Source organism: Patiria miniata, unplaced genomic scaffold, assembly GCF_015706575.1.
Source record: "Patiria miniata isolate m_02_andy unplaced genomic scaffold, ASM1570657v1 HiC_scaffold_2, whole genome shotgun sequence".
NCBI lineage: Eukaryota > Metazoa > Echinodermata > Asteroidea > Valvatida > Asterinidae > Patiria > Patiria miniata.
This window is the reverse complement of record NW_024037058.1, coordinates 17,920,460-18,208,817: the sequence shown is the minus strand read 5'-3', so window position 1 is coordinate 18,208,817 and position 288,358 is coordinate 17,920,460. Positions and strand designations below refer to the sequence as shown.

General features: G+C 41.0%; 18 protein-coding genes and 1 long non-coding RNA gene across 32 annotated transcripts in view; 6 read left to right on the top strand and 13 right to left on the bottom strand.

Annotated features, from left to right (window-relative positions):
- LOC119726750 (putative helicase mov-10-B.1) overlaps positions 1 to 14,836 on the bottom strand; it is a 33,271-nt gene extending 18,435 nt beyond the window's left edge. Inside the window, exons 1-6 of one of the 5 annotated variants that reach the window (XM_038198590.1) lie at positions 14,684 to 14,826; positions 6,024 to 6,216; positions 5,196 to 5,414; positions 3,662 to 3,932; positions 1,769 to 1,897; positions 399 to 490 (exon numbers count right to left, since the gene is read on the bottom strand). In XM_038198590.1, coding sequence (XP_038054518.1) covers positions 399 to 490; positions 1,769 to 1,897; positions 3,662 to 3,932; positions 5,196 to 5,349 — 646 coding nt within the window. In that variant the 5' untranslated portion in view covers positions 5,350 to 5,414; positions 6,024 to 6,216; positions 14,684 to 14,826. Of the gene's footprint in view, positions 1 to 398; positions 491 to 1,768; positions 1,898 to 3,661; positions 3,933 to 5,195; positions 5,415 to 6,023; positions 6,217 to 6,465; positions 6,708 to 14,683 lie in introns of those variants that run through there. The other 4 variants (XM_038198591.1, XM_038198592.1, XM_038198589.1 and 1 more) reach the window with 4 other exon arrangements.
- Positions 12,630 to 14,689, top strand: LOC119726752. The gene is made up of 4 exons (XM_038198594.1): positions 12,630 to 12,832; positions 13,381 to 13,519; positions 13,925 to 14,044; positions 14,367 to 14,689. The coding sequence occupies exons 1-4, from the start codon at positions 12,744 to 12,746 to the stop codon at positions 14,514 to 14,516; spliced, it is 498 nt and encodes a 165-aa protein (XP_038054522.1). The 5' UTR covers positions 12,630 to 12,743; the 3' UTR covers positions 14,517 to 14,689.
- Positions 14,837 to 19,533: 4,697 nt separating the features above from the next.
- Positions 19,534 to 45,022, bottom strand: LOC119726749 (histone lysine demethylase PHF8-like). 4 transcript variants are annotated; one of them, XM_038198585.1, is made up of 21 exons: positions 44,896 to 45,022; positions 43,409 to 43,494; positions 43,026 to 43,084; positions 41,481 to 41,700; positions 40,636 to 40,777; positions 38,861 to 39,059; positions 37,649 to 37,811; positions 36,792 to 36,879; positions 36,145 to 36,251; positions 35,274 to 35,368; positions 34,491 to 34,517; positions 33,250 to 33,339; positions 31,979 to 32,329; positions 30,435 to 30,595; positions 29,651 to 29,895; positions 28,601 to 28,761; positions 27,543 to 27,649; positions 26,451 to 26,677; positions 23,980 to 24,188; positions 22,265 to 22,496; positions 19,534 to 21,115 (listed from the first exon to the last, which is right to left on the bottom strand). In XM_038198585.1, exons 1-21 carry the CDS (start codon positions 45,000 to 45,002, stop codon positions 21,027 to 21,029), a joined length of 3,165 nt encoding a protein of 1,054 aa, XP_038054513.1. In that variant the 5' UTR covers positions 45,003 to 45,022; the 3' UTR covers positions 19,534 to 21,026. The 4 variants fall into 4 exon arrangements, with proteins under 4 accessions (XP_038054513.1, XP_038054514.1, XP_038054515.1 ...); XM_038198586.1 differs by having other exon boundaries at positions 29,651 to 29,892; XM_038198587.1 differs by having other exon boundaries at positions 30,435 to 30,592.
- Positions 45,023 to 47,692: 2,670 nt separating this feature from the next.
- LOC119726748 lies at positions 47,693 to 58,620 on the bottom strand. Of its 4 annotated transcripts, none has more exons than XM_038198581.1 (8): positions 58,494 to 58,620; positions 56,778 to 57,010; positions 54,625 to 54,836; positions 52,998 to 53,120; positions 52,042 to 52,604; positions 51,117 to 51,346; positions 49,767 to 49,966; positions 47,695 to 48,361 (listed from the first exon to the last, which is right to left on the bottom strand). In XM_038198581.1, exons 2-8 carry the CDS (start codon positions 56,975 to 56,977, stop codon positions 48,276 to 48,278), a joined length of 1,614 nt encoding a protein of 537 aa, XP_038054509.1. In that variant the 5' UTR covers positions 56,978 to 57,010; positions 58,494 to 58,620; the 3' UTR covers positions 47,695 to 48,275. The 4 variants fall into 4 exon arrangements, with proteins under 4 accessions (XP_038054511.1, XP_038054509.1, XP_038054508.1 ...); XM_038198580.1 differs by having other exon boundaries at positions 58,429 to 58,540; XM_038198582.1 differs by lacking the exon at positions 58,494 to 58,620 and adding an exon at positions 58,396 to 58,414.
- Positions 58,621 to 58,679: 59 nt separating this feature from the next.
- Positions 58,680 to 86,281, top strand: LOC119726746 (serine/arginine repetitive matrix protein 2-like). Of its 2 annotated transcripts, none has more exons than XM_038198579.1 (10): positions 58,680 to 58,836; positions 62,511 to 62,667; positions 65,120 to 65,245; positions 73,829 to 73,917; positions 74,298 to 74,371; positions 76,556 to 76,681; positions 77,557 to 77,601; positions 82,470 to 83,498; positions 83,906 to 83,958; positions 84,966 to 86,281. In XM_038198579.1, exons 2-10 carry the CDS (start codon positions 62,573 to 62,575, stop codon positions 85,078 to 85,080), a joined length of 1,752 nt encoding a protein of 583 aa, XP_038054507.1. In that variant the 5' UTR covers positions 58,680 to 58,836; positions 62,511 to 62,572; the 3' UTR covers positions 85,081 to 86,281. The 2 variants fall into 2 exon arrangements, with proteins under 2 accessions (XP_038054507.1, XP_038054506.1); XM_038198578.1 differs by having other exon boundaries at positions 58,779 to 58,836; positions 77,557 to 77,631.
- A 3,478-nt stretch (positions 86,282 to 89,759) lies between these two features.
- Positions 89,760 to 93,075, bottom strand: LOC119726424 (cylicin-1-like). The gene is made up of 3 exons (XM_038198078.1): positions 93,072 to 93,075; positions 91,953 to 92,221; positions 89,760 to 91,175 (listed from the first exon to the last, which is right to left on the bottom strand). Exons 1-3 carry the CDS (start codon positions 93,073 to 93,075, stop codon positions 91,095 to 91,097), a joined length of 354 nt encoding a protein of 117 aa, XP_038054006.1. The 3' UTR covers positions 89,760 to 91,094.
- A 2,888-nt stretch (positions 93,076 to 95,963) lies between these two features.
- On the bottom strand, positions 95,964 to 97,538 carry LOC119726925 (kappa-type opioid receptor-like). Its single transcript, XM_038198774.1, has one exon. The coding sequence runs from the start codon at positions 97,489 to 97,491 to the stop codon at positions 96,142 to 96,144; it is 1,350 nt and encodes a 449-aa protein (XP_038054702.1). The 5' UTR covers positions 97,492 to 97,538; the 3' UTR covers positions 95,964 to 96,141.
- A 9,602-nt stretch (positions 97,539 to 107,140) lies between these two features.
- On the bottom strand, positions 107,141 to 112,702 carry LOC119726423. Its single transcript, XM_038198077.1, has 3 exons — positions 112,519 to 112,702; positions 109,861 to 110,129; positions 107,141 to 108,816 (listed from the first exon to the last, which is right to left on the bottom strand). The coding sequence occupies exons 1-3, from the start codon at positions 112,700 to 112,702 to the stop codon at positions 108,736 to 108,738; spliced, it is 534 nt and encodes a 177-aa protein (XP_038054005.1). The 3' UTR covers positions 107,141 to 108,735.
- Positions 112,703 to 113,367: 665 nt separating this feature from the next.
- On the bottom strand, positions 113,368 to 114,711 carry LOC119726422 (somatostatin receptor type 2-like). The gene has a single exon (XM_038198076.1). The coding sequence runs from the start codon at positions 114,709 to 114,711 to the stop codon at positions 113,368 to 113,370; it is 1,344 nt and encodes a 447-aa protein (XP_038054004.1).
- Positions 114,712 to 127,603: 12,892 nt separating this feature from the next.
- On the bottom strand, positions 127,604 to 129,770 carry LOC119726745 (kappa-type opioid receptor-like). The gene has a single exon (XM_038198577.1). The coding sequence runs from the start codon at positions 128,984 to 128,986 to the stop codon at positions 127,640 to 127,642; it is 1,347 nt and encodes a 448-aa protein (XP_038054505.1). The 5' UTR covers positions 128,987 to 129,770; the 3' UTR covers positions 127,604 to 127,639.
- Positions 129,771 to 137,261: 7,491 nt separating this feature from the next.
- Positions 137,262 to 139,433, bottom strand: LOC119726744 (nociceptin receptor-like). Its single transcript, XM_038198576.1, has one exon. The coding sequence runs from the start codon at positions 138,853 to 138,855 to the stop codon at positions 137,512 to 137,514; it is 1,344 nt and encodes a 447-aa protein (XP_038054504.1). The 5' UTR covers positions 138,856 to 139,433; the 3' UTR covers positions 137,262 to 137,511.
- Positions 139,434 to 142,220: 2,787 nt separating this feature from the next.
- Positions 142,221 to 143,599, top strand: LOC119726421 (lysophosphatidic acid receptor 6-like). The gene has a single exon (XM_038198075.1). It carries the CDS (start codon positions 142,253 to 142,255, stop codon positions 143,597 to 143,599), a length of 1,347 nt encoding a protein of 448 aa, XP_038054003.1. The 5' UTR covers positions 142,221 to 142,252.
- Positions 143,600 to 146,175: 2,576 nt separating this feature from the next.
- On the bottom strand, positions 146,176 to 152,667 carry LOC119726743 (DNA-directed RNA polymerase I subunit RPA34-like). The gene is made up of 6 exons (XM_038198575.1): positions 152,567 to 152,667; positions 151,337 to 151,427; positions 150,105 to 150,219; positions 148,330 to 148,452; positions 146,975 to 147,029; positions 146,176 to 146,422 (listed from the first exon to the last, which is right to left on the bottom strand). The coding sequence occupies exons 2-6, from the start codon at positions 151,420 to 151,422 to the stop codon at positions 146,253 to 146,255; spliced, it is 549 nt and encodes a 182-aa protein (XP_038054503.1). The 5' UTR covers positions 151,423 to 151,427; positions 152,567 to 152,667; the 3' UTR covers positions 146,176 to 146,252.
- A 31,780-nt stretch (positions 152,668 to 184,447) lies between these two features.
- LOC119726741 (ADP-ribosylation factor 4-like) lies at positions 184,448 to 193,753 on the top strand. The gene is made up of 6 exons (XM_038198574.1): positions 184,448 to 184,728; positions 187,280 to 187,360; positions 189,117 to 189,226; positions 190,505 to 190,576; positions 191,592 to 191,717; positions 192,779 to 193,753. Exons 1-6 carry the CDS (start codon positions 184,662 to 184,664, stop codon positions 192,869 to 192,871), a joined length of 549 nt encoding a protein of 182 aa, XP_038054502.1. The 5' UTR covers positions 184,448 to 184,661; the 3' UTR covers positions 192,872 to 193,753.
- A 131-nt stretch (positions 193,754 to 193,884) lies between these two features.
- LOC119726742 lies at positions 193,885 to 195,749 on the bottom strand. Its single transcript, XR_005270855.1, has 2 exons — positions 194,567 to 195,749; positions 193,885 to 194,458 (listed from the first exon to the last, which is right to left on the bottom strand). It is a non-coding gene; the product is annotated as an uncharacterized LOC119726742 (long non-coding RNA).
- Positions 195,750 to 197,659: 1,910 nt separating this feature from the next.
- LOC119726740 (protein FAM50A-like) lies at positions 197,660 to 210,201 on the bottom strand. The gene is made up of 13 exons (XM_038198573.1): positions 209,974 to 210,201; positions 208,811 to 208,898; positions 207,896 to 207,992; positions 206,947 to 207,044; positions 206,384 to 206,466; positions 206,167 to 206,233; positions 205,274 to 205,335; positions 203,826 to 203,902; positions 203,231 to 203,285; positions 202,406 to 202,454; positions 202,074 to 202,144; positions 199,949 to 200,059; positions 197,660 to 198,919 (listed from the first exon to the last, which is right to left on the bottom strand). Exons 1-13 carry the CDS (start codon positions 210,082 to 210,084, stop codon positions 198,911 to 198,913), a joined length of 978 nt encoding a protein of 325 aa, XP_038054501.1. The 5' UTR covers positions 210,085 to 210,201; the 3' UTR covers positions 197,660 to 198,910.
- A 63-nt stretch (positions 210,202 to 210,264) lies between these two features.
- On the top strand, positions 210,265 to 220,751 carry LOC119726739 (ribitol-5-phosphate xylosyltransferase 1-like). 2 transcript variants are annotated; one of them, XM_038198571.1, is made up of 6 exons: positions 210,265 to 210,438; positions 211,960 to 212,142; positions 213,537 to 213,636; positions 214,319 to 214,624; positions 216,090 to 216,260; positions 219,001 to 220,751. In XM_038198571.1, exons 1-6 carry the CDS (start codon positions 210,300 to 210,302, stop codon positions 219,389 to 219,391), a joined length of 1,290 nt encoding a protein of 429 aa, XP_038054499.1. In that variant the 5' UTR covers positions 210,265 to 210,299; the 3' UTR covers positions 219,392 to 220,751. The 2 variants fall into 2 exon arrangements, with proteins under 2 accessions (XP_038054499.1, XP_038054498.1); XM_038198570.1 differs by having other exon boundaries at positions 211,954 to 212,142.
- Positions 220,752 to 221,241: 490 nt separating this feature from the next.
- On the bottom strand, positions 221,242 to 224,954 carry LOC119726738 (protein FAM72A-like). The gene is made up of 4 exons (XM_038198569.1): positions 224,670 to 224,954; positions 223,445 to 223,522; positions 222,672 to 222,796; positions 221,242 to 222,453 (listed from the first exon to the last, which is right to left on the bottom strand). Exons 1-4 carry the CDS (start codon positions 224,810 to 224,812, stop codon positions 222,347 to 222,349), a joined length of 453 nt encoding a protein of 150 aa, XP_038054497.1. The 5' UTR covers positions 224,813 to 224,954; the 3' UTR covers positions 221,242 to 222,346.
- Positions 224,955 to 225,058: 104 nt separating this feature from the next.
- Positions 225,059 to 283,662, top strand: LOC119726737 (SLIT-ROBO Rho GTPase-activating protein 1-like). 2 transcript variants are annotated; one of them, XM_038198567.1, is made up of 20 exons: positions 225,059 to 225,301; positions 247,759 to 247,936; positions 249,736 to 249,904; positions 258,748 to 258,810; positions 259,614 to 259,754; positions 264,963 to 265,091; positions 265,596 to 265,817; positions 266,055 to 266,156; positions 266,638 to 266,832; positions 267,455 to 267,539; positions 268,803 to 268,827; positions 269,697 to 269,796; positions 270,844 to 270,904; positions 272,335 to 272,412; positions 272,743 to 272,877; positions 274,121 to 274,226; positions 275,706 to 275,921; positions 276,746 to 276,810; positions 277,494 to 277,665; positions 282,851 to 283,662. In XM_038198567.1, the coding sequence occupies exons 1-20, from the start codon at positions 225,238 to 225,240 to the stop codon at positions 283,179 to 283,181; spliced, it is 2,637 nt and encodes an 878-aa protein (XP_038054495.1). In that variant the 5' UTR covers positions 225,059 to 225,237; the 3' UTR covers positions 283,182 to 283,662. The 2 variants fall into 2 exon arrangements, with proteins under 2 accessions (XP_038054495.1, XP_038054496.1); XM_038198568.1 differs by lacking the exon at positions 225,059 to 225,301 and adding an exon at positions 243,681 to 243,738 and having other exon boundaries at positions 282,851 to 283,181.
- Positions 283,663 to 288,358: the final 4,696 nt, after the last annotated feature.

Sequence of the window (288,358 nt, the reverse complement as noted above, 5' to 3'; positions counted from 1 at the left end):
GATTCAGCAACTTTTGATTTGCAATCAAGATCCTAGAATGCTGTTTTTCTCGGAATATACAGCTGAAGCTGGTTAGTTATTCAGCACCCTTCTTTAGATTTTGAGCACTTTTGTTGCTTCAAATGAACAAAGTGCACAAATTACCAATGATGGACTATACCTTTAAAGCCAGTCATTCATTCAGATTGGTAAAAAAAGAGGACACACTAGGCTTGTCCCTTATTGAAACCAGTAAAAACAGCACAGTTCATTTGGATAGTTTTAGTAAACATGAGACTGTAGCATGACTAATCCATGTCGAAAACAGTGACAAACACATATCAACAACTCACTCTGTGATGGTTTGTCCTTTAAATTCATGCTGTTCAAAGAAGAATTAAAGGAAATACTTAAATTACCTGGCTCAATGGCATCATAGTCTGTATTGGACATACAGAAAGCAGGCTGCGCTTTAAGCATCTCACACGCTAGGAACATGATTTGTGTTGCACTGTTGAAAAAAACAAAAAACAAACACAGGTATAAAACAAAACTTATACATTTAATAATTGCGTTTGGAGGATTTGGTTTTTGGATTTTTTTTACTGCTGAAAGCTGAACATAATTCAGAGAGTGATCAGTAATCAGTGGCGTTTCAAGGGGGCGCAGAGGGGCGCCTGCTTCCACCCCAGCAGTGAACAAATTTTTCTCAAATGAGGCCATTTCTCTCTTGAGGGAACCCTTTCCCCCCTCCTCCCTCCTCCCGCACACTCCTCCCCCACTCCCTCCTCCTCCCCCCCCCCCCCCCCAGCAGTAGCCTCTCTAGATCTGCCCTTGGTGATGACAAAAACATCCATGATGATATCTAACATCTGATAGCTGTCTCAATTCATCATTATACGAAGATATTTACATTTCAAATCGATTCAAACTACAAAGTGTTTGGCATAATACTAACAAAAAGAAATCAAAGTTTATAGACTAATTCAGCAAAATCAATAATCAGAAGCCATTTTTGAAGCGGAGCAAGTTTGTGCCCATGCCCCACACTTTCTTAAAGACAACGAATGTGTGCATTTTAGTAACCCTATATATTGGTTGTTCGTGCGTTCTACCTGATTGCGAGCCTGGTTCCACCTCAACAATCGCTTCTAGGATAGGTCGTTGAATTACTCTATTTGAATACAGTCTCAAAAATTCGTTGAATGTAGTTTAGGGTGGGACCGGATGTTGGTATCTCGAAATCTCATTCTTAATTTTGAAAAAGAAAGCACAGTCATATGTCAGACATTCGATACAGGGGATCAGCTTCGGTCCAAAAATTGGGACACGGGTATCAAATGTTCGAAAGGAGCAAAGCTCATAGCGATTTTTGGCAAGGTATGCACATTTTAAGTTGAAAAATATGTGATAGCTTTGCAGTGTGAACAGTGGCAATTTTTGGGGGTCTTATCACTTTTTATTTTTTTTGGTTCAAAATGGCCGACAATATGCTTGCAACTGGATTAATTATATGTGGTAACAAGCATGTTTTTGCCGCCATTTAAAAAAAAAACGCGATAACACCCAAGAGGTTGCCACAGCTGCAATGCTATCCCATATTTTCCAACTAGAGGGGTGCATGCCTTGCCAAAGATCACAATGAGCATTATCCCCCTCATTTGATACCGACCAAACCCCCAGGCTGATGGCCTAATACTGTTTTCCGTACACTGAAGAGATACTAACTTGATCCCAAATTCAATCTTTGTCACTCAAGCCGTCAGCTACAATAGAAAGTTATGCCTACCTTGTATTTTTGATGGTAATTGTAATCTCTTTGGAGCAGTTTTTGTCCAACACCAATGCAATGACGCCATCTTTCTTTTCAAAGTCACTGTGCACGTTTATCCCTCGCTGGCTTGCTACCAACTCTTTGCTAAATATGCCAAAATAAATTCAATAATTATTAGGTTGAACAAACTGAATATATGCTTGTCGGGAAAGAATTGACAATTTTTATTTCAGCTGTACTGAATTCCTGACAGCATCATCACAACACACCTCTTAAGATCACGAGAAAAGTGCACATTATTTCATTTGCTTTTGACTTTACTGTTTTGGTCTGTACCATATTCGAAACCATCCTGCCTATGACTCACTGTACTACCCCAAACTGCCAAGCACTCTATGGGCTCCGTGCACACACAAGAGAGGGTGCTTTTTGACCGCTTTTGAGAGCCCAGTGGATAGGAAACATCGCGTGTGCTTACTGGTTCGTGTGCGTATAGCGTGAAGTATGCAAAACTAATCTTATTCTGAACTTGTGCTCAAAGTCATGGGGCGTTTTCGAATCCCTGTTCTTGACAACTCTCAGGTTAACCCGACACGAGAACAGCGGTCTCGAACGTGACGAACAGACCCGAAAGGGCGTTCGTGGATCGATTTTTTCACTCCCCGGTTGATGGAGGGTTCGGCGAGGTGCAGCTTGAACAAAATGGCGGACTGTGCAGATTCGTAAGTTGTTATGTGTTTGTTTGTTTTTTGCTAATACCCTAATGATTGGAATAAGAATACCATATATAGTGCAGGTCTGCAATTTCATCCCCGCATGTCCGGTTTTGAACAGTCGTCCTCGTTCATTTGGAACAGGCTTAAGTACAAATTCAGACGATTGTCGGCCATTTTGCATTGCTTTATATCAATGCGACACGCACCCGCGCGTTCGTAACAACCAGCTCGAGAACACGTTCTCGTTTTACACGCGTGTTGTCAAGAACAGGGATTCGAAAACGCCCATAGCGTCCTGTGTGAGCGTCAGGCGTCACTGAAAATACATTTGAATGTCTCTCCCAGTGGTCTCCCCCAACCTTTATTGTCGAGGGGGTACTTGTGCACATAGGCCTGTGCATCGGAACCGGGCACCCGACTACCCGACTGCTGATGTCAGGAATCATGGGATCGGGTACCCCAAACCAACTTTACAAACTACTTTAGTTACTTCTCTGACACAGTCACAGAAGCAGGGTTTGAATGTCATTGGTAGGGAATTTTCAAAATGAAAACCAGACTACATGGAAAACCAAAACAGATTTCACATTTTGTGCATTTTTACTCACAACACATGCCTGACGCTAACGAAAGTTGCAGTTTACACCACACATGGCCCTTATTCACGAGGAAGCCACTTTCGTCGTGTTCCCTGAATGTATCTTATAAATGTGAACTGTTGAATGGGATGGTGCCAGACTATTTTAATTCATTCTAGCCTCATTTTCAATTTTTTTTTTAAACATTTAAACATCAGGGTATGTTTAATCACAAATTTTAAATTATTCATCAGAGCAGGCTGGTATTAATTTGTAATGAACTTTTAAGTCATTGCTTTCATTTCTACTCGCAAATTCCAAAAATGAAGAGTTAATTTACCTCACTTTTAATTTAATATGGCCGACTCATGAATAAAGCCCATAGCCCTTCAGACAACTTCCGGGATTTGAATTTTGGGGTTGGGTTTCTATTACGGATACCTGGGTATGTGTTTTACTTTTTATAAAAGGGTGCCCGGTTCCAGTATTACCTGTAAATGCACACCACTAACAGAGCCCAGGGGTTTAATCATTGATTCTTTAGGGAATAAATACAATTGCTATACAAAGTACCAGGTGCTTGTAGGTTTAAACTTCACATTATAGACAATCACCTTTTATCTTTCAAATACTTCAGTCTGATCTGTTTGAGGTGCTTTTTCCCTCTAACATGATCTTGAATTGTCGATGTCGAAGTGCCCCTCACGTCGCAGTCGGGACAGTAGTAAAGGAACCCCGATGATGCATTTGTATCCTCCTTGCTTTCGTGGAGAGTCGTATACTGGTCCTTAGCATGGAAGCCCCTCTGAATGTGAACCTTACCGCCTTTTAATTCCACTTGAGAAGCAGTTCCCAGGGCATAGAGGACTGAGGAAAGGTTAAAGCCTGAAAAAAAACAGGGAATAAGCCTGTTTGTCACTTGGAAATAGTGGCTGGAAAAAAAGAAAAACATTATGAATACCATGATCCTATGCAAGTGGATGTGTTTCTTTTTCACGGAAGACCACATAGATGTACGTGGACTATGACATTTTTGCCTGACATTTTAGAAATAAAGAAAAATTGTACACACAATTACCTGAAATCAGGCAATTGCAGGAGAACTTACATCCCTGAGACCATCATGGGAGGGTAAAAAAAAATGAATTCACAAGGCCCTACGCATAAAAAACACAAACAAGTGAATTGGGATCAGCTAATAAATCCTCCAAAAAACACCAAACAACCTACCTGCTTCCCAACTGACTATGACCTGAGGCCCGGAGTATCTAGGGCCTACGAAAAATTTGGGGGCCTACGAAAAATTCGAGTCTCTACGAAAAATACCACAGTTTGGCCTGGTTTGCTTTGTACAGCTTAGCATCAACATGAAATTGGTGCTGGGGCCTAGGGCGGGAGTAGGCTGGGGCCTAGGGAACATGGTGCCTATAGAGCCTTCGGAACACTTTATCTGACTATGACCAACTGACCAACTGACCAAAAGAACAATAACCAAACAATAAACAAACAACACAGTGGTGCACCCAGGATTTGGCTTCGGAGGGGGGTAAGACTTGCACATTTTTGGCCCAATTTTTTTTAGAAGTTTTAATTTGTTCAAAAAATGTTGCCCAAAATGTTTGGCTGCAGAAAATAATTTTAAAAAAATTTGGGGGGGGGGAAACTATTCTGACGTTGGTGGTGCCATTTACACCCCTATTATATGTCTCGATAATAGGCCACATACATATCACCATGGTCAAATCGTGGGACTAAAAAAACATTAACCCCCCCCCCCCCAATTTTTTTTTTACCTCTTTGGGGGGGGGGGGGAAGGGGGGGGGGAACTCAAGCCCACCGAGGCCCCCCCCCCTCCTGGGTGCGCCACTGAAACAACAAACTAGACAAAACAAAAGAAACAGAAAGGGGTGTAAATTTAGAAAGCACTGGGAGGGAATATTCTTTGATCTTCACTTTTTGACCAAGTGGATGGCTGATGGGCCACATGATGATTTTTTTTTTGGGGGGGGGGAGAGCGGGTCAAAAATGGTGTCCCCTCCCCCTTTTCCAATTTCTAACATCAACAAAGTTTTAAACAACATGTTTTCCTCCCTAGTTGTCTACACAAATCTACATCCTTGCTAATTACAAGAGTTGCAGACTTCTTACCGCTACCACCAGTACCAAGGCTTGGCTTGAAGACATCCCTGAAGATGTCACCCATCTCCTTCCTGCCAACGATGTTGCCATAACCGTAGACGTCTTGGAGATACTGCAAGAAAGATTTCCCAATCCTCAGGTTTTCACCCTTTGTTCTCTTCATAGTGGTGGCTGTTCTTATCTGGAAACTGATGCAAACTTGCTAAAGCTTGAGTTTATAAAAATGTTCTGATAAAGAAGAAGAAAGAAAGTCCATTTATACAAATGAAAAACTAAATGCAACAATGAACGTTTCTGTTTCCAAAGACCCTTTAAAGTTTGTTTGTTTGTTTGTTCGAGGGGTGTTGTTTGTTTGTTTGGGGCGTTGGGGTGTTTGGTTTTATTTTTGTTGTTTTTTGGATATGTCTTTTTATGTATTATATTTCCGACAACTGTATTAATTTAGTAATATTTTATTTTTGGATGACTTTTATGTCACAAACCCGGGTCCCCCCTACCCTCTCACACGCAATGTGTCCCCGGTCTCATCATTTAGTACGCTCAGACACAATAATAGTTGAAAGCAAAATGTACACTAGCCAATTATTTATTTTACACTATCTACAAAAATACACAAAAATCAATAAAGGGGAAATATTGCATAGCCAATCCAATTTCTAGGCTCTAATTATTGGCCACTCCAATTCAACAATTGCAATATTTTGATCAGACAAGAAAAACCTTATTCCAATATTTAACAATCCCTTTTCAATATGAGACTGCAACCCAAAGGCTACCGGAGGTTGAATTCTAGAACAGTTCACTTGTGTAGGAGCCTCAGTCCAGCGGTCCACGAACCTGTCCTTGAACTGACGATTCGGTGGTGGATGACACAACTTTATCGGCAACTAGAAGGGCCAAATGTCCACGTCCTCCGTCTACGGCCGGCGGGATAGGCCTCACGGTTAGATGTGAATCAAAGTGGTCCCCAGCCAACGGGCGGATCCGGGTATAATTGCTGGGCGTGGATTTAACTCCACAATAAGGAGCCCTGGAAATATTAAATACAGTAATACACACCTATCCTAGCATTTTCAGGCTAAACTTTAAGTAAATCAACTGGACCATATAAATGACGTCTATCCGCCCAAATGGGGCGTGTCCCAAAAAGTAGATTTGCCATGCTAACACATTCAAATATGCAAGAGCTGTACAATACAACAAACTTGATACACTCACTGGTGTTAGAAATGAAATAATTACATTAAATTTATGAAACAAATATTTAAACAAAACTTACAGTATATACTGGCTCCTAAGGCCTAGAACACCGTCAAGGGGTGTAAATAATTCGCTGGCACTAACGCAGCTCTTGGAAGCAGGCGAAAATCGGGCTAAAATGCAAGACTACTCTGTCAGCAACTATATTGCTGAAATTTAGGCTATCGCCAGAAACAGGATTCTCGAAATCCAAAATAAGATTTAGCACTATGTCGCTATATCTATGGAGCTATCGCTCTGTACATGCTACCGCACCTCCAGCCTGTAACCCTATATGCTTCTCTCGAAAACACCGCCCCTAAAAAATCCACAGCATCAAAGTATGTGAATACTCCAGTGAACCAGTATTGAAATGGAAATTACCACCTTAGAAATTCCCTTGCCCATACTACACACAGGCGTTAAAGAAGACCACACCTCGATTTGCATAAAATGTACATATAAGGTAATTGGGGCAAAGTCATCAACATGCAGTTGGAAATACCAAATGAACGCGCACTCGGCGTAAAATATCAGTCTGACTTGTGACATTTTAAGAATTGTAAGGATAGTAGAATGTTAAAACATTTTATAAATTTACTATATTTAACGTTAATATGATACCTGTAAGTGGCGGTTAACCGCTGTTTGTCTCATTAAATACATAAATAAAAATACAGTCAAGCTTTGCTTTTGCTAATAAAAGTAACAACTCAATTTGAAACAAAATACCTTGATATTATAAATAAATGGAAAATATCCTCAAAACAAAAGAAGAAAAGTGAAAGAAATTGTACTCTACAGGTTGTATGGCAAATCTACAGGTTGTACGGCAAAACTGTTGATGAATAAAAGTGTTATTAAAAAAAAAAAAAAATTGGCAAGGAAAGAATTTGACAAAAGCTATTGCAATAATTACAGGCTGGAACATACCATGCCTCCTGCATTTTGCTAACAAGAGATTAAATTCTAAATACCTTCTGTGATGAATGAAGCACAAAACACACAGGTAAAACCAATTTTGTAAAATTATTTACTGTAATTAAACAACAGCAATGTCCATGGCTGCAGCCAACCACAGATTAACACAAAATGTCACAATGATGACACACCAATAGTTGAATATTAACAGGGTTTTTTATGTGACAAAAGCTGATTAGCCATCCATCTGTACACAATATTCTCTTGATAAGACTGACATTTGATGCAGTAACACTGCATTAAATTATCATACATAATTACAGGCCTATGATAAGAGACCAGTGTTAATGTTGTTCAGCCTGGCATGGTTGTTGCGTGGCCTTGAATTAAGATATGGTTTCTACTGAGATAAAATGTCGCCTTTAAATAGCGGTAAGCTGAGTCTCTTTACCATGGATACTGTCAGTATCCTCCTAGTTTCATTATTTATTGAAACAAACTGCTCAATAGGGAAACACAAACTCTTTGGAAATTCGATGTAGAATGATTGCATTTTATTTTATTGCATCTGGGTCGGGATAATATAGGGAAAATGGACCGTTTTTGTAATGCACTGGGGATACACAATCCGGGATTTCAGGATTCTTATGACCCGGTTCTTGTAATGTAGTTGTGCCTCCAGCTCTAATGCCATACGAAGTGGCTATCGTTACGGCAGCCGTTGTTTAGCGCCCTCTGCGATACGTTTTTGATACGCACGGCCGCACGCACGCAGGTATGTAATTATTTGTTTCCCCACGTTTTGGCGAGCAGTGCGACAGCTCAGTCGGTAGTGGGTAGGATTTTGCACCGCGAGGTGCGGGTTCACATCTCAGTTTTGCACTCGAATTTTTTTCCTTTTCTAACTTGAGGCTTTGGAGGATTTTTTTTAAAAGGGAAATAAAGTCCGAATTTCATAACGTTCAAATTCACTTTTTTCCTTCTAATTTTATATTTTCTTCTCATGTTTTTATAAAAGTTGCAGTCTACCGTAACGATAGAAAATGGGAAATGCTTTATGGCTGCCGTAACAATAGCCACTGCGAATGCCATAAGCATAGAACTGGAGTTACTCAAGCTAACCTCAGCGCAGCAATACAATACAATACATTAGCATAAAAACCAAAAACTGAAAAATGCACCAAAATACCCTTGAAAATGGCAAAACGAAAATTGTAAATATAGGCCTAGATAAGATTAAAATGGGACATATATTACGACACGAAGGTGCATTTCAAGGATAACATTACGATAAATTATATTGCATGAGCCCTTTTAAAAGCCGGTGCACACTTCAACTTCAAGACAATTAATTTATTCAGTGTGAATAGCTGGAGTTACCCAGCCCTGAGTTTTATCATATGGGTTGTCGTCTAGGGCTGGAGCGTATTTTTCTCATAAGTAGTAGTATATTCAAAAAATTTTTGGAAAATGTTCAATTTTGTCCCCGTTACACACTAATTGCAACTGCAACTCACCCCAAACTTGCCGGGAATAACCATTACACAGGTCCTTGAAGTAAAAAACGATCCACGATGAAGATTCAGCCTACAATTGCAGTGAAAACAGGAGGAATAACCGCTAACTTGACAACCTTGCTGTATTGGCCAGGGCTGCTATTGGTTTGTGCACACAAAAAAATTGTGTACAATGAATGGCGGCGGTCGATTACCACCACGTACAGCTCGCTGGTACTACGCGTTTTTGCGGTCGGTGCATGACGTGACGCGGAAGCGTAATACCCGATGACTGTTTCATGCATTAAGAAGAGGTTCACTCGCATCACAGTGCGGTACTGGAACGGCAACCGTCGAGTTGGCGGCTATCGTGCATTCATAGTGCAGTGATATTTACGTTCATTGAAAGACAGGGACAATAACTAGTTAGTTCCATAAAAAGGGAAGGGGGGGGGAGGGAGACAGAGGAGTGATAAATGATACATGAGATTCCAGAATACATGTACGCGTCCAACAGGGCATACAGGCCAGCCCCCTCCCCTCCACACAAAAAAACAATAATAAATAAATAAATAAACAAATACCCCAACAAACCAACAGTAATTGAACAATCCTCACTGTTCTCTCAGAAAATGAAAGATGGGGAAGGGCTCTCACAATCAAAAATTATCCATCATTCTCTCCCCCCCCCCCCCCCTCCGCAAAAAAAAAATCAATTAGAAACATTTCAAGATGGACAATCTACAATCAAAGTTTCCAAGCAGAGGTAACTGTGGTTGTTCACCGTGCACCGCATGTATTGGGTAGAGTACACTCACCGTAGTACCTAGTCTTTACTGACACCACCAACATAAGACGCAGTGTGTTCTTATTTGCAAAATAAAAACAACCGCGCGCTGTCAAAATGGCCGAATGCTCGGTTTGCAGGACGACAGCCCTTGCTACCGGGAAAGCGAAAGTGACGCTGTTGAGGAGACTGCCAGGACACGGCACATTAGGCGACTTTTTTAGCACTTTTTTTGGAATTCAGGTTGAAACGAGTTCTTCGGATGCGCTGTGTAATGATTGCCACAAGAAAGTTCTGAAGGTGAACAGGTGTCGAGAAGCAGTGCAACAAGCAGAGAGAGAACTATACTACAAAGCACCTTGAACAACTCAAGTAATCAATGTTTCCAACTTTTATAGACATAGGGCCCTATCAAAAGTAAGACTGAAGAGCTGCTTCAAGTTTGCATTTACCAATTTAGTTGAAACCTGGAGGAGTAAGAATTAAGGGTTGAAAATAACTGTTTATACAACAACTACCTGTCAAAGAAACATTTTTCAGTGGCATTAACGTGCCAGGGGCTGATACATAAAGGTTTGGATGGTGGGGGTTTTCCATCTTTAAATCATTAATGAAGTGTCGATATGTTTTTCTCCGTACACTTGGCCTCCTTCAAATCAATACGTGGGCGGGTGGGGGTCGAATTTGGTTCATTTTAGTGGGGTGTCACAGCGGAAGGGGGGGGGGGGGCTGTTGACATTATTTGTACTAAAGTACAGGGGCTGATACATAAAGGTTTGGATGGTGGGGTTTTCCATCTTTAAATCATTAATGAAGTGTCAATATTTTTTCTCCGTTCACTTGTCCTCCGTCAAATCTATACGTGGGCGGGTGGGGGTCAAATTTGGTTCGTTTCAGTGGGGTGTCACAGCGGAAGGGGGGGGGGCTGTTGACATTATTTGTACTAAAGTTCAATGGAAATATTGGGACAGAGCTAGGTTGTTTTACCCCCCCCCCCACCTCCTCCGGATCCGCGCCTGCCTTGTTTAACATATACCCCCAAACCGTTCTTCTTTCTTACAAAGGTTCTTTGGCACAATTGAGAAGAAAAAGAAGTCTGTCTCCTACAACTGCAGGCCCTTCGCATATCACTCCAGCGAAGCAACCATGCCGGCCTACGAGTACTCCTTTAGAGCCTGGTGTACAGTTAGCGGCAGCGAGTCCCGCAATGTCACCAATATCTGCCTCCAGGGATGTCAAGAAAAGATTGCCCTTTTCTCCCCGACGTCGACCAAAGAGGGTATTTAATACACAGTTCCCCCCCCCCCCAAATAAAACCACAAAGTTCCCCCCCCCCTTCCAATACTTTTTGGTGTGACTCAACAAATAATGAGCACGACTAATAAGAACATGAATTCTTCTAATAAGAACGGGAATTCTTTTTCTTAGTAAAAAAAAAAACAAATCCTATAGCAATCACGTTTGTACAATTACAAATTCACCGAATTTGCCCGCATACCGTTGACTGTTCTTGTCATGAACCCCTCCCCCATTCGTGCCTTGTGATAGATCACCCCCTTGTTTAATATTTCTATGAGTCACTAATAAATGATAATTTCTTTCATGTATTCAGGGGTTTATGAGAGCAATGGTCAAGTCTATCAATGCTTCTCACTACGGCGCTGCAGTTCGTACAGCGTTAAAGAACAGTGAAAGGGCTAAATCAGAGATCATGACAGTCATGGCGAATCTACGGAAGCTTGAATTGCCTTCCGAGATACCGCGTTACCGCGATAATTTATCGCAGAAATCAGGAAATCAGAGATAATTCCTTCCGCGATACTGCGTTACTGCGATAATTTATCACAGAAATCGTGAAATCAAAGATAAATCATTCAACGATACCGCGTTACTGTGATAATTTATCACAGAAATCCAGAAATCAGAGATACCTTTTCCTCGATACCGCGTTACTGCGATAATTTATCACAGAAATCCAGAAATCAGAAATAATTCCTTCCGCGATACCGCGTTACTGTGATAATTTATCACAGAAATCCAGAAATCAAAGATACCTATTCCGCGATACCGCGTTACCATGATAATTTATCACAGAAATCCTGAATTCAGAGATAATTCCTTCCGCGATACCGCGTTACTGCGATAATTTATCACAGAAATCCAGAAATCAGAGATAATTCCGTCCGCGATACCGCGTTACTGCGATAATTTATCACAGAAATCCAGAAATCAGAGATAATTCCTTCCGCGATACCGCGTTACTGCGATAATTTAGCACAGAAATCCGGAATTCAAAGATAATTCCTTCCTCGTTACCGATTTGTCTTTGAATTCCGGATTTCTGTGATGATTATCGCGGTAACGCGGTATCAAGGAAGGAATTATCTTTGTATTCCGGATTTCTGTGATAAATTATCACAGTAACGCGGTATCGCGGAAGGAATTATCTCTGAATTCTGGATTTCTGTGATAAATTATCGCAGTAACGCGGTATCGCGGAAGGAATTATCTCTGAATTCAGGATTTCTGTGATAAATTATCGCGGTAACGCGGTATCGCGGAATAGGTATCTTTGATTTCTGGATTTCTGTGATAAATTATCACGGTAACGCGGTATCGAGGAATACGTATCTCTGATTTCTGGATTTCTGTGATAAATTATCGCAGTAACGCGGTATCGTTGAATGATTTATCTTTGATTTCTGGATTTCTGTGATAAATTATCACGGTAACGCGGTATCGAGGAATACGTATCTCTGATTTCTGGATTTCTGTGATAAATTATCACAGTAACGCGGTATCGAGGAAAAGGTATCTCTGATTTCTGTGATAAATTATCACAGTAACGCGGTATCGCGGAAGGAATTATCTCTGATTTCTGGATTTCTGTGATAAATTATCGCGGTAACGCGGTATCGCGGAAGGAATTATCTTTGATTTCCGGATTTCTGCGATAAATTATCGCGGTAACGCGGTATCTCGGAAGGCAATTCAAGCTTCCGTACGAATCACACCAGTTTGGAGATGTCAAAATTTGTGAAGAGCAGAAAGGTAATGTTAGTGTCCTCCGGAGTAAATTGAGAAAGTGCAGAGTCCTTCAGCTGGATCAAGGCCATGGAAGAATTCAAGTCCAACCTTCCATTTCTGCACCTCATTCTTTCACGGAGTTTGACAACGAAAAATGGGAGACACAAAACACAGATGTGAGTATCTTAGCATTTCTTCTCCAGGCCTGCTCAATACTAAGCAGACCACAATAATTGAAATATTGGAAGTCATTTATAACAAAGTAATTGGTGACCTCTCCCAGTGTGTATTCTTTATTTGAAGTTGCGTCTTTAAATCTGTAATTTGGCGAGTTATAACCACGCAGACTTTTTGTTTAAAATTGTTCATTGTTTTTTCTTCACAAGATTACCGAATTTTGGGCTAAGTGTGTTCTATCGTTCGAGGGTGAGGTGGTAAAATAACTTTTGAAGGGATGACACTGAAAAAAAAGCATTCACTGAAAACCAATTGCAAATGTCTGCCGCCGATAACTTGACAGCCTATAAGCCCGCACCTCCGCTTCAAGTTCTGACGTGAAGGCACACTTAGTAAGGGAAATATGTTCAAAGTTAAAATATTCAACCCACCTTCAGGGGTTCTTTTGCCATGAATTGACAAACGCTTCCGCCTGACAAAGACTTTATTGTTATTTTTGCCTTGCATAATAATTGCCAAACTTGCTTTTTCAATTATGCTAATGCAGACAGGACGGACAGATTGGCCACCTCGTTCCCGGCCTTGGTATAATTATTGCCATGGTAGCTAAGATGAGGACAGGAAGGTTCAAGCTGATCCCAGCGTTACTTGGCATGTCCATGTACAAGAATGGATGTAGTGCAATGGTACGGCGTGTAATACTTGTTAATTTAGAACTGGATAATATTTGGTGAATTTTAATTGAAGAAGTCGCCCAATTTTCAATGCAACACGTAAAGAATGAATTTTTGATGTAATGACTGCTTATTACAAATGTGCAATTATTTGTACATCCAAAAATTCGTTTTCTAAGAGGAGCAACATGAACCTGTTATGACAATCATCTCTTGAGATGCACCTAGAGTAAATCAAGAAAGGCGCCTTCTCCTTCACTCCAAGCATAGTTTAAAATTCGTTAATATACCTCACTTAGAATATATTTAATTTCACCTAAATTTACTTCCAAATGGTATGTATCCTGCTTAGGCACTTTCAACCTCATCGAGAGCGTAAATAAGTTAGATCCCAAGCTCCAAATTGTCTCATTGCAGCTACTCAATGCTCTGAGTAAGACGGGACTATGCCACACCTCGGGGACTGTTAGGAACATAATAGATCGATATGGCGTCCGGTATGATCAAGACATTCAGGCAGCGAAAACAGAGATGGAGGTATGTTTAACCTATCATATTATACAAAAAAAGGGGAACGCCTGGTGTACGCAAAATGATATCGTTTCATATCATTTTCTCATCGTTTAACCATTAATGGTATTTGAATAATGTTATTTCCCCAAAACCAAGATTATATTTTAACTGTTCTGAGAACCATATTTTTTCGACACTGATTTTTGGAACGGATATTAAAAGTCAAGCTTGATTCAAATGCATTTCAAGGAATACGGTGTCTCCCTCAAACAAAGTATTGGGAAAATGATAAAAGGAATTGGAAAAGAAATGTACATTGTATTTTGCTTTGTGTTTACAACGACAGGCGAAAATTCTACACGATACGACTAAAGTCATCCAACTTCCTCCGGAGGAGACGCTGGACCACTCCGTAGGTCTTCCTGAATGGTCTTTTCTAACAGAGGACAACCCATATGATAAAACTCAGGGCTGGGTAACTCCAGCTACAGTGTGAAGCAAATTTATAAAATGGCAATTCTTGGTAGGGCCTTCACGACGAACGCCGTGAATGAAACTTCAGAACTCTGAGGTTTTGTTGACTTAGTGTTCGCTTTCGTGTGAAGTATGAACCGGTCGTGTACGTGAGTTTACTGAGTTACTCTTTAGTGATATTTTACTTACCTCAATAGTCTGATAACCCGGACACAACCACCGCCTTCTTCATTCAGTTCGCACGGTCTGACAAAATCTACACTCAGTTATATGCTTTTGGCATGGGATGTGTCATATGTTTCGCTTCGCCCACGCGCGCGCCACGTTGTATACAACGCGCGCGCCACGTACGTTCACGGGTCTAAACCGCATCCTACGATTTCTCATTCGGGGAAACCCCTATATGAGCAAGCACTTTTTACATAGGGAATTAATTGTACAACATTTGCTATTGCTGCAATTTTCAGAAATAAATGGATTTGGAGGATTTAGTATGTTATAGAAAATATTGTTTCTTGTTTCACGTTTTGGGTTCGTAAATGCTGGAGAAACCAAGAAAACCAATCATATTCTTGTAGTCTTGTTCCGTGACCCCACTTAAGATGAAACGGCCGGAGCAATTTATAGACTTTGGGGAGTTGTAAGATCAGAGAATCAGTCTAGCAGGTTTTAATGGTGGTTTTCACATGTGTGTAAATCAGTTGCAAAGAAAATGCAGATGAAATATTAGGAACACTTTTTGAAGGGAAAAAAACCCAGTTTTCTCCAACGCTGGTCGGCCGAAAAATACACTTTTTCTTGAAAATGTCAGCACACTAGGAGCAGCAACTTTAAAGGATGCTTTAGAAGTAGAAGTGTCATTCCCTAACAATCCAGTAAGATATTTCTAGATAATTTGATCATTTCGTTTTTTTAATGTTTGCAAAATGTTGTATCTTCCCTTTCAGTCTCAATGTTTCATAAATTTACTTATCATAGTTTAGTAATATATAATCGTGTACTTTAGAACACCACCAAATTTATTTGTACAAGTACCGTTCCTTAACAACTTGCGCAGCATCAAGCAGTCTCTTTTCTTCAGATCGAGTCGTGTTTTGGGGGGTTATTTTAGCAAGTACCTTTGAAGGTAACGCGAATTTCTTAATCTTTTGTGCACTCGGAGACGTGCGTGTTGGAGAAGTTCTCACTTTGTGAGACCAGTACGGCTAGCGGGGCTGTTGTTCCATGTTTTACCCCAATAATTTCCCTCATAAATCAAAACCCTGCCCTCTTTCCACAAAATTAAGCTTGGTGGTATTCAACATGGTATCTTGGCGAACTATTAAGATGATTCCAAACATATAAAGTGACGTTTCTTGCAGGTATAAAGTCCCAAAACATAAAAGTGTCGTTTCGTTCTCTTATTATCGGGGTCCTAAACTTCACGACAACCATTTTTTTTTAAAACAGATAACCATGGGCGTCGCCAGGATTTTTTCTAGAGGGGGGCAAAAAAAATTTTTGCCAAAAACTGCTTGTATTTCTCAACACATTCTCGATTTATCAGTTTTAGAGGGGGGCAGGGACATTTGGCCCCCCCCCCCAACTCATTAAATTTACACCACTTTGTCTTCGCGCCTCTTTTTCTTTTTTTTTTTTTCCTTTTTTTTCCTTTTTTTTTTTTTTTTTTTTTTTTTTTTTTTCCAGGGGGGGGGGGGGGGGGGGGGGTGCCCCCCCTTGCCCCCCCCCCCCCCCCTCGCGACGCCCATGCAGATAACCGAAAGCAACGAGTTCATTTCGAATTGAACCTTCAAGCCATTAGGCTTTATAATAACTTCTTCATATTAATCAATGTAAAAGTTTGGATAAACGGTTCGACATTTTCCCAATTGAAAAAAAACCTACCGTGACAAGCACTATAAGAGATTATAAAACTTCTCGCCTCATGATGAGTCATGATACATTGTTTTACTTTGCGGATGTGATTGATTTGGCTTGCAGATATTTTACATCAAGCTTTCACAACATTTTCCTGAGTAGTTTCCCGGGTACACAGTGTTCGCTCTGGAATAATACAAAACAGGAAAGCAACTATCGCCCACAGCCGGCCTAGCCTCAAACATTCATGTTTGATGTAAAATACACGTTTTGGCCGGATGTGTTCCTTCCATGACAAAGCAATAGTCGTCAGGCCGGTGACAAAATGCGGTCAGAGAAAGAATGGCTGATATCACAAATTTGACATAAGTATTACCCTCGGCCCATTCACCTTCACAAAATAGTCCAATTCCAAGAGCGAGGCTGTGAGGTAGTGTATCAAATCATAATTAAATATATCCCCCGCCATACGCAAAAACAATTATATCAAGGGCTACAACAATTTCCCCCCGTGTTTCCATCAGATCTTGTTTCTAATTCAATCGTTATTTTACAGAATTTGCCCAAATAATGATGGGCCCAACTCAACTCACTTTGACTCTTTAGCTGACAGAAATCTCTAAAATGTTCATGATCGAGGCAAAGACAAGGTACTCAGGTTTTTTGACCAGCCAAGTTTTTCAAGGACACATTTCACGTCAATATTTGGCACTTGGGATCAAAACAGTGCCCTGGCGCATGTATGTGCACTCGCATACAGAAATACCAATACCAGGCTGGTGTGACTGTTCTTGTGCAGATTGTTCTTGAAATGACAATCCCGACTTTTTGTCTCTTGGTTTATTTTACCATTACCCTCAATTTAAAACGTTATACCAAATTAAAACATAATGAGTTGGAGGGGAAAAAGTGGATGCACATTGTAACTAACACCAATCAAGGGGGAGGTGGGGGGGGGGGGGGGTGTGACTGTTCTTGTGCAGAATGTTCTTCACGGTGACATTGACAATCCAGATTATTTGGCTTTTGATTTACCCTTACTCTCAATTTAAAAAGTCATACCAAATTAAACCACATAGGGGTTGTAGGGGGAAAAGTGGATACACATTTTAAAACTTGGCGTGTAACTCAACTGACTACACGTTCGAAATGAAAACATCAACTACACGTTCGAAAGGAAAAAATCAACTACACGTTCTAAATAAAAACATCAACTACACGTTCGAAATAAAAACATGAACTACACGTTTCAAAAGTACATGTTTTTATTTCGAACGTGTAGTTTCATGTACAACGTGTAGTTGATGTTTTAATGATGGGTGATGATATAATTGTTGGGGGGAAAAGAAAATTTGGAAATCTTTGATGCTTTTTCCTGCATTCTAAGGCCAGTTGAGAATACATGGAACTTCAGCATTCCATATATTTTTTTGGCCCAATTAATTTTCAAATAATCATCACATTAGTCAGAGGGTGAAGGGGGGGGGGGGGTAGTAATATCCAACAAGCCTTTATATTTTACAATGCTTTAAAATTGAAGATCAATTCCAGGTTTTTTGAGAAATTTTGTGTTTTTACCATGTAGAATGTTTATTTGAAAACTGTACTTGATAGACTCACTTCAAATCAGAATGCATGCTGATCGAGGGTCTCAATGCTGGCCTTAATAGGATACTCAGAGGAGGTTTTTGTCTTTGAAAATCCTTTTGCAATTTATTTTCAAACGCGTACAGTGACCCTCCTCTTGTCCAATGTCCATTTTACTGTCTGTCCCAACTTTCCTTTCAATATACACAATTTTACAAAGCAGTGTTTCCAGTGTATAAAAAAATGGAAACATATAAATATCAAAGTTTTTGATATGGGCAAATAACCAATTGTTCCGTTGGAAATAATTTAATGTGACACAGAGGCCTGTCTATTTACAAAGTATTTTTGACTGATATGAACATTGACATGCTACACTATGCAATGCCTGAATAATCCCCGTCATCTGATTGGTGGGTCATTGATAACGTGTCATTGAATTATTCATCCCAACCCAAGGCCCGGCCATGCTGCAAGTTCCATTCCACAGTAAATGGAACTTCCATTGCACGGTCACAATGTTGGCGGCTCCGACCAATCAGATGATAAGGTTTTTATTCAGGTGTTAAAACAAATAAAGAATGATTCACTTTCAAGCAATGGTAAGAATAATTTCATTCAACAACACATGGAACGTTCCATTCCACTTGGCTTCGCCTCGTGGAATGGAACATTCCATCTGTCACCCCATGAAATTATTCTAACCATTGCGTCCACAAACATTTATTATTTGTATGCTAAACACGTACATGTAATTCTTCCCATAAAATCTGTCACAGAAAATTCAACCAAATAAGGGGGGGGGGGGGGGAGAATAAAGAGAGTGGAAAAACAGTCCATGTGGCAAACACTGAGGAGTTGTGGGCGTCAACTTAATAACCCTTTTGAACCTGCTATACATTGTATTACATTGTACTTATTCCCTGCAGATTCCATAAAACTATACAATGCTGGGGCAGTTTGGGCGGTACAGGGAGTAGCAGGCAGGGCGGTGTGGGACGGTACACGGACTAACAGATAGCTAGAAATAAAACGACTGGACTGGACTTTAACAATTTCAGAAATGAATTTTGTTGCGTCACATACTGACTAGCCTCTACAAAGAAGCCTCGACGACATTAAGTTATTCTAAAGCACACAAACACACACACAAAAATGCTGTACATTTTCTCTACCAAGTGATGCAGTCCTCGGCTTAATACTGGGATCAGTCTCAAAGAATCAGTAAGCAGATTTAGAAGCTAAGGGTCCGAATCAATTCACATCCGGAACAAGTTCTGGATCCGAGTTGAATTTCGGAGAAGTTGTGGACATTGGATCGGGTATAAGTTGCAGGATTCTGAACAACTTCCCTGCAATCTTCCCGCAATGAAGTTATCAGTATTGACGAGTCAAGCAGTTGCTAATGAAAATCTTCCTGGAACATGTTCGGGACAAATGCAGAGCTTCTTCTGGACAAAGTGTATGTTTCTATTTGCAACTTGTCTGGAACTCATCCCAGATATGAATTGAGACGCACCCTAAGCAGTTACAAGTTACAGAACCAGTTACAAGTGCAATATGCAAATGAATGACATTTTGGCTGGTATTAAAGCTGTCTTGCTAAGCAAAGTTTATTTGTCTGTTCTTTTCAAACTTCTGTACTTAGCAGCTCCGTAATATTGCCCCAAAATCACTGATTCATTGTCATTTGTTCAAAATTTCTGCTTAATGCCACTCAGATTAAAGGTATAGATTGGACCATTTGTCAGCTGTGCATTTTTGTTTTCATTTGAAGCACCAAAGTGCTCAAAATCTAAAGACGAGTGCTTTCACAACTAACCTGATGAACTTTTAGCTGTACGAATGCTGTATATTTGAGAAAACACAATATTCTAGAACTTGATTTCTGATTCAAAAGTTGCCGAGTCATATTTTGAATTGCGCCCTCTTGTGATACAATCCAGAAATCCGTATTCGGGACATGATTCTCATCAGCCGATTGTCGTTCCGTGGTGTCAAACACTGAACCCACGAATAAGTAGCAACCGCGCATGTCATGTGTGTGTGTGTGGGGGGGGGAGGGGTTGCTCAAGCCCCCCCCCCCCCGCCCCCCTTGAGTGCACCACTGTCCGGGTACCTGTTGTTTACTGCATAAATGTTATCAATTATCTCATAATGGCAGTGTTGATATGCAAGAAGATTCAAGTAAACTTACTTATGGGCTCGTTCCACAAATGTAACGTGATATGTCAAAACCAGGCAGAATTGGGCAGAGCAATACGAATGGAGAAGCAGCTATAAAATGCCAGCGGGGTGATTTTCAGCGATTTTGAGATTTCTTGAAATTTGTGATGCTAATAATGTTTAAAAATGTCCCGTAGAAGTTTCAAACTGAAATTACATCGATAAAGTATTTTATAAAACACTTATAGAGAGGCATGATGTATCACAAAAGGACACTCTGTTCAAGGTTTCGTTCTGAAATGATGCAAAAGTAGAGGCACATTTCAAACTTTAGCAACTTTGCTTTGGCATATCCAATTTCAAAAAAACAAAGCGGCGTTTGGAAGAAGCAAGGTCCATATTTTACTAATATTGCAATAACTCAAATTTGACTTCTTGCCCAAAAGTGCCTCACCATGACATACCACGTCACAAATGTCCCCTCCGTGGTACAAACATTACCATTTCGATAAAAACATTTCTTTTTTTTCTGTTTTAAAGTTTGAACCTGTTAAGTTTTTTTTCCTTAAAGCTTGATATGTAACAGATTTAAGAATCTTTGGATTGCATTAAAAAAATATGCCAGGAAGAATTTTTGAGAGAATAAGATGAAAAATAAAATAAATAAATACGTTCGGATTGTCGAGATTTTTCCAAAACAAGATTAGGAAGAAATGAAAATAATCACATAATTTTACTTTAAAAAAATTGTTTTCCTTTTTTTCTTCTTCTTTTTAACAGGCTGATATGAACATTTTTTTTTACACAAGAATAAAAAGACCTCCGCATGAGATACAAATTCTTTTTATGTATACAAATTTACAGTAAGACCCCAAAAAGGGATGATGGCTCAGGTCAAGGGTCATATGGATGATGTCAGACGTCACATGATCAGTCGGCCGCCTTTCTTCAGTTTCAGGATTTTGCTGAGCCGTTGTTTGGCTGTGGCCATGCCTTTCTTGGGTCTTTTTACTGTTGAGAGAGAATGAAGAAAGAACCTTAAAACTACATCTTTAGCTAAACCACAAAGGGTAACTGACTGGGTTCTTTATTATCATTTTTAAAGTTGAACAAAGAAATTGACCGGAGTGGGGCTTGAACCTGCGACCTCTGGATTGCCGTTCCGGTGCTCTACCAACTGAGCTATCCAGCCCTATATTGGCAGTTCCCCAATTTGTCAATGTCTTTGTTCAAGGGGTGCTAAGTCAGAACCCATAAACCCGTTTATGTCATGTGGCCAGGGAACACGTCCAAACTCACAATACTAGCAACATTAACATACTGGCAACATAGGTGGAGATCCCTACACCCATGTAGTTAATGTTGCCGGTATCGTTAATTCTGCTAGTTTGGTGAATTCATAACCTAAATGCACTTAGCCAAGTCAAACTTGAAAACTGTTCACTTTGTGGAAGTTTGTAGGCGTTTGCAATGAATCCCTTGCTGACTTAAATTTGTTGCAGAGGAAAACCGATGTAAAGTAAACCCTTGTAGTGTTTAACACTGACTTTACAAAAGGTATATCTGTGCATGTATATGTAAGTTTTATCATGGACAGCGCCCTCTACTGTCAAATTATATCCAGTGATATCAAGTCATGGATTTTGAAATGATTCAATCACAATTCCTGACAGCTGAGCCTTGGCAACCTCGTCGCTCACATTGCTGGTTCCCATCATGCCTTGCGCAATCGTAACCCCTAGAATTGTGTAATTTAAATCTGCCACTATTTGGCACATTTAAATTAGGACTGCAGTCAATGTGTTCAACACAGTGCGTTAAATTTTAGTGTTTTTTTTTTAGAATTAATCCTTTCAAACGTGAGAGATTTCGGCGTCGCATTATAGAGCAAGGATGTGTATTAAATGTCGTCCCTTTCCAACACAAGATACATTTTGGGGGGTGAAAAACAAGGCTCAGACTCCACATCATACAGGCATAACGCAGTTTTGAAAAAAATGTTCTTCGTTTCGTGACGTGCAGGAGATAACTCGCGAGTGCATACAGGGCGCGCAGCCTTTGAAATACGCGCGCAGTATGCTCTGAATAGTCAAGCAGTGTCGTTTACGTATTCTACACGGCTGATGGTTAGAAAAGGAACGCTGGAGCCTTGGTACTTACATCCTTTTCCCGCATCCAGTGTCTTGGCAGTATTGCTTAAGACTGAGCTGGGAGCACTCTGGGTCAGATCCAGTATGTCGTTGGGAGGGGCGCTGAGGTGCAGTGGCCCCAGGGACTGGGAGAGAATGGACCCGCTGGTGGAGGGCTCGTCGTCGTCAAAGTCGTACGGGTCCGGTGCCTTGGGCGGGGGAGCCGGAGGCTTCCGTCGGATGTATTGCCTCTTGGGCCGGGGCTGTTACACAAAGATGAGAAAGTAACACGGTATGAGGTAGTTTGACCGAATTCATTTTAACCCTCCTATCTCAACATACACACTGTGCAAAGTTGTCCATTCAGTCAAAATCAGTTAAGTGACTGTTTTTAACAGTTCAGAGCTCCCAGCCTACAAAAAGCAGGATTGACTGGTTTTGACTGTTTATGTAATGGACATAGCTATGCTTGATTGATAAGCTAGCTGTGCCAACCACTTGCCTGCTTTTGTTGGTTGACTGAATTTGACTAGTCACAGTGCTTGCTTGAAATATGATCTGACTGTTGGCAACTAGCCTGTGTAAAAGGCATAGCAGGGGAGAGCATTTTTTTTTTTGACTGTCTGTGACTGTTCAGACAGCAGGAGGGTTAAACCAGGAAATGGGCCTGCAGGCCAATTATGGACTCAAAAGCTTCACTGTGGCCATAAGCATTTGTAAAAATGTCAATTGTACAATGCTATACATTGTATAGATAAATTTCAAAACAAACAATTTTCAGTGTTGCACTGCGCCTGTTTATACAAAATCAAGACAGCATATCAAAAGATCAGTCTTTAAAAAAGTCATTGTTGTTAACAATGAGGAATCCTGTAATGTCATTCAATCTCAATGATAAGCTCTCTTTGGATTGTTGTCTAAAGTCCCTCTATCCACAAAAAAACACCTATTGCTGGCTATTATGTCATCAGCAGAACAACACATAGTTTGCCCATACAGTCTGTTTTACTATACTCTCGAGGACAATGTTTTGTATTTCCCTTTGTCCCTGTAATATAACACTCTCCCATAGACTAAGCTCACAAAATTACTACAGAGGACGGTTTCAACAAAAGACCCAACACCCGAGGACTGAAAGGATCTGTTGTTCTCCCTTTGTGTGTCCTCGGGGGTTATGTGGAACCACACATCCCCGCAGACACAAACACATACAGTTTTGTACACAGTTCTGGATATCAAACCCACAGCTAGAAAAGGGGTGTTTAAGAGGAAAGATTTTTGAAAGACAAAAATACTCAAAACTCTCGCTGAATGTAAAAAAAAATTGACGGTTCATTTGTAAGATGCATTGTGTCGAGTTCGCAGGCTGTACCCTGCATTGTTTATGTTATGCCATGCATAATGGAGCCCTGCATTATGCTCGACATCATCCACAATGCTACTGAATGTCATTGGCGCTACCTCAACCCATTACAGTGGTTGTTGGATGATTTTGAAGGATGGAGAAAACGGTCAACCCTCCACTAAACGAATTAAAGAAATAACAGATGATTTTGAAGGATTGAGGCTGAATCCAATATTACATGGTGGCAATTGGAGGATTTTGCAGGATTGAGGGTGGTTCCCAGCCAAAAGGGCCTAGGGGATTAGGGTTACGCTAATTCAAAGAGAAGCATATACAAAGACGAATGCACCAGTAGCCAAAGTTACTCTATTCTGGGTGAGAGCACAACTACGTGTCCTTACCTTTGTCGCGAGTCTCGCTGCAGCCTCGGCAAGCCCCGTCTCAATGTTGGGTCTCTTGGCGTTGTCCCTGGATGGCACCCTGGCCCGGGGCGTCAGACTGCACACCTTAGCCTTGGGGTTCCACGGGGCGTCCTTGGGGGTCTTCTTTGGGTTCTTGCTGCGGGGTTTGAAGAGGGGTCCGTCTCCATCGTCATCCAGGGAGGGGTAAACTATAAAGGATTTATGAATAACAAGGTACATCAAAGGAATAAACACACTCTGGAATTTGTCAAATTTTATACGCAAACTAACCAAAAATTAGAGTGATACAGGAAATCATTTGAAGTAGTTTGTTCATGACTCAACCGTTCTAAGGCCAAGTTTGGACAAGGACCATTAGTTGACTAGTGGTTGATTTGTGACGTAACACCCCTGCGCACCCATGTTTACGTTACATACCAAGTGTGGACATTCCATTGGTTTCGTGTAGTTAAGAAAAACCTCAGAAAAACATCATTTTACTCTCATTGTGAAAACATGTTCAGTCCAATTTTTTTCCTATGATTCCCTTTAGTGTTTCTTTTCATTTTGCCACAGATAATCTAACCCAAAAATGCCTCTAAACCAGTTTTCCAGAAATGGGGAAACACTGTGTGGACTTGCCCAAGTCCACATAACGTCGCCTCTACCTGGTTTATGTGGACCTCTTTTCTTCGGATGTCCACACAGTGAATGTAATGCCTGCGCACTGGTAGCAACGTGTGAACGCCTCTAGTCAATCAGACGTTGCTTTTCACAAAACTTCTTGATCACTGGCTCCCTGTTGTGCTTTATGATGCGCGTGGCTATTGGTAACCAGCGATGGTTCCAAATATTCAACTAGAAAAGTCCAACCATCCTGTGTTCCAGTGAAGTCAGACGAACTATCCTTAACCATAGTCCTCGCCCGAACTTGCTTTAAGTTATATCGGAAGATGGTCGTTCGTAGGCCATTGCAAATTTACAAACAAAAGTTAAAATGAGTTGCCTCAACAGCCCATTGCAGAATGATTCCTTGAAGGGGCACAGCTAAATCTTATACTTCAGGAGTAGTATGCAGAAACAAAGTTCCTCTGCACCATTTCTCGCACAAATCATTTAAATATTTATCTCTTATGTAAAGCATTGAATTTAGACATTGGTAGCCATTTCGAGCAGGGATGTTGGGACAAGTCCAGTCACAAGTCCAGTCACAAGTCCAGCCACAAGTCCAGTCACAAGTCCAGTCACAAGTCCAGTCACAAGTCCAGTCACGAGTCCAGTCACGAGTCCAGTCACAAGTCCAGTCACAAGTCCAGTCACAAGTCCAGTCACGAGTCCAGTCACGAGTCCAGTCACGAGTCCAGTCACGAGTCCAGTCACAAGTCCAGTCACAAGTCCAGTCACAAGTCCAGTCACAAGTCCAGTCACAAGTCCAGTCACATGTCCAGTCACATGTCCAGTCACAAGTCCAGTCACAAGTCAGTCACAAGTCCAGTCACAAGTCCAGTCACAAGTCCAGTCACAAGTCTAGTCACAAAATAAATCACATGTCCAGTCACAAGTCCAGTCACAAGTCCAGTCACAAGTCCAGTCACAAGTCCAGTCAAAAGTCACAGTCACAAGTCCATCACAAGTCCAGTCACAAGTCCAGTCACAAGTCAGTCACAAGTCCAGTCACAAGTCCGATTACAAGTAACAGTGGATGAACAGTAACAAAGGAATGCCTTTGTCAAAGCTCTTGGACTTGTGATGGACTTGCAGGGACTTGTGCAAGACTTGACTACATTCTTGATTTTAAAAGACTGGTTCATACTTAGTGCAAATGTGTATGCAAATGTGAGTTTGTGATGTCTAGGTTAGTCTAGCAATGGTTAAAGGGAAAATACAACATTTGCAAACATCAAAAAATAAAACTACCAAATCATTTTGAAATACCTTGCTGGACTGTTAGTGAATGAAAAGCATCCTGTAAAATCATGGCACCTGGTATACTGTCATTTTTAAGAAAAGTGGTATTTTTGTATCCATTTCCAACGCTGGTCGGCCGACCAGCGTTGGAAAACACTGGCTTTTTTTCAAATACTGGCCCCAATTGACCATCGCACTTGTTTGCAATCGATTACACACCTATGAACGGGTACAAGCCAGCTAGACTGGTTCCCTGACCTTACAATTCCCCATTGTATGTAAACTGCTTTGTTTCTTCTTATATGGAGTCAGGGAACCAGACTACAGGAAAATGATTGTTTTTCTTGGTTTTTATAGCATTTTCGAACCCAAAACCTCAAAAAAGTCAGTGTAACTATATTTGCTATATATTTCCAACCCCCCAATTACATCCATTTCTGAAAATCACAGCAAAAGCAAATGATGTATATTCCCTTTAAGTACAGAGCATGCTCAGAGTTTTTTTTCAGAATCAGTATGGCGCAAGCAGTTTGGAAAACTTTTGATGATTCATTTCAGCGTACCATATTTGGAATCCTGGAAGCAGTTGGGCAGGTCTTCCTCCGTGTCCGCCGTGGACGAGCTCTCTCGTTTCCTCTTCTGTCCCGGCAGGAGGAAGGGGCTGGAGTGAGTCGACGAGGAGGAGGAGGCCAGAGACGATTGGCGGTTCAGGGCAAGATTGGGGGTTGGCATGGCGATAGACAGCATCCCTTGAATGGCGTCCTGGGTACCGGGAGATGCTGGCTGGTGTCTGAGGGAGAAAAAAAAGGAGATGAAAACAAGGATGTATTAATTATGGTAGTATTAGAGCTGTAAAGATTCATTAACCCTCCTGCTATCTGAACAGTCACAGACAGTCAAAAAAATCAATCCTCTTCCCTGCCATGACTTTTACACAGGCTAGTCACCAACAGTCAGATCATATTTCAAGCAAGCACTCTGACTAGTCAAATTCAGTCAACAGACAAAAGCAGGCAAGTGGTAGTCACAGCTGGCTTATAATCACCTACAACCAAAGCATAGCTGCAGAAAGTTACATAAACAGTCACAGCCAGTCAATCCTGCTTCCTGTAGGATAGGAGCTCTTAACAGTTAGAAAACAGTCACTTGATTGATTTTGACTGCAATGACAACTTGGCACAGAATGCATGTTTGCATAGGAGGGTTAATTTTTTTTTAAATCAATGCAGTAGCATAACTTCAACATATTGAGTTCCAAATACATTAATCACAAGGCATATCACATCATTACCTCAATATTGTTATAACAGGATAGTATTACACCTATTACACACAAAATGTAAGGATTAACCCTAACTCCCCAGCCTAATTTACTAGGAACCATACCCATTCTGGCAAATTCCAACACCCACATGGGAAATTTTACACACACACTGTTGGGCTTAGTTTCTGGAGGTATGCCTACCCCAGTGTAAAGACCATCAGTTTAGGGGTACTGTACCTATCCCAACAGATTTAAACAAAACCTGCTGTTGAACTTTGATGGGATGAGTTCGGTTAGGGTTAATATGTCCAGGCAATTAAACCAGTCAACAATGGTCATTTGTGATCAGGATCTATTTATTTGGTAGTTTTCTTTGTTTATTGTTTCTCACTTGAGTTCTGCTTCTATGTCCGCCAGACTGATGGTGGGCAATGGTCTGGATTGGTCCCACTGACTGGCCTGCAACAAGGCATCCACGTTGTTGTATGGCGATGATTGCTGAGGGAATGAACACAAAAAAAACGGAGATCTTTATAAAAGAATCTGTCAAATCTGAAAGAGTTCAAAGACAGAATGTGATATAGGGATGAACACAGGGTTCAGAATATGGAGCATGCACCTGTCTATCTAAAATTAATTGATTTGGGCTTATGGATGTTACAGTTCACCGAGTAAGCCTTGTTGCGATTTGGGGGAAGGGTACAGTTTGAGGGATACTGGTAGATTAACAGATTGGGGAGGGTTCGGAGTCAGTGTGGGCTTGGGACCAGTGGTGTTTCCAGGTTTTGGGTTGGGGGGGGGGGGTTGACGAAATGGATAATTTTCCTATAAAAAAACCCGACTCCAATAGTTTTTGTTTCGTAAAAATGATTAAAGGGGGGGGGGGGAGGGAGGTATTTGAGGGGGTGGCAGTTTCATCTCTAAATAAAAAAGAAATTGGCAAAATTTCGCTAGGAGGTGGAAGTTCTCTCTCCCCCCCCCCCCCCCCCCCCCCCCCCCGAAACAGGTGGCAACTGAGGAATGCATATGTGGTGATGATGCTTCAAGACATATGCAAGCATTGTAAAGTTGGTGCCAGTGTACGTCACAATAGGGGCCTCGCTCAATGGCGGCCATCTCTGTAGGAGAACTGCAACTGCGTATTTAACGCAATCAAGCACGCATTGCGCAGTGTTGAAAATGTTCCAAACACGCGTGATTGTTGCTCAAAATGTGTTCGAAATACAGCGCAGCCGATGAGCGATATGCAAGTTGACGCTCAAAATGCCAATGCACGTGGTTGGTCTGTAGGAAATGACGTCATTTGAACGAGACCAATTGACACTAAGTCAGTGTGAAACCTAACCAGTCCAATTCACAATTGACAGTCAGTCTGTGAGTCAGTCAGGGAGTCAATCAGTCAGTCAGTCAGTGAGGTACAAACAAGGATCCAAATGCACTGATAGTTACCCTGGGGCTTCTGTCAGACGGCAGGACATCGCCGTCCTCTGAGTCCGAGTCTGAGTCCGATCCAGTCCCTCGGTCACTCTGTGTTGTGGTCAACCTGCTGGAGTCTTGGGAGCTATCTTGAGACGACGACGTACCGATGGGCAAGACCGGCTTGCCGTTGACTGCAATGTAAACACAAGGAATGTTCAGTATCAAATAAGTCTTTATTGATCATCACATAGTCTTATAAAAGATCAAACATTTTTTTAAGTGTTCTTTAACAGGTAGCCCAAATGCTTTAGAAATTAATAAATGTCAAACAGTGGAATATTTAGCTGGATTTTGTTAACATGAGTTCTGAGAGAGAGAAAAAAACACGCATAAAAACCCTTTGTAGTTGTTTGAATTTGTTAGATTCATGCTTTCAACGGTAACCTGTCTTTTTGCTAAGCAAAAGTGACACTGGCTCTGGGAAAGTTATACCCATCAGTTATACCCATGGAGGAAAATGTAGCAAATGCACTTGTATAATACCTCGAGAACAGCCTGTTTCAATATCGTTTCGGTTTGCGGTAACACCATGTGGTAATAACTACTTTCGCTCAGTAGAAAGTTCCGATAAGAACAGTCCTGCTTAGTTCTAAAAGAATTGTCTTTGGTTTCAATGTTTCGACTAGCCTGCTCTAGTCATCGTCACCCCTACACACAATGTGTCCTTCCTAAGAAGCTCACACAAGTTGTTACAAATGCATATAGTCCATGTAGCAAGCATACGTTTCAAGCATTCATTCTTCATCTGGGCCCAATTTTATGGCTCTGCTTACCATTAGAGAAAACATCCCCCTTCCTATATACATGTAGCAGAAAGTTATGTATTTGCAGTAGGCATATTTCAAGGGTTAGCGAGGAATTGTGGGCTTGTGCGCATGCGTACATCCAATAACTAAGGATTCTGTGCTTACAGGCTTAGCACAGAATTGTTCTGCCAGCGCTGTTAGCACGGAATGGTGATCGTAAGCACAGCATTCTGTAGTTAGCACAGCTAATGGAATTTGGCTATGAGAATCTTACAGGATAGTCTGAGTTTCAGCGGAGCCTTGGACGCCAGCATCTCCCGACTCCTCATCAGGCTCTGGGACGACCTCCTCTGGTTGTCTCTCGTCGTCAAGGCATCCTCATCGTCGTCGTCGACGATAACATCCTCGCTCTCGCTGGTCGTGTCTTGGCTGGAGGCTCGCCTCCGCCGGCTGTCTTTGCTCCCAAAGAGAGACTGGAAACCCTCCGACGAGTTGCCATGGACTGGTGACCCTCCTCTACTGTCGGAGGGCATTGGGAAGAAGTCAGGGTACAAATCCAATTCAAAATCTGAAGACTTATATCTCAAAATGTTTCGACTAAATACTGTTTAAAAAATTCAGGTTTCCTACAAATGCTATTTTGGCTATTTACGATATTACTCAATAAATGAAATGAAATTTAAAAATATTTTTTGCTACGTAATTTCCGTGAGCACCAAATCTCACTTTAGTTTTTTTTTTGGTTTTAAGGAAATAAATTATCATTATTACTTGGCAATAATTTCATATTGCTGCCGGTTTATACTCAGTGCAGAAGTGAACACAACTTGACTTTGTGTTGTAATGGCAAGTATAGGCCCTTCAAATGTGCAGATTGGAAGTTTCAACTCTGGTGAAGTTTGCTGCAAATGTTTCAAGATGCAAAACTCATTTTCAAATAAACAATCGCGTGAGGCAACACACTTAAAAACAAAGTAACAAATCAATATTGGCAAAACAAAGCCATCATGACAGGTTTTCTTTTTTTTTGCGTTTTTATTTCTTTTTTTCTTACTCACCTGATTATCTTGCCATTTGACAGGACAAGTTTCAAACTCTTGGAGACCCCTTTGTTTTTCTCATCTTCGCTCTCTGTTCCGGAGGTGTCACCGCGACTCCTTTTTGGAAACACCATCTTGAGGTTTGGCTTGTGATTGCTTGCTTCAGCATTGTAGGGCTGCTACAAAAGGGGAAATGTCACGGAATGTTAGTTGTAAAATCTGAAAAAATTCTTCCAGAATTCAACAAGATTCGCCACTGATTATTTTGTTAGTCCCAGAGGGCCAGCCTAGCATCCTCATTGTACCTATCTCACTAACTGACTGGTGGGGGAGTGTGGCATAGTGGTTGGGGTTTGTAACTCATGATCAGAGGGTCAGGGGTCCCAATCCAACTGGTGGCCATATGTGATGCAACAAAGCTACATGAGTTGTTTGTCGGGAATTTTCATTTGGAGATACAGGCCAAAATAGGGCTACTTCATCACATCACTTCATCACATCTCTTGGTGTTCCGACTTCCATTCCTGAACTATAGATGGTATCAGCATGCAGTTTTCACAGCAGTAATGCTGAGATTGTGCTCTTTTCAAATCTGTAATAAAAAATGTGTTTGACTAGGCTCGACAAACGACTCATTTAGCTTAATCGCATCACATATGTTGAATTCTTGGGCAAGCCACTTCATCTCCACTTGCCTCTTTCCACCCAGGAGTACAAATGGGTACTGGCATTAGCTGGGGAGTAGCCTGCGATGGACTAGCACCTCATCCAGGGGGAGTAGAAATACTCTCAGTTTCATGTTACTGAAACTGGAAAAAAAACCCGGCCTGATGGGCCACATTGGCTCGCGACAGACTTTACTTACACTATCTGACTGACTGAGTGTTACTTGTAACTTAGACTGGTTGTGGACTAGTGAAGAGAGTCGGGCAGTGCTATTGTACAGGATTACCCTGTAATGCAAATGAATGGGCTATGTTAGGCCCATAGGCCCATTGTGTAGACCAGAAGCATGAAGAGACTGCCAGTGAATAACCATTCTGAATCAATTGAATAGAATTGTGTGAACTCTGCACAACCTGTGTGTCCTCTTTCACTGACCTATCCCACTTTAACCTAACCCTGCCAGACGCAGCACAGTGCATCAGGTTGAAAAGTCTGGTGCATTTTGATGCATTCATCTACCAACACCAGTGCATAAACAGCCAGTTCTGAAACAATGAGAGCTAATTCCATTGAACAATGCCACAGTTGTATCCTGCTGCATTCGGTGACCACAGCCTCTGAGTAGTTTGGCCTTTGACTTTTGACCTGATGGATCTTGCTATGCTCGGTAGGCTTGTCATTTTAGACAAGTTCTGCATGTTGCTGCGTTTGGCAGAGTTTCTAGCCAAGATACCCCAGAGGGTTAGGGTTAATACTGACTGGTATGGGGGCAGCTTTACTACACTTGCCTAGTCTTTTTTTTCCCATTTCCAAAAAAAAAAATGAAAAACCTAATACTTGATTATTATTTCCTCAATTGCAAAACTTCCATCCTATGAAACAGTAAAAGTTCTAACCTTTTTCAGTAGTGGATGGCTGATCAGGTCCGGCAGTCGGTGCCCTGCTTTGCCCGAACTTCTATTTTCCAGAAGCCCTCTCGCTGATCCTGGCTTCCCCTCCTCCTCCTCCTCCACAGAGCCTTTCTTCTTCTTCTTCTTGGCCTTCTTGGCTTTCCCGTTGGTCTCCTTCTTGACCTTGGCGGGGCCCGCGTTGCTTTTCCTCTTCTTGTCCTTGTCCTTGGTGGCTCTCTGGACGTCCGATTTCTTCCCCGCGTTGCTCTTCTTGGTCTTGGCGTCTTTGCCCTTCTTGTCCTTCTTGTTCTTCTTGTGCTTGTTGCCTTTGTTTTTCAGTTTATTCATCGAGGGCTTCTGTTGGTGTTAAGAGGCAGGGTTAGATTGGGGATGAGAAATCCATGAAATAATTGACAGAGGGTTAGACAGCCACTGATGAGCCCAGAGCAACACAAGGTCTACAACATATATTTTTTAGTTGCCTACTAAGGCAGCTCTTTTTCGTTTGTTCTTTTGTCATTTAAAGCCAACAAGGCTTCTCCTAGCCCGGCCTCACGGCCTTCTGCCCGCCACCTGTTGCCCTCCTCCTGAGCCCCCGCTTTGCAGGGTAATCACAAGCGAGTCGCCCGCTTTGCACACAATTTATACAGGAATATAAATTCAGCTGCTTCCACGAGCACAAGTGTTGGCTATAGACAGGTCACTGGGACGCAATCTTACTGAAACAGTCAAGGGGGTGGGTTAAAGGGAATATACATCATTTGCTTTTGCTGTAATTTTCAGAAATGGATGGAATTGGGGGGTTGGAAATATATAGCAAATATAGTTACACTGACTTTTTTGAGGTTTTGGGTTCGAAAATGCTATAAAAACCAAGAAAAACAATCATTTTCCTGTAGTCTGGTTCCCTGACTCCATATAAGAAGAAACAGAGCAGTTTACATACATTGGGGAATTGTAAGGTCAGGGAACCAGTCTAGCTGGCTTGTACCCGTTCATAGGTGCGTAATCGATTGCAAACAAGTGCGATGGTCAATTGGGGCCAGTATTTGAAAAAAAAACAGTTTTTTCCAACGCTGGTCGGCCGACCAGCGTTGGAAATTGATACAAAAATACCACTTTTCTTGAAAATGACAGTATACCAGGTGCCATGATTTTACAGGATGCTTTACACTGCCATTCACTAACAGTCCAGCAAGGTATTTCAAAATGATTTGGTAGTTTTATTTTGTGATGTTTGCAAATGTTGTAATTTCCCTTTAAATGTAACAGCTCACCTCAAACAGTTTGATTTCTCTGTTCAGATCCTTGAGCAGCTGTGAGTGTTGTATACTCTCTGGGATCTCCAGCTGATGTTGCTTCAGATTCTGTAACGAGGCCAGTGGAACACTTTACTTCCTACTCCAAACGTTTAGCTCTATTTTAAAACTAAAAAATACAACAGTGGTATTCTGTGGACAGTTCGATTTAAGGAACTTTGCTGATAAAAGACAGACATAAACATAATACAGACAGATTTTATCTTCTGCTAACAAACAGAATCCACTATGTGTCTTGACTGAACCACCACTTGAACCAACATGAGAAACTCAGGACACTGAATGTGCAAAGTGCGTGGTATATGACACATGCAGTACAGCATTTTTGTGTAAAATACAAAACACCAAACAAATTAGAAATTTAACAATAAGCCACTTTAAACACCAACTTTGTTCAGAAGCTAGGACAACTTTTGGAATCCATTTTATTTTACATAGATCTATCTAGTCGGACTTCAGTGATTTAGGCCATGTTCTAAATCAGAGATGCCACCAATATATCAATAAAAAGCCTGAAACACTACTAAAAATCCTGAAACTATCCTTACCCCCTTTCAAAAATGTGTCTTCTGGATGTTTCAGACCAAATTCAGCACTTTTAATTTGTCACATTTTTTGAGAAAAAAAACCCCTGAATTCAGGTTACAACCTGAAAAGTGGCATCTCTGCTAAATGGGCTTCTAGAGCTATGGCTATGTCTATTGTCAGCTTGTTTTCACTAATTTGTAATTGTCTGGCACCTAGACAGTAGCTCTTTACAAGAGAATTTGAGGCGGCCCTATTCTATAAACCATACAACAGTTTAAACCTCAACTACTCCGATCCCTACTTTGTATTAAAAAGACTGTGATTTCAATATTTTATATTTCACCATTAAACTATTACAAAAATAGATAAATAAACTTGTGCTTCATGCATCTGGGAACATAGAATGCATCCAACACTGGGCATTTCACGTGAGAGTACTACACATCAAAATGAATAGGCTGGAGTTTATATAATAGGTCCCTCGGTAAACCATAAAAAACAAAAAGATTTTGCAACAAAAACAAATTGCAAATAATCAGCCCAACAAAATATGATTTCCTGTGAAAATAACAAAAAAGTGAACCAAAAAATCCCATGCATTGATACAAAACAATTTAATGTCACCACAGGAGCAGTAACTCATTGAAGATTATAAACACTGACACACTTACAGGTGTTTCAAGCTTAATTTTCCTTTGCTTTGAATTCAAAAATGGAGGAGAGAAGTGTTAGAAATTAGTAAATGGAAAAAAGTCCAAGGAAGGAAATCCTGAGGGGCTAATGCACATTATTACGCTTCTGGATATTTTTGCCTGAGAAAAGCGAAGTATTTTCCGACAATTCAAACAGCATTATTCTCCGAAACATATCTAAAATAAATGAAAGTCATTTTCCCTTTGTGGTTCATTTGACGATTTGTAAACAAAGAAAACCAAAACCAAGACAACTGTTTTGTGCCATACTCGAACATGCGCATGGGCCATGCACGCCACATTTCGATTTTACGATTCGCTTGTAAAGGAAAACAATTTTGGCCTACTGTCTGACGGCGCATCTCGTTTTGAAGATTTAACAAAGGAGGAGAGAGGCACAATTTTTTTAAAAAGATCTTTTCCCCGGCAGAATTATTAAAATGTTGGTAAACTTGAGAATTCAACGACAAAAAAGGCATCCCCCCACAGTGTATTTTTAGTGCTGTGGAAACGGGTTAAATAATAAGGTAAAGTGCTTGAGCTGTAAAAATAATTTATTCCCTAAACAAATAATTTTGGAGAATGGATTTTTTTCCCCGGCATTCAAAGCAGAATAGTGTTGATCTAATAAAAAGACTCGGTGTTCAAATTTCTCCTGAACAATTCACAAAAGAAGCATAAAAGTATTTTGAATAGTTGCATTGTTTTCTCAGAACTCTACCCCCCCCCCAAAAAAAACCAACAACTTGGGTGCGTACATACCTCTCTCTTGCGTGTCCAATTCTTGAGGGCTTCACTGAGTGCTTTAGCACCAAGTATGAGGTAGGGAGGAGGCTTCTTAGAATCCTCATTGTAATCTGAAAATGGGTGGCACAAGAAGGGAGAACATTATTTGTATTTATTTATTTCTTATTTTAACTGGGTAGCCCATTCAGTGGAATCCACTGATCTCCCATGGGTCCCAGTAAAGAGAAGACAATATGAAGAAATTGCAGTTTTAGAGGTGGGAGGAAAAGCCCAGAAGAGTATTCTGAGGAAAACCCACGGAATCAGGCAGGGACTGAAAACCCAATCCACATATTGTCCCAGGCGGGATTCGAACTCGGGTCACAGCGGTGGAAGGCGAGGAAAGTACCGCTACGCCAACCTGACTCCCCTTGATTATTCCTTTTAGTCTTTTTGTATAAAGCTTAGTATTGATGCAGTCGAACAAAGACAGCCCTAGTGATTTAGGGCTCTCTAACTGACCCACGTGACCTGGCCTACATCTGGGTACGGGAAAGTCAGCGTCGCCGTTGTAGTAGGCAAAGACTGTATAGCGCACTGTGCAGTAGGTAGTAGGCAAGCCTTTAAAGCTGTGATGGAAGGCAAACACTTTGGGAAAAGCACGGAGCAAACACCCAGTGCTGTGTCAGCACAATCAGGACAAATGGACATGACACAGGTAGTGACCATTGTGAAATTTGATAAAGAATTTGCGGCTGTTTTACCTGAATTTAACCCCTATTGTCTACTTGACATTGCACGGCGTATACGCGATTTTGTTGCGCAGCAATGTCGCAGACGTGCATGTGTCCAGAAATAATCAGACGGACAGATTTTTGGGACATAATGAGGAGGGATCTATTCTTACCTTTGAAGACTTCAAAGAGATGCTTTGCAGCAAACCACATCGTCGTCTCAAACCAGGGAAACTGAAACCGCGGCGGCGTTTTTAACCTTCTTTCGAGATTATAGATCCTGTATAAAAGAGAAGTGTAGCCAAGTGGTTAGGGTTTGTGACTCATGATCGGAGGGTCAGGGGTTCGAATCCAGCTGCTGGCCATATCCAGCTGCTAGCCACGTTGGGGTAGTGTGGCCTTTAGTTTTTAGGGTTTATGACTCACGATCAGAGGGTCAGGGCTGCTGGCCATATGTTGTGTCCTTGGGCAAGCCATTTCACCCCCACTTGCCTCTCTCCACCCAGGAGTATAAATGGGTACCTGAATTTGGTGTGGAGTAACCTGCGATGAACTGGTATCCCATCCAGGGGGAAGAGAATTGTTCTCAGCCATTTTATGCCAAGGAAACCGGTGATAAATGCCGACCTGATAAGCCATTTTGGCTTTTGACAGAATTTACTTTTTTACTTTTATAAAAGACGAATTCAAAAACTTGTTCACATCGCAAATCAGTGAACTGCGTTTCCAAAGTCAGAGTCAACCTGTTGATAATCACTTTCCTGCAATGTTCTATTCCAGTTTTCTAAACTAAAGTTTGAAAAAAGAAATGAGCACTTACTGAATTTGTACAGGAATATTGAAACTGTGAAGGAAATTGCCACCAAATACCAGCGAGTCGACTGGCGTTAATACTGCATGAATCCAACCTACGGAATGCACGGGAAAAGATAGGTCAAAGAATGAATACAAAATCAGCAGAATGAGCAATACACCAGGAAATAAACTCAACGGCAACACCCCGAGGTTTGCCTGGTGAGACTGCTTCTTATTTCTTGGGATGTGGTAGGGTTAAGGTTAAAGGTACATAAGATATTTGCATTTGTCGTAATTTTATAAAATGGACGGACTGACAAGTATGGCAGACATTTTGGTGTTAAATACAACCATTTTATACCAGGGAACGCCCCGAAAACCCAAGCTATCACAATTTGGTGCCAACTAGACCTAAAATTTGCCAGAATAGTCAGGACAAGATTAGTATACATTGATGATTTTGAGCTTTAGCAGTATCAGTAAAATAAACCCTTGTTCTTTCAAACGCCGCTTTGCTTTTTAAAATTGGATATTCCAAAGTGAAGTTATACAATTTTGAAACCTGACTGTTTGAAATATCACGCTAATTCTACATCATTTCAGAACAAATCTTGCACAATGTGTCTGTTTTTTAAAATGGCACGTCTCTCTGAAACTGTTTTAATCTTTTAAACGTTAGTTACCATCACAAATTTCAAAAAATTTCAAAATCACTATCTCTATCTCAATTTGTAGCTCTGCCCAATTCTGCCTAGTTTTAACATACCACGTCACAAATTGTCACGTCTCATTAAATGCATTTTCTGTAATAGCACATGTGAGACTGGACTCGTTTTTTTTTGCTGGGCAATTTGTGGATTCAAATCCCGGATATGCCTTTACCTGTGGGTATGAACAGCGTCTGCCCTTGCTTGATCACACACTTGTAGCAGCAGTCGACTCTATCACCAAGGAAGATCTCGCTCTGATGTGGTGAGGAGTTCCAGTCCTCATACTTCTGGAGGTTCTCTATCGTCGGTCTGATCATGAAGAAGACTTTCTCTCCCTGCATTATAAAATTGAAAACCAAAACCATGGTCACTATTTTGAAAGATGGATGGGGACATGTAAATTCAAAATCAGGTGTTGCCCTTCACCTTTGGGTAAAAAAAATGTGTTTGGGTGAAGAATCCAACACTGCGTCTACACGGGTCCCGTGCTCTACATGGTTACAATCCACTGATCTTTATATAAAGATGAGACAGCGTTCAGAAAGCTGCAGAAGAATACCATTTAAAGCCATATTGGAGAGACCAGCTGGTGGTATTTAAAGGATAAGTTGCCATCTTTGTAACATCGTGGTTCACCTGGTTTACGTTTTGCCCACCGCTGGCCTCTGACCAAGGTTCACAATTTGCCAAACGTCGTGGTTCACTTTTGAATGCCACAGTTCACTTTTTGCGACGTTTGGAAGTATAATCACGACAGAAATTTGTCCTTGTTTAGATCATCACAATACGTGTTCGTGACCAAGATGCGCGTCAACTCCTGATACAGCACGCACTGTATGCACGCGCAGAACACTTGTATATACGCGGTCATTTTTGAAAGACCGAGGGCAAACTGGTCAAAATGTTAATTCAAACATGTGAATCGTGCTATCGTATATCCGCTACACAGTCTTTATATAGAGATCAGTGGTACAATCCAACGCTGGTCTGCATCAGGGTTGAGAGACTCTACCTTGGTAGAAAATCCAAACTCTACAGCTGATCCGTGTACAGTGTACACGCTAGTGTAATTGTGAATGGTATGGCTTGCCCGTGTTCACTGGGAGCTGGTTCTACTTTAACCCTAACCATCCAGGCCTAACCCTCCAGGGTATTTTTGGCTTGAAACCCTGCCAAACGCAGTAACATGCAACACTTGTCTAAAAGGTCAAGCCTGCCAAGTGCAGCAGGATCCATCAGGTAAAAAGTCTCAAGGCCAAACTGCCTCAGAGGCTGAAAGTTGCTTTATGAGGCTTTGCATATGCGTGTAGGCCTGGTCACATGTACACAACATGTGCACTAGTCAGGCCCACTTTTGTTCCTTTGTTTTGTGTGGTCTACTTACCCGTAATACATGATACCAGACCGACGTTCCCCCAAAGTCCACATGGAAGTCTGTGTAGCTATCTTTGACACCCATCAGGCAGTATTTGGAGACCTCTGGCTTGCCGTAGTGGCAGTCCTCAGGTAGCTGGTCAGGCCAGATGTTATCCACCCAACTGATCTCGCGGACTACTGTTGGGGCGTGGACGAGATTGGATAGTCTGGAAAGAGATACAGGTGGATCAATTGCTGAAGGTGTTGCTTTACTTAAGGAATGGGGTACCAAGTTTTATTTTCAGTTTTACAATTATAAAATTGAAAAAAAAAATGAAAACAAAAATTAAAACAAAAACAAGTCAGGTGTGTTTACAAACACAAATGCCCCGCAACCATGACTGTTCCCATGACATAACACCACTCTTTTAACATCAACTTACATATGTACATGTACCTTGGTCACATGGAACATTCATTGACAGCATTAGTGTCTTCTGTAGGTTTTATATGAATTAATCCCTAATCCCTATAATCTCAGAATAAATACAAGATTTCTATTGTTTTAGCCACTGTGAACTTGACCCTTGACCTTTTGGCCCCAAATTCAATAGGCTTCTTAGGATTACCAAGAACAATCCACAAACCAAATTTGAAGTTCATATGTTAAGTATTTCTCACGTTATTGCGCTGACAAGATTTCTATTGTTTTAGCCACTGTGAACTTGACCCTTGACCTATTGGCCCCAAATGCAATAGGCTTCTTTGGATTGCCAAGAACAATCCACGAACCAAATTTGAAGTTCACATGTAAAGTATTTCTCAAGTTATCGCGCTGACAAGGTTTCTATTGTTTTAGCCACTGTGAACTTGACCTTTGGCTTTTTGGCCCCAAATGCAAAAGGCTTCTTAGGATTGCCAAAAACAATCCACAAACCAAATTTGAAGTTCACATGTAAAGTATTTCTAAAGTTATCGCGCTGACAAGATTTCTATTGTTTTAGCCACTGTGAACTTGACCTTTGGCCTTTTGGCCCCAAATGCAAAAGGGTTCTTAGGATTACCAAGAACAATACACAAACCAAATTTGAAGTTCATATGTTAAGTATTTCTCAAGTTATCGCGCTGACAAGATTTGTCCGGACACACACACACACCCACCCACGGAAGGACAAGGCGGAAACAGTATGCCCCTTCGGCTTCGCCGCGGGGCATAAAAATTCACTGGAGTGGGTTTGGAACTGCAACCTCTGGAATACCGTGAACTTTCAAGTAAGGTATCCACCCCGCAATTTTTTTTGTCCAAAACAGTTCAGGTTTTCCGTCCCCTAATTGGTTCATTATGTGCATATCGAATTCCTTGTTCTAGACATCACAAACCCACTGACATAGGACTTACATCTTGTTAGAAATGTTTTTTCCTCAATATGTTATTCAAAAAAAATAATTGGAAGAAGCAAAAAAACCTTTCAAATTTTGACCGCCTGCTTAAAGTCAGGACTACTTCCAACCAGTTCATGAATCCGTTGCCGAATGTCTGATATCCCACCTTAATTTATCCTCTGCCACTGTAAAATTGCGTGTCGGCCTCAATAAATCAAGGCCCAATTTAATGGCACCTGTTCAGCAGACAATATTGCTTTAGGAACCTTACACACTTAACAAAAAATCTGCTGGGAACCAGTCACAGATAACAGATATCGCATGGAATTTTGGCCGGTGACCTGTTTTTTTGCTAAGCCAATATTTTTCGTGCTTAATAGCTAATTGATTTCTGTGCTCAGCAGGCTCCCTGGTTCTTACTTGGTGCCTGAGAACTCCAGACTGATGACATTGAGCACTTTGTCCCTGTTGGGGCTGTTGTAGTACTCCACCCACTGCCTCATTGGCATCTTGCATTCGTTCTGACGAGGGACGTCGATGGCGTCTATGTCTCTCATTGAACCTTAGCCAGAATAAAAAACATAGCAACTAATTGAGAAGGGAAACATTGAGTTTGATTATGGAAAAAACAGTGGCAGCGCCGGCATCAAAAATGGGGGGGGGGGGGGCAATTGGGGGGAACATTTTATGAATCTTAGCAGCAAAGAAAATAAACATATTTAATATATTTATATAGATAAAGTGTTCGGGGGAAACTGGGGGGCGGGGGGGGGGCAAGGACAAAACTTGGGGGGAAAATTCCCCCCCCCCCAACGCCCCCCGTAGTACCGCCACTGGGTAAAAAAGAATAAAAAGTGAGAAAAGTTTTTGATGTAATAGAGAAGGAATATGCTTATGCTAATATAATGCACGTGCTATAACAATATTGTATAGCTCGTGGAATACATTCTTGTATCCCCCTCAAAGCCATCCAATATTATATAATTACTGCACCCAAGCGTACACATATAGTCAACAGCTGGCTCGCCTCTGTTGAGTGGATGAAGTATTTGCAAAAATTGTTTGTTCTCAGCGATGATAAGATCGAAATTAGCGTTGCAATACAAAATTCTTCTCTTGAGAATGACAGCATACTAGGCTAAATTATTTCACAGGATGTTTCATATTATTATTTCACATCAAGTGGGCTATTTCATAATATTTTAGCAGTTTAGCTTTGCAAAATGTTTGCAAATGATTCTATACGCCTTGAATACAGCACTTACCGACGTATCTTTCCACATCGCCCACTGTGAAGGTTTGCGGGGGGACCTGTAGGCCCAATCCCTCCTTGCTCTCGACCAGGATGGGTTGGGTGAAGCCGTGCCTCTCCAGGTAAGGCACGTTGAGCTCTGAGCCGTGCAGTCTGAGCAGGACGTCGTCTCCCTCGCTGAATGTCCTATTCCGGAGACTCTTGATGAAGACCAGGGTGCCAGACTGTACGGCCTGGGGGACATAAAAAAGGAGGTATGGATAATAATTGGGTTTTTGGACCACTCACAAAAGCTAAGTAGGGAATATGTCATCTTAGTAGAAATTTTATAAGTGTTTATACCATACTTTCCACTCACACACCAAAAAAACAGAAGCGTTCAGTCAATTCCCAGTGAAAAGAGTTGAAAAGTGAATGTGACAGCTCAAAATTACCTACACTTTAATTTTTTTTTTTCATTTTGTTGAGCATTTTTTTGTCTTTTCGCCTGAATAAATCCTCGACATCTGATTGGTGGGTTGTTGATCACGTGTCATTGAATTATTCGTCCCAACCCACGGCCTGGCTGCACGGTAAAAATACAAGTTCCATTCCACAGAGTTGTAATGACTCGAATCACAATTTCTGGTGACTCGACTCAAGTCCCTAAGGGTGAATGACTCGACTTGACTTGAGTCACTGGGAGCAAGTGACATCACTTGACTCAAGTCGCCCAATAGAAGACTCGACTCGACTCAACTCGACTCGAGCGAAGGATAATAAGACTTGAGTCCCCAAAAAACACACCAAACAAACAAACTTTGTGAATGTTCACGTCACTTTGCGAATACAGTACAGCAGGCAATTGTGATGTGCAAATATACAATGTGTCACAGACATCCAGGTCATGGTTCTGGAACGCACAAAATGCTATTCAGGAACCGCATTTAAAACACATTGGTCACTTCGTTGTTTCATCATTGACTTTGGGCAATTTCTTATAAAGCTCTTAGATTCGAACACTGGCTAAGTTTATGCCCTCCTTTTAAAACATAAATAGATACATAGAAGTTTCGCTTTTTGTTAAAGTTCTGTTAATGATGCAAATGACTTTCTCTCTTGTTTTTGTAACATAAAAAGTGTTCAAATATTCACGACTCAAATTGACTCGAGTTAAATATTTGACTAGAATCGACTCAACTTGACCTTCTTGACTAATGACTCAACTCGACTTGAGTCACTTCTTTAAAATGACTCAACTTGACTTGAGTCACACAAATCAGTGACTCGTTAGAACTCTGCCATTCCAAGGTGAATGGAAGTTCCATTGCACGGTCACACTATTGGTGGCTCTGACCAATCAGATGACGAGGATTTATTCAGGTGTTGTATAAAACAAATAATGAATGTTTCACATTCGTGCAACGGAAAGAATAATTTCATTCGGTGACAGATGGAATGTTCTCTTGTGAAATTACTCTTACCATTGCACTCATAAACATCTGTTAGTTGGATAATATCACCCTCTGTGTTTCTGTGCGTTTCATTGCTCCCCAGATCACCACCATGTTGTCCTTACCTTACTAAAATTGCTTTCTTCTGTGTAGTCATGCCTGTGCCAATTTCTCCTCTTCTTCACTGAAAGCAAACAGTATTAAAATTTGATGACAATACCAATGTGCAAAATATTTGTAACAACAAACTTGTTGGGAAAAAAACAAGTATTCAGGCAAGCACAGAAAAATGTGTTAAAAAATTAGTCATCCTATAGACTTTTTGCATTGCTGGTGCCTCCGAGGGTATTCTGTGACATATTAATTTATTAATGTCTTACATGCTACACTGCTGGAACATGCAGTATGTCAGTAGAGAGGTGCACGTGTTATTACCAACATGGACGGGTCTTACTGTATCCGTCAATTGAAAAGGATTGAATATTACAATGGTAGAACAACTGCTTACATATGAGTGGTCCTGTCTTGAGTTCACAGTTGGGGCAGTGGTACTCCTCTATATCTGCTGACTGGTCTTCACGTACGCCTACGCAGCTATTCAATGGAAATAATTTGAACAAAGTTGGAGCATTTATCTTGGATCTCCAGTTTGGAAAACAGAAAAAGAACTTGCCGAAATTTCTAACAATTAAAATAAGACAGTCGAACGCTGGCTACAATGTACATTGACCTCCAGCTCTAAATGTCTCATTTCTGATGAACATTGCAGCTGGAGTTTCTTAAGTAATGTGGAATATCACTAAATATCAGGCCGAATGACTCCGATGAAATTAACATGCAAAACTTTTTCAAACTTTTTTATAATACACACACGTGTGTATTGGCACGGGTTTAGTCCCGTGACTGGCCATGTTGTGCGCTTTCTTGTGATTTGCGCAATCATAAGAATGCGCATATACATTCTTATGATTGCGCAACTGGATCCTTGCACAACTTTCGCAAAAAAAACTCTTCCAGATTGAGCGCACATTCTTAAGAATGCGCGACAAGATAACGGTCTTGTCGCTGCCAAGCACCGGCTGCGCTTGGCAAGTCTAGCTGCATCCTTGTTCACTGATTCTTAACAATTATACTGTTGCAACGCAAGGTCACTTACCTAAAAGATTTAACGATGAAAAGTAGAGTGGATATAAAAGTATACACGTATTTGGGGAACCGGGAAAAAATAAGAGACATAATAATAGTTTAGTGGAAAGAATTCTGATTTTTGGGAAACAATTAAAAAGGGGGGGAACGTCAGAATGAAGAATGTGAAGAATGAGAATGAATACTGTGACATCCCATAGCCCATCCCTTGTAACTTATCTAGCCTAAACAAAGCAATGCCCTAATCCCAGACTAGTTCCCAGTCCTCCGTTATTACAAAACTTCCCATAGTGGGCAGAAAAAGCAATAATAACAGGTTTACTTTGATTCAAATTATCGTAGTTATACGAGTACATAAGCAAATCATTTTCTTTCCTCGTTATATGAATTATTTCCCCTTTAACCGCTATACATTTCATTTAACATAATTATGCCGTGCAATGTTTGTTAAGATTGCGCAAAATTCATAAATTGCGCACGTGATATTCCCACGCAATCTTAAGAATGAGCACTCATTCTTCAGATTGTGTGCTCATTCTTAAGAATGCGCACTCGTTCTTAAGAATGCGCGCTCATTCTTAAGATTGCGTGATTTGCAAGAAAACGCACAACAGCCATAGACTGGGGCAACACTAATACCACAACTTCACACTTGCACTTTACACAGCAATCGCCAATCGCCACAAATACCTTGTGTCGGAAATACCACACATTTACTACGGAGGTGTACGTAATAATATTCGTTCGTTACGACTGACGTACGTACGGTAAACTATAATGTCAAATATCTCAAAAACAAAGGGTTTTAGACAAGAAAAACTACCAGTAACGAAATGTCATATTTCTCACCTTCCATGGAACCAATCTTGGCAACTGTCACATTCTATCATAAACCGTGAAGCGTCGTAAGGTTGTCGACAAATGCAGTACACTGGCGCTTTGATCGTCGACGCCATTTTGTTAAATGAAAACTTTCGCTCAGCATGCTGGGAAGGCATGGAAGGAGTTTCTGCTGATGTACGGTGGCCTCTACTGAATCACACGTATTTTTTTTTAAACAAGACTTTTAATTTCATTGTCCATACGGAAATCGACTTTTTGTGATTAGCTTTGAACTGCAGCAGCGTTTTGAAACCATCCCCTTTTTTCGAATTTTTTTTTTTAAAGTACTCGTCCGTTTCCAAGTAACGTCCGTTTCCCAGTAAAAAAAAAATGCGGTAGTATTCGAGAGATTAAAATTTTTGATTTGAAAGTTTGCCATGCCTCTTCTGGATCTAAATGGATCCTTCCCATCTGTCAATCAAACTTTCGCATTGACCAATTAGATTGTGACTTTTTGTCAGTCACTGTCGGAGGGGGGGGGGGGGGGGGGGGGCTTATACCCAACACAAAATGCGACAGGGTTCCACCCCCCCCCCCATGTCCCTATGCCCAAAACATGCACCCTAGACAAATGTTAGTACCCCCCCCCCCAAGATATCTCAAAATAATTCCTGAGATTCTGGTAACACATTGACCAGCACAAAACTTAGGGGGGGGGGGGCGGGTTCTCTGTCACATATATCTTAATTGCTACATATATGGCGGGATTATGAACACCGGGTCTGCATGCCCTCCCACTACAGATAAATTCAGAGATAACATGCTTTGGTTCAATCATCATAAATTTGATTGCTCTGAAGTCAAGCACAAAATTGACTCCTGATTGAAATGCGACCAAGGATCCAATTACTGCAGACTTCCAGAATACTAGTGTGTAATTTTATTTGAAATGTCACAGGCAGCAGTATTTTTGTGAGGGCCCAGAGGGCAAGCTGAGTGTGCTCTTTATTAAATGACTGACTGACTGATGGTCACTTAATTGTGACTTGTAAAGAGTGCTGGGCAGTGCTTTCCTATAGGAGTACACCAATGAATGGACTAAATCTTGCCCATTGTGACTAGACCAGCTGCATGAAAAGACCTCCAGTGGATTGCCATTTTGAATCAATTTAATATAATTTTGTTTTCAGAAATAGTGAAATCTCACAAATGGAAAAGGCGCCGACAATATGTACGTGTTCTACATAACCCCTGAGGACAGACACACAAAGGGAGAACAACAGATCCTTTCAGTCCTCGGGCGTTGGGTCTTTTGTTCAAAACGGTCCTCTGTAGTAGGTTTGTGTGCTGAGTCTATGGGAGAGTGATATATTATAGGGACAAAGGGAAACACAAAGCATTGACCTCAGGAGTACAGTAAAACAAGAGTGTATGTGGATGATGCAACTTGTCTGTGTTTGTACTGTACACAGCTGTGCATGATGGATAATACCATGTTTTGAACACTTCCTGACAGGCATCCAAAAAAATTATTATTGTAAGAAAACTATCATACTTCAATTTATGAAACCAAGAATATAATCACTGTTACGCTGTTATTTATTTCTCTATACTGCTGTACTTTTTTGAACTTGAATACTGTACCGAGTATTAATCTTGTGGATATTAATCATACAGTATGAAAGTACCATGATCAAATGGGTTTTTTTAACCTTATAGTCTCAGGAAGAATAAAATCAGAAGAAAATAAAATCAGAAAATTCACCTTCAATGATTTACTCCTATAAAAATAGCTGAAAATATTGTCAAATTTAAAATTATTCAGGGGCGGATCCGGGAGTTTTTGCAGGAGGGGTCAGGCCAGTCAGATTTGTTTAAATATCCGATTGTTGCGGACAGACGCACCTTATTATTACTATAATTGTTATTAAAAAAAAACAATTTTGGTGTCAGAGTGGGGGGGGGGTGTGTGTTAGGGGTTCGGCCCTGTTATACCAACACATATTTGACTTCAATAGTTTGTTCACTACTTTTGACAGACAAGACTCTTTTTTATAATTAAATGATAAAAATAATATAAATTTTCTATGACAGAAACATTGCGTTAATTCTCTTAGAACCAACAGTATAGACAAAAATTCCCTCAAAAAATGAGTTTGTTTACAACTTCCATAGAATTTATGCACTTCTTTTGATCAAGTACTAAAGAAAAAACAAAATAAATGTGGTTCTAACTTTTCAACGGGATTAAGCCACAAGAGTTATTGCCCAAAATTCAAAGCAATGAAATAATCCGAAATTCATCTCTCAGAGGCAAGAAATCAGGCAAAATGCTTTACTTAACCTCTCGACGCTGGTATTATTTGGCCACGCACAGCTTCACTTTGCATGGAATGTGTACGTGCTGGCATGCAGTTTATCGCCTTTCATTGAGCTGTGGTTACTGCCGTCAGCCGGCGTTAATTACTCCCCATTTGAATATTGGTACCAATTAATTTATATTTATATTTTGGAGTAATTGTTGAATGCCCTGCCACTCGAAAATCAACTCCTAAAAATCAATGGCTACGCAGTCGAAGAAGCTACGAAAAAGTCTAAGTCCAATGAAGGTCCCCCGGAGTGGCTCCGCGGTTACGGGATACAGAGAGGGACAAAAGAGGGCGCTTTTTCCCTTTTAAAAGTAATGTTCCAAGGCGAATAAAGTAGTACTAACTACACAAATTGAATGGGGAGGATCAAAAAAAGTCTTTAAGTCCAGTGTAGGTCCCCCGAGTGGCTACGCGGGTACGGAGTGGGAGTGACGTTTATTGAGGGCAATCAACCCTGACTTCGCAGCCAGCTACGTTGTAGATAGATGAGTGGCAGGGTATTCAATTCAATTCAATTCATTAATTGTCCATTTAAAAGATAAAAATGGAAAATTTACATGTCTAAACATTGATGAAAGCTCCAAAACAGAACACTAAATAATACAGTTATAATGATTAAACTAGATTTACACATACAATTTTACAGCGAAAAAAATGTATTAAATATTTTAAGATAAACTGTCAAAAATAAAGAAAAAGCCTTAAAACCTTAAAACCATTCAAGTGTAACCAAACCAACAAAGGAATTAAAACCGAGTAACCAACAGATCACCCCCGCCCCTATCGCTGCATTGACCCCCTTTCCATTGATTAGAACACAATTCTGCAATTGTGCCTACTATTTGGTATAATTAAGTGGGGCAAGTAAACTCAAAGGCACATCACATGGGCCAACAGTTCGATTTCGTTTGACCCTCAAATCGCTGTGGCACACCATGTGTACTCAAGTGTGAGATCGGATCAATGTGTAAAGTAACATTACACTGAAGAAAAGCAACTTCCTTTTTATCAATGGACAGGAATACTGTAAATTATAGATCAGGATGCCGACTGAAACACAGACCAGATGGAATGATCGTTGCAGGTATATTTGCTGAGTTGGCTGTGCTTGTCCAAGGAAACACCTGCAAGAACAAAAGTGAAAATCGTCGTGTCCGTGCAACAAGGTCGTATCTCTGTACGTGAAATGAGAGTTTCAGAATGTAAAAAGGTCGTATCTCACTTAAAATAACCCGGATTTTAACACAAAGTCAATGGACGTCGAGATACGACCTTGTCGCACGGAGCGTATTCGCGCGAGATACAACTTTGTTGCAGAATGGAGTTACGACCTTGTTGAAATGTATATCTCTAGTTATTTGAAATGTACATTTCAGTGTTTAAGGCTTCAAGTCAATCATAATTCCTCACAAGTACACCTCATGTCAATTGCAAGTCATTTTTTTTGTTTAATGATAATCACCAATCACAAGCCCAAAGGGCCACTCAAGGTGCGGGCTACAAAGGAAAGTATACAGAAAAAAGTTACTGAGAGAGAAGATGTCTATTCACATGTCTTTTGAAAAGGGATAGATTATAAGTTGGTAGGAAAACAGGATTCAGGTAAGGAGGCCACAGGCTATTCCAATGGACTGTGAGCTGACAAAGGCCCTTCCTTCATTATCTTTCATCCCTTGTTATTGTGACAGGAATATGATACAACACTATGTATTTTTTTCCCCAATTTCAAAAGAGAATCAAATCTAATTAGGGGAGTCAGGTTAGCGTAGTGGCACTTTCTTTGCCTTCCAATGCTGTGACACGGGTTCGAGTCCAGCCTGGGCCGACACATGGATTGGGTTTTCAGTCCCTGCCTGATTCTGTGGGATTTTACTCAGAATATTCTTCTGGGGTTTTCCTCCCACCTCCAAAATTGTAAATTCATCTCATTGTCTTCTCTCTACAGGTTTCTTCAGGCTTGCGAGCTACAGTGCAAAGTGCGCTTTTGAGGAATCCTTGCTTTCATCGCCAGAAATAAATAAATAAATAAATATATAAATAATAATGAACTTAAATGATTCTGATCCGACCCTGGGGTGTCCGCCAGAAAACCTCGATTAAAACCTTGAATTAAAGGCATATGGGATCATTTGCTTTTCATGCATCTTGTTCGTTTCCAATAATATCTCCACTAAAAGTCCAAAGAAAATGTTCCGAACCTTACATGTTGAACTTTTAGCTCAGTGGATATTACACTTTTTGAGAAATCAGTGTAAAAAAACGTGCACAACCTTTTGATCACGAAACACGATTCTGTCAATTAGCACTCTTTACTCCAATAATCAGTCAACTGACAGATTCATGGAAATCACCAACAAATCTTCTAAACGGAAGAAAGCTAGACGGACTAACTTCACGGTGTGTTAAGTACATGTTCATTCCAAGTAAGCATTTGGATAACAATTTGGTAGGTTACGTTGAGGATGAATGCAAATGATCCTACCTGCCTTTAATAACTGAACCAATAAAGTATATGCAGTAAATACACACCTTGGGGGCCATCCAGCTTAAAGCACTGCACCAGCCTGTAGAATGACTCTGATAATGCTGGGATGGAGCACGGGTCACTCCCTACACCACTCCTCTGCAGACTTGGTACATGATGCTTTGGAATCCAGTACAGCTCATGAGAGGTATCCATACAGACGATCCTCGATGTGACCATTGCTCCAAGCCACTCTCTGACGTATCTGTCAATTAACGATTAGTAAGAATTTTATCTGCAGAAAGCTTTGGAGATTATAAAGTGGGGAGGGAGTATGTACCAGTGTTGCAGGACTCAAGTCCAGTAGGCCATCAGCCTGGGGGTTTAGCCAGTATCAAAGCAGGGCATAAATGTGATAGTGCGCATGCGCAAGGTATGCCGCCCCTAGATTGGTTAACAAGCATTTTGATGGACATTTTGGAAAAAAAGGATAACACCCAAAAAGCTGCCATTGCTGCAATGCTATCACATATTTTCCTACTCTGGAGGTGTATACCTCGCCAAAAATCGCTATGACAATTATTCCCCTCATTTGATACCGGTGACCAAAATTTTGGACCGAGGCTGATGGCCTACAGGGCTCGAACTCGAGTCTGTCTCGAGTGACTTGGACTCAAGTCCGTCTCGAGTGACTTAGACTCAACTTGAGTCTCATAATAATAATAATGTGGCGTTTTCTCCCACTAATTTTGTTTATAGAGTTGCGCGGGGAATATGCGCTACAATAATAATGTGGTGCTTATATAATGCTTTATGCAAAAGGTCTCAAAGCGCTTCACGATTATTACCCATGTTCCTCAGGTAATGAGACAATTTTTTTGCAGCAGCAGCTCGAGATCAGCGTATTCTGGTCTCTACCTTCGCAGGTACCCATTTATACTCCTTGGTGGAGAGAGGCAATTGTAGCAAAGTGTCTTTCCTAAGAACACAAGCACCACGTTTCCCATCAGGGTTTGAACCCGCGTACCACAGCATGCGAGTTGAACACCGTAACCATTGGACCACAGTGCTACACATCTGCCAAAGACTCGGACTCGACCATCACGACGCGGACTTGATGCTGATGACTCATGACTCACATAATTCTGATGGTTATTTTCAAAAATGTAACGCCGCTAAAGAATTTGAAGCACACAAACCGTGCTGCACCACTCTCCAGGTGGTGTTTCAAATAATGTTTGTTTTTAAACGTTTTTTTTTTTTAAATACTTTTATAATAATATTACTTGTACGCACTTCAAGCTTTACACCCACAACCAGACTAGGCACCCTCTCCTGTCCATGCACACAGTCCATTAACTTGTGATCAACTCACGACTCTGCCATTTGACCATCCTCAACTTCATCAACTCTACCTTTCTTTAAATTTGCCAGCCTCTGCTATTTCTTGGCAAGACATTGGTTGGCCACGAGCGATCATGACGTCTAACAGTCCAACGTCCCTCCCAACTGCGAGGGCCAGGGAGGGCAGGCCACCTCCACCTTTGTCCGCAATAACCGAAGCAAAGGCCTCAGCCTTTGTTGGACCGGCATCTTCGCTTGGGTCTGAAGAGTCGGATGAGGCTTCAAATAATACGAGTTTAGCCTGTGAATCATGGAGATGAGATAAAGCACAGTTAAAATTACTACAGGAGCTGCAAATTGTGCGGTGTGTACTTCTCATGAGAACTAATACATGCCTGGACTGGTTCTTGCACACGTATGGTACGTGCAGAACACGCATGACTGATCTTTTTTAAAACTGAATGTGCCCGAAACCTGTAGCACCTTTGTGTATTAAGGAGAACACACCTAAGTCTTTAATAGTTACGTTTCGTATAATTACTGCCGAGAGTGTAGTTACGCACAGTCAGGCCACTTGATATATAGACATAAGTCATTTAATTTAAATGAACTAAAAGATTTTAACAGTGACGAAATGCATCAGAGCTAACCAATGCCTTAGAGACCACAGAGTGTAATTTCAGTCCTCTTTTCAACGTTAAGACCAAAACAAAATCTACTCTTTACCTTTTCACAGGTGAGGTGCCCTAGGGGTATCATTTGGTCAATTTTTATGTGACATCTTTTTTACCTCCAGAGTAGTATAGGCTAGTGTTGTGGTCAAGTCCATCACAAGTCCATCAAAAGTAATCCAGTCTCAAGACGAAGTCAAAGCACAAGATATTTAAGTGAAATGTAATATTTAAAACATTCTACTGTTCACGCCCTGTCACTAAGTAGACTTGAGATTTACTTGACTACAACACTGCTATAGCCTTAGGAAAGGGGATCAAGTACCTCCTTTTTCTGGCAGTAAAAATGCATGGTGATATCTCCCAGGACATCGGACACTGATACAATCCTGAAGCCACATTCCTGCAGCATGGCTGTCGCTGCCTCACGGCCCCAAGCTGCTCCTAGACCCTCGCTCCCCTCGCAGCTGAGAGACACCGGTAAGCAGTTCATCAGGCTGAACGCATACAGCTTTCCCGCCCATGCCACGTCTAGGTTTGCCGCAAGACTCGAGTGACACTCAGGCTCCAGTATGGACGCGACACCGTCGTCTGACAAGACTCGGTGCAACTCGGCCAGGCCGGCTCGAGGGAAGGGAAGGTCGTGGATGCCAGACCGGCTGATGATGTACTGGAACTTTCCCGACCAATCAGAGGGCAGGCACGAAGCGTCCTGACAAACCATGTGAGCATTGGTCAGCCGCTCAGTTCTCACTTTTGCCTGCGCGGTGCGTACTGCCGATTCACAGATGTCAAAGGCGTAGAATTGGGACTTTGAAAACTGCTTGGCCATTGCGATGGTCGCTTCGCCTGCACCGCAGGCAACATCTAAGACGCATATGCCCTCCTCTGAAATAAAAGAACTTATAATTACTCCAGGTCTTGATTGTATTATGGTTTGTGAAGCTAGCACGCACTTTAATATGCCAAATATATTTTAGAATTCTCACTTGAAAATTGCCAAGTCATTTTGAAGTAACTGAAGTGGCTGCCCAGAATTAAAACCAAATCTGCATTTGAACAAATAACCAAATTAAATTGATGAGAAACTCCTTATTTTTAACACAATCAAATTTACTTGTTTTTTATTGACGTTTACAAAATAACAAGTTTCTCTTCAATTATTCAACATTCACAGTCAGATGAACCCCATCAAACAACAAAATAAAAAATTGTCGTTTAAATTAAAATTCAGCCATTGCTCCTGAGCCATATATCATCTTAAAGGTTCCCGTCATTTACCTAATTTGTGCACCAAACCAGGAATGCTTGGCATGAAGGACTGCAGCATATAATGGTTGAACCAAACTGAGTTTTTGTCAGACAGGTACCGGTCAAAATGGCTGTACTGCTCCGGCGGAACACCTACAAGAAAAGAGAAACAAACAAATCACAGCTTCCATCTTCTAAGACAGGTGTGAAGCAAGAGTGGATTCTTAGGCCGTGAGATGTTGGAGCAGAACTGAGACGGTTTCCAGACTTGAAATGAAGGGCATGACTGAGTTGAGTGGTCACGTGATAAAGACCTCTGAGCTAAGACTAGCGAGCAGGAGACTGTGGGTTCGAATCCCACATGATGACATAATTCTACCTTCTTACCCCTCCCTCTCTCTCAGTGACAATCTGGAGAGAGTTACCCAATATGCCAAAATCTATCAGGTGACAGGTTTAACAGGTCTGTGAACTGGCCTCATATTGGTGCAATTGACAGGCTGTGGTAGTTTTGTTAACTGAGGGTACCATGCCTTGACTGACATCAGCGCTGGTAAAGTGCCAGTCAATGATGGATTTAGCTCAGTAACAATGGAGGCACAAAAGGTTCACTCATGCATTCCATCCAAACAATGGCAAACAAAAGTGAACAAACAAAACTGGCCGTAGCTGGATTTTCGAAACTGCGACCTCCAGAATAGTGATGTTGGCTACAGTGTAGCCTAAAATTAAAATTTTGAATTTATCTAACACAGACTTTGAATTGGAAGTTCCTTACTGAAGAAAAACTACGATAGTGGTCATGCAGGTGCCAATGAGGAAAAGGAGCCTGATTTTCACATCGTGACCCGTCGCGTCTGGATAAAGGCCAAACTTGACTTCATTGGTTCCGATCGCCGCTGCTAATGGCTCTCGTATGGATTTTACCGTTACGTGCATGCAACAACCAGTGATGTAAAAAGGCTCCCAAATGACTGCCGCTCCTTGCACAGAGCATGCATTGCGTGCTACCATTGTTCTTTCCCCATGAGATCCATTTATGGGGTGGTGTGGTCCAATGGTTACGGTGTTTGACTTGTGTGCCGTGGTACATGGGTTCGAATCCTGACGGGGAAACATGGTGCTTGTGCTCTTGAGCAAGCCACTTTACCATTATTGCTTCGTCCTTCGGATGGGACGTAAAGCCGCAGGTCCCATGTGTTGTGTGAAGACCCCGGTATTTCTATTTGCACATTTATCAAACATTTCAAGGTAAACTTTTACGATTTTTCTACTTGGCAAAGGTTTATGAGACAAGTCAAATAAAATAGACGATTTTGTTAAAGACAATGGCCTATTTCGACCATCAGGACTATCGGGTTATTTAACACGGCTCTCACAATGCAGTGGTGACTTTGGTTGTGTTTTTTATTATTCCATTGTTCCATGAATGGGGAAATGACGTCATCGCAATAATATCGTGATATCTGATATTTTGTTCATGATATTGCGATTTAAAAATAGCTGGATATTGAACAGGCGTAGTTCTGGTAGTTGGTGACCAGCCTGAACAAAAGCTAATGGAGAGGAAGTGGATAGATTTTGTTCGTGGCAGTGATATCAGTAGGAGGATTAAACCATTTCAATGCATTATGTTACATGCAAACCATTTACACACCTGCAGGGCCACCCAGCTTAAAGCACTCTTTGACACTACAGAATGCCTCAGACAGCATTGGAATAGACAACGTGGAGAGGACAGCCTTGCTGAATTTATCACCCTTCTTCAAGGCCGGCCAATGGTCTTCCGGTATCCAGTAAGTCCCAGCAGATGCATCAAAGCTAACAATCTGAGCTGCCGCCATTTCATCCAGCCATGCCTTGACATATCTGAGAGAGTTACATGAGATCAAGAATCACATCAAAGGCATATTATAAGATCGTGGAGTGCCTTGGCCTAGTGGTCTGGAGCATTGAATTTGTGGTCTGCGGGTAATTCTGCAGGTTGTGGGTTCGAGTCCAGGCCCGGGGTTATGGTGCGTGTGCCCTTGAGCAAGGCACTTTGTCACTCATTGCTTCTCTCCACCCAGGAGTAGATGGTTACCTGTGTGGGCAAAATTGGTGACTGTGACAGGTTGATTACGGCAAAGAGTGCCGAAATGGCTGCCTACCAGCCGTGTATGCTCCCCAGGGAGTTGAGAAGGTTTCAGGAGTGTTTGTCTGTTGAACAGGCGTAATAATAATACCCCGTTTAAAAGTGCTATGTAAATGCCTGCTATTATTAAGATCATTTGCCTTTCATGTATTTTTGTTCGTTTCCAATAATAAAACCGCTCAAACTTCAAAGCAGAATGTTCAAAACCTATTAACCTGTTGAAGTTTCAGCTGAGTGGATATGTGACATTTAGCATGTTTAGAAAGAAAAAAAAAACCAATGAAAAACCATGTACAACATTTTGATTATGAAACATGATTTTGTCCCTAGTGCTCTTCCAAAAATCAGTCAACTGACTGATCATAGGGAATCACTTACATTTCTTAATTTCTTCTACATGACAGCAAGCCAGACGGAATAATTTCAAGGGGTGTTTAGTACCAGTACGATCTTCAATCCAAGCAAGCTTTTTGATGAAATGAATTTATAGGCCTATGCCTTTAGCCACAATTGGACTAACCATCATCGAATTGAGGCAGGTAGTCTTGAAGTCAAATCCATCGCAAGTCCAGTCAAAAGTAACAGCGGATGAACAATAACATGGGATGCAAGTTGTTACAGTTCATTTGAATGGCTTGGGACTGAAAGGCTTGTGAGGACTTGTGATGGACTTGCGATAAACTTGTGAGGAGTGGTGATGGACTTGCGATGGACCTGTGAGGATTTGCAATGGACGTGTGAGGACTTGCGATTGACCTGTGAGGACTTGCGATGGACCTGTGAGGACTTGCGATGGACCTGTGAGGACTTGCGATGGACCTGTGATGGACCTGTGATGGACTTGCGATGGACTTGCGATTGACCTGTGAGGACTTGCGATGGACCTGTGAGGACTTGCGATGGACCTGTGAGGACTTGCAATGGACTTGTGAGGACTTGCGATGGACCTGTGAGGATTTGCAATGGACTTGTGAGGACTTGCGATGGACCTGTGAGGACTTGGGAGGACTTGTGATGGACTTGTGATGGTCTTGTGAGGACTTGTGAGGACTTGTGATGGACTTGTCATGGTCTTACGAGTACTTGTGAGGACCTGTGATGGAGTTGTGGTAGACTTGTGAGGAGTTGTGATGAACTTGCGAGGACTTGAGATGGACTTGTGAGGACTTGTGATGGACTTGTCAGGACTTCTGAGAATTATGATCAATAGACTTGTGAGAAGTGGTGATGGACTTGCGATGGACCTGTGAGGACTTGGGAGGACTTGTGATGGTCTTGTGAGGACTTGTGAGGACTTGTGATGGACTTGTGATAGTCTTGCGAGTACTTGTGAGGACCTGTGATGGAGTTGTGGTAGACTTGTGAGGAGTTGTGATGGACTTGCCAGGACTTGTGAGGACTTGTGATGGACTTGTCAGGACTTCTGAGAATTATGATCAATAGACTTGTGAGAAGTGGTGATGGACTTGTGATGGACCTGTGAGGACTTGCGATGGACCTGTTAGGACTTGTGAGGACTTGTGATGGACTTGCGAGGACTTGTGATGGCTTTGTCAGGACTTCAGAACAAAGCTTATATTACTCAAAGGATCTTCCAAACTTTCAACTAAAATCAAAGCAAAACTGCTTTCTTGAAATTATAGTTTGAATCCAAGTCAATGATGTCATGTACTGACCTTTCTTTGTACTTCCCAGCCTCTGCAATCTCCTGGCATGTCTTGGGCTGACCAAGAGAAAACAAGACATCAAACAGTCCAGTTTCCACTCCAAGACCAATGGAAAGGCAGGTCAGGCCACCCGAAACAATGGCACCAATATGGGCCTGGAAATCCCCTGCTGCAGTTTCATGAAGCGTTTCATCACACTGATCTGACATGATGATTCATTCCGAGCTTGAAAAAAAAGCAGCCTGATGGGAAAACAAGAAACCAAATTTCTGTCAACATTATTGTCATTAAACTCTTTCTATAGGATTAGTGTGGACATCCAGCAACTTCTGAAATCTTCTTCATTAACCCTAACCCACCTCACTCCTCCAAAATCCTCCTGGCGGTTTTGGAGGATTCTAGAGGATTGAGGATGAATGGTGATTGAATCAAATGAGGATTCTGGAGGATTGAGGATGAATGGTGATTGAAGCACATGAGGATTTTGGAGGATTGAGCATGAATGGTGAATGAAGCACAAGAGGATTTTGGAGGATTGAGGATGAATGCATGTTGAGGCAGGACTGTCTGATGATTTTGAAGGATTTGGCGTTGGTTATCCTTCATTTAAACACGAGTGCAAAGTTTTGGGATGAGGAGGATTTTGGAGGATTGAGGATGAATGCATTTTGAGGCAGGACTGTCTGACAATTTTGAAAAATTTAGGCGGAGTTGAAAAATTTTGGAGGATTTTGGAGGATTGAGGATGGTTGTAAGCAACAAGGGCCTAGGGGGTTAGGGTTAAGATTCATATGAGTCTGGAGTGCTGAATGGTAACGCATACGTAGCAACAGGTGAAAAACGCATGCGCTAATGAAAAGATATTTTCATCGGCTGACATAATGCCACGCTGCCCTAGGCCAAAAAAAACCCCCAAAAACAGTTCTGCTTCCGATTACTTGGCATTTGAAAATAGGGAAGGTAGGTTGGGAAATTTTTTTTGGGGGGGGGGGAATTTTTTTGTTGTACGATCATATGGAGGTGCCTGCGTGTAGTCAAGGGTAAAAGGTAGTATTGATTACTTTTGGGGTATTTCCTCATAACCCCCCAAAAATGAGGAATAGTCTGGCGCCTGCATGTGCGTTACATTACCGTTTGTTTTTGTATGCAGTGTCTGGGGTAAAAACAGAGTCAATTCGTCGCAGCGCGAGCATGGCGTGAGTTACGAAAACACATTTTATTGAATTAAACTGTTACGATCTTATCAAGACAACATGCAGTATCACATTTCATATTAATATGATCAAATTGGAAAGGAAATGAGTATTTTCGAGCTTCCACGGCTCCACGCAGCCATATGGAGGCGCGGATATAGAGTGCAGTGGCCCTGTATTCCCTAGTTGTGCCCGTTGTTTTTGTCCACCACAGGAAAAAGTCATGTGACAAAAGAGTCTACAATAGAATTTTGTGAGAAAATTTATTTTGCAATTACTTTGCTAAATCAATTGTCCCTGCGGGGACACCATAGAAAACCCTACAAAAACTGTGTTTACAAAAGTTGAAGTAGGCAGGCCTAGGCTAACTTGTATGTAAAACTGTCTAAATGTGTCACTTTTTGGCAGTGCAATATCAAGCATTGTACGCCTACCTCATGTTTATTTTTCAAACCTCCCATGCTCACCTTAATTTTGGACTTTACACAATGCACAAACTGCTGCCATGCCTAAAAAAACCCAACAAACTTACGTCCACAAAGACTCCGTGTAGTTTTCATGAAGGTAGCGGCGTGCATTAAATAAAAACAGCGTACAGTTCAGTTATTAGAACTCTTTGGGGAAAAAAAGTGGCATTAACTACTCGTGCAATACACAATATTCGTGAAGGGACTTCAACCTTTGACCCAGATTACAATCTGGCTAAAAAAAGCATTTGGGGTTTTTTTTACGATGCAGTTAAGATGCGCTGATCTCTTTCGGAATTTTTAACAAACAACGTTAATCTCTGGAATTCTGATCTTGGTTGTTATTTTAGAGCGGATAATAGGCAGACGGATATCCACCAGTAGAAGTCTTCCTCCATGCCATACAAGGTAATAATAAGTGAATATCCGCGTGTGCAAACGGAAGCATTCAAGATGTTGAACAGCATGAACTAGATCCGGAAATTTGTATAATAAAGACCGAGGACTAAGCTAAAGTAAAGTCAGTGATTGAATCGCTGTGTTGATTCACCGCTGTGTTGTGGCATGGAGGAATAAGAACACATTTCCTCCATGGTTGTGGTTATATTGGCTTAGCACTTTGACTAATTGAGAGTATAGTATCGATCAATGATGTGCGCAAAGAATGAGAGCAAACATGCAATTGTTTAGCTGGATAAACAATGGTAAACATGTTCAATGTTTAATTATTCGAGTCTCCTGTCCTGACATCCTGACCCTGCAACAATAAACAAACAATTATAAACAATTAAATTATTAAAAATAGGTAGGGCCTACTGGATCTTTCAGTAAATGATATTAAGCTGGCTAGATTGTACAGTGCCCTCTTTGAAGCATATACGAGTATGCCTAACGTTACATTATAAAACATGAAATTACCACCATTGTTTGTGCAGCACCTGTGGCCAAGTGGATAGCACGTCTATCTCATGAGTGAGAGATCCCTGGTCCTGGACGATACTAAACCCAGCTTTTAACGTTTTCAATTTTTTTTTCAACTTTATTTTTCTTTTATTATTTTAAATTGACTCCAACATTTAATTGCAGAGTATTACATTTTCTTTTTCCGATTTGTGGCTCTGGGTGATTTTGTTTAATGGGAAATAAAGTCCGAAATTGTAAAATGGTCTGATTCCCATCTCATGAATATGAAGTCACAACGACAATGTTGGCGTGGAACCAGACTAAGATTTGTGAACGCTAACAATTTCCAAGACTCAAAATACAGTCACAGCTGCGCATGCTCAGTGCCTATCTGGCAAAATACCATTTACTAAGGCCATTCAACATTGAGTTTTAGGTTTCATCACCTCTGACCTTGATTTTCACTCCCGCTCCGATTTTTTAAATATTTCAATTTTTTTTCCTAAAAGTGTGTTTTTTTTCTCACAAACGGTTATTTTTCGGACAAGTTCTGGCATCATGGTTTTCGTAATCTCCAAGATTACATGTGGAGTGAAGGTTTTCAAGCCATGCATGGTTTGGGATTAATGTCCCAAGGACGCTTTCCGTAAAATGAATTGTACAACAGCTTTGCCGCAGGAATTTATAAAATATAAAATATAAATTCCCCTCCCGACCAATTTTTTCAATGTTGAGTGATGAAAACCTAAAAATCAATGTTGAATGGCCTAAAAGAAAGCCAGATCCCGCTAAATATTCACTGCCTTAAAAATACAGAAAGAATGTTGTATCCTGACGCCACTTTCATATTATCTCAATGCAGGTCGTCATTGCAGAAATGCTGAAAAGACATGAATCTGGGACTGAGAACCATTTCCTATTTTGTTGGAAAATACTTTGAAAATGCACTCGACTCTGCATAGACTCTGTTCAATACCAGAGAAGGGGCGTAGACCTGTGAATACTACATTCTTTCCAAAAATACTATCGTTATGGCCATTCATGGCAGCCGTGACGTGATTTACAACTGCTATCATTACGGCATTTGCAACAACACTATTGCGATATCACATTCATAAATACCTAAGATAGTTTACCATTCCTATTGGTCGAGAGCCCGTCACGTGGCCAATCTTAAACAGATGAGAAAGACATGGCTAGCTGGTCTTAAACACTTTTCCAGTGTCACATGAAATTTGGACTCCTTAAAATCCAGTGCATCTTACCGTTTTATTAGTTAAACGTTCACATTCCTCACATACACATGTAGGCATGCGTAATTGACTTATCGCCGTTTGCGAGTTAGCCACGCCCCTTAGATAACCATATGGAGTTTTAGTATACCAGGTTTCGTTTGTCCCAGATTTTGTGCGTTCTGCGTCAATTTGTCTATCATGTTATTGGACAATATTTCACAAGCTGCTTTGACACGGTTTTAATGCGATTCGACTGCGATAGGTCAATACTACCAGGGGGTAGGCCTATATACGTATTTTATAGTCCTAAATTCACAATGCAACGCCCCAAGTGCATTCTGCGCCACATCGCGCAGTATGCGTGATGCGCGCGCACTCGCGAGCTGGACACTCCATTATGCCTAGAGGGGTGTTTCCAAAAACATGAAGTGAACTTGTTGAACAAAATCGTTTTTTTTTACCAAACAGTTTTGCCTCGGGTAATTATCAGCACCCAGACTCTGAGCGGTCTTAAACAGAGTGATTAAAACCTCCGGAGCACACATTTATTCCCTTATTTACAACTGGCCATTTTGGCATCTTGTTTTCACATGCAGTATGCAAGTGTTAATTTTTGCGAGTACATTTAAGGCCAAAAAAAATAAGTCTCCGGTTTCTGGTATGGAGCTTGCCCAAAAAGTGGTGCGGCGACGCGGCTTTTGTTTTTTTTTTACCTGATTTTTTTGCTTCAAATGTCAGCTGATGACTGCAAATGGTGCCCGACTAAACTTAGTGCAAATATATGGGAGTCCGGAGAGGCCACATAAAGCTTATTCTCGACCATAACCCCCTCTAAAAACACGTTAAAATTGTGCAGCAGCAGGATTCCAGTCAAACCAGTGAGTTTGGCGGTTTTGAGACATCATCTTTCATTGAAAAAAAAACTTTTTCATTTTGCCGATGCGCATGGCTACGGCGACGCGCGCGCATACCAGAAACCGGAGACTTTTTTTTTTGGCCTAATGTACATTTCACAAAAGCTGTCATTTTGTATGCACTTGTATCCGTGGGTAAACCTTGGGTCATTCTGTTACCATCATTCCGTTACTGAATCAAGATTGCCTTAAAAGATTCACAGAGTTTTGGCAAAATGTACATTAATTTGTAAAAAAAAAGGTCAAGTCCATTTTAGAGTAATAGGCCCTATCGTCATTCCATTACCGACCTCATTATTATTCATAAAATTCGTAAATGAATAGAATTTTTCCAAATATGAAAGTGGAAATTAAAGGTAGTTGGTAAGAATAAAAGAATAGTGACATCATTTTGATCTCGTGAACAAATTTTGTAGAATATGTTTTGAATTTGAAAAAAAAATCTGAATGTCATTCCGTTTAGGCCAAATAAAAAAATAAAAAAATGTTAAGCGTCCCCGCCCGTCTGCTTTTTGGAGGTCGCCTCTTTTTTTCCCCTTTTTTTTTAAACCGAGAAAATGATAAATTTTAAACAGTGACATCATTTTGGCCTCTTTGTCTGTTGCATCTAGCCCATGTAAAGTTGGTATGTCATTTTCTGAGTCCAATGGCAGCCATATAAAAAACAAATGACGGCCATCTTGAAAAATAGCCGTGGTGGCCATTTTGGAGGGAAAAAAAGAGCCTTAACATGTGTTTTACTTTTGTTTTAGTTTTTGGAGGTGAAGTCCACTCAGTTTTCAAACCACTGTACAGGCCTCGGAAAAAAAAACCATACTGGGCCACCACTGAAAAGTACCAAAAGTTGTAAATCTGGTGGAGAAACACTGTTTAAGGAGTGCACAAATTCTTTGATAATACTTTAAAATGTTCTGTCATGGCCCATAGACTTTGTGCAGGAGCTCTGAGTGGTGGCCCAGAATGGATTTTTTTCCCAGTCCTACATCTCTGTGACCTATGACACTTTTTTTTCTCTGCTTGTCCCTCACAGGAGGATGGTCTAAGGATTAGTCTAACATGAGACAGTAAGCCACAAATTGAGCAACCCTCACCATGTCCGGCCTCCGATTTCAACCAGGGCCAGGGGAGGACCCCTTCTCCGTATTCTTCAAGGGTTTCTCAAATGCTGTCAAAGCAGCAGAAGTGAGGTATGTACATGTACAGAAGAAGTTTGGAAATTTAGGTACTGAATGTATATAGTTGAATCCAGTCCAAAAATATGGGACTCTCAATACTGTGTAAGAAAGTCCAAAAACTTAAGATAGTAAAAACATGCAAATACAAGAAAATAGACTGGCACATGAAACAACCAGTCCAACACTGGTACAGCATCAATCAACTGTGTCAAAAGAAACATCTGGTACCTAGTCTCTATTTTTGTTTATACATTCTCTGTTTCTACACACAGTCATGCCACCAGACTACCGAAGGGTCAATCTTTTTAAATAGTTGGACATGTACGAGTCTAGTCTTAGGCTTTAAATCGAAATCACTTGGCTTCACTCTCAGGTGCAAAATGTTGAAGAAAAGTTTCCTTCAAAAATAAAATTGAGACCTCAAACTTGGCTGGTGAAATACTGCGGACCTTGTCTTTGCCCTATGAACAGTTTGGAGAATATTGCCAGCAAAAGGATGAGTTAAGTTTTTCTGCACTCAAAGTCCCAGTCTGGTTGAGACCCAGACAGGGCTCTGGAGTGCTCTGAAACGTGCAAAACTAAATCAGGCCCACTTTACTCACAGTTTGGCCAGCAATTTTTTCCAAAAAATGCCACTGGGCAAAAGAAAAGGTCCTCAGTAATTCACCAACCAAGTTTGCAGACTCAATTCAATTTTTAAAGGAGACTTTTCTTCAATATTTTGCACATGAGAGGGAAGTCAAGTGATTTCAAAATGGGGCTAAAGACTAGACTGGTACATGTCCAACCATGGTCCAACCATTTGAAAAGACTGACCTCTTCATTCAGTGTCAATAGTCTGGTGGCTGGACTATGGAGAAATATGTAGTAAATTGAGACTAGTTCCCGGTTCGTGCCACATGTTTCTTCAATTCTTTTTGCATGGTTGATTGATGCAATACTGAAGAGGTGTTGGACTGGTTGTTTCTGGAGCCAGTCTATTTTCTTGTTTTGCATGTTTTCAATACCTGAAGGTTTGGGACTCTCATACACAGTATTGAGAGTCCCAAATTTTCGGACTAGTTGAGACCTTGTTTTTGGCCTCAAGTACAGGTACACTCGAATAAGGTTGTGCAATCGATGCTATGCACTAATGAAGCGGTGTACAAAAATGTACCAAGTATTTTGACTGGTTGGCGATCAGAGTGTGTTGACATTTCAACTGCATGTTCACACATCAAGATTGACAATTTTCCTTTCAGTGTAATTACTTTGTCATATGAGTGCAAATCCGATTTTGCTGTGATTTAATCACAGCAGATACAATGGACCAACCAAATATCAGAAAAGGTCTTGGTCTAAATTACGTACAGAAAATTTCAAAACTCTGACTATAGCACAATAAAAAAGAACAAAATTATGCTCGGACGTTTTTGTGCAAAAAGGAAAGTTTGCCTTAAATAGTTTTGTTTTACTGCATGAAAGATTGCAGAATGCAGTTTGGTTTACTACATCACCCGTAGACCAAGTGAACATCATCAAATCTTTTGTACTGGTACCGGTAGATGTTGGAATATTGAATCGGCGGATCTAAGAAATGGCTAATTAGTTCTAACTTTAGATGGATTTGAAGTAGGCCTACCAGTTCCATTACAACTGTGGGGTGTTTGGTTTTTTTTTGGGGGGGGGGGGGAGGGGTTGTTGTTACATGTGGATTTAGGAAAGATTCTTGAAAAAGCCATAGGGGTGGGAAAAGGGAAAAGAGGAGGAAAGATACTTGTTTTTTAAAGACCTACTAAACACATTTCAAGTTTGCAAAAAGTAGTTGATCAATACCAAAGTGATTATTCAGTCCTTCTGATCACATCCCCACACCACCGCACACCTAAAAGCTTCCTGAGAAGTGTGAATAATTGCACGCCTGAATAAGCCATTTGCGTGTTAAATTTGAATAAAATCTGGAACGCTGACTTAATACAATGCTTTGCACGTTTTAACCTAGCATTCTCCCGACCAAAGAGACTGTTACTATATCACGTGATTCGGGGCAAGCCTTATGCTAGCAACCCCCAGCTCCGGCATGGTCTGGTGTCTTTGTGCCATTCTCACCCATTGTGAACGATGTATTGGTGCTGAGCGTCTCTTACGTAACTATGCAAGAGCTTGCCCCGAATCATGTGATTAGCAACAGTGTCTTTGGTCTGGAGAATTCACAGTTAAAATGTGCCAAGCATTCTGAGCAAGTCATTGTACCAGACGTTTTTCAAATGTAAATCCCAAAGGGTATAGGTTACACGCAAATGGCTTATTTCCCTGGACTATAGATCACACACCTAGAAAACCACACACCTAGAAAAAAACACACACCTAGAAAAATCCAGGTGTGCCTTTTTAACACACCTGTGATTTTCAAATCAGAAGGACTGATTATTGATCTTGATAGGGATGTAATGTAAAATTGTTTGTTACTGTTTTGTTTCCCCAGTGATTACTTCTATGACAAGGGATATCACAACCGCATCGCCTACCAAAAAATCTACAATCAGCACTTCCGTCTATTCATGGCCTTACGGTTTGACAACATAGAAGTGGCCAAAGAAGTTGTTGAAAAGTAAGTGTAATTGTACGCATATTTGAACCAAACTATTTTCCAAATTCTAGTTTGAGAAAATATTTTCTTGATTTAAAAACAGTCATTTTTTAAAATTAAAAAACATCTGTTATTTGAGAAATATGAGAACTTAGGCTAAAAAACATTGTCGCCAAGTTTCTGTACTTTCTGAATGTTTTGCCAAAACACATTGTGAAAAGAGAAGAATGAATTGAATACACATGTATGAACAGAAGGAACAGTACTTATATACGCAAATGCGATCAACTCTGGTGAAACTCTGCATTTTACATCATAATCTCGCTGGCAAAAAGGTCAAAAACTGAACCCGGAGACCAGTTCTGTAGTTAAGCATCTGAAGCTTAATTGAATGAATGCATTGCCATGGTGTTTATGTTGAACTTTTTTCAACAAATGTATTTCTTTTTTTAACCGAGGAAAGGGTCATCTCTAAATCAATTATGTGGATATCCGATTACCTTCAAATATGCATCACATATTCTAACCTTGCCAAAATATCAATTTCAAACTTTTACACCTACATGTAATTCGACTGTTTTTGCAAGAGTTGATATAGTTTTTACCTGCATAAATTCGTTTTGTTGTTGTTGCTGCCTTCTCAAATGGTTTCTGAATGCATTTGTTGACATTTTTCTATTGCCAAAGATTATAACCATGCCCTCTGGACTATATTTTTTGTATTTAACAAAACATGTAACAGTCATGAACAGGTATATCCACCCACGGAAGAATAAAATTACCCCCTGGCTAGAGTCCAACATGTCAAATAATACTGGTGGACAATCGCTTCTACCCCCCAAAAAACGACAAACAAACAAAACAAGTAACTAAATAAACCAATTTCTTGTCCCTGCTCGTTTCCTTTCTTCCCGGCCATCTCTTTTTTTTTCCTTTTGTTTTAATAACATTTGCAATATTTGTATGCGTTTCCAGCAAAGTTCAAAATCTGATAGAAAGGGTGGTGGGTCTATTGGACACAAAAGTATCAACGCAAGAATATCTTGGAAAATCTGTCAGCTTGAAAAAAAAGGGGGGGGGGAGGGTTGCCTTCTCCTTTTTTTTAAAGGCCCAGAAGAGAAACTACTACTTTAGTTACCTAGCCTAAGATCTAGCACAAATGATTAAATGGACTTTAATAAAGCAAAACAGCCAAGAGCAAGACTTAACATTTTACACAAGAAGCCTTTTGTGGCCTAACAATGCAGTGAGCCGTTTCGGTCTCGAAACTTTTGGGCATACATGTACAATGTTCATGTCATTTACATTTGTCACTTAAAGGGAATGTACATCATTGCTTTTTGCTGTAAATTTCAGAATTGAAGTATTTGGTGAGTCAGTATAATAGATCAAATATTGTTACACTGACAAGTTTGAAGGTTTGTGTTCGAAAATGCTGGAAAAATCAAGAAAAACAAAAATGTTCAAGTAGTCTGGTTCCCTGACTCCATTAAAATTAAAAGAATTAATTTATAGATGCCGGAATATATTGTAAGGTAAGGAAACCAGTCAAGCTGGCCTGCACCCGTTCATGAACATGTAACCAATAGCAAACAACATTTGTATTGAAAAAATAGTAAATTTGGACCAGTAGTTGAAAAATAGTCAGGTTTTTCCAACGGGGGTTAGCCGACCACTGTTCGAAATTTATACAACATACCACTTTTCTTGAAAATGACTTCACACCAGGTGCCATAATTTTACAGGATGCTTTAGAATTTCAGTTACCAACATCATTGTAAGGTATTTCGCAAAAATTTGGTAGTTTTGTTTTCCGATGTTTGCAAATGTTGTATATTCCCTTTAAATGCTTGTTGGTATCAAATGGACCATTGTTGGTTTACTTACAGAGCAATCTATAATAATAAAGTTATATATAGCACATTTCATTATAAAAATCTCAATGCGCTTCACAGATTTAATCGTAACAAAAAGTTATTATCATACATAAGCTCAATACAAAATGGTACTACAGGGTAGAATACATTAAAATGTTTAGTTGAAATATTATTAGAATACATTTAAAGCTATAGTCCATCATTTGCAGCCATCCAAAAAGTAACTGGCGTAATTATTGTTGAAAAACAAACTTGGTTGAAAGATAGTAAGGGAACTAAACTCCCTGTGAAATTATTCCTTCTGGGAAGCTGTCATTTTGAAGTAATCAACGAAAGAAGGCATTTCCAACGGTGATTCTTAAGAAGCACCGTAGGAAAATTTAAATTAGTAGTTCGTTTTGTTATTCAGCGCAGCGCGCACAAGTATTGGAACGACGCACACGTGCGCGCGGTTGTTATAATTCATCGGATCAGTGCGCTACGTCGCGTATGGCTGCAATTCAAAACAATTCAAAACATGATTCAGTAACTTTTGATTTGAAATTGAGATCTTAGAATGCTGTTTTTCTCGATATGTACAGCTGAAGCTTAGCTGAAACTTCATCAGGTTAGTTGTTCATTATCCTTCATTAGATTTTGAACCCTTTTGTTGCTTCAAACGAACAAAATGCACAAATTACAAATGGTGGACTATAGCTTTAAGAAGCTCATAAAAATACCGGTTCATCAAAACGTCAATAAAAATATGTGGTAAGACTCAATAGAAATGCATTAAAAATCACCTGGAAAATGACTTACAATCTGACGAAAAAAATAATACGTTTAAGTCTTAATCTGTAAATCGTTTTATTTAATCTATAAATTGTGTACATGTATATTATAAAATTGTTAAAAGTTGCACAATTTGTTTTGTGAATGAGGTCTTGAATTTTATGGAGTTCACATTCACATTACGTTCATGTACCCTGTCTAACTAGAACAGTCGCATGTGATCTGGCAACTGTTTGTTTTTTGGTGTTGTTGTTTTGATATGTGGGTCATTCTATGAATGTCGAGTCCAAAGTGTACTTTGTAATTTGCCATTAAAGTATCATTAAGAACTACTTCAAACTAGATGTTGTTTGTTTGTTGGGAAGCTAGTTTGTAACAGGGACAGGGAAAAAAAGTGGACCCAAATTTATAGCATGACCCATGTTCAGTCACAAATGTCTCTAAAAGGTCAATCTGATGAGCATCGGTAGTTCTGTGAGATTCCTAAAATTAATACAAATGTTAAACTCCCCCCCCCCCCACCAAAAGAAAAAGTGACAAACTTTGACAATTCCCCTGACTTTTCTCATGGGCAATTCCATAAAATGTAATACTCTGCATACGTCCCACCACATGTTGTACAAGATCATTAATTAAAGGGAATATACAACATTTGCTGTAATTTTCAGAAATGGATGGATTTTTTTTTGGGGGGGGGGTGTTAGTATTTTATAGCAAATATAGTTATACACTGACTTGTTTGAAGTTTCATGTTCCTAGATGCAGTAAAAACCAATAAAAACATATTCTGGTCATGCTTGTAGTCTGGTTCCCCAACCCCACTTAAGATGAAACAGAGCAATTTATAGAAGGTCAGGGAATAAGTCTACCTGGCTTGTACCCGTTCATACATGTAGGTGTGTAATCGATGCAAACAAAATGCGGACCAGCTAAATTATGGTAAATTGGGAGCAGTAATTGGAAAAAAAGTCAGTTTTTTTCCAATGCTGGTCGGCTCACCAGCGTTGGAAATTGAGACAAAAATACCAGTCTTCTTGAAAATGTCAGCACACCAGGTGCCATGATTTTACAGGATGCTTTAGACTGTCGTTCACTAACAGTCCAGTAAGGTATTTCATAATAATTTGGGAGTTTTGTTTTTTGATGTTTGCAAATGTTGAACTGGTACATGTATATTCCCTTTAAGGTGGTGGTTCTTACATGTACGGGGGGGGGGGGGGGGTAGTTTGGTCTGTACTCATTAGATGTCGTATATAAGTGATGTATAGGGTGACCCCCAAAAAGTTGTGAATGCAAACATCTTTAAATATATCTCAAAAAGTATCCAACATCAGCATTTCATGTTGATGGAGTACATTGTTTGTACTCTTGTGTTATCACAGCGACAAAATTGATAAAAATCCATTCATGCAAAACTACACAACAGATTATAAATGGCAATGTGTTTTTCACCCGTTCCAATGTGTATTTATACACAGTTAATGAAAAGATTTTTTTTTTAATTGACACATTCTGATAAATCGTTACTGAATATTATCTCCACTTTCATACATGTACATGTAGTTCTACATTTTTGTCAGAAAATTATTATATTATTTTGGGGCGCATTTGAAAAGGTTTACGGTGCAGTTTAAAAAATTTTTTTTAAAAGTCACGCTGCAATAATTTAAATTTCTGTCTTGACTTTGTAACTTATAAAAACTCAAGGTTTGTGAACGAGAATAGTCAGAGCTTGATGACATTTTTCTCAATACACTGTGAAATTTGAGGTAAACATTTTGCCCTAGCAAGGCACTGGAGGCGAACAATCAAAGTGCACCACGTTAGTAGGGGCTGTGCCCCTTTAAGGGACGTAGTCTACCAGTGTGTACATGTAGTCTACAACATGTGTGCATACTGCATGTTATTGTTTAACAGTTTGTCGTATCATACACATAGGTGCATGATAAACATGCTTTTGCATTGTGGTGGATTTATTCCAGTCTTTATGTATTTTTATGGACAGTCATAAAATGTACATTTTGTGCATAATTGTACATAAACTGCATAAATATGTGTATTTTTGTACAGTGTGGTAACAGCAGTTAATGGTAGGTGGCATTTTTTTTAAAAGCTGAAACCACCCTAAGTCTGCTGAAATCAAATATCCTATTTCGACATATGAATGATTTGGATAAAGTTTAGTACTTGGGGATTTTAGGGACTGTATAAAGTGATCATGTTGGTTTTATTGCACGTTAAGACATGGTTATCTGGGTCACAAATTATGCATCATCAGTACAATGGATGCGCGCTCATTATATCTTCCTATTGTTGCTGCATGGAGCAGACACGTGCCGGTAATCAACAAATTGGCAGCTTTTTGTTGGACAGCCAAATGAAGTGATGTGCAGTCTGGCGTGAAGAGAAAAGGAGCCCAATTGTGATCACTAGTCAGGGGGACAACGTCGTTGCTGACTTGGTTGGTTGTCGTGGCGATGGAGGCAGGAATGAACGAGAGGGAGTCACGGGGGAAGCCAATGAGGAAGTGCAACGTGGCCCTGACTGCCACGACAGCAAAGCTTTGCAGACGAGACTGTAATTACCATCAGTGTGTCAGCCTCATCAGTGTGTCTAGAGTACCTCGCTCGAGCAAGGATGTGGGTTTCCTTAAGATGTGCCATCAGATGCCTTCATAATTTGCATTATCACTATCACCATGGTAGTCCTTCAGCGTACTCTTGGTAGTGACGGTGTTTTTGATCTCTCTGCCTTATTAGCTGTAGATCTCTAGCAGGTGAGATAAATCGTGGGAATTCTGACATATGGGACCTGATTTTGTTTAATGAATTGATTTTGTGAAGTTTGCTGGGCTGCTACATTGAGTAAATTGAGATGCACAGTCAGGATTCATCATGGGAATCTGTAGTTGGTTAATGCAGGCAGAAGTTCTCAGTATATTTTAATTGTCATTAAAAATATTTTCTGTAATAATTTCTGTAATAGTTTCAGTCCCTACCTGATTCCGTGGGTTTCCCCCAGAATATTCCTCTGGGTTTTTCCCTCCCAAACTGTCCTTTCTACTCATTGTCTTCTCTCTACAGGTTTCGTCAGGCTTTTGAGCTACATGTACAGTGCCTAGTAGAGGAATCCTTGGTTTCATAACCAGAAATAATGAATAATAATGAATTAATAATACGTAATTTGGTTAAGTACTATGTAGCCGACTCCTGTTCATTCAAACTCAGCCGAATCCAGCCAAAATGTTTGTTACATCTGATTTTCATTTTAAGATGAGCTTTGGTCTCATTCATTGTGCACATGAGTAGGCCTACAGTTTGGACCTAGAATTTATGTTCGCTCTACATGTATAACCCAAATTTGTATTAACAGATTTTGTATTAAGTAACTAGAGTTGGCTGTACATACCCGTACATACATGTATTTTATTTGTCATTTGAAATATTATCTGTAATAATTCTGTACAGTAGGATATGTAGGATCTATAGTTAAATCGATGTATACATATGTACATCAAGCGAGGTACAATGTACACTATATTGCCAATGCATATTTGTACAGTACATTTACAGTTGACTGTATGTAAAACAAAGTCAGCCTGGCTTAGCCAAAATGTTTTTTACATATCAGAATTTTGAGCGTCGGTCCCATTCGGTGTGCACAAAAATGCACGTTCAGGACCAAGGTTTTACACTGTGTACGGTGCACAATGTATTCACTGTTACCAGAATTTGTATTAAATTAATAGAGTTAATCAACTAGAGTGTTGGCCTATGCCTTGCTCTATGGCCTTTGGTACATGTACAATTAGTCAACTTTGTGTTTATGTTTGTATAAGTGTTTTCAAGTAAATGTAAAATCTTAACAATTCAGGATTTTACGCTTTTGTAGACATTGATTGTGGCGTAACAACACTGAAATTTGACCTCAATACCAAACAAAGAACACGTACATTGTACTGAATGCAGGGAAAAGCCATCCATGCACACTGATTTTGAAAAATTGAATTTCCTCTTTTTGTGGCCGGACAGAGAGGAAATCCATTTGGTTTTACATGTATTAATTGTTTTCATTTTCAGTGTAGAAGTACCGTATTGAAACCGCTTGTTCAATGATTCATTGTTTCTGTTCTGTATTTGATTTGTATCATGTTTTGCTGAGTTTATTTGTTATCTTGAGATCAGCCAATCTTATTGAGATCTTATGTGTGTTATTGAGATTTGAAGTGTATACATGTGGGTCATGCTATACATTAAGGGTCCAAAGTGTGACATTTTCCTGTTCCTGTTACCTCCGTACTTTGTAATTGGCCATTCAAGTATCATTAAGAATGACCCCAAAGCATTTTTATTTGTTGGGTAGTTAATTTGCTTTATGTTATCACTCTTGTAGGACGACTGCATTAAAGGGAATATATACAACATTTGCAAACATTGGAAAACAGAACTACCAAATTTTTATGAAATACCTTAATAGGATGTTGGTAAATGAAAGTCTAAAGCATCCTGTAAAATTATGGCACCTGGTGTGAAGTCATTTTCAAGAAAAGTGGTATTTTGTATAAATTTCCAACGGTGGTCGGCCAACCACCGTTGGAAAAACCTAACTATTTTTCAACTACTGCCCCAAATTTACCTCTTTTTTTTCAGTCCAAATTTTGTTTGCTATTGGTTACATGTTCATGAACGGGTGCAGGCCAGCTAGACTGGTTTCCTTACCTTACAATTTTCACGCATCAATAAATTGATTCATTTCATCTTTAGTGGAGTCAGGGAACCAGACTACTTGAACCTTTTTGTTTTTCTTGGTTTTTCCAGCATTTACGAACACAAAACTTAAAACTTGTCAGTGTAACAGTATTTGATCTATTATACTATCCCCTCAAATAGTTCATTTCCGAAAATTACAGCAAAAGCCAATGATGTACATTCCCTTTAAGGAGTGCATCCAGAATTATAGAATTATAGATGTCAGATGCAACAGGGACAGGAAAAAAAGTGGACCCCAAATTTACAGAATGATCCTTTGTATGTACCGGTAATGCACAAGTACATGTAGTACTGAAACACAAATAAATCATTTGAACGAAACATGTACAGTTGAAATTGAAAGGAAATAAATCAAAAGTCTCATAGTTATATATACGTGTACACGTATACATGTATACTGGTACATGTACATGTACCGGTATAGTTTTTAATAACAATATTTAACATCCTTGTTTTGAAGAATATGCATGTTCACATGTTTTTGTATGTGAGATATGAAAATAGAGATGGCAAAAGCCATGAATGTATTTTACAGACATATACATGTATTTGTAGCAATGCATCAAGTCTTTAAAGGCATATAGGATCATTTGCATTTATCCCAGAAAATAACCTCTACAGTAGAACACCCTTATAACGAACATGATGGGATTCATAAAAATGGTTCCTTATAGTGGTTGTTTGTTATAGTGATTTTGCATAATAGAATTTACTATTTCGGGAGCTGAAAGAGATGTTTGTTATAGCCGAGTGTTTGTTACAGAGGCATTTCACTGTATCCCAAAAGTAACCTCCAGCGAATTATTATCAAAAAGCTTACTTGGATTAGGTCGTACTGGTACTGAACACCCCGTCAAATTATCCGTCTGGCTTGCTGTCATTTTATTGAGAAATGTTGGGGATTCAGTCGATTGACTGATCTTTGGAAATAAAGGGTAATATTAATGAAATCTTGTTTCATGATCAAAAGGTTGTGCATGCTTTTTAACTGTTTTCTCTTAAAGTGTTATATCCACTAAGCTGAGAGTTTAACAGGTTAGGTTTTGAACATTCCTCTTTTGGATTTTGAGTGGTGTTATTATTGGAAACCAAAACAATGCATGAAAAGCAAATGATCGTACCTGTATGTCTTAAATCACCAACACATCTTTTTAAAATTTTTCCTTCGTTTATTTTCCATTGTAAAGGTACACCAACACCATACTGTTTGGTTACAAGATTCACTTGTCGTTCTTCAAGAAACAGTTAGCGGGGATATACACACCCAGGATCAACAGTAAGTGTCATGTGCAGTTTGTTTCAAGAGATTTTGTAGTGTTACTTCTTGTCCATAGTTACTATTAGTTATCCCTCGAGTGCGAGTGGCAATGGAGTAATGTTGTGTGTCTGTGTCCCACATGCCACAAGGCCGAAGACCAATTGGTATGGACTGTGCAGGACGCACTACATTGTCTGGATTCAGACGCACTACATTTTCCATGTTCCACGAGGGCGAGTGGGATAACAAACTTATCTTCAAGCAGACTTGAAGTACAGAATGGAAGAAAAACAAAAATTGAGTTTTAGATGATTTTGCAATCAATACAAGTAATTATACATAACTTGTGTTATTTACATGTAGATACATTTACAAAAAAAACTGGAATTCTGTTGCAGGTATCTTCATGCAAGATAAGCTTCGCAAGCTGCGTGCCCAGGCAACACATAGACCCTTCTTCTATAGGACTCGGGTGAGTCTGGATCAAGTCCTAATCTTGACTAATTCTTAATTCCAACCCGTCCAAATAACATACTTTTATTTCCAGAAATAATGTGTGTATATCAAAAATAAACAAGGAAATCTGAAGGTTGATATACTTGTCAGTGTGGTTGAACGTGACAAGCTGGGTAGGCAGTACATTCACTGTGTGGACTTCCGAACAAAAGAGGTCCACATAAACCAGGTAGAGGCGACGTTGTGTGGACTTGGGCAAGTCCTCACAGTGTTTCCCCATTTCTGGAAAACAGGTTTAGAGGCATTTTTGGGTTAGGTTTATCCGTGGCAGAATGAAGAGAAACGCTAAAGGGAATCATAGAAAAAAAATTGGGTTGAAAGAGTTTTCACAGTTTGAGAAAAATGAGTTTTTTCACTGTTTTTTCTGAACTACACAAAAGCAATGGAATGTCCACACTTGGTACATTGTATGTAACGTAAACATGCGTGAACTAGTGAGGGTTTGCGGTAACAACATGTGGAAGAATTTTTTTCCAGAAGATCTATGGTTCTAAAAAGAACCGAGTTGTTGTGAAACTCGATTGGTTGTGAGACTCGACGATCCATACTGTTTGCATTTATTTTTGTGGCGGTCAAATAAATCATAATAATAATAGTATGCTCTGATCGTCTTCAGGAGAAAAGATCAGAGCAAACTGATCTGAACGTTGAGTTTCACAACCAACTGGTGCTTTTCAGAACCATAGATCTTCTGAAATGAGGTTTTTCCCACATTGTGTTATTTATGAAAAGGTGGTTTATCAGCTTTCCCTTTGATACCTGATAGTCATGGATCACTGGGCACAATTGATTTTCAGGGGAATAAAACCCATCTTTTATCCAAGTTGGGTTGATTAAGAACTGTGGGATGAGCTGTCACTGTGGTCTGTCTGTTGAAATGGGAGGTCATCGCGATTCAAAGGGATGGGCATTGTTGGGCCACTGAATCAGATTGACTTGGAAAAAGAAAAAAACGAGCTTTTATTTTGAAATAAACTGATGTTCAGTCATCCATGACAGCTGGTCCACAATAAGCCATTTGCGAGTTAAATTTGAATAAAATCTGTAACGCCGACTTCATCCAATGCTTTGCAGGTTTTAACTTTGCATTCTCCCGACCAAAGAGACTGTTACTATAAACCTTATGCTAGCAACCCCCAGCTCTGGCATGGTCTGGTGTCTTTGTTCCATTCTCACCCATTGTGAACAATGTATTGATGCTGAGCGTCTCTTATGTAACTATGCAAGAGCTTGCCCCAAATCATGTGATTAGCAACCGTGTCTTTGGTCTGGAGAATTCAAAGTTAAAATGTGCCAAGCATTCTGAGCAAGTCAGTGTGCCAGATTTTTTTCAAATTAAAATTTCAAAGGGTTAAAAGTCACTCGCAAAAGGCTTAGTCAGGTACATGTAATGTACATGTAAATAGCAAGGGAAAGATCTCTCTTTTAGATGCAACTACACAAACAGTGTTCAAATTCACAATTTAAACATACCAATGTATACTTTATTGAGTATCTTTTGTATCCAGTCAAAAGAAGTATATATGGAAATGTCATCAAAAAAATTTGTCGGGCCAAAAAAACCCAACCAACCATCATTCCGTACTCAATTCCAACCCAATCCCTTTAGTTACAAAACTTGGTTCGTAACCAGAGCATTAAAGGTAATATACAATATTTGCAAACATCAAAAACCACAACTACCAAATAAATTTGAAATACCTTACTTGACTGTAAGTGGAAAATAATCGCAAGCATTCTGTGAAAACATGGCACCTGGTGTGCTGTCATTTTCAAGAAAAGTGGAATTTTTGTATCAATTTCCAACGCTGGTCAGCCAACCTTTGTTAGAAATTTGAAGCATTTTTACCAAATTTATATAGTGCATATTTTGTTTTCAATTGGTTACACATCTGTGAACGGCTGCAAGCCAGCTAGTCTGGTTCCCTGACCTGACAATTCCCCGACGTCTAGTAAAGTAGTAAAGTGTCTTGCCCAAGAACACAAGCACCATGTTCCCCGTTATGGTTCAAAACCATGTACATGTACTATCACACAAGTCAAACACCCTATTCATTGGATCATGCTGCTCCACTGTCCAGGTATCATAGTTAAACTGGTTGAATGTACAATTCAGTCTTCTTTTGTTAATTGTTCCCAGTTCCATGGCCACTACTCACCGGTTCGTTTCTTTCGGCCCAGACCACGGAGACGAAGTCGGAGTCGCAGTCGCGGTCGCAGTCGTTCATCGTCCTCTGATTCAGACAGCATCAGCCCAGATAGGAAGGTACCGATCACAAATCATCTGTAACCTTTGACACTCCTATGATGCAAACAGACATTCGGTGCAAAGTTGTTCTTTCAGTCAAAATCAGTCAAGTGACTGTTTTCAACAGTTGAGAGCTCCCACCTACATAAAGCAGGATGGACTGGCTGTGACTGTTTATGAAACTTGATACAGCTATGCTTTGACTGTAGGTGATTGATAAGCCAGCTGTGCCTACTTCTTGCCTACTTTTGTCCGTTGACTAAATTTGACTTGTCACAGTGCTTGCTTGGCATGTGATCTGACTATTTTTTGGTGACTAGCCTGCCTTAAAGGCATGGTTGGGAAAGAGGATTGATTTTTGACTATCTGTGACTGTTCACAGTCATCTGTGCAGTCATCGTTTGCTCCATAGGGAAACACATTTATGAGTAGACCTCTTTTTGCATTTATTGTCACAGAAGTAAAAATAACATTTTCTTTTTTTTTAATTCCTCAAACTGTTTCCGGACTGCAAGGGTCTGTTAACACAACAGCTTTTGAATATTCTTCTTCCTGATGTTTGATGTAATGCATTTCAACTTTTCAAGTTTTACGCAAATGTTGTGCGCTCTCAACTTCACTACGCATTCGCATTTTGTGCGAGATATGAATGAGCCTTGAAGTCATAAGCTTTTTTAAAGATATGATAGACACAATAGGAAGCTGGTGTTTTGTTTCTGACAAATTTGAGTTAATACAAAAGAGTTTGCCCAAACTAAATAGCGCCCTCGTCTTGTGTCCATATTATCTCTGAAAGACTTAGGGCCTATATAACACGGCAACATTATGATGCTGCTTTTATTGTATCAGTATTGTATTTTAGTTTCACTTGTTGTTCTTGTTTCTTTCTTTAGCGGCGAGACAGAAGTCGAGACAGCCCCACCCCCAAAAGGCGAAGAGTGAGTTTTGTCAACGGGCAGTTCTTTACGGTAGTTGTTTGAATTTTGATGTTTGTTTCTCCCATGGCTGGTGCACATTGTCACCTTCATCGGGGACCAGACATGAAAGAAGCTGGACGCCATTTCTCAGCAGAGGGAGCCATTTCAACACATCTCCACGGCTTACACCCATTTAAGACTGGCATTCCAGGGTTCCGCCACACCCAATTATCCCTGAGATTTGAAGCAGGGAATGCTTCGTAATGTAACACTTGCTTCACATTCGCATTCATGTGAAGTATAAACCAGCCTATACAGGGAAACGCCGCTATAAGGAACACCGAGGGATCCACACAAATTGTTTGTGATAACGATCGTTCGGTATGGCGATTTTAAGGTGGCGATGCTCCGGTGCTCACTTTTTAATAAATAGCGCACTTCAGAACTTCACCCTGCATGCCCTTGTACATGTACATGTAGTTACTCAAAGAGGGCTTTGAACTCATGCTGACAATTGAATTATGTAATAGCACAATTTTTGAGCTTTCTACCTACAATGATAGGTGGCTTTCCCCTTCTATTCCTTGGGGATATGATAGCCACTTGTCACTTTCTGTTTATATTCTTCAACAACAATGTTCAGTACGTTTTGCACACAAAAATTGGGAGCCAAAGACGATGTTCGGTATAGCGGTGTTCGGTATAGCAACGTTCCACTGTATACAGTGTGTATCAAAAAAAAATGCAAACAGAATATAACGGAATGCCAGACATAGAATGTGTAACCAATGTAGATAATATAGGTGTGGTTTGAAAGATACGCCTTTCCACTTACAAATGAGACATCAAACGTCCAAATCTGATAATTTTTGACAAAGTTATGAGTAATTTTCCAAGAGAGGTCAAATTGACCATGGGACCAAGTTTTCAATATTAGGCATTGGGACAAAGTTAGCCTTATTGCCTCTGTGTGGATATTTGCCTGGCCTACACAAAAAATGGGTTTAGCGAGTAAACACAATCCTAAAAACACTTTCTTGCTATCACCTCATGCTAAAAAGTTTAGCTTCTAAACATGTTTACAAACTGATAGCAAGAAAGTGTTAATGATTTGGACATTTTATGTCTCATTTTAAAGTGGAAAGGTAGATCCTTCAAACCATACCTATATTATCCGTGTTGGTTGCACATTCTACGGCTGGCATTCCGTTATATTTTGTTTGCATTTTTTTTGATACACACTGTACAAGCAACTACATAACAAGATTGTCTGTTGCAGTGATGTCGGCCGATCCGTGTTGAGTTGAGGTGCAACATTCCACTGAAAATCTGACACGCTGTACAAATTTCCCGCCACCATACCCATCATCGTCATCACAAACACCAGTCGATCATGAGACAATCGCTCCTCTTCCAAAAATGTCTCCCATTCAACAGTTAATAATTTATGAAAAAAAGAAGGGAACTCGACAAAAATAGTCAACTCGTGCATAAGGCCCATGCTTGGACTGTAGGCAATTGATAAGCCAGCTGTGCCTGCGTTTGAGCGAAGCTATTAGTCGAAATATGGTTAAATATAGTTCGCGCCTGAACTTGCTCTCTATTTCAGATATCACTCAAATTATAATAGAGAATTCATGCCAAAAATTCACCTGTCTGAAACCAAACTCTCAAACTGAGTCACTCTTAATACAATGTGGTTCGGCAAGACTGTGGAACGCCAGGCTGAAACAGGTGTAATTTTCTACCATTGTAATTATACATTATAGATGCATAAGTGTCTCTCAGAATGCACTCAAGACAGTAGCAACCATTAGCAACCATTCATTAGTCATGTTTCAGCCAGAAAGATGAACTTTAGTCTTGATCCAAGACTGTACTTGGATTTGTATTCCACCAATGCGGCCGGTCTCCAACAACAGTGGTCAAGCTGCCCCTGCGGTAGAGGGCGCTATCAACTAGAACGATCAAATCCAGTCTTGGGAAGTTCGGCAGCGCTATCCTAGAAATTCTTAGCAGCGTCACGGGCGTGCATTAGGTTGAATACAGTGCATGTGAGGTATGCTCAAAATTTCCTGGGTAGCGCTGCCGAAGTTGTCGAGGCTGGATTTGATTCATCTTGGTTTGATTGCGCCCTCTACCACAGGATCGTGCTTGTCAGGGAATGGCTGTATAGACCTTTATCATGCTGCCACCATTTCAGTCATGTTCCCTGTATCCAATAACAGTACTGAATGATTTTTTGTGTGTGCAAAAAGGAACCAGACTATTTTTCCTTCCAGCCTCGTTTTGGTTACGTTGATTTGATTGGGAAAAAATCAAGATTGCCACAACATGACAATGGTCTATTAGGGAAGCTCCAAATATCCAGTCTTGGACCTAGACTACACAGACTTTAGACCAGGGCATGATATCATGGAGCTCAAGAGCTGTCTAAAGGAAAATATTAACACGTTAGATTCCTAGTTTTGCAAAAATCAGCATTGAACTACAATCCTGGCCAAATCTCGCTGGGCCCCCAACCGCCCGTCCCCTGTTCAATGTTGTCTCTCATTGCGCGGTGTGTGCTCCATCAGCTGGAGAGAACAACATTGACCGTGGGAGCGGGGGGAGTGGGTGACCGTGGCAGGCTCAGGAAGTGTCCCAACCATTTTGGCCGGGATTGTAGTCACAAGCAGTTCACATCACATACATGTACAGAGGCTCCATAAGCCAGAAATGATTGTTTTGTATATCAACCCAAAAGAACACACTCATTGCACAACGTGTATTGCGTTCTAGATTGACCACAAATGCTTTTCAAGAGAGGCTATTTATCTAGTCTTGCTTAGACTAGCACGTTTAAACCAGTCTTCATTTTCACTTTCATAATGCCACTGAATGCAAATCCCACCACAACATAACTTGGCTCATATTGCAGTTCAAGCTAGTACCTTTCATCTTCAATTACCACTTCAAAGAAGAAATAGACAGAACGACAATTTTGAAGGTTATATGATGGCTGTAAAACAAAAATGAAAATGAAACTTGCAAAAATGTATTCATGTAAGCCCCTCTCAGGGTTAGGCCAAAAAAAAAATATTCGGTCTCTGATCAGACCAAAGTTCCGGAATTGTTGCGGCGACGCGGCTTTCTTTTTTTTTTTGCTTTTTTTTTTTTTCCTTCAAGCTTGGATTGTACAGACAAGGTGGGTTACTATTTTGCTTTTTTGGTGTCCATATGTACATTGGTGTCCTTCATAATTTGCCTTGGTGCTCTCGATCATTTGCCGTGTTGCAATTTCTCATTCCTTGGTGCTCTTTGGTAAAAAAAAAAATGAGGAGGTGCGGCAATAGAGGTCGCTGTCGGAGCTACTGCGGAACATTTTTGGAAAAAAAAAGATTGACGCGCATGATTAAAATCAACGCGCGCGCTGACCAGAGACCGACTAATTATTTTTTTTGGCCTTAGTAAGTAATATGGGCACAATTAATATCGCGTTAAACAAGATAAGGCAAGCCTTATAGTCTATCCAATCAATGGCTATTGACTTGAAGTCTTTTCATGCATGTGGTTTACACAGTTGCCCGGATTTAGCTCATTCGTTTGTGTTACGGGGTAATCCTATATGATAGCACTGCCCGGCTCTCTTCACCAGCCTATGACCAGTCTGAGTCACAAGTAACAGTCAGTCAGATAGATGCAAAGAGGACACTAGGTTGGCTGACTGGGACCAACAAAATTGAATTTTATAAACACACTTTTTGAAGTCTAAAAAAGATCCCTTGTAGTATTCAGTATACTCACAGATGTATCTAAACATAGCAAAGAAAGTCCACACTGATTTTAGGGGTCATAATTTTGAAACTGATCGTCTTATGATGACGTCATTTATATAGACCTTTGGGGAATTTTGTTAGCTAGATTTTGATACCCTGTTTGCTACCAAAGACTGTAAAAATCGTCCAAGATTGACAACGGTTTATGAAAAATGATGCAGTTTGAATAGTTGCAAATTTTAAGATTACGCGAGGAGAAATTGCTTAGTGTAACCGCACAGTGCCTGAACAAAGCGCGGGTCATTAAATTCGCATGCCCCCATGCTCCTATGCATGCAAGCACTGTGCGATCGGTATTCCCTGCGGTTTGTTTCAGGCAGTGTGACATTGTCACGCAGCAATTTCCACTCGCGTATTCTTTAAACTTGCAACTTTTCAAACTGCATCATTTTTCATAAACCATTGTCAATGTCGGACGATTTAGGCCAAAAAAAAAAAGTCTCCGGTTTCTGGTATGGAGCTTACCCAAAAAGTGGTGCGGCGACGCGGCTTTTTTTTTTTTTTACCTGATTTTTTTGCTTCAAATGAGTCCAGAGAGGCCACATAAAGCTTATTCTCAACCATAACCCAATCTAAAAACACGTTAAAATTGTGCAGCAGCAGGATTCCAGTCAAACCAGTGAGTTTGGCGGTTTTGAGACATCATCTTACATTGAAAAAAAAAACACTTTTTCATTTTGCCGACGCGCATGGCTACGGCGATGCGCGCGCATACCAGAAACCGGAGACTTTTTTTTTTTGGCCTTACAGTCTTTGGTAACAAACGGGGTATCAAAATGTAGCTACAACATTCCCCAAAGTTCTATGTAGGTGGCATTATCATAAGACCATCAGATTCAAATTTATGACCTCTCCAATGAGTGTGGACTTTTTTTTTTTTGTGGTGTTTATTTAATAGGCACAAGCCAAGGCATGATTGCAAAATAGCTACATTCTTGAAAATTGGAAGACCTCTCAATCTTTTGATGAAAGGAACACTTGATTCCCCTTGATTGAGATTCCTTCATTGTCTTGACTTTTGATGCTTGAATCCATTCATTAATACTGTGTATCTCTTGGTTTTCCTTCCAGCATCGTTCTCATTCCCCTTCTCGGTCTTCGAGGTCCACATCCCGCTCAGAAACACCGACCAGGTTTTCGCCCAGTTCCAGCCACTCAAAGAGGTCCTCCTCCAACGACAAGACAAGTACTTACCCAAATCACGTCCGGAAGGTCTGCTCCAAAGTAACCGTGGTGGAGAACCAACACAAGAAATTCAGCGACAGCTCGCGCTCATCCAAAGAACACTCGCAGGAGTGTGGCTCTCCGACGAAAGGAAAGCACAGGGCCCAGTCACCAAGCAAGGAGCGGTTTATGTCCAACTTCTCACCGGTGTCTTTCGGGAGCGATGACGATGCAATGTTGATGACTCCGACGCCTGAGCCTACGACTACTAGGGACCCTCAGAAAGGGGCTGCCCAGAATGACCAATCAGCGGCCTCGTATTTTACTCTCAACAAGAGCACGCCTCCCACCGAAGCCTGGATCCAGTCGGAGGGGGACACGACCCCCGATGGGGGAACTCCATCCCCCAGGGGGCCTGGGAACTTGTCCAGGGGGACCAAACATACCGACAAGCCATGCCACAGCGTATATGGCAAGGTGGGCCCCTTCACCGAGATCAGAGCAACGGACAGACCCTGGCAACTGAAACCACTCACAGTTCAGGACCAAGGCTCTCCATTAAGCAAACAGACTGAAGCCCAGTTTGTGATCAAGTCTCCCTCCAGCCGAAACGGCTCGGGAACCGCGCCCTTTGGTATAAACGAGAACAACTCAGTTGGAAATCGAATCGTCGTACAGACTAACAGACCGGAAGCTGGCTTCATCGGTTCCCCAAGCAGCACGTCATCAAGCAGGCATCCGAGTCTGTCCTCCCCGCCCAGACCTCACATACACCCGTCTCCCCATGAGGGGGCGTGGTCACCTGGTAGCAACCGCCTCCAGAGCCCCACGTCAAGCTTCGGAGCCTCCCCGCCCAAAGTCAACGGCGTCAGGAAGGTCGAGTTGAATCAGAGCAAGCTGGAGAAACTGCAAGCAAAAAAGGAGGAAATAATAAAGGTATGGTTTCCCCTTGTATGTACGTGTATGCTTTTGGTGAATATACTATTTCCAAACTGGATGCAGTTGTGTGGCACAGCCTGATTCTTACTTCACGCACATTTTTGAAGAAGAAAATAAGGGTAAAATCACGTGTGAAATTTAAAACACTACCAATTTTACTTTCGCATAAGGTATGAGCTTGTCCAAATACTTCCATCAAGAATCTTTTTGAGCATAAGAGGCGGCAAAACATATTGGCTTAATTCAATCTTTAAACGTAATTGTGGTAAAGTGCCTTACTCAAGAACACAGCACCATGATTACCTTATCAAAGTCTTTAGGCATCCCAGGGTCACACAATGACTGGTTTATTTTAGCTGTAAATTGTTCATCTGGCTTAATTTATGATTTGTTTTTGTATACAGGCATACAAGCAAGACTGCGATACCTTTGCAACTGTGGTTAGGATGCTGATCAGGTAAAAATGATCAAAATTAGGCTGAGAGAAAAAATTATTATCAGAGTTGAGACAAGATTTAAAGTGTTACGTAGACAATTGAACAAAGTAATGTTCGTGCTCTTCAACAAATTCAAGTGTTTTTTCTCCTAACAATTTTGAATTTTCTGTGTTTTATTGTAACAAAATTGCTAAAACCAATATTGGGTTTTGCCTTCACCAACCTATTTCTTAAACTACTCGGATGGGACTGGAACCCACCACCTGCAACCCTCTGATCCCTACTTGTTGATTCCAAGAGTGACAGGGGCCAGTCTGCACTGCGAGAACTGAATTTTTTGTCAGGCTACAAATAATTTTAAAATTGTTCGGTAATTTTTTCCATTATTTAAGATGAGTCAATTTTTCTGTTTGTGGTCGATGTTGCATTCGAAAGCGAGTAATTTTTGTAGAAAAAAATACCAATTTAATTTTTTTTTTTCAGTTTTCAGGGTGAAACTCAAAACTAGCACCAACATGAATATATTATGTGTATTATTGACAAATTAATGTTTTATTATTGGCTGTTTCGTTTTCGTTCAGATTATTTTTTTTTCAGTCATTTTTGCCCATAGCATTTGTACCAGTTTTTTTTCCCCAGGCACTTCAGGCACTATTGATACAGTAATCCAGGATCTTCATTTTATCTCATTTCATTTTATCTCATGTGTGCTAAATCACGTGACCCTTCCATCCGGTCCAAACCGGAAGTGCCTTATAATTTGAAAGTGAAAAAAGATGTGAACTTGCTTTCAACGATGTAAGTCTCTGGTTAAGTTGTACTTTACAAAAACAATTACCAGTGACGTCATAAAATGTTAGAGTGCCTTCTAGCGGCAGGTTGAGAAATGCTGCATGTCACGTGTCACGAAAAAGTTGCCAAAACAGCCCTGTGTTGGTCCACAAACATAAGTCTAGCTTGATTTTTAATTCTTGTCTGCTGTGAAAGTTGTCAATTTCAACTCTCTCACCTCTCCTTGTATTTGAAGGAAAGACCCGGAGCTGGAGCAACGTCTCCAGCACGCCCTGAGAGAGAACCTCACCGAGATAGGTCAGCGCTGTGTACAGGAACTACAAGACACGGTGGAACAGATCAAGGATTGACGGTACACTCCTCAAAAAGACCAAGACCAAAGTTTACTTTCGAGCAGTTTCTATATGCTGAGGCCTTCAATGGTCTCTCCCAGTGGTCTCCCAAAACTCTCCCTTTCTTGCCGTTGAGGGGGTAGTTGTGCAGGGAGCCCAATGTGGTTGGACTGTGCAGTCCTGAATTCATTGAAATCAAACTACGTCAATTTAAAAAAAAACCCAGGATTTAGCTGCACAAACGTAATCCAAAATAAGCAAATCAATTATTTATAAATACTCGTTAAAACTTGAAAAGTAAGACGTCATGATGACATGTACATATGTGTAAGCCTTGCCATATTTACATACTGTAATATCTACCAGAACTTTATGCATACTTTGCGTACTTCTGGAGATAACTTCAAATACAATTGCTATACCTCTGTCTTGAATACTGTATTTTCATTGGCCTAGAATGATCGCTTGTTAAGTTCATAAATAGTCATGGCACACTCCGTGTGGGATATCACATACTTGATATCCCGCAGGGAGTGTGCTATGACTTTGTAAGTACAAACACTTCAAGTAAGTAAGTGTGAAACGCTTGTAACATTGGTACCCACTCTATTTTCACCATGTTTTCACACACGAGTGGGAGCAGCGAACTAGCAGAAAATCAGCTGTTTCATGCGAGCGACATGCATGTGAGTTGGCGTTTGATTGTCATGATTGTTGTGTTCATTGCTGTTTGTTTTCATGATTTTTACATCAAAATCCAAAGAATCCAAGACAGAGGTTCGCCTCGGGGTGCTATGCGCCCCTTGGATGTTCAAAACGTCATGTCCCACATCACAGCGGACAACAATTGTTAAATCAAAACTACCACCACTTCTTGTGGGGAAGACCTCGTATCAATTGCTTAAATCCGGAGTGATTTTCAAACATGAAAACCACTTGCAACACACTCAAAATATAAATGCTAAAAAATAATCTGTGTATATATAAAAATCAGGTAGTAAGAGCATTTTATTGTATACCTTGCCAAAAAAAAAAACTCTCAAAAATTATGAATCATTCAAAGTATTTTGTTTGATAAAGGTTTGGTTGTACAGTAGACGACAGTAGTGGTTTATGTTAGTAGTGATGTAGAAAGGAAAGCTATGTGAACAGATGTAGTAGGCTTTGTGTAGTTGTACAAAGTGTGGAGAGTATTCAGAATTTTGGCACTGAAATATTTTTAAAATCTGGCTACTTTTTACGGGAGATGGTTTAATTTATGCTGCAAGCTAATGGTTACTAGAGCTGTCCTGAATGTACCGAATATTTGAACTGAATAATTATTCAAATAGTTTTTTGCCAGATCAAATTTTCGGAAGAAAAAAAAGCTATGCATTTAAACATGCGAATGTAATGTTATTTTTCTTGTGAGGTTATGACACTTTCTCTGATGCCACTTTCTTTGTCCACAGTACCTTTTATTTTTTGGTGTCGATAGCGGTTCATTGTTCCTATCCTTTTAGCAGGTTAAAACCCTCGACAGTAATACAACTACTTGCTGCTGAACACTTCAGCAACCCACAATATTGATTGCTGCATGCAAACTTTTCACCAGTTCGTGCCGGGACTATTTTTGCCGAAAATTGTGAATTTTGAAAAAGGCAAAATATAGCAGCCAACTTCACATATACAGCCAAATGCCACAGATACTGATTTGCAAAGAGTCATTTCAACAGTATTTGTACGACATTTGTTGTCAAAACCTCAGTACTTTTCAACACTACTGGGTATGCAACAGAACGCATATAGTAGAATAGGCTTTGTACAGCGGCCAATTCGGTGAATCGGCCAGCGGTGAATCGGGGCAGGCTTGACGTTTTACCCTGTCAGCCGTGCCTGTGTATAAAACCAGCCAGTGCTGACACGAACTGGTGAATTGGCACACTTTGCAACACACTTTGCAACACACTTTGCAACACACTTTGCAACACGCAGTTGCAGCCAGCACGTGTAAAACACGGTGAGCGAGCTTCAAATATTTCAATACTCAGTCAAGCGCAGTTTCCAGCCCTAATATGGTTGCATAAGAAAGCCATCCACTGTTTCCTGCAGAAGAGCATCAAGCAGCAAAAGTTTCGCGATAAGCTGTACAGTCGACTCTCGTTAGTACAAACTCTATTAGCCCTTACTCTCTGAGGGTAGTTTACTGCATGTCAGTTGGTTATGCCAATGCCCTCCAGCTGCAGTTTATTGGCAGATAGTTTTATTTAACAGTGAAGGCTCCAATTGGCAGGAGTTGGAGGCCCTGGAGGGTGCCTGATACTGACCAGCTGGGGGCACTCACTTTGTTATCAGAGGACTCTCATTGTTCTCTGTGGCATGTATTGGAGTGCCTGTCCAGTTACCCTTGAAATGACATGGCAGATATTGGAGGGCCATGCAAAAAACATAGGAGATTTTCTTGAGGCACATATTGGCATGCGTTGGAGGGTCAAGTAGGGTAAGGGTTAATACAAAATTCTGGTTATAACAAACAAAAAGCCTTGGCCCCGACTGTGCATTCATGTGCACAATGAATGGGACTGATGTTGCTCTTAATACAAAATTCTGATATAACAAACAATTTGGCTAGGTCCGAGCAAGTTTGTTATAGCGAGACTCGATTGTATTTGTATTTTATGAGGGATACAAACAGTAGGCCTGCTTTAATTGTTTATCACCTTTCTTAGTATGATATAGTTATTTGGTCAGTCACATTAAATCCCTCTTTTTTTTCATTTCCTCTGGGATTTTTCGGCAATACAGTCCTTGTGGACTCTAAATGTCTTTCCATATGAAAACAAAGAATGAAAAAATGATTTATTTTTGTACCTACCCTAACAGCACCTAATAATATTAATTCACAAAAAAGTGTCACCAAAAGAACAACATCATTGACAGGCACGTTTTTTGTGTGTTGTAGTCGAGTCCATTGCAAGTCAGGTCCAAAGTAAACCACAAGTTCAGTCATAAGTAAATTAGTAACAAGGGATGCCTTTTTTCACTGTTTATGTGAATAGCTACCCCCGATATTTTTGTGACTTAAAATGGACTGGACTACGACACCGGTGATTTTGTTATCTTATTTTTTAGGTAAATGAGGGAATTTTTTTTGGGGGGGGGGTTTGAGTTTTTTATGCAAATTATCCATCACAAGGTCAAAGGCCACTCGAGGTGTGGGCTACAGAGGAAAGTGTGGAAGAACCAGCCCCTCACACTGAAACAAGACAAGATAATCTTATGTCCTCACAATTGGGATGGGTTATTAGTCCAGTGCAATGCTTTTACCCATATTACGTGTAGAAGTGTCACAGCCCAAGCTGGGCTTGAACCCACAATCTGCAGAATTACCCGCAAATCACAAACTCAATTCCCCAGACCACAAATAATAAATAATATACCAAAATATAACAACAATCACGTGGATAACAGTCATATTTCATCCTTTTTCACTAGTGAGCAAACTTGTAAATTGACTTTTGGACTTTTGATGGAATCGGCAACAACACTGATTCTTAGCACTGCTAGGGTTACTTATTGTTTTTTTTTCCCATAGAATGTGTCAAACCTGGCTGCCTCACTAACAAAATGACAGAACTACTGTGTTCACCCCTTTTTTTAATATCACCCAAGCAACCCCTGTTCTGATGCAACCTTTTATTGTACAGGTCATATGGATCAAAGAATGTAAATTTGTGTAAATATGTTGTGATGTTAAATATGTGTATATATTTTGTCTTTTACATTGATGCAAATTGTTTAAAATCGCTAATAAGAGTTGCTAGTTAATTTTTTATAATACTGAAAAAAAAAGATCGTTTGTGTATTAGAGGCTCAAAACATCAGTACTAGAAGTAATAATTAATTTATCGGTTTTTTTTTATAAATTCAATAACAGCGAATGGACACAGCATTCATACACTATGTCAGTAGATTATGGTGCTTAATACGGGATGCTTTCTACTTACACAAATGTTGATAACTTTTACTAAGGGAATAAATGTGTGTTTGGGAAGTATTAAAAACTCTGTTTAATACCGTTCGCCTCGTGTAATTATCACCCATCCAGACTCCAACTGGTCTTAAACAGAGTGTTTAATACCAACCAAGCACGTATTTATTCCCATTCATAAATACCTTTTTCGGTGCAAAAAAAAAATCTTTTCAGTTCAAAAATCGAAACAAGTCAAAAACTTTACGTTGCCAACCATTTTGTTAAACAACTTTACTTCATGTTTTATGAAACTCCCCTCTGACTATAATATGGAATGTCCCTCTACGACTCCTTACCTTATAAGAAGATTGGCGTGCGCATCGGCTTACAGCGCAGTGTCGCGCAAAACGCAGCTGGGCTGGTGTAGTGTGAATTTCGGACAATGAAATACTGATTCACTGGTAGTGCACATGCCTACATGAGGACTGTGAACGTTCAACCAATGAAACGTTTAAAGGCACTGGATTTCATGGGAGTCTAAATTTCATGTGACACTGGAAAAGTGTTTAAGACCAGCCAGTCTTTTGTTTATCATCTGTTTCAGACCAGCCACGTGACGGGCTCTCAACCAATAGGAATTGGTAAACTGTATTAGGTTTTATGAATATCTTTTTGTGCATATCAAGTGGGAAATTATTCTCAAATGTTGGCGCCATTTAAATAAGTGGAAAGCATCAAAAAGTAAATAGATTCCGGTCACAAATAATACTACAGCTGCAGGCAAATATTTTGACTTGAGCTTTTGTCAAAGTTGCACCTTATAGTCCATCATACCGAATCTTAAAGTCTGCAATCATGTTGGATGATTTAATAAAATAAAGAAATGCAAAAAATACAAGTCTGTTTTTAAAGTGTTTTAATATGTTCTTTGAATATTTCCACACTCATCTTTCCCCAGACTTTTCTAGAAGTTTCCCCCCCCCCCCCAAAAGTCAAACAAGAACAAGATCAAACTTTATAATCCCCTTCCCTCATAATTTAGTCTGGAAACATGGACTAGACTTGGTCTCCTTCACTTGAGACCCAGCTAGCTACTACATCTTGCCTTCATTCACAATTTTCTTTTTAACGATTCAATTTCAAGTGGTGGGGTGTATGGCGGGGTGTGTAGTGGAGTGTGTGGTTGGGTGTGTGGCCTAGTGGTTACCACTTGTGACTCATGATCAGAGGGTCAGGGGTTTAAATCCATCTGTTGTGTCCTTGGGCAAGCCACTTTGCCCTAACTTGCCTCTCTCCACCCAGAAACACAAATGGATACCGACATTAGCTGGTCAGTAAGCTACGAGGGACCGGCATCCCATCCAGGGGGAATAGAAATATTCCCAGTTGTTTAATGCCAAGGAAACCGGGATAAACGCTGGCCTGATGGGCTATTATGGCTTAAAATTTACAGTTTCAAGAAAGTGAACACTGGGTTAGGACAACCAATTTTGTTTGTGCTTTTACAGATCTCGGGTGCCTACAATTATCCTATGCAGCATCATCCTTCTGTTTAGGAGAAATTATTCCATAGAAAGTTAATGGAAAAATAATTCTTCGTACTGACACACCTTTTGATCTTACATATTGCCAAGTCAAATACAAATTCCAAAAGTTAAAGGGCCCTACGCTCATGCCCCTTGCCCTGATTTGCACGCCTTTACTCTCTGGAGGAGACTTAACATATGTCTTGATGATATCTGTGACTTAAATGTAGATAGGATCATTTTCTTTCCGTGCATTATGTTTTCTTTTGAAGCCACAAAATTGCTTAAAATCTGAAGAAGGTGCATAACAACTAACTTGTTGAAGTTTCAGCTTGGTGAATGCTAAACATTTTGAGAAATTTTGAAATTTCATTTTAAACATATAAGCATGATTCCACAATCAGAGCTTTTGACCTCTTCGAAAACATGTACATGACAAAATGACACAACTTGATTTTCATTTAAAAAAAACAACTAAATTTGGATTGAATTATTCACTGAATAAAACAAATACACAGGCCCTCTATGTAGTTGATTGACAGCCGAGCAACCATTTATTTCTTGTGTTTCTTTTTCTTCTTGATTGGTTGAGTTTCCTCAGCATTGATGCGACTCTGGTGGACTGTGTCGTCATTCTGCATAAGAAAATGAGATGAATTAATATTTGCAACAATTATTGGTGGTGTATCAGGGAGGCCTCAGTAAATGGGTGCGGCGACTGATGTTTCACAAATAACGTATCATGCAGGATGAGTAAAAAAAAAGCGGAACCCTCATATTTAAAAAAATATGTAGCACCAAAAATAAATAATGACTGGAAAGCCAATTTCATAAGCTACTTTTAGATGAAAAAAATTACTGAAATTGCTCAATCCGTTCAAAGAATATCACCATTTAAACATAATGATCCTAAAACCTGTCTCGTCCTAAAATTGAATTTTCAACTTGGAATCGTCAGCGATAAAACTTCAGTTTAAAATTTTAAAATATTCAACAAAATCCTTTTGAAGGCCTGTCTTTTATTTTTAAAAAGGGGGATTTTATAAATCATATTGATTGCCTAACCAGGGTTGTTAAATATAGATATGGTGTACTACAGTTGGCAGTTGTTGAACAAGTATTCTGTGTCATTTTCTTTGTTGTTCCAAACAGTCAAAACGCACAATAATTTTTTTATTTTTGGACGAGACAGGTTTAGGGTCATTGCGTTTAAATGGTGATATCCTTCGAACAGATTGAGCAATTTCATTAATTTTTCATCTAAAAGTAGCTTAAAATTGGCTTTCAAGTCATTATTATATTTGGTGCTACATATTTTTTTAATTTGAAATACATTGTTTGGGGTTTGAGTTCCACTTTTTTGGACTCACCCTGTACACATGTATGAGGGTGGAAGGCAATGTACAATGTACCTGCACACGACGTTGCTGTTTCCGCTTCTTGCCCTTTCGATGTGCCTTTGTCATAACTCTGTCATCTTTAACCTCCCCTTCTCCTGCCAGTCTGTCATCCCCACCCTGTGTATCACCCTGTTTGGCCTGGGGCTTGCTCTCCTCGTTGCTCTGGGTAATGTCTGCTGTGGTGTTATGCTTCTTGTCCTTGTGCAACTTTTTCTTCTTCTTTGCCTCTGTCTCCACAGGTCCAGTGTCTGCTGTGTCGACTGATGGCCTTTTAGGCTGCTCTAAATATGCAAGAAAATGGAATTGTTCATACCACTGACAAATTGTCAGCAAGGGTGTGAACCCCACCCCCCCCCCCCCCCTTCTCTCTCTCTCTCTCTCTCTGGCCAAAAAAAGAAAAAAATACAACTCCCTCCTAATAAAAAATTAAACAAATGCATAATATTTTGTCTCACACAAGTTTCTGAACTGAGAAAAGAGGTGGAGCAGAAGAGGGGGGGGGGGGATGACTATAACAAATGCAAGACTGTGGTTTATTATACCAACATTGAGTGGCTCAGAGTGGAATGGGAGGAATATTATCACAAGGTGAAATCTGGCCTTTTAATGTTGAGTAAAATGGAAAAGTCCAGATTTTACCGAGCAATAATATTCCTCCCATTTTATAATTTAAAGCCACTCAATATTTGTTTTAAATATCTGACATATAGATCCTTGTCATTTAATTTACAGTTAAAATGAAACTTCTATTTCAATAAAAAAAATGGTGGGAAATGTATTTCTCTCTTCCAAACCACCCCTTCACAAAATGTTTGAACCCAACTCTGTAGCTACTGACTCTTGTAACTATACACGCTAGGCGCAAAGCATTTGCACACAAAATACCGCGCCATGGAACAAGGATAATCCTTACTGTTCAATAGTAAATCCCATTCACCATGGGCAAATGGGACTTCTTGAGCCCCGTCATGAATGGGAGCAATAATGAATGTCACGTGATGTGCGTTCCATCAATGAAATGACAAGGATCTGTATGTCAGTTATACAATCAACAATAATGAAGTTCATGGGGAAAGGGCAAACATCAGTACCCCCTCTTTGTTAAGTGAACGAACACTGGCTACATCTTACTCATATTCAACCCGTACCATACCCTCACTAATAGTGGCGTGTCCTACAGGGGGGGGGGACTATGCCTCCCCTGATGGATTTTTTCGACAATTTTATTTTGTCAGCAATGATTTAAATAATTTTTCAAGAGTTTTTCTGACATTAATCCCACCAAAGAAAACCCGCTCAACAACCATTACAATGAAAAGTATGCATAATAATGGTCAGTTTCGAAGAGCTCGCCCCCATTTGGAAGATGGGTACCAGACCCCCCCCCCCCCCCCCCCCCAGCTTTTGGATTTTACAGAGGCCAAGTGTCTGGAGAAAACATGTGTACATTTCGGCGCGGATGTACGGTTGCCCCCTGACAACAAAAGCTGTATACGCTGCTGCTCACTATACAAGATTTCTTCAATCAAAAACAACCCTGATAATTTGTTATCTTTCTGCACATCAATTAAAATTCATAGGCAAAATGATCCAGAGGGATCCAATGTCTCAAACTTTACATTGTCCAACATCGCATCAAAACTGATGAAGTCACTTTTACTTTGATGTATTGTTATGTACATCACAAGATAATGGGGGCGTCCCATTCAATTTCTAAACCAGAAACCAGTAGTTTCTTTGTTACATAAAAACTCAGTTATTTATAGTTTCATAAACAAGGGAAACTACTGGAAGTGGAGATGGGCCTGCCAAAAGAATGCTTCACTTTCGTATTGTGACAGTTTACTGACTTAAAGTTGGTTTATGTGTAAACATCTTGTCATCATTGATAGCTCTTTCAACTGCTTCCTTGTTTAGGAACTATTACGAAACTGCTACGTGGATGAACTAAAGAGGACGCTATTACTAGCGCCGAATGAATGAATACCAGGGAAGGCAGGGTTTGTGTAGAATAAAGAAAAGATGGCGCACGCGCACACTTGCTACATTTAGAAATCAATTCAAAAGTTGGACCATTGTTCCACCTGAAGTATGGCGGCTGCGCATCCATATTGGAGCGAGTGCAGCGGGTGACCCTAACAGACCTGAATCCTCCACTTTCAATATGATTTTGCACACCCCTAGGGAGAGGGGTTAAATATATAACCTTATAGCTACTCTATATAGTCATGTTCCCTAACGTGGCGCACTTCGGAGCTTACCCAAATTTCCTCGTGTAGTGTTGCCAATCCTCTTTGTTGACAAACCTCAAATTCATGCAATGAAATACTGGTGCTTTTATCTTATTAATGCTCGCCATTTAACCTCCGTGAACAATTTCAGTTTCATAAAATTTAAGCCGAAATTAAAAAACGGTGGTGTCCGGAAATTGGGCACAAATTGGCGGAGTGTTCCCTAACGTGGCGCACTTAAATAAATCTCGAAAAATTCCAAATTAACATTTCAGAATTTCTGTAAACTTGATCAATTCTGATAAAACATTATTATTTCTACTTACATACCCAGCCAGATGTTTGTCAGAAAATTATTTTCTTATTTTTTGGGGCATTTTCTAAGGTTTCACTTTGCACTTGAAAATAAAGTCGGAAAATCACGCCAAAATAAATTTTTCTTTAAACTTTGTAGCGGGTAAATAAACTCGCAATTTATGAACGGGAGTGTTTAGAACTTGATGAAATTACACTTTCTGTGAAATTTCAGTTAAAACTTTTGCTCTAGCTAGGCGCTACAGGCGAAAAATCAAAGTGCGCCACGTTAGGGGCCGCGCCACGTTAGGGTACATCAACAATATATATACTTACATAGCAGTTGTTTTAAGAATGACAATGCCAAAGAAAGGCTTTTTCTTAGAGACCTTCTTGTTATATTCTATTGCCAGCCTTACAATGAATCCAGAGAGAAGCAATAGAATGCCGAGATTATTGAGTACAAGTCCAAAGATATTTTTACAAACAAAACACACAAAATGACAACATGCAAGATGCAGTTTGCTTTTCTTAATACCATTAAAATCTTTGAACAGATGCAATAAGGCCAAAAAAAAAAAGTCTCCGGTTTCTGGTATGGAGCTTGCCCAAAAAGTGATGCGGCGACGCAGCTTTTTTTTTTTTTTACCTGATTTTTTTGCTCCAAATGTGTGCTGATGACTGCAAATGGTGCCCGACTAAACTTAGTGCAAATATATGGGAGTCCAGAGAGGCCACATAAAGCTTATTCTCGACCATAACCCAATCTAAAAACACGTTAAAATTGTGCAGCAGCAGGATTCCAGTCAAACCAATGAGTTTGGCGGTTTTGAGACATCATCTTTCATTGAAAAAAAAACTTTTTCATTTTGCCGACGCGCATGGCTACAACGACGCGCGCGCATACCAGAAACCGGAGACTTCTTTTTTTTGGCCTAAGTTTCCTTTTTTTCTTTATTTTTTGCACTGAAACAACTGTCAGTACTATGTACAGCATAGTTTACAGATAACACACACCAGAGTGATAACGCTTAATAAAAATTTACAGAACAAATTTGTTGAATTGTTGAAATCACAAATTTGGTGGTAGAATGAGCTGAACAATTTCTCTTAAACACTGCAAACCATGGCACCAGTGGCGTCGCCAAGGGGGGGCCAGGGGGGCACGTGCCCCCCCTGGAAAACCTAGTGCCCCCCCGAGTGCCCCCCCATCAAATGCTGGTGCCCCCCTATCCTCTGCAAAATTCTGCGCGTTGTTAAAATCATTACCTCAAAAATAGCAATTTCTGGAGATATCTTCAGATCGAATTTAGCATCAAATGTGGCACCATTTTGCATCTAGCCCATCCTCCGTATGCGAAAATTTTCCATTAGACCCCTCCCCCAGGACGGCGATCCGTATCCACCTAAGTGCCCCCCCCCCCCATCAAATGCTGGTGGCCCCCCCTGTGCCCCTCCCAAACTGAAAAGTCTGGTGACGCCACTGCATGGCACCCACAGCAAAACTGAAGTGCTACTTATACCAGTTTTAAATTTGTTGAAAAGCTTAACAATGACAGAATAATAAATGACTTTAGAACTGTTAAATGTTTATGGAAGTTATAGCAACTTTTTGAAAAAAAGGATTGCATTTTATCCCTTTTTTGTGGAGGAGTGCAGAATTTTGCCTGTGGATCCTATGATCTGATCCTATCTGCAGGACCTGCTCTTGGTAATGTCCGCAGAGGGATATTGATCGTTGATACTTGCTGCCTCTTTCTGCAGCAGAAGGCTTGCTTAAAGGCCTTCCTGTACCTTCCACTACCAGCATTGAATATGACTGAATTAATGGAAGAGTTGATGACTAAAAGGCAATCAGTCATCAGAACGAAGTTCATTTGAACTTCGATAGATATAGTTACTTCTCCCAAGCTTTGTGATAAAATTACAATTAAGACAGTCACAACTTGGACCAGAAAACAGAAAAATGCCACGGCTGTGTTGATGCCAAGTATCAGAGTCACTCTTCGTAGATGTTTTGACGGACCGTGGGTCTGATCACCAGTTGGATTTGGTGCATGCAGTCCCTTAATTAGGAGGATATTGAAAATGACTGTGAGGATCAAACTCAACATGAATACACAGAAAAATATGTAATTACCAACCTGCAACAAAATAAAATCACTATTTGCGTACATCTGCACATTACTCGATAGATGTTTATACTTTTCTTCATTTGGCCAAACAAGACATTTGATTGGTGGTACATTCATGGTCAGAAACTGATCAAACAAATTGATCAAATTTATGGACAACGAAACAAACCATATGCAAACTGCTGCTCGTATTGCCCGTCGTTTCAGGTTGAGATTACGGTGTTTGAAAGGGTAACAAATGGCAAAATATCTTTCGTAAGACAGCAGTGTTACAAAGGCTAAAGATGAAATAGCACCCACATTTATCATGTATACTATAAGAGTAACAACTGCTTGGGCTGAGTTTCCCCAATGTGATACATCATCCGATGCATTTTGCTTTGTCACAGCCACGCCTTGCTGAGTGCCAACTGAAAGCAAGACCATCAAATCTGCAATGCCCAAATTAGTCAGGTAGAAATTAGTGACATTACGCATGGAGGGAACTCTGCAAAGGGTAAAGAAATAAGACAGAATGGATAGGATCCCTAGCAGTTTGAGGACAGGCAGCACATAACCATACATTACAGTCTCTGCATTGGAATAAACATGATCGTCAGCCACTGCCGGATTTGGAAAGGCTGCGATGTTCAACGAGTGATTGAAAAACTTGTATGTCTCGTTGCTCTGTGCATTGTAGGACTCGTTCATCGGTGCCCCGGGGGCTGTCCCTGTGGCATCCCAGATCAGTAGATACCGGGAGTCCATCTGGTATGCAGAATAGGCCACAGAGTAGTTTTTGGTGTGGTTCTGGAAGACACAGGTGAAGAAGGTGCAGACCAGAATGTCCAGCTGAGCAAGGGACGTTGTAGCTTGGGCATAGACCATGAGATTTGCATCAAGTGACAACATGATGGACACAGAGTCTTGCTGCTACCCGTGTCTGTACAGAAGTGTTAAATGCTAGCAAACGCAACTGTTCAGTGTCTTTTGCAGGGGTGGAGAAACACAGCAGAAGTTTGCTCACTGAATGAAGAGCTGAACAAAAGAGTGGTTTGCAGATGACGACAGAATCAAGCAAGACAAGTTTGACTGGTGAGGATAACTGCAGGTTTGTTCAGCAGCAGCACAGTTGGGAATTGCAAGCTAAAATCTTGTCTCTCAAGCAGGATACAAGGCAAATTTTTTTTTTTTTCAAAAGGACATATGGCCATTTAGTTTGGCACAGTTTAAAGTAGGTTATGACCTCAGGGTAATGTAGCCAGGTCCTTCCAGATATTCTTCACTTCCTTTTTGGGTGGAAAGAAATTGGAAGCCGTGTTGATGTCCGTTACCAAAGACTTAGTTGTCAGATCTAGTGGCCCTCTCAAATCAAGGAATAGAAGATGCAACATAAAGTTGTCACCTGTTTATGTTTTTGGAGCTGGTATGTTTCACTGCACAGACAGGCCCGTCCAAAATGTGGGATGACAATTTTCAGAGAGGAGTGATGGCCCCGGTGAACTGGACAGTCTGGGATGAGAACCGATGTCAATTTGAATTGCTGGTTGACTAGAAATGGAGAGAGTGTGCATAAGTGCTACAGGCTCAAGGTGCAGTGAACACCATTCACTGTTAACTTTAGCAAGTTGGAACAGCGACACTCTGTGATGTGGCAGCTGAGCTAGGACATGCAGTCTGATCTTGCAGAGCAAGTGTTCTCCTTAAATACTGTCGCTGGTTTATCACATTGAAACTGACATGCATGTGGTCATTTTTCACTCTGCAAATTTAACTTGAAGTACAGTGTTTAACTTAAATATTTTAAATAACCAAATTCCACATTGAAACTCACAAGGTAATTTTCACGCAGATTATGTTGTATATAAACAAAAAAATAATCACATGATGATGGGTGGTATCCCTTTTGATTTTCAAGATTGCTGCTTTTATTTTCTTTCTTAGATTTGATTTTTTTTTTTCAAAAAAGTTACCTCAAAACTGATACCATATTATTTACATGTATAAATTCACATGTAAGCGTTGAGATAAATATTTAAAGTACAGCTAGGCCATTCAATTTGCGCTTTTGCATTGTGTAAGTTCTTAAAATAAATTGGTTGAAAGAAAGTGTAGCCATCCTGAAATCACTGATCAGTCAACTTTGTTCAGGGAATATTGTAGAACTACTCCGTACGTGGCTAAAGAGGGCACTGTTTACAATACATGTATGACGCGATGGCTCTCACATTTCCTTTATTTTTTCACTATTAGTTCTTTAACCGATGGCAATGTCAAAAGAAAGGCTTTCTTGGAGATCTTTCTTAAATTCTATTGCCAGCACTAAAAAGCAATAAATTCAGAGAGAACCTACACAAAACTAGAATTGTTGAAGATAGCAACAAGTCCCCCGGAGTACTGACAAAGCAAACACACAAAGACAGCATGGAAGATACAGGTCTTTAATACCACTACAATCGTAGAAAAAAAACCATACATGTAGTAATTTCTTTTTGTTTTTACATTAAACAACGATTAGTTGTCTAGTTCTATTTACAGTGCATTTACAGACAACAATCATCATAGTGTGGATGCTTACATTTTTTTCCCATCTGAAATCTGTTGAGATGTGGAAATCAAAAATGCAGTGGTCGATGGAGTTGAAACATTTTTTAAAACAAAGTACAATATGGCTCTCCCTATAAAACTAACGTTCTGTGAGTTCCAGTGTTTAATATTTGTTGAAAAGCTTTAATAGCAGCAAGACATCGATTAACGGAACTTTTTGAAGATACCATGGAGGTAACACAAAGTTTTAGAAGAAAGGATGGCACTTTTTTTTCTTCTTTTCTTTCTTAATTTTTTTTATGGGGGGGGGAGTCATTCCTTAAGACACTATGATCTGATCCTATCAGCAGGACCTGCTCTTGGTAATGTCTGCAGAGGGATATTGTTTGTTGGTACTTGCTGCCTCTTTCTGCAGCAGAAGGCTTGCTTGAAAGCCTTCCTGTACCTTCCACTACCAGCATTGAATATGACTGAATTAATGGAAGAGTTGATGACACTGATGCAATCAATCATCAGAATCAAGCTCAATTGAACATCAAAAGATATACATGTAGCCACTTCTTCCAAGTTTTGCGATAAAATTACAATTATGAGAGTTACAGCTTGGGCCAGAAAACAAACAAATACTACAGCTGTGTTAATGCCAAGTATCAATGTCACTCTTTTAAGATGTTTTGATGGACCTTGGATCTGATCACGAGTTGGATTTGGTGCATGCAGTCCCTTAATAAGCAGGATATTGAAAGTGACTGTGAGGATCAAACTCAACATGAATGCACACAAAGACATGTAATTACCAACCCGACTCAAAGTTACATCACCGTTCACGAACACTTGCACATTACTTGTTAGATGTTTATACTTTTCCTCATTTGGCCAAACAAGACATTTGATTGCTGGTCTGTTCAAGTACAGAAAATGTTCAAAGAAATAAATCAAATTTATGGACAATGACAGAAACCATATGCAAACTGCTGCTCGTATTGCCCTTCGTTTCAAATTGAATTCACGGTGTTGGAAAGGGTAACAAATGGCAAAATATCTTTCATAAGACAGCAGTGTTACAAAGGCTAAAGATGAAATAAAACCAAAATGGCTTATGTATGCTGAGAGACTACGAACTGCTTGGACTGAGTTCCCCAAATATGATGTATCCAATCCATTTTGTGTTGTCAAGGCCACAAATTGCTCATGAGGGCCAAATGAAATCAAGACTATCAAATCTGCAACTGCCAAATTAGTCAGGTAGAAATTAGTGACATTACGCATGGAGGGAACTCTGCAAAGGGTAAAGAAAAAACACAGAATGGATAGGATCCCTAACAGTTTGAGGACAGGCAGGACAAAACCATACATTACTGTCTGTGCATTGGAATACACATACTTATCAGCCTCTGCCGGATTCTCAAAGCCAAGGATTTCCAATGAGTGGTTAAACAGTTTGTACGTCTCGTTGCTCTGTGCGTTGTAGGACTGGTTCATCGGTGCCCTGGGGGATGGTGCCCTTGCATCCCATATGAGTGGATGGTCCATCTGGGTCAGGGAATAGGCATTGAAGCAGTCATCGCTGTGGTTCTGGAAGACACAGGTGAAGAAGGTACAGACCAGAATGTCCAGCTGAGCAAGGGACGTTGTAGCTTGGGCATAGACGGTGACATTTGCGTCGTACAACCACATGATGGACACAGAGTCTTGCAATTGTTCAGTGTCTTGTACAGATAACGTGGAGTGGAGAAACACAGCTGAAGTTTGCTTATTGAATGAAGAGCTGAACAACAGAGAGTTTTTGCAGATGACAACAAAATCAAACAAAACAAGTTTGACTGGTGAGGATTACTGCAGGTATTTGTTAAGCACAAACGCAGTTGCCAAATTAACAATCTAAAAGTTTGCCTTTCAAATAGTAACTTGGAACAAAGAGTTGAACAAGTACATGAAGGAAACTCTGAAATAGCAGTTGCTGTTCCACTTGGGTACAGTTTCAGGTAGTTTCCAATTTTGTTGCCAGTGTTCTATGTATTTCATCACCTCCAATTTAAAAGGAAATGAAGTTCTGAACAGTAGAAGAACTTATTCTGTCCTCTTACATGTAAGTCAAGTGTCAGCCAATGTGACACCAAGTTGTCATCCAGTCAGGTTTTTGAAGTAGGCAACAGCAAGGGCTGTCCATTATACATGCGGTCAGTTTTGCACTAAGAACTGATGGCCCCGGTAAACTGGATGGCTCGGGATGAGAACTGATGTCACGTTTGATTGCTGGTTTGGTTTAAATCGAGAGAGTCTATTAAGCACAACTGTTACAAGCTCAAGGCGCAGTGAACACCATGCATGGTTAACAGCGACGTACTGTGTTGTGGCTACTGACCAAATGCGAAATTTGTCAGCAAACTGTCGAAACTGACTGCTTGTGGACAGTTGTGGTCCCTCTCAGCAGGTAAAATGGCCTCGAAGATAAGAGTGTTCTATTCGAAAACTTCAAATTACCAAACAGCGCATCAAAACTGACAAAGTAATTATCTCTCTACATCACATGATGATGGGTGGTTATCTCTTTTGGTTTTCAAGCTCGAAGCTTCCTTGTTTTGTTCTCTTAGAGTTGATTTTCTTAATTTCTCTTCCCAAACAAATAGCACACGACACATTCACAAAGTAATAATATAACAGGCGCGGATCCAGAGGGGGGATTTTGGGGGTCAAACCCCCCCCCCCCCCCCACCCCAGCTCTGTAAAAAAAAAAAATTATCATACAAATTCTTTAAAAATAAGTCCAACCCCCCCCCCCCCAAAATTATACTGTTGTAATGTCTGCCTGTTCAAAATATGGCACACCATTCTGTAATCTAGTGTTAATAATCGTCGTATTTGAACAGCGCCCCCTATTGAAATATGGTACCAGGCTTGAAATTGCACACGAGTCTATGCAAAGTGGCTGCAGCCGCTACCATAGACATGTGTGTAATATCAAGCCATAGCCAAGTAATTCGGACACGGCCTCTTGTGGTAATAACACACATGTCAATGGGAAGTGGCTTCAGCTGCTTCTGTAGGCGCATGTGTAATTGCAAGCCGTAGTAATCAGCACCCTTTCTGGTCACAGTTTCATGATACAATGTACAAACAAGGAAACAGACGACCAGAAGTACGCAACTGGGACTGCCAAAAATGTAAATTGACACTTTCATATTGTGCAAGCTTATTAAACAGAAAAGCTAACTGCTACTTGAAAAAATTAACCAAACTGGGATAACTGATAGCTCATCAGTCAACGGCTTCCTTGTTTCGGAACTGAATACGAGACTGCCTACCGACCAATGTCTTCATGTAAATAAATCTGGAAAAATAATTAGCTCTTCAAAATGACGTCATCATCTGTCATACCACTCTCATAACAATGGTGTTGTACTAAATGTTGTCTTAAATACCTGAGACAGTTTTTTTTTTACCCATTCCTATCATAAACCGCCAGTAAAACACCGCTGCAGGCCGTGCCACATCCAGAGCTCCCAACATTCAGATTTCAGAAAAAGTACTTTTCATCGAGCCGGTATTTATTGTTCGGCGCGTCACCATTTAAACAAAAAGGTAGTCAAATCCTGTCACAACAGTACTATACTACTAAGTAATTCCCACAGAGTGTAACCCATTTCATTCTATTCTTGTTTAATGCTAACAGTGGATCTTGTTTTTGTTTGTCCACACTGATACTGTTTAGCAATTTTGCTATCGGGAAACATCTGGGAAAAAATGTTGCAACCTGATGCCACTTTTTTCTTCATAAGATCATCTCAATGAAGGTCATTCATTTACAAAGACATGAATCTGGGACTAAGACATGAATCTGGGACTGAGAAACATTTCGAATTTTGAAAATGTTCTTGACTCTCCATAGACTTTGTACACAATTGCGGAAGTGGCGTCAGGTTGCAATATTTTTTCCAATGTTACCTCGGCATTTATTATATCGATGTGTTCAAGCTGAAGCTGGTATGGTGATGTTGTGTGTTTAACATTTTCTGCTGCCCGAGCATGTTTGTCCGTTGTGATGTGCTTCTGGCAATCATTTCGGCCGGCATGACTCACACAAAAATCCACATTGCACAGTGTACAAGTACCGAAATAATCTGAACATTTGCTTCAAAAATCTCTGCCGTGGCTTCGGCTGTATTTTAGATTGTTTGGCGACATATTTCCATCATACACCACCACTGACTAACACAAGAAAACAACTCAATGAAACAAAGCATTCCACGGTACCGGTACGTAACGTTCAACCAAGATGGCCGCCGATACATCCCGACCCAGGGACAACTCGACAAGTGGGACAACTCGACCTGTGCCTCGCCACCGTACCCCTGCAAGCCAAGCCGCGATATGTATCTGCACGGCACCCATCGTGCATGCCGCACCGTCCGTGAAAGTCGAGTTATATATCTCACGAAAAGCATGCCTGCGCAGATTGTCACTGCGCACTTAGTTTCATAGACTGGCTACTCGTCCTTCGGACGTTATAAGCGAACTCCTTTGCAAATATAAGTGTTTTTTTTTCAATGAATATCAATTTGAAAACAGCATCGTAAAAAATCGTAAATTTGAAGAATGAAATCGTAAAAGCGTAAAATGGGTGGAAAATTGTAAAAAGTACGCCAAAATCGTACATGTTGGGAGCTCTGCACATCGCGCAGAACACACCGCTTTGCGCGCCCATCTCCATATAAGGAGGCACATACCCAAAGACATGGCCAGAGGGGTGTTTCACTAAACAAAATTGTCTGAATTGTTTTAATTGTTTAATTTTTGATCGAAATTCAGCTCCGGCCATTATCCTTGACCAGGCCCTTAGCCTCTTTCAAACATACTTACGGCCAAGCACATAGTTATTTGCAAGTTATTGTCATTCACTTAGTTAGAAAAAAAGAATATACTTACCCCACCCAAATGGCAGAAACCGTTGTTTCTGGCCTGGTGGTAACTCACTTGATCTTGGAGGTGGAGAGGGAGGAAGTAGAACTGGTGGAACAGCCACTGATTCCATAATGGCAAGTTGGCCACTGAAGGTAGGAGGTGTAAACAACAAAAATATATTAAGTTATGTTTATGTATATGTGATTTACCCGGTGTATTTCTTTTGAACTTTGAAGAAACTTGTACAGTCCACATGATCTGCGAGTAAAATGAAATATTTCAGAAATGGCAAAGCCTAATGTTCACAAAAGGGTGAAGTATGATCAAGGGGAATAGGCAAGAAAAGTACAGAAACATTAACGGAGACACATTCGCACCAATTGTGACTCAACACAACTGAACTTGAAATTCCTTTGTCTTACATACTTAACATTAATGTCGTGCATTACCCCCTCACATGAAGTGGTATAGCCAAGGGAGATTGGGGGAGGGGGGGGGGGGGGCACATGCTGGCCATGAACAAAATCCCCTCTCCCTCCTTCCCCCACTTGAAAAATTTCTATTCCTTTTTCACAAGTGGCCTTTTTTCACGAGTGAACCCTTTTAACGTCTGTGGACGTCTGTAATTGTGCCACCATTAAGAGCGCCACCTTCTGTCCAATAGTGTCCACTTTGAAGGCCCCCCCACATAGAAAGATGGTGTCCAGCCCCTCCCCCTTTCTCTCCACATTTTGACCAGTGAAAAAAAATCCTGTCCGTCTTTCAGCACGGATGCTACAGAAATTGATTGCCTGCCCCCCCCCCCCTCCCCAACTGTAATATCCAGCCCCCGACTTTCCCCCTCCCCATGTTGAGAAAGCTGGGTACGCCACTGCTCACACATTTACAAAGAGAGAGTTAATTGAAATTATTCATGGTACTCACCTGGCACAAGACCTGCACAATGTTTGGAAGGAACCAAAAGATTTTGTGTGGCTGCAAATGCGGCTCACCTTGTTGGATGATGCACTGTGGAAAGTCAGCACTTTATAAGATATGTCAGATTCCTCTGCCTCCTCCAAAAACTGCCGTCCACTCAACGACAGAGACTTGGAGTTTAATCTCTTCACATCAAACTGAGGAGAAAACAAAACAGTAGGAATACTGAAACAATGTCAACTAAAATATCCAATATGGAAAAGGAAAGAAAAGGAAAGAAATTGATTACAACATAGGAGAAACTGCTTTGAAGCTTTGAGCTTTGATCTGGGCAGATCTAGCTTTCAGAAAAGGTTTTTTGTTGTGTTTTGACATTTTGATATTCACCTCAGCAAATTTAATGATTAACTATATGAATGCATTACATACAAGCAATGAACTCCATACATGTAGTTTGGGATGGATCTCTTCGAGTACAGAATTAATTGTCTAATTTAAAACAAAGTACCATGACGCTGGAGCTGAAGCTGAAGAAAAAAGTACCAACAACAAACAAACAAACAAACAAACAGTTTCTCATATGCAAGTTCAAAATCTACTAGAAAGGGTGATTGCTCCTTAATTTGGAAACAAATGTATCAGAAAGAGTTGAGAAAATGGAAGAATCCATCCGCCATCTTGAAAAATCTGCCTTCTTACGAGAGAAAAAAAAAGAAATAAAGGGGCCGCCTCCTTTCTTGTTTTTAAAAAGCCCGGAAGAGATTTTTTTTTCTGGCCTTATCTACCAAAAATGATTTCAGTAATAATTTTTTTGCAGTATCATATTTTTTTTTAAGCAGTTGGCCAAACTTTCAGCCTCATATTTATTTGTGGTTGAAATGAAACTCTCAGTTGACACATTTTCTAGGAACGTTCAAGCGTGATGCAGCCAAGATTACCTAGATATTGCTGTCTCCTCCACTGATCTCACTCCCTCTGGGCTGGCAGGTGATTCCGGTGTGTTTATCCCTGGTGTGGTATCCATGGTTACTTAATCGATAACAAGAATAGGATAAATGTGTAAAAATGAAGTGCCAGTTTAACGATTGTTATTTCTTCCAAAGTGAAATTGCGCACAATGTTACATGGTTCACATCTGCGATTGACAAATCCCTAAAACCTGTTCCTGCAAGACCAACTAACAGAGCTGTTCATATATTCGAGTCCGCCACAAGTCGTCACAAGTCATCATAAGTCCGTCACAAGTCATCATAAGTCCAACACAAGTCCTCCAGTCTCAAGTGAAGTCACAAGCTATTCAACTCCTTTTACTTGTGACCGGAAAAGACTTGTGGTTTACTATTGACTGAAGTTGAGATGGACTTGTGAATTGTGATAGACTTGTGGTATGGACTCAACTTCAAGTACAACATTGTCAATCGATAGACCTAAGAAATAATGACGTCACGTTTTTAGATATATACGCTTTCCTGTGGGAGCCAGGTGAGGAAGCCCACCTGGCTCCCATAGGAAAGTGCACATGTAAACAAAGTGTGACGTCATTATGTCTAAGGTCTATTGTGCCCACCCTTTCCTGCATGATTGCGATCGGTTGATTGCGCAAACTGCTCCATGCGATCCAAAGATGCTTACTTGCTGCACAAGTAACATGTAGAACAACATGTAAAACAAGGAACATATAGAACAATGCGCGTGCCATGAATCCCCCGACAGCTGCAGGCGCGAAACATGAAATCTCGTTGAAACCTGTAAGAAATTGGACTGCAGTCGTGCGCCGAGTCTCGCATATCCATTGTTCAACCAGCAGTAGATAAGTTGCATATCACTCTTACCATTAAGATGAACTCGCATGGGAGAAAAATATGGAAATTCCCAATTCCACATTTAATTTCAATGCAATTTGACGGAGAAAGTTTTGAAACCAAAAGTCAAATGGAAACTAAACTGTCATGATCTAGGGATGCTCCGTTTCCTCCATGAAGGTTCATGTACATGAAATAAATGCATCTACACTAGACCCAGTAACTGGGGTGCTACAACTCCTTTTTTCCTTGAATGTTGACCTTGGTCAGTCCTACTAGCTAGTGTGACCGACCAAAGTCAAAATTCGAAGAAGTAAAAAAAAAAGAGTTCTAGCACCTGCAAGTTACCAGGTCTGCATCTAAACAAGAAATAAAGATACAAGACAAGTCTATATTTCACAAAGTCCAGTATTTGAGAAAATTATGGCTGTGTTTTTTTTTATTACTCCATGATTTCACAGTCAATAAAAGTTAACTTTTCAGTTCACACATTTTTCAACTGTGGGAGGAAGCCGGTCGGCCCAGGATTACAAGAAAGTCTAACTTTAGAAATATGGGTTTTCATTGTAGGCCTATTGTTTCAGTGCTACTAATTAGGTACAAAAATAAAGTAAAGCTGATGCTTACAAATTCTGACTTGAAAAGGAAGATGCACTTTTCAGGAAAAATTGTAAATATCAGGGAAAGTCACCGTAATGATTTGGTGCTGTGTTTACAGAGTATTTAGCTGTACATATGGAGTATCAATGTCGAACCTGTTTGATATGTGCACGTACAGCTAGCTAGCTGATTACGTGTGCGGTTCAAGTCAGATAGTGCCACTAGTTGTTTGCTTAGCTTCAAAATACCCTACGACTATTTAAGACTACCTCAATGATGCTGTAGCTAACGTAACTCGAGAATGAATACTCCCCCCCCCCCCATTTCTCTGGCAATAACACAACAGGAGTAAAATCGTGACGCTTAAATAAGATGAAAAATGTAAAACACCCATTTTTTTTTCTCAGAAATAGTCTACGAATAAATAGTACATGTACTTGTCAGTGGAGGAAAAACTCAGCAAGAGAAGAGGACATTATTATCCCCGTACCACCCCAGGTTACATCTGCTCCGGTGATTTGGCGCGTTTACAAAGAAGGAAATGGGAAGTTAAATGTAAACTTATGAAAGGAACTGTGACAAATGCATTCTTTGTCCTAGGTCATCCTTTATTATAATTATTATTATTTTTTTTTAAGTTGAACAAAGAAATTGACTGGAGTGGGGTTTGAACCTGCGACCTCCAGATTACCATTCCGGTGCTCTACCAACTGAGCTATCCATCCCTATGTTGGCAGTTCCACAAATGGTCCATATCTTTGTTCAATGGGCGCTAGTCAAAAGTCATAAGCCTGTGCCATGCAACCAGGGATCACGCCCAAATTGTGACTTGACTTGTAATTTATCTCTCGACTTATGACTCGACTTTTGATGGACTAGACTACAGCACTGGCACTGCTGGAATTGCATTGTATTTTTTTCTATCACAAAATCTGTAAGAAATTCTTTTCCAAAATCATGGTAATATTCATTTTGAACCAGGTATTCTAACTGTAAACAGAGTGTAAACTTTGGTTGAATATGTCAAAATTCCCTGCCTGACTGACAGAATGACAAAACTGCTGGATTTTTGAATATCGAAAAAGTTTTTTTTTGGTACTATGAGGCTCAGAACAAAAGGACTTGCTAGATGTAATTACTGCATTCACAACTTTATTCTTGATGTTTCAGCTAAGTGAAACTATACATTTGGAGAAAATTTGAAATTTTATTTCAAACATAATTATGAAGCACGATTCCACGATCAGAACTCTTCATTTAAAAAAAAAAATGACCAATTTGATTTTCATTTTAAAAATCAAAACACTCGGTTTGGTCAAATTGTTCACTAAAAAAAAAATAACATCCACAGGCCCTCTATGTAGTTGAATGACAGCCGAGCAACTGTTCATTTCTTGTGTTTCTTTTTCTTCTTGATTGGTTGGGTTTCCTCAGTGTTTATGGGACTCTGGTGGACTGTGTCGTCATTCTGCATACGAAAATAAGAGGAATTATATGCGAAAATCAGTGGTGGTGTTAACAGGGAGGCTTCGGTGAATGGGTGTTGCTAGGGGTGTATGTGAAGATTTGGTTTCCAAAATGCAATAATACACGCCATTTTGTTACCTTTTAGAATCCACCCTCTCCTGGCTGCCCAAACACAACTTATTTAATTACAAGGTGAGTCAAAAAAAGCCAAACCCAAACCCCAAAATTTATATTTCATATGTAAAAATATATGTAGCATCAAACATAATAATGACTGGCAAGCTAATTTCATAAGCTACTTTTAGATGAAAAAATTACTGAAATTGGTCAATCCGTTCAAATATCACCATTTAAACACAATATGAAATATATTTTTGGGGGGTTTTGGTTCCGCTTTTTATGACTCACCCTTAAGTACAGTAAAAAGTGAAGCTTCGAAATAGCTGTCATACTGTCTTTAAAGTTTCAGAATCATGGAAAAGTGTTCACTCCTTTCAAAAGGATATATGGCATTTTAGAAATAAACTCTTTATGTGAACTGTCATTGATGTCACCCAAATAAATGTTCACATTCATCTTGTTGTGAAGTTGAATGCTCAAAATGAAGTGCTGTGTAGGCTCTTCCTAATGCTGTGATTGGGATGAAAAACCATTCAGCAAAACAATTGTCCTGAAGACAATTCTGCTCTTGTCATACTTATTAGACTGAAACACAACATCTTGGCACCAGGAAAACCGTTGTGGTAGTGACGGACAACGGTGGATCTGGGGGGGGGGGGGGGGCAATACTTTTTTTTTTTTTTTTTAGTGACATTGCAAAACAGGCAACCACTGCGTACACCACGCACAAAACTCAACAAAAGCTATACATTTGGCCCCCTTGCTTTCTCATATTGAATTTGGGGTGGAAAACTTTTGGACCCACTTTTTCAGGGATCAAAAGAACATTTGGGCCCCCCTCCCCCCCCCCCCCCAAAAAAAAATTGCGTTCTGGCTAAAAATAAATTGCGTTCTGGCCGAGGGTGGAAAACAATGTACAATGTACCTGCACACGACGTTGCTGTTTCCGCTTCTTGCCCTTTCGATGTGCCTTTGTCGTAACTCTGTCATCTTCAACCTCCCCTTCTCCTGCCAGTCTGTCATCCCCACCCTGTGTATCACCCTGTTTGGCCAGGGGCCTGCTCTCCTCACTGTTCCGGGTAATGTCTGCCATTGTGTCATGCTTCTTGTCCTTTTGCGACTTTTTCTTCTTCTTCACTTCTGTCTCCACAGGTCCATTGTCTGCCGTGTCGACCGACGGCCTTTTAGGCTGCTCTAAATATGCAAAAAAATGGAATTGTTCATACTACTGACAAATTGTTGCCAAGGGTGTGAACCCCACCCCCCCCCCTTCTTTCTCTCTCTCTCTCTCTCTCTCAGGCCAAAAACAGAAAAAAATACAACTCCCTCCAGATAAAAACTTAAACAAATGCATAATATTTTGTCTCACACAAGTTTCTGAACTGAGAAAAGAGGTGGAGCAGAAGAGGGGGGGGGGGATGACTATAACAAATGCAAGACTGTGGTTTATTATACCAACATTGAGTGGCTCAGAGTGGAATGGAAGGAATATTATTGCAATTTGAAATCTGGACTTTTTTAGCTGAGTGAAATGGAAAAGTCCAGATTTTACCGAGCGATAATGTTCCTCCCATTTCATAATTTAAAGCCACTCAATATTTGTTTTAAATACCTGACATATAGATCCTTGTCATTTGATTTACAGTGAAGATGAAATTTCTTTTTCAATAAAAAAAATCGTGGGAAATGTATATATCTCTCTTCCAAACCACTCCTTCACGAAATGTTTGAACCCAACTCTGTAGCTACTGGCTCTTGCAACTATACGCGCTACGCGCAATGCTCAACCCGCACGCCAGCATGCATTTGCACACAAATATCGCGACATGGAAAAAGGATGATCCTAACTGTTGAACAGTAAATCCCATTCACCATGGGCGAATGGGACTTCTTGAGCCCCAGCGTGAATGGGAGCAATAATGAATGTCACGTGATATGCGTTCCACGTATCAAATGACAAGGATCTGCATGTATATGTCAGTTATGTAATCAACAATATGAAGTTCATGGGGAGGGGCATGCATCAGTACCCCCTCTTTGTTAAGTGAACGAACATTGGCTACATCTCACTCACATTTAACACATACCATACCCTCACTATGCAAGCATTCTTCAATTAAAAAGCCTGATAATTTGTTATCATTCTGCACATAAATCAAAATTCATAGGCAAAATTATCCGGAGGGATCCAATGTCTCAAACTTTACACTGCCCAACATCGCATCAAAACTGATGAAGTCACTTTTACTTTGATGTATTGTTATAAACATAACAAGATTATGGGGGCGTCCCGTTTGATTTCTAAACCAGAAACCAGTAGTTTCTTTGTTGAGGTCCATTGCATTTGATTTTCTATGTTAAAAAAAAAATTAGTTATTTATAGTTTCATAAACAAGGGAAACTACTGGAAGTGGAGATGGGCCTGCCAAAGGAATGCTTCACTTTTGTAATGTGAAAGTTTATTGACTTAAAGTTGGTTATTAAAGTGTAACCATCTCTTGTCATCATTGATAGCTCTGTCAACTGCTTCCTTGTTTAGCAACTATTATAAAACTGCTATGTGGATGAACTATAAAAGAGGGAGCCATTACTGAACGACCACCCCCCCCCCCCAAAAAAAAGGATGGTTCCTCTATTCCAATGGTTATCATTTCACGCTAGTCTTATAACATTTAAGAATGACTCAATGCCAGGAAAGGCAAGGTTTGTGCAGAATAAAGAAAATAAATGGCACTTATGTTCCCATGCAATACTAGAGGTGGTAGTTGTGCAAGCCCCTCCCCCATGACCCACCTTTTATCAAATACACAACATATTGTTTATTACCTATATCAGGCTTCCAGCGGTAAAAATAAATCAGCGTATTGCATGCTTTCATAAAAAGTTCCCGGATGACAACAATAATAAAGTACCCGGTTGACTGCAATAACATTATTATTGCAGTCATCCAGGCATTTTCGCTGGTTCCCACTTGATCAAGTGCAAAGAAAGTCACAGTTGTCAACCACTCAACAGAGCGTAGCGCGCGCGTACCGGAACAGGCCGCGCGCATGCAGTGCGCAGAAGGCCAGATATATGCACACTGTTGTCAACAATTGCAGTGGCAGCTTCAAAACGTTTGATGTAAACAAAAAAGATGTAATGAAGACAGTGTCTTGAATTATGTTTCTTGCGGATCAAGTCAGCCAGCCTGATATAAATAATAATAAAAATATTGGATGGCTTGTTTTTGGTGGATACAAGAATATATTGCACTCGCTATGACAATATTGCACGATTGCACTCGTCTTCGACTCGTGCAATATTGTCATAGCTCCTGCAATATATTCTTGTATCCACCTCAAAGCCATCCAATATTATATAATTATTCGAATGACATCAGCTCCGCCCCTCCCCTCCTGCCTCATTGGTCAGAAAATTGCATTGGGAAATGCTAAGGTGAGTTAACAATCAATGGTGGAATATTTCAGCTTTAAAGACTTTGGGGTAGCAGGGGCGTGCTAAGCCTTAACTGAAAACCCTTTGCTGTGCTACCATCTTAGAGTTATATAAAAAAAACTAGAGAGTACAATCCATATACTACGCACACATGCAAGCGTGCCGACGTGGACGCGCTGCCGCCATACTTTAGGTGGAACAATGGCCCGATCGGGATTGGTCATAAGCCCCGCCAACTTTAGCAACGGCTTGGAAACGTCATACACTCGGTCAAAGTAAACAAACTGTGCAAGTGCACTCAGTCTCCGCGTGTAAGGTGTAACGTACATCATAATACTAATTTACGAACCCATGCAGGCGCGCACTTTAAATCAATTCAAAAGTGGGTCCATTGTTCCACCTAAAGTATGGCGGCTGCACGTCCATGTCGGAACGAGAGCGTACAATGAGTGCACTCTCTAGTTTTTAAAATATAAGTCTATGCCTTAAACAGAAGGAGGACGGGGAAGGGGGAGGAGGGGTGTTGGGGAGTGGGCATCAGTTTGGTAAAAGTTTTTTTTTTTTTTTTTTTACAGCAGTTACTTAATGGAAGACAATGTCAAAGAAATGCTTTTTTAGAGATCTTTTTGTTATATTCTATTGCCAGCCTGACATTGAATCCAGGGAGAACCAATAGAATGCAAGGATTATTAAGTACAAGTCAAACATATTTTAACAAACAAAACACAGAATGAAAAGATGCAGTACACAATATTTGAACAAACCAAATTATTTTTTTTCTTTTCTTTGTTTGCACTGAAACAACTGTCAGAGCTATATCACACAACAGACTATAGTTGCATTAAATTTGTCGAAACACTTAACAATGACAGAACAATAAATGACTTTAGAACTTTTAGATGTGTATGGAAGTTATAGCAACTTTTTGAAAGAGAGGATTGCAATTAATCCCATTTTTGTGGGGGGCCGGAGTGCAGAATTTTGTCTGTGGATCCTATGATCTGATCCTATCTGCAGGACCTGCTCTTGGTAATGTCTGTAGAGGGATGTTGTTCGTTGTTACTTGCTGCCTCTTTCTGCAGCAGAAGGCTTGCTTAAAAGCCTTCCTGTACCTTCCACTACCAGCATTGAATATGACTGAATTAATGGAAGAGTTGATGACTAAGAGGCAACCAGTCGTCAGAACTAAGTTAATTTGAACTTCGAAAGATATAACTACTTCTCCCAAGCTTTGTGATACAATTACAATTACAACAGTCACAACTTGGACCAGAAAACAGAAAAATGCCACGGCTGTGTTGATGCCAAGTATCAGAGTCACTCTTCGTAGATGTTTTGATGGACCTTGGTTCTGATCACCAGTTGGATTTGGTGCATGCAGTCTCTTAATTAGGAGGATATTGAAAATGACTGTGAGGATCAAACTCAACATGAATACACAGAAAAATTTGTAATTACCAACCTGTATCCAAATACAATCACTCTTCGCGTACATCTGCACATTACTCGATAGACGTTTATACTTTTCTTCATTTGGCCAAACAAGACATTTGATTGGTGGTACATTCATGGTCAGAAACTCATCAAACAAATTGATCAAATTTATGGACAACGACACAAACCATATGCAAACTGCTGCTCGTATTGCCCGTCGTTTCAGGTTGAGATTACGGTGTTTGAAAGGGTAACAAATGGCAAAATATCTTTCGTAAGACAGCAGTGTTACAAAGGCTAAAGATGAAATACCACCCACATTTATCATGTATGCTAAAAGAGTAAAAACTGCTTGGGCTGAGTTTCCCCAATGTGATACATCATCTGATGCATTTTGCTTTGTCACAGCCACGCCTTGCTGAGTGCCAACTGAAAGCAAGACCATCAAATCTGCAACACCCAAATTAGTCAGGTAGAAATTAGTGACATTACGCATGGAGGGAACTCTGCAAAGGGTCAAGAAAAAAGACAGAATGGATAGGAGACCTAATAATTTGAGGACAGGCAGGACAAAACCATACAATACAGTCTCTGCATTGGAATACACATGATCGTCAGCCTCAGCCGGATTCTGAAAGGCTGCGATGTTCAGCGAGTGGTTGAAAAGTTTGTATGTCTCGTTGCTCTGTGCATTGTAGGACTCGTTCATCAGTGCCCGGGGGGCTGGCCCTCTGTCGTCCCAGATCAGTAGATAGTCCATCTGGTATGCGGAATAGGCCACAGAGCAGTTTTTGGTGTGGTTCTGGAAGGCACAGGTGAAGAAGGTACAGACCAGAATGTCCAGCTGAGCAAGGGACGTTGTAGCTTGGGCATAGACGGTGACATTTGAATTGTACGCAAACATGATGGACACAGAGTCTTGCTGCTACCCGTGTCTGTACAGAAGTGTTAAATGCTAGCAAACGCAACTGTTCAGTGTCTTTTGCAGATAAGATGGGGTGGAGAAACACAGCAGAAGTTTGCTCACTGAATGAAGAGCTGAACAAAAGAGTGGTTTGCAGATGACGACAGAATCAAGCAAGATAAGTTTGACTGGTGAGGATAACTGCAGGTTTGTTCAGCAGCAGCACAGTTGGGAATTGCAAGCTAAAATCTTGTCTCTCAAGCAGGATACAAGGCAATTTTTTTTTTTTTCAAAAGGACATATGGCCATTTAGTTTGGCACAGTTTAAGGTAGGTTATGACCTCAGGGTAATGTAGCCAGGTCCTTCCAGATATTCTTCACTTCCTTTTGGGGTGGAAAGAAATTGGAAGCCGTGTTGATGTCAGTTTCCAAAGACTTAGTTCTCAGATCTAGTGGCCCTCTCAAATCAAGGAAGAGAAGATGTAACAAACAGTTGTCACCTGTTTATGTTTTTGGAGCTGGTATGTTTCACTGCACAGACAGGCCCGTCCAAAACATGGGATGACAATTTTCAGAGAGGAGTGATGGCCCCAGTGAACTGGACAGTCTGGGATGAGAACCGATGTCAATTTGAATTGCTGGTTGACTAGAAATGGAGAGAGTGTGCATAAGTGCTACAGGCTCAAGGTGCAGTGAAAACCATTCACTGTTAACTTTAGCAAGTTGGAACAGCGACACACTGTGATGTGGCAGCTGAGCTAGGACATGCAGTCTGATCTTGCAAAGCAAGTGTTCTCCTTAAATACTATCGCTGGTTTATCACATCGAAACTGACGTGCATGTGGTCATTTTTCACTCTGCAAATTTAACTTGAAGTACAGCGTTTAACTTAAATATTTTAAATAACCAAATGCCGCATTGAAACTCACAAGGTAATTTTCAAGCAGATTATGTTGTATATAAACAAAAAATAATCACATGATGATGGGTGGTATCCCTTTTGATTTTCAAGATTGCTGCTTTTATTTTCTTTCTTAGATTTGATTTTTTTTTTTCAAAAAAGTTGCCTCAAAACTGATACCATATTATTTACATGTATAAATTCACTTGTAAGCATTGAGATAAATATTTAAAGTACAGCTAGGCCTTTCGATTTGCGCTTTTGCATTGTGTAGGTTCTTAAAATAAATTGGTTGAAAGAAAGTGTAGCCATCTTGAAATCACTGATCAGTCAACTTTGTTCAGGGAATATTGTAGAACTACTCCGTACGTGTCTTAAGAGGGCACTGTTTACAATACATGTATGACGCGATGGCTCTCACATTTCATTAATTTTTTTACTATAAGTTCTTTAACCGATGACAATGTCAAAAGAAAGGCTTTCTTGGAGACCTTTCTTAAATTCTATTGCCAGCGCTAAAAAGCAATAAATTCAGAGAGAACCTACACAAAACTAGAATTGTTGAAGATGAGAACAAGTCCCCCGGAGTACTGACAAAGTAAACACACAAAGACAGCATGGAAGATACAGGTCTTTAATACCACTACAATCGTAAAAAAAAATAACATAGTAACTTTCTTTTTGTGTTTACATTAAACAACTGTTAGTTGTATACCGGTAGTATGTACAGTGTATTTACAGACAGCAATCATCATAGTGTGGATGCTTACATTTTTTTCCATCTGAAATCTGTTGACTTGTGGACATCAAAAATGCGTTGGTCGATGGAGTTGAAACATTTTTTAAAACAAAGTATACTATGGCTCTCTCCATAAAACCGACGTGCTGTGAGTTCCAGTGTTTGAAATTTGTTGAAAAGCTTAGCAACAAGGCATCAATAAATTGAACTTTTGGAAGTTGCCATGGAGGTTACACAAAGTTTTCGAGGAGAGAATGGCATCTTCCTCTTTTCTTTTCTTTTTCACTTTTTTATGGAGGGGTCAGGCCTTAAGACCCTATTATCTGATCCTGTCTGCAGGATCAGCTCTTGGTAATGTCTGCAGAGGGATATTGTTTGTTGGTACTTGCTGCCTCTTTCTGCAGCAGAAGGCTTGCTTGAAGGCCTTCCTGTACCTTCCACTTCCAGCATTGAATATGACTGAATTAATGGAAGAGTTAAAGACTCCGAAGAAATTACTCATCAGACCTAAGTTCATTTGAACATCGTAAGATACAGTTACTTCTTCCAAGTTTGCCGATAAAATTACAATTAGGACACTTACAGCTTGGACCAGAAAACAGAAAATTACCACGGCTGTGTTGATGCAAAGTATCAGAGTCACTCTTTTAAGATGTTTTGATGGGCCTTGGATCTGATTACCAGTTGGATTTGGTGCATGCAGTCCCTTAATTAGGAGGATATTGAAAGCTACTGTGAGGATCAAACTCAACATAAATACACACAAAGATATGCCATTACTAACCCGACTCAAAGTTACATCACTACTCGCCATTATCTGCACATTACTTGATAGATGTTTATACTTTTCCTCATTTGGCCAAACAAGACATTTGATTGGTTGTAAATGCATGTTCAGAAACCGATGAAACAAATTGATCAAACTTATGGACAGTGACAGAAACCATATGCAAACTGCTGCTCGTATTGCCCGTCGTTTGAGATTGAGATTACGGTGTTGGAAAGGGCAACAAATGGCAAAATATCTTTCATAAGACAGCAGTGTTACAAAGGCTAAAGATGAAATAAAACCCACTTTGATTATGTACGCTAAGAGAGTGATAACTGCTTGGGCCGAGTTCCCCAAATATGATGTATCCATTGCATTCTGTGTTGTCAAGGCCACACATTGCTGTTGAGTGGCAACTGAAATCAAAACTATCAAATCTGCAACAGCCAAATTAGTCAAGTAGAAATTAGTGACATTACGCATGGAGGCAACTCTGCAAAGGGTAAAGAAAAAAGACAGAATGGATATGATCCCTAATAGTTTGAGGACAGGCAGGACAAAACCATACATTACAGTCTGTGCGTTGGAATAAACAAACTCATCAGACACTGTCAGATTCCCAAAGCCAATGATTTGCAAGGAGTGGTTGAAAAGTTTGTATTTCTCCTTGTCTTGTGCACTGTAGGACTCATTCATCCGTGCCCCAGGGAATGGTCCCTTGGCATCCCAGATCAGCAGCTGGTCCATGTGCGGTATGGAATAGGCCATGGTGCAGTCATCACTGTGGTTCTGGATGACACAGGTGAAGAAGGTACAGACCAGAATGTCTAGCTGAGTAAGGGACGTTGTAGGTTGGGCATAGACGGTGACATTTGCAGAGTAAAACTGCATGATGGAAACAGAGTCTTGCTGCTACCCGTGTCTGTACAGAAGTGTTAAATACTAGAAATTGCAACTGATTAGAGTCTTGTACAGATAACGTGGGGTGGAGAAACACAGCAGAAGTTTGCTCACTGAATGAAGAGCTGAACAAAAGAGTGGTTTGCAGATGACGACAGAATCAAGCAAGACAAGTTTGACTGGTGAGGATAACTGCAGGTTTGTTCAGCAGCAACACAGTTAGGAATTAAAAGCTAAAAGCTGCCTCTCAAAGTTCACAAAGTCTTGCTACCGGTGTGTTTCATGCAGTGTTTATAACAGTAAATGCAACTGTTCAGTGTTTTGTACAGATAACGTGGGGTGGAGAAACAGCAGAAATTTGCTCACTGAATGGAGAGCTGAACAAAGGAGTGAACCGCAGATGACGACAAAATCAAGCAAGACAAGTTTGACAGGGTTACTTTCTGGTTTACTATAAACCAAGAGAGTGCATAATGCAAAAGTGTGAGAGGTCCCAGGAACAGTCGACACTGTATGCAGTTATACCAATCTGTGCATCAGAAATTGCTTTGTAATTTCACTGCTGAGAATATGCGAAATGATCTTGGACATCAAGAATTCCACTTATATATGGCTATTCTTTGAAGGGCAACATAACATGGAAACTATGGTTGTTGTCACTTTCACTCATTATATTTTTTATTTAAAAAGAAAATATTACTTGATGGTGGCTCATGTCCTGTTTCATTACCAAACCAGTGACATCCTTGTATAAACTCTTGGAAGATGTTTTTGTCACAAAGTTCCCTTGAAAATTGATAGAAAGTAAAAAAAAAAAAATGAAAGTAAAAAAAATAATAAGAATAACATTCACATGTACCGGTATCTTGTTTAAAAGGAAAGCTACTGGAAGTACAGGTGGGCATGGCAAACTAAGGCTTCACTTTCGTATTGACCCAAGTTGGTTGTAAGTGTAACCAAATTGTCATGCCAACTGCTTCCTTGTTCAGGATCGATCGTTAAATTGCTCGGTGAATGAATTGAAGAGGGCGCTATTTACTAGAGGAAAAAGAAATTATAGTTCCTCCATTTGAATGGTTCTCATTTCCCACCAATCGTTTAACATTTAAGATTGACTGACATGGAAGGCGGTGTATGTGCAGCATGTTGGCAAGATCCAGCTCGTGTTCCCTCAGAGGAGGTATATAGTGAAGCAAGTCCCTCCCATGAGCCACCTTTTATTCAATACACCACATACTACTGTATATTTTATTGACATCAGCTCCTTTGAGGTCAGAAAATTGAGTGGAATAAATATTTGAAGTGATATTTGAGCTTTAAAGCCTTGGAGTAATAAGGGCGTGTTCATCCCCAACAGAAAATAATTTGATGTGCTACTCTGTCTTTATATATAAAACAAATTTCCCCCTTACAGGGCGGGGCAGAGGGAGGGGGCAGGAAGGGGGACATATCAGGTATTCATTGATGCCCAGAACAATCCCACTTTGGAACTCCATCCCAGCCACAGTACATGCTGCACCCAGTCTTGATGCATTTCGGACTGGATTGCTCACCGTGGCTTTCTAAAACAAAGTCCAGACTTCACTGTAAATATCTCACCGTAAATGTTTTTGTTTTTGTTCTGCACCTACACGTACACTTTGTAAATGTGTCTACACTGGTCCACACCTTGCACGCCAAGCAAATTGACGAGATATCCAATTGGACGCACTGTCATTTATCGACGTAGAAGTAGAAGTATTATTCACCACTGCATATTCAGTAAAGCGGTATTTTTTCAGTAAAGCGGTATCAACGACAATCAGCGGTATTAGCGACAATGTCATAGGAAGGTCATGGAGACCGTTCTTACATTCTGTTGCCACAAAATTCAGGGAGACCCTATAGAAAGCAAGGATTGTTGAAGAAAAGAACAAGTCCCGTGTACTGACTAACGAAACACACAAAATGACAGCATGGAAATACAGTATGTTTAATACCATTGCAATCTTTGTACAAATTCATTTCTTTCCTTTTTTACATGGAAACAACTGTCAGTTCTGTGGTTCTACATGTATGTACAGTGTTTTGATTATTCACAGAACAATCAAAAGAGTGTAGAGCTGACTTTTTTTACATTTGAAATCTGATGAATTGTAAAAATCAAAAATGCGGTGGTAGAAGAAATTGAATTATTTCTTTAAAACAAAGTAAGCCGTGCCTCCCACAAAGTAAACGGAAGGGCTAAAAATACCAGTTTTTGTCAAAAAACTTAACAATGACAGAACGATTAATTCGTCGTGTGCCCGGCAGAAGGGCATCTGTGCATATGCCCTTATGCAATACCGCATAATGACGAAAATGTTCCCAGCAAAAGGGCATATGCAGAAAACTGCATCAATTTTAATGAAATTTAAACATTTGATTCAAATGCGCGCAGGGGAACGATGGAACCTTTCAATGCAATTTTCTTAAAAATGATTTTTGCGTCGGAACGCTCATATGCCCTTCTGCCAGGCACCCGACGAATTACTATGCTGCTTTTGGAAGTTTTCTGTTCTTTTTTCCTTTTTTTTTTTGGGGGGGAAGGGTATTCAAGGAATATATTCCTGGGATTATATGATCTGATCCTACCGGCAGGGTCTGCTCTGGGTAATGTCTATAGAGGGATATTGATCGTTGGTACTTGCTGAAAAGAGGTGGGGGCGTAATGACTATAGAACATGCCAGAGTACATGTACTTGTGGTGTACTCATCAATAGGTACCTCATTGGGGAGGGGCTTGCCTAATTACCCCCTCTTACTAAGTGAAGGAACATTACCAACATCATACCAATATTCAGCACATACCCTGGCTTGGCTTTACAAGTTTTCATCAATGAAGAATGGATAATAATAATCATTCTGCATGTAAATGGAAATTCATACGCAAAATTATCTTGAGGGATCAAATGTCTTGCTTCAAAACATTACATTGTCTAACACTTTTACTTTTATGTATTGTATGAAAACTGGGGGAAAAAATCAAGAGAATGGGGGCATCCCGTTTGATTTCTAAACCAGAAACCAGAAGTTTCTGTGTTGGGAGCTAATCAAGTTGATTTTCTTTCAAAACTAACTGTGAAAACCGATAGCTTGTGTGCAAAAATAAATTCAGTTATAAGTCTCCTGAACAAGGGCAACTATTGGAAGTGCAGCTGGGCCTGCCAAAGGAACGCTTCACTTTGGTATAGTGAAAGTTTATTGACTTCAATTGGTTGTTCATGTAACCAGCTTGTCATAGCCGATAGCTCTGTCAATTCATTAACCTCCTCTGTGCATGAATAAAAAAGGGCAGTATTTACTTGAAGTACCCCCCCCCCCCCCCCAGCATACCACCACAGAATATGATAAAAGTTCCGGAATTGATGCGGCGACGCGGTTTTCTTTGTTTTTTGTTTTTTGGGGTGGTTTTTTTTTTTTTCCAAGCTTGAATTGTACAGATAAGGTGGGTACTATTTTGCTTTTTTGTGTCCTCATTATACATTGGTGTCTTCCATAATTTGCCTTGGTGCCCTTTATCATTTGCCTTGGTGCAATTTCCCCATTCCTTGGTGCTCCTTGGTACAAACATTTGAGGAGGTGCGGCAATAGAGGGTGCTATTGTAGCTTCCGTGTTAGTTTGAAGGGAAAAAAAGGTTGACGTGCATGATTAAAATCGACGCGCGCGCTGACCAAAGACCGAGTATATTTTTTTTCTGGCCTAATGCTTGAAGTGATTTATGTAAATGTTGGGATATTTCAGCTTAAACAATTTGGGATAGCAAGGGCGTTAACCTCCAACAGAAAACAGTTTGATGTGCTTCTGTCTGTTACTTCCCCCTACAGGGTGGGGCGGGGGGGGGGGGGGACGAAGAAGGACATAATATACACCATTGTATATTTAATATGGTAAGAGCATTATTGTTTTTAACAACAATTCTTCAGAAGAGCAAAAATGTCAAAGAAAGGCTTTCCAGGAGACCTTTCTTACATTCTATTGCCAGCATTAAAAAGCACTAATTAATTCAGAGAAAACATGTAGAAAGCAAGGATTGTTGAAGACAAGAAGAAGTCCACCTGTGTACTGACAAAGGAAACACACTAATGGAAACACACTAATGGACAGGATGGAAGATACAGTGTGTTTTCACTCTTTGTGCAAATGTATTAAGTATTATTTACTTTGAAATACATTGAAACAACTGCCAGTTCTTATGTTCAGTGTACTTTACAAATAACAACAACAAAAATTGTGTGGAGGCTCAATTTTTTTTAAGACTGTTCACCTGTGCAAATCAAAAGTGCAGTGGCAGATAGAGGTGATTTATTTTTTAAAACAAATTAAACCATTGCTCTCCCTTCAAAACTGATAAAGTACCGATGTTTCAAATATGCTGAAAAGCTGAACAACAATGGAACAATAAATTGCCATGGACGTTTTGGAAGTCACCCTATGCACATTTAAAAAGCAACTTTTGGAAGACAGGATTGCATTTTTTTTGGGGGGGGTGGGGAATTTTGCCTTTGGATCCTATGATCTGATCCTATCTGCAGGATCTGCTCTTGGTAATGTCTGCAGAGGGATATTGATCATTGGTACTTGCTGCCTCTTTCTGCAGCAGAAGGCTTGCTTAAAGGCCTTCCTGTACCTTCCACTACCAGCATTGAATATGACTGAATTAATGGAAGAGTTGATGACTCCGAGGCAAGCAATCATCAGAACCAAGTTCGTTTTAACATTGTAAGATATAGTTGCATCTTCCAAATTTTGCGATAAAATTACAACTAGGACAGTTATTACTTGGGCCATGGAGCAAACAAATACCACAGCTGTGTTGATGCCAAGTATCAGAGTCACTCTTTGTAGATGTTTTGATGGACCTTGGATCTGATCACCAGTTGGATTTGGTGCATGCAGTCCCTTAATTAGGAGGATATTGCAAGTGCAAGTGGGGATCAAACTCAACATGAATACACAAAGAAACATTCCATCAGAAACCTGATTCAAAGTTTCATCAACATTCACGAACATCTTCACATAACTCGTTAGATATTTATACTTTTCCTCATTTGGCCAAACAAGACATTTGATTGTTTGTACATTTGTGTTCAGAACCAGATCAAGGAACTTGACCAAATTTATGCACAATGACAGAAACCATACACAAACTGCTGCTCGTATTGCCCGTAGTTTCATATTGAGATTACGGTGTTGAAAAGGGCAACAAATGGCAAAGTATCTTTCATAAGATAGCAGTGTTACAAAGGCTAAAGATGAAATAATACCCACATTGCCTGTGTATAATAAGAGACTGACAACTGCTTGGGCTGAGTTCCCCAAATATGATGTATCTAATACAATTTGTGTTGTGAAGGCCAAACATTGCTGATGAGTGGCCTTTGAAATCAAGACCATCAAATCTGCCACTGCCAAATTAGTTAGATAGAAATTAGTGACATTCCGCATGGAGGGAACTCTGCAAAGGGTAAAGAAAAAAGACAGAATGGACAGGATCCCTAATAGTTCGAGGACAGGCAGGACAAAACCATACATTACTGTCTCTGCATTGGAATACAAAAACTCATCAGCCTCTGTCGGATTTTCAAGACCATGGATTTGAAACGAGTTATTGAACAGTTTGTACGTCTCATTGCTTGGTACATTGTAGGATTCGTTCATCAACCCTCCGGGGGCTTGTCCCTTGGCATCCCAGATCAGTAGATGGTCCTGGGTCAGGGAATAGGGCACAGAGCATTCATCACTGTGGTTCTGGATGACACAGGTGAAGAAGGTACAGACCAGAATGTCCAGCTGAGCAAGGGACGTTGTAGCTGGGGCATAGACGGTGACATTTGCATGGTACAACAACATGATGGACACAGAGTCTTGCTGCTACCGGTACCCGTGTCTGTACAGAAGTGTTAAATACTAGTACATGCAACTGTTCAGTGTCTTGTCCAGATAACGTGGGTTGGAGAAACACAGCAGAAGTTTGCTCACTGAATGAAGACCTGAACAAAAGTGGTTCGCAGACAACAACAGAATCAAGCAAGAGAAGTTTGACTGGTGAGGATAACTGCAGGTTTGTTCAGCAGCAAAGCAGCTTACATCTCAAACTGTACTGAAGTGTTAAATACTAGTAAATGCAACTGTTCAGTGTCTTGTACAGATAACGTGGGGTGGAGAAACACAGCAGAAGTTTGCTCACTGAATGAAGAGCTGAACAAAAGGGTGGTTCGCAGATGATGACAGAATCAAGCAAGACAAGTTTGACTGGTGAGGATTGTTGAGCAGCAAAGCAGTTTGCATCTCAACCGTACAAAAGTGTTAAATACTGATAAATGCAACTGTTCAGTGTCTTGTACAGATAACATGGGGTGGAGAAACACAACGGAAGTTTGCTCACTGAATGAAGAGCTGAACAAAAGGGTGGTTCGCAGATGATGACAGAATCAAGCAAGACAAGTTTGACCGGTGAGGATTGTTGAGCAGCAAAGCAGTTTGCATCTCAAACTGTACAGAAGTGTTAAATACTAGTAAATGCAACTCTTTAGTGTTTTGTACAGATAACGCGGGGTGGAGAAACACAGCAGAAATTTACCTCTAAAACAGTACACTGAACACTAAGGTTTTCACAAGTACATGAAGTATCATCTTGGGTACAGTTTCAAGTAGGTTCCAACCCAATATTATTGTAGTCAGTGTTCTGTGAATTTCATCAATTCCAATTTAATAGGAAAGAAATTCGAGTTTGTACAAGAACTGTTTGTCCCCTCATACAAGTGACAGCAGATGTGTCACCGCGTTGTTACTTGTTTCCGTATGTAAAGCAACAGTATATGGCTTACAGTCACGGCTGTCCAGAATACTGAGGTCAACTTTCAGAGAAGAATTGATGGTCCTGGTTAACTGGATGGCCTGGGATGAAACTGATTTCAAGTTTGATCACTGGTTTACTTGAGATAAAGAGAGTGCACAATGCACAATTGTTAGACACGCTTTAGTCAGAGTCAGCACCATGCAGTGTATGCAGTATTATCAATAGTGTGTTGAAGCAGCAAGGCATTGTGATCTGACAGCTGAAAATTTGCAAACTGATATTCAAAAGTTAGTATTCTCCTTTTTATACTTTGAACGGCAACGTCACATCGAAACTTATGCTTGTTGTCAGTTTCACTGATTATTTTTTCTTTTTAAGAAAATATCCAATGATGATTGCTGGAGTCCCTTTTGATTGTTTGTGTGAAGCTCTGGGCGTTGATTTTCCCACAAAAGTTACATTCAAAACCGATAGCATAATTTTAAAATAAATACACAATGTATTCACCTGTAAACTCTTCTAAAAAGGGAAAGCTACTAGAAATATAGCTTTGCCTGACAAAGGAATTCTGCACATTGGTATTGTGCAAGTTTATTGACTTCAAGTTGGTTGTATAATGTGTTACCATCTTGTCATCAATGATAGCTCTGTCAACTGTCTCCTTGTTCAGGAACTATCATTAAACTGCTCTGTGAATAAACTGAAGAGGGCGCTTTTATTTGGAAGAACATTGATGCTTCTTCTATTTCAGTGGTTCGCATTTCAAATTAACCTTTGAAGAATGACTGAATACCAGGGAAGGTGGATTCAAGTTTTGCAGAATAAAGGAAAGATGGCACCAACAAGCGATAGTTGTCTGCTGTGTCGACCGATTGTCTTTTAGGCTTCTCTGAATGCAAGGAAATGGAATTGTTTATACTAGTGGTGAATCGTCATGTAGGGCTTGATACCCCACCCTCCCAACTTTCCTCATGATACAAGCTGATCCCCCCCCCCCCCCCCGAAAAAAATTGATTTGTCCTACTTTTTTCCCCGACCTAAGTGGACAGAGGTGGGGGTGCATGTAGGAGGGGGGAAGTGTGGCTAGGCCGGCGAACAACTATTGAACATGCAAAGAGTGCATGTACATTGTACTTGTGGTGTATTCAACAATAGGTATCTCATGGGGAGGGGCTTGCATAATCCCCCCTCTTGCTAAGTGAAGGAAATTGCCAACATCATACCAATATTCAGCACATACCCTGGCCTCGCTTTACAAGATTTCATCAATGAAGAATGGATAATTAGTTATCATTCTACATGCAAATGGAATTTCAAACGCATAATTATCTTCAGGGATCAAATGCCTTACTTCAAAACTTTACAACATCGCAACAAAACTGATGAAGTCACTTTTACTTTGATGTATTCTATTAATACTGGGGAAAAAGATAATGGGGGCGTCCCGTTTGATTTCTAAACCAGAAACCAGAAGTTTCTGTGTTTGGAGCTCTTAAAGTTGATTTTCTCACAAAACTTGCTTTGAAAACCAATAGCATGTTGAAAAATAACATTCAGTTATAAGTCTCCTAAACAAACGAAACTATTGGAAGTGCAGCTGGGCCTGCCAAAGGAATGCTTACTTTCGTATGGTGAAAGTTGGTTGACTTCAGTTGGTTGTACATGTACCCAGCTTGTCATAGCCGATAGCTCTGTCAACTCATTAAACTCCTCTGTGCATGAACAGAAGAGGGCGCTATTGACTGAAAGTAAACCCCCCCCCCCCCTCACACACACCACAAATAAAAATAGAATGGTTCCTCTATTTCAATGGTTCTCATTTCACACTTATCCGGTGACATTTAAGAATGACTGAATACAAGGGAAGGCGGGGTTTGTGCAGAACATGCAAATTTTCCCTCACCTATCTTGAGGAGAAAGTTGTACGAGCTCCTCCCCCCATGAGCCACCTTTTATTCAAAACACCAAATACTGTTGAATGTTTAATCAACATCAGCTCCACTCCCTCCACCTCCTACCTTTGAGGTCCGAAAATTGACGGGATAAATATTTGAAGTGATTTATAAGTGTTGGGATATTTTAGCTTTAAAGATTTGGGGTAATAAGGGCATGTTAATCCCCAACAGAAAATAATTTGATGTGCTACTGTGTCTTTATATTTCAAATTTCCCCCTTGCAGGGCGGGGCAGAGGGGGGCAGGAAGGGTGATATAATATTCAACATTGTACACTCAGTATAGAAGTATTATTTTTTTAATAAGAAATGTTCAACTAATGACAATGTCACAGAAACATCACCGAGACACATCTCACGTGCTGTTGGCCCAATAGAAAGCAAGGATTGTTGAAGAAAAGAACAAGTCCCGTGTAATGACTAACGAAACACACAAAATGACAGCATGGAAGATACAGTATGTTTAATGCCATTACAATCTTTGTACAAATTCATTTCTTTCCTTTTTTACATGGACACAACTGTCAGTTCTGTGGTTCTATGTACAGTGTTTTGATTATTTACAGACATTCAAAAGAGAGTAGAGATGTACATGTTTTTTTACATTTGAAATCTGATGACTTGTCAAAATCTAAAATGCAGTGGTAGAAGGAATTAAATTATTTCTTTAAAACAAGTAGGCCATGCCTCCCACAACATAAACTGAAGGACTACAAAAACCAGTTTTTGTCAAAAACTTAACAATGACACAGCGACAAATTACTATGCTGCTTTTGAAAGTTACCATGTTACAGAAACGCTTGGGGTTTTTTTTTGGGGGGGGGGAGGGGGGTATTCCTGGGATCCTATGATCTGATCCTATCAGCAGGATCTGCTCTTGGTAATGTATGCAGAGGGATATTGATCGTTGGTACTTGCTGCCTCTTTCTGCAGCAGAAGGCTTGCTTAAAGGCCTTCCTGTACCTTCCACTACCAGCATTGAATATGACTGAATTAATGGAAGAGTTGATGACTCTGAGGCAATCAGTCATCAGAACCAGGTTAATTTGAACATCGTAAGATACAGTTACTTCTTCCAAGTGTTGCGATAAAATTACAATAAGGACAGTTACAGCTTGGGCCAGAAAACAAACAAATACCACGGCTGTGTTGATGCTAAGTATCAGAGTCACTCTTTGTAGATGTTTTGATGGACCTTGGATCTGATCACCAGTTGGATTTGGTGCATGCAGTCCCTTAATGAGGAGGATATTGAAAGTGACTGTGAGGATCAAACACAACATGAATACACAGAAAAACATTCCATTACCAACTTGACCCAAAGTTACATCACCATTCACGAACACTTGCACATTACTCGATAGATATTTATACTTTTCCTCATTTGGCCAAACAAGACATTTGATTGGTTGTTCATTTGTGTTTAGAACCCGATCAAAGAACTTGACCAAACTTATGCATAATGACAGAAACCATATACAAACTGCTGCTCGTATTGCTCGTCGTTTCAAATTGAGATTACGGTGCTGGAAAGGGCAACAAATGGCAAAATATCTTTCATAAGAAAGCAGTGTTACAAGGGCTAAAGATGAAATAAGACCCAAATTGCCTAGAAAGAGGTATATTAAGAGAGTAACGGCTTGGGTTGAGTTCCTCAAATATGATGTATCCAATCCATTTTGTGTTGTCGTGGCCACAAATTGCTGATGAGTACCAAATGAAATCAAGACCATCAAATCTCCAACAGCCAAATTAGTCAGGTAGAAATTAGTGACATTACGCATGGAGGAAACTCTACAAAGAGTAAAGAAAAAAGACAGAATGGAAAGGATCCCTAATAGTTTGAGGACAGGCAGGACAAAACCATACAATACAGTCATTGTGTTGGAATACATATCCTCTTCAGCCTCTGCCGGATTCTCAAAGGATAGGATTTCCAACGAGTGGTTAAAGAATTTGTACATCTCATTGCTTTGTGCGTTGTAGGACTCATTCATCGGTGCCCCAGGGAACGGTCCCATGGCATCCCAGATCAGTGGATGGTCCATCCTGGGTAGGGAAAAGGCCACAGAGCAGTTTTCGCTGTGTTTCTGGAAGACACAGGTGAAGAAGGTACAGACCAGAATGTCCAGCTGAGCAAGGGACGTTGTAGCTTGGGCATAGACGGTGACATTTGCATGGTACAACAACATGATGGACACAGAGTCTTGCTGCCAACCGTGTCTGTACAGAAGTGTCAAATACTAGTAAATGCAACAGTTCAGTGTCTTGTACAGATAACGTGGGGTGGAGAAACACAGCAGAAGTTTGCTCACTGAATGAAGAGCTGAACAAAAGAGTGGTTCGCAGACGACAACAAAATCAAGCAAGACAAGTTTGACTGTTGAGGATAACTGCAGGTTTGTTCAGCGGCAGCACAGTTGGGGATAGCTTGCCTCTCAAACAGGATACAAGGAAAAAAAGGGCCATTCAGTTTGGTACAGTTTAAGGTAAGTTATAACCCAAGAGTTACGTAGCCAGTTTCTTTTGATATTCTCCACTTCCTATTTGGTAGGAAAGAAATTGGAATCGGTGTTCATGTCCGTTTCCAAAGACTTAGTTGTCTGATCTAGTGGCCCTCTTAAATCAAGGAAAAGAAGATGCAACACAAAGTTGTCACCTGTTTATGTTTATTGAGCTGGTATGTTTCACTGCACAGACAGGCCTGTCCAAAATATGCGATGACAATTTTCAGAGAGGAGTGATGGCCCGGGTGAACTGGACAGTCTGGGATGAAAACTGAAGTCAATTTGAATTGCTGGTTGACTAGAAATGGAGAGAGTGTACATAAGCGTTACAGGCTCAAGGTGCAGTGAAAACCATTCACTGTTAACTTTAGCAAGTTGGAACAGCGACACACTGTGATGTGGCAGCTGAGCTAGGACCTGCAGTCTGATCTTGCAGAGCAAGTGTTCTCCTTAAATACTGTCGCTGGTTTATCACATCGAACCTGACATCCATGTGGTCATTTTTCACTCTGCAAATTTAACTTGAATACAGTGTTTAACTTAAATATTTTAAATAACCAAATGCCACATTGAAACTCACCAGGTAATTTTCACGCAGATTATGTTGTATATAAACAAAAAATAATCACATGATGATGGGTGGTATCCCTTTTGATTTTCAAGATTGCTGCTTTAATTTTTTTTCTTAGATTTGATTTTTTTTCTTAAAAAAAAGTTGCCTCTAAACCGATACCATATTATTTACATGTATAAATTCACTTGTAAGCATTGAGATAAATATTTAAAGTACAGATAGGCCTTTCAATTTGCGCTTTTGCATTGTGTAAGTTCTTAAAATAAATTGGTTGAAAGAAAGTGAAGCCATCTTGAAATCACTGATCAGTCAACTTTGTTCAGGGAATTTTGTAGAACTACTTCGTACGTGGCTAAAGAGGGCACTGTTTACAATACATGTATGAAGCAATGGCTTTTACATTTCACTGGTTCTCATTAGTTTCTCATCAAATAACATTGAAGAATCCTTCATACCGTGAACTCAAGAGTTTTTACAAATATGGTAACGATGGTGCTAATGTTCTCTCCCCTAACAACAGGGGGCAGTTGTGCAAACCCCTCCCCACGAGCCACTTATGTTTCAACTAACACACAATATCCAGCTGCAAATTATACAGTCACCAGCCCCTGCCCTCTGCCTCCTTCATTTGGGATCAGAAAATTGCACGGGAGAAGTTAGCAACGTCGGAATGTTTAAGCAGTAAAGAGTTGGGGTGGCGGGGAAGTGTTCAGCCCCAACAGAAAACCCGTTGATGTGGCACTGTGTGTTTATATTTCAACTTTCTCCTTTACAGGGTTGGGGGGGGGGGGGGGTAGGAAGGCAGTAGCATTCTAGAGGCACAGGCGTAGCTGATGGAGGTGGGTAAGGGGTAATTCAAACACCCCCCCCCCCCCCGAATATTTTGTAAAGACTGCCTTTTTCCATTCAAATTGCCCTTGTTTTCACCAGTGCTTACCCCCCCCCAATATTTGTAAAGCATGCCCTTCTTTTGTTAACAAGTGCCCTTTAAAAAAAAACTGTGCCTTTTTTGTGCCATCAGCCAGTATGAGTTGCTTGTTTAATTTCGCGTGTGTATCGCCCTGAAAAGCACCATCTATTGTCTGTTAGTGTACATTATCATCAGCTTTGCCCACCCCCCTCCCACATTTTGATTATACAGAGGCCAAAAAAAAACGTATCTACATTTCACTATGAATGTGCATTTGCCATTACCCCCCAATCTCCCCCCCCAAAAAAAAATTAAAATGACCCTGCTACGCCCCTGAGAGGGGGGGGGGGGGAATTGACCTATTGCAGTTTGCAAGTTAGCCATGCCCCTTAGACAACCCTATGGAATTTGTGTATGTTACGTTTTGTTTGTCTCAGATTTCTGGCGTTTCACATCCATTTGTATATTATGTACATGTAATTGGACAATATTTTACAAGCTGCATTGACGCGATTCTAACGCAATAGGTTAATTGGCTAGGAAGGGACATATTTTTAAACAATGTACATGTTTATTTATTATTACAGAAACACATTTATTTTTACTAACAGTTCTTTGACCCATGACAATGTCAAACGAAGGGCTTTCTTGGAGATCTTTCTTAAATTCTGATGTGAGCACTCAAAAAACAATAAAATCAGAGAAACCTACACAAAACAAGAAATGCTGAAGACGAGAACAAGTCCCCCGGAGTACTGACAAAGCAAACACACAAAAGACAGCATGGAAGATACAGGTCTTTAATACCACTACAATCTTTAGAACAAAAATAGTCACTTTCTTTTTGTTTTTACATTAAACAACAGTTGGTTGTCTAGTTCTATGTACAGTGTATTTACAGACAAGAATCATCAAAGTGTGCATGCTTAAATTTTTTTTCCATCTGAAATCTGTTGAAATGTGGAAATCAAAAATGCGTTGGTCGATGGAGTTGAAACATTTTTTTAAACAAAGTACACTATGGCTCTCCCTATAAAACTGACGTGCTGTGAGTTCCAGTGTTTAAAAATTTGTTGAAAAGCTTGGCAACGAGGCATCAATAAATGGAACTTTTGGAAATTACTATGGAGGAAACACAAAGTTTTGGGAGAGAGGATGGCTTTTTCTTTCCTTTTCTTTCTCACTTTTTTTTAGGGGGGAGAGTCATGCCTTAAGACACTATCATCTGATCCTATCAGCAGGACCTGCTCTTGGTAATGTCTGCAGAGGGATATTGATCGTTGGTACTTGCTGCCTCTTTCTGCAGCAGAAGGCTTGCTTAAAGGCCTTCCTGTACCCTCCACTACCAGCAGTGAATATGACTGAATTAATGGAAGAGTTAATAACAACGAGGCAATCAGTCATAAAAATCAAGTTCAATTGAACATCATGAGATATAGTTACTTCTTCCAAGTTTTGCGATAAAATTACAATTAGGACAGTTACAGCTATGGCCAGAAAACAAACCAATACCACGGCTGTGTTGATGCCAAGTATCAGAGTCACTCTTTTAAGATGTTTTGATGGACCATGGATCTGATCACGAGTTGGATTTGGTGCATGCAGTCCCTTAATAAGGAGGATATTGAAAGTTACTATGAGGGTCAAACTCAACATGAATACACACAAAGACATCCCATTACCAACCCGACTCAAAGTTACATCACCATTCACGAACACTTGTGCATTACTCGATAGATGTTTATACTTTTCCTCATTTGGCCAAACAAGACATTTGATTGCTTGTCTGTTCATGTACAAAAACTGATCAAAGAAAATAATCAAATTTATGGACAGTGACAGAAACCATGTGCAAACTGCTGCTCGTATTGCCCGTCGTTTCAAATTGAGATTACGGTGTTGGAAAGGGTAACAAATGGCAAAATATCTTTCATAAGACAGCAGTGTTACAAAGGCTAAAGATGAAATAAAACCCACATGGCTTATGTACGCTGAGAGACTAAGAACTGCTTGAGCTGTGTTTCCCAAATATGATGCATTCAATCCATTATGTGTTGTCAAGGCCGCGATTTGAGTATGAGTGCCAAGTGAAATCAAGACCATCAAATCTGCCACTGCCAAATTAGTCAAGTAGAAATTAGTGATATTACGCATGGAGGGAACTCTGCAAAGGGTAAAGAAAAAAGACAGAATGGATAGGATTCCTAATAGTTTGAGGACAGGCAGGACAAAACCATACATGACAGTCACTGCGTTGGAATACACATTTTTATCAGCCTCTGCGGGATTCTCAAAGGCAATGATTACCAACGAGTGGTTGAAAAGTTTGTACGTCTCGTTCCTTTGTGCATTGTAGGACTCATTCATCGGTGCCCCGGGGACTGGTTCCCTGGCATCCCAGATCACTGGATGATCCATCTGGGGTAGGGAATAGGCCACAGAGCAGTTGTCGCTGTGGTTCTGGAAGACACAGGTGAAGAAGGTACAGACCAGAATGTCCAGCTGAGCAAGGGATGTTGTAGCTTGGGCATAGACGGTGACACTTGAATTGTACGACAACATGATTGACGCAGTCTTGCTGCTACCAGTGTCTGTACTGAAGTGCTAAATACTAGTTAGTGCAACTGTTCAGTGACTTGTCTAGATAACGTTGCAGGGAAACACAGCAGCAGTTTGCTCAGAAAATGAAGAGCTGAACATAAAAGTGGTTCGCAGGTGGCAACAAAATCAAGCAAGACAAGTTTGACTGGTGAGGATAACTGCAGGTTTGTTCAGCAGCAACACAGTTGGGAATGACAAGCTAAACTCTTGCCTCTCAAACAGGATACAAAGAGGAAAGCTTTTTCAAAAGTACACGTACACAACTGCTCACGGGGTCATTCAGCTTGGTACAGTTTAGGCTATGACCCAAGAGTTATGAAGCCAGTTCCTTCTGGGTATTCTCCACTTCCTATTTGGTAGTAACGAAATTGAAATCTTTGTTGATGTCCGTTTCCGAAGACTTAGTTGTCTGATCTAGTGGCCCTCTCAAATCAAGGAACAGAAGATGCAACAGCGAGTTGTTACTTGTTTGTGTTTCTGGTGGAAGCAACAGTACGTTTTACTGCACAGACGGGCCTGTCCATAATATGTGATGCCAATTTTTAGAGAGAAGTAATGGCCCCGGTTAACTGGATGGCTTGGGATGAGATGTCAAGTTTGATTGCTGCTTTTGGTGAAATCAAGAGGGTGCATAAGCATAGGCGTTAGAGGCTCAAGGTACAGTGAACACCATTCACTGTTAACTTTAGCAACTGGAAAAGTGACAAACTGTGATGTGGCAGCTGAGCAAGTGTTCTCCTTAAATACTGTCGCTGGTTTATCACATCGAAACTGACATGCATGTGGTCAATTTCACTCTTCACTCTGCAAATTTAACTCGAAGATAGAATGTTTAACTGACAAATTAATTTTTACCATGATTGTGTTGTATAAAATGTAACAATCACATGATGATGGGTGCCAGGTGGTATCCCTTTTGATCTTCCAGCTTGCGGCTTTTCTTTTCTTTTTCTCTTATAAGTTAAAGAAAGTTGCCTGAAAACTGATACCATGTTATTTACATATAAAAGTTCAAATATTAGCATTAAGATAAATATTTAATGTACACTCCCAGCTAGGCCTTTCAATTTTCACTTTTGTATTGTGAAAGTTCTTAAAATAATTTTGTCGAAAGCGTGACTATCTTGAGATCACTGATCAGTCAACTTTGTTAAAGAGATATTGTAGAGCTACTCTGTATGTGGCTTAAAGCTATAGTCCATCATTTGCAGCCATCCGAAAAGTAACTGGCGTAATTACTGTTGAAAAACAAACTTGGTTGAAAGATAGTAAGGGAACTAAACTCCCTGTGAAATTATTCTTTCTGGGAAGTTGTCATTTTGAAGTAATCAACGAGTGAAGGCATTTCCAACGGTGATTCTTAAGAAGCACCGTAGGAAAATTTAAATTAGTGGTTGTTTTGTTTTTCAGCACAGCGTGCACAAGTATTGGAACGACGCACACGCGCGCGCGGTTGTTATAATTCGTGGGATCAGTGCGCGACGCCGCGTATAGCTGCAATTCAAAACAATTCAAAACATGATTCAGTAACTTTTGATTTGAAATTGAGATCTTAGAATGCTGCTTTTCTCGGAATGTACAGCTGAAGCTTAGCTGAAACTTCATCAGGTTAGTTGCTCAGTATCCTTCATTAGATTTTGAACAAAAATGCACTAATTACAAATGATGGATTATAGCTTTAAGAGGGCACTGTTTACAATATGAACATCAGAAAGTGATGGCTACACTTCACTGGTTCTTATTAGCTTCTCACACATTAGCACTGAAGAATCATTGCATGCCAATAAACCCAGACTTTTTATGAATATGGGGAAGGTGGTTGTAATGTTCCCTCCCTGAACAACAGGGGGCAGTTGTGCAATCCCCTCCCCCATGAGCTACCTTTGTATCAATACACCATATCCAGTTGCAAATTATAAAGTCAACAGCCCCTCCCTTCACCTCTTTCATTTTAGCTCTGTGAATTGGATGGGAAAAGTTCTTCTTCGGATGAGTTATAGATGTTGGAATATTTCAGTTTTAAAGATTTAAAGATTTATGGGTAGCGGGGACGGGGACGTGTTCAGCCAAACACAAAACCCTTTTGACGTTGGGAGTTTGTTTCTGCATTCAATAGGGGGCATTGAACAATAGAGGTCAATAGGGTTCCCAATTCCCCAAGGTCCCCAATCTATGATCGTGTACAACACATATGGGAGGTCTTCCTAAAAAGCTGAAGTACAAACAACAGAGGGACAATAGGGGTCCCCAATTGCAGGCAAATACACACTAACATGCATTTGTTTATGGTGTAAATCGAGGACACACACATGCAACACCATCGATAAATCCAGGACAGAAACCGAATTGAGGACTCCTCGGTTGGAAAACATGTACAAAACCAATGAGAGCTGTTGCGAAAAAGGAAACAAACAAACAAACAAAGGAAAAGGGAAGAGGAACAAAAGAAAATCCTTGATTTACGCCATAAGCAAATGGGCTAGTGCGTCTGTTTATGGTGTAAATCGAGGACACACACATGCAACATCATCGATGAATTGAGGACAGGAACCAAATCAAGGACGACCTCAATTAGAAAACGTGTACAAAAACAGCGAGAGCTGTTGCAAAAAAGTTAGAGTATAGGCCTTAACAAAGGAAAAGGGAAGAGGAACAATAGAAAGTGTTCCTAAAAATTTAGTACAAATAAAAGAGGGACAATTGGATTTCCACGATCGACGGTATGAACACATTGGGGTGAGTTTGTCTTACAGTCACTGTGTGGACGTGATCAAAAGATGTCCACATTATGCAGGTTATGTGGACTAAGCCGTGTCCACATAACGTTTCGCCCTTTCTGGAAAACAGGTTTAGAGGCATTTTCGGGTTAGGGTTATCCGTCAAAGAATGAAGAGAAACTTTCAAGGAAATAAAAAAACACACCAAAATTGGGTTGAAAGAGCCTTCACAGTTTAAGTACAGTTATTTTCTGTACCGAGTTTTCTAAACTACACGAAAACAAAGGAATGTCCACATAGGGTAAGTAAAACAAATGTGTGTGTGTGTGTGTGTGTGTGTGTGTACTTGGAAATTTCTCCTTTACAGGGTTTGGGGGTGGGGGAAGGGACGGGGAAAGAAGGCAGTAGCAGATCTAGAGGTGGGGGAGGGGGCTGGTGGGGGCAACTCCCCCTTCCAGCCGCTGACTAATGTTATGAAACTAGCAAAATTGGGCTAACTATGATGTATGGAATGCTTAAGTTCCTTTGAATGCAGGAAAAATCATCATAGATTTCAAAATGTCCAATAGGGGCATGCCCCAGGACCCCCCTACCAGGGCATGCCTTCAGTACACCTTACACTCAAACCCCCCTCCCTCAATGATATCACCCCCATCCCCCACCCCTCCTCCACCTCTCCCCCTACCCCCATCAGCCCACAACTCCCCCTCTCCCCCATTTCCTGAATGCTGGATCCACCCTTGGAAGCGGACGTAATTGTAAGAGATATAATATTTGATATAATATTATATTTGTTAACTGATGACAATTTCACATCAAGGATTTCTTGAGGACTTTTTTGTTACGTTCTATATCTGCCAGCCACACATTGAATCCAGAGAGAACCAATTGAATACAAGGATTGTTGAGTATAAGTCCCAGGTACATGTATACTGACAAATGAAACACAAAATGACAGCATGCGAGATACAAAATGTTTAATACCAATACATCTCTTTGAACAAATGTATTGTGTTTCGTTTCTTTTTACATTGAAACAACTTTCAGCTCTATGTACATTGTTCTTTACAGGTAACACTCAACAGAGAGTAGAGGCTAAAATTAACTTACATCTAAAATCTGTTGACTTGTGAAATTCAAATATGCAGTGGTAGATGAAGTTAAATTATTTCTTTCAACCAAATTTAATCATGCCCCCCTCTCCAACTGAAAGGCAGCAAATATCAGTGTAAATAATTTGTTTAGAAGATTAACAGATAAATAAATTACAATTAATATCAGAACAATAAATTAATGACAGAACAGTAAATTATTGTAGAATTTTTAGAAGTTACCATGTTACAAAAACCTTTTGGAAGAGAGCATTACATTTTTTTCTTTTTATATGGGGCAGTTTTGCCTTTGGATCTTATGATCTGATCCTATCAGCAGGATCTGCTCTTGGTAATGTCTGCAGAGGGATATTGTTTGTTGGTACTTGCTGCCTCTTTCTGCAGCAGAAGGCTTGCTTAAAAGCCTTCCTGTACCTTCCACTACCAGCATTGAATAGGACTGAATTAATGGAAGAGTTGATGACTAAGAGGCAATCACTCATCATAATCAAGTTAATTTGAACATCGTAAGATACAGTTACTTCTTCCAAGTTTAGCGATAAAATTAAAATTAGGACAGTTACAATATGGACCAGAAAACAAACAAATACCACGGCTGTGTTGATGCCAAGTATCAGAGTCACTCTTCGTAGATGTTTTGATGGACCTTGGATCTGATCACCAGTTGGATTTGGTGGATGCAGTCCCTTAATTAGGAGGATATTGAAAATGACTGTGAGGATCAAACTCAACGTGAATACACAGAGAGAAATGCCATTACGTACCTGATTCAAAGTTTCATCACTAACCATGAACACCTGCAGATTACCTGATAGATGTTTGTACTTTTCCTCATTTGGCCAAACAAGACATTTGATTGGTGGTACATTCATTTCCAGAAACTTGTTAAAGAAATCAATCAAATTTATGCATAATGACAGAAACCATATGCAAACTGCTGCTCGTATTGCCCGTCGTTTCAGATTGAGATTACGATGTTGGAAAGGGTAACAAATGGCAAAATATCTTTCATATGACAGCAGTGTTACAAAGGCTAAAGATGAAGTAAAACCCACACACCCCATGTATACTAAGAGAGTAACAACTGCTTGGGCTGAGTTCCCAAAAAATGATGTATCCAATTCATTTTGTGTTGTCAAAGCCAAGCATTGCTGATGAGTGCCAAATGTAAACAAGACTATCAAATCTGCAACAGCCAAATTACCCAGGTAGAAATTAGTGACGTTGCGCATGGAGGGAACTCTGAAAAGGGTAAAGAAAAAAGACAGAATGGATAGGATCCCCAATAGTTTCAGGACAGGCAGGACAAAACCATACAATACAGTCTCTCCATTTAAATACACATTCTCGTCAGCCTCTGCCGAATTCTCAAATCCAATGATGTCCATAACGTGGTTGAACAGTTTGTACGTCTCGTTGCTTTGCGCGCTGTAGGACTCGTTCATCGGTGCCCCGGGGGCTGGTCCCCTGACATTCCAGATCAGTGGATGGTCCATCTCAGGAAGGGAATAGGCCACAGAACAGTCATCGCTGTGGTTATGGAAGACACAGGTGAAGAAGGTACAGACCAGAATGTCCAGCTGAGCAAGGGACGTTGTAGCTTGGGCATAGACAGTGACATTTGCGGGGTACGACCACATGATGGACACTGAGTCTTGCTGCTGGTGTGTATTTAATGCAGTGTCTTATAACACTAGATGTGATTGTCCAGTGTCCAGTGCAGATATACGTGTACATGGGAGGGGTGGAGAAACAAAGCAGGAGTTTGCTCACTGAATGAAGAGCTGGACAAAAGAGTGGTTTGCAGATGAGGACAAAAATCAACCAAGACAAGTTTGACTGGTGAGGATAACTGCAGGTATTTGTTGAGCACTTCCAATTTAAAAGGAAATGAAGTTCTGAGTGTGTAGAAGAACTTATTCTGTCCTCTTACATGTAAGTCAAGTGACAGCCAATGTGACACCAAGTTGTCATCCGTTCATGTTCTTGAAGTAGGCAACGGCAAGGGCTGTCCATTATACATGCAGTAAATTTTGCACTAAGAACTGATGGCCCCGGTAAACTGGACAGCTTGGGATGAGAACTGATGTCAAGTTTGATTGCTGGCTTATAGTTGCAATTGAGAGAGTTTATTAAGCACAACTGTTACAGGCTCAAGGCGCAGTAAACACTATGCATGGTTACCAGCAACGTAATGTGTTGTGGCTGTCGACAAAACGCGAAATGATCTTTAAGAGCAAGTGTTCTACTTTAATACTTTCCATGGTGAATCACATCGAAACTGACATGCTTGTGATCACTTTCACTCAGCCAAATGACCTTCAAGATAGAGTGTTCTCGTTCAAAACTTCAAATTACCAAATGGCGCATCGAAACTGACAAAGTGATCAACTCTCTACATCGCATGATGATGGGTGGTATCCTTTTTGTTTGCAAGCTCACAGCTTCCTTGTTTCATTTACCTAAAGTTGCATTTCAAAAATTGTCTTCCAAAACAGATAGCACACAACACATGGTAATTACTGCTGAATTGAAAGAAACTCTGTTTTTCATTCTGCACAAACTCTGGTAAAGGCAGCAAAAGATCAGTTCCTATCCCAAGCTATGTTATGACAAATTTGGTGCTTCGCATCTCAGGGTCATAGCCTGCCTGGTGGAAGGGGACAGTCATTTTTGCCACAAAGTGGACCTTTTCACAATAAAGTAAACCTTTCCATGTGAAATACACAGTTGATTGTCAATTTTTTTGGGGGGGGGGTCTTGTTTTGTTATATCGTGCCAATAAGTACACAAGATAAAGCTTTTAACTCACCTTGAAAGAAATAAATCAAAACACTGCAGTATAACATTTTGATTACTGTAATTCCTGCCAAACTTGAGAATGAGAGGTTGCAGTCCTCTTTTTCGAGGCACGTGGTGCGGGCCCTACACACACACCCAACACGTGCTCGCAACTTATGCAATGCGGTGTGTACGAGATCATTGAGATGCAATGCAGTGTATGAGCTCCGTGCGCTACCAAAAGAGGGCGTCCTTTTACATAGCAACAACGTCCCATGGGTGGGACATTTCGCTGGTTGACGCGTACTGTTCCTTGTGTGTGACGCACGTACACCAGGGGATTTGTACTATGTACGCGCAGTGGCCGCGCTTCGCAGCAAATGAATTACAATCAGGCAAGATGGCGTCGATCGGTCACCCCCAACTGTACTCTCTTTGCCGGTGAGGGGGTACTTGTGAACGGAGTGGATATGAGGTAAATGATATGCAAAGCAGTAAACATGACTTTAACAGTTCTATACCAATGAAATTACAGTAGGCAATAGAAAATTCACAATCTAATACCATGGGTGACACACGGAGAAGGGGCTTACACAACTTCCCCCTCTAGAAAGGGGAGGGAACATTCGCACCATCTTCCCTTTGCATAAGAAAAAACTCTGCCTTCAATGGTATCCAAGTATTCTTCAATGATAATGGAGGAAAAGCTAATGAGAACCTATGACATGTAAGAGACTATCAAGTCCTTAAGGTCCGTGTAATAAAAAGTGCCACTTCAGGTCAATTGCAAAGTAATTCTACAGTAGTTCCTTAACAAGGAAGCAGTAAACAGATCAGCGATTTTAAAATGGTTACACTTTCAACCAACTTATTTCAAGAACTTACACAACACAATAAAAAATATCCCTTTTGGAAGGCCCAGCTGTACTTTAAATATTTGTCTTGTCTACAACGATTACATGTGAGTTTATACGAACATGTAAATACTATGGTATCGGTTTTGTGACAACTTTCTTGTGGGAAAATCCATTCTAAGAGAACAAAACAAGGAAAGTTGCAAGCTTGAAAATCAAAAGGGATCACCCATCATCATGTGATTAGTTTAGTTTTCTTTTTTTACGTCAGTGTTTATGTGATGTTGGTTATTTATTTATAAATTAAAATTATTTAAATTATCTTCAAGTTAAATTTGCAGAGTGAAAGTGACCACATGCATGTCAGTTTCGATGCGATGCACCAGTAAAAGTATTTCAGTAGAAAACTTGCTCTTCAAGATCATTCTGGATTTTTTTCAGCGGACATACCACGGTTCATCGCTGTTCCAACTTCCTTAGGTTAACAGTGCATGATTGACTGTGCCTTGATCCTTTAACACTTGTACAAGTCTCTACTCTTCTCAATTTCAACGAAATCAGCAATCAAACCTGACATCAGTTCTCATCCCAAGCCATCCAGTTAACCAAGGCCATCAGTTCTCTCTCTGAAAATCAACCTCGCATATTATGGACAGCCATTGCTGTGGCAGTGAAACACACTCTTGCTTCTTCCAAAAACAAGAACAGGTAACAACTTAATGTCACATTTGCTGTTCCTTGATGTGAGAGTGCCACTAGAACTGACAACTTGGACACGGACATTCATGCACGCAGATTCCAACTTCTTTCCTACCAAATAGGAACTGGCTGCATTGCTCTTGCGTTGTACCAAAGTGAACCGTACCAAAGAGAACTGTACCAAAGTAAATGACGCTTTCAGCAGCTGTTTAAAACTGTACTTTGGGTACATGTACCTTGGAAGAAGCTTTGCTAATTGCATCCTACTGAAAGGCAAGTTCTTAGCTTGTAATTCCCAACTGTACTGCTGCCTAACAAACCTGCAGTTATCCTCACCAGTCAAACTTGTCTTGCTTGATTTGTCATTGACTGCGAACCACTATTAAACTGAAATCGGCAAAATACATAACACACTGGCTAAGTACAAACGTCTTTGGTGGGAAACTACCTGAAACTGTACCAAAGTGGAACAGCAAAGTCTGCGTTTTCAGAAATCTCTGTTTCCTGTGTACTGCTTGAGGGGCAAAGTGGTCTTGCTCGATTTTGTCATCATCTGCAAACCACCATTTTGTTCAGCTCTTCATTCGAAAAGCAAACTTCTGCTGTGTTTCTCCACCCAACGTTATCTGTACAACTCACTGAACAGTTGCATTAACTGGTATTTAACAATTCTTTACAGACACTGATAGGCTCTGTGTCAATCATGTGGTCATACAATTCAAATGTCACCGTCTATGCCCAAGCTACAACGTCCCTTGCTCAGCTGGACATTCTGGTCTGTACCTTCTTCACCTGTGTCTTACAGAACCACAGCGATGACTGCTCTATGGCCTATTACCTACCCCAGATGGATCATCCACTGATCTGGGATGCCAGGGGACCAGCCCCCGGGGTGCTGATGAACAAGTCCTACAACGCACAAAGCAACGAGACGTACAAACTTTTCAACCACTCGTTGCGAATCCTTGCCTTTGAGAATCCAGCAGAGGCTGATGAGTATGTGTATTCCAATGCAGAGACTGTAATGTATGGTTTTGTTCTACCTGTCCTCAAACTATTAGGGATCCTATCCATTCTGTCTTTTTTCTTTACAGTTTTAAGAGTTCCCTCCATGCGTAATGTCACTAATTTCTACCTGACAAATTTGGCGATATCAGATTTAATAGTGTTGATTTCAAGTGCCACTTATGAGCAATATGTTGCCTTCACAAAACAAAACAGATCTGATATCCCATCTTTTGGTAACTCATCCCACGTAGTTGTGAGTGTCTTATTTTACTTAGCCAATGTGGGTGCCCATTCATCTTTAGCATTTGTTACTGTGCTGTCTTATGATAGATATTTTGCCATTTGTTACCCTTTCAAACACCGTAATCTCAATCACAAGCGACGGGCAATACGAGCAGCAGTCTGTATATGGCTGCTGTCCTTGGCTGTCAATGTAATTGTTTTCTGTTCTCTGTTTCAGAAACTGAATGAACCAGCAGACAAATGTCTTGTTTGGCCAAATGAAGAAAAGTATAAACATTTATCGAGTGATGTGCAGGTGATCTTGACCAACGTAGGAATGGTTCAGTCAAGGGTGATTAGTTACCTGATTTTTATTACATTTGGCCTGACTTTGATCCTCACTGTCACTTTCAATATCCTCCTAATTAAGGGACTGCATGCACCAAATCTATCTGGTGACCAGATCCAAGGTCCATCAAAACATCTTCGAAGAGTGACTCTGATACTTGGCATCAACACAGCCGTGGTATTTGTCTGTTTTCTGCCCCAAACTATAGCTCCCCTAATTGTAATTTTATCACTAAGTTTGGAAGAAGTGCATGTATCTGGAGACGTGATTTGGGCATTGCTTCTGATGGTCGCTTGCTTAAGAATCATCAACTCTTCCATTAATTCAGTCATATTCAATGCTGGTAGTGGAAGGTACAGGAAGGCCTTTAAGCAAGCCTTCTGCTGCAGAAAGAGGCAGCAAGTACCAATGATCAATATCCCTCTGCAGACATTACCAAGAGCAGATCCTGCTGATAGGATCAGATCATAGGGTTCTAAGGCATAATTCCACCTCCCCTCCATCTGGACATCATTATGAAAATAACAATTTAGTGCATTAACCCTAACCCCCTAGGCCCTTGTTGCTTACAACCATCCTCAATCCTCCAAAATCCTCCAAAATTTTCCAAAATTTTGCAACTCCGCCTAAATTTTTCAAAATTGTCGGACAGTCCTGCCTCAAAATGCATTCATCCTCAATCCTCCAAAATCCTCCTCATCCCAAAACTTTGCACTCGTGTTTAAATGAAGGATAATTAACGCCAAATCCTTCAAAATCATCAGACAGTCCTGCCTCAAAATGCATTCATCCTCAATCCTCCAAAATCCTCTTGTGCTTCAATCACCATTCATCCTCAATCCTCCAGAATCCTCATTTGATTCAATCACCATTCATCCTCAATCCTCTAGAATCCTCCAAAACCGCCAGGAGGATTTTGGAGGAGTGAGGTGGGTTAGGGTTAAACATTGTGATGAGTCAAGATGTAAATATATACTTTTACCATGCATGTACTTTTTTTGGGGGGGGGGTTAAGCCCCCTTCCCCTTTTCATTTTCACACCTTACAAAGTACAGTCCTTCAAATGTAATAAATCAGTCAAGATTTATCGCTTTGCAATAGGCATCCAAAGAAATCTATCACTGAAATTGTAGCTTATTAAATGAAATGATTGAAAAAAAAGCAAATATTCATTAGCATGTCAATACAAACAATTAGAATAGAATACATTGAAATTGGAGCGAGTAATGTAAATATGTAAAAGCACTGTTACCACAAGTTATGTATAAATATTTTGTTAGGGTTTAACCATCCCTTCAAGTTCTCCACTTACTTGATCACTCACTCAAGAAAATGTCCTTCATAGATTTCCATCCTAAAATAGGGAATGGGGCCGCCATTGACTTAGGCACCCCCCTCCCCCCCCCCCGAAAAAAGACGGTCTCTGGTCAGCACACGCATCGATTTTAATCATGCGCGTCAATCCTTTTTTTTCCAACAGAAGCCTCTATTGCCGCACCTCCTCAAATTTTTGTACCAAGGAGCACTAAGGAATGGGAAATTGCACCAAGGCAAATGATCAATGTCACCAAGGCAAATTATGGAGGACACCAATGTACATGAGGACACCAAAAAAGCAAAATAGTACCCCACCTTGTCTGTACAATCCAAGCTTGAAAAAAAAAAAAGCCGCGTCGCCGCATCAATTCCGGAACTTTGGTCTGACCAGAGACCGAGTATTTTTTTTTTTGCCTTAGATACAGTATGCAACATTATTTGGTTTATTGAACAATATGGGGGTCACGGTATTCAGTCGGTCAGTCATTCTTAAATGTTATTGAAAGTATCAAATGAAAACCAGTGAAATGTAAAAGCCATATTAGGCCTGATTTACTTTTCTTCAGCCAGTAATAGGCCTTTCTTTTGTTTGTAAACATTGGCGCCATTTTGTATGGGCTGCCGTAAGCGCATAAATTGAAGCCGTAGTTGGCAACATATTTTTCCAATAAAGTCCTCATAACGCCATCAACACATAGTAAAAAGGCATACGTAGGAATTATTTTGTAGTTTTGTTGAAAATGTTGTATTTTCAAGTATCAAATAATATTTTGGTGATCTGTAATAACTCTTCTTCATTTTTGCAGTGTTGGACCTTCCATAGTTTTGCAGGCCGTGGTTGGCAAAAATGCAGTTTGCCAACCAAGCGCAGAAAGGTCTATAACACACAAGTTAAAGGGAAGTGGCTTTAACCACTTATGTAGGCGCATGTCTATAGACCATTATCATGTAGCAGCCATCTTGATGTTTTTCCTATTCTAATCAACGTAACTAAAGCGAGGCTGGAAGGAAAAATAGGCTGGCTCCTTTTTGCACAAAAAAACCATTATCAGTGAGTACCGTTATTGGATACAGGGAACATAACTTAAAATGGTGGCAGCATGATGAAGGTCTATTGCACTGCAAAGCCAAGTAGTCTGGACAGGAAGACACTACTTAAAGGTTCTATTAGTAATTAGAAACCATTTCTGGTCACGTACGTCAGAGCAGTTTTATGATATTTCCTAAACAAGGAAACAGACAACCAAAAGTAAAACTGGGACTGCCATATGACATTGGCACTTCCGTATTGTGCAAGTTTATTAAACCAGGAAAGCTAATTGTTACTTGAAAAGTAACAAATATTGGGATAACTGACGAAACTGCCTAAATACTGACCGCTGTCTTCATGAAAAAACAAATCTGGAAAATTAGGCCTAATTGGTTTCTCAAAATGACGTCACCGTCTGTCGTTCCACTCCCATAACGATGGTATTGTACTAAATGCAATTTATAAATACCCGAGACAGTTGACCCATTTTAATTGGTCGATAGCATGTCACGTGTGTGGTTTTAAAACTGCTGAATGCACCGCACACGTGCCAATCTCCACATTTGGAGATTTTTAGTACTACGCGCACAAGGCGCATACCATAGACATGGCCAAAGGGGTGTTTCACAAAACCTGAAATAAAATTTTTGAATTTTGTCAGTTTTTGACTTATTTCGACTTTTTTGACCGAAATTGGGCTTGGGCCGTTATCCGCGACCAGGCCTCTAGCCAAACGTACTTCTTTAAAACTGGCCAAGCACATATTTATTCCATTATTCACTTGGTTGGAAAAAAGACTTGTATGAACTTACCCCATCCAAATGGCAGAAACCGTTGTTTCAGGCCCGGTGGTAACTCACTTGATCTTGGAGGTGGAGAGGGAGGGAGTAGAACTGGTGGAACAGCCACTGATTCCATAATGGCAAGTTGGCCACTGAAAGTAGGAGCTGTGTGAGTGTATACAACAAAATACAAGTTTTATTTCTGTAAATGTGATTTAAGTGGTGTATTCCTTTTTTGTATACTTAAAAAACTAGTACAAGTCTACGTGATCTGAGAGTTAAATGAAAGTTTTAAAACTGGCAAAGCCCAATGTTCGAGAAATGGTGAAAATGCAAGAAAGGGTGAAAATGCAAAAACAGTACTTACAGAAAACACCACCAGAGACACATTTACACCAACTGTGACTGAACTTGACTCAAAATTCCTTTGTCTCAAATATTTAACATTGATTTCATGCACAACTACCCCGTCACACACAGCGGCGTAGCCAAAGGGGCGGGGCATGGGCGGGGGGCCCCACATGTTTATATTGCAGGGACCATGGAAAAAACACCTGTCCTCCTTTCAGCACAGATGCTACAGAAATTGGCCCCCACCTTACTGTAACATCCAGCCCTACCCTACCCCCACTCACCCTGTAAGGTGAGAACACTGGCTACGCCACTGCTCACCTGTTTACAAAGAGAGAGTTGATTGAAATTATTCATGGTACTCACCTGGCACAAGATCTGCACAATGTTTGGAAGGAACCAAGAGACGAGGTAAGCTCTTCTGGAATGGAATTCAGAACAAAGACATTTAGTTTTTATTCACAGAGTAACTGCATAACCATGTACTCCGTGCACAACTCCTCGGCACTTAGAGAGAGGAAGTTTGGGGCAGACCACTGAGAGGGACTCTTGCACACATTACCGATGACGCATGAACACTATCAGGATCCAGGGTGGGGAGGGGGGTAAAAACAAACAACCTGCTTTGACACCAAAACAAAAATTGTGACAATAATAGTAATAATTACGTATATGTCCGCCTGTCCACAACACTCGGACACACAGGCATAGCCAGCGGGGGATAACGGGGTATTTGCACACTATTTGCACACTACTGTGCAACTGAGTGCATGATCGTCGGATTTGAACAGTGTCCCACTGGAAGATGGTGCCAGCCCCCCCCCCCCCTTCATTATTTTACAGAGGCCAAGTGTCAGGAGAAGCAAACCTGTCTACATTTCAGCACTGATTTGCTGATGAAAAAAAATGACCCTGAAACCCCCCCCCCCCCCCCCCCCCCGCAAAATTCATGGATCCACCCCTGCATTGTGCACATTCAGATTAAAATGATTTGTGTGGCTACAAATGGGGCTCACCCACTGATCTCTATATAAAGACTGGATAGCAGATATCCATACAGCATTCACACAGTAGACTTTGCATATTGACCAATTCGCCCCCGGTCTCACGAAGATGGCTGTGTAGAATACGAACGTTCAGCGCGTATATACACGCGCGTTGTATCAACAGTTGACGCGCACTTTAGTCACGTACACATATTATGATGTTCTAAAAGGGACACATTTCCATAGAGATTATTATTTCCAAAACACCGAAAAAGTGAACTGCGGCATTAAAAAAGTAAATCACGTCGTTAGAAAAATTGTAAACCTTGGTCAGTGGTGGTGGTAAAAATATAAGTCAAGTGAACCGCGACGTTACAAAAGAAATCACAAGTTCAAGTTCTTTTAGAAATCACAAGTTCAAGTTCTTTTAGAACTTACAGCAGGACTGTTCTAAACAGAACAAAAAAACCAAAAAAACTACTTAGCAAAGTTGATAATAAGCAGGACAAGTTCTTCTCAGAACTAATATCTTCTAAGCAGTAGTTATTACCACATGGTGTTACCGCAAACCGAAACGATACTAAAAAGAAATCACGTTGTCTATAAAGACGGCGACTTGTCCTGTGTAGATCACCAGCCGCGGTCTGACCGGTCTCACCAATATGGCGTCATATTCAATCATTGTGTGGCTCTCTTTTCGCTATCCAGTCTTTATATAGAGATCAGTGGGCTCACCTTGTCCGATGATGCATCGTGGGAAGTCAGCACTTCATAAGATACGTCAGATTCCTCCGTCTCGTCCAGAAACTGCCATCCGCTCAATGACAGAGTCTTGGAGTTTAATCTCTTCACATCAAACTGAAAGAAAATTTTACAAAAACAGTAGGAATACTGAATCAAAATCCACTAAATATCCAATATGAAAAAAAGTAATCGATTACAATATAGGAGAAACTGACTTGAAGCCTTGAGATATAATGAACTCCATGCATCAATAATACGTGGCACTTCACGAACACTTGTGAGTATTCTTTGGTGGTCACATTGCCTGTGCATGCTGGTTTTTGATATTCTCAGATATATATGAACTCTGTGCATTAGAGTGTGCAAAGTTTGCACACTCTAATGCACAGAGTTCATATATATCTGAGAATATCATACAGATAATTCGAAATTGTGTAGTTTAAGGACCGCGTACGATATTGAGGAGAATTATAAATTCCTTCATGTAGGAAGGAGCCCTGCTAATATCCCTGATAATTGTGAGCATGGGATGAAAACATTTCTTTAAAGTTTTTATTTTGTGCATCAAAAAACAATTAGTATTTAGGTCTTTTAGATAGTATTTCTTATGATGGTTTAAAGGGAATGTACATCATTGGCTTTTGCTGTAATTTTCAGAAATGAACTATTTGAGGGGTTAGTATAATAGATCAAATATTGTTACACTGACATGTTTGAAGTTTTGTGTTCGAAAATGCTGGAAAAACCGAGAAAAACCAAAATGCTCAAGTAGTCTGGTTCCCTGACTCCATTTAAGATAAAATGGATCAATTTAGAGATGCCGGAAAATTGTAAGGTAAGGGAATAAGTCTAGCTGGCCTGCACCCGTTCATGAACATGTAACCAATAGCAAACAAAATTTGGACTGAAAAAAAAAATTGTAAATTTGGAGCAGTAGTTGAAAAATAGTTAGGTTTTCCAACAGTGGTTGGCCGACCACTGTTGGAAATGTATACAAAAATACCATTTTCTTGAAAATGACTTCACACCAGGTGCCATAATTTTACAGGACGCTTTAGACTGTCATTTACCAACATCCTAGTAAAGGTATTTCGTAACAACTTGGTAGTTTTATTTTTCGATGTTTGCAAATGTTGTATATTCCCTTTAAGAGGGTTCTCTTAAGAAAAAAAGTGAGAAATCCTGGACAAATGGAGAGAAAACAGTGCAAATGTTTGGACCCCTGTACATTTTCAATGGATAGGTTATGCTTCTTGCCTCACTGCCCTCCTCTGCATCCATTATCACTTTGGGGTGAAAAGGTCTAAAATCTAGAGCTGTACTACCAAAAAAAAAGTGTACTGCATCTCATAAAACAGGTTTCTATTAACCTTTAAGTCTCAAATTATTTTCCCTGAATCTCCAAAAATCCTTTTTAAGGGGCATCAAGTTCTGTGTATAGCGGCTGAGCTCTGCCATCCTCAATCCTACAAAACCCTACAAAATTCTACAAAATGGTTGACTGTGAAGGCTCGGGGGAAAGGTAGGTAAAAGCTGGCCTCAGGCTGACCTGCGATTTGTTGGCGCCGCAACAGAACCATAGGCATCAAGCACAAAAGTCATGCTCAGGTCTCAAAACTGAGAAATCGTGTGATTATCTTGGAAGTTGCATCTCAAAGAAATTATATGATAAAGATGCGCGGATGACTTTGTAACTTCACACAGGTCAACGACTGTTCTGTGTCGCAAAATGGACTTTAGGGCATCTTAAGGATTACCGTACTCACATCTTGAGGTGTTTTGATGAGCCAGAGTTCTGTAGTCCCTTTAATATCTTGCAGGTATAGGGGTTCATCCTCGGCTGATATCTCAACTTGTTGGAAATTTGGCGGACACTCAAATCTGAAGTACAAACAAGAGTTTTGGTGATAGGTGTGCTGTTCAGAATTTATCGTCTGAATTAAAACACAATACTATGACGCTGCAGCTGATATACCAATTTATAACACCTCACCCACAGATTCTGTGTCTTGATTGGCCGAGAGCGAGTCACATGTTACTTTCTAATTTTGCTATCTTTCTGTGCACGGCCAAAAGTACTATACCCGTAGCAACCAAAGTACTATACCATTGGCAACCAAAGTACTATTTCCACGGCACGGTATTTGTGTGCAAATGGATGCTGGTAAGCGCGTTGCGCGTATTGTTCCAAAGAGAGCGCACCGCAGACTTGGGTTCAAACATTTCGTGAAGGGGTAGTTTGGAAGAGAGATATACATTTTCCACCAATTTTGTATTGAAATTGAAGTTTATTTCAACTGTGTTCAGATTTAAATAATTTAAAATATTAAAATCAAGCAGAATCTGTGGGTGAAGTGTTATAAAACAAATACTGAATGCTTTATCTCGTGGTGAAGTAAAACTAGCCTCCTTCGATGATCCATGGACCATTCTATTTTCCCTCCGCTTCGCCTCGGGAAAATGGAATGTCCATGGATCACCTCGGGAGGCTAGTTTTACTACACCACTCGAAGCATTCAATATTTGTATAATATCGTAGAACTATAGATGAGCATTTAGTGAACCATTAGGCCACGAAATAAAAACACCAAACCCCCCCCCCAAAAAAAACAACCCCCCCCCAAAAAAAAAAATAATAATAATTCTCCTATGAAACTTCCATATCTCCTAAAAAAGGTGATGGCTCCTTTGGATGATATCAGCAAAAGAGTTGAAAAAACTGCCATCTTGAAAAATCTGCCGTCTTAAAAAAAAACACAATAGAGGGGCCGCCTCATTTCGTTTTCTTTCAAAAATCCCAGACCAGAAGTATTTTTTGATTTTACTTGGCCATACATGTATCTACCAAACTGCTTTCAGTGATTATTTTTGGCAGTATTTTTATATTTTTTATTTATTGGTAGGCCATTCTTTCAGCCTATATTCATATCTGGTAGAAATGAAACTCTCAGTTGACACATTTTCTAGCAATATTCAAGCGTGATGCAGCCAAGATTACCTAGGTATTGCTGTCTCCTCCACTGATCTCACTCCCTCTGGGCTGGCCGGTGATTCTGGTGTGTTAATCCCTGATGCGGTATCCATGGTTACTAAATGGAGATCAAGAATAGGATAAACACAGCCTGTCAACTCTCACGCATTGAACATGAGACTTACGCATTTCAGGTTATTCTCATGCTCTAATGCCCACTAAGGATTTGTCACGCTAAAAAAAAAAAAGCAAGTGAGTTCAATTTTTGTCTGGTGCGTTGTCGCGGAGAGCATTCTCGTTGTCTTGCTTTCCGCGACAACGCACCAGACGAAAATTGAACTCACTTGCGGCGCCTGAAAGCGGTGTGGTACCCACATACATTGCGCGCGCAGATTTTTTTCGATGTCATCACGTGATGCATACATTTACATAATTAGCAAAACAAAATGGACGACAGCCGTTGGAACTGGCGTTTTTTTACGGACAAGCCATCCAAAATCGTCAAGATTTTTCGCATTTATTTTTTGTGGTCTGTTTTAAGTCGATCATTAGGCTTCATAAATGACTGCTGAATGTATAAGGTATGTAAATGAACTCTTGGGTGGGATATTAGAGGTGAAAATGAACAATTTATGAGAGGCCCTTTTTTAAGGGTCTCTTGCTACCACATTCTAACGAACAGGTTATGCCTCCAGCGTTAAATGTGAATGAATATGGAGCATGTCAGCTGGAGTTACTCAAGCTAGGTAAAAACCACTATGACCAGATGACAATGACAAAACGCAACAGGAAAATAAAGATGGTGATCACCGCGCGATGTACCATGAACGTGTAAGGCACGCTGATCACGCGGCACCAATCGTAAACCGCGCAAGAAAATCGTAATTTCTACCCCAAGAAACTGTTCAAAAATTACAAAAAGGTGTCATCATAATTTATGTTGAGAGAAGTCTGCTCTAGGTTGAAAAGGTCATTTTTTGAGTAATAAAAAAAACACCCTTGACCCTAATTTTATCGAAACTAAACAGGAGCCCTACACTACACGATCGCCCTGCGAGAAACATGCGAAAATGTTCTTGACTCGCCATAGAGTTTGTACACAACCGTTAAAGTAGCGTCAGGTTGCAACATTCTTCCTACATTCTTTCCAAGTTGAGTGCCACTTCGGTATAAACTAACAACTGATGTTTACAACTATGACTTGAAGAGGAATATACGCATTTATAAGGATAAATCGAAAGTATCAAAGAAAGTCACCTTAATGATTTATTTCTGGTGCGTTCACATTCACGTTCTGTGTTCCGACATGTCCCTACCCTGAGTGTACATTATTGTGCACGGAGCGCGGCACGTGTTTACGGTTAAAGTCAGAGGGCGCCACCAGTTGTTCGCCAAATCGATCTCACAGCTGTTTATGGCCTTTTTGAAACGCTGGCTTCGTTCCGATTTTGGCTAAGGAGATTTTACTGCCCCTGTGATGGTAATTCTGTACCCCGTTAAAAGTGTCCGGGGGACAGAATTACCTAGGTAAAAGTGTCCTCCCCCGGCCCGTTAATTCTGTCCCCCTTCAGGTAATTCTGTCCCCTCCAGGTTTTTTTGTCCCCCTAGTTTTGCAACGCAGAAGGTCAGTTCTCTATATTGTTTTCATGAATTCACTCTACACAAGGTATACATTTTTTTACTCTTTAGTCTGCCATTCATGAAGATGAAAAAAAAAACTTTTTGGTCTCTTTCTTAGATGTGAAATGTGAACACAATGTTTCGATCGATTCGGAGTACGGTGCAGCCCTATTCTACGGTGGACGTCTCATTGATATAACGCCTACTTGGATTGGTCTGCGTTCCCATCGTAGCGCATCGTAGGATTAAATTGAAATTTCGTGCAATTAGTTTTCACGATGTGTAGCATGAGTAGTTTGAATGGCGTGAGAAACCGTGGAGCTATAAATATGATATGATCGTAACAATCTAGTGTTTTAAACGTTAAAAATCCATGTTGACTTATATGAGGAGTGTATTTGTTGCAATTAAAATCCTGTATTGTTACGGTCATAATAGCTTGATAATTTGACGTTTTTATTATGAAATGAAATCTTTTGATGTCAAACATCGTGACAAATGAGTGTACGAAAATTCATTTTAATGTAACGTGTATTTCTTGAGATGTTGGCCCGAAATCGGGTTTGGTGGTGGAGATCGAGTACACTATAATAGAGGGCGCGCCACATCAATAGTGGTCTCAACAACGCACCATTCCGGGATGCTGCACAAGTGAAGAAAAAGAACAACCTCGTTTCCGATGAACTACTCAAGAAATACAAAATGGATTAAATTGAAATTACGTGCAATTAGTTTTCACGATGTGTAGCATAAGTAGTTTGAATGGCGTGAGAAACCGTGGAGCTATAAATATAATATGATCGTAACAATCTAGTGTTTTAAACGTTAAAAATCCATGTTGACTTCCATTAGGATTGTATTTGTTGCAAATAAAATCCTGTATTGTTACGGTCATAATAGCTTGATTAATTGACTTTTTTTATGAAATGAAATCTTTTGATGCCAAACATCATGACAAATGAGTGTACGAAAATTCATTTTAATGTAACGTGTATTTCTTGAGTTGTTGGCCCGAAATCGGGTTTGGTGGTGGAGATCGAGACCACTATAATAGAGGGCGCGCCACATAAATATTGGTCTCAACAAAGCATCAATACGGATGCTGCACAAGTGAAGAAAAAGAACAACCTCGTTTCCGATGAACTACTCAAGAAATACAAAAATGGATTAAATTGAAATTTCGTGCAATTAGTTTTCACGATGTGTAGTATAAGTAGTTTGAATGGCGTGAGAAACCGTGGAGCTATAAATATAATATGATCGTAACAATCTAGTGTTTTAAACGTTAAAAATCCATGTTGACTTCCATTGGGATTGTATTTATTGCAAATAAAATCCTGTATTGTTACGGTCATAATAGCTTGATTACTCGACGTTTTTATTATGAAATGAAATCTTTTGATGTCAAACATCGTGACAAATGAGTGTACGAATATTCATTTTAATGTAACGTGTATTTCTTGAGTTGTTGGCCCGAAATCGGGTTCAATGGTGGTGGAGATCGAGACCACTATAATAGAGGGCGCGCCACATAAATAGTGGTCTCAACAACGCATCATTCCGGGATGCTGCACAAGTGAAGAAAAAGAACAACCTCGTTTCCGATGAACTACTCAAGAAATAAAAAATGGATTAAATTGAAATTTCGTGCAATTAGTTTTCACGATGTGTAGCATGAGTAGTTTGAATGGCGTGAAAAAACCGTGGAGCTATAAATATTATATGATCGTAACAATCTAGTGTTTTAAACGTTAAAAATCCATGTTGACTTCCATTGGGATTGTATTTATTGCAAATAAAATCCTGTATTGTTACGGTCATAATAGCTTGATTACTTGACGTTTTTTTAATGAAATGAAATCTTTTGATGCCAAACATCATGACAAATGAGTGTACGAATATTCATTTTAATGTAACGTGTATTCAGTGGCGTAGCCAGGAATTTTTTAGTGGGGGGTGTGGAAGGTAATTCTGTCCCCCCGGTAAAACTGTCCGGGGGGATAGAATCACCGAGGTAAAAGTGTCCTCCCCGGCCCGTTAATTCTGTCCCCCTCCAGGTAATTCTGTCCCCCAGGGTTTTTTGTCCCCCTCTTTTGAAACCCGGAAGGCCAGTTCTCTTGATTGTTTTTATGAATTCACTCTACAAGGTATACATTTTGGACTTTTAGTCTGCCCTTCATGAATATAAAAATATTTAATTTAGTCTAATAGATGATATGTGAACACAACGTTTCGATTTGGAGTACGTTGAAATCTATCGCGATTCTACCGCGATAGGTCAATACAGCGGCGATGCATGGCGATGGCCCTCGTCTCATTGATCAACGCCTACTTGGATTGGTCTGTGTTGCCATCATAGCGCGTAACGACATTTGCAATTGGATGAATTTCCATTGTAGAGGGAGACTCATATGTACACGTGTGATAATCACTGCCACATACCTTGCAGCATGTACTGGCGCGCGCGACACGCTGCTGCTCTCAGTATATACTGCATAGGGACACATTTACCAGGGGGACACTTTTACCGTTGGGCAAGGGGACAATTTTACCTGGAGGGGGACAAATCTACCTAGGTAAAAGTGTCCCTCCGGACACATTTACCGGGTCACGAGCCGGTTAATGTGTCCGGGGGGACACATTTACCAGGGGGACAGAATTACCTGTCACCCCCCAACAATGATCGGGGACCCCAGCTACATTTTGGTGCGTATTCTGATTTAGTGATATTCAATCGGTTGATATTTAGCCAGAGGTTAGAATATATCCATTTGGTTTGTTCTCAGTGATTTCAGCCATAAATCAAACCATATCCTACTGGAATGCCTTCGCAAAAGGACCTTTGTCCCTTTTCCTTCCTCCGGAGCAACGAATTAGAAAAAAAAATAATGTCGTTTGTGACAACCTTCTGGCTCGAACCTCCAAACCCAATTTAGTGCTCTGAGAACGGCACTCTACCGACTGGGCTACCGTCTCGCAAATGCCAAGCAGGGAATTTAAAAATTATATCAACCTGCAGTTTCAAAGGGTGGTGATGTCAAAAGTCACGTTTCGTCGTAACTCCCCCCCCCCCCCCCACCCCCTCCCTCCATCGCTCTGACGAAAATAATAATAATAATAATAAATGTCGTTGATGACAACCTAGGGCTCGAGTCAGTCCTCTCCAACCCCCTCAACTCTGACGAAAATAAAAATAACTGTCGATTATGACAACCTGGGGCTCGAACCTCACACCCCAAGATTGATGATCTGACAACGGCACTCTCCCGATTGGCCTGCCGGCTCGCAATACCAAACAGGGAATTTATAATATATATAAACCTCCCCAACCAACTCAACTCTGACGAAAAAAAAATTTGTCGATTGTAACAACCTGGGGCTCGAACCTCAAACCCCAAGATTGATGATCTAAGAACGGCACTCTACCGATTGGGCTACCGTCTCGCACGTACAAAACACGGAATTTATAATATATATAGACCTCCGATTGCAAAGGGTGGTGACGTCAAAAGTCACGTGGCGTCGTCAGTTGCCTCTCCCACCCCTGCTCTGACGAAAAAAAAAGTTGTTGGTGACAACCTGGGGCCCCGAGATTGATGATCAGAGAGCGCCACTCTACCGACTGGGCTACTGGGCTACTGGGCTACTGGCTCGCACTTATCAAACCAGGAATTTATACTATATATAAACCTCTGGTTGCAAAGGGTGGTGACGTCAAAATTCACGTGTCGTCGTCAGTTGCCCCTCCCAACTCACCGACAAAAAAATAAGTGTCGTTTGTGAGCACGTGGGACTCGAACCCCCAACCCCGAGATCGATGAACAGAGAGCGCCACTCTACCGACTGGGCTACCGGCTCGCACTTATCAAGCCGGGAATTTATAATATATATAAACCTCCGGTTGCAAAGAGTGGTGACGACAAAAGTCACGTGTCGCCGACAGTCGCTCCTCCCCAACCCCTCTAACAAAACAAATGTTGCGGACAACCTGGGACTCGAACCCCAACCCCGAGATGGACGATCAGAGAGGGCCACTCTCCCGACTGGGCTACTGGCTCGCACTTATCCAGCCAGGTATTTATAATATATATAAACCTCCGGCTGCCAAGGGTAGTGACGTCAAAAGTCACGTGTCGTCGTCAGTCGCCCCCCCCCCCTGCTCTGACGAAAAAAAAAAAATATTGTTGGTAAAAACCTGGGGTTCGAACCCCCAACCCCGAAATTGATGATCAGAGAGCGCATCTCTACCGACTGGGCTACCGGCTTGCACTTATCAAGCAGGGAATTTATAATATTTTATAAACCTCCGGTTGCAAAGGGTTGTGACGTCATGTCGTCGTGCCTCCCCAACCCCTGCGCTCTGACAAAAAAACATGTTGCTGACAACATGGGGCTCGAACCCCCAACCACAGAAAGTGGTGACGTCAAAAGTCACGTGGTGTCGTCAGTCGATCCTTCCAAACCCCTGCTCTGACGAAAAAAAATAATTATCGTTGGTGACAACCTGGGGCTCGAACCCCCAACCTCGAAATCGTTGATCAGAAAGCGCCACTCTCACGACTGGGCTACCGGCTCGCACTTATCAAGCAGGGATTTCATAATATATATAAACCTTTGGTTGCAAAGGGTGGTGACGTCAAAAGTCACGTGTCGTCGACAGTCGATCCTCCCCAACCCCTGCTCTGACGAAAAAAAATAATTGTCGTTGGTGACAACCTGGGGCTCGAACCCCGAACCCCGAAATCGATGATCAGAGAGCGCCACTCTCACGACTGGGCTACCGGCTTGCACTTATCAAGTCGGGAATTTATAATATAAATGAACCTCCGGTTGCAAAGGGTGGTGACCTCAAAAGTCACGAGGCGTCGTCAGTCGATCCTCCCCAACCCCGATTAAAAAAATAATTGTCGTTGGTGACAACCTGGGGCTCGAACCCCCCACCCCGAAATCGATGATCAGAGAGCGCCACTCTCAAGACTGGGCTACTGGCTCGCACGTATCAAGCCGGGATTTCATAATATATATAAACCTTTGGTTGCAAAGGGTGGTGACGTCAAAAGTCACGTGTCGTCGACAATCGCTCCTCCCCAACCCCTGCTATGGCAAAAAAAAATGTCGTTGATGACAATCTGCTTTAAACCCCGAACCCCGAGATCGATGATGAGAGAACGCCACTCTACCGACCGGTCTACCGGCTCGCACTCATCAAGCCGGGAATTTATAATATATATAAACCTCCGGTTGCAAAAGGTGGTGACCTCAAAAGTCACGTGGCGTCATCAGTCGATCCTCCCCAACCCTTGACGAAAAAAAATAATTGTCGTTGGTGACAACCTGGGGCTCGAACCCCCAAACCCGAAATCGATGATCAAAGAGCGCCACTCTCACCACTGGGCTATTGGCTCGCACTTATCAAGCCGGGATTTCATAATATATATAAACCTCCGGTTGCAAAAGGTGGTGACGTCAAAAGTCACGTGGCGTCGTCAGTCGATCCTCCCCAACCCCTGCTCTGACGAAAAAAAATAATTGTCGTTGGTGACAACCTGGGGCTCGAACCCCCAACCCCGAAATCGATGATCAGAGAGCGCCACTCTTACGACTGGGCTACTGATTCGCACTTATCAAGTCGGGAATTTATAATATAAATGAACCTCCGGTTGCAAAGGGTGGTGACGTCAAAAGTCACCTGGCGTTGTCAGTCGATCCTCCCCAACCCCTGACGAAAAAAAATTTATTGTCGTTGGTGACAACCTTGGGCTCGAACCCACCACCCCGAAATCGATGATCAAAGAGCGCCACTTTCACCACTGGGCTATTGGCTCGCACTTATCAAGCCGGGATTTCATAATATATATAAACCTTTGGTTGCAAAGGGTGGTGACGTCAAAAGTCCCGTGTCGTCGACAGTCGCTCCTCCCAAACACCTGCTCTGACGAAAAAAAATAATTGTCGTTGGTGACAACCTGGGGCTCTAACCCCCAACCCCGAAATTGATGATCGGAGACCGCCACTCTCACGACTGGGCTACTGGCTCGCACTTATCAAACCGGGAATTTATAATATAAATGAACCTCCGGTTGCAAAGGGTGGTGACGTCAAAAGTCGCGTGTCGTCGTCAGTTGATCCTCCCCAACCCCTGCTCTGACGAAAAAAAAATTTTCGTTGGTGACAACCTGGGGCTCGAACCCCCAACCCCGAAATCGATGATCAGACAGCGCCACTCTTACGACTGGGCTACTGAGTCGCACTTATCAAGTCGGGAATTTATAATATAAATGAACCTCCGGTTGCAAAGGGTGGTGACGTCAAAAGTCACGTGGCGTTGTCAGTCGATCCTCCCCAACCCCTGCTCTGACGAAAAAAAATAATTGTCGTTGGTGACTACCTGGGGGCTCGAACCCCCCACCCCGAAATCGATGATCAGAGAGCGCCACTCTCACCACTGGGCTATTGGCTCGCACTTATCAAGCCGGGATTTCATAATATATATAAACCTCCGGTTGCAAACGGTGGTGACGTCAAAAGTCGCGTGTCGTCGACAGTCGCTCCTCCCTAACCCCTGCTCTGACGAAAAAAAATAATTCTCGTTGGTGACAACCTCGGGCTCGAACCCCCAACCCCGAAATTGATGATCAGAGAGCGCCACTCTACCGACCTGGCTACCGGCTCGCACTTATCAAGGTGGGATTTCATAATATATATAAACCTTTGGTTGCAAAGGGTGGTGACGTCAAAAGTCACGTGGCGTCGTCAGTCGGTCCTCCGCAACACTGCTCTGACTAAAAAAGTAATTGTCGTTGGTGACAACCTGGGGCTCGAACCCCCAACCCTGAAATCGATGATCAGAGAGCGCCAACCTACCGACTGGGCTACTGGCTCGCACTTATCAAGCCGGGATTTCATAATATATATAAACCTTTGGTTGCAAAGGGTGTTGACGTCAAAAGTGACGTGTCGTCGACAGTCGCTCCTCCCCAACCCCTGCTATGGCAAAAAACAAAAAAAAAAAGTCGTTGGTGACAACCTGGGGCTCGAACCCCCAACCCCGAAATCGATGGTCAGAGAGCGCCACTCTCACGACTGGGCTACCGGCTCTCACTTATCAAGCCGGGAATTTAAAATATATATAAACCTCCGGTTGCAAAGGGTAGTGACTTTAAAAGTCACGTGTCGTCGTCAGTCGCCCTTCCCCACCCCCTGCTCTGACGAAAAAAAAAAATTGTCGTTGGTGACAACCTGGGGCTCGAACACCCAACCCCGAAATCGATGATCAGAGAGCGCCACTCTCACCACTGGGCTATTGGCTCGCACTTATCAAGTCGGGAATTTATAATATATATAAACCTCCGGTTGGAAAAGGTGGTGACGTCAAAAGTCACGAGGCGTCGTCAGTCGATCCTCCCCAACCCTGACTAACAAAAATAATTCTCGTTGGTGACAACCTGGGGCTCGAACGCTCAACCCCGAAATCGATGATCAGAGAGCGCCACTCTCACGACTGGGCTACCTTCTCGCACTTATCAAGCCGGGATTTCATAATATATATAAACCTTTGGTTGCAAAGGGTGTTGACGTCAAATGTCACGTGTCATCGACAGTCGCTCCTCCCCAACCCCTGCTATGGCAAAAAAAAACAAAAAAAAGTCGTTGGTGACAACCTGGGGCTCGAACCCCCAACCCCGAAATCGATGGTCAGAGAACGCCACTCTCACGACTGGGCTACCGGCTCTCACTTATCAAACCGGGAATTTAAAATATATATAAACCTCCGGTTGCAAAGGGTAGTGACTTTAAAAGTCACGTGTCGTCGTCAGTCGCCCCTCCCCACCCCTTGCTCTGACGAAAAAAATAAATGGTGTTGGTGACAACGTGGGGCTCGAACCCCCAACCTGATGATCAGAGAGCGCCACTCTACCGACTGGGTTACCGGCTCTCACTTATCATACCGGGAATTTAAAATATATATAAACCTCCGGTTGCAAAGGGTAATGACGTCAAAAGTCAAGTGTCGTTGTCAGTTGCCCCTCCCCAATCTGAAGAAAAAAATATAAATGTTGTTGGGGACAACCGGGGGCTCGAACCCCCAACCCCGAGATCGATTTTAAAAGAGCGCAACTCTACCGACTGGGCTACCGGCTCGCACTTATCAAGCCGGAAATTTATAATATATATAAACCTCCGGTTGCAAAAGGTGGTGACGTCAAAAGTCACGTGGCGTCGTCCGTCGATCCTCCCCAACCCCTGCTCTGACGAAAAAAAATAATTGTCGTTGGTGACAACCTGGGGCTCGAACCCCCAACCACGAAACCGATGATCAGAGAGCGCAACTCTCAAGACTGGGCTACTGGCTCTCACTTATCAAGCAGGGATTTCATAATATATATAAACCTTTGGTTGCAAAGGGTGGTGACGACAAAAGTCACGTGGTGTCGTCAGTCGATCCTCCCCAACCCCTGCTATGGCAAAAAACTAACAAATGTCGTTGGTGACAACCTGGGCTCGAACCCCCAACCCCGAGATCGATGATGAGAGAGCGCCAGTCTACCGACCGGTCTACCGGCTCGCACTTATAAAGCCGGGAATTTATAATATATATAAACCTCCGGTTGCAAAAGGTGGTGACGTCAAAAGTCACGTGGCGTCGTCAGTCGATCCTCCCCAAACCCTGACAAAAAAAATAATTGTCGTTGGTGACAACCTGGGGCTCGAACCTCCAACCTCGAAATCGATGATCAGAGAGCGCCACTCTCAAGACTGGGCTACTGGCTCGCACGTATCAAGCCGGGATTTCATAATATATATAAACCTTTGGTTGCAAAGGGTGGTGACGTCAAAAGTCACGTGTCGTCGACAATCGCTCCTCCCCAACCCCTGCTATGGCAAAAAAAAATGTCGTTGATGACAATCTGCTTTAAACCCCGAACCCCGAGATCGATGATGAGAGAACGCCACTCTACCGACCGGTCTACCGGCTCGCACTCATCAAGCCGGGAATTTATAATATATATAAACCTCCGGTTGCAAAAGGTGGTGACCTCAAAAGTCACGTGGCGTCATCAGTCGATCCTCCCCAACCCTTGACGAAAAAAAATAATTGTCGTTGGTGACAACCTGGGGCTCGAACCCCCAAACCCGAAATCGATGATCAAAGAGCGCCACTCTCACCACTGGGCTATTGGCTCGCACTTATCAAGCCGGGATTTCATAATATATATAAACCTCCGGTTGCAAAAGGTGGTGACGTCAAAAGTCACGTGGCGTCGTCAGTCGATCCTCCCCAACCCCTGCTCTGACGAAAAAAAATAATTGTCGTTGGTGACAACCTGGGGCTCGAACCCCCAACCCCGAAATCGATGATCAGAGAGCGCCACTCTTACGACTGGGCTACTGATTCGCACTTATCAAGTCGGGAATTTATAATATAAATGAACCTCCGGTTGCAAAGGGTGGTGACGTCAAAAGTCACCTGGCGTTGTCAGTCGATCCTCCCCAACCCCTGACGAAAAAAATTTTATTGTCGTTGGTGACAACCTTGGGCTCGAACCCACCACCCCGAAATCGATGATCAAAGAGCGCCACTTTCACCACTGGGCTATTGGCTCGCACTTATCAAGCCGGGATTTCATAATATATATAAACCTTTGGTTGCAAAGGGTGGTGACGTCAAAAGTCCCGTGTCGTCGACAGTCGCTCCTCCCAAACACCTGCTCTGACGAAAAAAAATAATTGTCGTTGGTGACAACCTGGGGCTCTAACCCCCAACCCCGAAATTGATGATCGGAGACCGCCACTCTCACGACTGGGCTACTGGCTCGCACTTATCAAACCGGGAATTTATAATATAAATGAACCTCCGGTTGCAAAGGGTGGTGACGTCAAAAGTCGCGTGTCGTCGTCAGTTGATCCTCCCCAACCCCTGCTCTGACGAAAAAAAAATTTTCGTTGGTGACAACCTGGGGCTCGAACCCCCAACCCCGAAATCGATGATCAGACAGCGCCACTCTTACGACTGGGCTACTGAGTCGCACTTATCAAGTCGGGAATTTATAATATAAATGAACCTCCGGTTGCAAAGGGTGGTGACGTCAAAAGTCACGTGGCGTTGTCAGTCGATCCTCCCCAACCCCTGCTCTGACGAAAAAAAATAATTGTCGTTGGTGACTACCTGGGGGCTCGAACCCCCCACCCCGAAATCGATGATCAGAGAGCGCCACTCTCACCACTGGGCTATTGGCTCGCACTTATCAAGCCGGGATTTCATAATATATATAAACCTCCGGTTGCAAACGGTGGTGACGTCAAAAGTCGCGTGTCGTCGACAGTCGCTCCTCCCTAACCCCTGCTCTGACGAAAAAAAATAATTCTCGTTGGTGACAACCTCGGGCTCGAACCCCCAACCCCAAAATTGATGATCAGAGAGCGCCACTCTACCGACCTGGCTACCGGCTCGCACTTATCAAGGTGGGATTTCATAATATATATAAACCTTTGGTTGCAAAGGGTGGTGACGTCAAAAGTCACGTGGCGTCGTCAGTCGGTCCTCCGCAACACTGCTCTGACTAAAAAAGTAATTGTCGTTGGTGACAACCTGGGGCTCGAACCCCAACCCTGAAATCGATGATCAGAGAGCGCCAACCTACCGACTGGGCTACTGGCTCGCACTTATCAAGCCGGGATTTCATAATATATATAAACCTTTGGTTGCAAAGGGTGTTGACGTCAAAAGTGACGTGTCGTCGACAGTCGCTCCTCCCCAACCCCTGCTATGGCAAAAAAACAAAAAAAAGTCGTTGGTGACAACCTGGGGCTCGAACCCCCAACCCCGAAATCGATGGTCAGAGAGCGCCACTCTCACGACTGGGCTACCGGCTCTCACTTATCAAGCCGGGAATTTAAAATATATATAAACCTCCGGTTGCAAAGGGTAGTGACTTTAAAAGTCACGTGTCGTCGTCAGTCGCCCTTCCCCACCCCCTGCTCTGACGAAAAAAAAAAAATTGTCGTTGGTGACAACCTGGGGCTCGAACACCCAACCCCGAAATCGATGATCAGAGAGCGCCACTCTCACCACTGGGCTATTGGCTCGCACTTATCAAGTCGGGAATTTATAATATATATAAACCTCCGGTTGGAAAAGGTGGTGACGTCAAAAGTCACGAGGCGTCGTCAGTCGATCCTCCCCAACCCTGACTAACAAAAATAATTCTCGTTGGTGACAACCTGGGGCTCGAACGCTCAACCCCGAAATCGATGATCAGAGAGCGCCACTCTCACGACTGGGCTACCTTCTCGCACTTATCAAGCCGGGATTTCATAATATATATAAACCTTTGGTTGCAAAGGGTGTTGACGTCAAATGTCACGTGTCATCGACAGTCGCTCCTCCCCAACCCCTGCTATGGCAAAAAAAACAAAAAAAGTCGTTGGTGACAACCTGGGGCTCGAACCCCCAACCCCGAAATCGATGGTCAGAGAACGCCACTCTCACGACTGGGCTACCGGCTCTCACTTATCAAACCGGGAATTTAAAATATATATAAACCTCCGGTTGCAAAGGGTAGTGACTTTAAAAGTCACGTGTCGTCGTCAGTCGCCCCTCCCCACCCCTTGCTCTGACGAAAAAAATAAATGGTGTTGGTGACAACGTGGGGCTCGAACCCCCAACCTGATGATCAGAGAGCGCCACTCTACCGACTGGGTTACCGGCTCTCACTTATCATACCGGGAATTTAAAATATATATAAACCTCCGGTTGCAAAGGGTAATGACGTCAAAAGTCAAGTGTCGTTGTCAGTTGCCCCTCCCCAATCTGAAGAAAAAAATATAATGTTGTTGGGGACAACCGGGGGCTCGAACCCCCAACCCCGAGATCGATTTTAAAAGAGCGCAACTCTACCGACTGGGCTACCGGCTCGCACTTATCAAGCCGGAAATTTATAATATATATAAACCTCCGGTTGCAAAAGGTGGTGACGTCAAAAGTCACGTGGCGTCGTCCGTCGATCCTCCCCAACCCCTGCTCTGACGAAAAAAAATAATTGTCGTTGGTGACAACCTGGGGCTCGAACCCCCAACCACGAAACCGATGATCAGAGAGCGCAACTCTCAAGACTGGGCTACTGGCTCTCACTTATCAAGCAGGGATTTCATAATATATATAAACCTTTGGTTGCAAAGGGTGGTGACGACAAAAGTCACGTGGTGTCGTCAGTCGATCCTCCCCAACCCCTGCTATGGCAAAAAACTAACAAATGTCGTTGGTGACAACCTGGGCTCGAACCCCCAACCCCGAGATCGATGATGAGAGAGCGCCAGTCTACCGACCGGTCTACCGGCTCGCACTTATAAAGCCGGGAATTTATAATATATATAAACCTCCGGTTGCAAAAGGTGGTGACGTCAAAAGTCACGTGGCGTCGTCAGTCGGTCCTCCCCAACCCTGCTCTGACTAAAAAAATAATTGTCGTTGGTGACAACCTGGCGCTCGAACCCCCAACCCCGAAATCGATGATCAGAGAGCACCACTCTACCGACTGGGCTACTGGCTCGCACTTATAAAGCCGGGATTTCATAATATATATAAACCTGGGGCTCGAACCTCCAACCTCGAAATCGATGATCAGAGAGCGCCACTCTCACGACTGGGTTACAAGCGCGCACTGATCAAGTCGGGAATTTATAATATAAATGAACCTCCGGTTGCAAAGGGTGGTGACGTCAAAAGTCACGTGGCGTCGTCAGTCGATCCTCCCCAACCCCTGACGAAAAAAATAATTGTCGTTGGTGACAACCTGGGGCTTGAACCCCCAACCTCGAAATCGATGATCAGAGAGCGCCACTCTCACGACTGGGCTACAAGCGCGCACTGATCAAGTCGGGAATTTATAATATAAATGAACCTCCGGTTGCAAAGGGTGGTGACGTTAAAAGTCACGTGGCGTCGTCAGTCGGTCCTCCCCAACCCTGCTCTGACTAAAAAAATAATTGTCGTTGGTGACAACCTGGCGCTCGAACCCCCAACCCCGAAATCGATGATCAGAGAGCACCACTCTACCGACTGGGCTACTGGCTCGCACTTATAAAGCCGGGATTTCATAATATATATAAACCTTTGGTTGCAAAGGGTGGTGACGTCAAAAGTCACGTGGCGTCGTCAATCGATCCTCCCGAACCCCTGCTCTGACGAAAAAAAATAATTGTCGATGGTGACAACCTGGGGCTCGAACCCCCAACCCCGAAATCGATGATCAGAGAGCGCCACTCTCACGACTGGGCTACCGGCTCGCACTTATCAAGTCGGGAATTTATAATATAAATGAACCTCCGGTTGCAAAAGGTGGTGACGTCAAAAGTCACGAGGCGTCGTCAGTCGACCCTCCCCAACCCTGACTTAAAAAAAATAATTGTCGTTGGTGACAACCTGGGGCTCGAACCCCCAACCACGAAATCGATGATCAGAGAGCGCCACTCTCAAGACTGGGCTACTGGCTCGCACTTATCAAGCAGGGATTTCATAATATATATAAACCTTTGGTTGCAAAGGGTGGTGACGTCAAAAGTCACGTGGTGTCTTCAGTCGATCCTCCCCAACCCCTGCTATGGCAAAAAACAAAAAAATGTCGTTGGTGACAACCTGGGCTCGAACCCCCAACCCCGAGATCGATGATGAGAGAGCGCCAGTCTACCGACCGGTCTACCGGCTCGCACTTATCAAGCCGGGAATTTATAATATATATAAACCTCCGGTTGCAAAAGGTGGTGACGTCAAAAGTCACGTGGCGTCGTCAGTCGATCCTCCCCAAACCCTGACGAAAAAAAATAATTGTCGTTGGTGACAACCTGGGGCTCGAACCCCCAACCTCGAAATCGATGATCAGAGAGCGCCACTCTCACGACTGGGTTACAAGCGCGCACTGATCAAGTCGGGAATTTATAATATAAATGAACCTCCGGTTGCAAAGGGTGGTGACGTTAAAAGTCACGTGGCGTCGTCAGTCAGTCCTCCCCAACCCTGCTCTGACTAAAAAAATAATTGTCGTTGGTGACAACCTGGGGCTCGAACCCCCAACCCCGAAATCGATGATCAGAGAGCGCCACTCTACCGACTGGGCTACTGGCTCGCACTTATCAAGCCGGAATTTCATAATATATATAAACCTTTGGTTGCAAAGGGTGGTGACGTCAAAAGTCACGTTTCGTCGACAGTCACGTTTCGTCGACAGTCGCTCCTCCCCAACCCCTGCTATGGCAAAAAAACAAAAAAAGTCGTTGGTGACAACCTGGGGCTCGAACCCCCAACCCCGAAATCGATGGTCAGAGAGCGCCACTCTCACGACTGGGCTACCGGCTCTCACTTATCAAACCGGGAATTTAAAATATATATAAACCTCCGGTTGCAAAGGGTAGTGACTTTAAAAGTCACGTGTCGTCGTCAGTCGCCCCTCCCCACCCCCTGCTCTGACGAAAAAAATAATGGTGTTGGTGACAACGTGGGGCTCGAACCCCCAACCTGATGATCAGACAGCGCCACTCTACCGACTGGGTTACCGGCTCTCACTTATCATACCGGGAATTTAAAATATATATAAACCTCCGGTTGCAAAGGGTAATGACCTCAAAAGTCAAGTGTCGTTGTCAGTAGCCCCTCCCCAATCTGAAGAAAAAAATATAAATGTTGTTGGGGACAACCGGGGGCTCGAACCCCCAACCCCGAGATCGATTTTCAGAGAGCGCAACTCTCACGACTGGGCTACCGGCTCGCACTTATCAAGCCGGAAATTTATAATATATAAAAACCTCCGGTTGCAAAAGGTGGTGACGTCAAAAGTCACGTGGCGTCGTCAGTCGCTCCTCCCCAACCCCTGCTCTGACGAAAAAAAAAATTGTCGATGGTGACAACCTGGGGCTCGAACCCCCAACCCCGAAATCGATGATCAGAGAGCGCCACTCTCACGACTGGGCTACCGGCTCGCACTTATCAAGTCAGGAATTTATAATATAAATGAACCTCCGGTTGCAAAGGGTGGTGACGTCAAAAGTCAGGTGGTGTCTTCAGTCGATCCTCCCCAACCCCTGCTATGGCAAAAAACAAAAATGTCGTTGGTGACAACCTGGGCTCGAACCCCCAACCCCGAGATCGATGATGAGAGAGCGCCAGTCTACCGACCGGTCTACCGGCTCGCACTTATCAAGCCGGGAATTTATAATATATATAAACCTCCGGTTGCAAAAGGTGGTGACGTCAAAAGTCACGTGGCGTCGTCAGTCGATCCTCCCCAAACCCTGACGAAAAAAAATAATTGTCGTTGGTGACAACCTGGGGCTCGAACCCCCAACCTCGAAATCGATGATCAGAGAGCGCCACTCTCACGACTGGGTTACAAGCGCGCACTGATCAAGTCGGGAATTTATAATATAAATGAACCTCCGGTTGCAAAGGGTGGTGACGTTAAAAGTCACGTGGCGTCGTCAGTCGGTCCTCCCCAACCCTGCTCTGACTAAAAAAATAATTGTCGTTGGTGATAACCTGAGGCTCGAACCCCCAACCTCGAAATCGATGATCAGAGAGCGCCACTCTACCGACTGGGCTACTGGCTCGCACTTATAAAGCCGGGATTTCATAATATATATAAACCTTTGGTTGCAAAGGGTGGTGACGTCAAAAGTCACGTGTCGTCGACAGTTGCTCCTCCCCAACCCCTGCTATGGTAAAAAACGAAAAAATGTCGTTGGTGACAACCTGGGGCTCGAACCCCCAACCCCGAAATCGATGGTCAGAGAGCGCCACTCTCACGACTGGGCTACTGGCTCGCACTTATCAAGCCGGGATTTCATAATATATATAAACCTTTAATTGCAAAGGGTGGTGACGTCAAAAGTCACGTGTGGTCGACAGTCGCTCCTCCCCAACCCCTGCTATGGCAAAAAAACCCAAAAAAATTTCGTTGGTGACAACCTGGGGCTCGAACCCCCAACCCCGAAATCATTGATCAGAGAGCGCCACTCTCACGACTGGGCTACCGGCTCGCACTTATCAAGTCGGGAATTTATAATATATATAAACATCCTGTTGCAAAAGGTGGTGACGTCAAAAGTCACGTGGCGTCGTCAGTCGATCCTCCCCAAACCCTGACGAAAAAAAATAATTGTCGTTGGTGACAACATGGGGCTCGAACCCCCAACCTCCAAATCGATGATCAGAGAGCGCCACTCTCACGACTGGGTTACAAGCGCGCACTGATCAAGTCGGGAATTTATAATATAAATGAACCTAAAAAATAAATTCAATTATAATATAAATGAACCTAAAAAATAAAATCGATGATCAGAGAGCGCCACTCTCACGACTGGGTTACAAGCGCGCAATGATCAAGTCGGGAATTTATAATATAAATGAACCTCCGGTTGCAAAGGGTGGTGACGTCAAAAGTCACGTGGCGTCGTCAGTCGATCCTCCCCAACCCCTGACTTAAAAAAATAATTGTCGTTGGTGACAACCTGGGGCTCGAACCCCCAACCTCGAAATCGATGATCAGAGAGCGCCACTCTCACGACTGGGCTACAAGCGCGCACTGATCAAGTCGGGAATTTATAATATAAATGAACCTCCGGTTGCAAAGGGTGGTGACGTCAAAAGTCACGTGGCGTCGTCAGTCGGTCCTCCTCAACCCTGCTCTGACTAAAACAATAATTGTCGTTGGTGACAACCTGGGGCTCGAACCCCCAACCCCGAAATCGATGATCAGAGAGCGCCACTCTACCGACTGGGCTACTGGCTCGCACTTATCAAGCCGGGATTTCATAATATATATAAACCTTTAATTGCAAAGGGTGGTGACGTCAAAAGTCACGTGTGGTCGACAGTTGCTCCTCCCCAACCCCTGCTATGGCAAAAAAAACCAAAAAAATGTCGTTGGTGACAACCTGGGGCTCGAACCCCCAACCCCGAAATCATTGATCAGAGAGCGCCACTCTCACGACTGGGCTACCGGCTCGCACTTATCAAGTCGGGAATTTATAATATATATAAACATCCTGTTGCAAAAGGTGGTGACGTCAAAAGTCACGTGGCGTCGTCAGTCGATCCTCCCCAAACCCTGACGAAAAAAAAATAATTGTCGTTGGTGACAACCTGGGGCTCGAACCCCCAACCTCCAAATCGATGATCAGAGAGCGCCACTCTCACGACTGGGTTACAAGCGCGCACTGATCAAGTCGGGAATTTATAATATAAATGAACCTAAAAAATAAAATTCAATTATAATATAAATGAACCTAAAAAATAAAATCGATGATCAGAGAGCGCCACTCTCACGACTGGGTTACAAGCGCGCAATGATCAAGTCGGGAATTTATAATATAAATGAACCTCCGGTTGCAAAGGGTGGTGACGTCAAAAGTCACGTGGCGTCGTCAGTCGATCCTCCCCAACCCCTGACTTAAAAAAAATAATTGTCGTTGGTGACAACCTGGGGCTCGAACCCCCAACCTCGAAATCGATGATCAGAGAGCGCCACTCTCACGACTGGGCTACAAGCGCGCACTGATCAAGTCGGGAATTTATAATATAAATGAACCTCCGGTTGCAAAGGGTGGTGACGTCAAAAGTCACGTGGCGTCGTCAGTCGGTCCTCCTCAACCCTGCTCTGACTAAAACAATAATTGTCGTTGGTGACAACCTGGGGCTCGAACCCCCAACCCCGAAATCGATGATCAGAGAGCGCCACTCTACCGACTGGGCTACTGGCTCGCACTCATCATGCAGGGATTTCATAATATATATAAACCTTTGGTTGGAAAGGGTGGTGACGTCAAAAGTCACGTGGCGTCGTCAGTCGATCCTCCCCAACCCTGACTAAAAAAAAAATTCTCGTTGGTGACAACCTGGGGCTCGAACCCCCAACCCCGAAATCGATGATCAGAGAGCGCCACTCTCACGACTGGGCTACTGGCTCGCACTTATCAAGCCAGGATTTCATAATATATATAACCCTTTGGTTGCAAAGGGTGGTGACGTCAAAAGTCACGTGGTGTCGTCAGTCGATCCTCCCCAACCCCTGACTTAAAAAAATAATTGTCGTTGGTGACAACCTGGGGCTCGAACCCCCACCCTCGAAATCGATGATCAGAGAGCGCCACTCTCACCACTGGGCTACAAGCGCGCACTGATCAAGTCGGGAATTTATAATATAAATGAACCTCCGGTTGCAAAGGGTGGTGACGTTAAAAGTCACGTGGCGTCGTCAGTCGGTCCTCCCCAACCCTGCTCTGACTAAAAAAATAATTATCGTTGGTGACAACCTGGGGCTCGAACCCCCAACCCCGAAATCGATGATCAGAGAGCGCCACTCTACCGACTGGGCTACTGGCTCGCACTTATAAAGCCGGGATTTCATAATATATATGAACCTTTAATTGCAAAGGGTGGTGACGTCAAAAGTCACGTGTGGTCGACAGTCGCTCCTCCCCAACCCCTGCTATGGCAAAAAACCCCAAAAAAATGTCGTTGGTGACAACCTGGGGCACGAACTCCCAACCCCGAAATCGATGATCAGAGAGCGCCACTCTCACGACTGGGCTACCGGCTCGCACTTATCAAGTCGGGAATTTATAATATATATAAACATCCTGTTGCAAAAGGTGGTAACGTCAAAAGTCACGTGGCGTCGTCAGTCGATCCTCCCCAACCCTGACAAAAAAAATAATTGTCGTTGGTGACAACCTGGGGCTCGAACCCTCAACCCCGAAATCGATGATCAGAGAGCGCCACTCTCACGACTGGGCTACTGGCTCGCACTTATCAAGCCAGGATTTCATAATATATATAAACCTTTGTTGCAAAGGGTGGTGACGTCAAAAGTCACGTGGTGTCGTCAGTCGATCCTCCCCAACCCTGCTCTACGAAAAAAATAATTCTCGTTAGTGACAACCTGGGGCTCGAACCCCCAACCCCGAAATCGATGTTCAGAGAGCGCCACTCTCACGACCGGGCTACTTGCTTGCACTTATCAAGCAGGTATTTCATAATATATATATAAACCTTTGGTTGCAAATGGTGGTGACGTCAAAAGTCACGTGGCGTCGTCAGTCGATCCTCCCCAACCCCTGCTCTGACGAAAAAAAATAATTGTCGTTGGTGACAACCTGGGGCTCGAACACCCAACCCCGAAATCGATGATCAGAGAGCGCCGCTCTCACGACTGGGCTACCAACTCGCACTTGTCAAGTCGGGAATTTAAATATATATAAACCTCCGGTTGGAAAAGGTGGTGACGTCAAAAGCCACGAGGCGTCGTCAGTCGATCCTCCCCACCCTGACTAACAAAATAATTTGTCGTTGGTGATGACCTGAGGTTCGAACCCCCAACCTCGAAATCGATGATCAGAGAGCGCCACTCTACCGACTGGGCTACTGGCTCGCACTTATAAAGCCGGGATTTCATAATATATATAAACCTTTAATTGCAAAGGGTGGTGACGTCAAAAGTCACGTGTGGTCGACAGTCGCTCCTCCCCAACCCCTGCTATGGCAAAAAAAAAAAACCAAAAAAATGTCGTTGGTGACAACCTGGGGCTCGAACCCCCAACCCCGAAATCATTGATCAGAGAGCGCCACTCTCACGACTGGGCTACCGGCTCGCACTTATCAAGTCGGGAATTTATAATATATATAAACATCTTGTTGCAAAAGGTGGTGACGTCAAAAGTCACGTGGCGTCGTCAGTCGATCCTCCCCAAACCCTGACGAAAAAAAATAATTGTCCTTGGTGACAACATGGGGCTCGAACCCCCAACCTCCAAATCGATGATCAGAGAGCGCCACTCTCACGACTGGGTTACAAGCGCGCAATGATCAAGTCGGGAATTTTATAATATAAATGAACCTCCGGTTGCAAAGGGTGGTGACGTCAAAAGTCACGTGGCGTCGTCAGTCGATCCTCCCCAACCCCTGACTTAAAAAAATAATTGTCGTTGGTGACAACCTGGGGCTCGAACCCCCAACCTCGAAATCGATGATCAGAGAGCGCCACTCTCACGACTGGGCTACAAGCGCGCACTGATCAAGTCGGGAATTTATAATATAAATGAACCTCCGGTTGCAAAGGGTGGTGACGTCAAAAGTCACGTGGCGTCGTCAGTCGGTCCTCCTCAACCCTGCTCTGACTAAAACAATAATTGTCGTTGGTGACAACCTGGGGCTCGAACCCCCAACCCCGAAATCGATGATCTGAGAGCGCCACTCTCACGACTGGGCTACTGGCTCGCACTTATCAAGCAGGGATTTCAAATATATATAAACCTTTGTTGCAAAGGGTGGTAACGTCAAAAGTCACGTGGCGTCGTCAGTCGATGCTCCCCAACCCCTGCTCTGACGAAAAAAAATAATTGTCGTTGGTGACAACCTGGGGCTCGAACCCCAACCCCGAAATCGATGATCAGAGAGCGCCACTCTCACGACTGGGCTACCAACTCGCACTTATCAAGTCGGGAATTCATAATATATATAACCTCCGGTTGGAAAAGGTGGTGACGTCAAAAGTCACGAGGCGTCGTCAGTCAATCCTCCCCAACCCTGACTAAAAAAAATAATTCTCGTCGTTGTGACAACCTGGGGCTCGAACCCTCAACCCCGAAATCGATGATCAGAGAGCGCCACTCTCACGACTGGGCTACTGGCTCGCACTTATCAGCAGGATTTCATAATATATATAAACCTTTGGTTGCAAAGGGTGGTGACGTCAAAAGTCACGTGGTGTCGTCCGTCGATCCTCCCCAACCCCTGCGAAAAAAATAATTCTCGTTAGTGACAACCTGGGGCTCGAACCCCCAACCCCGAAATCGATGATCAGAGAGCGCCACTCTCGCGACTGGGCTACCGGCTCGCACTTATCAAGTCGGGAATTTATATATATATAAACATCCTGTTGCAAAAGGTGGTGACGTCAAAAGTCACAAGGCGTCGTCAGTCGATCCTCCCCAACCTGACTAAAAAAATAATTGTCGTTGGTGACAACCTGGGGCTCGAACCCCAACCCCGAAATCGATGATCAGAGAGCCCCACTCTCACGACTTGGCTACTGGCTCGCACTTATCAAGCAGGGATTTCATAATATATATAAACCTTTGGTTGCAAAGGGTGGTGACGTCAAAAGTCACGAGGCGTCGTAAGTCGATCCTCCCGAACCCCTGCTCTGACGAAAAAAAATAATTGTCGTTGGTGACAACCTGAAGCTCGAACCCCCAACCCCGAAATCGATGATCAGAGAGCGCCACTCTCACGACTGGGCTACCAACTCGCACTTATCAAGTCGGGAATTTATAATATATATAAACCTCCGGTTGGAAAGGTGGTGACGTCAAAGGTCACGAGGCGTCGTCAGTCGATCCTCCCCAACCCTGCACTTATCAAGCAGGGATTTCATAATATATATAAACCTTTGGTTGCAAAGGGTGGTGACGTCAAAAGTCACGTGGTGTCGTCCGTCGATCCTCCCCAACCCCTGCTCCGACGAAAAAAATAATTCTCGTTAGTGACAACCTGGGGCTCGAACCCCCAACCCCGAAATCGATGATCAGAGAGCGCCACTCTCGCGACTGGGCTACGGCTCGCACTTATCAAGTCGGGAATTTATAATATATATAACATCCTGTTGCAAAGGTGGTGACGTCAAAAGTCACAAGGCGTCGTCAGTCGATCCTCCCCAAGCCTGACTAAAAAATAATTGTCGTTGGTGACAACCTGGGGCTCGAACCCCCAACCCGAAATCGATGATCAGAGAGCCCCACTCTCACGACTGGGCTACTGGCTCGCACTTATCAAGCAGGGATTTCATAATATATATAAACCTTTGGTTGCAAAGGGTGGTGACGTCAAAAGTCATTGGCGTCGTAGTCGATCCTCCCGAACCCCTGCTCTGACGAAAAAAAAATAATTGTCGTTGGTGACAACCTGAAGCTCGAACCCCCAACCCCGAAATCGATGATCAGAGAGCGCCACTCTCACGACTGGGCTACCAACTCGCACTTATCAAGTCGGTAATTTATAATATATATAAACCTCCGGTTGGAAAAGGTGGTGACGTCAAAGGTCACGAGGCGTCGTCAGTCGATCCTCCCCAACCCTGACTAAAAAAAATAATTGTCGTTGGTGACAACCTGGGGCTCGAACCCTCAACCCCGAAATCGATGATCAGAGAGCGCCACTCTCACGACTGGGCTACTGGCTCGCCCTTATCAAGCAGGGATTTCAAAATATATATAAACCTTTGGTTGCAAAGGCTGGTACGTCAAAAGTCACGTGGCGTCGTAAGTCGATGCTCCCCAACCCCTGCTCTGACGAAAAAAAAATAATTGTCGTTGGTGACAACCTGGGGCTCGAACCCCCAACCCCGAAATCGATGTTCAGAGAGCGCCACTCTCACGACTGGGCTACAAGCGCGCACTGATCAAGTCGGGAATTTATAATATATATAAACCTTTGGTTGCAAAGGGTGGTGACGTCAAAAGTCACGTGGCGTCGTAACGTCGATCCTCCCGAACCCCTGCTCTGACGAAAAAAATAATTGTCGTTGGTGACAACCTGAAGCTCGAACCCCCAACCCCGAAATCGATGATCAGAGAGCGCCACTCTCACGACTGGGCTACTGGCTCGCACTTATCAGCCAGGATTTCATAATATATATAAACCTTTGGTTGCAAAGGGTGGTGACGTCAAAAGTCACGTGGTGTCGTCAGTCGATCCTCCCCAACCCCTGCTCTGACGAAAAAAAATAATTGTCGTTGGTCACAACCTGAATCCCGAACCCCCAGCCCCGAAATCGATGTTCAGAGAGCGCCACTCTCACGACTGGGCTACAAGCGCGCACTGATCAAGTCGGGAATTTATAATATAAATGAACCTCCGGTTGCAAAGGGTGGTGACGTCAAAAGTCACGTGGCGTCGTCAGTCGGTCCTCCCCAACACTGCTCTGACTAAAAAAATTATTGTCGTTGGTGACAACCTGGGGCTCGAACCCTCAACCCCGAAATCGATGATCAGAGAGCGCCACTCTCACGACTGGGCTACTGGCTCGCACTTATCAAGCCAGGATTTCATAATATATATAAACCTTTGGTTGCAAAGGGTGGTGACGTCAAAAGTCACGTGGTGTCATCAGTCGATCCTCCCCAACCCCTGCTCTGTCGAAAAAAATAATTGTCGTTGGTGACAACCTGAAGCTCGAACCGCCAACCCCGAAATCGATGATCTGAGAGCGCCACTCTACCGACTGGGCTACTGGCTCGCACTTATCAAGCCGGGATTTCATAATATATATAAACCTTTGGTTGCAAAGGGTGGTGACGTCAAAAGTAACGTGTCGTCGACAGTCGCTTCTCCCTAACCCTGCTATGGCAAAAAAAAACAAAAAAAATTCGTTGGTGACAACCTGGGGCTCGAACCCCCAACCCCGAAATCGATGATCAGAGAGCGCCACTCTCACGACTGGGCTACCAACTCGCACTTATCAAGTCGGGAATTTATAATATATATAAACCTCCGGTTGGAAAAGGTGGTGACGTCAAAAGTCACGTGGCGTCGTCAGTCGATCCTCCCCAACCCTGACTAAAAAAAAATAATTCTCGTTGGTGACAACCTGGGGCTCGAACCCTCAACCCCGAAATCGATGATCAGAGAGCGCCACTCTCACGACTGGGCTACCAACTCGCACTTATCAAGTCGGGAATTTATAATATATATAAACCTCCGGTTGGAAAAGGTGGTGACGTCAAAAGTCACGTGGCGTCGTCAGTCGATCCTCCCCAACCCTGACTAAAAAAAAATAATTCTCGTTGGTGACAACCTGGGGCTCGAACCCTCAACCCCGAAATCGATGATCAAAGAGCGCCACTCTCACGACTGGGCTACTGGCTCGCACTTATCAAGCCAGGATTTCATAATATATATAAACCTTTGGTTGCAAAGGGTGGTGACGTCAAAAGTCACGTGGTGTCGTCAGTCGATCCTCCCCAACCCCTGCTTTGGCAAAAAAAACAAAAAAATGTCGTTGTTGACAACCTGGGGCTCGAACCCCCAACCCCGAAATCGATGATCTGAGAGCGCCACTCTCACGACTGGGCTACTGGCTCGCACTTATCAAGCAGGGATTTCAAAATATAAATAAACCTTTGGTTGCAAAGGGTGGTAACGTCAAAAGTCACGTGGCGTCGTCAGTCGATGCTCCCCAACCCCTGCTCTGACGAAAAAAAATAATTGTCGTTGGTGACAACCTGGGGCTCGAACCCCCAACCCCGAAATCGATGATCAGAGAGCGCCACTCTCACGACTGGGCTACCAACTCGCACTTATCAAGTCGGGAATTCATAATATATATAAACCTCCGGTTGGAAAAGGTGGTGACGTCAAAAGTCACGAGGCGTCGTCAGTCAATCCTCCCCAACCCTGACTAAAAAAAATAATTCTCGTTGGTGACAACCTGGGGCTCGAACCCTCAACCCCGAAATCGATGATCAAAGAGCGCCACTCTCACGACTGGGCTACTGGCTCGCACTTATCAAGCCAGGATTTCATAATATATATAAACCTTTGGTTGCAAAGGGTGGTGACGTCAAAAGTCACGTGGTGTCGTCCGTCGATCCTCCCCAACCCCTGCTCCTACGAAAAAAATAATTCTCGTTAGTGACAACCTGGGGCTCGAACCCCCAACCCCGAAATCGATGATCAGAGAGCGCCACTCTCACGACTGGGCTACTGGCTCGCACTTATCAAGCCAGGATTTCATAATATATATAAACCTTTGGTTGCAAAGGGTGGTGACGTCAAAAGTCACGTGGTGTCGTCCGTCGATCCTCCCCAACCCCTGCTCCTACGAAAAAAATAATTCTCGTTAGTGACAACCTGGGGCTCGAACCCCCAACCCCGAAATCGATGATCAGAGAGCGCCACTCTCGCGACTGGGCTACCGGCTCGCACTTATCAAGTCGGGAATTTATAATATATATAAACATCCTGTTGGAAAAGGTGGTGACGTCAAAAGTCACAAGGCGTCGTCAGTCGATCCTCCCCAAGCCTGACTAAAAAAATAATTGTCGTTGGTGACAACCTGGGGCTCGAACCCCCAACCCCGAAATCGATGATCAGAGAGCCCCACTCTCACGACTTGGCTACTGGCTCGCACTTATCAAGCAGGGATTTCATAATATATATAAACCTTTGGTTGCAAAGGGTGGTGACGTCAAAAGTCACGAGGCGTCGTAAGTCGATCCTCCCGAACCCCTGCTCTGACGAAAAAAAAATAATTGTCGTTGGTGACAACCTGAAGCTCGAACCCCCAACCCCGAAATCGATGATCAGAGAGCGCCACTCTCACGACTGGGCTACCAACTCGCACTTATCAAGTCGGGAATTTATAATATATATAAACCCCCGGTTGGAAAAGGTGGTGACGTCAAAAGTCACGAGGCGTCGTCAGTCGATCCTCCCCAACCCTGACTAAAAAAAATAATTCTCGTTGGTGACAACCTGGGGCTCGAACCCTCAACCCCGAAATCGATGATCAGAGAGCGCCACTCTCACGACTGGGCTACTGGCTCGCCCTTATCAAGCCAGGATTTCATAATATATATAAACCTTTGGTTGCAAAGGGTGGTGACGTCAAAAGTCACGTGGTGTCGTCAGTCGATCCTCCCCAACGAAAAAAAATAATTGTCGTTAGTGACAACCTGGGGCTCGAACCCCCAACCCCGAAATCGATGTTCAGAGAGCGCCACTCTCACGACTGGGCTACTGGCTACTTATCAAGCCGGGATTTCATAATATATAAAACCTTTGGTTGCAAAGGGTGGTGACGTCAAAAGTCACGTGTCGTCGACAGTCGCTCCTCCCCAACCCCTGCTATGGCAAAAAAAAAAAAAAAATGTCGTTGGTGACAACCTGGGGCTCGAACCCCCAACCCCGAAATCGATGGTCAGAGAGCGCCACTCTCACGACTGGGCTACCAACTCGCACTTATCAAGCCGGTAATTTATAATATATTTAAACCTCCGGTTGCAAAAGGTGGTGACGTCAAAAGTCACGTGGCGTCGTCAGCCGATCCTCCCCAACCCCTGCTCTGACGAAAAAAATAATGGTCGTTGGTGACAACCTGGGGCTCGAACCCCCAACTCCAAAATTTATGATTAGACAGCGCCACTGTAACGACTGGGCTACCGGCTCTCACTTATCAAACCGGGAATTTAAAATATATATAAACCTCCGGTTGCAAAGGGTGGTGACTTTAAAAGTCACGTGTCGTCGTCAGTCGCCCCTCCCCACCCCCTGCTCTGACGGAAAAAATAAATGGTGTTGGTGACAACGTGGGGCTCGAACCCCCAACCTGATGATCAGACAGCGCCACTCTACCGACTGGGTTACCGGCTCTCACTTATCATACCGGGAATTTAAAATATATATAAACCTCGGTTGCAAAGGGTAATGACGTCAAAAGTCAAGTGTCGTTGTCAGTTGCCCCTCCCCAATCTGAAGAAAAAAATATAAATGTTGTTGGGGACAACCGGGGGCTCGAACCCCCAACCACGAGATTGATTTTCAGAGAGCGCAACTCTACCGACTGGGCTACCGTCTCGCACTTATCAAACCAGGAATTTATAATATATATAAACCTTCGGTTGCAAAGGGTGGTGACTTCAAAAGTCACGTGTCGTCGTCAGTCGCTCCTCCCCAACCCCTCCGACAAAAAAAATGTTGGTGACATATATATTAACCTACTGTTGCAAAGCTTACCAACATCAAAAGTTACTTGTTTGTAGGCTTCACTTCAACCCCTCCCCTCCCCCTCTGTGAGGAAAAAATATATATAAATGTCAGTGTTGACAACCTGGGGCTCGAACCTCCAACCCCAAGATTGATGATCTGATAACAGCACTCGATGGACTGGGCTACCGTTTCGCACGTACAAAGCAGGGAATTTATAATACATACTGTATAAACCGTCGGTTGTAAAATGTGGTGACGTCAAAAGTCACGTGTCGTCGTCAGTCGCCCACACACCCTCTGCTCTGACGAAAAACAAAGTGTGGATGGTGACAACCTGGGGCTCGAACCTCCAACCCCAAGATTGATGATTTGAGAACTGCGCTCTACCGACTGGGCTACCGTATCGCACATACCAATCAGGAAATTTATAATAAACTAGTGCAGGGCCAGTCGAAAACGTGCGTGTTCGGAAGGGGCAGTTGAGAACTGCAGCTCGTACAAATAACGCACATTATTCAATGGTGTGAACGCACACTCGCAAGTTAAACTAACAAAATGTCGTCACCCCCCCTGGCACTGATATGTACCCCTACTGGACAGTATGGTATCGCCCGACAACTGTAGGGCGTAGTTGTAGGGCGATACAATTTTGTATTAGAATTGCTCAGTCGACCGCCTACATACAGTGCAGTGATGGTTGTTCAGTTGACTACAAAATGCATGTGCCCGTGCATGCCACTCACGTATATGTACGTACGAAGACATGGTATGCAGTGCTTATCGCCCTACAATGTGCCCGTCATTTTTGCAGAACCCGTCAAAAAAATGCACCTGTTCGTTAGGGGCAATTTCAAAATGCTCATATCATGCAAACAACGCACACGATTGAATTGTGTTGTTTTCACAGGTTAAACTCACACTCATAGGTTGAACGCACTTTATACTTGTCGCCAGGCCATCCCCGGCACTGATATTCACCAATACGCCCGTGCAGCTACTCACCTACGTGAGTAAGGTTGCTCAATCCACCGCCTACAATAGTGGTTCAATCGACTGCAAATGCACGTGCCCGTGCAGTCATCACGTACGGAAACATATGGTACGCAGTGCTATTCACCCATACTGGACAATGGTATCGCCCTACAATGCACGTGCGCGTGCCCGTCCTTTTTGCATTGTTTGCGTCATATTGAGCACGCACGCTCTTGCTTTAACATGACGTAAACAATTTAAAAGAACATCAGTGCGCGGAGTTCTAGGCTATATTCTGGCGCGTTTGCCTCAGAAAATACTGCTTTTTTACAGCTTTTTCGACAACCGCTGGTCCAAACCACTTCAAACTTGGCACTGCACATTCTGCTGTCCCGAGCAATACACCCGCCGATTTTCAACTCCATACGGTGCACGGTTCTGGAGATAATCGGCGGACAGACAGACAGACAGACAGACGGACAGACAGACAGAGATTCCTTGAATTGTAGTATAGATATAAACCCCTGCTTGCAAAGGGTGGTGACGTCAAAAGTCACGTGGAGTTTTCAGTCCCCTTCACCCTCATTGACCAAAAAAATATTGTCGATGGTGACAACATGGGCCTCGAACCACCAACCCCAAGATTGATGATTTGAGAGCGGCACTCTACCGACTGGGCTAACGGCTCGCACATACCAAACAGGGAATGTATAATAAATTTTTAAAAAGCCAGTTGCAAAGGGTGCTGACGTCGAAAGTAACGTGTAGTCTTCACCCCTCCCCCTCCCCCTTCCCCCCTTTATGAGGGAATAAAATGATTTTGGTGAAAACCTGGCACTCGAACCTCCAACCCGAAGATTGATGATCTGATAACGGTACTCTACAAACTGGGATACCGTCTAGCACATACCAAGCCGGAAATTTATATTATATACACCTCCGGTTGCAAAGGAAGGTGGCGTCAAAAGTAACGTGTCGTTCGCACCCCCCCCCCCCCCCCATCCCCGCTCTGACAAAAAAAAAGAGTCGTTGGTGACAACCTGGGGCTCGAACCTCCAACCCCAAGATTGATGATCTCGTCACAACTCTGTCTCTGAGACCTGGCTGAGGCCTGTTTTAAATAATTTTGTGCCCGAATCCATAACTTTTCAGACTAGGCCGGTAGGCCCGGATGTCATGCCAAAAAATACTGTCCGGTGCCAATAATACTGCATCGTATGGCCTGCTTGCGGTCAGCTTTAAAGACGTCACGAATGAAATAGTTTTTCATCTCATTTTCTTTTTAAATTTTGTTTCAACTGTAAATTGTTGTGTCTGATATTATAGGTTTTTCCCGGCCAATTTCCTAAAATGTTTATTCACTTCTGAAAATTTGTCGTTCCTTTTTCGTCTGAATTTGAATGCACGTCTTTTATCCGGCATTTCAATTCAACGAAAGTTCAATCGTTTTCATTCTCCATGCCGATGCGTTTGATTTTGAGAAACAGACGGCCAATTATACGTTGCCTGTGCATTCATTTACGCGACAAGTCGACCGTTGAGACAACTCGACTCGGGACAAGTCGACCGTTGAGACAACTCGACCGTTGAGACAAGTCGACCGTTGAGACAACTCGACTCGGGACAACTCGACCTTTGAGACAGCTCGACTTCATGGAAATGTATACACGTGGAGCGGAAAAAGTTGCAAAAATCTGTGGCAGGACCGGTCCCGAGCGCGGCGCGGGCATACTCGATGCACAGAGGGCGATCCGATCCGGTGGCCGTCGCGTTGGGCCGGCGCGCCCTGCCCGCGAGGATCGGGCCCGGCCCGGCACGCGGGCATTCAACCGGCGCGGCAAGTGGGCGCACAGGCCCGGCAAAAACAATCACGCTGCGCTATATCGGCTCTGTTATATGCAACAAAAAAACCTCAGCCGCCGTCAAAAATCCCCGGTACTATCCCCAAAACTAGGCCCAAAAACATGCGAGGCGACTTGTCTCAACGGTCGACTTGTCTTTCCATTTATCGCACATACGGTCGAGTTGTCTCAGCGGTCGAGTTGTCTCAACGGTCGACTTGTCCCGAGTCGAGTTGTCTCAACGGTCGACTTGTCTGACCCCCCCCCCCCTTGATTTCAGGTACAGCTAATTTGATGGATGGTTAAAGGGAAAATACAACATTTGCAAATATCAAAAAATAAAACTACCAAATCATTTGGAAATACCTTGCTGGACTGTTAGTGAATGACAGTGTAAAGCATCCTGTAAAATCATGGCACCTGGTATACTGTCATTTTCAAGAAAAGTGGTATTTTTGTATCAATTTCCAACGCTGATCGGCCGATCAGCGTTGGAAACAACTGGCTTTTTTTTCAAATACTGGCCCCAATTGACCATCGCACTTGTTTGCAATCGATTACAAACCTATGAACGGGTACGAGCCAGCTAGACTGGTTCCCTGACCTTACAATTCCCCAATGTATGTATGTAAACTGCTCTGTTTCTTCTTATATGGAGTCAGGGAACCAGACTACAGGAAAATGATCGTTTTTCTTGGTTTTTATAGCATTTTCGAACCCAAAACCTCAAAAAAGTCAGTGTAACTATATTTGCTATATATTTCCAACCCCCCAATTCCATCCATTTCTGAAAATTACAGCAAAAGCAAATGATGTATATTCCCTTTAATGAAAAAGAAATCCCTAATTGATTCAGGTACCGATTGCATTAAGCTAAAAGTGAACTAGAATGGTGAATGTTTGAAATCGCCCGCTAAAGGCGAAATAGAAGTTTTGTAAACGAATACGAATGGACACAAACGAAAGGCGCTGCTCAATCAGTTGATTTTATTGATTGAACTGAAATGGAATCGAACGTTTGGAAACGAAACGCGTGTTCGGAGCGATACTCAAATCCAGGCGAAAATGAATGACCGATTTTCAGAAGTGAACACTTTAGGAAATTGGCCGGGAAAACTCAATTTGTTTGAATTGATATTTCTGACATTTAAACTCACATCCGGCCGTGTGTTTTCGTGTCAGATCACGCGTGGATGATAATAGTGGTACGTGTACTTATTATTCCTCTGGCTGCTAAAGAACGGATTCTCTAACATTTTGAGCGCATTGTTATGCAGTATTTGGCAAGAAAATGGAAAACCGTCCGACGCCCCAGTTTTAGTCAGATGGGTTATGGTTTGGCAAGACTATACTTGATGCTTTCTGGGGAATCAGTAAATGCGCGGAACTTTACTTTTAGGATCTTTCATATGTCCTCATAATAATCCAGTCATAATGCTTCAGAAAATGTTCTTTAAAGGGTATGTATTAAGTTAGTAGAATTCCCAAAATTTACTTTTCAAAAAATGAAAAAAATTAACAATATTCAACGAAAAGGAATAACTATATTACACGGCAATTATTTACATTTATGCAAATCAGGCACCCTCCCTGAAATAATTTCAGGTGTCACCCTTTCTAAATATCTTCTGTAGGGCTATAAGAATCTATCTGCCAAGTTTGGTCCTGCCTTTGGACCAGTCGCTGACTATCGTGTCCAAATTTGGATCTAAGCTACTTGACTATTTAACAAGGTTATTGACAAATTGGGGAACCGCCAACATAGGACTGCATAGCTCAGTTGGTAGAGCACCGGAACGATAATCCGGAGGTTGCAGGTTCAGACCCCGCAGGCCTCGACCCTCGACTCGACTGCTCAGCTCCCGATCCGACCACGATCTCCACGGCCGCTCACCCCAAGTTTACAAGTTTAACGGTCGACCAAAATAGCGCCCTCCTTTGGTTCACACTCTCACTGTGAATGTGACGTCATCTATGGGCCAACGTGAGCTAAGATTACGTGGCAGCGGACTTGCTGTGTTGGAAATCGTGTGTAAATTGCCGATTTTTACCCTAAATTCTGGCTTTACGAACGAGTACAGAGGAACCTATTTGAAGTGTCCTGATTTTTGTCCCTACAACGTCTGAAGTCTCACTCGAAAAAGCGGAAAGAAAGCACTACAAAATGGGACTTTCGATATCAAATCTCTTCAATAGATTTTTCGGCAAGAAAAATATGCGGATATTAATGGGTAAGCATAAAGCCTAAGGCCGGGTACTGAGGCCTACCTGATTAGAAACCCTTGAAAATCACAGTGTTTCAACATGTTCAAGAAGTTAATTAATTTCCAACTTCGCCATTATTACTATGTTTTAAAGATGAAGGCTTAGCTTTGATTTAAGATAGTGGATATTTTGCCGGAGGTAATGACGGCAAACTAACGTTTACTAAGGGTTTGCCGGCGGCAATCCATATCAACAGAGGGCGCTGTACTCTTTAAGATAGGGCTGAATTATATCATGTATTAAATTCCCATCAAAGTTGTGTAGCACAATCGGTGCAGTGGTTAAGCAGTAACTCTGGTGAGTGGGATGTCCCGAGTTCGAATCCCGATCCCCGCCACAATTTGAAGGGTTTTTTTCCCATCCCCAAATAAATAAGAATATTCTTCTTTTATTATTTTAATATGTCTCAAACATTATATTGCAGAGTATTACTTTTTCTTTTTCAGATTTGTGGCTCTGGAGGATTTTTTTTTAAAGGGAAATAAAGTCCGAAATTAAAAAATGGTCTGATTCCCATCTTGTATAGTCGGACTCCCTATTATCGCGGCATCCCTATTATCGCAGCATGGGAAATTTCTCTTTTTACAGTGTCAAAACTCCTTCAAGTGGCGATTTTTATCCAGTTCACCAGTCATCAAGGATTTTCTACCGAGTTGTATAAAAAGGACGATTAAAAAATGTTGTGTCTTTCGGGACTTTTAACGATTTTAATAAATATTAACGTTTTCCAAAACTTGCAAAATTTTCCCTCACCGTGTCTGCTAAAAGGTACCGTTTATATTTTAACATAAATCTTTAATTGCGCTCTGTCCATGAAAGTTCCATTGTCTGGTTCCCATTCTTCAGCTGCAAATGTAAAATGAAGTCGAACGACGATATTTGCAGCGCGAAATCGTAACAACTTTTATGGGATCAAAATAAGCACCGCGCGTATGCGAAAATAAAACGGCACACCGTGTAAAGTGAATGGCGCCCTCAATCGCCGATCAGTAGACTTGCCTCAGGGATTTGTGTTCTCCTTTCGGGGGAAGGGCAGGGTCTTAAGAAATCATCCTGCAGACATTTTGTCTTTAATCAACTTAAACGTTACAGGGAAAATATCAGACTTTATTCAGGGGGTGTTTTGGTCAAACATAAACTATGAACAAAAAAGTTCGGATCATTATAAAAACCACTTCCCGCATACCGCGATAATAGGGAGTCCACCTCCGTTTGCACACGCCGCGCATGTCTATTTTCACAGGCATCGTACACGGAATAAAAAGGCCACCCGTCAGATTTGTTTATATTAATTTAAAAAGGAGGAGTTATACTACACATAAGACAGGACAATTCTGGAAGGTTAGTGGGCAATCTCTATTCCGAATGAGAAATGTGACAAGTACCGCGATAATACAGCGTTCCATCCTACATACAGAAATACAACGATAATATTGGCATGGAGCATGGAGTGCATATCCGGCTGCCTTGATTTAAAAGGTAAAGGTGTGAACATAAAAAGTGCAATCAAACTTGTCAAACATTGTGAATGTCAAACAAGTCAACATTTCGTGAAATGGGCGATCGTGTACTAGTGTAGGGCCCCTGTTTAGTTTCGATCAAATTAGAGTTTGGCCTACTTAAGTTAAGGATGGTTTTATCATTTCCAACAACTTTCAACCTAAAGCGGATTTCGCTCAGTAAAGACTCCTTTTTTTTGTAATTTTGAACAGTTTCTTGGGATAGAACTTATGGCGATCGTGAAGTGTAGGGCCCCTGTTTTGTTTTGATCAAATTAGAGTCAAAAATGTTTTTTGTTGCTCAAAAATCACCTTTACAATCAAAAACAGACTTTTCTCAATTCTAATGACACCCGTTTTGCAATTTTGAACAGATTCTTGGGGTAGAATTCACGATTTTCCTGCGCGGTTTGTGCCTTGTGATTCAGCGCGCCGTGCATGCTCACAGTACATCCCGCGGTAAACGCCATCTTTATTTTCGGGTTGCGTGTTGTCGCCGCGCTGTCATCGTCATTTTACCCCCAAATTTCCCTAAAAAAATCAAAACCCTGCCCTCTATCTATGACATCCTACCTGTTTATTGAGAATGTCGCCAACTAGTTTGGTAGGTCCAATAATTTTAAAGTGGATTTTGTTCCCTTATAGTAACCGGGCCCTACACTACACAATCGCCGAACTTATAACAGTTTTCGTACGCGGTTTACTGTTGGCCGTTGGCGCTGTGCGATTCAGCGCGATATTGCGCATTCATAGTACATCGTGGTGATTGCCATCTATATTTTCGTGTTTCGTTTTGTGATTATCATCGTCATTTTATCCCCAAATATTTATGGTGTTTTTTTTCTTTTTAACAAATTTATCCAATTGATTCTAGTAATTATTTATTGTGTATTTCTATTCCAGTTGGACTGTCATTATCATTGTCATTTTATCCCCAAATATTTATGGTGTTTTTTTTCTTTTTAACAAATTTATCTAATTGATTCTAGTAATTATTTATTGTGTATTTCTATTCCAGTTGGACTTGATGCTGCAGGGAAGACCACAATTCTTTACAAACTCAAACTCGGAGAAATAGTCACAACGATACCCACCATTGGTGAGTATAGCAACACATACAGGTTGCTTTTTTAATTTCCATTTCCAACAAGTAGTTTGTAAGATGTGAAGTTAGGCCTGAAAAACAACAACAAAATGTCTCCAGGTATTAGGGCTGTCCCCAAAAAACCCAGAATATTTGATCAGCAATGGAATATTCGAATAGCTTTTTACCAATTTGAATATTAGAAAGACCCCCCCCCCCAAAAAAAAAACAACAACACAAGATCTGTGATGTTATTTTAATCGTAAAGTTCGGCACTTTATTGTCAGAAATAACTTGTTTGTCGATGGCGGTTCATCCTTTTGGCAGTTTGAAGCCCTTGACAGTAATAAAATACTTGGGAAAGATTTCCATATACGAAGTTCACTAATTTTCCTCTGTATTGACTAAGGGGCCGTTCACAATTATCAACATTTTCACAAGTGTACAAAGCGTACACTTTTTCAAGACCCCCCCCCTCCCCCCTAAAAGTGTACGAAAAAAATTTTGATTTTTTTCACACAAGTCTATATACATGTAGACACTTGCATGTGACTTCGTCGAACAGCTTTTCACGGTCTGCATTCCGCTGTAGTTAAAAACATGCAGTGGATACGGACTGTACATGTACATACAGTACATTTTCATGTATGTGTGTAGGACAATGCCGCGCATGCTGTACACAAAACGTTCATGGGATGCAATGCGGGGCCTGGCGCGGGGCGCGACTGGCTCGGCAAGTGCTCGATCGGCATCGGTTGTGGCTGACGGCTGTGGCGACGGGCGAGAAAACATATCGACATTTAAAAAAAAAAAAAAGTGTACGGCGGCCATGAACCCCCCCCCCCAGCGTACGGTTTGTACGCTCGTGAAAATGTTGATAATTGTGAACGGCCCCTAACAAGCCCTCAGATAGCAATTTCATGTCATCAAAGTCAATTTGAGCAGTGAGAAAATACAAGCATTTTCTTAGAAAACACTTAGAATTTTTCAGTCCAATCTCATAGGGTTTGTACACAGGGTGTTGAGTGAACTTCGTATATGGAAATCTTTCCAATACTTGGTGCAAAACACTCCAGTGGCCCATAGCACCAGGCATGCAACTTGTCCTCGGATCAGCTGATTTCCTCGTTTGTCACTTCACACTTACGCCATTAAAATTGAAAAACACTTTACAAAGTCTTGTAAACATTGGAGTTTCCTCCTTTTTTTTGGTTACTTCTAAGTTGCATGCCTGTAACATGGCTCGCTGCACAAAAATTTTATCCGACGCGATTTGCGCCCAACTTAGTTGCAGCTGGCATGTGAAAACTTGATTGGCAAGTTTGAATTATCGAATACTAAAATTTCAATTTGAAAATGGACAGTCCTACCAAGAATGTGCAAAAAGCACTTTGAATTAAATTAGAGTTGATTCCCCTTACAAATAGAATTGATCGAATATTTCGATAAATCAAACCGACCAATGACTTTAGTATTATTTTTATTATCATTATTATTATTATTATTAATTTCTGGTCTGAAACCAACGATTGCCAGCACTGTAGCTTGCAAGCCTGAAGAAACCTGTAGAGAGATGACAATGAGAAGAAATTACAGTTTTAGAGGTGGGAGGAAATTGGCCCAGGCCGGATTCGAACCCGGGTCACAGCGCTGGAAGGCGAGGAAAGTACCGCAATGCCAACCTGACTCCCCATGTAAATACAATGTAATTAATTATGGTATAGGTGGTGCTAATTGATTGATTAAACTTTTTGGCCATCCCTCTGCGCAGGTTTTAATGTTGAATCAGTGGAATACAAGAACATCAATTTCACTGTCTGGGACGTTGGCGGCCAAGACAAAATCCGACCACTCTGGAGACACTACTTCACAAACACGCAGGTACACCCACTCTTGTTTTACTATCCTCCTGAGGACAATGCTTTGTGTTTTCCTTTGCCCCTGTAATATAACAATCTCCCTTAGACTAAGCACACACACCGACTACAGAGGACCGTTTTGAACAAAAGACCCAACTCCCGAGGACTGAAAGGATCTGTGTTCTCCCTCTGTGTGTCTGTCCTCGAGGGTTGTGAAGAACAAGTACATCGTTACGTATGCACGAGAGCGGTCCATTCACAGCCAATGACAGCGTGTGTAGGTTTTTGCAAGGCCTTGGCATCTCTGTGTGTTTTTTGGCTTTGGGAGATTCTAGGCATGTCACTTGGGGAAACCATGGTTCAGTATGGACTCTGTGCACCAACAGTAGAGGGCGCTTTTCAATCACGTTCCAGAGCCCAGGGGACGGGACACACAGCAAGCACTGGATCATGTGCGTGATGCGCGAAGTGTGCGAGACTAATGTACTCTCTGAATGTGCGTCAGTCCATCGTGAGCGCAAGGTGTCGTCAGCAGTGCGTTCGAATGTCCCTCCCAGTGGTCTGTACAACTCTCCCTTTGTGACCGTTGAGGGGGTACTTGTGCACGGAGCCCATATTCCCATATAACCAAGTCCTTATTAAAATATGAAGTCAAAATTAAGTGTATTTCCTTTGGTTATGACATTGAAGGCTTCTAACTGAGCCTTTAGCCAAAGCTGGAGATAAAAGCCCCCTTCTTTTGTCAGAAAGGCCTTTAGATGTGTATTTCTTTGTCTTTCATAGACCAACTACTTTAAACATTTAGTAATGAGAGGTCCTTTGAGCTAAAGCTGGATCCTGGAGCCAAAGCTGGAGATAAAAGCCGGGATTTCAAAAACTTCTATAGATGTGTATTTCTTTGTCTTTCATAGGCCGACTACTTTTAGAATTTAGTAATGAGAAGTGGTAATTTTGGGGAGATATTGAGCATATTTTTTGAATGATTTAAAAAAAAAATTGAGTATTTTTTTTGAAATCATGATTTTAATCAATGATTTCAATTAAATGATTAAAATCAAACAATCTTGCTGTTGAGTTATGTCTCTTTCTGACTGTGTTTTGATATTAAGTACTAAATTCTCAAATGCTGCAAGAGCTTGCAAGAAAGTAAAATCTGGGGGAAGAAAGTAAAATAGTGGGTGGAAGAACCACTGCAGTTCTGAATCTATTAGAAAATTTAGGCATGAATAATGGTGATTTAAGTTTGGTAAATTTGTAATACCATGAAGTAATGCATTAATTTTCTTTTAAATTCTCCCAGGGATTAATCTTTGTAGTTGACAGCAACGACAAGGAAAGGATCGAAGAGGCAAAAGCAGAACTTAGCAAAATGGTGAGGGACGTCTTTCCACTATTACTCCCATCCCTTTACTAAAATGTTGTCTCTCATTTTTGTAGCTGGTGCAAGAAACAGTCAATAAAACCAATTTTTGGGAGTCGCATGTCAAATCCGTACATTAAATTAGAAAGTACTTCAGTACAATATTTGAGCACACTTTCTTTGTATTTGGAGCAATGTACTCAGTGGCAAAGTGTTCAGTGTCACTCAGTATTTTTTATCCTTTTGGCCTATGTGTTATGCGAGAACCTCCAAAAGCAGACAGCCCAACTGCTGAAGACTTTCTCAGGTGAAGGGTTGGGGAGTGTTATTTGATATGCTGTGTGAAAGGTTTCCCATACAAGAGATTAAATTTGCACAAGTAACCTGCAGTAGTGCGTGGCAGACGGCCCAACTGCTTACCCACACGAAAGCCTCTGAAGGATTATGAAGGACACAGTAGTACTGAAACAGAGGGTTACTGTGAAGGATTCTGCAGTTTGTGTGTGCACAAACTCCATTGGCAGACGTGTGGAGGCAAAACCTTAAAGGGCCACAATTCATGCGATGGCATTTTGCGCAGGGAAAACGTAAATTCAATATGGATTTTGCCCTTCACTGACCTAAATTCAGGAACATTGTATACTCGGTGTTTGCCGAGGGTTTGCAAGAACAAAAATTCACCAACTCGACCACTGAGCTAGCCTCAGTTAATGAGCCGATCCACCCGGCAAGCCCACTGAAAGAGTGGCAATGTCTGCACCAGTAGACAGGAGGGCGTGGTTTCCATTCCCTCTTTGAATAAGCTTCTGAATTTTGTCTTGCAAACCCGCGGTCAACACCGAGTATACAGTGTTGATGGATTTTTAACAGTTTAAGCAAATTTTTTTTGTACCGAGTTTTGTTAACTACACGAAAACAAAGGAATGTCCACATAGCGTATGTAAAACAAACACGAGTGTGTTGGCGGAGAGCAAAAACCAAACTTGAAGTTTTGAAGAGTAAATTTTGTGTGTGTTTATTCGTGCAGTTGGATGAGGATGAGCTCAAGGACGCCATCTTGCTTGTGTTTGCCAACAAACAGGACTTGCCAAGCGCAATTTCCGTCAGCGAGGTGACAGACAAGCTAGGATTGAACAACCTGAGGAACAAAAAGGTCGGTGCTTTGGTTCCTTTATTATTAGGTATATCTCTGCGTACAGAAACAGGACAAGGGTTGAATATGTAGAAATAGGCCAGTTGGTCTGGGACAGTGCCCAGATTAACCAGTTCACGCCGGAATTATTTTTGACAAGAAAGGAACAAGGCGCGGGATTTATTTTCACTCAACCTCAAGCCAGGCAGGTTGAAGCCATCACCCTTGGGCAGCACACTCATATTTCCGGCCTCGCTTGCTGCGAGCGGGTCGCTGACGGATGTTTCCGGCCTCGCTCCCTGCTTGTTTGTCTGTCTTCCGTTCTGAATACCGCAAAACTTCTGCATGTATACACGGCCTCCAGCGCGAACTGGTTAACAGTATTTTAGTTTGAAAACCTGCTGAATGCAACAACATGCAGTAGTTGTCAGAATGACAAGCCTGCCCAGTGAAGTGAGATCCATCAGGTCAAAAGTCTCATGGCTGGAAAATGCCTCAGAGTCTGTGGTCACCAACTGCAGCAGGATACAACAGCAACATTGTTTGATGGGACTAGCTAGCTCTCATTGCTTCAGAATTGCAGTTTATGCACCAAGGTTGAAGGCTCAGTACAGCAAGGTCCCACAGAAGTTTAGACCTGATGCACTGTGTTGCGTTTGGCAGGGTTACGGTTAAACAATTCTGTTAACTTTCTGATCAAATATGTTCTTGTGTTAAAATATTTGTATATATATATAGTCAGATATTTACAGTACTGTGGAAACACTAATTCATTTCAAGGATTTTACTTTGTCTGCAACAACATTCTTAAATCTTAGGTTTTGTCCTTCACCGATGTATAAACACTGTGTACTCAGTGTGTTACCTCCTGGGTGAAAGTTGGGACTCGAACCCATGACCTCCTGCTTTCTAGTGCAGACGTCTTACCACTCGACTACCGAGCTTGCGGGATCGGTTGGCTGGTTTGAATCTAATGTACATGTAGCAGTGGGTACCGCTATAATCTATTCATAAGAACAACATTGTTATCTTAAATTTTCATCCATACTTTCGTTTTTGTTTTTCTCTTATCATGACAACAGTGGTACGTCCAAGCAGCATGCGCGACGCAAGGCACCGGACTCTACGAGGGTCTAGACTGGTTATCGGAAGAGCTGGCTAAGGCGTTCACTTAAACTCTTGTCTCTGCTTTATGTCTCACGTGTCCTGTCCTCGAGTGTGACTTATCTGTGTAGAGCTCACCTATGTACAAAATGTTTTCATTCTTTGGGGCCTTCAAATGTTTTGTTTGTTTGAGTGTGTGCGTCAGTGCTAATGTTGATTTTGTTATCATTAACCCTAACTCCCTAGCGTGATTTACTAGGAACCATACCCATCCTGGCAAATTCCAACACCATATGGGAAACTGCACACATATTTTTGACTTTGATTCTTGAGGTGTGCCAACCCAATGTAAAAGACTGTCAGTTTAGGGGTACTGCACCCATCCCGACAGATTCCAACAAAACATGCCGTTGGGTTTTGATGGGTTGAGTTCTGTTAGGGTTAACGGGCAGGCTCCGTGCACGACTCCAAGATCGTGAGGTTAATGCATCAAAATCACTCTTTAGCAAGGGTGCTTGAGTAAGGGGGAATTTATTGCTGTGCACAACAGTCATCCGCATACTCAATCTGCTCACCATTTCCGTGCAGTTTTCTTGGTTTTGAGTCGCGCAAACACTGGTTTGCGCTTCACGTGCTACCTGTGCCATGACAAGCTCCCTCGCTTGTCTCTCACAGGCCACATACCGCCCTCTACAGATGCTGCCTGGAGAGTATGAGTTGAGTAACGTGTCCAAAAAGCATTAATTTGCAGTAAACAGCCGCAATGTAATTTGCATCACAGAAGGCAACGGTTATCATCAATAGTAATCATCAGATACAATTGTTGCTGTCTGAAAGTTTTGCTACCCTTGTTACTGCATGACCTCATCCAGACGCGAAAATCTGAAAGGGTAACAAAGTCAATATTTTTTTAATTGCGTACAGATACTCAAAACAAAGCAAGGAAAATTGTTAATTTTCTTTCTTTCTTGATTTTTTGTTTAGTGGGAGTCGGTCACAATTGTAATATCAGATTTAAAATGACCATATGTATGGGTTGATATTTTGATTTGGCTTAAACTGTAGATTTGTGCCTCTAATCCCCAAAACAGACACCCAATTGTCAATGGTAACGCCTTTCAAAACAGCAAAGCTTTACTCTTTCTTATTGGTGTCAATCTTAGGTTGAGAACCACCTCCTGAAGTCTTGTAAATTCTCAGTTTCTCAGAATTTGAACCAAGAAGTATCCTGAACCCTCCAAAATCCACCACTGTGTAGGAATCCAATGGCACACTCTTTGTACCTACCAAGTTTCAAGGGGCATCAAGCCCCATGTAAAGTAATACATGTAGTAGCTTGGCTCTGCCTTCCCCAATCCTACACAATTCTCCACTGTGCAGGAACCCAGTGGCACACTCTTTGTACCTACTAAGTTTCAAAGGCAAAGTCACTGGTCTCCACCTTCCTCAATCCTACATAATCCTCTGTGCAGGAACCCAGTGGCACACTCTCATACCAAGTTTCAAGGGGCATCAAGCCCCATGTAAAGTAATAGTTGCTGGGCTCTACCTTCCTCAATCCAAAATCCTCTGTGCAGGAACCCAGTGGCACCTCTTTGTACCTACCAAGTTTCAAGGGGCATCAAGCCCCATGTAAAGTAATAGTCGCTGGGCTCTACCTTCCTCAATCCTACATAATCCTCTGTGCAGGAACCCAGTGGCACACTCTAATACCAAGTTTCAAGGGGCATCAAACCCCATGTAAAGTAATAGTGGCTGGGCTCTACCTTCCTCAATCCAAAATCCTCTGTGCAGGAACCCAGTGGCACCTCTTTGTACCTACCAAGTTTCAAGGGGCATCAAGCCCCATGTAAAGTAATAGTAGCTGGGATCCACCTTCCTCAATCCTACAAAATCCTACAGGATGTTCCAGAGGATTTTGTCGATTTGTGAGGGTCTCAGCTTTAGGAGCGGTGAATGTTTAATGGCGCGATCAAATTATATAGGGGGCGTTACACGCCCCGAAACTGTAAGATATATTACTCAGGCATGCAACTGTAAATTCACCAAAAAAGAGGAAATTCCTAAATTCAGAAGACTTTGTACAGTGATTTTCAATTTTGAATGGTAGAAATGAGAATAAAAAAAAAAGAGGAAATCAGCTGATCCGAGGAAAAGTTGCATGCCTGATTACTCTAGCTATTCATGTTGGCTTACTGTTCAGTAGTGTAGTAAAGCATGGTTTATTTTTTATTTTTTGGTCGTCTTGTTTATTTTAATATCTAGATGTTGGAAACTTTTCATGTGTATCATGCCACAGGGGCGGTTTTTGAAGTTACTTGTATTTATTGTATACTAAAGGAATCATTTGCTTACAAGATTTCTGTTTATTTTTTTTTGGGGGGGGGGGATATTGTTTTGTTCTCGTGTACAAATGTATTTCTTTATGATTGCTAGCTCCCAATCCATCACAAAATAAGTTGGTTTGTCGTTGCGCTTTTGTCGTTTAAGTGCTTAATCCCAAGTGTTTTTAACGTCATGTTCAGTCTTTCCCGCATCAAATTCCTTGGCACCAAAACAACTTCATTTCAGTCTCTCCCACTCCTATATATGCACCCCCCCCCCCTCCATTTGGGTTGTGAAGAATACCATGAAGAATTGAAGATGATGCGCAACGGAATTCCAGTGTTGTTGTAAAAGGCCCAAAACCTCTTGGAAGATCGACAATTTTTTATTGAAAATTTCCATAAACATTTAAATTACCCACTGTTGCAATTATTGGGGTACCAATTCTGAGGCTGTACAAAAGTGGTCATGTACATTGAATTTTGCAGCATTCTTATCTTTCAAAAAAGATCTATATATTGTATGGTGTATGTACGAACACTAGGTTGTAACAACGTATCGTTTGTTTTGGTTAAAAAAGAAAAAAAGAGTAGGCAAGGCTGAAAAAAAGGTTGTTCACAGAGCACACAATTTTTTTTTCATTTGCAATTGATTCAGAATGGTTATTTACTGGAAGTCTTTTCATTTCCTCTGGTCTACACAGTTGACTGGCGTTAGCTAATTCAGTGGCATGATGGGGTAATCCTATACAATAGCACTGCCCGATTCACACAAGTGACAGTGAGTTTAGTCAGTCAGTCAGTGAAATGAGTACAGAAATATGGCCCCTAGGACCAGTACAATTTCCAAGGTAGTCGACACGGTCAAATTAATCTACATTTCAAAAAAATTGAAATGTGGTGTCCGATTTTTTTTTTTTTAAATATGTTTGTAGCTCCCTTTTTTCTTGTCTTGTTCAAGGGAATAGTAATTCTTGTACTTTACTCAGTGCACGTCTTTATGAAATGTATAAATAAAAGCTTTATTGGTTGTTTTTTTTTGGAAAATTTGTAGTAAATGTAGTTGTCACTGTGTACAGTATGCATGAAAACTTAGTCAATTTTACTGGCGTTCATGGAAGGACTTCAGTATTTTAAGAGGCGGCGGTTGTGTAAAACTTTTCGATATGGTTTGTATTTTGGACAACAAATTTTACCCATCCCATCTTTGTCATGTTGTACATTCCATTTTGGGAAAACCAGACAACCGTAAACACGAAACGGCAGTGGTGCATTTTCCATTATATTCCCCCTTCAAAATATTGTCTGCAGTTATTCCACAATCTCCAAATTCTTTCTTGAAAATATTTCACGCCAATGTGCCCTTCCCTTTGTTTATGTAAAAAAAACACACGGTAAAAGCTGTAGATATAAGCTAAAACTGGTAAAAAATAAAAGTGTGCTCATTTAAGTATGTTGCACCAAAAATACTTCACGTCATAAAGTTCGAGTTTTTACAGATAGTAGCCATGTCAGGAAAGAGCATTTATGTCAGTGGCTGCAGCTATTTCATGTACCTAATCTGTGGTAAAACCTGTAGCCACAGCCATTAAGTACCCATTTTAGATAAAGCCTGTCCTGTCCAGTTAATGTATTTAGTCGGGTAACTTGATACATGCATACTGAACTGACATTTTTTTTGCAAACTTACATGTGTAAAATGGTACTTGTCTTATGACAGAAAAAGGATCCCATTTTGATGACATGGTTCTCAATAAATTACCATCTTTATTTTAATTCTGTATCAATTGTTTCAAATTTGTGAATTATTTCTAATATGTGAATTATTTTAGAAAGATGCAGATGTTCTGATAAAGGGACTAAATGTGTGCTTGGCCAGTTTGAAACACTTATAAATGTTTAAAACCGGCTGGAGTCTAGATGCTGATAATTACCTGAGCTGAAACAAGTCAAAAATTATTTCAACAATTATGTTCAACAAGTTCAGTTCATGTTTTTCGAAACGCCCCTCTTTCTATATTATGGTATGTCCTGCTACAACTCCTAACCTTATAAGGAGATTGATTGGCGCGCGTGGTGGTGGCGCAGAATGCAGCTGTGCCGGTGTAGTGTGAATTTCCGATTATGAAAAACTGACTCACTGGTAGTACTGCGCATGCCTACGTGAGGATTGTGAACGTTCAACCAATGAAATGGTAAAAGGCACCGGATTTCATAGGAGTCCAACATCATGTGACACTAGAAAGTGTTTAAGACCAGCCAGCTAGTCTTTATCAACTGTTTAAAGCTGGTCATGTGACAGTCTCGACCAATATGAATCGGGAAAACTTGGCCTTAGGTATTTATGATTAAGAGCGTAAAAAAACCCTTTTTTATTTACTTAAACATTGGATGAGATGAAAGTTGAAATGAAGTTGAAACCTCCCATTTGTATTGTAAACAAGCACATATGAAAATTGTTCACCATGTGAAGGGCTTTTCCCCAGCCTTATCACAATTAATTTTTAAATTACTACCACAAATCAACACAAAACATTCTGCTGCTACACGATTTGTACATTTTAATACAACTTTTCTGTACAAGTGAACTGTTAAAAAATTAATTGCACATAATATGTGCTCAGAGTATTCTGTCTGCCCTGCGTTGTGCTACAGACTTCTACGACTCAAAATCTTTTCATTGATGTTTTTAGTTTTCTTACACATCAGAGCAATGACCATACAGAGTTAAGAGAGGTACTTTTCTTCAAGGGATGGCAGGCTTTAGATCTTGTGAAATCTTGTGAACGTATTCTCCCTTAAAAAAAAAACCACCTTAATTTAGCAAACATTTACGGAGGCTTTGTTGAAATAAAGTAATAGAGCATAGATTCTTACTGTTATATATCATATGGGTCATTCTATAAATTAAAGGTAAAAAGAAAAACGTTTTTCCTGTCCCTGTTACCTTGGTACTTTGTAATTTGCCATTACAAGTATCATTAAGAATGATTTTAGACCATTTTTTGGATTGCCTGTTTTTTAATTTTATTTTATTGCCTGTTATGTTATATTTCATTTTCTCAATGTAGAATTTATAGAATTTACTTTCTATGTAGAAAGGGTGACAGCTCCTTTGGACATATTTTTGTATCGGTAAAAGAGTCAAGAGTCAAGAAAATGGAAGAATCCATCTGTCATCTTGGAACATACTCCATCTTGGGTGGAAAAAGGGGGCAGCCTCCATCATTTTTTTTCTCAAAAAGCCCAGGCGAGAAATCATTTCCCCCCTTGCTTGGCCTTCCAGACAGGCATGGAACTGGGAATTTAGAAAAAAAAAACGAGGATACTCCAAATCATAAGACTTTGTGCAGTATTTTTCAATTTGTAATGGCATTCATGACAAGTAAAACACGAAGAATTTAGCGGATCCCAGGAAAAGTTCCATGCCTGTATTGATCAATGATAGGTTCAGTGGCGGCAATTATTGCAAAGCTATATAATGAAAAACTACAGTCTGAGATGTGTCCGGACCTTTGTTCTGGTAGATGTTATCAGAGCGCGAGGAACTAAGCCTCTGTACTGACGACGTAACACTTATGTTTACGTGTGTGCTTTTCTATGGGACTACAAAATCGTCCTCACTAGGCTCCCATAAAAAAGCACAGGTGTATTTGTGACGTCATCAGTACACAGGTTTATTGTCCACAGTAAAAACGCATGTTGGTGTCTCTGGGTGTTGAGGCTTACAACTACCATCTTGGAAAAACCTGATCTGAAGTTGGTATCATCCTGGCCGACTTGAATTCACTTAATCTGTAAGTAAATCGTGGAACATATCCTGAATTAAATCCTGAATTATATCCTGTATTAAATGAAACAAAATCTAATATCTAGGTATTGAACTGAATGCAACAATAAGCATGAGTGTTATTTTGATATTTGACTGATATTTGAATGTTCGGTACATTTGGCGCAGCCCTACAAGGCAAATGTGCATATGGTTGATGATAGTATACACATATTGACTGCTTCGAGTGGCATAGTAAAACTAGACTCCCGAGGTGATCCATTCAGCATTCTATTTTTCCCGAAGCAAAGCCCAAGGAAAATATAATGCTCCATGGATAACCGAGGGAGGCTAGTTTGACTACACCACGAGATAAAGCAGTCAATATTTGTTTTATAACACCTCTCCCGCAGATTCTGCCTGATTTCAATTGATAACTGATTAATTTAATCTAAATACTAAAGTGTACTTATATTTGAATACAAAATTAGTTGAAAATTTACTAGCACTTTTCCAAACTATCCCTTCACGAAATGTTTGAATCCAGCTCTGAAGCGCAAGCGCTTTGGAACAATATGTACAACCCACACACCCGTATGCATTTGCACACAATACCGGTTCTCATGCATAGTAATTTGGTTCCTACGGGTATAGTACTTTTGGCCGTGTACGGCAAGATAGCAAAAATAGCAAATGCCATGTGACTCGCTCTAAGCCAATCAAGATACAGAATCTGTGGGTGAGGCGTTATAATCCAGTTTACAACTCTCCTGAAACAAGCAGGGGCCAATTTCACGGCCCTGCTAATCACAAAAATTTGCTTAGCACAAAAAAAAGTCTGGCTTATAAAAAGCAGGTTACCAGCTAAAACTCCACATGATGTACATTGCTCTTAATCAGTACTCGGCTGTTGTTTGCTTAACATGAAAATTGCATGGAGTTTTGGCTGGTAACCTGCTTTTATAAGCCAGACTTTTTTTTGTGCTAAGCAACTTTTTGTGCTTAGCAGCGCTGTGAAATTGGGCCCAGGTCCAGAGGGTGTCATTTCAACTGACCGTGTATTTGTCCCACTTCTTCTCTGGATCGTACGGTTCCCAGCGGCTGGCAGGGAAGATGTGTTTATTGCGTTCAAACCAGCTCCTCAGCACCACTTTACCTGCATGGGACTGGATAGGGAAAGTGTTCCAAGTATGAAAAGCTGGGATAAACCACAATCATAAGCCAATCACACTTAAAGCTAAAGTCCATCATTTGCAGCTATCCGAAAAGTAGCTAGCGTAATTATTGTTGAAAAACATACTTGGTTGAAAGATAGTAAGGGGACTAAACTCCCTGTGAAATTATTCTTTCTGGCAAGCTGTCATTTTGAAGTAATCAATGAAAGAAGGCCTTTCCAACGGTGCTTCTTAAGAAGCACCGTAGGAAAATTTAAATTAGTAGTTCGTTTTGTTATTCGGCGAAGTGCGCGCAATCATTGGCACGACGCACACGCGCGCGCGGCTGCTATAATTTGTCGGATCGCTGCGCAACATCGCATAGCTGCAATCGGCTCAGCGAGAACGTGTTTCGGACGCTGAATTCAGGCGCAATTCAAAACATGATTCAGCAACTGTTGATTTGGAAATTGAGATCCTAGAATGCTGTTTTTCTCGGAATATACAGCTGAAGCTGAGCTGAAACTTCATTAGGTTAGTTGTTCAGTACCCTTCTTTAGATTTTGAGCACTTTTGTTGCTTCAAACGAACAAAATGCACAAATTACAAATGATGGACTATAGCTTTAAAGGGCCCATGCAATGTATTTTTTTTAGGATGCAATCCTTGAAAATGCAGTCCTTTGTGTCCCATTTAACCTTATTTTCAGTTTTTGTTTTGCCATTTCAAGGATATTTTGGTGCCTTTTTGATTTTTATGCTAATGCCAATTTCCATATTCATGAGCAAAATGTCATTCCAGGCAGAAACCTCAATGTAACAGCCATTTCAGCACCAAAAGTTTCCAGAAGTTTGGATAGTTTGCTGTTGTAAATTTCCTTTTCTTTGGTGATTCGTTGTTGTGTCAGTCGATGGCAGTAAAACCAATGAGCAAACTTTTCTCACAAATGTTTTCAATTAACAAATGTTGGGGTTCACATTTTGAACAGAAAACCTCTTTAACTGAACAGTGTCTTTCTGGAATGACATCAGAGTTGTCTGGAAAGCATGGAAATTGAATATGTTTAAAGAAGTGCACTTTGCAATAAACATTTAACAAAAAAAGGGAGGTAAAATAGTTTTCATACATTTAAGAGGACTGGAGTGTTTCACAAAATGTGTTCCTATGAAAAATTCATGTTATGAACCCTTTAAAGTGAATATACAACATTTGCAAACATCGAAAATAAAACTACCAAGTTTTTACGAAATACCTTACTAGGATGTTGGTAAATGACAGTCTCAAGCATCTTGTAAAATTATGGCACCTGGTGTGAAGTCATTTTCAAGAAAATGGTATTTTTGTAAACATTTCCAACGGTGGTCGGCCGACCAGCGTTGGAAAAACCTAACTATTTTTCAACTACTGCTCCAAATTTACAATTTTTTTCAGTCCAAATTTTGTTTGTTATTGGTTACATGTTCATGAATGGGTGCAGGCCAGCTAGACTGGTTCCCTTACCTTACAATTTTCCGGCATCTATAAATTGATCCATTTCATCTTTAGTGGAGTCAGGGAACCAGACTTCTTGAAAATTCTTGTTTTTCTTGGTGTTTCCAGCATTTTCGAACACCAAACTTCAAAAATGTCAGTGTAACAATATTTGATCTATTAAACTAACCTCTCAAATAGTTCATTTCTGAAAATTACAGCAAAAGCCAAAGATGTACATTCCCTTTAACAGGGTCCCCACAATGGCCACACCCAGAATGGCTACATCCTCTCATATTAGCCACACCCTCTCACAACGGCTACACCCTACCACAATGACCGTACCCTCCCACAATGGTTGCACCCTCCCACAATGACCACACCCTCCCACAATGGCCATACCCAGAATGGCCACACCCTCCCATATTAGCCAGACCCTCCCACAATGGCCACACCCTCCCACAATGGCCACGCCTCTTCAAGAACAGCCAACCGAAACCTCTATCAACCCTTGTTCCGCCCATCCATCAAACCCTGAATGAACCAATCATCATACCTCGTCCTTCTCCACGGATGCGTCGTTTGTCAGCCTAATGTCGTCGTGAACGTCAAAACTGAAGAGAGGACCTGTGTGCAAAAGAATGACAATTATATAAAAATAATTATATAAATAATTATAATTAGTAATTATCCTTACTTCTCAAAACTAACACTTCTGGAGTTGAAAGTGTTGGAAAAACAAAACTTCCCCTCCCCCCCCCAAAAAAAAACCCCACAACTTATAACAAACCCCCAAAACCCAAAATTCGACAATTGGCACAAAGAATTTGGGGCCTCTGTAAACTCACTTGGACTGTTTTAATGTGAAAAAAATGTATATATTCTTACCACTTTTTCCTCTTGCTTTCGTGACAATGAAATCATAGAATGAGTAATGCTGTGGAAAATAAGAAAAATAAAAATATAATAAATCAATCAATTGTAATGCATATATAGCTCTTTCCACCATATCAACAATCTCACAGCACTTTACAATTATTCCCCCTCCCCCGTTCATCTGGGTCATGAGACCACGCGGCAGCCGGTATCAGCCCACAATCAGTCCTCGACCCTCACAGGTACCCATTCATACTCCTGGGTGGAGAGAGGCAATTGTAGTTTAGTGTCTAGCCCAAGGGCACAAACACCATGTTCCTGGCAGGGTTCGAACCCACGTACCATCGCACATGAGCCTAACACCGTAACCACTTGACCATGGCATAAAGGAAGTTATAGATAATCAGAATGGTGCAGGATGTTCAATACACAATTTAAAGAAAATCTGTAACATTTAGTAAGTGCAAATGGTGATTTTTGTTTGCATCTTTGAATCAACTGGAAGTGGAAACTGACTAGGTTTGCTTTGAAAAGTAGAAACTGCAACCTCTACAACTTTTTCCAACTTTTTCCCAGACAAACAGATTTTGAGTGCCCCCCCCCCCCCGGAAGAAATACATCGTGTTTTGGTAACATGGAGCTACAATCCCGGCCAAAATGGTTGGGACACTTCCTGAGCCTGCCACGGTCTCTCACTCCCCCGCTCCCCTGGTCAATGTTGATCTCACCAGCTGATGGAGCACACACCGCGCAATGAGAGACAGCATTGAACGGGGGCCGGGGGGTTGGGGGCCCAGCGAGATTTGGCCAGGATTGTAGATGCAAGGAATCACTCACATGGGGTATGATCAGGTCCTCCTTGATGTACATCATCTGCTCTACTGTCACTGCCCTGCCAACAAAATAATATTGAAATGAGAGATCAAAAGATGCACTCAACAAAACAGAGTAAGAAAAGTAAAGCCTGGTATCTCACTAAGTCAGTATTAGGAGGCTTTGTGTGGTGGAGAGTACAGCTTGACAGAAGTCTGCAGATGCACAGTATGAAAAGACAGGTGGTTTTGAGGAAAAAAACAGGTGTTATTTCAAAGCTTCAGCTCTCCTGTATCAGGAGAACTAGGTTTTTGTTCCGGAAAACTTTCTTGAGGTAATTTGAGAAGTTTGCAATTAACAAAGTGAACAAAAGTCATGAGCTTATTGGCCTCTTAACCGACAACCATAACAGCAACATACCGGGGAAAGGGACAATGTTTTGGAAATGTTATCTTGGTGACACTATATATACAAAATATACTTCGATCTAAACCACAACATCTAGACTACAATTGCATATATTTTGGTTGGGCACATTTTGGCAAGTTGATTAAAAAACCAAACCAACCCCCCCCCCCAAGAAAAGGGATGACTGTTAGATCAGTTTTTGGTTTCTTACTTTAATTCGTGGAAATCTTTCTTGAGCGTCTCCAGACATCGCTGTAGAAATCTTTGCATTGTGTCCCCTTTCTTCATCTGTGAACACAATGTCAAACAGGGACTGAATGAATATAAAGATCATACCTCATTTATTTCAGTATTCAGTAGACTGGTCATAGAATGAAAACCGCTGATGGACTCCAAGCACAACGCAATCCTCAACAACAAAATGACAAGGGAAGGGAGCAATTTTTAAGGACTCATAGGCATGATGAGAGGATGTTGCCTCTCATCATACTAAGTGTATAGATACATGTACATACCTTACTGATATACAAATATTGAGTGGCTCAATGTGGAATGGGAGGAATATTATCGCAAGGTAAAATCTGGACGTTTCCATTTCACGAGGCGAAGCCGAGTGAACTGGAAATGTCCAGATTTTACCGAGCGATAATATTCCTCCCATTTCACAATTTAAAGCCACTCAATATTTGTTTTTATATAACTGACATATACATCCTTGTCATTTGATATATTTGAACGTTTATTTCAATACAAAACTGGAAGAAAATGTATTTCTCTCTTTCAAACCACCCCTTCACGAAAATGTTTGAACCCAACGCTGTAGCGCTGGCTCTTTGGAACAATACGCGTCTACGCGCAACGCTGAACGCGCACATCAGCATGCATTTGCACACAAATACCGTGTCATGATCCGAACTGTTCAATAGTATTTCCCATTCCCCATGGGCGGAAAGTACTTTTTGAGCCGCGGCGTGAATGGGAGCAATAACGAATGTCACGTGATGTGAGTTCCACCAATCAAATGACAAGGATCTGTATGTCAGTTATATAATATGACGTGGCTGCCACTACAGCCAAAACATACATGTCATGAGCTGCTTGGTGCAGATATGATGCAAGTCGACCACATCTTGCCAAATATTGTTTTATTATCAGTGATATCAACTCATGATAACCTCTTTCCAATTAAAAAAAAAAATACTTCCGAGGGAACAAATAGGAGAATTACAGTAATGAAAAGGGATGGCCTTTAAGGCCCCCAAAAAAGTCTCCGGTTTCTGGTATGGAGCTTGCCCAAAAAGTGGTGCGGCGATGCAGCTTTTTTTTTTTTTTACCTGATTTTTTTGCTTCAAATGTCGGCTGATGACTGCAAATGGTGCCCGACTAAACTTATTGCAAATATATGGGAGTCCAGAGAGGCCACATAAAGCTTATTCTCGACCATAACCCAATCTAAAAACACGTTAAAATTGTGCAGCAGCAGGATTCCAGTCAAACCAGTGAGTTTGGCGGTTTTGAGACATCATCTTTCATTGAAAAAAAAAACTTTTTCATTTTGCCGACGCGCATGGCTACGGTGACGCGCGCGCATACCAGAAACCGGAGACTTTTTTGGGGGGCCCAATAGCTGGTTTACAAAATTGAGCCCTTGTGTTTTACCTTAACGCTCCGCCTGTGCCCTGAGCCGTCCCAGTAGCTGTAGGTTATTTCAATATCATCATCTGAAAGGCAACAAATTCCAGTGAAATTTTTCGTTCAGTCTGTTTTCTCGTATACATTTACCTCATGTCTGGTTAATGTTCCATGAGCTTAACAATTGGGTGCAAGTTCGAGTAACGCCCCTATCAATTGTTCTCCCCCCCCCCCCAACCCAAGATGTGGAGTTTGTCGCTTTGAAAGTGATTAAATCCCCAACCCTGGGCATAAAATGTAAGCGACATTCTGCGACATTCTGCGACATACATGAACTGGGAGCATTGAACTGATTGCCTTTCCATCTACAGGGCGGTCCAAAGAAACGTTTACACTTTTTCAGATGCAAATTTCTTGGAATTGGGGAGACACGTTTAAATGGTTTCAAGATATTCCTAAACTACAGTATCTTACTACAGAAAATACAGCCCAAATGAAGAAATGGCGATGGTTTAGTGAAAGATGGTCAAAACATCTGTAAATGGCCGCTATTTCTAAACGTGAGCTTTATTTTCAATGCCGTTTCCACCATATACGACCAAGATCTTGTACTGTGGGAATTTCTTATAGCTATTTCAACATGTTTCTTCAATTTTGACAAATTTATTAGCCTCTGAAAAAGTGTAAAACTTTTGTTTTGGACCATCCTCTACAGTGCGTCAATGGTAAAAATGTTTGTGATTCACCCAAATCCCCACCTTTGGGGCTTGTACAACTTGACCATACCCTAGAATAAGACCTGGGGTAGCGTGGGTGGGGGTGGGGAGGTGGGGGAGGGGGAAAACAATTGATAGGTGCATGGCAAAAAGTAACATTGTGAATGTACCAACGTTCTTTTTAACCAAACATCACAGTCTTACTTTTGATCATTTCCTGTTTATCCTGCCATTCTTGTCTCAGCTTTTCCCTCTCTCTGTTTTCCTCTTCCTACTCAGACAAAAGGAAATATAAAGGAAAGAGTTTATTTAATGCAATACAAAAATTAATAAAATTAACATCAATACTTAAATTTCTTCCTATGAATTTGTTATCGTGCGTCTGGGACGCTAAATATAAATGACCCTGGTGACCCCTGACCTCTCTTTCTCTATCCGGCAGGAAGCTGGTGTCCACGTCGGGATTCTTGCCCAACTTCTTCTTCTTGATGACTGGTTGGGAGTCTGAAATCAGACAAAAAGGAAGGAAAAAAAAAAAAAAGAGAAAGATACAACGGGTCAAACCAACACTTAGAGGCAACTTTTCATAATTAAATAAAACGCGAGTGGTGCAATGCCATAGTGTAAAGTTATGTAAAAATCCATTACTGGTAGAACAAGGGATAACCTAACAACAAGGCAAGCCTGGTGAAGATTGTCCCAAAATGCCAAACAAACAAAAACCCACAAAAACCCCAAAATAAAACCACTAAATGTGTTCATGTGTTTCAGAATGGATCATCACAAGAATCATTTTCATGCGAGTGTGCGCTCAATGGGCCAGATTGAGCTCATTCAATGGCGTTACGGGGTAATCCTACAAAATAGCACTGCCCGGCTCACAAGTGACAGTGAGTGAGCTAGATAGGTACAAAGAAGACACGAAGCTGGCCCTCTGGGACCAGCACAGATCAACTCCTCCAGTGTGACAGACTACATGCATACCTGCTTCCTCTTCCTCATCCTCTTCTCCATCTTCGTCGAGGTTGAAAGACAGCGTACTCGTGACTTTGTTTTTCTTTTTCTTCTTCTTTTCTTTTTCACTGTGACATAACAAGAACCAAAATACAAAATCAACCTTGTTTTACAACATTCTTGAGACTTTACCTTGTATGGGATAGGTTGAGTCTTGCAAGAGCCTGAAAACTGAGATCTAAAGGCATATAGGATCATTCGCAAAAGTAACCTACCAAATTATTATAAAAGATATTACCTGTATTAAAGATCAGACTGGTACTAAACACCCTGTGAAGACATCAAGAAATGTGTGTGATTTCCAATGATCAGTCAACTGACCGATTTTTGGAAGTAAAGAGTGCTATTAACAAAATCGTGTTTCGTGATCAAAAGGTTGCGCATGGCTTTTCTCTCCGTTCTCGAAAAAGTGCAATATCCACCGAGCTGAAACTTCAACAGGTTAGGTTTTGAACGGTCCTCTTTGGATGTGAGTGGTGTTATCATTGGAAACAAACAAAATGCATTAACCCTAACCCCCAACAGGTTTTCTCTAGGCACCCTGCCAAATGCAACAAAATGCAACTTGGCTGAAATAGAACCCTGCTAAATGCAACAAATTGCAACAGTGGATTCTGTTGCACTGTGCAGTGAACCCAGTGCATACCAGCCTTGGCACCGAGCAGTTACCCTGCTAAATGCAACCAAATGCAACAGTGAATTCTGTTGTATTGCCTTGGCACTATGAGCAGTTACCCTGCTAAATGCAACAAGATGCAACAAGCACGGGGACTTGAGTTGCCAGCTAAATGCAACAGTATGCAACACTTTTTTACCTTTGTTGCATTTCCGTTGCATTTAGCAGGGTTAGGGTTAAATGGTTCTGATGATAAAACAGCCCAATTCAGAAGTGTTGAATCCTGCGGGTAACTGATCTTACACTTTCTCTAGGGCAGAGTTGGCCTTGGCAAGTTCCTTTTCATGTTCTTGGACGAGGACGTCCCTCCTTGCTTTCATCTCATCCAGCGTCACCAGGCCTGTTTGAAAAAAAACAAGAACAAGAAGCATTCAGAATCATGCTGGCAAAATCTACAAATAACTACTCCCAGAATGTTTTTTTGAAGAAAAAAAAGTTTCATTTTTGTCACAATTATACATCCGTGCACAAATAAGAGAGAGTGCTTTTGACCACTTTTGCGAGCCTAGCAGGCAGGACAAACCACGCGGGCATACCGGGTCGTGTGCGTATAGCGCGAAGTACGCACGACTAATTTGGTTCTGAATGTGCACAAAGCCATAGTTTCTTCGTGTGAGGATCAGGCGTCGTCGGCAATGCGTTTGAATGTCTCTCCCAGTGGTCTCCCCTAACTCTCCCTTTCTTACCGCTGAGGGGGTACTTGTGCATGCAGCCCATAGTATATAACAGAAATTACAAAAAAAAAAAAGGCATTTCCTTAACCGTAACCTTTCCGAATCCTCCAAAAAGGCTCTTTGCAAAATGCTTTTACAGGATGCACCGTGTCAAAGTCTTGGGCCGGACCTTGTGTTGTTTATGCTCAGCCGTGCAAAAATTTTGGCCTAGCTTATACTTGAAATCCTCCGCACTGCTCCAGGATGTCACTGGCTCTGCCTCAACATAGTGACAGTGATTGCTGGAGGATTTTGCAGGATTGAGGCAGAGGTCACCCCTCCAAGGACCACATTCAAGAAATAACAAAGGATTTTGCAGGATTGAGGTTGCATCCTAGCAAAAATGCCTATGAGGGAGTTAGAGTTAATAAATGTTATTTGTCAATGTATTTCTTTATATTCTTTGATTTTTTTTTTCTGGGGGGGGGGGGAAACATCTCCTTACCTATGGTACTGCTTTTGAGCTGCTGTTCTACGGCATCATAGTGGGCGGTGAACTTGGCACTGATCGGAGCTACCTTGCTCAAATTTTCCTTCAAGAAAGCAATCACAAATTTAAATCAACTCATGAATTTTTTTATAAGATATTAAATTACCACCATCGTTCTAGCAGCCCGGGTAGCAGAATGGATGGCGTGTCTGATATGTAAATGAGGGATCCCGGGTTCAATACCCCACATCGTGCTCATTCGACATTTTCGGGTTTTTTTTATTGCAAATAGGCCTAATATAATATAAATAACAATATTCTTCTTTTATTATTTTAAATGGACTCCTACATTTATTTGCAGAGTGTTTTCTTTTTCTGATTCGTGGCTCTGGAGGATTTTTTTAAGGGACATAAAGGGAAAAAATGTTGCAACCTGACGCCACTTTTTTCTTCATATATCATCTCAATAAAGGTCAGTCATTGCAAAAATGATAAGACATGAATCTGGGACTGAGAAACATTCCCAATTTTGTTAGGAAATACTTAGAAAATTTTCTTGACTCTCCGTAGACTTTGTACACAACTGCTGAAGTGGCGTCAGGTTGCAACATTTTTTCAAAATAAAGATTTTGAAATTGTAGATGGTCTGATTTCCATCTCGTGAATACGAAGTCACAAGGACAATAGCACCGTAAACGAGGATATACATATAGCCACGCTCCAGAGTTGCGTAGAAACACTCGACGCACGAGATTGTGCAAGTACCCGGATGGCTCCTACCAACTATTTCGCGCATGCATGCCTTGGACTTGGAGTACCAGCATACCATGCGTAACCTCAGAAAATCAAAAGTTTTGCTTGTACGTTTCTTGTTGAGGCGAGGTCGTTTTTCCCCCTCAAATTTCTTGGCAATACAAAATCCTACGCTCACGTGATTTTACAGAAAGCTTTCTACGTAAGTATAATACTGCCGAAATGACGTGCCGCGTGACAATTTTGAGTGTATTTTATGCGAGGCTGGAGCGTGGCGTTGTTTTGACGCCACGTTTATGGGTCTGATGTGAAACCAGACTAGTCTAGTAATTAGTATACTATTACTAGATTTGTCACAGTAGAAATGAAGCCGGATCCGGCTAAATATCCACTGCCTTTATCATGTTTATGGCACGTTTTTTTACCTGCTCAATTTTTTGTTTCAACTTTTCCATGTTTTCCTTCTGTTTGTCTCTCTTCTTAATCAGCTGCAGTGCGCGGCCTGCCTCACTTGCTGCTCCCTTGTACTCCGTCATTTTGGTGAAGTTGTGCTTACCCTGCCTCAGGTTAAAGAAATTCAGAAATTACTTCAGAGTGATTCGATATTTAGATCTCTGCTGCTGTTTTGTTGCTCGAAATATCGCCCTCTGGTGTTGCTGAGTACGAACTCGAGTAATTAATTTGAACAAGAGAGGGCGCCCTGTGCTGAACGCAGTCTAAAAATGTAAATACAGAACTTTGTGAGCACAGAATGAGGCCGCGGTTAACTCTGAAAAGACTTTCGTGGCTAATTTTGAGTGTGTATCTTCTCTGTACTTGTTACGGTGCATATGTTTTACTCTCGCAGAAAGCCAGTGAGACTTCACAGTCGGGAAAGAGCTACAGAAAAGGTATTATAGTGCGATCTTTCACAGTTTTTTTTTTATGCACTCAACTAAAGGGGATGGGGGGGGGGGGGCCAAGGGGGGAGGTCTAAGTTGGGGGCGGGGTTTCATGGGAAGAATTCCATACGTGAACATCACTAATTTTGGAAAAAATTCCATACTCGGACGTCACTTTTTTCAATTAATTTTCTAGCGCCAAAAGTTACATCTTTTATGGTTATTCCTCCACTTTCCCTCCTCTACTCTCACCCTCTCCTTTCCTTAATTTCTATTTATTAATCAGTCAGTTACTTCATCGGGATTCGAACCTCTGACGCTTGCTTGACACACGAGACTCTTAACCGCTAGGCCGCGCACGATCGCTGTTGCAATAATCAATCTTTGGACGTATTTGAAGTATCCATTGAAATAAACTAAATATTCATGAGAAAATAAATATTCATAATGACGTATTGCACTATCATTGGCAGGCTCATGCGACGTCATGGTTGTTGATGTCACGTGTATAACGTACCGCTGTCTTTCAGCCACTACAATCAGTTTTGACCGGCTGCTTCAAGTTAGTTCTGCACGACGTATGCATCCAAAATGTGCTCTAAAAACACATTTTGAGTAAATTTTTTTCACCTTAACACAGCTTCCTGGATTTCTCTTGGTTCAAATGACAAGGTGAGGTGACAATTAATATGTTTGGCAGCAGATAAATTGGCATCCGAGTATGGAACTTTTCCCCTAATTTTTACCTGCAGTTACCCACCGGCCATCACAAAGCGATAACATGTCCTAAAAGTCAAATTTAGCAGGGAAAATATTGTTGAAGCATTTACTGAGAAAGCACTTGGGATTTTTCAGACCAGGATAGGGTTTGTGCACATGGTGTCAAGTGATGCTCAGGTATGGAACTCTTTCCGCAAACTCATCAGTGTCCCCTGACATATATTATGTAAACGTTTTCTTTCTGCATTTGATTTATGGGGCGCTGTGGTCCAATGGTTACGGTGTTCGACTCATGTGCCGTGGTACACGGGTTCGAATCCTGACCGTGGGAACATGGTGCTTGTGCTCCTGAGCAAGGCACTTTACCATTATTGCTTCGTCCTTCGGATGGGACGTAAAGCCGTAGGTCCCGTGTGTTGTGTAATGCACGTTAAAGAACCCAGTAACACTTGTCGCTAAGAGGAGGGGTTTGCCCCGGTGTTTCTGGCAGTGGCAGCAATTGTGCGCCGCAGCACCTAGCAAAAAGGTGCTTCATAATGGGTCTCATATGTTCATATACTTCATTTACCTGGCTTTGGTTGCATTCTCCCCCAGCGCTTTGTATCCTCTGGCAAAAAGCGCTATATAAATACAGTTATTATTATATTATTATTATTTAGGAGACTACAACTTGTATAGTGCCCTACAAACTTTTCTGCAAACTTCACTTTTGTTAAGTATTGTATTATTTTTTTGGCCCATGTATTATTATTTTGGCCCAGGCCCTACTATTTGTAATTTGTGTTTTCTGTCTTTTGCCATCAGCTGAAGGTCTTTCAGACAAATTAGAAGACAAGGTTGTACCTGAACCTGTCACCCATAAAAGCTTAAAGCTTCAGAGAGAGACAGAAACAAGACAGAATCTGAGGGAAACCAAAGACAACCACGGCAAAAATGTTGACATTAGCTCCAGCAAGGAAAATGCCATAGAGATCTGGAGCAGGGCTGGAGTTGGTGAGTAGTAGCGCCATTCTATGGCCAGGCACTGGACTCACTCCATGCTGAAGGCCATACTTCTCTGACAGGGAGAAGTTAATTTTGTGCCCAAATTAAGAGACCAATTACAACAGAAGGAATCATGAAGAAGTCCATATTTTGGCAAAATATGGACTGGCGTGGGTAAGTGAACCTGCATGCCGAGTTTGAGGCTGAATGATTTCCATGAAAAATAGAAGAAAATTTTCAGTAACTTCTCACTGTCAGAGCAGTATGGCCTTCAGCACAGAGTAAGTCCAGTGCGTGGTCATAGAATGGCCATAGAATGAGTAGCAGTCATAAGAAAAATCACAAGTCAATCTCAAGTTCAATCATAAGTCAATCACAAGTTAAGTCAAAAGTCAATCACTAGTCAAATCACAGGTCTTATCACAAGTCAGTCATTAGTCAATCATTTGTCAATCATAAGGAAACAAACAGGCCAAATCAGAAGTAAGTTACAAGTTAGATGGCAGGTCAGTCACAAGTCCATCACAAGTCAATCACAAGTCTTATAACATGCCCCTATCACAAGTAAATCACAAGTCAATCACAAATTAATCATTAGTCAGTCATTTGTCAATCATAAGGAAACTAACAGGCCAAATCAGAAGTAAGTTGCAAGTCAGATCGCAAGTCAGTCACAAGTCCATCACAAGTCAATTACAAGTTTTATAACATGTCCCTATCAAAAGTCAGTCACTAGTCAATCATTAGTCAGTCATTAGTCAATAATAAGGGAACTAACAGGCCAAATCAGAATCAGAAGTAAGTCACAAGTCAGATCGCAAGTCAGTCGCTAGCCAATGCCAAATCATTCCAAAGTAATTCACAAGACAATGACAAGTCAAATCACAAGTCAAACCACAAGTCACTCACAAGTCTTTTCACAAGTCAAATCACCAGTCAATCATAAGGCAACTGCAAGTCAAATCAGAAGTCAATCACAAGTCAAATCGCAATTCGGGTCCTAAACAATGAATTTACAATGACCAAGGTATTCCTTTGTAACAGTTTATTTTGATAGCCTGTCACTAGAATTCAGGATGCAGGATTTATGATTAATCTCTGATATCATCATAGATCCCTCAAAATTTACCAGGATATCTGGAAGGATTTTGAAGGATTGATGCAGAAAGAGCCCAGCTACCATTACTTTACTTGGGGCTTGGTGCTCCTTGAAAGCCCCAAATCAAGGCTTGATTCCCAAAATCCTAATATTGGTGATTGTTCATTTGTCGAATTTAATAATTTCCCCCCATTTGAATCTTGTTGATAAGTTCTATCCTAAGTCCTGTTTTCTGGTGGCTTCAAGGGATCCCAATTGTCCTTTGGGAGTTTATGTCAAATGATTACACATTGTTGATTTTCAGGTCAGTATACTTGGGAGCATATCTTGGGCGCGTCTGTGGAACCAAGATTAGGAGGTGTATGGAGCTATGGACGTAAGACAGAAGGCAACATAACATTTACGTAAGATTGATGTATGGTCTATCGGAATATGTCTAACAGGAACTATTCTTTATTGTGACACCTCGCCCACAGATTCTGTATCGTGATTGGCCGAGAGCTAGTCACATGGCATTTGCTTTGTTCGCTACCTTTCAGTGCACGGTCAAAAGTACTATATCCGTAGCAACCAAAGTACTACACCCGTAGCAACCAAAGTACAATACGCATGACCAGTATTGCGTGTGAATGCATACAGGCGTGCGCGTTGTGCATCGCGCATTGTGTGTACTGTTCTAAAGCGCTTGCGCCACTGGGAGGCAGTGCTAGTAAATTTTCAACTAATTTCGTATTCGAATATAAGTACATTTAAATTGTATGTAGATTAAATTAATCAGTTATCACTTAAAATCAAGCAGAATCTGTGGGAGGGGCGTTATAAACAAATATTGACTGCTTTATCTCAAGGTGTAGTAAAACTAGCCTTCCTCGGTGATCCATGGTACATTATAGATGTTTCATGTGCTAGTCTATATTGTTGTTTTGCATGTTTTTACTATCTTAAGTCTTGGGACTCTCATACACAGTATTGAGAGTCCCAAATTTTTGGACTAAGTTCATGTCAATCCAGTTAATAATTAGCATTTTGCAGCAGTTTTTTCCTCATTTTTATTTCTCAATCTCCCCCCCCCCCCCCTCCCGTTAGGTTCAGAATGGGGCCCGGTGTATTACCCAACAAAGTCCCGACCGAGGTGGAGAACCTCCTGCTCGTTCTCAACGGGAGGGCGCCAGACAAAGTGGAATTCACGCGCACGTGGCTGGACTACCTGGACGCGTTTCCCCAGCTGCGCAACGTGGCTCTGATGCTGATCGGCAGCGAGCAGTGCGACAACGACTGGGTGCTGCCCTATATGGCGTCGCGGGGTGGGCCGTTGAGATTCCTGTTAGTCGTTTACGACACCCCACTGGTAGATGATGCTGAGATTTACCAATGGCCGCTGGGAGTGGCAACGTAAGGATTTCTTGTCATTCCAACTCTTTGTGTTTTAATGTGACACTGTAGAGCCCACAAATTAATGTATATTTGTAGGCGACTAAAGAAAGTAAGACGTGATCTTCATACGGAATGACACAAGGGCTTTTTTATTTGTCGATAGCCATCGACCGACCCTATTACAAGTATAACATGGCAGTATCCACAATAAACGAGTTCGGTATTCCAAAATAGTCTGGTGACAGCAAGATTGGACGATTTGGGGGGGGGGGGGGGATAATCGCAGCAGATAAATGCACACAAGGCTATGGGAGACGTAGTAACCAAATCTGCATTCTGTGCAATTTTTTGTGCAATCGAAAAGAGATGGAAATTTTGTCCGCTCAAAAAGTTTTGACACACAAGACGCCTAAAAAACACTTCGCTGTCCAAATTCTTTTGCAAAATGTTATACTTCAGAACACAACATTGAACAATCTCTTCAATTTTGCTGGTATCCCACTATGCTTTTGCACGCATACGATGAAATTGTTATCCCGAAAGAAAAATCAGCAAATCTGGATGTGCACATGCGCAGTTGGAATACTGAACTGGCTTATTTTATTTAATGCGTATGTTTGTGGTGTGGACATTCATAGCTCTGGGTTCCCTTTACAAATCAATCTCAACAGAGACAGAAGCACCAAAGACCACTTTGGGTGGTTAGTGCGTAAAGCGACAAATAAATGATTGTTCCACAACCCAGCAGGTTGCATGTATAGGGTGTCCCCCCCCAAAAAAAGTTGTGCAAGCAGATATGTTTTCATTTCTCAAAACTACTTGACATGAGTATTTCATCTTGGTGGAGCATATTGATTATACTTTTGTGTTTATTCAGTGAAAATGCCATGGAAATCCGTTCGTGCAGACCAGAGATCTAACAGATTATAACAGGTTATGGGGTTTTTTTTCACCCATTCCAGTAGGATGGGATTCACACAGTTGACTTAATTTACATCAGAGTGAAAAGGTCCATGACAATCTGATGCACTGATATCACTAAATGTGTAAATCCCATTGGAATGGATGAAAAACCCATTGCCTTTTACACTCTCTTGCATCGCTGGATTGCCCGAACGGATTTCCATGGCATTTTCACTGATTATACACAAGAGTATAATAAATATGCTCCATCAAGATGAAATACTGATGTTAAGTAATTTTTGAGAAATTAAATGATATCTGCTTGCACAACTTTTTTTTTGGATGCCCTGTACCATGTTGTTCTCAAGTAAATCAAGGGTATGTAAAGGCACGATAGTGCAGGCTGTTGATTTACAACAGACATTTTCTTGGTCATTTCATGTCCAAATTGATCTATACTTTCCCTTATGTCAAGCACTCGCTTCAATACGTGGCTTTTAAGCCATTGAAATGCTTTGAAACTTTCACCAAAAGTTTGTCATCCTTTTTCTGACTTTTGATGTTCGTTCAACCTTCGCAGGTACCGTGGGTTTCCAGTTGTAGACTCTGCCGGCTTGAATGTGCGGGCCAGTCGTCCGTACCGCTGCAATTTCATGGGCACAATTTACCCAAACTCGTCCCGGGAAACACTGCTACGTGTAATCAAGAAGCACAACCTCGGCGATTACTGCTATGTGAGAGCCAGGGAGAGGTGAGATATCAAACAACTGCAATTCTGTTGTATTTTTTTTTATCCCACTCGAGTTTAACTGAGTTTTTGATTTGGCAGCAACTTTCCTGTGACTGTCTAATAAGCCAAATCAGTATTCCAACTGTGCATATATGAAGAACAAGATTCAACGATTTTTACTTGGGGATAAACGCGGCAGATAAGTGCTCACAAGTCTAAGAGGGTCGTGGTAACCGAATCTACATTCTGCGATTTTTCATGCCATCAAAAAGACAATCTAAAGTTTGTTAGCACAAAAGTTGTGGCGTACAAAACACCTAAAACACTTTCGTAAATGTTGTGCTTCCTTCAGAATTCCTTTAATTGTGCTGTATCCGCTATGATTGTGCACGCATACGGTGAAAAAAAAATGACAGGAACTGTCGCACGGGTGTAGTCCGCAAAAAAATTTTGTCCACAAACAACTGTATTTTATACAACCGTAGTTAGGCCCCCCAAAAAAATTACTCGGGTCTCAGGTCAGCGCGCGCGTTGATTTTAATCATGCGCGTCAACCGTTTTTTTTTTTTTTCAAATTAACAAGGAAGCTACAACAGCGCCCTCTATTGCCGCGCCTCCTCAAATTTTTGTACCAAGAAGCACCAAGGAATGGGGAAATTGCACCAAGGCAAATGATAAAGGGCACCAAGGCAAATTATGGAGGACACCAATGTATAATGAGGACACAAAAAAGCAAAATAGTACCCACCTTGTCTGTACAATACAAGCTTGAAAAAAAAAAAAAAGCCATAAAAAAAAAAAAAAACGCGTTGCCGCATCAATTCCGAAACTTCGGTCTGACCAGAGACCGACTACATGTATTTTTTTTTTTGGCCTTACTGTATTGCAAACGAACTGAAGTTTTCTGAAGTTGAGCAATAATATTCTTCTGGTGAGCTGGACAATTCTCCGAAGATTTTTTTTGCGCACGAGCTAGGTGCATACTGCAACAGGAAAACTTGGCAACTGAATATGTATGAGGTATAGTAAAACAAATATGACATGGTTTATTTCGGGTGGACAGGCAATATTCACTCCCCTCAAACTAGTTCCCGAGGCAAAGTTTGTCAACTTTCAATACCTCGGGCAGCGAATATCAACTGTCCACCCTCAATCCATGTTATATTTGTATACTGCCTTTCATTAAGAAGATGGTGGGGTGGACTCCAGACTGAAACACCGTCTCCGCATCCTTCCCTCAGATGTAGAGTCTGGGAACAGACCAAGGTCATTGTCTGTGTGACCTCTGACACGGGTCAACTCATGTAACCATGCACAAATAGGTACCACATTCAGCTTGCATGATTTTACAAGTACTTGTAACGTGGTTAACATTTTCAAAACGTGCAGAGCCATCATAATACAGTTTCAGCAGCTTTGAGGCAGTGTTGCACTGGAGATAATTGTGGTGAATCTTAAAGATATAGTCCATCATTTGTTAATTTGTGCATTTTGTTCGTTTGAAGCAACAAAATTTTTCAAAATCTAATGAAGGATACTGAACAACTAACCTGATGAAGTTTCAGCTCAGCTTCAGCTGTGTATTCGGAGAAAAACAGCATTCTAGGATCTCAATCTCAAATCAAAAGTTGCTGAATCATGTTTTGAATTGTTTTGAATTGCAGCTACATGTATACGCGGTGTCGCGCACTGATCTGACGAATTATAGCAACCGCGCGCGCCTGTGCGTCGTATCAATGCTTGCGCCGAATAGCAAACGAACTACTATTTTAAATAAGTAAATCGTACTAAGTAAATCGTGACGTAATAAACAGGACTCCCGATGCAGCGTAGCATAAACGAGTCCTGTTTATTACGTCACGATTTACTATGTTTTGTTTGCTGCCCCCAACGACGACTTTTACACAATTGCACGTTCGGGTCGAAATCGGACCTGAAAAACAGCTCTCAAAAGTACCTTTTGTACTCATTTCATGACGGACACAATAGTCGTTTTTATTTCATCACACCATAGGCTACATATACCCGAAAAATGACGGAAATGTCTTTGAGCATTCCACAACCTCTTTAAGATGCACCGTTGGAAAGGCCTTCTTTCGTTGATTACTTCAAAATGATAGCTTGCCAGAAAGATTAATTTCACAGGGAGTTTAGTCCACTTACTATCTTTCAACCAAGTATGTTTTTCAACCATAATACGCCAGTTACTTTTTCGGATGGCTGCAAATGATGGACTATAGCTTTAAGTCAGTATACAAGTCCACTCACAAGGACCAAGAGGGCAATCTTGTCAACGGTTCATTTGAGTAGCTTGTGATTTGACTGGACTGGCGGTCTTGTGATGGACTTGCGACGTCTTGTGATCCATCACATTTAACTACAACTCTACTCCGAGGGCACAGCCTGTTTTCATACATGTGTAAAGTGGTATTGGGAGTCAGGTTGGCGTAGTGGTACTTTCCTCACCTTCCACCACTGAGACAGGGGGTTCGAATCCTGCCTGGGCCAACATGTGGATTGGGTTTTCAGTCCCTACCTGATTCAGTGGGTTTTCCCCCCGAGTATTCTTCTGGGGTTTTCCTCCCACCCTCTAAAACTGTAATTTCTCCTCATTGTCTCCTTTCTACAGGTTTCTTCAGGCATGCGAGCTACAGTGCCTAGGGCGCTTTTGAGGAATCCTTGGTTTCATTATCAGAAATTATTAATAATAATAATAATAGTAAAAGCTAATTTGAAAATGTTGTTTTAATTTTTCTGTCAGTTGGGAGCCAGCTGAAAAAGAAGAGACAAGACTCGACTATGAGCGAATCCTTTCCCAGAGTGACTTGACGCTCAGCCCTGTCGGCTTGAACACCGAGTCCTATCGCATCTATGAGGCTTGCTCCTACGGATCTGTCCCCGTCATAGAAGACGTAAAGACCTCGGGGAGATGTGCCCGCGAGCCGCTTCGCCTCCTAAAACGATTCCAAGCACCGTTTATTTTTCTCAAAGACTGGAATCAGCTTCCTGAGATACTGAAAGAGGAATCAAGGAAAACTCCACAGGAAATTTACCAACGTCGTGAAGAATTGCTTCGATGGTACGACAACTTCCGTGCGGAACTGAAACAGGTGTTTTTAAAAACCATACAAGGTAGCTTTTTCCCAACATGAATTTTTCAAATCAACGATTTTTCCTAACTTTTTATAAGCCTTTTATGGTATTTATTTCCTTGTACATTGTATATGAATTCATGTAAAAGAACTTTTATACAATTATTTAAAAATGGCCCGGGCCGGGCAAATACCATACAAATTAATTTTTTGTTATCTTTTATTTGAAAATGTAGCAATTTTATGCAGATGAATTGCAAAAGCCAAATGTTGTTTCTTTTTCAACATATTGGAGCAAAAACCTCAAAGTAAACTTAAACCTGGCCATTTGTCATGGTCCAATTTTTGTTTAAAATTTGGACCGATTTGGTTTAAAAGGATATTATAAGTGAAGCCGTTATGAAGTCACGACAATCAAAGTATACATGTTGGGCGCAATCGGTCGATCACGTTGCGCGGTGGGTCCATTCTGTAGGATATCTTGGACTTTTATCTTTAAAAAAAAAATTCCTCCAGAGCCGTGAATTACATGTACAGGCGACTCTCATTATAAAGAGCACTTTTATAAAGAGGTTCTCCTTATAAAGAGCAAATTCTGAGGTCCCAAATCTCAGGTTCTCTTTGTGTTTCTTTGTTTCGCTGTCCTTTTATAACAACATTCCTGTTATGTAGAAAGAAAAGACTGGTTCGACTGGTGGCAGTGCAAATCGACCGATAGCACAACGCGATCGACCACTCGCGTCCAACATACACGGTTATATACAAACTCTATAAATCCTTTCCCAAACCCTGTACGAGTTTCACAAATAAACAGTGCAAAAAAAACAGACAAAATCTTTCCAAACTTGTTTAAAAGTTGTTGTATTATTTTACTGTGAACTTGTGCAATGGGCTTGAAATACATTATTTGCAAAGACGAGTAACAAAACAAGTTACACCTTTTTGTTGCCAGATACTTTCAAGAAAATGATCTTTGTGGCTTTTTTTTAGAGTGATGGAAAATAATCATGTCTTTTACAATCTAAAATGACTATATTTCTTGTTACCCCAACCCTGATGTTTGAATCCTCACAATCAACTGAAATTTACAACAAAAAAGTTACTTAGAACTGTAAAAAAAATTAGTTCTAAGGTAACACAAAATGTTTTTGTCCTTTAATATTTTACAACTCATTTGACTACAGCATAAACATTAAAATAACACTAATAACTTACTTTTTTTTCTAAAAATGTACACGTGTTTAAAAAATAAAATCGGTGCATCTTTAAATACATTTTTTCAATATATTATATGCACCTGGCGTTATTTAATTATATTTCAACAGGTTTTTTTAATTCTTGGGAATCGAAAAGATAGCTAGAAAATGGATAGCAAAATTACGTTTTTCCGAATAAAATATTTTCCTTTAGTAAATATTAAGTTGTCTTTTTCGGTGTCTTCTTTTCTTTTGTTGGTTCCTTCTATTATCTGAGCACTGACAATTTAGGCACACATGTACAATGAAAAGTCTGCATTACTGCTAAATCAAATTTTGTGTTTCTTGTACATTGGAACATAGCATTAAATTTTTTTTTTTTATCTTTGCAGCAATTCATTAGAAAATGATTTAAGTACATGTACAAAGAACATGGACACTACCAATTTTGGAAATGATTTTTGGAAAAATAATGAGTTCATTTTTTTTGTAACAGGTTGCATACTCTGAATTAGATGTACATGTACCAGTATGTATACGCTGTATCAACAAATCTCTTTTTTTTTTTTTATCAAGCTCAGTAAAAACAAAACATTCCAGAAAAACACTGATGAATCAATGGAAAAGTGAGTAAAAATGAATCATTCTTCTTAAACAAAAATTGGTTCTAAGGAACATGTTAAAATACAACTGTTGCTTAAAACAATTTCAAACTTGCTAGTGAAGCAGATAAAAAAAAAGGCAATATATTACAAAATGTACAGAATTTTTAACAAATAAGCCAACATATCTAAGTATTAATGATTAAAAATAGAACCACAAAAGTTAATTTTTAGATACGATGCTCCTGAATTAACTGAGTTGCTTGTACATATTAAAAAAAAAAAAATCCCATTTGATCAGTTATATACAAATCAGAGCAAGTTCGGACGAGGATTGTGCTTCACCATAGTTTGACTAACTTCACCCAGACACAGGATGGTTGGACTGCTCTAGTCGACTATTTGAAAGCGGACCACAAGGCACGGTTACACCACTGGTTACCATTGGCCGCGGGCATCATATTGCAAAGCAGGGAGCCAGGATCAAGACGTTTTGTGCCGATGTTTAAACTAGCGTTTGACTAGAGACGCTTGCACGTTGCTATAAGTGTGCAGGCTGCGTCACAAATCAACCACTAGTCGACTAATGGTCCTCGCCCGAACTGGCTAATTTCTCTTTCTGGCGAATGAAATACAAATTTACATTTTTTTTTAAACATGAAAACAGATCAGGTTCAGATGTACCTGTTAGTGGACAATTCTCCGAGTTACACGCCGAGTGGAATATAAGGAGAGATTCCTTGTCTTAGCTGTAGAAATTTGAAACAGCTACTGAACAGTATCTTGACTTTCTGCATCGGTTACAAAAAACTGTGGAGTTGCCCAAGCATACTCTTTTGACTGTACAAAGTGTACATGGGTACCCTGTTTTTGCTGAGGAAATCTGACATAAATTCCAAACAGTTCCTTGTCTCTTTAACATTGATTCCCTAAAGTTTGGGATTCACCCTAGCCTACCCTTTGAATGTATATATCCTTCCCCCCCCCCCCATCATTCAGAAAAATTCAGTGGGTACTACACAAGTTTTTTTTGGCTTAGGAAATCTAAAATAGATTCCAAACAGTTCCTCGGCTCCTTAGCATCGATTCCGAACATTTTGGGAGTGGCCCACATCTGTACCCTTTCACTGTATATATAGGTATCCTTTTTTCCCCCCATCATTTAGAAAAGTTTACGGTAGAAAAAAACACAAAAAAGTAAGATGCAATATCCTGTGTCATCGGCAGCACTCCATCTCTTGAAAGTAGTTGTCCCACTCGTCAAGTTCCGAATCTTGCTCTGATGCAGCGTCGGGCAAGCTGTCCCATTTCAGCATCTCTGTGGCTGAAGAAGGAAAAACAAAACAAAAGGGACGATATTTGACCCGCTCCACAAAAAAAAGGGTAATATGTCGCAAAAAAAATGAAATTGAGTTATATACATGATTGGAAAGCCCACAACGTAAGCTTTATTTGGTATATACATGTAATAGAGCTCCACGGCCCCTTCCGTTACTTTTAGGATAAATGCAAATGATCCTTCATGTCTTTAAAAGACAATACCTGATTGGTTTAATCTGCTCTCAGCCCATACTGTGTTGCTGTTGAAGATCCAGAGATGGCCATTATTGCAAGACTGAAGGCATGAGGTGCAAGGCAACATAACATGGTACCCTAAAATATTACCACTGTGTCAAAAAAAAACAGAAGAAGAAATATTTCAAATCAATATTTGGAGAATCAAATTATTGGTGAGCCAATGTCCTTTTATAAGTGTGCCCCAAAGAGCCGGCTTTCAAGGCAGACCCAGGGGAAAAAGTGGGAGAAAAGTATGATCATAAAAAACAAACCAGGACAAAAGTAGGACTTTGGAGGACAAAATCAGGATAAGGACTTTTGCAGGCTTTCAGGAGTAGTTTTCATTGGAACTTGCCCATGTCCACAGCATCATAAGCCTCATTTGGCATGTTCTGTACTCACAACACTTGTGCTCCATCCTCAACTAAGCTCTTGGAAGTACAGTTGCAGTACTCCTGCGCCTAAGCCCTTCATTGTGTGATTTACATATGACAATGTGTAAAAAATTTCAATGAGATTTCATTTTTAGGAATTTCAAGAGCAAAGTTGGAAAAGTAGGAGCAAGGTAACTAGGAAAAAGCAGGAAACGTAGGAATACTTGAAAGCCTGTAAACAATATTAAAATAAATGTAACTTTGACATTTGTTAGAATGAGGAGAACTAATTATTACAACTCCGTCATTTATTTCTAATGAAGTAAACATGTACACAAATAATTTGAAATGAATGAATAACCTTTGCAGAGATGTTTTACTCACCAACTTGTGCAGGCGACATCACAGATTTTGCAGGTGCACTTTTTGGTCGAATAACTTTTGCCGACACTGCTGACTTTGCTGTGGGATAAAAACAACAGCATTATAACAACAGGAATCTCACTCATTGTATTTTATTACCTATGTAAGTCACACTTAAATTTTTTTTAATTTAAATTGTTCTTTTTATTAAGTAGATTTCATTATCTTCTTTGAAATCAGTGGTTTTGGAGGATTTTTTTGGAAAACGGGAACTAAAGTCCGAGAACCATGTGGTTGAAAGTCTGGTTCCAACAGCCAAAGATCCTGACATTGAAAACTATTACATGTATGTCAGGGAACCAGACAGCCATGACAGTTCCATAACAATAGCAGTTGAAAGTTGCGTTACGGCTGCCATAATGATAGCCACTGCGTTTCAAATAAGAGTTGGTTTGAACGTGCTGAAATGCAGATGTCTCTCTGTCCAAGAACCTGTGACCGTTTTTAATGCTTGAAAACTGTGAAACCAAAACCTTTGAAACTGATCGGTGATACACGTGTACATGTATCTGTTGAGTGCGATCGGTTGATGTGCATGATTGGTAACCAAAGGTGTTGCGCTATTTATTTGTCCATCATGCGAACACCTTTTCTTTCTAATTCACGGCTCTGGAGGATTTAAAAAAAAATAAGGTAAGTAAAGTCTGATCCAACAGAATCGATCCATCGCGCAACACGATCGACCAATCGCACAGATCGACCGATCGAGACCAACTTATCCATGGCATGGCAATACATGCGATGGAAACCATGAATTCAGCAAAAGTACATGTACTGACATCACTGAAAATAAAACGATAAAACTCTGGTAATGATTTTATAATTATTTTCCTTCTTGCCTGCTTACATGTACATTGCATTAATTACGATATCTAAGTAAACACAATAATTAACTAAACAAAGGGTACATGTACATATTCATTGCACTTGGCTAATGTTTTAGTTAAGGCCCTGTCTGTTTTTTTTTCATAATAGCCTAACATGTTTAAAATAAAAATAAGTTCAAAATTCTAAATTGCCAACTTTTTAAAGTTAAAATTCATTGCAATCACTGTAAATTATTTAATACGAAAAAGCCAGAAACACACACACTCAGAGTTGCATGAAATCACAAAAGTGTTGAAAATGAAATGAATCATGTCACTCAATCTGTCATTCCACTATACGTACACATTACACTACCTACCCAGAAATAGGCGAATCTGTCGAGTACAATTCCACTGCTGTGTCGGCCAACAAAACCGCTTTCATGCCTCTTCTACACACGTAGGAATCACAAAACCGGCACAGAAGTTTGATAACATGTTTCTTTCTGAAACTGGGATGCATTATGACGATTAAAATGCTTCACTTCTCTGGAAACAACCACAAAAATAACCAAAGTTAGAGCCACATTCGTTGAACTTCTGTGTGTAGAAAATTTAAATACCCGTCCCTTTCCAGATGCTGATTATTTACGTACGTTGGTGACCCTCAGAGCAACAACAGCTTTGAGTGGTTGATTTATCAGAGCATAACGTCACCTCGACACCTACTGACCAATGAACGCCCTCGGTACTACAAAAGGATTATTTCCCAGAAGGCCATCCCCAGCATATGCGAGTATTTCCTGAAACATGGCGGCCGACTGTGCAACTTAACTCTTCACGTCTGTCGGTCTAGTCGAACTTAATTTTAATCTCTGAAGCAGTCAGCATTTCTTTATTTATATCTTGTGATGAAGGTTTTGAACGGAATATTGCACTTTCACCAACATGTCCGGATCCGATAGAAGGCAAGAAAAGGAAATTTTACAGGAATTTGATTCACAAGTGAAAGGTAAGAAGAGTTCGACTTCGACTTCGTGCAGTGTCGGCCGAATGTCCTGTGCTGTAAGGCCTACCGGGTAGCGCGTTCATGTACCGCACAGTGCACGTTTCATGCGGTCACTCGGTGGGAGTGAATTCGCTGCCGGCAGTGAACACTGGTGAACCGTACACTGTAATCTGAATGTTGCATTTCGGGGGGGGGGGTCTTTGATACTTTTTATGGAAAGAATTGTAACGTAGGGAAAGAATGCAGTACTAGTAGGGCCTGGAATCCAGAAGCCACTTCAGCGGTTGTAAAAGTCAAGTGCATTTTCAAAATAAGAAATGTTTCTTGTCCCAGATTCATATCTTTTTAACATTTGGAAAGAATTCCAGGAAAGAATGTTGCAACCTGACACTGTTTTTTTCTTCATATAGCCTATCATCTCAATGAAGGTCAGTATCTGTAATTGCAAAAATGATGATACTTTGATAGGCCTAAGTAAGAATTGAATTTGGGACTGAGAAACATTTCCAATTTTGTTAGGAATTACTTAGAACATTTTCTTAAGTTCTTGACTCTCCATAGACTTTGTACACAATCGCTGAAATAGTGTCAGGTTGCAACATTCTTTCCGAATAACATACATTGACATCACTAATTTTTCCCTGCAGTGACCTACATGTATCAGCCATCAGAAAGGGATAACATGTCCTAAAACTAAGTCAAATTTTGCTGGAAAATATTAAGCATTAACTGAGAAAACACTTTAAAATTTTCAGCCCAGTTTCATACTATCATAGGGTATGTGCACAGGGTGTCAAGTGATGAACAGGTGTGGAATTATTTCCCAACATTTTGCAATGACTAACCTTCACTGAGATTGGCCTAATATGAAAAAAGTGGCATCAAGATGCAACATTCTTTCCATTATGTTCACAAAATCATGAACTTATTGGCTAAACTCCACTTGTCGAGACAACTTGGGATACCTCTCCACCCCCCCCCCAAAAAAAATAACTAAAAAAAAAATAGGTTTAAGGGCCTGTTAAATACTAAGCACAAAGAACGACCCCCCCCCCCAAGAAAAAAATCCCACAAAGTCTAAACAAAGAAAAAGTCATGCACAAAATGCAGATTCTTTTTTTTACAGCCTACCTATTTAATTTTCTATTAACTTTGCCTTTATATTGTTTAAAGTGAGCAAAATTACAAACTTAAAGGGAAGCAAAGTGAGAAATATTTCAGAAACATATGTGGAAAGGTCCTCAAGTATTGGAAAATACAAATGTTCTTTTTCAAAAAGTACAAAACCTGGTCTTGCATTAGTTTGAATTGATTCAAAGTTATGGTTTGGGTTAAAACCAGTTTGCTACACAAATGACAAACAACAGGCATTTATTTTGTGAAATGAAGAAAACAATTTAAACAGATTTTCTCTGAGTAAAAAATGTACTTTTTAACCAAAAAATCCTTGACTGAATTCACAGTTTCAATTCTGCCGAAAAATGTGAAACCTCATGAAAGAAGTTATGTGTATTGTAGGCATACATGTACTGTCATATTAAATAACAACTAAAGTAAATTTTTACCCTTGACCCTCCTGCTATCTGAACAGTCACAGACAGTCAAAAAGTCAATCCTCTTCACCTGCCATGCCTTTTACACAGGCTAGTCACCAACGATCAGATCATATGTTAAGCAAGCACTGTGACTAGTCAAATTCAGTCAACAGACAAAAACAGACAAGTGGCAGGCACAGCTGGCGTATCAATCAAAGCATAGCTGTATCAAATAAACAGTCACAGCCAGTCAATCCTGTATGTCGGCTGGATGCTCTTAACCGTTGAAAACAGTTACCTGATTGATTTCAACTGAAAGGACAACTTGGCAAAGAATGTACGTTTGCATAGGAGGGTTAATTCAAGTGACGTTTACAATTTTATAAAAGCTATTTGTGGAAATGTTGTATTTATTAATCATAAATTTTGTTATCCCTCTCATACACGAGCACAGGCAGAAATAAATGGACAGTTTTATTAGCGAGTCTATGAACAATGTACAGGCTAAAATAAAATAAAACAACATGTTAAGCGTCCCCGCCTGCTTCCTATTTGGAGGTTGCCTCCTTTTTTTTCCCTTTTTTTTTTAAACCGAAAAAATGATAAATTTTAAACAGTGACATCATTTTGGCCTCTCTGTCTGTTGCTTCTAGCCCATATAAAGCTAGTACCAGTATGTCATTCCTAAGTCCAATGGCAGCCATTTAAAAAAAACAAAAACTGGCAGCCATCTTAAAAACTAGCCCGCCGCCTGCGTAATTTTTATTCCTAGGAGGGTTAGGGGCAATGTCATGAATAATTCATGTTTATCCATGAGAACGGACAATGACATCAACAGCATTGTTGTTAGTTACTCAACTAGTTACAATACATTAAAGCATTTTAAAGAACGGTTGTCGTCGAGCTACCGCACAGTAGCCTAGTGGATAGCGAGATGAGCTATGGATACGAAGATCCCTGGTTCGAATCCACGTCGTCGCTGCTCATTTTCATCAGCTATTTTTCTTCTCCAAATTTATCACTGAGATATTTTTAAATTAAGGGGAAAATAGCACCAATGATTCAAAGGAAATACTGAATTATTCATGGCATTGCCCCTAACCCTCCTAGGAAAAAAAATTACGCAGCCCGCCTCCCACTTCCTTTATTAAAAAAGGCAGGACTTTAAACATGATTTTTTTTTATTGGGTCTAAATTACAAACTGCAAAAAGTATATATAAAAGATGTCCACTCCAAAATAAGAGTCTAAACTTTTCCTTTACATTTATTATAACACAGAAGAATGTAAGCCCTTTATTGCACATGCACACATCTTGCAGTGGATTGAAATATGTAATCCGTACCCTTTTTAATTATAGAATTTGAAGTGATTGTTGTGTCATAAAGTCTGGATATTTCAAGAGATTTTTGATTTTGTGGCTATAGTTTGTGGTTGAGTCATTTTGTTTCTGAAAGTCGTGTCATCCAAAGGTTATCAGTCATCCTCAAACCACTGCTTCCTGTGGACAAAGTTTTCCTTTGACCAAAGTGTACACATTTTAAAGTAGACGCCAAAGACATAACCAGTGTGTGCCTGATGCTGGCATTCTTGTGGTCAAACTGACCTCAAGCTGAACCCTCCTCCCACTGTTTGTCATTGCCAAACTCATTTATTCCTACCTCTTGTGACTCTGTCTTTGGACTTGCATTGGCTCCAGCATTTTTAGAGATAAGGTACCGGTAGATGACTTCCTTTAGAAGGATCATGGAAGGATTGAGGCGCGCAGTAATCAGTGATTATCCAAAGAAAGAATGTTGACAATTTAAAGTGAGTTAGAATGATGTAGCTCTGTCAGAAGGCATGTTCATACAGTATGTACATGTATACATTGCATAAATGCCTTATTACAGATACATGTACATTGTACATACCAGTTTATTTTAGGAGTCTGAATTAGAATTTGATCTTATTCAAGAATAAAAAAAAACGAAACAGTTTATTTCGTCTGGGAGGGCCCAAAAAGCCAATAAGCCATTTGGGAGTGACCTACACCCTTTGGGATTTAAATTTGAAAAACATCTGGTACATGTACCGGTACACTGACTTGCTCAGAATGCTTGGCACATTTTAACTTTGAATTCTCCAGACCAAAGACACTGTTGCTAATCACATGATTTGGGGCAAGCTCTTGCATAGTTAAAAAAATGTACATAAGAGACGCTCAGCACCAATACATTGTTCACAATGGGTGAGAATGTCACAAAGACACCAGACCATGCCAGAGCTGGGGGTTGCTAGCATAGGCTTGCCCCGAATCGCGTGATATACCGGTAGTAACAGTCTCTTTGGTCGGTAGAATGCAAAGTTAAAACGTGCAAAGCATTGGATTAAAGTCAGTGTTACAGATTTTATTCAAATTTAACTTGCAAATGGCTTATTTCTAAGGCTTATATCCATTGGGGTCCCATGCAGAGTTCATGCAGACTCATTTTGCAATTCCTTCTCTGAGTGATATTGCATTATGTAAAGTGACATTTTGTTTAAACTTGTTACATGTACATATCCACTGAGCAAGAGTTGTACACTGTACACGTACCAACGAATGTTGACTTATAAACCCAATATGAACGGCAAAGCTTTTAGGAAACTGATACTGGCCACGGTGTCGGAGGGATTAAATAATCATGAATGTTTTAAACAAATGTTAGAATTATCATCGTTTGAGTCAACAGAATCAAAAGTCAAGCAAAAGTCATTGGCCACTGAAATCTACATAAAGGATTTATGAAGGATTCAAGAAATGATGCCACACCCACATGACCAAATATAAACATTGAGGTCCTCTGTCTAGACTGGCCAATTTTTGACATGCAGCCAGCTCACAGTGTAACGACCTCCAGAGTCCAGACTCATCATAGGAAATTGTCCCATCAGCTCCCCCAGGCCATGAAATACAACCTTCAGCCAGGATAGAAGATATTCCATTCCCTTCTGTCATTTCTCTCTCCCCTGTCCTTTTGAAATTGCAATCTTCTGATGGGGATCTTTATCATCTTTGTAAGGCTCGCATCCTGCATGGTCCTTGTGGTGTCAATTTAATATTACCTCCGGTTGTGTTGGCTCTGTTGATTCTGTGCGATCATTGACAGTCAACACTGTGTGGGACCACACAATAGCTGGCTGTTGATAGAGTAAATAGGATATCCTTTAGGCTGAGCTACATGTATTGTTTGCAAAAACAAAGTTCTGATTTATATTAGGGCAATTCACTCTATTGCCTAAATACCTGTAGTCATAATAACAGACTTTTTATTGAAATGATTTTTTTTTTTCAAATTTGAAAAAAAAAAAATTGACTGGAGCGGGGTTTGAACCTGCGACCTCTGGATTGCCGTTCTGGTAACCTCGTCCCCAGGGTGTCGAGCAGTACGCAACCACCACTGCCTGCTCTCTCACCTTGGTGTTGGATCATTTGCATACGTGTGCAAAATTGTTGAAGACATTTATGAGGAATAGTCTGGTGCCTGCCTGTGTGTTACATTAGCCTTTGTTTTCGTATGCAGTGTCTGGGGCAAAAACAGAATCAATTCCTATTCCTAAATGTTACAATCTTATCCCGCCAATTATCACATTTTTATGAGCAAATTGGACAGGAAAGGAGTTTTTTTGAGAAGGCGTGGACGTTACAGTGACCGTGAAAACATGTTATGCACGTTGGAAATAACACCAAGTACACTATGTAAATCCATTACTAGCCAATTGCGGTATCGAATCAGGATACAGGAAGAAAGTTTCCTATCCAGGGCTTACTTTTGGAAACACGGTTGGAAATAAAGTAAGCACTGGGGACAAGGTTGCCGTTCCGGTGCTCTACCAACTGAGCTATTTCCCAGTTTGTCACTCTCTTTGTTCAAGGGGCAATAGTCAGAAACCATAAACCCATTGTAGCTAGGGATCATGCCCAAAGTCATGATGCTAGTGACAAAAGCAATGTTGCAAACCCGGTCAGTAGCAAACACTACAGGGAATACTCTTATTATGTAATGTGCCTAGTCAGAGAATTTGAAGTGTACTCTCCACTTGATACAGTTAATAGCACATGTACTACATGTACATTGTATTACATTGTGTTTATTCACTGAAGAATCATTAAAACCAACCATAGAGTGCTTCCAAGAGGTTTCGGGCTTCGACACTACAGTGAGTAATAGGCGGGGCGGTTTCGGGCGCTAACAGTGACTGAAGGGTTACAATGAAGTCTTGCGTATAAATGCCTATAGATAGATTCCTGTATTATATTTTGAAATTAATCAAATTACTGAAGTAGGAAACTTAGGCCTTATTAGCACATAATCGCAGAAATGTAATGCACCACAAATACAATTAACTCAAATCACATTAGCAATATAATACACAATGTATGTTTCTTGACTGTGGGTACAGAAGTTAGAGATTGATTGAACATGTAGTTGCCCTAACCCTCCTCAATCCTCAAAATCCTTCAGTCGGCTTTGGAGGATTTTGGAGGATTGAGGCTGAATATGGCAAAAAAAGTGTCGGGTGATCTGGGAAGATGCATTGTGTTGAGTTAGTACGCTTTACCCGGCATTGTTTATGTTCAGCCATGCGTAAGTGAGCTCTGCATTATGCTCGATATCATTCACACTGCTTCTGAATGCCATCGGCACTGCCTCAACCCATTTACAGTGATTGTTGGAGGATTTTGAAGGATTGAGGCAATGGTAACCCCTCCACTGAACAAATTCAAGAAATAAGGGATGGTTTTAGAAGATTGAGGCTGAATCCAATTTTTACATGGTGGCAGTTAGGGGATTTTGCAGGATTGAGGATGGTTCCTAGCCAAAAGTGCCTGCAGTATATATTATAGGGGGGTTACATGTACATCTAGGTTTTTTAACCTCGCCCAACAGTTTTAAATAGAAATAAAAACTTACATGTATACGTAAACATGTACATGTACGTACACGTACCGGTATAGACTCATTTTCTTGGACCTGCAAAAACCAAACTGCAAAAGTGTAAATGAAGATGTATGTATTATGCATTGTTTTGAGATGCAACTTGAAAGAGCCATGCAGGGTCGTGTTGTGTAATGGCAAGGCATACATGAACCACATGACTGGGTGGGCCGTCACCGCGTTATGAGTAAGTTTTTTTTAATTGTTAGGCAAATTAGGACCGAGTCATGCATTATGGGGACTTTTTGGTGTCCCCACAGCATCTTCGGTCCCCATAGTACCATGGAACAACTTGTGTGTATCTATCCCCACAACTATGGAACAAGTACTGTACATGTACCATACTTACCGGAACAGGTATGTACTTGTACATGTACATGTACATGTGTGTGCCAACTACTCATACATTGTACTGGTACACCCTGAAGTACACAAAGGAAGTTCTTTTTAATACATTGGCTGATGTCATAGGATTGCAATGTATTTGAATGATTGAGTCTGTTTCCTAGGATCTGATCAGCAAAGACGATACAAAATGAATCCATATCTCATCCCGAGCCTTGACTATCGTATATCATTACCACACGCCTGATGAACGAAAATCTTCAAATACTTTCCCATCAGGACATGTGTTTAAGGCATTACCAACCCGCAGTGCCTGAGTCATGGCTTTCTATAGAGATTAGAATACCCGTTGGAAATTTCATGTATTCCTGATGGACTGAACGCTAACAAAGAATGTCTTCCGATGTACAGTAGTTGCACTTTCAGTTTGGATCTTGTAAAAGTTGTGTGGGCTATTTGGCCGTCATGGACAGTGAAACTACAGGGGGTGTAACAATAATGCTTTGTTATGATACAATACAGTACATGATCATTTATACTGAGGTCACCATATAATTCACAAATACACGTATACCGGTACATGTTCACGTACATGTCGTATTGTGGGCTGAAGTTATGGTCGGCATCCAGTATGGGGTTGTTCCAAATATACCGAATATTAAAATATTCTATCATCAGCCGAATATTTTAATTAATAGCCTTTTTGCCGATTTGAATATTCGAAAAGAAAAAAAAACTGTGCACGTGCACACACGACCGTGGTGTCATTTACTCGTTAATTAAGTCACGTTCTTTATTGTCAGATGCCACTTAAACCTCATTCATCAATAGGGGGCGCCCTTGTGGGACCTATACCAAGAGTGGGGGGGGGGGGGGACGGGGCAGTGATGGATTGCGTACCCCTAACCAACTTTACAAGTTACTTAGTAACTTCTTAGACAGTGACAAAAAAGGATTTGAATGCCATTTGCAGGGAATTTTCAAAATGAAAACCATGGAAAACCAGAACAGATTTCATGTTGAATGTGCATTTTAATGCACGACAGATGATGCTTGAGAAAGTTGCAGTAATACACCGTAAATCTTTAAAGCCCATCATGTAACTTCCAGGATTACAATTTTGGGATTGGTTTCTTTTATGGGTACCCATGTTTTACTTCAATAGGGTACCCGGTTCCCATACTACCCACATTTATATGAACACCATTAACACAATCAGTATGTGTTGTTAATTGTCTACATTGTAATGTACATTTTTTACATGTATACTAAAACCTGTGTTAAAGATATAGTCCATCATTTGTAATTTGTGCATTTTGTTCGTTTGAAGCAACAAAAGTGTTCAAAATCTAATGAAGGATACTGAGCAACTAACCTGATGAAGTTTCAGCTAAGCTTCAGCTGTATATTATGAGAAAAACAGCATTCTAGGATCTCAATTTCAAATCAAAAGTTACTGAATCATGTTTTGAATTGTTTTGAATTGCAGCTATACGTGACGTCGCGCACTGATCCGACGAATTATAGCAACCGCACGCGCGTGTGTGTCGTGCCAATGCTTGCGCGCGCTTCGCCGAATATTAACAAAACGAACTACAAATTTAAATTTTCCTACGAAGACGCACCGTTGGAAAGGCTTTCTTTCGTTGATTACTTCAAAATGACAGCTTCCCAGAAAGAATAATTTCACAGGGAGTTTAATTCCCTTACTATCTTTCAACCAAGTTTGTTTTTCAACAACAATTACGCCAGTTACTTTTCGGATGGCTGCAAATGATGGACTATAGCTTTAATCTGTGCTTCAATGAAGTTGTTTTGTTCTGTCTCATTAGGCACGTGCATTTGTATTTACAAGCATTGGCTTTTAGGATGATGCCTCTACAAGTTTATAATTATATTGCATGGTTTGCTGTTACCAATATTTTTGTTGACATGTCGAATTGACTTTGTCGTCTTTAGCAGTCTGTCGCTTGTCTAAGCTTTAATATTCATACTCATTTTCATATTACCACATGTATGCTGTATTGTGGCATTCTCTTATGGACACATTGATGAATACACATGTAGTTACATGTACATATACCCTGTACACGTACTGGTAGATTCCCCTTGTGATGATGTTTTTAGATGCAGACCCTTTTATGCACCTTGTCATCTTGCCATGCCAAGTGTGAAGTACATGTATTTGCTTTGGCTGTTGGGCCGTATCAGAGCTTGCATCAGATATACTGCTCATTAGTGCTGCCGAGTGGGCATAGCCAGAGTGCTCCAGGACCCATGTAAACAGTTCACCATCTGTCTGCATTCACTCACTGCACTGAAATAATGACCAGGTCGCTTGCTCCTTATCATAAGAGATGAAGACAGTACCACATTGCACGCTTGTTGTTGGACTTTTTTGGGGTACAGTGTGCAACCATGACGAACTTTGATAAATTATTCTTCATCTATGTTAGAAGACAGAAAATATGGGTCACCGTTATTCGATAAAGTTGGGTTTCACTTTTTCCCCTGTCCGGTGTCCCTATTAGTTTTACATCCGGTATGATTTTATACTTGTAACTCTAAAGTCTAATGCACTCCCTAATGCAGTCGTCCTCCAAGAGTGATTATGAATAGCAGACTACCTTAAGGGGAACCAACAAATAAAACAAACGTTTGAAGTCATTCTTTAATTAAATAATGACATTTGCATGACAAATTACAAAGTTCCAAACAGAGACAGAAAAAATGTCACATATATTGGACCCTTAATTTTTACTATAGAATGACCCATATGGACTGTACTGTTTCACAATAGGCCTAATATTTTACAATTAAGAGTCTTTAAAAGATTTCTACTGTACCAGTATTTCTATCCATAGATTAAATTTAGAGGATACCCGTGTTTTAGCCTGGATATGAGACTTTTTGCACAAATGTATCAATTGGTAAATTATTGTGCAACTGGTGACTGGTTGTGATTTTACATCTTTCGCCGACCAGGAATTGGTGAGCAGTATTAATAACGGACAATAGAATAATGTGCAAAGAAAAATTACATTGTACAAGCTCTACAATGCCGTGTAGAGTCGTGTAATGACTTCAGAGTAAATATGCATGTAGTCATACTCATTGTAGTGCTTGCAACATCATGCAGCATGAAAACTTGGAACATCCCATGTTAATTTTTATTCAGCCCATGTGCCGTATGCCATAGATACATGTAGTGAAAACGTACACATAGCATATGTTTGAAGTTATGCCATCCAAGTCAGCAAAGAACAGGAAGCCTGATGTGTAGACATTGTAATATCGGCTCTCTTATAAGCTAATATAAGCTCTCTTATCCACCCCCCCCCTTATCAAAACCAGAAGCAGTTACCGGCACTGCCAGAAAGCATGAAATATTGCCCTAGATTATCATAACCATAACAAGAATGTGGCAATCTGGGCTTGCCAGTAATTCCCAGTGGCCCAGGCCAGAATCCCAGAAGGCAAGATAATTGGGCATGCATCTGTTTACACTACAACTGAACCCTCAGATGATTACCAGGGAATATTAATTGGGAGTGTGACTTGACGAAACGCTGGGCATGCATGGCTTACTGTTAAGGGTATGGAGCTTGCCCAAAAAGTGGTGCGGCGATGCAGCTTTTTTTTTTTTTTACCTGATTTTTTTTGCCTCAAATGTCGGCTGATGACTGCAAATGGTGCCCGACTAAACTTAGTGCAAATATATGGGAGTCCAGAGAGGCCACATAAAGCTTATTCTCGATCATAACCCCATCCAAAAACACGTTAAAATTGTGCAGCAGCAGGATTCCAGTCAAACCAGTGAATTTGGCAGTTTTGAGATATCATCTTTCATTGAAAAAAAACTTTTTCATTTTGCCGACGCGCATGGCTACGGCGACGCGCGCGCATACCAGAAACCGGAGACTTTTTTTTTGGCCTAATGACCTGCTAGAGCTGTGTCAGATCGTTGTCAGGAATTGTACTTAAGGTGGAGCAAATTGTGCCAGTATATTTGAGTCATTCTATAAATTTGGGGTCCACTTTAAATTTCTTCCTGTCCCTGTTACATCTGACATCTTTTATTTTATAATTCATATGCACTTCCTTAATTAGTGCAGTTGTTCTCAAGAGTGATTATGAATAGCACACTGCCTACCCAACAAATACAACATCATTTGAAGTCATTGTTAATGATACTTTACCGGCAAATTACAGAACAGAGACAGGAAAATATGTTCACTTTGGATACTAAATGTATAAAATTAGAGTGATCGACCCACGTGAATGTGCACAACTGCAGATTTACAGTTGAATGCACATATTTCTGCTTTTAACTTCTAAGTTGGCTATGTATTTGGGAATACTTCAGTGCAGGTGATGATCACATCACAAGAGTGTGTGAAATTCCAGAAGGTTCCCGTTACCTTCACTGGGATGTCATCTCTTGATGAACCACACCTACATGTACACGTGTATAAAGATATTTAAACAGTCGGTATTCACACATGTATGCGTGCACATGAACGAAACATAAACTCTTGTACTGGAACAGTGTATCTCCAGGTTTTGTTGATAAATTACATACATCATGTTTATAGCTGCTATTGTAGATTAAGAACAACGCAAGCCGTTGTGTATTATACCGGTATTACATGTAGTTACTGTTCCTGGGGTCCTCTACAAAATGTAAACATACTGTGCATACATGTATGCTTGAGGACAAGGTACTTCCTCAGTACAATCTTTGGTACAAGTTTAAATATTTCAGAAACTATAATGATTTGTTCATTTAACACCAGTAACTGGTGCCTGTAATTTTCCATCTAAATGTAGTCCACTTTTCTTTATTCTCTATTATTATTTTTTGTATGTTTGTAGGAATTCCCTGTACATGTACATGTACATGTACATGTTTATAGCTGCTATAGTGTAGATTAAGGATGTGTACAGTACATGTACACATCCTTTAACCTTATGAGTTTTCGTTAACAAATCATGCATGCACTCTTCAGTATCGTGGAAAATACAGAATACAAAAAACCCTAACCCTGTAATAGTTCCCTAGGAATAGACCATGGCGAAAGCCATGGCCTATACAATGCGTGAACAGATTAGCTGATTAATTAAGCAAGACCCCACCTTTTGACCTCCCACCGGTAGATTTTGACCAATCAGCGGGCACTTTCTATATCGTGTCTTCGGTCATTCACCCATTGCGCGTCGTAGACAATGGATGAAAAAAAAATGTGTCACGCGTTCTGTATCATGTTACGGGATATCGCGCCCGGCTTACCAAAGTTTGCATCTCAAATTGACCAATCAAACCATTTAGCCCTTATTTAGGAATGAAATGACGTCACTATTTAGTAAAGTCGACTCTGATTGGCTGGTGCGCGGCTTGCATATCTGCATGTCTAGACATACATGTATCAGACGTTATACAGGACTTATTTCCGCGGATAACGGGTGATACTCGGACTAATAGTTCCCCAGGACTACCCTGCTAAATCCAACAGAGTCCGATGGTCATGAGTTTCCTGCTCAATCCAACACAGTCCAACACAATGCCAAGTTGTTGGGTACCTGAACATATCAAATGACTTGCCTGCTCAAATCCAACAGAATCCAACTGTGCCTTATTTTTCTGTTTGCTGCTGGATCCAAACAGAGTCCATCTTGGAGTTATTTACCAGTACCCAACAGAATCCGACTACATACATTGTACACGTGTATGAATCTTTTCAATTGCTTGCTGAGTCCAACAAATACAGTGTTTACTGCTCAATCCAACAGGATCCAAGAGAAATGTAAAATAGTTGGATCCTGTTGGATTGACCTGAGTTAGGTCCATGTACATAAAAAAAAACCAGACCAGGAAATCGAAATGGAAAAAAAAAATTTAACAAGTCTATTTGAAGCCACAGGTACCAGTACCTGTAACTTTTTAAAGACCTTTTTTTTTCATTATGAGTCATCGATTTACATGTCTTTGTGGTATTCTTTTTGTGCCAATGCACAATCTGCAAGAAAGTGCAGTGGACCCTCTCATCAATTGTGTGGTCTTGTGAAAGGCCATATTCAGAGGCATGAAGGTTGTTACATGACAGGGCCTACCCTGTCCCATGGTCATGTGTGGTTTAGTGCAAGGTTAATTGTAGGGTAGGGCTGTGTTTTTTCTAATATACAAAAAAAGAGGAAATTCCACACTCATTGGAGGGGTTATAATATTGAATCTGATCGTCTTATGATGGTGTCATTTATTGGGAAATTTTGTTACAATTGGAGCTATATTTTGATACCCTGTTTGCTACCAAAGACTGTAAATCGTCCAAGATTGGCAGTGGTTTATGAAAAATGATGCAGTTGGAGTCTGGATGCTGATAATTACCCGAGCGGAAGGCAAGGGTAATTGCGCGATGTTGCGTAGATGCTGAGTGGCGAGTGCGTTGTGAATTTGGGACCATAAAATATTGACTTACTCAAGTTACTGGTAGCATTGCGCATGCCTTCATAGGGATTGTGAACGTTCAACCAATATTTAGGAACTAGATTTCATAGGAGTCCAAATTTCATGTGACAACTGGAAAAGTTTGAGGGTGCAGACCAGTAAATCGGTCCGAAATTGCCTACGCCGGCTAAGTCACGATTTGGATGCCCTCAAATTCTTCGGTATTTTAGCATATTGTGGGCCATGAACTTGAGGGTTTGTACAAAATATGGGTGGAAGCCGTGCAGAGGACTGCAAGCTTACATTATTTCTGTGAAATGTGGATGATGATTATGCCCCAAAATGGCTCTATTTTGCCCCAAAATGGCTCTATTTTGCCCCAAAATGGCTCTATTTTGCACTGGAGCGAAGGCGTCCATTTTCAAAATGGCGATGGGCTTCAGGACTGGTTTTAGGGGTGATAATCTTTGGATGGAATTTTCTCCCAAAAGTCATTGGTTTTCCCCCCCCCCCCAGAAAATTTAACAGAAAATGAAAGATGATGAAATAAGCTTTAATTTGATGTACGTCTTGAACACCTCTAAGAGAGTTGTGAGTACCGTTTATCATTGGGGTCTATGGAAACTTATTTACTGGTCTGCAACCTTAAGATCCGCCAGCCATGTCTTTATTACCGTTAATGACCGGCCATGTGACAGGCTCTCGACCAATGGGAATGGGTTAACTGTCTAAGTAGGCATTTACGAATGGAAGTTAAAGGCTGATATTACACTGTATGGTCTTAAATGTACCGGTATCATCTGTTAGTATTAAGAACAGAAAGCTTGATGTACATGTATTGCATGCATTAATGAGAGCATGGATTATTTGGTGTTTTTTTTTAGCTGTATGAGTAGAATGAGGTTTCTTTGTCTTAATACAGGCATGCAACTTTTCCTCGGATCAGCTGATTTCCTCTTTTTTTTTACTTCCCATGTGTGCCATTGAAAATAGAAAATACTGTACAAAGTCTGGGAAAAATTTGAATTTCCTCTTTTTTTGTGATTTCCCAGTTGCATGCCTGTTAATAGTCACATGCCAGAAATCTCCAGACTCAAATGGTTACTTCCTCATCACATGCTGCATATTTGTTGGCAAATTTGTTTTTAGAGCCTGGATTAATTATCGTACAAGGGTAAGATGTACCGTACATGTCAGGGTTTTTTCCTTATTTTGAGATTTTTTTCAGGTTTTTTCTGATTTCAGGATTTTTTGTTAGGATTTTTCCTGCTAGTGAGCACCTGATGAATTAGGGGGTTAGGGCTCATTTAATTGATAAAAAAGAGGCCTTGCATAAATTTGCAAGTTACTGTATGCCTATTTTTTTTTAGTTTCTTAAAGGGAATGTACAACATTTGCTTTTGCTGCAATTTTCAGAAATAAATGGATTTGGAGGATTATGTTATAGCAAAAATTTTTAAACTGGCTTGTTTCACGTTTTGGGCTTGTACATTGTAGATGATGGAAAAACCAAGAAAACCAATCATGTTCTTGTAGTCTAGTTCCCTGACCCCACTTAAGATTAAATGGAGCAATTTATAGACTGGGGGAATTGTAAGGTCAGAGAATCAGTCTAGTAGGCTTGAACCATTTCACAGGCGTGTAAAACAATTGCAAAGTAAATGCGGAATAACTAAACATGAAAAATTTGGAGCAGTTTTTGAAAAAAAAAGCCACTTTTCTCCAACGCTGGTCGGCCGACCAGCGTTGGAAAAATACAAGTTTTCTTGAAAATGTCAGCTCACCAGGAGCCACGATTTTAATGGATGCTTTGGACTGTCATTCCCTAACAATCTAGTGAGATATTTCGTGACAATTTGATCATTTCGTTTTTTTGATGTTTGCAAATGTGTATTCTTTAGACCCAAGTGAACGCAACTGAAAATTGCTTCATGATAAATGTACCCGCCTTCACTCAACCCCCCCCCCCTCCTTTCGTGTCAACCCCCCTGTTTTCTTAAAGCTAGATCCGCCCCTGCTGTATGCTTTTTGGACATATCCCATTCTGATACTTGTGCAAAAATGTGTATCCAATAAACTTTACCAACTTGAACCCTTTTTTTTCAATTCAAGGCAGGTTTGGAAACCAATTTTCTAAAGCAGACAAATGCCTTTTGTGCATTGTACCGGTACGTGTACTCATATCAACTGCATGTATTGCATATGGAAATATTGGCGCAAATCCCCAATGTGAATGGATGTAGTTTCAGTACTTAGCAGTGCCCCAATCGCAACCAGGAAATAATTTTAGTGTATGAAGCCCGCGGTCTTGAAACTACAAATGTACTTGTATACCTACAGTTTGTCTTTGTTCACTGTTTGACCGACCTTTCTTTCCCCAACCATAAAAGGTAGTGACCAGCATTGACATTTCATTATCAATGCAGACAATTCAATCATTATTGAAGAATTATGTATCCGCTTTCATCCATCAGGTATTGATTGACCCCCCCCCCCCTCCCCAACACACCCATACACACACACAAGTGGAAGGCCAGTTGTCATTGTATTTGTCTGCAAATTTGTTCCTTGACATTTGTAATATAGACTGTTCCAGCCTGTGGGCCGATGGCACTTTTTGCCAACCACGGGTTGCCAAATTATGAAAGGTCAACGTTGCAAAAATAAAGATTTGTTAATAATGTTTCCAAACACATTATTTGATTGTTGAAAATTAGAAAGAAAAAAAAAAGCCAACAAGTGCTACATGTACATGTACCGGGATGTAGAAGGCTTAAAAATGCCTCTTTCTTACTGGGGGAGTTAAAATGCCATTTTTGGCAAAATCTTTTGCCATGCAACCACAGCTTAATTTGTTTGCCCTTGTGGCATAATACCCAAAATGGCACTTAAAGTTTACAAATGAAATAAACGTGCATAGCTGGAATTATAACCAAATGGTAGCCATCTCTTCACAGTGAATTGGCTCATTATTCTCTGGCAAAGATGCCAATTGGGTCTACATGTACATATGTAGGCAGGATTGCTCAGGAACATGTATTTGTTTGTGTATTTAACGTGAAGTGCTGTGAAATGCTTTCTTTAATCAAAGGCACCTTGAATGTGCTGTAAACATATTGTTGCCACTATAAGGAGCCACCACTACTTGTAAATGTACCATGCTTTTCTGTAAGAACCTTTTTTTGTGCAGGATTAAGGGAAAGGGAATGTACAACTAGGCACTCAATAGTCTTAATTTGTCACCTGATTAGTCTTTGTGTTCTCAGAATCTCAGAAAGTTGACTGGATATCGCCGCTAGGCATCATCATCCAGTTTGACTTTACGCTGGTGCCGTGCAAAGTGTTATAGCATCATTTCCAGGAACAAAAGCATTTTAAGATGTGAAATACATGTACATGTATGTACAGTAGGAAACTAAACCTGTTGAACATACTATACATTGTACATACATAAAAGTGTACCTTGTCTGATGGGAGGGGGGGGGGGAGGTGGTTAGCAAAAAAGCATGCATGTATAGTACATGTACCAAATCAGTATGATTTTGCTGACAGCAAGCTGAACTCTGAATTTAGCACCTGATTAAATTCCATTGCACCAATTTCAGAACTGTATCAAACTGTAAAAGTTTCTGGCTGTGAATATGAAGACTATCAGTATGTAAGCTCGAGTTGCCTTTATTGGTGAAGATAATTGCCTGAGGTATTTACAAAATTTCTACTATTATTTTTTTTACATTCTGAATGACAGCGTCAGCCTGTGTGATGGAATACATAATTTCAGATACTGTTTCATTATTCCGGCGTGACAGATGGGACAGATTTACACTACCACAACCAAGGTGTAACCATCTAATATATGTATAAAGTCAAAGTAAACACTCTTATTTCAACTTAAGTAAACAATCCATGAAACTAGAGGATCAGTGGCTGTATAGTGACAAAGTGAAATCAGTGTGACGGAAATGACACTCCACATTTTGAAAATGACTTTCGTTGGAAAAAGCTGTCTGTTCCCCTGGGAAATTTAATGTTTTTTTTTCTTTCAAAGTTAATCACTTTTATGCCAATAATCAGTGAACACTTTACTTAGTAATTCAAAACATGGAACTGGAAACACCAGGCTCATTAATGTCGTGACAGATGGGATGTGACAGACGGGACATTTTTATTTAGTCCTTTTTAGTTTGCTATTTTGCTGCATTGTTGTTTTTACATTGTGGGAAAATGTACTGAAACTAAGCTGGAAGTGGATCATTTTTGAAACACAATATTCTGATTTTGAATATTTTTTTTTTGGGGGGGGGGGACAAACAAGAGCACACCTGACAGTGTCAGGTTTTTGCTAAGAGCAGTTACTTTTCCTTGTTGGCTGATTAGAATAGAATAGTAACGTAACCTGATCCTAAAACAAGACGTGATTAAGCATCGGAATAGGGCCATCCTGAATCCAAAACTAAATTGGATTCCCGCTGCTTCAGGCAACTCACCGTTAGTTAGTTTTTAACCCGAATGATCGAGGCCAATGGAGACCACCCCGCGAAACCCTCGGCTCTGGTGAACCGAAACAAAGCAGAATAATGAAATACCCCTGAGGCTTTTCCTCAAATGACAACGAAAATGAGATTTTTCCTCCCTTTTTGGGGGGGTTGGAAAACTGATAATCGCTGTGGTTCAGACGTTGACACGCGAAGCTCTTGTGTGTCAGCGCTAAAAGCAAACAGAAAACATGGTGCATGTTGCAGCTCGATAGCAGCCCTGTTGTTACAGGGGACACACTGCCAGCAGGGTTTCTTGCCCGTGAGCCCCGCGTGGCAGCAGACTCACACCTCCCTCTATCCGTCATGGGTAATAATATTTAGAATAGCCCCGGGGCCGGGCTGACGCAGTTTTTCAGTCGTTCGTTGCACAGAGGGAGCACAATAGTAAGCCAGTGTAAAGGGTCTTGTGGGGATGATGCATAGTGCATCATTCGATGTTGCGGCCTCACTCGAGAGGGATGTCTGATGTTGTGACGGGCCCATGGTCGGACACAATTGCGTCAACCCTAACACATGTGCACAAGTAGGCCTATTGTATACAAATTTAACTCCATTGTAACAGTCTGATATAATAATGAAAACCTCAAGCTTGGAGTCAACGAGAGCATTATCTCAAGGTACAGGTTCCATGTTTGTAAATTGTTATTGTTCAAGTTGTGCATGCATGCATTGTTCATTAAGATCAGATACACGTAAATTTGCATGAAAAGCAAAAGCAAGTGTGTGTAAATATATAAGTGATTTTAATGTATACATGTGCACATTTACATATTAAATGTACATCAATAGGTATTTCGAAATGTACATCATGTGATTTATTAACCTAATTTCATGCGTCAACATGTGTACCAAATTAATGTACCGGTACATGTGTACGTGTACCGGTAGGTCTGTAATTTATTTATCCAACAGTTTGGCATAACAAGTGGTACGACATCATGGAATATTTACAAAAACATGTATTGATGTTCACTGTTTCTTTTGATGTGATTAGTAAATTCACTGAATATTTTCATGACTCGTGTCAATAGTGCATGTTTCTCAGAAAATTGTAGGTTGTACATATGTACATTGTACATGTACATCATGTGAGTACATGAATATGAAAAATAAATACATACATGTACATACATGTATGTACATTTTACATGTACACGTATGTATACATGTTGTACAACTTGATGACAAAGATTCTATAAAACTGTCCCAATTGATTATTTACATGTACGGGCACTGTACATATATTTAGATGTACATGTATGTACAGTGAATTTATATACAAATGTATACATGTACATTGTACATGTATGTGTACAGCATACTGGTACGTCTTGGCTGTATCTGTGTTGGCATGAAAAGAAACCTGCACAATAAAATGTACTGGTATTCAATATGGGTCAAATGTTTTATAAATTTGGGGCCCACTTTTTTCCCTGTCCAGCTGACATAGCTAGATGATTTTTTAAAATTCCGATGCACTTTTTAAAGGTGCATTACGGCCTGAAATCCCTGAAAATTGTATGTTTGGATTGTTTTCTTTTCCTATTCCAAAGTTCTGGTGAAAGGCAACTGACCTTAGAATGTCTTACCGTTCCTGAGAAAAGACGATGATTATGGTTGTGTGGACGTTTATATCCTACTTTGAAACGCTCTTTCCAATTAACTTCATTTCGTTTAACACGCGTTTGTAGCTTAATTGGGTGCATTTCCAGGACCCTTAATATCCCCTTAAAGGGAATATACAACATTTGCAAACATCGAAAAATAAAACTACCAAGTTTTTGCGAAATACCTTAATAGGATGTTGGTAAATGACAGTCTAAAGCATCCTGTAAAATTATGGCACCTGGTATACTGTCATTTTCAAGAAAAGTGGTATTTTTGTATCAATTTCCAACGCTGATCGGCCGATCAGCGTTGGAAACAACTGGCTTTTTTTCAAATACTGGCCCCAATTGACCATTGCACTTGTTTGCATTCGATTACAAACCCATGAACGGGTACGAGCCAGCTAGACTGGTTCCCTGACCTTACAATTCCCCAATGTATGTTAACTGCTCTGTTTCTTCTTATATGGAGTCAGGGAACCAGACTACAGGAAAATGATCGTTTTTCTTGGTTTTAGTAGCATTTTCAAACCCAAAACCTCCAAAAAGTCAGTGTAACTATATTTGCTTTATATTTCCAACCCCCCAATTCCATCCATATCTGAAAATTACAGCAAAAGCAAATGATGTATATTCCCTTTAATAATGCAGTCGTTCCTCAAGAGTTATTATGAATAGAAAATTATCTACCCAACAAGGAAAATTGTTTGAAGTCATTCTTAATGATTTACTTGAATGGCAAATTGCAAAGTACAGAGAAATATGCCACAATTTGGCCCCTAAAATTATAGAATGACCCATGTTCATGTACATTGTACAACCTAATGGGCCTTATTCACAAGTTGGCCATTTTTGTCATGTTCCCTGAATGTATTTCATTAATTGTTAACTGTTCAATGGGATGGTGCCAGACTATTTATGCAGGCACAATGCAGCCTTATTTTGCTGTCATTTTTTGGTAATTAAATATGACTTTAAACATTAGGGAATGTTTAATTAAAAATTAAAAATTATTCATTGAAGCAGACTGGAATTTATTATAAATTAACTTAGGCCCCTACTTTCATTTCTCTTTGCAAAGTTCCAAATATTAACATGTAACTTTCAACTCAATATGGCCAACTCGTGAATAATTGCCCATGGATTAGATTCTCAGAAGAACTATCCACATTGTTTATGTATATAATGTGCAGGTACTGGTACATTTGACACATTATTTACCTGTGTTGACTTGAAACGAAACATGCACAGTACACTTTCGCATACATGTAATGAAAATGTACATGTACAGTATTCTGTACAAATATGACAGTCTGCAGCAAATGTAATTTGACATGAAACAAAGACCAAATTCCCTTCAATGCAATACCTAGTGACGACAAATAGACTGATTGGCCAATCGGCCAATCCACCAATCCGTCAACACTCACTTGTCGCTATAAAGTGAACTCTCCCAGCTCGTTGCTCCGCAGGGAACACGTTTCTCCACTACTGCCATTACACACTTCATTAGGAGCCAGTGTTTATTGATAAAATAAGAGGGCCGAAAGATTTGGTTACAAATTTTGTGCAAGAGAATTTGCGTGGTATTTATAGAATTTGTAAATCATTTTTGTAGCATGCACAGTGGGTGAGTGAGTTAGCTTGTAATGCTTGTATTGCCTTTTTTGGGAAGCAGATGGGAGTTGTACATGTACTTTGCAGTATTAAAGATCATTACAATAACAAATTATTTTTGTCATTCGGTCGGACTCTTAGGACAGTGCAAAAAATAAACATTTTTTTTCCATTTGATGTGCTGCGCAGGCCACTTCATTTTATTTTATAGTAAACAGGTTTTAGGTTCCTGTTAAGCAGATTGTTTTTAAGCACCATTGTCCATAAGTAGCAGTATTCATGTTTTCCACCAAGCTTCCAAAATTATTCAGAAGTCAAGGAGGTTACTTGGTTTTGTTTGTCGTTTACATGTACTGGTATGTCTTTTAACAGTCATTTCTAAACAGAAAAATTGAATAAACTGATATCCGCGGACACTTGACAGAATTACCAGTGGCTTTGTTGCTGAAAAGTAGTGCTGCCCCCCAAATATTTAGAAAGGGTGACAACGCAACCTCATTTCCATGGGTACCATGTTGCTGCGCCATGTTGGTTCCCATCATGCCTTGCGCGATCTTAGCCCATGGAATTGTGTAAGTTAAATGTGTCAAATATTGGCACATTTAAATTAGGACTGCAGTCGATGTATCTAACGCGCGACGCAGTGCTTAAAATATTGAAAGATATTTTTTTTGGGGGGGGGGGGGTAGAATCAATGCTTTTAAACATGAGATTTCGACGTTGCGTTATTTAGCAATGATTTATATTAAATGAACACCTCTGTCGTCCTTTATTTACAACACAAGATACTGGTTTTGGGGAGTGAAAAAAATGAGGCTTCCATAATCCATTTCGTAGGCATCGCGCAGTCTTGAAAAAAAATTGTGGATGTGATGTGACGTGCAGGAGATAATGGGCGAACGCATAGGATGTGCAGTCTTCAAAATACTTGCGCAGTACGCTCTGAATAGCCGGTCAGCGTCGTTTATGTATTTCTCATGGCCAGGGGTTAGTGAAGGAACATGCACGCGCCCATGGAGTCGAGGCTGGTGCCCACATTATTACTTCCAAGAACACCTTTCAAAGTGTAAATCTAGAAAATGCATTATTATTTTGCAGTTGTTCACATTTCCTCCTGTGTTTGTGTGTGATATCACAAACATAATTGCTACATTTTGGAAGTTTTGTGAATACACTCATCATACATGTAATAACAAATTTTGAACTTGTATTTTTCCTGTCAGGAAAAAAAGAAGAGAAATCTGCCGGCTCAATGTGCAAAAGAATACCTTGTGTACATGCGTCAACGTTTATTGCCAAAAAAAGGGCCTCTTTTCGATAATCACATGGTGATGTACGGCATCCAGAGTCGCTCACAATATTTTTGATTGTGAAAGAATTAATTACTTAATGAAAGGTTGGTCTTTTCTGCAGATATTCGTCAGCGACTGACAGACCAACTGAAATGTCTGGACAACCGTTACGACGCCCAACGGGAGCAGCTGGGGGACCTGCAGGAGTACATGAAGCTACGGGCGGAGGTAGAGATGGAATACGCCAAGAACCTTGAGAGATTACATGAACGCCTGACCAGAAGGCAAAAAGCTGTCCAGTAAGTTGCGTTGCTTACATGTACCTTCCAATTTGTATCATCTTTCTCAAAATTTAACCCATATTTCCTAGGCCATTTTGGGTGCTAGGAATTAGGGCATCCCTTTTACCGGTATATTCTTTGGTTCACATCAGAGCTACCCATTTTGGGGCTCTTGACCCGCCCCCCAAAAACCTGAAACTGATGTACATGTACATCAGATTCGAACCAGCCAACCAATCCCGTTAGCTTTGTGGTCGAGTGGTAAGATGTCTGCACTAGAAAGCAGGAGGTCGTGGGTTCGAGTCCCACCCGAGTGATTTTTTTCCCAACTTTCACTCGGGAGGTAACACACTGAGTATGTAGTGTTTATACGTCGGTGAAGGGCAAAACCTGTAATTCGACTGTACATAATGTTAAACATTTTCAGGAATGTCATACATGAGGAGAGAATTTCTTCCCACCTACACAAAAATCAGTTTTACATGTACTCATTAACATTTGGAGACGGTCTCTGCCAGCAGTGCAAAAAATGCTGACATTTAACAAACTGACTACACATGTTTCTCATATATCCCACTAAGGCCTATTGGTATTATTAGCCGTATAAGGGATTTCTTGTGGAAATTGGTGAGCATTGCCTGGCTTAGAAAAGTATGCGCTGATTGGCAGTTCATTGGCAGCACTTGGCCTTTCTCAGCAGTCAAGCATTTCTCAGCGTGCTCTTAAACTCCTTTTGTATCTTGGCGGTTTATGAATCTGTCCACCTCTGAAAGGTTAGAAAGTTGGCAGGCAAATCCTCAAATCCTGTCAGAATGGATAGGTTACATACTTGTTCCTTATCAGAAATTCTACTCTTCAGCCCAATTTCCTCTTTTGTGACTTTCCATCACTGTTTTTGTTCCCTTCTAAATTCCACTAAACGAGGCTCGTTAGGAGATTCTATTTTTAATCTTTGTTGTTTCTAAAAGTTGTGTTACTGCATTATTCGGAAATCAATTCTTTATTTCCTGATGTTCTGTTATTATGTTTCCTCTTGCTTGTGCGTCTATGTTTTGGGATTGTATTTTTTTGATCGTTTGCTATCTTAGCCCTAACCCTGCTAAATGCAACAGAAAGCAAAAGTTGTTGAATACTGTTGCATTTAGCAGCCAACTCAAGTCTCCGTGCTTTATTGCATCTTGTTGCATTTAGCAGGGTAATTGCTCATAGTGCTGGACAATACAACAGAATCCACTCTTGCATTTGGTTGCTTCATTCAGGGTACCTGCTTGGTGCCAAGGCTGGTATGCACTGGGTTCACTGCACAATGCAACATAATCCACTGTTGCAATTTGTTGCATTTAGCAGGGTTCTCATTTCAGCCAAGTTGCATTTTGTTGCATTTGGCAGGGTGCCTAGAGAAAAGCTGTTGGGGGTTAGGGCTAATTAGGGCTATTGGGAGGGGGGGGGGTTGTGAGTTGGGTAGGCAGGGGTCAAGGTCAGGGGAGGACATGGTCATTGCCCCCCTCCCCCACACACATTTTTAAAACTTTATGAGCTCCCCATCCTGTAGAGAGTGCCACAGATGGATTCATTTAAAATTCCTTTCCCCCATTCAAAAATGTTCTGTTGTCACCAGTGTATTGAATGATTGGCAGACAAACATGATACGTCATGTACACGCATTCTTGCTTCGTAACTTGTGGGGACTACGCACAAGTTTTCCCATGGCTCTATGGGGACCGAAGATGCTATGGGGACCGAAGATGTCTATGGGGACTGCAAATGAATCTCTTGTATTGGTACACATGTATAATCCTCTGTGTTTTTGTTGACAGGAAAGACCGAGAGGGTGGCATCCCATCAACCACAGCATGCTGGAACATGCTGGTGGATATGACCAAAAGTCAGTACAAGCAACACTCTACACTCAGCCAGTGTCTAAACTACAATCTCACCAACAACTTTGGGACCATCCGGGATGGCCTGGATAATGTCTACAAAAAGGTGGGTTTACGCCTGACCCCAGCCTGACCCACCCTGAACCTGACCTAAGTAAAGCCAACCCAACCGAACTCAAGCCATCTCAAATTAACTCAACTCATTCCTACCCAACCCAAACCAATTCAATCTAACCCATCCCCGCAAAATGCAACCCATGCCAACACAACCCAACCCACCCATACCAAACAAAACCCAGCTCAGTGCAACCCAGCCAATTCCAATTCAACTTGGCTTAGCCCAGCCTACCGGTACAATGAACATGTGCCCCATCTCACCGTACATGTACATGTAACATAGTCCATCCCAACTCAACCCTAACACAACCCAGCCCAGCCCAGCCCAGCCCAGCCCATCCCAGCCCAACCTAGCCAAGCCCAAGCCAAGCCCAGCCCAACACAACCCAGCCAAGCCCAGCCCAGATGTGCCCCATCTCAACGTACATGTACATGTAACATAGTCCATCCCAACTCAACCCTAACACAACCCAGCACAGCCCAGCCCAGCCCAACCCAACCCAGCCCAGCCCGGCCCCGCCCACTCCGGCCCACCCCGGCCTGCCCCGCCCCGCCCCATCCCACCCCGCCCCGCCCCGCCCCATCCCACCCCAACCCAGTCCTGCCCAACCAAACTCAGCCCAGCCTGACTACCGTACAGAAAGTAACCGAACCCCAACCCACTGCACCTACATGTGTAGCCCAAAATAATAAATCTCCCTGAGAGTCTAAAATGCTAAGCACAAAGTGCAGCCCCTTGACTTCATACCACAGCTTGCTATGCCCTTTAGTCAGTGCGTTGCCATTGTTGCATCCACCTACACGATTTCCTTACAGCCTGAGGTATATCCTGTTTCTGCCCAGTATATAATTCATGCTGTATACTTAAAATCCAAGTAGAAGGGGGAGAAACATTTTCATTTCCATCTTCAGGGTGCATTCATTGTTTTCCTCTGTGGTTTTCAATCTTTTGACTCATTCTGGATTCTACGTGATGTAACTCAGTAAATACATGTAACCCCAGGAACTGTTGCATCATAGAATGCCTTCAGATATTTTCATTTAATTTCTGACTTTGGTTGTATCGATGAGAAAGTATTCAGGAATAACAGGGTTTTATAAATAATTGCAAAGGGCTTAACAGGCAAATGCTTAAAGATAATAATTTTTGAAGGTGCTTTCCCCGTGCTATTTTCTAGTGTCTCAGTGAAAAAAGAAATGAACATTCCTTTGTTGCTATTTTTCTAGCAATACAAAAGTTATTTAATTCAGAATGAGACATCAAACAAAACATCAGCCCATGTTTAGTCTTGGAATAAGTACTTTCCAAATCATTTTTCGGCTGCACAATAAACAATCATTCAGGCAGACCGTTTTGTACGTGAGAGGTACAAACTGAACCAGAAATTAAAGCCTTTTATAGAGTTGCAGGGGCTCAAAATAAAAAACATAATTTTTGTTAAAAAGAGCATACAATTGAAAATTTGTTACATGTAGGAGAAACATAATCTATTTTGTTAAAAAGCATTGAGGAGGGCATCATTACTTTTTTATGTTAAGTGACTTGAGTAGCAGGTGTCATAAAGGAATTATTCTAAAGTTGCGATTCAAGCGAAAACGTGTTAAATAATCAAAAAAGATTTAATTACTACTTTTGTCTTTATTATTTGTATACTTCAGTTCTAAACATAAAATCACCCACCCAAACCTGTTGAATCGAGCACGTCATAATTACTTTTGACAAGCGGCATTCCCCCGTAAACGAGCGTCCTGATGACGACGTGGCACCATCGTAATGCAGTGGGAAAAAACACCTGAAATGACTCAGTTGTATATAAAAAGACCATGCGTAATGCACGGGCAGGCCAGTTTGCCAGAATGACTCATCCAGCATTGCCTAGCTACTGTTTGTAATCAAAGTGCATTCAGAATTGCGGATACTGGTCATTTTGTTCTGTTTTGTTTTAAATTACGAGACCCAGACTCTTAAATTTTTGAATGACCCCTGGCGCCGTATACTCATCGCCGCCGGCCCGGCTTGAGTTAGGGAAAGCGTGGATTCGGGGCAGGGTTTTAAAATTGATGGATGTTTGAATGAATGGAGGTTGAAATTTTGTAAAATTGGGGCATCATTGCTGTTGTCGTTAGTGGGCTATGCAGGCTTTGCTGTTTATGTATTTTCTTTTTTTGGTGATACTCTAAGAAAAAAAAAGGCAGTTTTAATTTTGGGTAGGGTTGGGTCCATTTGAACTTAATCTTTACAGTTAAGCAGGAAAAAGCAAGAAAAAGGGTTATTTTTTTTTGCTTATCAGATCAGTCTTGTCCAATTTAATTTTTTTTTTTTAAATTGAAACGTTTTGAAGGGTTTAATTTAGAGATATTATGGTGCTGGAAATTTTTGATAGTGACAAAATGCAAGTTTGATTTTATTTGTGCTATTAGCAGCAAAAAGATGCATATTAAAGCAACTGTTGTGATTATTTTTGAAGACATAATTTGCAAATTTAACGCAGTTTTGCAGATCAAAGCATGCAAGTGTTTTTGAAAAAGTACATGCATGCACCACAGTACATGTTTACATATATGTACGTGTACACCATTACATATATTATATGGTGTAATGTTCATGTTTTTAATAGATACATGCAGTTACCGTGATAGCCACTGAGGAAGAAATAAGGAAACTGCATCCGTACACAAATTATAACAGTTATGGAATTTTTCCAAAAATGCTCTCACAAACTTCCAATTTCCAATAGCAATAACAGTGACAGTGTCTGTACCATATAAATTCTCCATCATTAATTAAGATACATGTTTATTAGGAAAACAGTGTAGCATTGTGGTCACATGGTACCGGTACGTGAAGGTTGTCTTTTTCAAGTGACATTGAGGATTTATCTACATGTAGGGAATTCTGATCATTCTGAGGAGAACTTTTGTCTCAGTAAATTTCCTTGTTGTGACAGAACCGTTTCCTAGTATAGCTGCCCAGCTTGTGAATCCCCATTTTGTTTGTCTTTCACTATAAGACATTGCCTAAGCAGGAAGGAATTGTTTCTGGAAGGCTGCCTTGTGGCTGAGGGTTTTCCCATGCCAGCTACTAGAATGTCATTGTTATTGAAGTTAATCATGCGTAACGAAACAATTCATCTGTTGTATACTAGAGTCAGAGGCGGATCCAAGGAGTGTGGAGGGGGTGCCCCCACCCACAGTGACCAAAATATCTCAAATAAGGCCTTTTTTTTAAAACTTGATTCAGCCCTTCTTCCCTCCCCCTTCCCCCTGCACACCCTCTGCCCCTCCCGGCAGTAACCGCTTTGAATCCACCCTGGAGAGTCCCCAATTTGCTTGCATAATGCAGTGTTCACAACTACTTGTGTACACATACAATTTTGAGTGTATGCTTCCTTTAAAGGGAATATACATGTACATCATTGGCTTTTGCTGTAATTTTCAGAAATGAACCATTTGAGGGGTTAGTATAATAGATCAAATATTGTTACACTGACATGTTTGAAGTTTTGTGTTCGAAAATGCTGGAAAAACCAGGAAAAACACAAATGTTCCAGTAGTCTTGTTCCCTGACTCCACTAAAGATGAAAAGGATCAATTAAGTAAGGTAAGGATCAAAATTGTAAGGTAAGGGAACCAGTCTAGCTGGCCTGCACCCATTCATGAACATGTAACCGACAGCAAACAAAATTTGGACTGAAAAAAATTTGGTAAATTTGGAGCAGTAGTTGAAAAATAGTTAGGTTTTTCCAACAGTGGTCAGCCGACCACCGTTGGAAATGTATACAAAAATACCATTTTCTTGAAAATGACTTCACACCAGGTGCCATAATTTTACAGGGTGCTTTAGACAGTCATTTACCAACATCCTAGTAAGATGTTTTGTAAAAACATGGTGGTTTTATTTTGCAATGTTTGCAAATGTGGTATATTCCCTTTAATTGTAACCTGTTAAACAGTGGACAGTATTAAACATGCACATTTATCAATACCTGAGACAGTTTATCAATTCCCATTGGTCGAGAGCCTGTCACGCGGTGGGTTTTACACGTTTTTTTACCAATTTTATTGCTTTTTAAAGGCCTGGTCGCTAATAATAGCCCTCACCTTCGGCTCGGGGCATTATTGGCGGTCAGGCCCTGAACCGGTTTCAAACCCCAATGTTTATAAAGTTCTCCATCACACTATAATTTTCTTATTCAAAATGCACATTTACCTCTTAGTAAATGGACCTTTTTTCCAAAGGCTGCGATGCACTGCATGGCAATCTACAGCCAATTGAATGGATTCTGACATACATGTACATGTAATAGCTCACTGAGGTTTATGGCTTGCAAATGTACATTAAAAACACCCCACTTGTTGGGCTGGGTTCAGTATCGGATCCATTTGTTTTTTTTGCGTGTGAGTCATAAATTTTGGGGCCCAAGGTTTGTTTCTGTCCTAGGTTACCGGTTATTCTGGATGCACTTCTTAATGTATTCTTCCTCCAAGAGTAGGCCTACTGTAGGCCTATGTGAAGCAAATGACCTACCCAACAAATAAAAATTAGCTTAAAGCCAGAGTCCATCATTTGCAGCTATCCAAAAAATAACTGGCGTGTTTATAGTTGAAAAACATACTTGGTTGAAAGATAGTAAGGGGACTAAACTCCCTGTGAAATTATTCTTTCTGGCAAGCTGTCATTTTGAAGAAATCAGCGAAAGAAGGCCTTTCCAACGGTGTCTCTTAAGAAGCACCGTTGGAAATTTCCGTTAGTAGTTCGTTTTTTTCAATAGGCGAAGTGCGCGCAAGCGTTGGCATGACACACATGCGCGTGCGGTTGCTATAATTCGTCGGATCGGTGCGCGACATCACCTAGCTGCAATCGGCTTAGTGAGAGCGTGTCTCGGATGCTGAATTCAGGCCCAATTCAAAACATGATACTGCAACTTTTGATTTGAAATCGAGATCCTAGAATGTTGTTTTTCTCGAAATATACAGCTGAAGCTGAGCTGAAACTTCATCAGGTTAGTTGCTCAGTATCCTTCATTAGAGTTTGAACTCTTTTGTTGCTTCAAACGAACAAAATGCACAAATTACAAATGATGGACTGTAGCTTTAATGTATTCTTCCTCCAAGAGTAGGCCTACTGTAGGCCTATGTGAAGCAAATGACCTACCCAACAAATAAAAATTAGCTTAAAGTCATTTAAAAAAAAATGATATTTGAATTAATAGCAGAAATAGTTCAGATCGAGGTAACTAGGGACAGGAAAAATATCACAATTTGGACCTTAAATTTCATCTTGTACGTGTGTGAACAATCCATTCTTTCGATATCTTGTCAGAAAAAAAAAATCTAACGTAAAACAATTTGACGGTTAACAAATTTCAACAGGAAGACTGAAACTAAATTGTTTATTATCATTTACAATTTGGATGAACATGTATCCACTTCACCTAGCCGAAAGCATTGCACATGTAAACATCATGTACTAGTATATGTACAATATACATGTAGTATAAAATAAATAATAACTACATGTACAGTTCAAATAAAGTCGACCAGGAAGTAAATATGCAGGTAAAAATTGCACAAAACAAGATTTTTGTTTGTGTAAAGGCAGTGCACACGTTCACTTAAATGTGCAGTAATGCACGACCAAAAGAAGACCCGGAAAAATAATGGGTCTTTAAAAAAACATTAGTTGTACTCGTACTCGTAGTTGTAGTCAGGCCACTCACCTGCATGCATAATGTCACGGAAAATGCTATCCATTGTATTTGGAAGGAAAACAAATTTATAATATGGATTTCCCTGCTTTAGGCCCAAAAAAAAAGTCGCCGGTTTCTGGTATGGAGCTTGCCCAAAAAGTGGTGCGGCGACGCGGCTTTTTTTTTTTTTTACCTGATTTTTTTGCTTCAAATGTCGGCTGATGACTGCAAATGGTGCCCGACGAAACTTAGTGCAAATATATGGGAGTCCAGAGAGGCCACATAAAGCTTATTCTCGACCATAACCCAATCTAATAACACGTTAAAATTGTGCAGCAGCAGAATTCCAGTCAAACCAGTGAGTTTGGCGGTTTTGAGACATCATCTTTCATTGAAAAAAAAACTTTTTCATTTTGCCGACGCACATGGCTACGGCGACGCGGGCGCATACCAGAAACCGGAGACTTTTTTTTTTGGCCTTAAAAAAAGTTTTTACATAATACACATAATGTAGGATTTCCCAAAATATGCAATGCTTTGTTGTGCTTTTTTTTTAATGAGAAACGTGTATATTGTCAATGCTTTGAAAAAAAGTGTTAGAAGTTACATGTAACTTTCCACTTTTTTTTTTATTGACCTTAAACATGTTATATTCATTGATTTTACATTGATCAATGACTCTGTACATAATGTACCAAATAAATACGTGTACATGTATGTATAAACTACATAGTGGGAGGCTTTAAAAAGTTGATTTTTTTTTATTATAATAATCCAGAGAAGGAGTAAAGAAGACTATTTAATATAAGAGTAAATACATTTTCTCCTGTGCCACGATCCATCATCAATTATGAGTGACTTGAACCCAGACTACATACCAATAACATGGCGGCACTCACGTGTTGTACATGTACATGTATCTCTTTATGCATGGTTAGAGCTGTAGCAAGATCTGGTTTTCTCATCAGCTGAGGCCGGCCAGACTGCCGGGCAGCTCAGTTGACAATTTGTCTGGCTGAAATAGTCTGGTAATTTGCATAAATTGCACATGTATTTTTCCAGTCAGCTCTTCATATGGATGTTCAAGTACACGTGTAATTAAATGCATTCATAGGCACTTCTTTGTGGATTTGTGGTCACAGTGTTTCCTCAAACTCGAAAACCATAGAATTACAGTGTTGAGTGCAATTAAAGGGAATATACATCATTTGCTTTTGCTGTAATTTTCAGAAATGGATGGAATTGGGGGGTTGGAAATATATATTGGGGCCAGTATTTGAAAAAAAGCCAGTTTTTTCCAACGCTGGTCGGCCGATCAGCGTTGGAAATTCATACAAAAATACCACTTTTCTTGAAAATGACAGTATACCAGGTCCCATGATTTTACAGAATGCTTTTCATTCACTAACAGTCCAGCAAGGTATTTCAAAATGATTTGGTAGTTTTATTTTTTGATGTTTGCAAATGTTGTATTTTCCCTTTAAGCTAGTACAGAAAGTTGCAGACAGACATGTACATTTGTGCATGTATACTGAACAAAAAATTATATCTGTACTGGTAGTATGGGCATTGCCTGTTGCACACATGTCAAAGACTAAAGAATTGCTTTTTACCAGTTGGGAAATATTTACTTTTGTTCTTTTTTGAATTCATTGCACTATAGACCAGAAATGCAATGTACAAGTTTCTACATAGAGTATGAATGATGTACAGTACTGTACATGTACATGTACATCACACCATTTACCATACCGGTATTTGTTTTTGTATGATTCTTTACTTACATGTACATTACCATATAAAATGTTATCAGACATTCTTGATTTATGAAATTGTTAAAGAAGTCCAGTACATTTACGTACAGTACATGTATACAGATTTCACAACATTAAAGGTACAACTTTCCTGTTAAGTTGCCATATTCTTCCAAGTGCTTAACATACACTCAGGTTATGTTAAGGGATAATTTTTTCTAAATACCTTATTTATTCATTTATACATATGTACAATACAACTATAATCCAGTGCCAAAGATCTGGCAATTAAATTAAGTGTTGCAGGACATATGTGCGTAGGTTTGCAATGTGGGGGTGTTGTTAAATTTGAACCAAAAGAAGTGCGAACATGTGTTCTTCAATTCACAAGGATTTGGGGAGGGTGGGCCGTCCAGTGCCACAGTTATGATGACCAGTGGTTCAACGCGAAGGTGTGAGTACAACTTTGACATCTGGAAAGATCAACCATTTGGGTTCTTGAAAGGTCTTTGTCTGAGGTCCTGAAAGAGCACCAGCTGTTGAGGTGTTGTACATGTACTTGTAATCAAGTCCATCACAAGATAGGTGACAAGTAAATCACATGTCAATCACAAGTCGGGTCACAAGTAAATCACAAGTCTGGTCACAAGTACATCACATGTCTGATCTCAAGTAAAGCACAATTAAGTCTGGTCACAAGTAAATCACAAGATCAGTCGCAAGTAAATCACAAGTCCATCACCAGTCTGGTCACAAGTAAAGCACAAGTCTGGTCACAAGTAAGTCACAAGTCCATCACAAGATCAGTCGCAAGTAAATCACAAATCCATCACAAGATTAGTCACAAGACTGGTCACAAGTGTGGTCACAATTAAGTCTGGTCACAAGATCAGTCGCAAGTCAATCACACGTCAATCACAAGTCTGGTCACAAGTAAATCACAAGCTCAGTCACAAGTAAATCACAAGTCTGGTAACAAGTAAATCACAAGTCTGGTCACAAGTAAATCACAAGTCCATCACAATATCAGTCGCAAGTGAATCACAAGTCCATCACAAGATCAGTCACAAGTAAATCACAAGTCTGGTCACAAGTAAATCACAAGTCTGGTCAGAAGTAAATCACAAGTCTGGTCACAAGTAACAGGGTATGAACAATAAACCAAGGAATGCCTTTTGTCAAAGGTCATTTGAATAGCTTGTGACTTGAATTGGGACTGGATGACTTGTGATATCCAGACTGGTGTTATGAGGACTTGTGTCGGACTTGACTACGAGACTGTGCTTATGTTTTTAGAACAGTGCTCTCCGAGAAGTTTTGTTAATATGAATATTCTCTTTCAGTGTAATAATTTAAACCTTGTTGTTTTGTAATTTTCTGTTTTGCAGAGCCGAGAGATGATGGCGGAAGTGCACACGGAGCTCCTTAGAGTTATGAACGAGCTATATGCGGTGAGTCAAGGTTTCCGTTGTTTTTCAACTATCTTGTTATTATGCAACAAATGATTGGACAAGGGACTCTGTTAACCGTCCCGTTCACCCAACACCGACCCCGCCCCTTTTTCAATTTTCTGATTACCAAACGTCATCAAAGTGGATAAAACTTTAACTTTTCAACCAACACATTTATGGTAACTGTGCCTTTGGGAACTCAATGCACAGTTTGCATTAACCCTTAAACCTTCCAAACTCCATCAAAATCCATCCCCCCCCCCCCATTTGGGGGGATTTTGGCAGACAAGCCATGTGTACCAAGTCCATCGAAATCCACCTATAGCAGAGGTGTAAATTTGTGGTGGATTTCAGCGGAGTTGGTCCTGAAGCATTATGTGAAGCAGATCGAGTCAGTAATGGATTTTGGCGGACTTACTGTTCTATAGTAAAACCCAGTGGGGAGTTAGGGTTAACGAAACAACATTCTAGTCTACAAATTAGTCAGAAACATTTAGAGTCTGAGATCGGTGGGCGCATCGTTGGCCGATTTACCTGTGATGTAGGGTCAACATAATTGAAATATTTACAACCATACATGTTGTAGGGTCTGAGCACCTCATGATGTGAAGCTTGCTAGAGAAGTTGGCCATTTAGGTACATATGTAAGGTGGCATTTTTAAGGCACAAAGCAACCATTAGAATTTCAGAATCACTTTGGGTGTCCTCATATATACACATGTGATGTAAGGTCAAGCCCCTAGTCCATTCAAAAACCCCAAAACTCAAAAGCCCTGAACAAGGAATCTTATTTGTTTGAGCAGGATATCAAGTCGTACCACAATGCGCACAGTGATGAGAAAGTTAACGAGGCTAAATTCAGACAGGCAGAGAACGAGAAACTCAAGATGGAGGAGAAGGGATCCCACAAACGGAGCAAGACTGTGGACAAACACTTTGAGAAGGTGAGATCAGTTATATAGTTTAGAAAGAAAATTCAATGGAGATAGATGCTTAACCTGCTGAAGGCAACAAAAAACAACGGTGGATAGAAGTTGTTGTATATATTGTTGGATTTAACATTCAACATAAGCATGAGAGTCAGTGTTATTGCATAGTGCAAAGGCGTGATGCAACACAATCCATTGTTGTATTGGTTGCGTTTGTTGCATTCTCCAGGTTTTCAGTCTGAGCTGTGTTGGATTCTGTTGCACTTAATTAGCAGGGTTCTCATTTCAGCTATGTTGGCTGTTGTTGCGTTCAGTTGGCTCTCTTATTAAGTTATTTTAGCTGTGTTGGATTCTGTTGCATTTAGTAGGGTTCTCATTTCAGCTATGTTGGATGTTGTTGCATTTTGTTTGCTCCCGTTTTAGCTGTGTTGGATTCTGTTGCATTTAGCAGGGTTCTCATTTCAGCTATGTTGGATGTTGTTGCATTCAGATGACTCCCACTTTAGCTGTGTTGGAATTTGTTGTATTTTACAGGGTTCTCATTTTAGCTATGTTGGATTTTGTTGCACAGAGTAGAGTTCCCATTTTAGTTATGTGGGATGGCATTGCATTTGGTTCTCATTTAGCTTTATTGGTTGTTAATGCATTCAGCAGGGGCTCGCATTTTAGCTATATTGAATTATGTTGCATTTAACAGGGTTCTCATTTCAGCTACATGTATGTTGGCAGGCGCGGTTCTAGAGTCAATATTTTGGGGGGGCTAGCAAGGTGGATCCAGAATTTTTTCAGGGAGGCGTGCTGAAATGTAGACAGGTTATTTTCTACTGACACTAAGGCCTCTAAAAATCATTAGGCGGGGGACGGGGGCTCGTACCAATATTTTCAATGGGGAGCGCTGATAAAATCCTACAATCAGGCACACTATGTTAACTAAAAGTGTACAAATGCACCCTTCTCATTTAGGGGAGACCGTTCCCATGTACGTCAAATTCTTACATTTTGCTAGTGCATTTTTTTTAATGATTTTTTTTGGGGGGTGGGGGGGGGCTAGACAAAATTTGGGGGGGGGGGCTGACAAAAAAATGACCCTGACAATTTTGAACATGTTCAAATTTGTCGGGGCGCTTCCTGATCTTTCACGATCTTTCACCGAACTAACAGAATCATCTCGAGGCAGCCAAGAACCATCCCCGATTTACTCAAGAATTGCTGTTCGTGGCGATTCGGCTTAAAAATTGGGAATGTGTGAACCTAGCATTTGCCAAGTTGGATACTTTTGCATGTAGCATGGTTTCCAATATCAAGAGTGTACTTGTACACGTACCGTACATGTAGATGTTGCTAGTTTTGCATCCACAGATACATGTACATGTATGTATGGACCAACACTCAATCCATTTGTCGGACTAGCTGGGACTTGAACCCAGGTCACAGGGGCGGAAGATGAGGAAAGTAGCACCACTCCAACTTGACCCCTGTTAAATTTTTACTCTCGAAATGCATTTTCTAAGCAATACTTTTTGACTGGCAGCCCCTTCAACACTGACCCCTCTCTAAAGGATTCTGCTTCTTTGGATTACCCCATTCACTAGTGAATAGTGACTGACTTGAGTGTCTGTTAATGAAATATGAGAGAGTGTAACTCTAGGATTGTTAATTCCAGCATTGACAGCTTGATTCATATTGACTGCACAGGATACTCTCTCCGTGCTGTGAAAATTAAAGTGTCAATTTCAACAGATGAAGCTGTGCAGTCATAAATTATACATACTGATATTTAAGCATCTTTTCAGTTTTTACGAGTTAAAAAGAAAATTGGGGTCCAATCCACTGTGGGCTGGATGTGTGATGCCTCTTGAAGTTGGATGTTACAGAATACATGTTCATTGCGTTCCTGTGTAATAGTTGGTTTTGGGGGATCCAGATAAATTTACAGCAAGAGGGAGTAACATGTAAGGGTAGAGTATATCATTTGTCTTTTGTACATTTTTTTCATTTAAAGCAACAAAAGTGTTCAAATCTAAAGAAGGGTGCTTAACAACTAACCTGATGACGTTTTAGCTCAGTGATTGCTGTATATTCCGAAAACACAATATTTTTAGGATCTCGATTTCAAATCTAAAGTTGTCGAGTCTTTGGGAATGTTGTCGAGTCAGTTTCAATAAAAAATTGCCGAGTCATGTTTTGAATTGCACCCAAAATCAGTGTCCGGGACACGTCCTCATTCAGCTGATAATGATTGCAGCTACACGATGCCACACACTGGACCGACAAATTATAGCAACCGCTCGCGTGTGCATCGTGTCAAGGCTTGCACGCACCCATTCACGGCTTTGCCGAATTTGAAAACGGACTACTAACGGAAATCTCCAAAGACGCATCTTTGGAAATGACTGTCTTTTATTGTTTTCTTCAAAATGACAGCATGCCAGAAAGAATAATTTCACAGGTACACGTACATGTAGTTTAGTGCCATACTATCTATAAACCAAGTATGCTTTTCAACGATAATTTCGTCAGTTACTTTTTGGAAGCTGCAAATGATGTACACCACCTTTAATAGAGTCCTTTAGCTGTTTAATGTTTTCTTTGTACATCTGCACGTAATGCTTTCATTGATTTCAGTATTTTAAAATGAAATAAGACTGTAAGTAAAATTTATATGCATGACATGACAGACCAAACAATTCTTAAAGTTACTTGCTGCACATTATGTGCGTGTTGTACCTATTGTACAATGTACAGGTGTATATGGGTCTTTCTTTAAATTTAAGGTCCAAAGTGTGACATTTTTCCTGTCCCTGTTGCCTTGATACTTGGTAATCTAGCTGCCATTCAAGTATAAGACTGACCCAACAATTTTTGTTTTTTAGTACATGTACAATGTAGGGGTTGCTCTTCAAAATCACTTTTGGAGGATGGCTATATAATTAAAGGAGTGCATTCAGAATTATGCAATCATAGATGTCAGATGTAACAGGGACAGGAAAAAAAGTGGACCCCAAATTTATAGAATGACCCATATAGCCCGACAGACTTTGTATTAAGTTTGTAATGCAAGAAACAATATATGGAAGACAATGTTTATGGATTTTTTTATCACACAAGTATGGCCTCATGCTGAGTGAAAAATCATCACAGGAAGGAACACCCATTTCCCCTACGCAGCAGGATAATAATGGATTAGCTCATTGAATTACATATTTAGCAATCCAAAACAATTGCTCATCTGAGTATCACATGACAATCACCTGACCAAGGCCATTCACGGCATTGTGTACAAATTATCCATGTGTATGGTATGAATTATTCATGATGAAAAAGGATATCTTTCAGATAGTGTGTATAAGTGGATTCTATGTATCCACACTCTGCAATGTCGAGTGTGATAGAAAGGTGGCCGGTGAAATGGGAATTTGGGAATTTCACAGAATATGTGGAATTTCCCATCTGAAAAGAAGATATGCCTTTGAAGAAAATGTACACGTGTGTAGTGGTTTCTACAACAGAGATGCAAATTACAAAACATCCAAATTGAAATAAATTCTGTACAAAGCTTCATCCAAAGCACAATTTGTAATTTTTAAAAAATTGACAGCGGAATTGTTTGACACACATTTGTTCAGTTAATTTTAAAGTAAATATCTACTTCATCAAGCCGTGCACATTATAAAAACCACTGTTTTGAGGGTTTTGATTGGAAAAGAGGATAATAGGAAATTTGACATGTCTGAAAAAATGTAGGCCGTGGGTATTTTATAATTAGAAATAACCAATTTACATTACAGTAATACATGGTTAACCTGGGTATGGGAATTTCTCTACACCCTTTTTTTTCCTCCCAGAGAATTCATTTTCATTTCACAAAGTATGGAAACTTCCCCCCTTTTGGGGAAACCATTTTCACACCTGTTCACACACGTGGGAAACAGTTTTCGCAGTGTACCTTCAATTGCAATGTACTACATGTAGGTTAGGTAACTCCTGAAACAAGACAATTCAATCCTAGTAAAGCTAGTACTAGAGCACACAATATTCTACTCAGTTTATTCAAAATGGCTGTTAATTCACTGGAAGTCTTTTCACTCATGTGGCTTGCACTGTGGGTCAGATTTAGCCCATTTAGTGGCATTACAGGGTATCCGCTTTCAAACGTTCGGGCCATTGTGGGCTTTTAAGCAAGTCTGCTTCACAAGTGACAGTCAGTCAGTCAGTGGGTCGGTAAGGCAGGTACAAAGAGGACTATGGGCTCCGTGCGCCAACAAAAGAGGGCGCTTTTTTACCACTTTGTGAGCTCCGGTGACAGGATACAGAGTGTGTGCGTACCGTACTGCACTGGTTTGTGCAAGTATGCAAGACTTCCTAAAATGTGCCAAAGCCATTAGCCACAGCGTCTTCACGTGAACGCCAGGCGTCATCGGCGCGCGAATACGTTTGAATTTAATTTGCGGTGGTTTCCCAGACTATAATCCCCGCCCCCAATAACTTAGGATCATTCGAAATACGCAGTGGATGGACCGGGAACCAGTCTAGGTCACCCCCAACTCTCCGTTTCTGGCTGTTGAAGGGGTACTTGTGCACGGAGCCCGTAGGTTGGCCCCTCTGGGATTAGAAAAAAATTGCTGACATTTGAAGTGAGTTTGAAGCGATGTTTAAAGAGAATATACAACATTTGCAAACATCAAAAAACAAAACTACCAAATTATTATGAAATGCCTTACTGGACTGTTAGTGAGTAACCTCTAAATCATCCTGTAAAATCATGGCACCTGGTGTGCTGACATTTTCAAGAAAAGTGGTATTTTTGTATCATTTTCCAACGCTGGTCAGCTGACCAGCGTTGGAAAAAATACTGGCTTTTTTCAAATACTGTCCCAATTTACCATAATAGTTAGTCTGAATTTTGTTTGCAATCGATTACACATCTCTGAATGTGTACAAGCCTTCTAGACTGGTTCCCTGACATTATAATTCCCTGATTGCATTTCATGAAAAAAAATTGGAAAATATTTTGGAAATATTTTAGAAAATGTCTTCTTTTTAAAAAAAATCTAGTAATGGTCAAGAGGATTACAGACTAGGAGTTTTGGATCATTTCTCTGAATCATTAATTAGAAACCATGCTTAACAACTGTCTCTGTCACAGACATTACACTCCCTTTCGTAACGCTGGAATTGCCCTACTTTAGAATCTTTTTTTGTTTGTTCTTTCTCCATGTGCAGTGTTCACTCAAGCACCATGAGAGTTCAGTCAGAGCAACCAAGGCCAGGAATGATTACATCATCGCCGTCGGAGCAGCCAACGCAAGCGTTGACAAGTTCTTCCAGACGGACTTGGATAAGATCGTAGACGTGAGTAATTTCAATACATTTCATAGGTTGAGAAAACAAGAAAAAGGAAAAATGCTACAAACGATTATGAAAATATTCATGAAATGTGAGGTATAAAGAGTTGACTAATTTTTCTGTTTTAACAGTAATTTTCCGAGACTGGGAATGAAAGCAAATCTGTCTCAGTGGCCTTACCCCAAAAATCCACTCGATTATTTCTGTGATGCTTTTGACAGAATTGCAGAGTTTCCCCTCCTGATGTCTAGAGCCGCAAACAGAACTCATCGTGTTTGTGTCTGCATATGCAGGCAAGGTGCTTTGAAGGCATCACAGAAAGAAAGTGTTTTTTTCTGTCTCTTGTATTTTGGGCATCTACAAACCTGAAAAAAAAGCTTTTATTTTGCACAGTGAGTAAGTTTCATACTGCTGGATTAGAGCAGTTTAAAAAAGAAATCTGTTTCGGGTTGAAAATTGGAAAAATACTTGACAGTACATCTTTAATAACTCCCCCCCCCCCTCCATCAGTGTCTTGATCTGAGGTACATCCAGCTTGTCCGTAAGGCTCTAAAGGCCTTCCAGACGTCCGAGGTTCAAGTCCAGACCATACAGCAAGACGAGCTACGTCGGCTGGAGCTCTGCATGCGTAAACTCAACTCCGAGGACGACAAGAAGCTCTTTCTTCAGGTCAACTTCCAACCGTTTGTCGGGCCGACGTCATTCCAGTTTCAGCCGCACTCTGGGGACAAGGTAAAAGATTGTTTGGTGTTTTTTATTATTTTTTTTTTCATTTTTTTTTCCAGCACTTTCATTCATATTCATTCAGGTGAACATTCCAAAATTGGAAGTTGAACAGCTGACTTTTTAAAAGATGGAATTTGTGTCGGGGAGATTCATGTAAAATTCTGTAATCTATCACCACTGTTTGCATAGAAGGTCCCAACTCAGCTTGATTTTTCTTCAAATTGCATTTTTTTTATTGGACAGACACGTTCACTAACAGCCCAGCACCAACTACAGAGTGATTTAGAGCACCGCTATGAGCTTCTGTACCGCACAATTGCAGCTCTCAAGATCGAAACGGATGAGGTAAAGTTTCTTGTTAATTTGGTGGTATCCAGGGCATGGTAGGTAACATATCGGGGGAAAAAGTAGTTTGTGATCAATTTTGTTATTTTGTTTATTTAATTTGGTTAATGAAGCTCAGTATTCCGAAGGCAATGTTGCTCGCATTGGTTAAGGAACCTATTGAGAGAAGACAATGAGAAGAAATTTTAGTTTTAAAGATATGTTACAGGTATCTTAGAGGTTGTTCATTGTTATTTAAAAAGTAACAATGAATGCATAAACATTTACCCATGCCAATCCAAGCGCTAGAAGGCCATTGCCCTCTGTAAACTTGGCCTTAACACATAGGGCCTATTCTGGGAACAACTGATGGAATCAGGTAGGGACTGAAAAACCCAATCCACAAGTGGACCAGGGCAGGAATCGAACCTGGACCACAGAGGTGGAAGGCGAGTAAAGAACCACAGCGGGAACCTGACTCCCTGAGTTGTTTCCACTCCAGATCCAGAAGACTCTGAAGGAAGTGGAGCGTAACTGGGTGGAGGACGAGAGCAACCCCAGCGAAGATGAGATCATGACCCAGCTGAGATCGGTCCGCAGGATGGCGGAATCCCTATCCACCCCGGACCTCAACCGGGTCCCTTCCATGAAGAGACAGAGGGTTCTAAAGCAGGAAACCGAGATGTACTATCTGGATGTAAGTCATCCTTCGTTTCATTCTGCTGGTCTTTTATGACTATTCATAATGCCTGAGACAGTTTACCTATTCAATTCCTATTGATCGATTGCCCGTAGGTGGTCTTAAATCGCTGTTTAAACACCGCTGAGAAGTGTTCAGAAGTGGCCAGTAATAAATGGTGGCCCCTGAACTAGGACAATAAATTTATGCTTCATTCTTTGTACTTTATAATTAATGAAAGAGAAAATTGATTCTTGAAAGTTTGTAGGTTTTGAAGTTCAGAAAACATTTTGTTTTTGAGAAAGCAATTAATTTTATAGTGCTTTTACTTCGTCTTTTAAATGGAGAAACAAAACATGGCTTAAGTCTCAGACTAAAAATTTGCACTAAAAATTTCGTCTGCTCGCCATCACTCACACATTATCCCATGTATGTATGAACATAAGTGTAACTAAGCCTACGCAAGAGCAGTGCAATTTAGCTGTGTACCCCTACACATACTGTACAATGATGAACGTTTTGTGTACACACGCTACGCAAAGTCACAAACACATGTACGCATACACAGGCAGCTTGTCTTCTTGCCATTGTAATTAAAACTTTGACAAGCATGAGGTGATGATTTGTTTTCCTCCTACAGAAACAAAGAGAGTATCTACAGAAGAGCAACAGATTAGTTCGCATGAAAGCCAGGCATGACCTGATACAGAAGGGCCTTGGACTGAGTGAGTTGTCCCTTTTTTATCTTCTTGTATTGTAGTTGGTACACAATCATAGAGCTATATTAAATTACTAGAGTGCTAACTCAGAATCTCAGAATCTCAGAAAGTTGACTGGATATCACCGCTAGGCATCATCATCCAGTTTGACTTCACTCGATGTACAAAGTAATGCCTGATGGGCACATCCATGTTTGTGCACAAACCTGTGGGAAAACTTGAAATTTTGTACGGCTTTTGTACGGCTATTTGCATATCTGCGTTTGTATTCCGTACCGGTGCATCATCGAAGCCGATACGCCCAAAACCGAAATGCACGATCACCAAATGAGCGTTTCATTTTGCTCTACGCAAACAGGGCAACGTGGGTGCGTCCCTCCGCTGCAGATGTTTTTCGCCGTGACGTTTTTTGAACCGTCATGACGCGCTTAAGTTGTTTGCGTATCTTCTACTTGCGCGTTGCATTTAGAGTACACTTTTGAAATTCAATCCATTCATTTTGATTGTGTTCTACAAACACGCACATAAATTCAAAATGTCTGCGCCCAGAGTGGCTTCAAAGCGTCTCCGCGCGCAAGAATGAGGAGTTAGCGCTCTAGTAATTTAATATAACTCTATGTACAAAATATTCTTCAGTTTCTCTCGTTTCTCAAGGGAGTAATCTTGTAGTTCCAGAGAGCTAGTCGAGTTGCGATTTTGTTTTGATCTCAGTTTCAAATGTCTTTCTGTACTACTTTCCCTCATCTTTGATGTGTGAATGGTTAACTTAACTTTTTGAACTGTCACTCGGGAGGTAACACACTGAGTATACAGTGTTTATATGTCGGTGAAGGGCAAAACCTAACATTGAATTTACATCACCCCGACGCAAATTCCGTCTTATGAATGGTTTCATTGCGGTACCCGCTGCTACATGTACATCAGATTCGAACCAGCCAACCGATCCCGTTAGCTCGGTGGTCAAGTGCTAAGACGTCTGTACTAGAAAGCAGGAGGTTGTGGGTTTGAGTCCCACCCGAGTGATTTTTTTTCCAACTTTTACTCGGGAAGGTAACACTCGGAGCATACAGTGTTTATATGTTGGTGAAGGGCAAAACTTAATAATGATAACTTACTCCAGTTCTGGAAACAAAGTTGTTTGGGTCAAAATAACTAGTTCAGATGTGCACGCGTGGTTGTTTAATCTTAATTTGAAATCGTGTAAAATTAACCCTATTGTATTGATTGCAAAAATAATATGAACTTTTGCCTTTTTTTTTTTTTTTGCAGGCAATTCCAATTCAGAGAAGCGGAGGTAAGAGTTAGATGTTATGCTAAGGGTTTTGGCTGGGAGGGGGGGGGGGGAGGGGGAGCATGAGGTACCACATTTAATTATCCCCCCCCCCCCAATCGTTATTGTTTTTTTGGGAAAAATATTGTGTTGGCAAAATGGTGTATTTGTCGTCGTATAATACTGCAACGAATAATGCCACCTATGGTCTCACATGAAATTGACCACACTGAACATCATATACATGTAGGGTCGGCATTTTTGCTGCCTCAACCCCCTATTCAAATTGATCTGGGCAATCCCCATGGCTAAGCTTCTGTGGCATGTCATATGATGTGTAATGGTATTAAGTAGTTGTAGTCGGCATAGTCAGTTTTCGAAAAAAGTTAGAGGGAGAATTCCTGAACATAAAAAATAGGTTGGTGTCGAACGATTTCAGTGTGTGTTATTAGCGTAATTAGTGTGTTGGAATTAGGGTGTTTCACAATGCAGTGCGCCACCAAGAGTTTGCTATGGAGAGTCCATTTCTCAAGTTTACGGTCGACAAAACATGGCCCATTCGAATGAGTGTCAGTTGACAACTTGAGCTAATTTGTTATAGATTGGGGCATATAGCATTCTCCCGCTTTATAAAAACACCATATTGATAATAATAGCAAAGGAAAGGGCAAACATACTCGAATCATACGCTTACGAAACTCCTGACCGGAAAAACGAACAATTTCAAATGTCCCGGGCTGCGAATTTGTCGACCATTGCCCACAATGCATTGGGAAAAATGAACTCTCCGTGGCAAAATCTTGGTGGCACACCTGCATTGTGAATCGCCCAAATTGACCTGTGAAATTGACCCCAAATTTCACTTGCACTGTTTTTTTGTGTGTGGATTACAGCTATCCGGCCACCACTCTACAAAGGAAGCAGAAGCCGCCTCGGCCCAAGTCAGTACACAGTGCCCGTCTGTTTGGAGGCAACTTGCAAGAATACCTGGAAGTAAGTGGTCTAGGCCTAATCTCTTCTTCCATTTGAAAAGCGATTACGTTACCTTTTAATATAGGATGGAATTTGGGTTGGGGAGATTTGTAAATTCAATATTGTTATTTTATTCATTCACTGACGTATTTTATGAACACTGTATACTGAGGGTTTTCTGAGGGTTTGCGAGAGAAAAATAAATTCACAAGCTTTACTCGAGTGGGACTCAAACCCACAACCTCCTGCTTTACTAGTGCAGACGTCTTACCACTCGACCACCGAGCTTGCCGGGTCGGCTTGCTGGTTTGATGGAATTTTTGGGCCGGGGTGATACAAATCAAATTAGGTTTTGATTTGTATCACCCCGGCGCAAAAATTCCATCTTATAATAGTCGATGCGGTACCCGCTGCTATGTACAGCAGATTCGAACCAGCCAATTGATCCCGTAGCTCGGTGGTCGAGTGGTAAGACATCTGCACTAGAAAGCAGGAGGTCGTGGGTTCGAGTCCCACCCGAGTGATTTTTTCCAACTTTCACTCGGGAGGTAACACACTGAGTATACAGTGTTTAAACGTTGGTGAAGGGCAAAACCTAATTGGATTTGCTGGTGTGAGTCGGATGTAGTTCATGCTGTGGTCGAGTGATAAGACATCTGCACTAGTAAAGCAGGAGTTTCGAGCCCCACCTAAGTAAGCTTGTGAATTTTTCTAGCACTCCCTCGGACAACACTGAGTAAACAGTGTTTATAAAATGCGTCAGTGAAGGACAAAACCAAATATTTCAAATTTGAAGTTGTCATGGATTCCATTGAGTGATTTTGTGTTAGTAAATGCCAAAGTTCTTTCGGATGTTTTGGCAGCCAAATTTTTTTAATTCCCAGGCGCCCCTTCTATTTAATTGTAATTGTAGGTGGATTATCTGTAATACTAAGTTTTGTTTCGTGATTTCTGTATCAGCTACATGTTTGGTTGACATTAATCGTTTGCTATTTGATCCCAACAGTTGTAAGATTGCAAAAGTTAAAGAGCTGAATTATTTATTTATGTTTTTTCTTTTCATTTTAGATTACCGGGCGTGACATTCCAACTGTTGTACAAAGCTGTGTTGAGTGTGTTTCCCTGTATGGTAAGTTCTTGTCAAACCTCCTTAAGGCCCCAAAAAAAAAGGCTCCGGTTTCTAGTATGCACGCCCGTCGCCGTAGCCATGTGCGTCGGCAAAATGAAAAAAGTTTTTTTTCAATGAAAGATGATGTCTCAAAAGCTCCAAACTCACTGGTTTGACTGGAATCCTGCTGCTGCACAATTTTAACGTGTTTTCAGATTGGGTTATGGTCGAGAATAAGCTTTATGTGGCCTCTCTGGACTCGCATATATTTGCACTAAGTTAGTCGGGCACCATTTGCAGTCATCAGCCGACATTTGAAGCAAAAAAATCAGGTAAAAAAAAAAAAGCCGCGTCGCCGCACCACTTTTTGGGCAAGCTCCATACCAGAAACCGGAGACTTTTTTGGGGGGGCCTTAGGGTTCAGTTTTTTTTTATAGTCATTTAGGGCTGAAAAAAATTGGAAAAAGTTAATGTTGGGGTTAATATGTGATCTCATTTCAAGCTCATAAATAGCAGTCTTCCCCTTTTTTTAATGACACATTTTGAATGTGAACCTTATATTTATTAACGATGCCATATTCTGGTGTGAAATGTATTGCTTTAAGTGAAATTTTTCCTGCCTTCAGAAATTCCAGTTTCGTTATGAGTTGGACCCAATTTCACAGCGCTGCTTAACAGCCGATTTTGTGCCAACTGAGCCTCCGTCTGTTCATAGAGACCGTAAGCAGTAAGCACAGCAAAAGCACGCTTAACCCCAGAGGAAAAATGCTTAAGATATCTCCATGCCCACGAGCGCTTACACGCTAGGAAATAATGTTTAAGCAGCAGCATGAATTGTGTGTCGCCTACACGAAGTTTTGGGAGCCACCAACCAGTCCTACATGGAAATTCAGTATGACCGTAGGACTGTAGACCTGTATGACCTTAGCCCCGTATGTATGCGAAATTTTCAGTTCAGTTTTTGAAAAAAAATGTATAACTTCTATATGCTTTCATGGATTTTGATGAAACTTGGATGCAGTGACCCTTGGGTGGAAAGACACAATTCTTAATCCGACTAATGAGGTCAAAGGTCATGTAGGGGTCGCCAGAAGTCATTGTTCAAGTATGCTTCAAAAGTTCCTTTGTCCACAGAATTGTATGGACTTTAACGTCAGTTACATGGAGTGATCCTTGGGTGGGGTTCGTCACAAGTCTTCTGAAATTGAAGGTCAAAGGTCATCTAAGGGTCAATTGAGGTCATTTAAAAATGCACAAAACTTGACTTTTTTTTAAGAACACAAAACAGGGATCGACCGCGAAAAGAGGCGACACAAGCGATCACTTGTTCGCTACAGTAAGCACAACTTTTCTGCTAGCTGTTAAGCAGCGCTATGAAATTGGGCCCTGCTAGCAAAGTTAGATGGTTATTATAAACTAATCCCTTTTTGTGCTTACATCTTCTCCGACAGGTTTACATCACATGGGTATCTTTAGGATGCCCGGAGCCCATCAAGAAATCGCTGAAATGAGGGAGGCTTTTGAAAAAGGTAAGGACAAAACTCACAAAACTTGGCAAGTAAATTCTTCACGTGCAAAATTGTTTGATGAGCTAATGGAAAACAGCCTGGATATTGCCTTAGGCCAAACAAAAAAATTAGTCGGTTTCTGGTCAGACCAAAGTTCCGAAATTGATGCGGCGATGCGGGTTTTTTTTTTTTTTTTCAAGCGGTTTTTTTTTTTTTCCAAGCGTGGATTGTACTGACAAGGTGGGTACTATTTTGCTTTTTTGTGTCCTCATAAACCTTGGTGTCCTACATCATTCGCCTTGCTTGGTTCCCTCCATCATTTGTAATTTGTCTCTTTTGACCATTTGACAGGAGAGGACCCATTTGAGAGTCTGGATGAGAAGGCTGATATCAACCTGGTAGCCAGCGTTCTCAAGTTGTACTTCAGAGAGCTTCCCGAACCGCTCTTCCCGACCACGTTTTTCCCCCAGTTCATGGAGTGCGCCAGTAAGTTTTGAATTTCTTAGTCATAATTCATAGGGCTGTGCCTCAGAGATGTGGTTTGAGTAGCTGCACCATAATGGGTTGGGATTATAGTTAATAGTAACGAGGTCTTTGTTGGACCAATATAGCTCATTGGGCTGGATTTTATCTCTAGTGTCCTTGGCATGAAGTGACAGAGAATATTTCTATCCCCTCTGGATGGGATGCGAGTCCATGACGGGCTACTCGCTTGCTAATTGTGGTACCTGTTAACACTGATTGGTGTAAAGAGGATTGCTCAAGGACACAGTGCCTTGCCAGCATCTGGATTAGGGTGTATCTATATCTGTATGGGTACGTTGCAGTAACCTATTCAGGCATTAAGGCAAAGGAGAGAGAGGGTGTATGCTGGGATGTTACACTGGCCGAGCTCTTGACCGAGTCGGCTTGAACAAGGTTTTCGTCAAGATGGTTCCAGTCTATAACTGATTTGTTAAAGAATGAGTTTTTAAGTTGATCTGTGTTGCACCAGGATACTTTGAAGCACTTGGAGTTTATGGCGATGGAGCTTGCTATGGTATCCGATGAGGATGTACCGTCAATCTGTCTTGGCCGAATTTTTCTGCCTTGTTTTCTGGGTGTAAGGTATAGATGTGAGGGGATGGCCGGTACCAGCCCTGCAACTACCTTGTACAGGAGTATCAGGCATAGTTGCTTTCGTCTTTCCTGAAGGGATGGTAATTTCAGGGTTTGCAGCATTTTAGTAATACATCCTGTTTGCCGTGATGTATAGTCGCCAGTGATGAAGGGTGGCATGGGTGGCTAGTGCATACAGCGCTTGCCTCTCACCACTGCTTGCCTCTCACCACTGGTTCGATACCCGGCTGCCTGGACCATATTTGAGCAGAGTTGTTCGTTGATTCTCTCCTGCGCCACAAGGGTTTTTCTCCGGGCTCTCTGGTTTTCCTCCCTCCTCAAAAATTAACACTTATGATCTCTGGCTGTGCTTCGTGGTCAGACATGGGTTGTATGGTGGCAGCCTAAGGCGCCTTTAATTGCCTTCGGCTTGATCACGTTGTAGCTGCGTCCTTTGCAATTCGGCTTCTGCTGCGAGAAAGGATGATAAGGGTCCCTCCCAAAAAAATTATTATTATTTGAACCTTGCCTTCCCAAATATGGTGGGAAAGTAATGAGAGTGCTCTTTTATATGTAATTCTATTTTGTCTCTCAATATACTAACAAAAAATCCAATTGTTTTCCAACCCAGAAAATTACCGGGACGCAGACAGAATACCCGAGTTGAACAGACTAGTGAACGAGCTACCCATCAGCGTCATGATTGTAATGCGCTACCTCTTCGCATTCCTCAAAAGGTAGGATCAAAACAAAAACCACCCCCAAAACACAAACAAAATCAAGACAAAACAAAACATTTACCGGTAAATTTCTATGAATCACTGGAAGCCATTCCTCCGCCAGTGGTCAAGTTGTTATAACATGTGATTTTGATCTTTTACAAAATTGTAGATTGTATTCTAGTGATTGAGAAATTTATCAAGTAGGCACAGGAAGTACTAGACATACTGACCATCAGACTTTCATATGTACGTATAAAAACAAAGTGTTTGTTTTTCTTATATACCGGTACTTCTACTGATTAGCCTAGCCAGAGAGGTAAATTTTGGTGAAATAATCTTGTTCAAATAGACAGGAAAAGAAATGTAATGCTGTTTATACATTTAAGGATAAACCTGTGACATTTATTCTGAATTCATGAATACCTGAGACAGTTTACCCATTCCTATTGGACGAGAGCTCATCTCGTGGGTGGTTTCAAACCGCCTGTAAAACACCGCTGCGTTCTGCACCGCGGTACCCACTGCGCGGGCTCACCAATCTCCATATAAGGAGATATTTAGCACTAAGCGCGCGAGGCACATACCATAGACATGGCCAGAGGGATGTTTCACAACACATGGAAAAAATTTGTTGAACAATATCGTTGGGATTTTGTCCATTTTTGATATATTTTTACTTTTGACCCTAGCCTTTCGGCTCAGGCCATTGTTGATTCCCTTTTTATAACTATCTTTTGGAGGTGTGTCAAGCTGGTTGGGATTTGAATCACAATGATCACAAGCATTTGCAAAAATTAGTTAGTTAGCATAAATATTAAAAAGAGAGCAAGACTATGCTTGCCTTGTCGAGCTGGACTTAAGCGTCTCAGTTTAGGATCAAATTTATTCTTGGTTACTGTCAGGCAGGCAGTCAGTCAGACAGTCATTTGAGTGCGTTTGATTACTTCCCCCAGCTTACTCGTGCCTCGCTCCTCGCGTGATGACAGACATGCGCAGTGGAGCTAAATAAACGAACGGTTTCGGGTAAAGTTTCGTGCAAGAGCTGGAAAGTTGAACTTTTACATGACACTGAGGCTGCATCCGAATCAACTGTCTAGAGCTAGGTCTAGGTCCGCGCCCATTGGAAATATGCGGGGACGCGCTGACAATAGACGTAGCCCTTGCTCTGGAAGCCCGTTTCGGACACGGCCTGAGGCGCCCGCTGGACGTCATGTTGGCAGCCTTGTTTATTGCATGGCCTTAAGGGATACTTACCCAAGTAACCGGCTCGGCGAGTCGGTTACTTGGGCCAGGCTCGAGTAAGCGCGAGAAGTCATGTGAGAGGTAAATCGAACGCTGTCGCGCTTGCACGAGTAAGCGCGGGGGAAGTAATCGAACGCACACAATGACAGAGTCAGTCAGAAAAGCTAGCCCCGTGATTCAGTCAGTCGGAGGACAATAAATTCTGTGACTCTCGTTTTTTCCTCAAGTTTCTTCATTTTTTTCCTTCTCCAGACTGGCCCAGTACAGCGACGAGAACATGATGGATTCCCACAACCTGGCTGTCTGCTTTGGCCCGACCCTGATCCAGCAGCCGGAGTCCGACGAAGACATTCTGATGTGGCAGTCGCACATCAACGACCTGGTCCAGACTATGATTGTCTTTCAGGAAGATATCTTCCCTCAGGAGCCGGGGACCCTATATGAGGACCCATCTATCGTCGATCTAAGGTGAAGACCTGGGCAGTTGGGGAGGGGGGGGGGGGTTATAACCCACCTTTGCTACTACAGTTGTGGCTTCAGGCCTCAGTGTCGTGCTTTCTGGCAGTGTTGTAGTCAAGTCCATCACAAGTCCATCACAAGTCCATCACGAGTCCTCACAAGTCCTCACAAGTCCATCACAAGTCCATCCCAAGTCCATCCCAAGTCCTTCCCAAGTCCTTCACAAGTCCTTCCCAAGTCCTTCACAAGTCCTTCACAAGTCCTTCACAAGTCCCTCACAAGTCCATCACAAGTCCATCACAAGTCCTTCACAAGTCCTTCACAAGTCCATCACAAGTTCATCACAAGTCCATCACAAGTCCATCACAAGTCCTCACAAGTCCATCACAAGTTCATCACAAGTCCATCACAAGTCCATCACAAGTCCATCACAAGTCCTCACAGGTCCATCACAAGTCCATCACAAGTCCATCACAAGTCCATCACAAGTCTATCACAAGTCCATCACAAGTCCTTCACAAGTCCTCACAAGTCCTCACAAGTCCATCACAAGTCCATCACAAGTCCATCACAAGTCCATCACAAGTCCATCACAAGTCCATCACAAGTCCTTCACAAGTCCTTCACAAGTCCTCACAAGTCCTCACAAGTCCTCACAAGTCCATCACAAGTCCTCACAAGTCCACTGGTGGTTTACTATTGACCGGGCGTGTGATGGACTTGTGATGGATTTGACGCAAAACTGATTTCAGCTGTGGCGCATGCTGTGGCATGTTGAATTTTTTTTCTCCTAGTTACGATTAGGTTTTTAATTTTTGTTTTTGTTTTTTCAGCCCCAGTCCGAGTGGTAGCCTAGAGACTATACCTGAAGGAACTACAGATGATGATTCCAACAGTGGTGAGATATTGGAATTGAATGTTATTTTTTTTTTTAAGATACGATTTGAGTGATTGCACCATGTGACTTGAATTCTCTTTTGTGTGAGTTTGTGCGATTCTGAAAGAACTGGAAACACTCAACATTTTAGAGAGTATACTTCACCCGTCATTGTGATGGTTGAGGCATCCAGCTTCAGGCCATGTCATAAGCTATTCATCTGCCATTGTTGCGAACAAGAAAGGGTGCTTGTTTTACCACTTTAGAGAACCCCGTTGACGGGACATACCACAGTGGAGGGATGACCATTGCCTCAATCCTTCAAAATCTTCCAACAATCCCTGCTAATGGGCTGAGGCAGTGCCGGTGACGTTCTGGATGATATATCCTCAGTGTGGATGACATCAAGCATAATGCAAGGCTCAATTGTTCATGGCTGAACATAAACAATGCTGGGTACAGCCTACGAACTCGACACAATGCATCCCCAAAAATCATCCTACATGTTCAGACATTCAGCTTGAATCCTCCAAAATCCTCCAGGCAGTTTTGCCCGGAGGATTTTGGAGGATTGAGGAGGGTTAGGATTTTAAACGTTATTCACACTCTGTTCGTTGTGACCTGACTTGTGAATTGACTTATGATTGACTTGACTGCAATGCCACTTTTCTGTGTTTTCTTTTTTTGGTTGTCTGTGGTTCAAGGTTTCCTAGCGACAGCCAAGGCAGACTACATCGGTAAGTCAGGCAGTGAGTTGACCTTCAGCAAAGGGGACCAAATCCGCCTCCTGAACAAAATGGACGAGTACTGGTGGATGGGTGTGGTGGGGGACCACAAGGGTTACGTGCCCATCCAGTACGTGGACGCACCGGAAAAGTAAGTAGGCTTGATTGTTAGATATTTATGTTCTTGTCTTGGAAGTGAAGGGTTTTTAAAAATACCAATGAATTTTAAAACACGCTTGCTAAAAAGTGGTAGCAGACTTTTTCTTTTTGTACAGATGCATTCCCCTTGCTATTTTGGAGGTTCACCCTGAAAAATGGATTCCTTTTCTCAATTGCCCTTTTTTTTTTCTTCTAGAAACACAAAAGTTATGAGACGTCGACCAGAAAAAAAAATAATCGGCTCACGTTTAGTTATTGAATTATTATTTTTCTTACAGTAATTCCATTCCTGTGGGCTAGGCTGGTTCCCACCCCATGATCAGTATCAATAATGTAGGGACCGGGAGCCAGTCTGCTTGCGAGGCTGATCTGTTTGTGACCAAAATTAAAACTGTTTTTCAGAGAGAGTTGCAGACGCCCAAATAAAAAGAATAAAGGACATTGGTTAGAATAAAAAGTACAACTTGAAAATGTATTAAGAGAATTTTTTTTTTTTTGGGGGGGGGGGGGAACTATGTTCAGATGGGGGGGGGGCCTTGAACTAAAATAATGCCAGCTATGTGCAGTGTTTTGTGGGAATTTGAACAAGAGAAGTTATTTGGTATTCGTGCAAGGTAAGCTTTGAACAAGAAACGTACTTCATGACTTGAAAGTACTTAAATGTACTCGTTCTACATTTGAAACATTGTTCCATTAAATTAAATTTGCATTGGCGGTCTGAAGTTGAATGACTACGAAATGATGTTCTCATCACGCATTTTGTTTTTTATTTATTTGTAGTTTTTTATTGTGTATATGTTTCGTTTTTTTTTTATTTGTATATTTTAGACTGTTTTTGTCTGCAACTCCTGTGATCTGGGTGTAGATGCTTCTTGGGGTAACATTTGGGTTTGATTGCAAAACAAAAGTGGGTTTTTTTAAACGTGTAAATCTTCTCTTATCTGACTTAAAAAGATGCAGCTATTTTTCATCGTCCATATTTTTCCATTAACATGGAGACTTTTTCCGCCGGTTTTTGATATCTTTCTATATTCTCTACCAATATTTACGTAATATTGGATGGCTTTGAATGGGATACAAGAATATATTGCACGAGCTATAATAATATTGCATGAGGTGTAATATTGTAGCAAAAAATGCCATTCAATATTATTCTTATTTACATCAGGCTGACTTGATCCGAAAGGAATAAACTGAATGACGCTGTCTCGTAATAATCGCCGTCTGCTTTCTTAACTTCACATTGACGTAAGGTCTAGTCATTAACTTTGACAAAAATCTGCAAGCTCAAGCTTTACAGCGTCTCAAAAACCATCGGTACATTCTTCTCGGCCAGAAACGCTTGCAGAATATTTATTGTCTTCTTGGTAGCTTTCAAGATATTTTGGTCTGTATTTCTCAAATGTTGTCAAATTATTCTTCACTTGAAGCTTTCAGTTTTGTTGTTGACAAACAACGGGTACGCGTGTGCTACTGTCCCTCGCGCTACGCTCTGTTGACTGGTTGACAACTGTGAGTTTCTACGCTCTAGATTGAGCAGGAACCAGCGAAATGCGCGTCTATACAACAAAACTACCTGGATGTCTATGCAGTAACAAAAACTATATTGTATAGTCATCCAGGTGCTTCTCCAAAAGTATGCGATATGCTGATTTATGTTCAACACTTGCATGCCTGATATAAATAATAATGATGTATATGTCTTTCTGATTCCTGATAACATACACATTTCTTTTAAGTTGGTATCTTATCAAAAATGTCAAGCTTTGATCCTTTGGGCCTGAGGATAAGAGTTCATGCCTTGCATCTGAAACAAACATTACAACCACTATACGTGTTGGAATGTGGGGTAAGGTGGACATTCGAGTACATGTATAAGGAACATTATTTGAGGAATGGTCCTGCAGGAATCTACACAGTATTGAAGGTGGTAGGGAACATTTGCATAATATCCTAAGTTTATAGAATAGGCTGAATTAGGGGCCAGTAATTTATAGCAGATATCATTTTACCAACATGTTCAATGTTTTGTGTCCGTTGGTCGCAGAAAAAAAAAATCAAGGAATATTTTGTTTTTCCTCTGACCGTCGAAGTGTAGCTCGCTGAACGCGTCTTGCATAAAGCCTGTAGGTCACAGGCTGTGCCCGAGTGGGAAGAATTCATTCATGTACATGCGTAACTGAGCGTATGCACAACGTCAATAGTTTGCTTGCGCCCATTATTAAATGGATGTAGTATTTGAAAAAGCCGTTTCTCCAACGATCGTTCGACTGAGCAGTCATTTGAAAATGAAAAAAATATAAGAGATCATACATGTACCAGGCAATACAAATAACAGGATGCTTGTTACTAATACTTACATTGTACAAGCAAGTAAGCTATTTCATAGTAATTTGACAATTTCATTTTTGTTTTTGTGCAAATGTTACCCACTGCCTTTAATACAGAAGTATTACACCTGACCAAGTTTAAACGATTCCTGTCCAATGTAATTGCATGCAGTGCTGTGCACACGTATGCACACTGCATGTACTCAGTATTCTCATGCTTCCAAGTTATTGCATACCTCCTATGCATCATGCTTCTTATACATACATGTATAAGCAACATCTGTTCTTCATGAACCCAGTCAACTTGTTCAGCATGTTCAAACTGCTTATATGCCAATTTCTTCACCATCTCTAAGAACTACAAGTCAACAGACACAAGTACCTTCTTGCTCTACTGAAGAATATCAAAATTTCACATTTGACTCTTTGACTCTTTACTCTTATTTTTATGTCAAATAACCGCAAATTCTTCTTTAAGTGGCATGATGGTATCTGCCCATATCGCTGCAGGGGGTGTAGTCTATGGAATAGCTGCTTGCACACAAGGGTCTATGATATTGGCGCAGATTCAGCGATTTATTATGCAAAACAAGACTGCGTCTTTACCTCTAGTTTTGTACCATTTGGCGGGCGCCTTTTATCGGGTCTTCGGTAACACTCTTTGTATTACATAAACATTGCAGCCAAATTGACCAGTCAACAGCTTAGTCCACATTTCTGATTGAAACGAAGTCACAATTTTTAAAGTCGACTCCGATTGGCTGGCGCGCGGGGCGGGGTCTCATAAAATTTGCAGCTCGGATATATCAGATGATCGCAGTGTGGCTCCCCACACCGTGAATGTCAGATCTTCAGACTACAGGGGGTGTGGCTGGGAACAAAACCTGCTTGAATTCAAGTCTAATTGTGTGGCAGCGTGTGCCATTCTATGTCTGAAGTAGACTCCCAAGAGACGTAAGGAGACTGAAATTGTTTATGATTCACATGTTCTTATATCTAGCTGGAAACCTCGTTCCTCCACAGACCTAACAACTGACATACTGTCACACTTGACTTCCCACTTTGGCTGGAAGGATGCTGCAAAGTTTACTCCAGCAAAGCCAGAATCGGGCCAAAACGGTTGAAAAGCCCATCTGGCCTTCGGTCATATATAATGGACTGTGTAGAGTAATAAATGTAGTAATGGAAAGTGTACAAGTAAACATGGATTGATATTAGTGAAAGTAGAGTTTCCTAAAATTAGCAGTTTAATGGATGTATCACAAGCACATTCCGTTTTTTTTTTCATGACAGTATTTCATTACTATTGTAAGATAAGATTTGAAGCTTTGAATGGTGAAGTCCCCGATAAGGGGCAAGTTTACGGTTGCACCGAGCGACTTGAAATATCCTTTTGTGGGTTTGCGAGTTTCTGCAAAAAAGAACTGGTGGCTACTCAACTGTCTCCTGACAATGGACTGAGCATGCTGTCTGAAAGGTTGACTTTCCACCGGTCCTTATCACTACACAAACTCACAAAAGAGATTTCATGTTATAACTCCTTGAGTCATACAGTTTTTGATACACATAGCTAATACATGAAAAATCCCATAAACAAATCAAAGATTACTTTATATTTTGTGTTCCATCTTTATTTTGAAAAACCCAAACCACCTTTTTTTTTCTACATTGGGTGTTGCTTTCACCAACCTGAATTTCCATCATCAGATGGCTTTTTTTTCACATTCTTTTTCTTAGTTTCTTCGCTGCTTTTTTTCCATGATCATATGCTGCAAATTGCATTTCTGTTTGACATTTGCAGCTCTGCAAAAATAGAAAATATTAGGGATTTTGTACTTTTCTTTGTTAGAGTTTACGTTTCTTATTTCAGGGGTGAGATTTGAGGAAAATGGAAAATCCACGAAACATTGAGATGAGAGTTTTGGGGGCAGCACCGCGGCGGCCAACGCGTACCTGAGGTTATTTGCCGAAGTTATAGGCACAGCTAACAGGAGCCTAGGGAACAAAGCCACGGACAGGCCCGGTTTCATTATACTGGGGGCAAATATACAATAAAAGTTACTGCAAAAGAGCCTAGGCCTGGGAATATATTTTGCATATTTTTTTGACAATTTCTGCAATTTTTGCAATCTGTTGATCCAGTCAAGAAAAAAATATGAAGAAAAGCATTTTTTTTTTCTGTGTTCGATTTTATTGCTGCAGAGAGAAACGAATCACAAAAAATATTAACAACGTTACTTAGTAAAATGTCTTACTTAATAAACTCCCTGGCTTCCAACATGCCTTTTGTAGTGGCTATTTTTTCAAAGCACTAATGCAGCTCAAACTGATGTCCATCCACAGTGACACTTTATTTCAGCCAATTCTTCCGACCATACTCTTAATTCCTTGATCAAAATCTCGCACTGAAGGGTTTTCTCATGGCAAAAGTGACACTGATATGTTGGCTCACGGATCCTCACTACACAGGCTAGCCTGCCGAGTACACGCACAATGCACACACGAGGTGCACACACCATTGAAAATTATTTGAAGTCTGGTCCTCAAGTACTCCACTGTGCACACGGCATTGATTTCTATCAGGTACTAGACCGCATGGATTATTAGACCTGTTATCAGTCCATCCAGTTTTGTAAATAGGGCCTACATTTCGCCGGAAGTCTCACTGAGCGCTGAATACATAGCACATTATTTTGGAAACAGAAAACGCTGGAAATCCGGAATCCCGAAGACGTCTCACCAAAAATCTGGAAATCCAGAAAAAAAAATCCGGAGAAATCTCACCCCTGCTTATTTAGTTTCCTGCCTAGTGTGTACAATGCTTGCTTTTTTCCAATTTCCCTCTAGTGAGAACGGCGTAGTCAGCCATCCCGTCAAACGACAGGTCAGCCGGACAGACAGCGCCGATATGCTAGTCCGCGACATCGACACTAGGATGGCGAGCGTGGCCCAAGCCCTGACCAGCATTAGTACTGTTGATACCACCCCGGCCTCGACCCCGGATGTAATCAAGGATATCTGGACGTCTGTCACACCCTCCTCCCCTGGGTTGAGCACACCCAAGTCCAAAAACCCCCCACCGGCTGTCAAGCCCAGGCCATCCGCCAGACCCACTCGACCCATGCCTTCCTCCTCACGCAAGCCACAGTCCCCTATGAGCTCCTCGCAAACTTTATGAGGACACAATTCACAAATTCCTTTTTTTAGTTTGTATGCCTCCAATCAATAGTTTGTCATTATTGTGGCCAAAAACTTGGGCACACCATATCTTTCTTTTTTTTAGGTTTGTATATTTTGCAGCAACACCACAATTTATTGCAATAACTGCAAAATGTGGGAAACAGTAAAAAAATAAAAAAATTAAAAGAGTTGAAACTGCTTTTGTTTTAAAGCAATCGTTGTTACTATTTTTGTTCATATTGGATTGCAAAGTAAATACATGGCAACGCAGAAGTCAGGCTCAACAAGTAATAACAAACAGCGTAGAAATAGAACAGCATTTTCTGTGGATGAACATGAAACTTTTTCCTCCAGCCCAACAGTGAAAATGGTGACAGACTCGCTAACAGGCTGTGACCTAATATACAAGAAATAATATTACTTTATACATTGGCTTGGTTAAACAGTGGAATATTCTTCTTGAGCGGTGCAATGCTCATGCACAAAGTTCCTGTTTTCTTTTTTTTTAATAGCTTGAACAAATTTTATACCTGCAAATACCATGGGTGCTCGATGCAAAATTCCACCAGATGCTTTTTTTTTATTTCCTGTATATAAGGGCCTTTTTGCAGGCCAAGTTTTTTATTTGCAAAAAACTGTAGTATAGATTTTCCCGGCTATTGTAAAACGTTCATCATTGGAATTCACAGTTTCTAATATTGAAATTCATCCATCACCATCGATAAAGTGTACTTCCAATGTTTAATTTTGTCTTTTGTCAGATGATTTTAAATTCAGTTCAAGCAAATTCAAACAATGAGCACACGTTTTCGTCCCGGAGTATTCAAATTTGTCTCATTGATTTAAAGATGAATTTGATCACTGAATGGTGCCATTCAGCAACAGCTTAGACGAATTTGATCGGTAATGACAAATATTCTCGACCCGGTGACTAAAGAGGGTGACCAAACTTTGAAATTGAACATTGGTCTTTGTAAAAGCGTGTGAAATTTTCCATAGATGAAATAGAATGTTAAGAGTTGTTGAATTTGAATGAAAATCTTTTAAAATAGCTGAGAAAACCTATATCAAATGTTGAATTCCTCATGAAAACTAAAACAAGTTAGCTTTTCCCATCCTGCAATTAATTTATTGTAATACCTTGCTTCATCTTAACACTTCACAGGTGGAAAACGTGATCATTTGTTGATTTATCAAACAGAATAGGAAGCCATTACTGAAGAGGAACTGTGCCTGCGCGTACATGGGAACATTTGCCTTATGTGCATTTGTTTTATTCATTGCAAAATGTTTCTATGTGCCTTTAAAGTAGAGGTGCACAAGCACAAGGTAATATACGACATTTGCTTTTGGTGTAATTTTCAGAAATGGATGGATTTGGGTGATAGTATTCCATAGCAAATATTGTTACACTGACTTGTTTGAAGTTTGGTGTTCATAGATGCTAAAAAAAAACAAGGAAAAAAATGCTGTTGGTCTGGTTGCCTGACCCTACTTCAAATGAAATGGAGCAATTTTAAGACTTGGGGGAATTGTCAGGTCAAGGAACTAGCTAGCTTGCACCTGTTCATGGATATGTAAAATGATTGCAAACAAATTGTGGACTAACCAAATTTGGTAAATTGGGGGCAGTATTATAAAAAAGTCTTCTTTTTTTTCGGCGATGGTCGGCTGACCATCGTTGGAAATTGATACAGACTTCAACTTTCCTTGAAAATGGCATCACAGCAGGTGCCATGATTTCACAGGATGCTTGAGACTATTATTCACTTGCAGTCAAGTAAGGTACTTCACAATAATTTGGTAGTACTGCATTTAGATGTTTGCAAATGTTGCATATTACCTTTAACTCTATTGGTCAATGGAGCACGGATTGCATACACACCAACAGCGCTCGAGCGTGTCTTTATGTAGAGAGATCAGTGGTTCCACTTCAATAATGTCTGCTTGTCGAATTACACATATCCTACCGGTAGCAATCGTATTTAGAGCAGTTCTCTCAACAGTGTCATGTTACACAAAGTCATATTTGTTGTTGATTTTTTTTTACATTCAAGAGCTTCAAATGTTGCAACAAGTTATCAACTTCCATTTTGTTTAGTATTGATGTGATCAAAAATTGTCATTGCTGTAAATGAATGTTCAAATAAGTATCCAAACCAAAGCTTTCAGTGTTAAAACCATTGTAGGACCAGTGTTGGAGTCGAGTCCATCACAAGTCCCTGCAAGTCCATCACAAGTCCCTGCAAGTCCATCACAAGTCCATCGCAAGTCCATCACAAGTTCTCTAGTCTCAAGTCAAGTCACTAGCTATTCAAAAGAACTGTAACCAAAAGCATTCCTTTGTCGTTGTTCATCCTGTTACTTGTGACTGGACTTATGAAAGGACTTGAGATGGACTGGACTACAACACAGTGTAGGACATCAGAGACCTTCTCTTTTTCCATTGTGTACAAAGGGGTACATTTGTACTTGGAGGACCGAGGTTGTTGGTGCTAATATGAAAATCATCTGTGCTTGGTGTTTTTCATTATAAATTAAACTGTGGTGTACTGTTACTTATGAAGTTATTAAGTACAACATTTAGTCCATCAATTTGAACAAATCTTCCTAATACAATTGCACTTATCTTGCAAGATTCTTATGTTGTTTAGGATACACACAGCATCCCTAAAAACAGGGGAGAAATTGCAATGGGCATACAAAAACTGGAGTTGAAATATATAAGACCTTATATCATATGAAATTGTAATAGTTGACAGTACCCATGCAAACTTTTTTGTTAATTTACTGATTGTGTATGTGAGGCGTTCTTAGTGTCAAGTCCACGTGAAAGTTTTGAATATTTTTTTTTAAAACATCTTTTATAAAAGTTGAAAGTTGACAAATATTTATGAACAGTCACCAGTGGCCATTTTAAAATGTACAATGTAAAGTGTAATGGGATTTTTATTCTGAATCTGATTCGTAACTTTGGCAAGGCATCCAATCGGAAATAGCATTAACTTTTTGCATGTGGAGCCTGACTTACCCATATATTTCTGAGGCGTTCTGGCAAAATGAGACAGAACTGGGCAGAGGTCGAAAGACTGAGTGTTGCAGTTCAATCGGACATTCCGTTGACAAGTTATGGGTGTTTAAAGTTCGCATTTAAGGACATGTCCAAATTTTATTATCAATATTTTATGTCAAAATTTGCAGCCACTTATGATAAATCTGTTTATTGAAGCACTGCAGCAGTTAAATGAATGTTGACTGAGATGTGTTCAGAATTCAGATGTGAATGAAAATTCCATTGTGTGGCCAAATTTGGCTGGGTAAATGCAAAGCAAGCCATGGCACTGGCCACATAGAGGCCAGTGGTAGCCGCAGTAGAAGGGATCTGTATGAAAAATGGAAGCCACAGTAAGGCCGTGTCCGAATTACTTGGCTACGGCTTGAAATTACACGCGAGTCTATGGGAAGTGGCTGCAGCCGCTACCATAGACACGTGTGCAACCATGCATGTGCTACCATAGACACGTGTGCAACCACACGTGTGCTACCATAGACATGTGTGCAAAGCACGTGTGCAACCGCACGTGTGCAACCACACGTGTGCTACCATAGACATGTGTGCAACCGCACGTGTTGCTATCACACGTGTTGCAACCACACGTGTTGCTACCACACGTGTTGCTACCACACGTGTTGCTACCACACGTGTTGCTACCACACGTGTTGCTACCACACATGTGCAATTTCTAGCCATAGCCTGTAATTTGGACATGGCCTAAATTTGGTTGTTTCCGGTGCTTTTCCAAGTTTCCTCATTTTTTCTTTGTTCTTCCTGAGAACAGTTCTCAACATAATTTACTTCCATCTTGTAATTCGATATTTTCCCCCTTTTTGTGAAAGTGGGCAGAGGGGTTGCTATATTTGTAATCTATTTTCCTCTCTAGATTTGTCTTTTTAATTTTTTTAACTCCCGTCTTGAGATTAAAAATTCCAATGAAAATTTTTTAACAATTAAGTTAGTTATCCTGCGAGCGCGAGTGGAATACAGAATAATTTAGTGCTCTGTGTTCTTCGACCGAGTGGGACGTAGACGCACGACATTATCCGTGCTCCATGAACGCGAGTGGAATAACAAATTTATGTTCAAGCAAACTTGACGCACAGTGAAGTTGGAACATGCACGTTTTGCACGAATCTTTTAAGCGGTTATCCTGCGCATCAGCTGGAATGGCGCACGCACCTTGGAAAGCGCGATACGGGGAGTGCGATATGGAGCGTGGTATTAGGTATAATACAGCATGGTTTGTTGCCATGGATCCACCAATCAGGATCGAGGATTGGATCAACCAATCACGATCAAGGATTCAAGTTTGCTTGAAGACTTTATGGACAATCTGTAATTGACATTGCACTTGGGAATATATTGTCCCCCTTATGATTTTTTTTAAAGAAAAATGTTTTTTTAAAACCTGTACATGCAAATTTATTCTGCCTTAGCTTAATGAATGAAATAGTACTCTGCTTGGTGTTTTATTAAATAATAAATATTTACCGGTGCCTCAGTGGATGGATGGAATAGTGTACATAGAAACAAATAATTGCAATGACATAACATTTTCATATGCTTTTAATGGTAGGGAATAAAAGTTTTAAAACAGGCCATTTTTATCTTTCATTTTTTTTGGGGGGGGGGGGGTATTTTGAATATAAATGACCAAGATGTTGGGAAGAGTCTATGCATTTTTTTAAAACCTGTTTTTATGATGTCATATTGATTGTGGATGAAATTATTGGGGGTTTTTTTGGCTACTGGAAGACATACAGTTACCAGGGAAAGTTGGCTGTGTTTGCATTTTCTCTGTCAGCTGTAAATCTCCCATCCCCTGTTTTTGAACGAGGGATTGCTACTGTTTGAAAAGGAGGGGGCACTAGTCCCTAGTCTTAGTCCCAGATGTGCGAGGCAGCCAGTAGAGGGCGCTGTCAACATGATCCACTCAAGCCAGGGGCAAGATTTATGGAGCTGCTAAGCACAGACATTTGCTAAACTAAGGCTACCAGCCAAAGTGCTATACATTGTATATTACCTGTGACTGGTTTACCAGCTAATTTTTGCTAAGCGCATAAATTAGCTCGGCAACATTTTCTGCTTGGCAGCCCTGAAACTGAATCCACTAGGCC

Coding starts and splice junctions, on each gene's coding strand:
- LOC119726752 (XM_038198594.1), top strand. CDS start 12,744: ATGGAAGAATTCAAGTCCAACCTTCCATTTCTGCACCTCATTCTTTCA. Junction 12,833..13,380: donor GGGAGACACAAAACACAGAT/GTGAGTATCTTA, acceptor ATGCTAATGCAG/ACAGGACGGACAGATTGGCC. Junction 14,045..14,366: donor CAGCGAAAACAGAGATGGAG/GTATGTTTAACC, acceptor TTACAACGACAG/GCGAAAATTCTACACGATAC.
- LOC119726423 (XM_038198077.1), bottom strand. CDS start 112,702: ATGTACGTTACACCTTACACGCGGAGACTGAGTGCACTTGCACAGTTT. Junction 110,130..112,518: donor CGGCACGCTTGCATGTGTGC/GTAGTATATGGA, acceptor TTGCATATTTAG/AGCAGCCTAAAAGGCCGTCG. Junction 108,817..109,860: donor AACAGCAACGTCGTGTGCAG/GTACATTGTACA, acceptor TTTCGTATGCAG/AATGACGACACAGTCCACCA.
- LOC119726745 (XM_038198577.1), bottom strand. CDS start 128,986: ATGTTGTTGTACCATGCAAATGTCACCGTCTATGCCCAAGCTACAACG.
- LOC119726748 (XM_038198581.1), bottom strand. CDS start 56,977: ATGTCAGATCAGTGTGATGAAACGCTTCATGAAACTGCAGCAGGGGAT. Junction 53,121..54,624: donor TAAGCTGGGTGGCCCTGCAG/GTGTGTAAATGG, acceptor CTTTTCTTGTAG/GTGTTCCGCCGGAGCAGTAC. Junction 52,605..52,997: donor TGGTTTGGTGCACAAATTAG/GTAAATGACGGG, acceptor CTTTTATTTCAG/AGGAGGGCATATGCGTCTTA.
- LOC119726739 (XM_038198570.1), top strand. CDS start 210,300: ATGAGGCCGCGGTTAACTCTGAAAAGACTTTCGTGGCTAATTTTGAGT. Junction 212,143..213,536: donor CTGGAGCAGGGCTGGAGTTG/GTGAGTAGTAGC, acceptor GTTGATTTTCAG/GTCAGTATACTTGGGAGCAT. Junction 213,637..214,318: donor GAAGGCAACATAACATTTAC/GTAAGATTGATG, acceptor CCCTCCCGTTAG/GTTCAGAATGGGGCCCGGTG.
- LOC119726749 (XM_038198585.1), bottom strand. CDS start 45,002: ATGGCGTCGACGATCAAAGCGCCAGTGTACTGCATTTGTCGACAACCT. Junction 37,812..38,860: donor TCTGGTATCATGTATTACGG/GTAAGTAGACCA, acceptor TTTATAATGCAG/GGAGAGAAAGTCTTCTTCAT. Junction 35,369..36,144: donor TCTCTTTGAAGTCTTCAAAG/GTAAGAATAGAT, acceptor ACCCATTTTCAG/ATTACAATGAGGATTCTAAG.
- LOC119726925 (XM_038198774.1), bottom strand. CDS start 97,491: ATGTTGTCACTTGATGCAAATCTCATGGTCTATGCCCAAGCTACAACG.
- LOC119726743 (XM_038198575.1), bottom strand. CDS start 151,422: ATGGATACCGCATCAGGGATTAACACACCAGAATCACCGGCCAGCCCA. Junction 148,453..150,104: donor TCATCAAAACACCTCAAGAT/GTGAGTACGGTA, acceptor ATTTTCTTTCAG/TTTGATGTGAAGAGATTAAA. Junction 147,030..148,329: donor ACGATGCATCATCGGACAAG/GTGAGCCCACTG, acceptor ATTCCATTCCAG/AAGAGCTTACCTCGTCTCTT.
- LOC119726738 (XM_038198569.1), bottom strand. CDS start 224,812: ATGCATCCCAGTTTCAGAAAGAAACATGTTATCAAACTTCTGTGCCGG. Junction 223,523..224,669: donor ACAGATTCGCCTATTTCTGG/GTAGGTAGTGTA, acceptor TTTATCCCACAG/CAAAGTCAGCAGTGTCGGCA. Junction 222,797..223,444: donor GATGTCGCCTGCACAAGTTG/GTGAGTAAAACA, acceptor TTTTTGACACAG/TGGTAATATTTTAGGGTACC.
- LOC119726744 (XM_038198576.1), bottom strand. CDS start 138,855: ATGTGGTCGTACCCCGCAAATGTCACTGTCTATGCCCAAGCTACAACG.
- LOC119726737 (XM_038198567.1), top strand. CDS start 225,238: ATGTCCGGATCCGATAGAAGGCAAGAAAAGGAAATTTTACAGGAATTT. Junction 265,818..266,054: donor AGCCGCACTCTGGGGACAAG/GTAAAAGATTGT, acceptor TTTATTGGACAG/ACACGTTCACTAACAGCCCA. Junction 274,227..275,705: donor CTCTTCGCATTCCTCAAAAG/GTAGGATCAAAA, acceptor TTCCTTCTCCAG/ACTGGCCCAGTACAGCGACG.
- LOC119726740 (XM_038198573.1), bottom strand. CDS start 210,084: ATGACGGAGTACAAGGGAGCAGCAAGTGAGGCAGGCCGCGCACTGCAG. Junction 205,336..206,166: donor TAAACAGGAAATGATCAAAA/GTAAGACTGTGA, acceptor GTTGCCTTTCAG/ATGATGATATTGAAATAACC. Junction 203,286..203,825: donor AAAGATTTCCACGAATTAAA/GTAAGAAACCAA, acceptor TTTTGTTGGCAG/GGCAGTGACAGTAGAGCAGA.
- LOC119726421 (XM_038198075.1), top strand. CDS start 142,253: ATGTGGTCATACAATTCAAATGTCACCGTCTATGCCCAAGCTACAACG.
- LOC119726741 (XM_038198574.1), top strand. CDS start 184,662: ATGGGACTTTCGATATCAAATCTCTTCAATAGATTTTTCGGCAAGAAA. Junction 190,577..191,591: donor AAGCAGAACTTAGCAAAATG/GTGAGGGACGTC, acceptor TTATTCGTGCAG/TTGGATGAGGATGAGCTCAA. Junction 191,718..192,778: donor ACAACCTGAGGAACAAAAAG/GTCGGTGCTTTG, acceptor TCATGACAACAG/TGGTACGTCCAAGCAGCATG.
- LOC119726746 (XM_038198578.1), top strand. CDS start 62,573: ATGTCCGGCCTCCGATTTCAACCAGGGCCAGGGGAGGACCCCTTCTCC. Junction 62,668..65,119: donor GTCAAAGCAGCAGAAGTGAG/GTATGTACATGT, acceptor TTGTTTCCCCAG/TGATTACTTCTATGACAAGG. Junction 76,682..77,556: donor GCATCAGCCCAGATAGGAAG/GTACCGATCACA, acceptor TTCTTTCTTTAG/CGGCGAGACAGAAGTCGAGA.
- LOC119726424 (XM_038198078.1), bottom strand. Junction 91,176..91,952: donor AACAGCAACGTCGTGTGCAG/GTACATTGTACA, acceptor TTTCTTATGCAG/AATGACGACACAGTCCACCA.
- LOC119726422 (XM_038198076.1), bottom strand. CDS start 114,711: ATGTTTGCGTACAATTCAAATGTCACCGTCTATGCCCAAGCTACAACG.